Source organism: Pristiophorus japonicus, chromosome 3 (assembly GCF_044704955.1).
Source record: "Pristiophorus japonicus isolate sPriJap1 chromosome 3, sPriJap1.hap1, whole genome shotgun sequence".
Taxonomy (NCBI): domain Eukaryota; kingdom Metazoa; phylum Chordata; class Chondrichthyes; family Pristiophoridae; genus Pristiophorus; species Pristiophorus japonicus.
In genome coordinates this window covers 43,071,735-43,360,092 of record NC_091979.1, presented here as the reverse complement: position 1 = coordinate 43,360,092, position 288,358 = coordinate 43,071,735, and the positions used below count along the sequence as shown (strand labels likewise).

Here is a 288,358-nt window from a genome sequence, read left to right as displayed (position 1 = left end):
TGTCTGGGGTATTGAAGCTAAACTAATTGTCTGGGGAATTGTGTAAACTTGAAAACCCTTCTCCCCAGAAGACATTAACATAGCAACAATCAACCCAGAGATAGCCAGCCATCACTCTGAGCAGGAAACCAATCCAGCGCATACATAATGTTAATGGCCCATCCAGCCCACATGGAAAACTCAGGCCTAGGCAGACATTGCAAATACCAAAGCTAATTTTTCCCGATCAAGAAGCAAATTCAAAAGATCAACACATCCGAGGCAGGTTACCATTAATGGGCCCGCCAAAATCTGACAAAGAGATATCAAGCCCGCCAAAAATTAAACAAAGAATCGGGGCTGATTTGGTGCGCAGATTAGAACAGCTCCTAAAGAATAACTGGGGCCCTGTTTTAACGAGGAATAAAGCATCAAGAAGGAAGAAAGGAGAGAGACCACCGCAGCAGTTTTAACAAGCCTCTCCAGCCTTGACGACACTCCTGGGCCACACTACACTGCTATTGAAGAAGAAGGAAGAACATCACCACGGCAGAGAAAGCAGTCCCCAGTAACTTCGGACTTTGCCATTGCGGCAGCAGCCGACCACAGCCAAAGTGGTAACATCGAAACCACCGCGATCGACCAATTCCAAAACAAAACTCCTCAAGAAGAAACCGAAGATTCAAAAGTTTCCACTCTACAATCTAGTCCTAGCTACCAACAGGTGAAACATTACCTAAAGAGACTTTTGAAAACTATTACTGATGGAAGGAAGTGGGTATTCACCCCATAAGTGCAATACGTGCCCTACCGCATCAGCGGACATCACCCAACTAAAGACTAAGCAGTAAGGAGTCTTCCATGACGTTCGGAGTACGGCAAGCAGAACCTACAAAATCCAGCGAACCCCAAAATTGCGAACCACCGCCAACTGACAATAAAGGATTGGTGAGCATAATCCCTGTTTGTCCTGGAGTTTAACCTAGCCAGAGTTAGGTAATGGAAGGTGTATTATCTTCTGTAACCCCTTTGAATGTGTAATGAAGCGTTCTTTATTCTTGTGAATACAAGCTTTGACATTGTATTTTCTTGTACTTAATAAAATCGAAGTTCTTTGCACCAAAACCAGTTGTCTCTTGCACTTTGTCACATCCCCAAATAAATCCAAAGTCTAGAACCCAGGGAGTGGGAGCAATTTGAACCGCTCAGAGGTTCAGAAGTGAACCTGACTCCCGAGACCACTCCCTACAGAATGGTGACCACAGCAGGATTTTGGTATAAAGGATGTGATGCAGAGAGTGCTGTTTTGGAAGAAAGAACCAAGATGGAAGAGAGGATTTCCTCCTATGTGTATAAGAAAGTGAATGTCACTAAGAAATGGGTGCTTGGTCTATTGCGCGCTGAATGTCTGGGAGGCGCTGCAGCCCAGTGGAAAGCAAGCAAGGATCAGAAGTAATCAGTAGAAAAGACAATTTGGCTGGCCTGCTTACAGCGACAGGTCCAACTCCTAGATAAGAACATCGAGCAGAACTATGGTATTGTGCAGCGACATCACATGAAAGGGCTATGGCAGGAAAAAGGTTATGGGGAGAACTCTGTAAGCTGAAGCACGGGAAGGCACAGCTAATGGAAAGGTTCAAGAACAGCCAGGACTATTTTCAATGTCAGATTACCAAGGCTAAAAATAATACAATGATACTGCGGGAGGAAAATACTTGCCTTACCCTTCAAGTAAAAGAACTGGAGGAGAAGTTAAGAGATGTACAGGCAGCTTACAAAGTAGCCAGCACTAATGGATTTGAGTCAGGGGCCCACGGTCCCTGCTAGCAACAAATCAAAAGTTTAACCCTTGCTCTGTCCAAAGCAAAAGGCATGGTATGCCTAATAAGTCCGTGTACGGCCCAGGTAAACCTGGACGAGAAGGAGGAAACTGTTCAATCACCACCTGCGGCGCCGGTGACTACCGGTTCGGCAGCAGGAAGGGCGAATGAGTTGCAGGGTGGACAGGGATAGTGGGCCACCCCCACCTGTGGCGCCGAGGTTCATCTCAGTTTGGCAGCAGGGAGAGGTGGATGAACCAGAGCAGGAAGAGCCAGAGCAGGGACCGATGTGCCCGTTCCGGCAACGGAGGTTTGGCCCGCCCATCGGTGCTGGGGGTCAGGGGCCCCTGGAAAGTCAATTTGTGGTTCCCCACACTACCCAACAGCTTAGGGCTATGATAAGTCACCTGGGAAAGCTCACTCAAAGGGAGATCCCTCGGTTCACTTTGTGCAAGTGGAACAAGCAGGGGATATTAACGGGTGCGATGATGCCGAGATAGCAAAAATGCTGCTCCTCCCACTGGATGACAATTTGTACCAGTCCCTCTCTGCCGAGAGCAAAAGGGGGCAGAGGACATTCTAGAAGCCATGGGCTGTAATGACAGGAGCCCCTTCTCCACAGTCGAGAAACATAGAAGCAATAGGTGCAGGAGTAGGCCATTTGGCCCTTCGAGCCTGCACCATCATTCAATAAGATCATGGCTGATCATTCTCTCAGTACCCCTTTCCCGCTTTCTCTCTATACCCCTTGATCTCTTTGGCCGTAAGAGCCATATCTAACTCCCGCTTGAATATATCCAATGAACTGGCATCAATAACTCTCTGCAGCAGGGAATTCCACAGGTTAACAACTCTCTGAGTGAAGAAGTTTCTCCTCAGTCCTAAATGGCCTACCCATATCCTAAGACTGTGTCCCCTGGTTCTGGACTTCCCCAACATCGGGAACATTCTTCCCGCATCTAACTTGTCCAGTCCCGTCAGAATCTTATACATTTCTATGAGATCCCCTCTCATCCTTCTGAACTCCAGTGTATAAAGGCCTAGTTGATCCCTGGAATCAGTCTGGTGAACATTCACTGCATTCCCTCAATAGCAAGAACATCCTTCCTCAGAATAGGATACCAAAACTAAACACAATATTCCAGGTGAGGCCTCACCAAGGCCCTGTACAACTGTAGTAAGACCTCCCTGCTCCTATACTCAAACCCCCTACCTATGAGGGCCAACATACCATTTGCCTTCTTCCCCGCCTGCTGTACCTGCATGCCAACTTTCAATGACTGATGAACCAGGTCTCGTTGCACCTCCCCTTTTCCTAATCTGCCACCATTCAGATAATATTCTGCCTTCGTGTTTTTGCCCCCAAAGTGGACAATCTCACATTTATCCACGTTATACTGCATCTGCCATGCATTTGCCCACTCACCTAACCTGTCCAAGTCACCCTGCAGCCTCTTAGCGTCCTCCTCACAGCTTACACCTCCACCCAGTTTAGTGTCATCTGCAAACGTGGAGATATTACACTCAATTCCATCATCTAAATCATTAATGTATATTGTAAAGTGCAGCTCACAGGGGAAACCCCATAGGATTTCGCAGACAGACTGTGGCCTGTGTACCAAAGCGCCTGTGGTGGGGACCTCGAACGGGATCGCCTAAACTGGGACGAGAGAGCCTGCTGGCTCCGAAGCCTGATGGCAAACAGTTCGCCATGAATAAAAGCAAAGGCTGAGGCCTGGTTTGACCTGAGAGATCCCCAGGCCACCGAGCAGGGAGTGGTCAGGCAACTGACCCTAGCCTACCGGAACGGCAGGGGGACAGAAGAGCACCCACCCAAGGGAAGGGTCCACGAAATCAGACCTAGTCAGGACAAGAGGGATGACTCCAGGAGGACAACCCCTCCGATACAAAACGTACCTGCTTCGGGTGTGGAAAGAGTGGGCACTGGAGAAAGGATTGTAGAAATCCATGGAAGAGTAGCGCAGGGAAGAATTCTCCAGCCCCTGTCCAAACGACCGAGACCGAGAAGCCAGTCTCTCGCCACACATTTGATACATTCATGACTGCGCTCCGAACAATGCTAGATGCTGGGAGCGTAGCCACCGGTACCGAAATCCCATCTGCCCCATCCCATCCAAAACAGTGACTAGGACAGGCGCAGCCTGTTCACCTGTGTTCCCTCGAGTACGATGCGTGGGGGAGACCGACCGTTCAGATGGAAGTGGAAAAGGTGAGGGGGACTTATCTGCTGGATACCGGTGCATCAAGCACCCTCATCTATACAGCTAACCTCGCCACCTCACCTCTGTCTAGCGGGGTCCCTTACATCTTGGTGGCTTTCACAGGCGCTGAGCAGGCTGGCTCATTATCCGTTCCGCTCTATATTCGTTTGGGAACATTCTACACTAAGTGGACTTGTGTCCTGATGAAGTTGGGAACAGGAAGGGAGGGGGATCCTGGAGGCTGACTTCATTCTGGGCAGGATTTAAGAAACCATTGTCTTTGGGGGGCAGTATGTACGGGACAGGAGAGTGAGGTGGTGGTTCTCCCAGAAAAACGGGGAAAAGGGATGGTGTGCACCATGAAGCCAAAGGAGGGTTACGACCTTAAATCACTGGTCAGTAACACTCCGATGGAATACCAAGAGTATGTGAGGGCAAATTTTGCATACTCACAAACACGACTGTGGAAGGATAAACGGGGTCGAGGTTAGCATAGATGTGCACCCCATGACTCGACCGAAAAACAGTATAACTTTCCCAGGAAGGCGGAGGCAGACATGGAAACAGCCTTGGGTTCTTTGGTTAAACAGGGGGTATTGAGACCTGTTAAGAAACCGGACAACTCTTGGAGAGCCATGGTGACTATCGAGTGCTCAACCGTAACATCCCCGCCTGTGCATCCACGGTTGCTGCCGTCGCCGACCTCATTGGAAGTATCCCAGCCTCCGCGACCACCTTCATGGTGCTGGATATTTCCAACGGGTTTTGGTCCATCCCTTTACGAAGAGAAGACTAGTACAAGTTTGCTTTTACCTTTAAAGGCCAGCAATACATTTGGAACGGTCTCCCTCAGGGCTTCCACAACAGCCGTAGTATTTTCCACCAATGTATGGCCAACTGTTTAAAGAACTTCAGTAGACCCCAGCAGTTGGTACTGTCTGTGGACGACCTGCTCCTATTTACCGATGAGGGGGAGGAGCATGGCCCACTGCTAGCTGAACTGCTGAACCTGCTGAAAGAAGAAGGGTTTAAAGTGAATCCCAAGAAGGCACAAATCAGCCAGAAGGAAGTAAAATTCCTGGGACTAGCTGTGCGCGCTGGGGAAAGAGCCAATGACATAGCGAGAAGGGAAGCAGTGCAGAAGTTACCAGCCCCCAACACAGTAACAGGAGTAAGATCTTTTCTAGGGCTAACTGGGTACTCCAGAGATTTCATTGAGGATTATGCAGCCACAGCAGCCCCTCTGCTCCGACTCCTACACAAGGGAATGGAGTGGGATTGGGATGAAGGTTGCAAGGTGGCATTTATCCAGCTCAAGAAAGACCTGCAGACCGCGCCAGCTCAAGGGGCTATTGATGGGGGCAAAGAGTTTTTCCTGGAGGTAGCAGCCAGCGGGGACAGTCTGAGTGCAGTACTGCTCCAGGAGCGGCACGGCCGGCTGAGACCAGTGGTCTACTCCTCCAGGATACTCACGGATGTGGAGAAGGGATACTCCAACTGTGAGCGGCATCTCCTAGCCACTCACTGGGCTGTGAAAAGATCACTGATCTTCATAGGGAGGTCCCCTATCACACTCCTCACCCACCATACGCCCACCCAAATGCTCTGCATGGGAAAATCAAGGACGGGACGGTGAGTAGTGCCCGCATTGCTCGCTGGACCCTACTCCTCTCTCAGATGGACCTAAGGGTAAAGGGTCTCTGCGAGCCAAGGCTCACAGCCAACATGATCTATCCAGGGACAGCCCACCAGTGTTCCGTAGAAGGGGTATGGGAAATTAACATAGGCTTCCGGACCGGGTTACACCCCACAGGCCGAGAGATCTATGTGGACGGTTCCAGCACGGTATCTGCGGGAGAACGACTCACAGGCTGCGGAGTGTATGACGCAGAGGCAGGCATTGCCCCAGTACAATGAGCGCCCAGCACGCTGAACTGTCAGCAGTGGTGTACGTAGTCACACACTCCGAAGAATTCTTTACCCCATACACGATTTGCTCGGACAGTATGTTCACATGCAATTCATGTACGGAGTACCTGGCTATCTGGTCCTGTCGCGGATACACATCTGAAGACGGGAGACCCCTGGCAATTAAGCCTTCACTGGAAAAAATCATGGCAGCCGTGGGGGAGGAAGGGAGGAAGGTAAGGTCTACATACATAACGTGAAGGCACTGAACCCCGTAGCGAGGGAAACCAGCAGAGTGACATGTTGGCCAAACAGGGTGCCCACACGGGCAAGCTCTGGGATCCGTACAACCGAGGCCCCATCGCAGCAGTCAGGGGCAGGATTGGGACGTCAGGGAGGGCGGGGGTAGCATTGCCCCCGGATCTGAAAACGGTTCAGACCCAAGACCCCGTCCTCAAAACTGCCCTAAACTAAAGGGGTAAAGGTAGACGGTCCATATGGCACCACAGCGATTGCCATTAAAGAAGGCATGCTGTTCAGGGGGGAGCAATGGGTAGTACCGCAACAACACCGGAGAGAATTCCTCCAGCTGGCCCACGAGGGTCCAGGAGCAGGACACCCCAGACCTGAGACCACTTGGCAATGGGTGGAACAGGCAGGGTGGTGACCGGGACTCAGTGAAGACGTCCGCGAGTTCTGCGCTAGCTGTCTGGTGTGCGCTGTCAACAACCCTGACCCCCAGAAAAGGAAGGTTTCTATGGGACATATCATGATGGTAGAGGGACCCTGGCAGTCGATCCAGGTCGATTACATCGGGCCCCTACCCACTGCCCAGGGAAGCTGCAAGTACTGCCTAGTGTTGGTGGATGTATTCACCAAATGGGTGGAAGCCTTCGCATGCCGATCAGCCACTGCCCTGGGAACAGCTAGGATCCTGGTCAGGGAGGTGCTCTCCCGATGGGGACTACCCCAGTACCTGGAGTCTGACCAAGGGAGTCAGTTCACCTGGCAGGTGATGCAGGAGACCCTCAAGGTGCTCGGCATTGAGGGGAAATGGCATGTCGCCCACAACCCGCAGTCATCTGGATCTGTGGAGCGTTTAATCCGCACTATAAAAGAAAGGTTACATAAGGAGACGGGGGACTCACCCAAGAAGTGGGTAGAGGTCTTGCCACTGGTCCTCATGGGGATCCGGGCCAGCCAGTCATGAGCTCATGACCGGCAGGGCCATGCGAACCCCACCCATGTATTAGCCCCGGTGCTCACGGAAGGTGAGCTGAGGGAAGCGAGCCAGGACAGCTTTGTCAGGAATCTGTTTGAACACCTTAAACAAATTCACTGGCAGGCTGCTTACAACATGGGAAAACAGCATCAGAGCAACTGACTGCTGCTAGAACCCTGCAAACACCACAAATGGGAGGTAGGGAACCAGGTCATGGTACGGAACTACGCTCGAGTAGGGGTTTTTGAGGCACTGTACATGGGGCCATACCACATTGTCGACAAGGCAAGCCCCATGGTCTATGCCGTAAAAATACGCCGCCGTACAAAGTGGTTCCACATAAACCAGTGCAAACTTTTCAACCCCGGAATAGCAGCTAAGCATAAGGGACAGCCAGGAACAGTGAATCGTTCTAAGGGCAGGGATCCTCAGCCAGCAGCCCTCAACTGTGGAAATCCCGCAGGGGACGTGGCAGACCCACAGACTGCACCTAGAGGGGCGGTGGACTGTGTTACTGGAGGAGCTGTCCCCCCAATCATTTGGAACTCGGATGCACCCCCAGTAGTCAGAACTCTGAGAAGGACTCTCCGCATGCCACGGCCTAAGACACCGTGGTCACCAGCACCCCAATTTAAGTGGTTTAGCCCTGGGAGAGGGACCAGCCGCAAAGGGGCACCTACGGTCAGGGACCAGCCTGTGAGCAGGGACCTTCAGCCTATAGCCTCGGGCGACAAGGGACCCCCGGAAGAGATAGTGGTGGACCAGCCACCAATTGGGAGTCCCCAGCCCGCAGCCCTCGACTATGTAGAACCTTCAGGTAATGAAATGAACCAGGTAGAACCCTCAGGTAACGAAATGAACTGCACCGCCACCCCCAAAGGAGCGGTGTGATGCAGCACCGGATGGGACGTTCCTCCAATAGTGTGGGACTCAGCCCCACCTCCGGTCCGGACACTCCGGGTCCTGCGGTACAGGCTGACTTACGACCGGCCCCGCTGGAAACCCAGAGGCTAAGAAGAAAGGAGAAGAATAAGAATTAATCTGGCCACCCGGAGTCGGTGGCAGATGTATATAATGGGACGACATGAGCTGAAGTATGTTTAGTAAGAATCTATCATAGTGTAGGATTATGAAGAATGATTTCAGGTCACCAGGACCGTAAAGAAAGCACGTGTATGGAAGTAGTGAAATGAGTAAAATAGTATAGGAACGTTTAGATGAATATGAAATGGAAGAGTTTCGGCCTACAGCCGGTGTCCAACTAGTGACATATTGGTAGTATTTGGGGGAGACGTGTATAAGCCCATCCAGGGGTAAGAGGAAGAATCCACCTGTGCAGCTATTAGAAGAGGCACAGACAGGGTAGCATCTGGGAGTGTGAAGAATCTATCAGTACAGCTATTAAAGGAAGCACCGGTAATAGTTCTTGGGGAAAGGAAAAGACTCCACCTTGTAAATAGTAAAAGAGGCACTACAAGAACGATAAGAGTAAAATGACTATTGAGACAAAAGTTAAAATCAGACATCAATTCCGAAAGGAGCTGGAAAGGACAGCCAGTTGATTAAAGACTTTATTATGTTTCCGAGAAGAAATGAGCCCAAATTAGAACTCGATCACCGTTTGTCAAGCCAGAGAGCTTTTCTCAAGGCTGGACTATCTGTTTTATGCGCCCCTACAGGAATGAGAACGATATGAAAAGGGTCCTGTTCCTGCTCGTCCTGATAAAGATGAGCAGCAGCGGCCGAGGAGACGTGGAAGAATCCTTCATTTATGGGTGCTCAGGAGAGAGAGCACCGATCGTAATCGCTGGGGGTGGTACACAGGGTGTGGAAGAGCTCGGCGTAAACGGCGAGCTCTTCCACCCAAGGTGGCCAGGGTGGATTGGGTCTAATTCCACTCGCTATTCCAGCCAGGAAAGGTTTACCTATGGAGAGGCCTCCATTCCATGCCCCAGGATACGGGTCATTGCTGCATGGGTCAGTGTCACAGAAGGGAAACGTGTATGTTTGACGTGTAAAGGAAAGATTCCCCTGGGTAGATGGTGGTGGCTCAGGAAGCTGAGCAAGGATGCGGGGGACCAGGAATCTGACTGGGAAAGACTCGGGAATGATACGTACTGCACCATCACGGGGAGGAGTAAAGGTGTGTTGGAATAAGTAGTGGGAGTCTGAACAGGGAATTTACGTCTGCATGTGGGGGTCAGAGAAGATCTATCCCGCAGGCTTATCAATCGCCTTCGCCAGACAATGGCAAGATGTCAGGGAAGGGATGGGGTGGGATTCCAGCCTACACGCGTGTGCGGTCTCACACTCTCCATTCCCAATTAACGCCACTGAACTCATAGCACGCATTAAGAAACCCCTGCCCACGACCCCGCCAATGCGAACAATAATAGAAAGGTGTCCTACCACCACCAAGGGACCAGGGAACAGATTAGTATTGGAACCAACCGAAAAGGTGTTATACCAGCGGGTACACTATGCAGTAGCTTCAGTTATTTTAAACCTTACCGAGGTGCACTTACCTGCATAGTGCCCGAAGGAAACAGAGCTGCTAGACCAGGCCCTACTTAGAGAAATGTTCAAGAAATTTTACGAATTAGACTTTGGGAATGTAGAAAAAGCAGTTTTATGCACCCTACACGCTAGGGACACCATGGGCATGGGGAGACCGAGAAGGGGAACCTTGAACGACATTTTTACTGCATATAATACAGGGTCCTCTGTGATAAATGGCCTGGACGATATAGAACTGCAAACGCAGATAAATGGTCTCAAGAACCAACTGGGAAAGATCCTGAAAGAGGAAAACACAATAGTGGGCTCAGAGCTATACGAGGACCAGGCTATGACAGTCCATTTAAAAGACATCGTTGCTGAGCTGGAAAAACATGCACAAACAGTGAATGCACACATACGGGAGGATAGGTATGCTTCAGACCAGGCTGCACAGAATGAGGTGTGTATGTTGTATGGGGCATGATTGTTGGGCGAGGGCTGCAACAACCTGGAGGATTTAAAACAAGGTTTAGACCCCTCCTGGATCAGCAGCAAGCACCTCGCAGCCCTCCACCTATAGAGTAATTCACTAAACCCGTGCCAGCTCTGCCTAGCATCTGAAGTTTTCCCTGTCCCAGTAGATTGCGGGCATTCTAATCACACCATCATGGGGATAGTACTTAGGATGCCGGTCATGAGTGAGACAGCCCGACCCGCACCGTCATACAGGGTGGAGAACATTGGAGTCATTCAAGGAGGTGCACACATTCATTTCACAGTGGTCCCACCATATGTCATAAAGTGGGAGCACGGTATGAGGTGTACTGACCTCTCCAAGTTCCAGAGCCGGGGTGCACACATAATACTGTGTCCCCAGCACTTGAACGCCTATTCTAAACCACAGTGTGGGTTTAAAGCTGCTGGTGCACAGCCTATTAACTGTACCATGGAGGTAATGACACAAGACCGTGTTCCTCCACAGGTAGCATACATAGTGGGTGGGACATATTGTGTCACCACCAGTGCACCCACAACCAACATGGACAACACTTCTGGTGTCTGGTGAGTGACAGCAGTTTTTGCTTTAAACCCGAGGCAGAAGTTCAAGTGGCCCAGGAACAGATTGTCTCCATTCCCGAACCCACTACTGGTCACCTCACTGTGAGTGAAAACATCACAAACCTGCAGGATTATATTGCACATTTTGGCTATGAAATTCCCCCTCTACCCGAACATCTTACCGCTCTGCTAGAAGCTGTAGTAATCTCACAAAAGCATTTCTATACTCTAGAACAGAAAACAATTGAGATGGGGAGAAAAATTCTAGAGATCACAATTCTGCCTTGGTGGGACATTTTTAGAAATATAGAAGTTCCTGCCGGGATCAGAATAGCTTCCCACGTTTTGGTTGTCTGTCAACTTGCGATTATTCTTTACTTATGATGTCTCAGTTGCCGAGTGAAATGCAGAGGCCATCAGGTCATGCACCAAAGGGTGCTGTACGCTCCCTGGCCAAACTTGGGGATCGCACAGGGAGGGGTAACACCGTATTACCCTGTTTGATTTGTTCTAATTCTCACCTGCTGTAAAAACGCAGAGGGCGAGTGTTGTAAGAATGTTACTTAAAATTGTGTTTGACTATGTACCTTTATTTTCTGTAAAACTGGAGTAATGGAGGGGCGTCGGACCCCCTCTATGCTGTAACATAATTGGAATGACTATTCGCCTGTAAACTGCGTTGCATTTCAAGGGGGGTATGCATGTTTAAATTTTAGTTAGGTAAATACAGGCAGAGGTTGACTCTCGGGAACAGGAATTTTGCTCACCGAGCATGACACTCTAGCATGTAGAGTATCACAGGGGGGACTGTAGGATTGCAACATTCATGGGAACCCCACTTCCCCCCAGTGTTTGGACTCACTGGAAAGGACATTTAATTTGGAACTATTAACCAGAAAGTTTGCGATCCTAAGGTGCACATGGAAGAAACTACGAGTTTTAATCGAATTTGGGATTTTACAAGGCAGATTGGGTCCGTGTGGAAAGGGCTGCGAACTAAAGGATAACTATCCTTCAAAGAAACCAGTTTTGAGTATTGTTGCTAAACAAATTGTCTGGGGAATTGTGTAAACTTGAAAACCCTTCTCCCCGGGAGACATTAACATAGCAACAATCAACCCAGAGATAGCCAGACATCACTCTGAGCAGGAAACCAATCCAGCGCATACATAATGTTAATGGCCCATCCAGCCCACATGGAAAACTCAGGCCTAAGCAGACATTGCAAATACCAAAGCTAAATTTTCCCGATCAAGAAGCAAATTCAAAAGATTGACACATCCGAGGCAGGTTACCATTAATGGGCCCGCCAAAATCTGACAAAGAGATATCAAACCCGCCAAAAATTAAACAAAGAATCGGGGCTGATTTGGCGCGCAGACTAGAACGACTCCTAAAAAATAACTGGGGCCCTGTTTTAACGAGGACTAGAGCATCAAGAAGGGAGAAAGGAGAGAGACCACCGTAGCAGTTTTAACAAGCCTCTCCAGCCTCGACGACACTCCTGGGCCACACTACACTGCTATCGAAGAAGAAGGAAGAAAATCACCACATCAGCCCCCAGTAACTTCGGACATCGCCATCGCGGCAGCAACCGACCACAGCTAACGTGGTAACATCGAAACCACTGCGATCGACAAATTCCAAAACAAAACTCCTCAAGAAGAAACCGAAGATTCAAAAGTTTCCACTCTACAATCTAGTCCTAGCTACCAACAGGTGAAACATTACCTAAAGAGACTTTTGAAACCTATTGCTGATGGAAGGAAGTAGGTATTCACCCCATAAATCCAATACGCGCCCTACCGCATCAGTGGACACCACCCAACTGAAGACTAAGCAGTAAGAAGTCTTCCACGACGTTCGGGATTCGGCAAGCAGAACCTACAGAGTCCAGCGAACCCCGAAATCGCGAACCACGCCAACTGACAATAAAGGATTGGTGAGCATAATCCCTGTTTGCCCTGGAGTTTAACCTAGTCAGAGTTAGGCAATGGGAGGTGGGAGGTGTATTATCTTCTGTAACCCCTTTGAACATGTGATGAAGTGTTCTTTATTCTAGTGAATACAAGCTTTGACATTGTATTTTTTTGTCCTTAATAAAATCGAAGTTCTTTGCATCAAAACCAGTGTCTCTTGCACTTTGTCACATCCCCAAATAAATCCAAAGTCTGGAACCCAGGGAGTGGGAGCGATTCGAACCACTCAAGAGGGTCAGAAGTGAACCTGACCCCCAAGACCACACCCTACACCACGGCCTTGACGACGACGAGGATTTTAAGAAGTGTTCTCTAAGTGGGTACTGCCACAGATCGTGGAGTCCGATCAGGAGAGCCATTTCATGGGGCAGGTAATGCAGACCACCTTGAAGATTCTGGGAATAGAGGGGAAATGGCATGTGGCTCACAACCCACAGTCATCGGGAGTTGTGGAGTGTCTTAATCAGACCATTAAAGAAATGCTGCGGAAAGAGACATGGCCTCCCCCAAAAAAGTGGGATGAGGTCCTGTCATTAGTTTTAGTGGTTGTCCGGGCCAGCCTCTCCAGAAGCACAGGGTATTCCCCACATGAGCTCAGCACCGGGAGGGTTATGCGCATTCCCACCCACGTTTCGGCACCGGTACTCACAGAAGGGCAAGTTAGGGAAGTGACCAGCGATAAGTTTGAAACAGATTCACTGGCAGGCAGCCAGTAACATGGGGAAGCAGCACCGGAGAAATCGGTTGGTACTCGAGCCTCAGAGGTCACCAGACTGGAAGGTGCGGGACCAGGTGATGGTCCGAATCTATGCTCAGGTAGGAGTTTTTGAGCTACTGTACATGGGGCTGTATAGCATAGTGGACAAGGCAAGCCCCATGGTGTACGCGGTTAGACTTCCAAGACGCGCAAAATGGTTTTACATAAATCAGTGCAAGCTGTTTAACCCGGGGGACAAAAACAAGAAGATGCAGAAATGCCACGGGACCGTCATGACTATGATGGATGCAGGCCTTCCTCCTATGATTTGGGACAATGATGAACCAGTGGTCAGGGCAGTAAGGAGGATCAGTAGGGTCCCACAGCCGTGGACGCCTTCTTACATGCCGACCATAGTTCGCATGCCAGACACGAGACTCCCAAAGCAAGCGCTCTACTCAGAACTCGTCCACTGCAAACGAGCCAAAGGTGGGTAGAGGAAACATTACAAGGACACCCTCAAAGCCTCCCTGATAAAGTGTGACATCCCTACTGACATCTGGGAGTCCCTGGCCATAAACCGCCATAAGTGGAGGAAATGCATGCGGGAGAGCGCTGAGCTCCTCGAGTATCGTCGCCGAGAGCATGCAGAAATCAAGCGCAGGCAGCGGAAGGAGCGTGCGGCAAACCAGGCTCCTTGCCCACCCTTTCCTTCAACAACTATTTGTCCCACCTGTGACAGAGACTGTGGTTCTCGTATTGGACTGTACAGCCAACTAAGAACTCATGCTAAGAGTGGAAATAAGTCTTCCTCGATTCCGAGGAACTGCCTATGACATGCTGACCATGAGCCGCAAAAGGCCTCGGCAAGAGGAGCCTTAACAGAGGCATTGTACATAGTTTTCTTTTAAAGTGTTTTGGATTGTTATTAATGAAGCCAGACCTGTGGAGGTAGACCCTCCTACAGTAAGGTGCTTGTTAATTTTTGTCTTACAGGAAGCCAAGGAAAGCATGGAGGCAGCCCTGAAGTTGAGCATAATGTTGGTATTGGCCGGAGTAGGGAATGAACCCACAGTGACTCAGCGGGGTATCAGTGAGGGCATGGATGGGACGGCAGCTTACTTCCATGAGGGAGTGCGGCCAGGGTGGCTGGGGTCAAATTCGATTAAATACTCCAGCCACGCCGGGTTCACATTCAGGGAGGCTTCCGTACCGTGTCCTCAGCTGAAGATCACAGCTACACGGGTTGGGGGTGACCGAGGGCAAGCGCGTGTGCCTGACATGTAAGGGACATATTCCCCTGGGACGGTGGTGATGGCTTAGGAAGTTGAGTCAAGACAAGGGGAACAGGTCAGCGGACTGGGAGAGACTGGGGAACGATACGTATCGCCAGATCACGGGGATGAAGTGGGGGGTGGAAGTGTGCTGGGACAAGTGGTGGAAGGAAGAGCAGGGAATTTATGCGTGTGTGTGGGGGGTCAGAACGGATCTGTCCAGCGGGGGTGTCGATTGCCTTTTTGCGGCAATGGCAGGAATCCGGGGCTGGGATCAGATGGGATCGGAGTATGGATTCCTGTGTAATCCCAGACCCTCCCAACACAATAAATTCCATGGAGCTTGTCGTGCATAAGAGGAAGCCCCTGCCCACAACCCCACCAGTACAGGAGACAGTGTCCTGCCACTACACCAGGCCCAGTGGTTTGGTTTTAGTCCCGGCTGGGCAGGTTCTATTCCAGGAGGTGCATTACCGCAGTGGCTTCGGTCATTTTGAATTTAACCCGGGTGCAGCTGCCCGAGTGGTGTCCAAAGGAGAATGAGCAGCTTTATGAAGCTTTAATTGAAAAGATGTTCTGATGTTTCGAACACAATTACGGAGATGTGAGTCAGGAGAAACTGTATGCCATGGGGGCATACGATAGAAGTAATCCAGGTAGGCAGAGGTGAGGGATGTTTAATGACATGGCCACAGCTTTTGCAACAGGCACATCCCTCGTCAATAGTTTGGATGATTTCCAGCTGCAGATGCAGGTTAATAGTTAAAATCTACAAGATGCACTGCAGCAATCTTCTCGGCCTTTTGGCTAAGATCATGCGTAACTGACCTGACAGGGGAGTAACCATGACCCCAAAGTGGTTCTCCCTGGATCAGGAAGGTGGTTCTCCTATGCTTTTTGGAAATAGGAGGTGGGTGGGGTGGCTTGACCCATCCACCTCCACGGAGGTGTGTGGGGGGCCTGACCCATCCACCTCCATGGCACGAACCTGGTATTGCAGTACTTCCAGGAACGGTGCAGTGGCTCTCGGCCTTTTGGCTAAGAGCATTGGCGCAGAGTGATCCTTGATGTGTGCAAGGTGACCTCTGGCGTTTGTGATTTGACAAAGAATTGGAAAGATTGGCAACGGAAAAATTTAAGCGATCAGCTGCTAAAGATACTGGGGGAGGGAACGAAGTGGTAGGTTCAGAGCTAAAAGAGGACCAGGCAATGACCATTCATTTAAAGGAGGTCATTGCTGAGCTGGAGACACATGCAAAAACAGTTAATGTGTTAATATGGGAGGACAGGAATGCCTCGGCACAATGCCTCGGCACAGGCAGCCAAGAATGATGTGTGCGTGTTATACGGGGCCTGGTTGCTAAACGAGGGGCGCAGTAATCTAGAGGGCCCACAGCAAGGTCGCGTTCCGTCGTGGGTTAGCAACCGGCACCTTGCAGCGCTCAGCCCGTATGACAATTCGATAAGTCTGTGTCAGCTACGATTGGCTTCCGAAACCTACCCAATCCCAGTTGATTGCGGCCGGTTCAATTACACAGTAATGGGGATTGTATTTGTATGCCGGTAATAGGCGGGCCACCACAGCCAGCAACGGTATACCGGGTGGGGAACATTGGCGTCTTACGGGATGGGGTGCATGTGCAGTATCATGGGGCTCCACCATTTGTAATAAAATGGAAACACGCCATGACCAGCACTGACCTGAAGGGGTTACAGAGCAGGGGCGCACACATCATACTGTGTCCCCAGCGCCTGAACGCGTTCGCTCGGCCAGTGTGCGGGTTTGAATCACAGAGTGCAGAGCCCATTAATTGCACCATGGAGATGATGGCCCAGAGCCATGTTCCACCTCAGGTAGCATATGCGGACAACAGGATGTACTGCGTCACAACAAGCATGGACCAGTACCGGGTACACAATGACACTTGGGGCCCAGTCACCAATACGACGTTCTGCTTCAAACCCCACACAGAAGTTCAGGTGGCACAAGAGCGCATCCTTCCCATTGCGGAGCCATCTACAATATACCTCGCGGTAATTAACATGGTACAGAACCCGCAGCAGTACATTACACAGTTCGGGTACGAGATACCTTCTCTAACCAAACACCTCACCAAGGGAATAAAAGCCGTCGAGCTCTCACAGTAACATTTTTACACGCTCGAGCACTGAAACCAAGACACAGGGGAGGAAATTAAAGAGATAAATTCCCTGCCTTGGTGGGACATTGGTTTTAATGTGGAGATCCCTCCGTGGATCCAGATATGCTCACATGCTCTTGAAGTTATACAAAGTCTGCTCGTATTCTGTTTGTTATGGCTGTCCTGTAAAAAGAGAAGCACATCACGCCGAAGTCGTTGGGAATCTTTGGTTAAAGGGTGACCATGAGTTCTGTTTAAATATGTTGTTGAATGTATGTTTGTTTTTAAAAAGGACACAATTTGGGTTGTTTAAAAGTAAAGAATTCGGTTTGGTTTGAGGACCACGATGCTTCTCCACAGTGAAGATGTTTGATATTCAGAGGGGACCTTTTGAAATAGAAACATAGAAATATAGAAAATAGGAGCAGCAGTAGGCCATTCGGCCCTTCGAGTCTGCATCGCCATTCAATATGATTGTAGCTGATCCTCTGTCTCAATACCATATTCCTGCTTTTTCCCCATACCCTTTGATGTCTTTTGTTTCTCGAAATCTATCTATTTCCCTTTTAAATATATTCAGTGAATTGGCCTCCACAGTCTTCTGTGGTAGAGAATTCTACAGGTTCACCACCCTCTGAGTGAAAATATTTCTCCTCACCTCAGTCCCAAATTTCCCCATGTCCTGAGATTGTGACCCCTTGTTGTAGACTTCCCAGCCGGGGAAACATCCTCCCTGCACCCAGTCTCTCCAATCCAGTCAAATTTTATACGTTTCAATGAGGAGATCTCTCATTCTTCTAAACTCTAGGCCTGGTCAACCCAATAAGTCCACAACCAGGGGACATAGTCTTAGGATAAGGGGTAGGTCACTCAGACAGTTGTTAACCTATGGAATTCCCTGCCGCAGAGAGTTGTTGATGCCAGTTCATTGGATATATTCAAGAGGGAGTTAGATATGGCCCTTACGGCTAAAGGGATCAAGGGGTATGGAGAGAAAGCAGGAAAGGGGTACTGAGGGAATGATCAGCCATGATCTTATCGAATGGTGGTGCAGGCTCGAAGGGCCGAATGGCCTACTCCACCTATTTTCTATGTTTCTAATCTCTCCTCTCATGCCATCAGTCTGGTGAACCTTTGCTGCACTCCCTCTATGGCAAGTATATCCTTTCTTAGGTAAGGAGACCAAAACTGCACACAATGCTCCAGGTGCGGTCTCACCAAGGCCCTGTATAACTGTAGTAAGATATCCTTGCTCCTATACTCAAATCCTCTTGCAATGAAGGCCAACATACCATGTGCCTTCCTAACTGCTTACTGCCCCTGCATGTTTGCTTTCAATGACCTGTGTACAAGGACACCCAGGTCCCTCTGTACATCGACACTTCCCAAGCCATCACCATTTAAATAATACTTTGTCCTAATGTTTTTCCTATCAAAGTGGATAATTTCACATTTATCTACATTATACTGCATCTGCCATGTATTTGCCCACTCACTCAACCTACCTAAATCCCCTTGCAGCGTCTTTCCATCCTCCTCACAACTCACAATCCCAATAGTTTTGTGTCATCAGCAAACTTGGAAATATTACAGTTGGTTCCCTCATCCAAATCATTTATATATATTGTGAATAGCTGGGGCCCAAGCATTGATCCCTGTGGTACCCCACTAGTCACTGCCCGCCACCCCGACAAAGACCCGTTTATTCCTACTCTCTGTTTCCTGTCAGTATCAAATACCAAGGGGGGTCTGTAAGCAGCGGCGCAAGTCCCAGGATGATTTTAAAAGATATTGGACAAAGTGCTTACGTCAGAAGGTTTTTATTAAAGAACATGCTGAACACTACTGTTTCCCAAAGATTGTGAGTTTTGGACATATTGTGTTTCATTGCTGAAGATGTCTGGAGCAGACCGAGATCTCTGGGCAACAATGGCCAGGAGAGAAGATTCATCCCAGGCAATTGGCAGGATTGTTCATTAATGGGAAACCACTTAGCCCAAGATCGGGTGTGAAGCAGAAACCCATCAACGGCCATTACCTGGATGAGATAGCCCCGAAAGGCGGGAAACCAAACAAAGAACTGCCATTAAGTCCCAGACCTAGTGGAAGCAGCAATCCATCAACGGCCATTTACGCCATTACCTGGATGAGATAGCCCCGAAAGACGGGAAACCGAACAAAGAACTGATATTAAGTCCCAGATCAAGTGGAAGCAGAAGCCATCAGGAGCCATCAACAGAATACACGACCGTAAGATCTGGGATGATGGGTCATTCGAACAATCACCCCAGACAAAGGAAATACTCTATTTTGGCAGGAAGAAGCATGGACCATAACGTATAAGAAATGGCAGTTTGCTTCAATTTCTCTCTCTTCTCTCTTTGCTCTAAGAACTGTGCATTCCATCCGGGATGGAAAGGAAACCCACCAACGAGGGACCAAGAGCATCGCTACTCTACCTTTGGAAGGACCCGCGAGACCAGGACCTGAATGTTGCAACGGCGGAACGGAATGGGAACAGAAATCTTTTCCCAAGGCAGAAGCAGCGAGTAAGCCAACGGATAATCTGGGTGACCATTAGCCAAGCCCACGCACCGTTAAGACCACCGAATTGAGTGTGAGGGGGTGTCGTGTGTCCCAAACCAAGCCTTAGGGGTTTAGTGGGGAGGTGCTGTGTGTGATTATAGTTTGTGTAAGGTGGGATTTGTTGGACGAATCCAGTTATACCCTGTACAGTAGCGTAGTGTGTTGTTTTTTTTTAGTCGTCTTAATTTGTGACAGGGGCCTGTAAGGACAGACCAGTTTTTGTACTGTTGTACTGTTTCGTTTATGCCACCACGTGTTACTTTTACTGATGTGTGTGTGTGTAACCGAATAAAGTATTATATGGTTGAGGCCGAAAGATCTGTCTCTGGTTCAGTTTTCTGCTCCTCCAAATAATTCCTGTGTCTAGAACCATAGGCTGGGGTGATTTAAAACAACCAAAGCAAACCACCTACATTGTTCATATTGACATTCACAAATGATGATACAAGATCAATACGTTATTACCAAACTTTCAAAGCCCACAAACTTCTCTTTAATATGGTGGTTGATGATGTTCTCATTGTTTGTGTTCTCTACATAAAGCAAAGATGTTGAGATAGTGTAGCCGACCACATTCATTCTTGGATGGATCAACCAGTGAAGCTCCCTTTCCTTCACATAAACTGGTTGTGCCTCAAGTTGCCCCTGTTTACAAACCTATTGTGATGTCTGATCTCACTGTAATGCAGTGTAGGGTCAGGCTTAGAAATTTAGAAACAAAGAAAATAGGTGCAGGAGTAGGTCATTCGGCCCTTTGAGCCTGCACCACCATTCAATATGATCATGGCTGATCATGCAACTTCAGTACCCCATTCCTGCTTTCTCTCCATAGCCCTTGATTCCTTTAGCCATAAGGGCCACATCTAACTCCCTTTTGAATATATCTAACGAACTGGCCTCAACAACTTTCTGTGGTAGAGAATTCCACAGGTTCACAACTCTCTGAGTGAAGAAGTTTCTCCTCATCTCGGTCCTAAATAGCTTACCCCTTATCCTTAGACAGTGACCCCTGGTTCTAGACTTCGCCAACATCGGAAACATTCTTGTCCAATCCCATCAGAATTTGATATGTTTCTATGAGATCCCCTCTCATTCTTCTAAATTCCAGTGAATATGTGCCTGGTCGATCCAGTCTTTCTTCATATGTCAGTACTGCCATCCCGGGAATCAGTCTGTTGAACCTTCGCTGTACTCCCTCAATAGCAAGAATGTCCTTCCTCAGATTAGGAGACCAAAACTGTACACGGTGTGGCCTCACAAAGGTCCTGTACAGCAAGACCTTCCTGCTCCTATACTCAAATCCTCTCGCTATGAAGGCCAACATGGCATTTGCCTTCTTCACCACCTGCTGTACCTGCATGCCGATTTTCAATCACTGATGTACATGACAACCAAGTCTTGTTGCACCTCCCCTTTTCCTAATCTGTCACCCTTCAGATAATATTCTGCCTCCCTGTTTTTGTCACCAAATTGGATAACCTCACATTTATCCACATTATACTGCATTTGCCATGTATTTGCCCATTCACCCAACCTGTCGAAGTCACCCTGCAGCCTCTTAGCATCCTCCTCACAGCTCACACTGCCACCCAGGTTAGTGTCATCTGCAACTTGGAGATACTACGTTCAATTCATTCGTCCAAATCATTAATGTATATTGTAAATAGCTGGGGTCCCAGCACAGAACCTTGCGGTACCCCACTAGTCACTGCCTGCCATTCTGAAAAGGACCCGTTTATTCCTACTCTTTGCTTCCTATCTACCAACCAGTTCTCTATCCACGTCAATACATTACCCCCAATACCATGTGCTTTAATTTTGCACACCAATCTCTTGTGTGGGACCTTGTCAAAAGCCTTTTGAAAGTCCAAATACACCACATCCACTGGTTCTCCCTTGTCTACTCTACCAGTTACATCCTCAAAAAATTGTAGAAGATTTGTCAAGCATGATTTCCCTTTCATAAATCCATGCTGACTTGGACCAATCCTGTCACTGCTTTCCAAATGCGCTGCTATTTCGTCATTAATAATTGATTCCAACATTTTCCCCACTACTGATGTCAGGCTAATCGATCTATAATTACCCATTTTCTCTCTCCCTCCTTTCTTAAAATGTGGTGTTACATTAGCTACCCTCTAGTCCATAGGAACTGATCCAGAGTCGATAGATTGTTGGAAAATGATCACCAATGCATCCAAGTTTCTAGGACCGAGATGAGGAGAAACTTCTTCACCCAGAGAGTGGTGAACCTGTGGAATTCTCTACCACAGAAAGTTGTTGAGGCCAATTCACTAAATATATTCAAAAAGGAGTTAGATGTAGTCCTTACTACTAGGGGGATCAAGGCGTATGGCAAGAAAGCAGGAATGGGGTACTGAAGTTGCATGTTCAGCCATGAACTCATTGAATGGCCTACTCCTGCACCTATTTTCTATGTTTCTATGTTTCTATTATATCTAGGGCCTCTGGGATGCGGACTATCAGGCCCCGGAGATTTATCGGCCTTCAATCCCATCAATTTCCCTAACACAATTTCCCGCCTAATAAGGATTTCCTTCAGTTCCTCCTTCTCACTGGACCCTCAGTCTCCTAGTATTTCCAGAAGGTTATTTGTGTCTTCCTTCGTGAAGACAGAACCAAAGTATTTGTTTAACTGGTCCGCCATTTCTTTGTTCCCCATTATAAATTCACCTGAATCTGACTGCAAAGGACCAACGTTTGTCTTCACTAATCTTTTTCTCTTCACATATCTATCGAAGCTTTTGCAGTCAGTTTGTATGTTCCCAGCATGCTTCCTCTCATACTCTATTTTCCCCCTTCTAATTAAACCCTTTGTCCTCCTCTGCTGAATTCTAAATTTCTCCCAGTCCTCAGGTTTGCTGCTTTTTCTGGCCAATTTATATGCCTCTTCCTTGGATTTAATTTCCCTTGTTAGCCACGGTTGAGCCACCTTCCCTGTTTTGTTTTTACTCCAGACAGGGATGTACAATTGTTGAAGTTCATCCATGTGACCTATAAATGTTTGCCATTGCCTATCCACCATCAACCCTTTAAGTATCACTCGCCAGTCTATTCTAGCCAGTTCACGTCTCATACCTTGGAAGTTACCTTTCCTTAGCTTCAGGATTCTAGTCTCTGAATTAACTGTGTCACTTTCCATCTTAATAAAGAATTCTACCATATTATGGTCACTCTTCCCCAAGAGGCCTCGCACAACAAGATTGCTAATTAATCCTTTCTCATTACACATCACCCAATCTAGGATGGCCAGCCTTCTAGTTGGTTCCTCGACATATTGGTCTAGAAAACCATCCCTAATACACTCCAGGAAATCCTCCTCCACCGCATTGCTACCAGTTTGGTTAGCCCAATCAATATGTAGATTAACATCACCCATGATAACTGCTGTACCTTTATTGCACGCATCCCTAATTTCCTGTTTGATGCCATCCCCAATCTCAATACCACTGTTTGGTGGTCTATACACAACTCCCACTAGCATTTTCTGCCCTTTGGTGTTCCGCAGCTCTACCCATACAGATCCAAGCTAATGTCCTTCCTTACTATTGCGTTAATCTCCTCTTTAACCAGCAATGTTACCCTACCTCCTTTTCCTTTCTGCCTATCCTGCCTGAATATTGAATACCCCTGGATGTTGAGTTCCCAGCCTTGGTCACCCTGGAGCCATGTCTCCGTAATCCCAATTACATCATATCCGTTAACAGCTTTCTGCGCAGTTAATTCATCCACCTTATTACAAATGCTCCTCACAGACTTGTTTTTTTAACACTCTTTGTCCTTTTGGAATTATGTTGTAATGTGGCCCTTTTTGATTTTTGCCTTTGATTTCTCTGCCCTCCAACTTTCCTTATTTCTTTTCTACCTTTTGCTTCTGCCCCCATTTTACTTCCATCTGTCTCCCTGCATAGATTCCCATCCCCCGCCATATTAGTTTAAGCCCTCCTCAACAGCACTAGCAAACACTCCCCCTAGGATATTGGTTCCGATCCTGCCGAGGTGCACACCATCTGGTTTGTACTGGTCCCACTCCCCCAGAACCGGTTCCAATTTCTCAAGAATTTGAATCCCTCCCTCTTGCACCATTCCTCGAGCCACGTTTTCATCTTAACTATCCTGCTATTTCTACTCTGACTAGCAAGTGGCACTGGTAGCAATCCTAAGATTACTACCTTTGAAGTCCTATTTTTTAATTTAACTCCTAGCTCCCTAAATTCAGCTTGTAGGACCTCATCCCGTTTTTTACCTATATCGTTGGTACCTATATGCACCATGACAACTGGCTGTTCACCCTCTCCCTCAAAAATGCCCTGAAGCTGCTCCGAGACATCCTTAACCCTTGCACCAGGGAGACAACATACAATCTGGAGTCTTGATTGCGGCCGCAGAAACACCTATCTGTTCCCCTTACAATAGAATCCCCTACCACTATAGCTCTCCCACTCTTTTTCCTGCCCTCCTGTGCGGCAGAGCCACCCATGGTGCCATGAACTTGGCTGCTGCTCCCTTCCCCTGATGAGTCATCTCCCCCACCAGTACCCAACAGCTTGCCTTGTGATGTCACGGTTTGACCCGTCTATTTAAGGTGGCCTCACCTTTATGTAACTGTGTTTGGCCAAAATCCCTTCGGCATTTAGGTTACAATGATTGGATGCACTAGAATGCAATAATAAGTTACATGTAGTTATGAACCAGAGAATTGGGTGTGTGGCAATGGGCAGAAATGGCATTGTTTGCCTTCTCCTAGAGATCCCAGTTACATTTGTGACAATTGCTCGCCCTGCAGACTATCCCAAGCAATGCTACAGGAGATCTACCAATGATAATTATTTGTCTACATTTACAAAGCAGGGAGTGAGCACCAAACTGAAGGGCTGGAAGCAGTTGATCAGTGAGGGACCTGAGAGTGAGGCTCAGTAACCATCTACTCAGTAACTTGTAAGCAGGCTGCAGGCGCCAGTCTACCTATTAACAATGCCAAGGAAGATCTACCAACAACAAAATAAACTTCTAAACTGCTGTGCATCAATCAGCATTACTGTTAAACTGTTCATATTGCTCATTATGACTTTCACAAATGACGATACAAGATCAATAAGTTATTACCAACCTCTCATAGCTCTCAAACTTCGCTCTAATCTGCTGGTTGCTGATGTTTTCATTGTTTATGTACTCTTCATAAAGCAAAGATGTTGAGATATTGTAGCCGGCCACAATCACTCCTAGATAGATCAGCCTGTTAGTCACCGTCAGTACTGCTCCTTTTCTTTCATTGCACTGGTTGTGCAGCCTCACCTGCCTTAAGTTGCCCTCGTTTACTAACCTATTGTGATGTCTAATCTCACTGTGATGCACAGTATAGGGTCAGGCTTGCCTTGTGATGTCACGATTTTACCCGACCAGTTAAAGGGGGCTCACCTTGATGGAACTGTGTTTGGAAAAACCCTTGAGCCTTAGTTTGCAATTATTGGATGTGCTCGAATACAATAACAGGTTTGTACCTGATTATGAACCAGAGAATTGGGTGAGTGGGCAATTGTTTGCCTTCTCCGTGCTCCCTTCTGTTAGCGGGTCCCAGTTACATTCATGACTATTGCTCACTCTGCAGACTATCCCGAGCATTGCCACGGGAGATCTACCAATATAATTAGTTGTCTACATTTACAGAACAGGGAGTGAGCACCAAACTGAAGGGCTGGGAGGAGCTGGTCAGTGAGGGACCTCAGTAGCCATCTGTAAGCAGGCTGCAGGCACCTACCTATGAGCAATGCCATGGAAGATCTACCTATATCAAAATGAACTATTCTACCCTATTCTGCCTAAGTAATAATGTATCTGTTTTCTCCAGCAAAGATTCTGATCTCTTATGCATCCCCGATTTTAATCACTCCAACAGTGGCGGTTGTGCCTTCAGCTGCCAAAGTCCTAAGCTCTGTAATTCTCTCCCTAAACCTCTCCGCATATCTACCTCTCTTTCCTTTTTAAGATGCTCCTTAAAACCTACCTCTTTGTCTAAGCTGTTGGTCATCTGCACTAATAACCCCTTATGTGGCTCCGTGTCAAATTTTGTTTGATAACGGTCCTGTGATGTGCCTTGGGACATTTTATCACATTAAAGACACTATATAAATACAAGTTATTGTTGTTGATTCATGGTCTTGTGGAGAGGAGATGAGGTAAGATAATTGGGGAAAATGAAAATATTGATATTGTTGATAATTCAAAACTACTTGCTTCAAAAGAAAATGTTGCCCTCCATGAGTCACTTGTGAGCTTCTCCTAAGAGGGCAGGTGAATGGACAACCTCCACCAATGTTGTTGGGAAAATGGTAGCAAGGAGGTGCTCAAGATCATGATATATTTCATTCTTCTTTTTCCTTCTCCCTGTGTGGAAGGTCGTATCTGGCCCGTTTGCAGCACATCTCCTCGCCCTCTTCCCAACCACTGCAGCTAAGCGATTGGGATCAAATTAATATTGGAATCATGACCATGATAAAGGGAAGATCATTGATGAAGCAGTTGAAGATAGTTGGGCCTAGGACACTGACCTGAGGAACTCCTGCAATGATGTCCTGGAGATGGGATGATTGACCTCCAACAACCACAACCATCTTCCTTTATGCTAGGTATGATTCAGCCAGTGGAAAGTTTCCCCTTGATTCCTATTGACTCTGAAATGAGATTGGTCACAGAGGACCTGATTATAGTAATGTTATTTTCACTTTTAGACTGGCATAAATGGCAAATATTTTACTAAACCTGTGGAAAGTGTGAAGTTTAGTTAAGGTAGGCCAAGAAAGATTTTGCAAATTTTGTTTTACAGACCGGTCCTGCTGGATAGTGCCATCAACAACAACTTGCATCTATACAGTGCCTTTAAGGTAGTAAAATATTTCATGGCAAGTAACAGGAGCGTCATCAAACAAGATTTGACACTGAACCACATAAAGCGATATTAGTACAGGTGACCAAAAGCTTGGTTGAAGAGTTAGATTTTAAGGAGCTTTAATGAAGGAGAGAGTGAAGTAGAGGGGCGGAGAGACAGGGAGGTTTAGGGAAAGTATTCCAGAGCTTAGGACCTAGACTACAGAAGGTACAGCCATCAATGATGGAGTGATGGATATCAGTGATGTGCAAGAATCCAGAATGTGAGGGGTGTAGAGATCTCGGAGGGTTATAGGGCTGGTGGAGGTTACAGAGTTGGGGGAGAGGGGTGGGGCCATGGAAGGAATTGATACAAGGATGAGAATATTAAATGAGAATCAAAACGCACTATGATCTTTTTGGGCTGGAGACCAGTAAACAAACACTTCACAATGTGGCTGCAAACAGTGATGGAATTAGGAGGTTGTGGCTTCTCACTCTTATTAACCTGACTCCCACTACTGCACACAAACCACTGCCCACTTACAGCCTCTGTTGAGGTGCAACCTGTCTGGCTTGTACAGGTCCCACATGCCACAGAAACAGTCCCAATGCCTCAGGAATCGAAAGCCCTCCCTCCTGCACCATTTCTCCAGCCACGCATTCATCTGCCCAATCATCCTATTCCTGTCCTCACTAGCATGTGGCACCAGGAGTAATCTGGAGATTACTACCTTGGAGATCCTGCTTTTTAATCTCATGGCTCCCTAAACTCTGCCTGTAGGACCTACAGAAGAACATAAGAATATAAGAATTAGGAACAGGAGCAGGCCATCTAGCCGCTCGAGCCTGCTCCGCCATTCAATAAGATCATGGCTGATCTGGCCATGGACTCAGCTCCACTTACCCGCCCACTCCCCGTAACCCTGAATTCCCTTATTGGTTAAAAATCTATCTATCTGTGACTTGAATACATTCAATGAGCTAGCCTCAACTGCTTCCTTGGGCAGAGAATTCCACAGATTCACAACCCTCTGGGAGAAGAAATTCCTTCTCAACGCGGTTTTAAATTGGCTCCCCCGTATTTTGAGGCTGTGCCCCCTAGTTCTAGTCTCCCCGACCAGTGGAAACAACCTCTCCACCTCTATTTTGTCTATCCCTTTCATTATTTTAAATGTTTCTATAAGATCACCCCTCATCCTTCTGAACTCCAATGAGTAAAGACCCAGTCTACTCAATCTATCATCATAAGGTAACCCCCTCATCCACGGAATCAGCCTAGTGAATCGTCTCTGTACCCCTCCAAAGCCAGTACATCCTTCCTTAATTAAGGTGACCAAAACTGCACGCAGTACTCCAGGTGCGGCCTTACCAATACCCTATACAGTTGCAGCAGGACCTCACTGCTTTTGTACTCCATCCCTCTCGCAATGAAGGATAACATTCCATTCGCCTTCCTGATTACCTGCTGCACCTGCAAACTAACTTTTTGGGATTCATGCACAAGGTCCAAAAAGAGTTTCATGCACAAGGACCAATTGTGGAGCAGTGGAAGCGTGTCCTGCTCAGTAGGAGCTGAGCTGCAGAGAGAGGAGCAGCTATCAACCTTAGCTCCTGCCTGGAGAGCCCTGAGAACAGCCCAGGAAGAGAAGGAAGGAAGGGGCTTCACCACCAACTTTCACCCAGAGGGAGAGGAGGAAGCAGAAAACTTTTAAACAACTTTTTACCATTTCTGCAAAGAGTTGGAGAGAGGGGGAAAGACCAACAACAAACATCCAGTGTGGAAGGAGGGAGACTCTACCATTTCTACAGGTGGGTGTGGGTGCATTTCCCAAAAAGACTTTGTTATATCGGTGGGGGGAGGAAAGAAGACCACTGAGGGCCGGAACATTTCGGGGGGTGTGTGTGTGTGGAAAGTGTGTGTGGGGGCCTTGCTTACAACTAGGCCCCACACACAACTGAACCCCCCCCCCCAATTGCCTAGCCTGGGATAGCTGGAGCTACCAGGCTGAAGATTTCTTTAATCACCCATTGAACATCGTTGGGAGTGTATGCCTGGTTGGCTCGAGCTGCCCCAGGTGAAGACATCTTCTCCCCTCACCTGAAGACCACTCCAAAGACTATTTGTGTTTTGCCATCTGGGGAGTGCACCCACCCACAGCTGCGAGGGGAGACCTGCCCTCGCAGTTCCCCCCCCTTCCCACCCCACTCTCTCTTTCTCTGTTATTCTCTGTTTCTCCCCTCTCTCTCTGAGAGCCCTTTTCCTCCCAAATTAATTTAAAAAAAAACAATTGAGACAACTGAGCAGAGGGAGCAAGGCCCCTCCCCAATTGCCAACTAGGGGAGAGGTGTGCCTCGTTAAGGGCTCCTCTGCTCAGTCTATTAAACAAGGCCATTTAAAGACCATTAAGGCCTGTGACTTTGGGGTGGGTGTAGCCCTTAAAGGGACCCCGTGATGGCGACCCCATCCACGCCGGTGACAGGGCCAGCTAGGACTTATGCGCAGGCGGCATCCACATCCACGGTACCTCCTGCGCCACCTGCTGCCCTGCCACCATTCAAACTAATAACCAAAAAACACGGGGTCAAGAGCTACACTCACCCCACAATGAGCATTGAGGAGTGCGTGCGAGCGATGGCTGGAGTAGTCGGCCCCTCGGCCATTGTCGCAGCCTCCAAGATGTCTGGGAAGGCCGTGTTCTTCCTGGGGTCGGAGCGGGCGGTGTCCCTGGCCCTCGAAAAGGGGCTCACGGTGGGCGGGACGTTCCTGCCGGTGGATCCTCTCGAGGCCACCGCGCAGAGGGTCATCATATCGAACGTCCCGCCCTTTGTTCCCGCTGAGCTCCTCCTCCCTCACCTACACCAACTGGGGGAGGTAAGGTCGGGGATCAACCCCATACCGCTTGGCCTCCGGGAGAACAGCCTGCGCCACATGTTCTCCTTCTGCCGCCAGCTCTTTGTCCGGCTGGCGCGGGAGGAGACGACGGAGGGTTATTTTAATGTGGTGCACGAGGGGACTGCCTACCACGTCTTTTGGACGTCGGACGGCGTGCGGTGCCATGCCTGCAGGGAGGTGGGGCACGTTCGCAAGAACTGCCCCGCCTCCAAGGCCGCCAAACCACCGAAGGCGGCCAAGGCTGGCGCCGCCGCCACCCCTCCCCCTAGTTGCGTCCGCGTGCCGGGAGCCATAGGTGCGCTGGCATCACCGGGGGCCGATGCTTTCACGGCCTCTGGCGGGGGGGAGGGAGAGCGTCCGACCGGAAAGAAGGCGCGGAAGAAGGCAAAACATCCAGAGGCGGATCCCCTCAGTGCGCCAGAAAATTTGACCACCGCGCTCAGCCCAACCCCGTCACCGGCGAGCGCGGGGTGCCCTGAGCCCGTGCCCGAGCCCTTGACCAATACCGCAGAGGGGCCCGGGCGCGGGCAAGAAAAGGAAAAGGGGGGGGCGGAGCGGGAGGCCTCGGCAGACATGGAGGTCTCCCTGCCTTCGCGCACCCCCAGGAACAAAAAGAGGCACCGCCCCAATGAGGCGGAGGGGGAACAACATCCCTCCGCGGAGGAGGCGGTGCCCGCCGCATGTCCCGCGTCCCCCACCAGCGCCCCCAAATTGCGCTGCAGGCGCGAGGAGTCTGTCCCCGGGGAGGATGAGGCAGTCGAGGCTGCCCAGCCGCTGCCTCCTGGGGATGGCGTGGAAGATCTGCCTGTCGTGGGGGGCGTGGGGCCAGCGGAAGAATGCGTAGCCGCCTGGTCGAGTGTCCCGGGGACTGAGGCGGGCGGGGCCGAAAAGGCCGAACCTGAGCCCGCCCAGCCAATACCCAACTTCCCCCGGGAGTCGCTCGACTCGGCAGAAACTGAAAATTTTAACATACATCCACACGCTGGGCCGGGGGGTGGCGGCGGGGAGGGGGAAGAACAACAACCCTCACCCCCTACTTTGGAGCTGAGGGACTTGGTGGACCTGGAGAATTTTCTAAACCAGGTCTCTCCGTGTTCCCCGGCTCCTGGGGCGGAGGAGGAACCCCTTCCGCTGTCGCTTCCCGACCCAGCACCAATTTTAAAAGAGCCCAGTGGGGACTCCTCTGCCGACGATCCTGGGGGTGGGATCGGGGCAGAGCCAGGGCCAGATGGAGCGGCCGGGCCGTTTGCCGTACCTCGTGCGGTCGACGGGCCGGCTGCTAGCGGCGACCTCCCGGAGGGGGACGGGGACTCGGTGGAGGACGCGGGTGAAGATCTCGAGTCCATCGCCAGTGAGGCGGTGGATCTGCTCGCGGCCGCCACTGAGACCCTCCTCATTCCCGCAGAGGAACTCCGGGACCCTTTGGTCCAGTGCCGGGGTCGCCGCGACCAAGCCCGTCTGGCCCTGGAAAGATGGTCCGAGCCGGGGCTGCTCGTCGCGTCCGTCCGCGCCGCCGCTAAAACCATGGCCGCGGGCGGGCCCTTATCAAAGGCTCAAGGCCTTGAGCTGCGCCAGCTCAAAAAGTTCCTCGCTGGGCTGCTGAAGGAGTGGAGGTCAACAAACGACTCCACTCCCCCCCCCCCACAATAGGTTAGGTAGAGGTTGCACTATGCTCTAGTCATGAAGATAACCATAGCCAGCCTCAACATCAACGGCGGCAGAGGGGCACGCCGTAGATTTGACAATTTTTCGCTCCTGCGGGAGGGGAAATATGCGGTGTGCTTCCTGCAAGAAACCCACACCGTTCCGGGAGACGAAGCCACGTGGCTCCTGGAATGGCAAGAAGAGGTCCGCATGAGCCACCTCACCGCCATTTCTAGTGGGGTGGCCACCTTGCTGGGCCCGCATTTTCAGCCGGAGATCTTGGGGGTCGAGGAGCCCGTGCCAGGCCGCTTGCTGCACGTAACGGTTCGCCTGGGGGACGTGCCGCTCCATCTCGTGAACGTGTACGCCCCTCAGCCCGGCCCGCAGCAAACGCGCTTCTTTGAAGAGGTGTCCGCTCTTCTTGGCTCCGTCGACGTCGGCGACTGCATTGTCCTCGGGGGGGATTTTAACTGCACCCTCGAGGCGAGGGACCGCTCCGGTGCCCTGCAGTGCATTACGGCGATGGAGAAGTTGAGGGACCTGGTCGGGTCCTTCGACTTGGTGGACGTCTGGCGAAATCTCCACCCCGACTCCAGCGCCTTTACTTGGGTGAGGCCTGGAGTAGGATGGTCCAGAGTCGACCGCCTTTACGTGTCTCGGGCGTATGTTTCCTGCGTCCCGGCGGCCTCCATGCGGCCGGTGCCGTGTTCGGACCACCACCTGGTGTGGGCGGAGCTCGCTTCGCTCCGCGCGAGGACGGGGTCCGCGTACTGGCACTTTAACAACCAGCTGCTGGAGGACGTGCGGTTCCAGGACTCGTTCCGTCGATTCTGGTCCGACTGGAGAAGAAAGCAGGGGGGCTTCCCCTCCTTGAGGCTATGGTGGGACGTGGGCAAGGCTCACGTCCGCGTCTTCTGTCAAGAGTACGCGAGGGGGTCGACCAAGAGGCGGGCAGCCAGGGTTGGGTGCCTAGAAAAAGAGGTGCTCGACCTGGAAGCCCGTCTCGGTCAAGTCGTCCAGGACCCGACCCTGCAGACGGTGTACGAAGCGAAGAAGGCCGCGCTGAAGGACCTGCAGCTCGTCGGGTCCCGAGGTGCGTTCGTGAGGTCGCGGATCCGGTTCCTGCAGGATCTGGACCGCGGCTCCCCCTTCTTCTACTCGCTGGAAAAAAGGCAGAGTGTCCGTAAGCAGCTCTTGACGCTGCTGGCCGACGACGGCTCTCTCGTCTCGGATCCGGAGGGCGTCAACAACAGGGCCCGTGAATATTACGGGGCCCTGTTCTCTCCGGATCCGTCCAGCGAGGACCGCGTAGAGTTTTGTGGGAGGACCTGCCGAAGGTCAGCCCGGAGGGCGCCGAAAATCTGGAAGCTCCGCTAAGCCTGGCGGAGCTGACCGGTGCCCTCGACCGGCTCTCGAGGGGAAAATCCCCGGGGCTGGACGGGCTGACCGTGGAGTTCCACAGGGCGTTCTGGGACGTCCTGGGGGGCGACTACGCGCGGGTCCTGGGGGAAAGTCTGGCGACCGGGGAGATGCCCCTCTCTTGGCGCAGGGCAGTCATCGTCCTGCTGCCTAAGAAGGGCGATCTCCGCCTCCTTAAGAACTGGCGCCCGGTCTCCCTCCTCAGCACGGACTACAAAATTTTCGCCAGGGCGATGTCTGCTCGCCTTGGTGCCGTGCTGGACCACATGATCCACCCCGACCAGTCCTACACGGTCCCGGGCCGGACAATCCACGATAACATCCATCTGGTCCGGGACCTCATCCATTGTTCCCAGGAGGCTGGTCTGTCGGTCGCCTTCCTATCTCTCGACCAAGAGAAGGCGTTCGACAGGGTGGATCACGACTATCTGCTCGGAACTCTGCGCGCTTTCGGGTTCGGGACGCATTTCGTCGCCCGGATCCGACTTTTGTACGCCGCCGCGGAGTGTCTGATTAAGGTTAATGGGTCCTTGACGGCGCCCCTTCGCTTTAGGAGAGGGGTGCGCCAGGGATGCCCAATGTCCGGCCAGTTATATGCCATCTGCGTGGAGCCTTTCCTGCGCCTCTTGCGGACGAGGTTGACGGGACTGGCTCTGCAAGGGCCGGGCGTGGAGGTCGTCCTCTCGGCTTACGCCGATGACGTGCTCCTCGCGGTAGAGGATCCCGCTGACCTGCGGAGGATGCGTGAGTGCCAGGAGATTTACTCGGCCGCGTCCTCTGCCAGGATCAACTGGGAGAAATGTTCCGGACTCCTGGTGGGTCAGTGGCGGGTGGACTCCCTGCCGGAGGAGCTCAGGCCTTTTGCCTGGAGCACGACTCATCTCCTCTATCTGGGAGTCTACCTTAGCCCCGACGAGGGAGCCTGGCCGGCGAACTGGCAGGAGCTGGAGGCTAAGGTCGCCACTCGCCTAGGGCGCTGGACAGGACTGCTCCGAGTGCTGTCCTACAGGGGTCGAGCGCTAGTCATAAACCAGCTGGTGGCCGCAATGCTGTGGTACCGGCTGGTCACTTTGACCCCTCCCCCTGCGTTTGTCGCCAAGATACAGAAGAAGCTGGTGGACTTCTTCTGGAACAACAGGAATCACTGGGTCTCTGCTGCGGTCTTGAGTCTTCCGCTTGAGGAGGGCGGTCAGTCGTTGGTGTGCGTCAGCGCCCAGCTCACGACTTTCCGTCTTCAGACCCTGCAGAGATACCTTTACGTCGAGCCCCCTCCTAGGTGGTGTGCTCTGGCGAGGTATTTCTTCCGCCAGCAGCGCGACCTCAATTATGACACGCAGCTCCTGTTTGTGAACTTGGGGGGTGCTAGGACCGCCCTTCGGGAGCTGCCTGTCTTTTACAGGGAACTCATCAGGGTCTGGAACAAAGTCTCCACCAAGCGCAGCTCTCCGCCGGCTGGAGTGGCGGCCGTCCTGCAGGAGCCGCTGCTCGGGAATCCGTACCTCCACGACCGAGGTTTTATGTGGCGGTCGGAAGAGAGGGCTGTGGCTGGTGAGGTGACCAGGGTCAGGGACGTGCTCGATGGCGGAGGAGCGGGCTGGATGGCGCCAGACACGCTGGCGCGGCGCCTAAATTCTGCCAACGTCCGCCACGCGGCCGATGCCATCGAGTCGCTAAAAACAGCTCTGGGCCCTGACTCCGTTAGGTGCATCGAGGAGGCTCAAGCACGTGGGGAGATCCCGTCCGAACTGACCCCCGTCCGGGCGGAATTCCTCATCGGCGCCAAACCCCGGAACCTCCCTCGGGAGCCGGCGCCTCACAACTTGAGCCGCCTCCGGGAAATCCCCTCCGTGCCTTTCAGTTCCGCGCGGAGGGGTTTCTTGTACGGGCTGCTCCTGCACACTCTCAACTTTGCCATCCTCGCCTGCCGTCCGGACACGCCATGGCGTACCATCTTGCCGTCCGGAGGAGGCGGGGGTCCCCGATGGAGGGCACTCTACGCAGGGGTCCTCCCACTATTCGTCGGGGACTTGGCCTGGAGGGTGGTGCACGGAGCAGTGCCGTGCAATAAATTTTTAAGCCGGTTCACGGACTCCCAGGCCGCCTGCAATTTCTGCGGTCTGGAGGAGTCCGTGTTCCATGTTTTTATTGAGTGCACGAGGTTGCAGCCCCTGTTCCATTATTTGAAGGGGCTGCTCCTGAAATTCTGGCTGCACTTCAGTCCCACTCTCCTGATCTTTGGGCACCCTGTGCGGAGGGGAGCGGGTAGGTCCGAAGGCCTCCTCGTAGGACTGCTCCTGGGCACGGCCAAGGGTGCCATCAGCCGGTCCAGGCAGCGGGCGGTCGAGGGGGTCGTTCAACCTGACTGCCTGCCTCTCTTCTGCTCTTACATCCGGTCCAGGGTGTCCTTGGAGATGGAGCACGCGGTGTCCACCGGTACGCTCGCGGCCTTCCGCGAGAGGTGGGCACCGGAGGGACTGGAGTGCATCATCACGCCCGGCAACCAAATTTTAATTTGATTTTACGTTTAAAAGTTTAATTTGTTTTAATTGCCGGTGTTTTTAGTGTCCCTTCCCTTTTATAGGGCGCACTGTGGAAAAATTGTGATTTTAGTGCCCAAAAAACCCCCCAAAAAAAACACAAAAAAAAAGGAAAAAAAGGGCCTTGTAAATGTCTGGTGTGTCACCCAGGTCGGGTGGCACGGTTTAATGTTTTATGTTTTGCAGATAAACTCCAAAAAGAGTTTCATGCACAAGGTCCAAAAAGAGTTTCATGCACAAGGACCAATTGTGGAGCAGTGGAGGCGTGTCCTGCTCAGTAGGAGCTGAGCTGCAGAGAGAGGAGCAGCTATCAACCTTAGCTCCTGCCTGGAGAGCCCTGAGAACAGCCCAGGAAGAGAAGGAAGGAAGGGGCTTCACCACCAACTTTCACCCAGAGGGAGAGGAGGAAGCAGAAAACCTTCAACAACAATTTACCATTTCTGCAAAGAGTTGGAGAGAGGGAGAAGGACCAACAACAACATCCAGTGTGGAAGGACGGAGACTCTACCATTCTACAGGTGGGTGTGGGTGCATTTCCCTAAAAGACTTTGTTGTATCGGTGGGGGGAGGAAAGAAGACCACTGAAATCCGGAACATCGCGGGGGGTGTGTGTGTGCGTGGAAAGTGTGTGTGGGGGCCTTGCTGAAGCTACCAGGCTGAAGATTTCTTTAATCACCCATTGAACATCGTTAGGAGTGTGTGCCTGGTGGCTCTAGCTGCCCCAGGTGAAGACATCTTCTCCCCTCACCTGAAGACCAACCCAAAGACTGTGTTTTTGTTTTTTTGCCATCTGGGGAGTGCACCCCAAGAAAAACACCCACCCATCGCTGTGAGGGGAGACCTGTCCTCGCAGCCTCCCTCTTTCCCACACCCCCTTACTCTATCTCTCTCTCTCTGTCTCTCCCCTCCCTCTCTGAGAGCCCTTTCCTCCAAATTTTAACAAAAAAAACCCCAAAAAAATAAAACAACTGAGCAGAGGGAGCAAGGCCCCTCCCCAATTGCCAACTAGGGGAGAGGTGTGCCTCGTTAAGGGCTCCTCTGCTCAGTCTTTAGACAAGAGGCCAATTAAGACCATTAAGGCCTGTGACTTTGGGGTGGGTGTAGCACTTAAAGGGACCACGTGATGGCGACCCCATTCACGCCGGTGGCAGGGCCAGCGAAGACGTATGCGCAGGTGGCAACCGCTTCCACGGCACCTCCTGCGCCACCCGCTGCCCTGCCACCATTCAGACTTATTACAAAAAAACACGGGGTCAAGAGCTACACTCACCCCACAATGAGCATCGAGGAGTGCGTGCGGGCGATGGCTGGGGTAGTCGGCCCCTCGGCCATTGTCGCAGCCTCCAAGATGTCTGGGAAGGCTGTGTTCTTCCTGGGGTCGGAGCGGGCGGTGTCCCTGGCCCTTGAAAAGGGGCTCACGGTGGGCGGGACGTTCCTGCCGGTGGATCCTCTCGAGGCCACCGCGCAGAGGGTCATCATTTCAAACGTCCCGCCCTTTGTTCCCGCTGAGCTCCTCCTCCCTCACCTACACCAACTGGGGGAGGTAAGGTCGGGGATCAACCCCATACCGCTCGGCCTCAGGGAGAGCAGCCTGCGCCACGTGTTCTCCTTCCGCCGCCAGCTCTTTGTCCGGCTGGCGCGGGAGGAGACGACGGAGGGAAATTTCAATGTGGTGCACGAGGGGACTGCCTACTGCGTCTTCTGGACGTCGGACGGCGTGCGGTGCCATGCCTGTAGGGAGGTGGGGCATGTTCGTAAGTACTGCCCCGCCTCCAAGGCCGCCAAACCACCGAGGGCGGCCAAGGCTGGCGCCGCCGCCACCCCTCCCCCTAGTTGCGTCCGCGTGCCGGGAGCCGTAGGTGCGCGGGCATCGTCGGAGGCCTTTGTTTTCAGGGCCTCCGGCGGGGGGGAGGGAGAGCGTCCGATCGAAAAGAAGGCGCGGAAGAAGACGAGACATCTAGAGGCGGGTCCCCTCAGTGCGCCGGAAAGTTTGACCACCGCGCTCAGCCCAACCCAGTCACCGGCGAGCGCGGGGTGCCCTGAGCCCGTGCCCGAGCCCTTGAACAACACCGCAGAGGGGCCCGGGCGCGAGCAAGAAAAGGAAAAGGGGGGTGCGGAGCGGGAGGCCTCGGCAGACATGGAGGTCTCCCTGCCTCAGCGCACCTCCAGCAACAAAAGGAGGCACCACTCCGTTGAGGCGGAGGGGGAGCAACATCCCTCCGCGGAGGAGTCGGTGCCCGCCGCGTGTCCCGCGTCCCCCACCAGCGCCCCCAAGCAGCGCCGTAGGCGGAAGGAGTCTGTCCCCGGGGAGGTGGAGACAGTCGAGGCTGCCCAGCCTCTGCCTCCCGGGGATGGCGTGGAAGATCTGCCTGTCGTGGGGGGCGTGGGGACCGCGGAGGAATGCATTGCCGCCGGGCCGGGCGTCCCGGGGACTGAGGCGGGCAGGGCCGAAAAGGCCGAACCTGAGCCCGCCCAGCTATTATCCAACTTCCCCCGGGATTTGCTCGACCCGGCAGAAACACAAACTATTAAGAAATTTAATGCTGGGCCGGGGGGTGGCAGCGGGGTGAGGGAGGAACACCCACCCTCGCCCCTTACTTTGGAGCTGGAGCACTTGGGGAGCCTGGGGATTTCTTATGGCCGGGTCTCTCCTTGTTCCCCGGGTCCTGGGGCGGAGGGGGAACCCCTTCCGCTGTCGTTTCCCGACAGGCACCGTTTTTAAAAGAGCCCAGTGGGGACTCCTCTGCCGACGATCCTGGGGGTGGGATCGGGGCAGAGCCAGGGCCGGTTGGAGCGGCCGGGTCATTTGCCGTACCTTGTGCGGTCGATGGGCCGGCTGCTGGCGGCCACCTCCCGGAGGAGGACGGGGACTCGGTGGGGGACGCGGGAGAAGAACTAGAGACCACCGCCAGGGAGGCGGTGGATCTGCTCGCGGCCGCCGCTGAGGCCCTCCTCATTCCTGCAAAGGAACTCCGGGACTTTTTGGCCCAGAGCCGGGGTCGCTGCGACCAAGCCCGACTGGCCCTGGAAAAATGGTCCGAGCCAGAGCTGATCAAGGGGTCCGTCCGCGCCGCCGCTAAAACCTTGGCCGCGGGCGGGCCCTTGACAAAGGAGCAACACCTTGAGCTGCGCGAGCTCGAGGGACTCCTCGCTGGGCTGCGGAGGGAGCTGAGTTCAACAAAAGACTCCGCTCCCTCCCCCACAATAGGTTAAGGTAGAGGTTGCACTATGCTTTTGCCATGAAGATAACCATAGCCAGCCTCAACATCAACGGCGGCAGAGGGGCACGCCGTAGATTTGACAATTTTTCGCTCCTGCGGGAGGGGAAATATGCGGTGTTCTTCCTGCAAGAAACCCACACCGTTCCGGGAGACGAAGCCACGTGGCTCCTGGAATGGCAAGGAGAGGTCCGCATGAGCCACCTCACCGCCATTTCTAGTGGGGTGGCCATGTTGCTGGGCCCGCATTTTCAGCCGGAGATCTTGGGGGTCGAGGAGCCCGTGCCAGGCCGCTTGCTGCACGTAACGGTTCGCCTGGGGGACGTGCCGCTCCATCTCGTGAACGTGTACGCCCCTCAGCCTGGCCCGCAGCAAACGCGCTTCTTTGAAGAGGTGTCCGCTCTTCTTGGCTCCGTCGACGTCGGCGACTGCATTGTCCTCGGGGGGGATTTTAACTGCACCCTCGAGGCGAGGGACCGCTCCGGTGCCCCGCAGTGCATGACGGCGATGGAGAAGTTGAGGGACCTGGTCGGGTCCTTCGACTTGGTGGACGTCTGGCGAAATCTCCACCCCGACTCCAGCGCCTTTACTTGGGTGAGGCCTGGAGTTGGATGGTCTAGAGTCGACCGCCTTTACGTGTCTCGGGCGTACGTTTCCTGCGTCCCAGCGGCCTCCATGCGGCCGGTGCCGTGTTCGGACCACCACCTGGTGTGGGCGGAGCTCGCTTCGCTCCGCGCGAGGACGGGATCCGCGTACTGGCACTTTAACAACCGGCTGCTGTGCGGTTCCAGGACTCGTTCCGGCGATTCTGGTCCGACTGGAGAAGGAAGCAGGGGGGCTTCCCCTCCTTGAGGCTATGGTGGGACGTGGGCAAGGCTCACGTCCGCGTCTTCTGTCAAGAGTACGCGAGGGGGTCGACCAAGAGGCGGGCGGCCAGAGTCGGGCGCCTAGAAAAAGAGGTGCTCGACCTGGAAGCCCGTCTCGGTCATGTCGTCCAGGACCCGGCCCTGCGGACGGTGTACGAAGCGAAGAAGGCCGCGCTGAAGGACCTGCAGCTCGTCGGGTTCCGAGGCGCGTTCGTGAGGTCGCGGATCCGGTTCCTGCGGGATCTGGACCGCGGCTCCCCCTTCTTCTACTCGCTGGAAAAAAGGCAGAGTGTCCGTAAGCAGCTCTTGACGCTGCTGGCCGACGACGGCTCTCTCGTCTCGGATCCGGAGGGCGTCAACAACAGGGCCCGTGAATATTACGGGGCTCTGTTCTCTCCGGATCCGTCCAGCGAGGAAGCGCGTAGAGTTTTGTGGGAGGAACTGCCGAAGGTCAGCCCGGAGGGCGCCGAAAATCTGGAAGCTCTGCTAAGCCTGGCGGAGCTGACCGGTGCCCTCGACCGGCTCTTGAGGGGAAAATCCCCGGGGCTGGACGGGCTGACCGTGGAGTTCCACAGGGCGTTCTGGGACGTCCTGGGGAGCGACTACGCGTGGGTCCTGGGGGAAAGTCTGGCGACCGGGGAGATGCCCCTCTCTTGGCGCAGGGCAGTCATCGTCCTGCTGCCTAAGAAGGGCGATCTCCGCCTCCTTAAGAACTGGCGCCCGGTCTCCCTCCTCAGCACGGACTACAAAATCTTCGCCAGGCCGATGTCTGCTCGCCTTGGGGCTGTACTGGACCACATGATCCACCCCGACCAGTCCTACACGTTCCCGGGCCGGACAATCCACGATAACATCCATCTGGTCCGGGACCTCATCCATTGTTCCCAGGAGGCTGGTCTGTCGGTCGCCTTCCTATCCCTCGACCAAGAGAAGGCGTTCGACAGGGTGGATCACGACTATCTGCTCGGAACTCTGCGCGCTTTCGGGTTCGGGACGCATTTCGTCGCCCGGATCCGACTTTTGTACGCCGCCGCGGAGTGTCTGATTAAGGTTAACGGGTCCTTGACGGCGCCCCTTCGCTTTAGGAGAGGGGTGCGCCAGGGATGCCCCATGTCCGGCCAATTATACGCCGTTTGCGTGGAGCCTTTCCTGCGCCTCTTGCGGACGAGGTTGACGGGACTGGCTCTGCAAGGGCCGGGCGTGGGGGTCGTCCTCTCGGCTTACGCCGATGACGTGCTCCTCGCGGTAGAGGATCTCGCTGACCTGCGGAGGATGTGTGAGTGCCAGGAGATATACTCGGCCGCGTCCTCTGCCAGGATCAACTGGGAGAAATGTTCCGGACTCCTGGTGGGTCAGTGGCGGGTGGACTCCCTGCCGGAGGAGCTCAGGCCTTTTGCCTGGAGCACGACCCATCTCCTCTATCTGGGAGTCTACCTTAGCCCCGACGAGGGAGCCTGGCCGGCGAACTGGCAGGAGCTGGAGGCCAAGGTCGCCACTCGCCTAGGGCGCTGGACAGGACTGCTCCGAGTGCTGTCCTACAGGGATCGAGCGCTAGTCATAAACCAGCTGGTGGCCGCAATGTTGTGGCACCGGCTGGTCACTTTGACCCCTCCCCCTGCGTTTGTCGCCAAGATACAGAAGAAGCTGGTGGACTTCTTCTGGAACAACAGGAAGCACTGGGTCTCTGCTGCGGTCTTGAGTCTCCCGCTTGAGGAGGGCGGTCAGTCGTTGGTGTGCGTCAGCGCCCAGCTCGCGACTTTCCGTCTTCAGACCCTACAGAGATACCTTTATGTCGAGCACCCTCCTAGGCGGTGTGCTCTGGCGAGGTATTTCTTCCGCCAGCAGCGCGACCTCAATTACGACACGCAGCTCCTGTTTGTGAACTTGGGGGGTATTAGGACCGCCCTCCAGGTGCTGCCTGTCTTTTACAAGGAACTCATCAGGGTCTGGAACAAAGTCTCCACCAAGCGCAGCTCTCCGCCGGCTGGAGTGGCGGCCGTCCTGCAGGAGCCGCTGCTCGGGAATCCGTACCTCCACGACCGAGGTTTTATGTGGCGGTCGGAAGAGAGGGCTGTGGCTGGTGAGGTGACCAGGGTCAGGGACCTGCTCGATGGCGGAGGAGCGGGCTGGATGGCGCCAGACACGCTGGCGCGGCGCCTAAATTCTGCCAACGTCCGCCACGCGGCCGATGCCATCACGTCGCTAAAAACAGCTCTGGGCCCTGACTCCGTTAGGTGCATCGAGGAGGCTCAAGCACGTGGGGAGATCCCGTCCGAACTGACCCCCGTCCGGACGGAATTCCTCATCGGCGCCAAACCCCGGAACCTCCCTCGGGGGCCGGCGCCTCACAACTTGAGCCGCCTCGGGGAAATCCCCTCCGTGCCTTTCAGTTCCGCGCGGAGGGGCTTCCTGTACGGGCTGCTCCTGCACACTCTCAACTTTGCCATCCTCGCCTGCCATCCGGACACGCCATGGCGTTCCATCCTGCCGTCCGGAGGAGGCGGGGGTCCCCGATGGAGGGCACTCTATGCGGGAGTCCTCCCACTATTCATCGGGGACTTGGCCTGGAGGGTGGTGCACGGAGCAGTGCCGTGCAATAAATTTTTAAGCCGGTTCACGGACTCCCAGGCCGCCTGCAATTTCTGCGGTCTGGAGGAGTCCGTGTTCCATGTTTTTATTGAATGCACAAGGTTGCAGCCCCTGTTTTATTATTTGAAGGGGCTGCTCCTGAAATTCTGGCTGCACTTCAGTCCCACTCTCCTGATCTTTGGGCACCCTGTGCGGAGGGGAGCGGGTAGGTCCGAGGGCCTCCTCGTAGGACTGCTCCTGGGCACGGCCAAGGGTGCCATCAGCCGGTCCAGGCAGCAGGCGGTCGAGGGGGTCGTTCAACCTGACTGCCTGCCTCTCTTCCGCTCTTACATCCGGTCCAGGGTGTCCTTGGAGATGGAGCACGCGGTGTCAAATTTAATTTGATTTTACGTTTTAAAGTTTAATTTGTTTTAATTGTTTTAGTGTCCCCTTCCCTTTTATAGGGGGCACTGGAAAAATGTGATTTTAGCACCCAAAAAAAACCCCCCAAAAAATGAAAAACACAAAAAAAAAGGAAAAAATGGCCTTGTAAATGTCTGGTGTGTCACCCAGGTCGGGTGGCACAGTTTAATGTTTTATGTTTTTGCAGGTAGACTCTAAAAGAGTTTCATGCACAAGGACCAATGTGGAGCTTTGGAGGCGAGTCCTGCTCAGTTGGCTGAGTGAGCAGTGAGGAGAGCAGCTCCCGTTGTAGCTCCTGGCTGGGCCTGTGAATCAGCCCAGGAAGAGAAGCAAGGAAGGGGCTTCACCACTAACTTTCACCCAGAGGGAGAGGAGGAAAGCAGAAAACTTTGAACAACTTTACCATTTCTACAAAGAGTTGGAGAGAGGGGGAAAGACAAACAACAACATCCAGTGTGGAAGGAGGGAGACTCTACCATTCTACAGATGGGTGTGGGTGCATTTCCCTAAAAGACTTTGCTGTATCGGTGGGGGGAGGAAAGAAGACCACTGAGGGCTGGAACATCGCGGGGGGTGTGTGTGTGTGTGTGTGTGGAAGTGTGTGTGGGGGCCTTGCTTACAACTAGGCCCCACACACAATTGAAGCACCCCCCCCCCCATTGCCTAGCCTGGGATAGCTGGAGCTACCAGGCTGAAGATTTCTTAAATTACCCTAAGAACATCATTGGGAGTGTGTGCCTGGTTGGCTCTAGCTGCCCCAGGTGAAGACATCTTCTCCCCCCACCCGAAGACCACCCCAAAGACTGTGCTTTGTTTTGTTTTTTGCCATCTGGGGAGTGCACCCACCCATTGCTGTGAGGGGTGACCTGCCCTCGCAGCCTCCCTCTTTCCTGCACCCCCTTACTCTATCTCTCTCTCTCTGTCCCTCCCCTCTCTTTCTGAGAGCCCTTTCCTCCAAATTTAAAAAAAAAACAAAAAAATAAAACAACTGAGCAGAGGGAGCAAGGCCCCTCCCCAATTGCCAACTAGGGGAGAGGTGTGCCTCGTTAAGAGCTCCTCTGCTCAGTCTTTATTATACGAGGCCAATTAAGACCATTAAGGCCTGTGACTTTGGGGTGGGTGTAGCCCTTAAAGGAACCCCGTGATGGCGACCCCATCCACGCCGGTGGCAGGGCCAGCAAAGACATATGCGCAGGTGGCAACCGCTTCCACGGCACCTCCTGCGCCACCCGCTGCCCTGCCACCTTTCACAATTATTACAAAGAAACACGGGGTCAAGAGCTACACTCACCCCACAATGAGCATCGAGGAGTGCGTGTGGGCGATGGCTGGGGTAGTCGGCCCCTCGGCCATTGTCGCAGCCTCCAAGCTATCTGGGAAGGCTGTGTTCTTCCTGGGGCGGAGCGGGCGGTGTCCCTGGCCCTTGAAAAGGGGCTCACGGAGGGCGGGACGTTCCTGCCGGTGGACCCTCTCGAGGCGTGGAGGATCTGCCCGTCGTGGGGGGCGTGGGGCCAGCGGAGGAATGTTTTGCTGCCGGGCCGGGCGTCCCGGGGACTGAGGCGGGCGGGGCCGAAAAGACCGAACCTGAGCCCGCCCAGCTATTATCCAACTTCCCCCGGGATTTGCTCGACCCGGCAGAAACCGAAACTCAAAATTTTAACAACACTGTACATGCTGGGCCGGGGGGTGGCAGCGGGGAGGGGGAGGAACACCCACCCTCGCCCCCTACTTTGGAGCTGGAGCAGTTGGAGAGCCTGGGGATTTCCTATGGCCGGGTCTCTCCTTGTTCCCCGGTTCCTGGGGCGGAGGGGGAACCCCTTCCGCTGTCGTTTCCCGACCCAGCACCATTTTTAAAAGAGCCCAGTGGGGACTCCTCTGCCGACGATCCTGGGGGTGGGATTGGGGCAGAGCCAGGGCCGGTTGGAGCGGCCGGGTCATTTGCCGTACCTTGTGCGGTCGATGGGACGGCTGCTGGCGGCCACCTCCCGGAGGAGGACGGGGACTCGATGGGCGACGCGGGAGAAAATCTAGAGACCACCGCCAGCGAGGCGGTGGATCTGCTCGCGGCCGCCGCTGAGACCCTCCTCATTCCTGCAAAGGAACTCCGGGACTTTTTGGGCCAGAAGCCGGGTCGCTGCAACCAAGCCCGACTGGCCCTGGAAAAATGGTCCGAGCCAGAGCTGATCAAGGGGTCCGTCCGCGCCGCCGCTAAAACCTTGGCCGCGGGCGGGCCCTTGACAAAGGCGCAACACCTTGAGCAGCGCGAGCTCGAGGGACTCCTCGCTGGGCTGCGGAGGGAGTGGAGTTCAACAAAAGACTCCGCTCCCTCCCCCACAATAGGTTAAGGTAGAGGTTGCACTATGCTTTTGCCATGAAGGTAACCATAGCCAGCCTCAACATCAACGGCGGCAGAGGGGCACGCCGTAGATTTGACAATTTTTCGCTCCTGCGGGAGGGGAAATATGCGGTGTGCTTCCTGCAAGAAACCCACACCGTTCCGTGAGACGAAGCCACGTGGCTCCTGGAATGGCAAGGAGAGGTCCGCATGAGCCACCTGACTGCCACTTCTAGTGGGGTGGCCATCTTGCTGGGCCCACATTTTCAGCTGGAGATCTTGGGGGTCGAGGAGCCCGTGCCAGGCCGCTTGCTGCACGTAACGGTTCGCCTGGGGGACGTGCCGCTCCATCTCGTGAACGTGTACGCCCCTCAGCCCGGCCCGCAGCAAACGCGCTTCTTTGAAGAGGTGTCCGCTATTCTTGGCTCCGTCGACGTCGGCGACTGCATTGTCCTCGGGGGGGATTTTAACTGCACCCTCGAGGCGAGGGACCGCTCCGGTGCCCCGCAGTGCATGACGGCGATGGAGAAGTTGAGGGACCTGGTCGGGTCCTTCGACTTGGAGGATGTCTGGCGAAATCTCCACCCCGACTCCAGCGCCTTTACTTGGGTGAGGCCTGGAGTAGGATGGTCTAGAGTCGACCGCCTTTACGTGTCTCGGGCGTACGTTTCCTGCGTCCCGGCGGCCTCCATGCGGCCGGTGCCGTGTTCGGACCACCACCTGGTGTGGACGGAGCTCGCTTCGCTCCGCGCGAGGACGGGGTCCGCGTACTGGCACTTTAACAACCAGCTGCTGGAGGACGTGCGGTTCCAGGACTCGTTCCGTCGATTCTGGTCCGACTGGAGAAGGAAGCAGGGGGGCTTCCCCTCCTTGAGGCTATGGTGGGACGTGGGCAAGGCTCACGTCCGCGTCTTCTGTCAAGAGTACGCGAGGGGGTCGACCAAGAGGCGGGCGGCCAGAGTCGGGCGCCTAGAAAAAGAGGTGCTCGACCTGGAAGCCCGTCTCGGTCAAGTCGTCGAGGACCCGGCCCTGCGGACGGTGTACGAAGCGAAGAAGGCCGCGCTGAAGGACCTGCAGCTCGTCGGGTCCCGAGGCGCGTTCGTGAGGTCGCGGATCCGGTTCCTGCGGGATCTGGACCGCGGCTCCCCCTTCTTCTACTCGCTGGAAAAAAGACAGAGTGTCCGTAAGCAGCTCTTGACGCTGCTGGCCGATGACGGCTCTCTCGTCTCAGATCCGGAGGGCGTCAACAACAGGGCCCGTGAATATTACGGGGCTCTGTTCTCTCCGGATCCGTCCAGCGAGGAAGCGCGTAGAGTTTTGTGGGAGGACCTGCCGAAGGTCAGCCCGGAGGGCGCCGAAAATCTGGAAGCTCCGCTAAGCCTGGCGGAGCTGACCGGTGCCCTCGACCGGCTCTCGAGGGGGAAATCCCCGGGGCTGGACGGGCTGACCGTGGAGTTCCACAGGGCGTTCTGGGACGTCCTGGGGGGCGACTATGCGCGGGTCCTGGGGGAAAGTCTGGCGACCGGGGAGATGCCCCTCTCTTGGCGCAGGGCAGTCCTGCTGCCTAAGAAGGGCGATCTCCGCCTCCTTAAGAACTGGCGTCCGGTCTCCCTCCTCAGCACGGACTACAAATTCTTCGCCAGGGCGATGTCTGCTCGCCTTGGTGCCGTACTGGACCACATGATCCACCCCGACCAGTCCTACACGGTCCCGGGCCGGACAATCCACAACAACATCCATCTGGTCCGGGACCTCATCCATCATTCCCAGGAGGCTTGTCTGTCGGTCGCCTTCCTATCTCTCGACCAAGAGAAGGCGTTCGACAGGGTGGATCACGACTATCTGCTTGGAACTCTGCGCGCTTTCGGGTTCGGGACGCATTTCGTCGCCCGTATCTGACTTTTGTACGCCGCCGCGGAGTGTCTGATTAAGGTTAACGGGTCCTTGACGGCGACCCTTCGCTTTAGGAGAGGGGTGCGCCAGGGATGCCCCATGTCGGGAGTCGAGAGAGGCAGCGGCCTATAAAAGGCTCAGCAGTCCGGGGAGCGTCGAGAGAGGCGGGAGTCGAGAGAGGCAGCGGCCTATAAAAGGCTCAGCAGTCCGGGGAGCGTCGAGAGAGGCGGGAGTCGAGAGAGGCAGCGGCCTATAAAAGGCTCAGCAGTCCGGGGAGCGTCGAGAGAGGCGGGAGTCGAGAGAGGCAGCGGCCTATAAAAGGCTCAGCAGTCCGGGGAGCGTCGAGAGAGGCGGGAGTCGAGAGAGGCGTGACTTGTGCAGCTCCAACTGAGAGAAGTCAAAAAAGAAGTAGAAAGAAATCAAAAGGTGACGTCACAGCCAACGTGGTAAGTGATTGGCTGCTGATTGGTGAGTAGTTTTTCTTTTTCTTTATTAGTCAGTAACTTTTAACATTGTTGTCGGCAATTTAAGTGTATCTAAGGGTTAAGTCATGGCAGGACAGCTCGGTCACGTGATATGCTCCTCCTGTACCATGTGGGAACACGGGGACAACACCAGTGTCCCTGACGACTACATGTGCGGGAAGTGTGTCCACCTCCGGCTCCTGACGGTCCGCGTTGCGGAGTTGGAGCTGAGGGTGGATTCACTCTGGAGCATCCACGATGCTGAGAATGATGTGAGTATCACGTGTAGCGAGTTGGTCTTACCGCAGGAGAAGGGTCCACAGCCAGCGAGGGAATGGAAGACCAGCAGGAAGAGTAGTGCAAGGAAGGTAGTGCAGGGGTCCCCTGTGGTCATCCCACTGCAAAACAGATACACTGCTTTGAGTGCTGTTGAGGGGGATGACTCATCAGGAGAGGGCAGCAGCAGCCAAGTTCATGGCACCGTGGCTGGCTCTGTTGCACAGGAGGGCAGGGAAAAGAGTGGGCGAGCGATAGTGATAGGGGATTCAATAGTAAGGGGAATAGATAGGCGTTTCTGCGGCCGCAACCGAGACTCCAGGATGGTATGTTGCCTCCCTGGTGCAAGGGTCAAGGATATCTCGGAGCAGGTGTAGGACATTCTAAAAAGGGACGGAGAACAGCCAGTTGGCATGGTGCACATTGGTACCAACGACATAGCTAAAAAAAAGGGATGAGGTCTTAAGAAACGAATTTAAGGAGCTAGGAGCTAAATTAAAAAGTAGGACCTCAAAAGTAGTAATCTCGGGATTGCTACCAGTGCCACGTGCTCGTCAGAGTAGGAATCGCAGGATAGCTCAGATGAATACGTGGCTTGAGCAATGGTGCAGCAGGGAGGGATTCAAATTCCTGGGGCATTGGAACCGGTTCTGGGGGAGGTGGGACCAGTACAATCCGGACGGTCTGCACCTGGGCAGAATCGGAACCAATGTCCTCGGGGGAGTGTTTGCTAGTGCTGTTGGGGAGGAGTTAAACTAATATGGCAGGGGGATGGGAACCAATGCAGGGAGATAGAGGGAAACAAAAAGGAGGCAAAAACAAAAGACAGAAAGGAGATGAGGAAAAGTGGAGGGCAGAGAAACCCAAGGCAAAGAACAAAAAGGGCCATTGTACAGCAAAATTCTAAAAGGACAGAGGGTGTTAAAAAAACAAGCCTAAAGGCTTTGTGTCTTAATGCAAGGAGTATCCGCAATAAGGTGGATGAATTAACTGTGCAAATAGATGTTAACAAATATGATGTGATTGGGATTACGGAGACGTGGCTCCAGGATGATCAGGGCTGGGAACTCAACATCCAGGGGTATTCAACATTCAGGAAGGGTAGAATAAAAGGAAAAGGAGGTGGGGTAGCATTGCTGGTTAAGGAGGAGATTAAGGCAATAGTTAGGAAGGACATTAGCTTGGATGATGTGGAATCTATATGGGTAGAGCTGCAGAACACCAAAGGGCAAAAAACGTTAGTGGGAGTTGTGTACAGACCTCCAAACAGTAGTAGTGATGTTGGGGAGGGCATCAAACATGAAATTAGGGATGCGTGCAATAAAGGTGCAGCAGTTATAATGGGTGACTTTAATATGCACATAGATTGGGCTAACCAAACTGGAAGCAATACGGTAGAGGAGGATTTCCTGGAGTGCATAAGGGATGGTTTTTTAGACCAATATGTCGAGGAACCAACTAGGGGGGAGGCCATCTTAGACTGGGTGTTATGTAATGAGAGAGGATTAATTAGCAATCTCGTTGTGCGAGGCCCCTTGGGGAAGAGTGACCATAATATGGTGGAATTCTGCATTGGGATGGAGAATGAAACAGTTAATTCAGAGACCATGGTCCAGAACTTAAAGAAGGCTAACTTTGAAGGTATGAGGCGTGAATTGGCTGGGATGGATTGGCGAATGATACTTAAGGGGTTGACTGTGGATGGGCAATGGCAGACATTTAGAGACCGCATGGATGAACTACAACAATTGTACATTCCTGTCTGGCATAGAAATAAAAAAGGGAAGGTGGCTCAACCGTGGCTATCAAGGGAAATCAGGGAGAGTATTAAAACCAAGGAAGTGGCATACAAATTGGCCAGAAATAGCAGCGAACCTGGGGACTGGGAGAAATTTAGAACTCAGCAGAGGAGGACAAAGGGTTTGATTAGGGCAGGGAAAATGGAGTATGAGAAGAAGCTTGCAGGGAACATTAAGACGGATTGCAAAAGTTTCTATAGATATGTAAAGAGAAAAAGGTTAGTAAAGACAAATGTAGGTCCCCTGCAGTCAGAATCAGGGGAAGTCATAACGGGGAACAAAGAAATGGCGGACCAATTGAACAAGTACTTTGGTTCGGTATTCACGAAGGCGGACACGAACAACCTTCCGGTTATAAAAGGGGTTGGGGGGTCTAGTAAGGAGGAGGAACTGAGGGAAATCCTTATTAGCCGGGAAATTGTGTTGGGGAAATTGATGGGATTGAAGGCCGATAAATCCCCAGGGCTTGATGGACTGCATCCCAGAGTACTTAAGGAGGTGGCCTTGGAAATAGTGGATGCGTTGACAGTCATTTTCCAACATTCCATTGACTTTGGATCAGTTCCTATGGAGTGGAGGGTAGCCAACGTAACCCCACTTTTTAAAAAAGGAGGGAGAGAGAAAACAGGGAATTATAGACCGGTCAGCCTGACATCGGTAGTGGGTAAAATGATGGAATCAATTATTAAGGATGTCATAGCAGTGCATTTGGAAAGAGGTGACATGATAGGTCCAAGTCAGCATGGATTTGTGAAAGGGAAATCATGCTTGACAAATCTTCTGGAATTTTTTGAGGATGTTTCCAGTAGAGTGGACAAGGGAGAACTAGTTGATGTGGTATATTTGGACTTTCAGAAGGCGTTCGACAAGGTCCCACACAAGAGATTGATGTGCAAAGTTAGAGCACATGGGATTGGGGGTAGTGTACTGACATGGTGACATGGATTGAGAACTGGTTGTCAGACAGGAAGCAAAGAGTAGGAGTAAATGGAGACTTTTCAGAATGGCAGGCAGTGACTAGTGGGGTACCGCAAGGTACTGTGCTGGGGCCCCAGCTGTTTACACTGTACATTAATGATTTAGATGAGGGGATTAAATGTAGTATCTCCAAATTTGCGGATGACACTAAGTTAGGTGGCAGTGTGAGCTGCGTGGAGGATGCTGTGAGGCTGCAGAGCGACTTGGATAGGTTAGGTGAGTGGGCAAATGCATGGCAGATGAAGTATAATGTGGATAAATGTGAGGTTATCCACTTTGGTGGTAAAAACAGAGAGACAGACTATTATCTGAATGGTGACAGATTAGGAAAAGGGGAGGTGCAAAGAGACCTGGGTGTCATGGTACATCAGTCATTGAAGGTTGGCATGCAGGTGCAGCAGGCGGTTAAGAAAGCAAATGGCATGTTGGCCTTCATAGCAAGGGGATTTGAGTACAGGGGCAGGGAGGTGTTGCTACAGTTGTACAGGGCATTGGTGAGGCCACACCTGGAGTATTGTGTACAGTTTTGGTCTCCTAACCTGAGGAAGGACATTCTTGCTATTGCGGGAGTGCAGCGAAGGTTCACCAGACTGATTCCCGGGATGGCGGGACTGACCTATCAAGAAAGACTGGATCAACTGGGCTTGTATTCACTGGAGTTCAGAAGAATGAGAGGGGACCTCATAGAAACATTTAAAATTCTGACGGGGTTAGACAGGTTAGATGCAGGAAGAATGTTCCCAATGTTGGGGAAGTCCAGAACCAGAGGTCACAGTCTAAGGATAAGGGGTAAGCCATTTAGGACCGAGATGCGGAGGAACTTCTTCACCCAGAGAGTGGTGAACCTGTGGAATTCTCTACCACAGAAAGTTGTTGAGGCCAATTCACTAAATATATTCAAAAAGGAGTTAGATGAGGTCCTTACTACTAGGGGGATCAAGGGGTATGGCGAGAAAGCAGGAATGGGGTACTGAAGTTGAATGTTCAGCCATGAACTCATTGAATGGCGGTGCAGGCTAGAAGGGCCGAATGGCCTACTCCTGCACCTATTTTTCTATGTTTCTATGTTTCTATGTCCGGCCAGTTATACGCCGTCTGCGTGGAGCCTTTCCTGCGCCTCCTGCGGACAAGGTTGACGGGACTGGCTCTGCAAAGGCCGGGCGTGGAGGTCGTCCTCTCGGCTTACGCCGATGACGTGCTCCTCGCGGTAGAGGATCCCGCTGACCTGCGGAGGATGCGTGAGTGCCAGGAGATTTACTCGGCCGCGTCCTCCGCCAGGATCAACTGGGAGAAATGTTCCGGACTCCTGGTGGGTCAGTGGCGGGTGGACTTCCTGCCGGAGGAGCTCAGGCCTTTTGCCTGGAGCACGACCCATCTCCTCTATCTGGGAGTCTACCTTAGCCCCGACGAGGAAGCCTGGCTGGCGAACTGGCAGGAGCTGGAGGCCAAGGTTGTCGCTCGCCTAGGGCGCTGGACAGGACTGCTCTGAGTGCTGTCCTACAGGGGTCGAGCGCGAGTCATAAACCAGCTGGTGGCCGCAATGTTGTGGTACCGGCTGGTCACTTTGACCCCTCCCCCTGTGTTTGTCGCCAAGATACAGAAGAAGCTGGTGGACTTCTTCTGGAACAACAGAAAGCTCTGGGTCTCTGCCGCGGTCTTGAGTCTTCCGCTTGAGGAGGGCGGTCAGTCGTCGGTGTGCGTCAGCGCCCAGCTCGCGACTTTCCGTCTTCAGACCCTGCAGAGATACCTTTACGTCGAGTCCCCTCCTAGGTGGTGTGCTCTGGCGATGTATTTCTTCCGCCAGCAGCGCGACCTCAATTACGACACGCAGCTCCTGTTTGTGAACTTGGGGGGTGTCAGGACCGCCCTCCAGGAGCTGCCTGTCTTTTACAAGGAACTCATCAGGGTCTGGAACAAAGTCTCCACCAAGCGCAGCTCTCCGCCGGCTGGAGTGGCGGCCGTCCTGCAGGAGCCGCTGCTCGGGAATCCGTACCTCCACGACCGAGGTTTTATGTGGCGGTCGGAAGAGAGGGCTGTGGCTGGTGAGGTCACCAGGGTCAGGGACCTGCTCGATGGCGGAGGAGCGGGCTGGATGGCGCCAGGCACGCTGGCGCGGTGCCTAAATTCAGCCGACGTTCGCCGCGCGGCCGAAGCCATCGAGTCGCTAAAAACAGCCTTGGGCCCTGACTCTGTTAGGTGCATCGAGGAGGCTCAAGCACGTGTGGAGATCCCGTCCGAACTGACCCCCGTCCGGACGGAATTCCTCATTGGCGCCAAACCCCGGAACCTCCCTCGGGGGCCGGCGCCTCACAACTTGAGCCACCTCGGGGAAATCCCCTCCGTGCCTTTCAGTTCCGCGCGGAGGGGTTTCCTGTACGGGCTGCTCCTGCACACTCTCAACTTTGCCATCCTCGCCGGCCGTCCGGACACGCCATGGCGTACCATCTTGCCGTCCGGAGGAGGCGGGGGTTTCCGATGGACTCTATGCGGGAGTCCTCCCACTATTCATCGGGGACTTGGCCTGGAGGGTGGTGCACGGAGCAGGTTCACGGACTCCCAGGCTGCCTGCAATTTCTGCGGTCTGGAGGAGTCCGTGTTCCATCTTTTTATTGAATGTGCGAGGTTGCAGCCCCTGTTTCATTATTTGAAGGGGCTGCTCCTGAAATTCTGGCTGCACTTCAGTCCCACTCTCCTGATTTTTGGGCACCCTGTGCGGAGGGGAGCGGGTAGGTCCGAGGGCCTCCTCGTAGGACTGCTCCTGGGCACGGCCTAGGGTGCCATCAGCCGGTCCAGGCAGCGGGCGGTCGAGGGGGTCGTTCAACCTGACTGCCTGCCTCTCTTCCGCTCTTACATCCAGTCCAGGGTGTCCTTGGAGATGGAGCACGCGGTGTCCACCGGTACGCTCGCGGCCTTCCGCGAGAGGTGGGCACCGGAGGGACTGGAGTGCATCATCACGCCCGGCAACCAAATTTTAATTTGATTTTACGTTTTAAAATTTAATTTGTGTTAATTGCCGGTGCTTTTAGTGTCCCCCTTCCCTATTATAGGGGGCACTGGGGAAAAAATGTGATTTAAGTGCCCAAAAAAAAAACAAAAAAAAAAGAAAAACACAAAAAAAAACAAAAAAAAGAAGAAAAAAAGGGCCTTGTAAATGTCTGGTGTGTCATCCAGGTCGGGTGGCACGGTTTAATGTTTTATGTTTTACAGGTAGACTCTAAAAGAGTTTCATGCACAAGGACCAATGTGGAGCTTTGGAAGCGAGTCCTGCTCAGTTGGCTGAGTGAGCAGTGAGGAGAGCAGCTCCTGTTATAGCTCCTGGCTGGGCCTGTGAATCAGCCCAGGAAGAGAAGCAAGGAAGGGGCTTCACCACCAACTTTCACCCAGAGGGAGAGGAGGAAAGCAGAAAACTTTGAACAAATTTAGCATTTCTACAAAGAGTTGGAGAGAGGGGGAAAGACCAACAACAACATCCAGTGTGGAAGGAGGGAGACTCTACCATTCTACAGGTGGGTGTGGGTGCATTTCCCTAAAAGACTTTGCTGTATCGGTGGGGGGAGGAAAGAAGACCACTGAGGGCCGGAACATCGCGGGGGGTGTGTGTGTGTGGAAGTGTGTGTGGGGGCCTTGCTTACAACTAGGCCCCACACACAATTGAAACACCCCTCCCCCATTGCCTAGCCTGGGATAGCTGGAGCTACCTGGCTGAAGATTCTTCAATCACCCTTTAAACATCGTCGGGAGTGTGTGCCTGGTTGGCTCTAGCTGCCCCAGGTGAAGACATCTTCTCCCCCCACCCGAAGACCACCCCAAAGACTGTGCTTTGTTTTGTTTTTTGCCATCTGGGGAGTGCACCCACCCATTGCTGTGAGGGGAGACCTGCCCTCGCAGCCTCCCTCTTTCCCGCACCCCCTTACTCTATCTCTCTCTCTCTGTCTCTCCCCTCTCTCTCTGAGAGCCCTTTCCTCCAAATTTAAAAAGAAAATAAAAAATAAAAAAAATGAGCAGAGGGAGCAAGGCCCCTCCCCAATTGCCAACTAGGGGAGAGGTGTGCCTCGTTAAGAGCTCCTCTGCTCAGTCTTATCAAACGAGGCCAATTAAGACAATTAAGGTCTGTGACTTTGGGGTGGGTGTAGCCCTTAAAGGGACCCCATGATGGCGACCCCATCCACGCCGGTGGCAGGGCCAGTTAAGACATATGCGCAGTTGACAACCGCTTCCACAGCACCTCCTGCGCCACCCGCTGCCCTGCCACCTTTCACACTTATAACGAAGAAACACGGGGTCAAGAGCTACACTCACCCCACAATGAGCATCGAGGAGTGCGTGCGGGCGATGGCTGGGGTAGTCGGCCCCTCGGCCATTGTCGCAGCCTCCAAGATGTCTGGGAAGGCCGTGTTCTTCCTGGGGTTGGAGCGGGCGGTGTCCCTGGCCCTTGAAAAGGGGCTCACGGTGGGCGGGACGTTCCTGCCGGTGGACCCTCTCGAGGCCACCGCGCAGAGGGTCATCGTTTCAAACTTCCCACCCTTTGTTCCCGCTGAGCTCCTCCTCCCTCACCTACACCAACTGGGGGAGGTAAGGTCAGGGATCAATCCCATACCGCTTGGCCTCCGGGAGAACAGCCTGCGCCACGTGTTCTCCTTCAGCCGCCAGCTCTTTGACCGGCTGGCGCGGGAGGAGACGACGTAGGGGTATTTTAATGTGGTGCACGAGGGGACTGCCTACCGCGTCTTTTGGACGTCAGACGGCGTGCGGTGCCATGCCTGCAGGGAGGTGGGGCACGTTCGCAAGAACTACCCCGCCTCCAAGGCCGCCAAACCACCGAAGGCGGCCAAGGCTGGCGCCGCCGCCACCCCTCCCCCTAGTTGCGTCCGCGTGCCGGGAGCCGTAGGTGCGCGGGCATCGCCAGGGGCCGATGCTTTCACGGCCTCTGGCGGGGGGGAGGGAGAGAGTCCGACCGGAAAGAAGGCGCGGAAGAAGGCAAAACATCCAGAGGCGGGTCCCCTCAGTGCGCCAGAAAATTTGACCACCGCGCTCAGCCCAACCCCGTCACCGGCGAGTGCGGGGTGCCCTGAGCCCATGCCCGAGCCCTTGACCAATACCGCAGAGGGGCTCGGGCGCGGGCAAGAAAAGAAAAAGGGTGGGGTGGAGCGGGAGGCCTCGGCAGACATGGAGGTCTCCCTGCCTTCGCGCACCCCCAGCAACAAAAGGAGGCGCCGCTCCGTTGAGGCGGAGGGGGAACAACATCCCTCCGCGGAGGAGTCAGTGCCCGCCGCGTGTCCCGCGTCACCCACCAGCGCCCCCAAGCTGCGCCGTAGGCGAGAGGAGTCTGTCCCCGAGGAGGGTGAGCCGGGCGACGCTGCCCGGCCTCTGACTCCCGGGGATGGCGTGGGGGATCTGCCCGTCGTGGGGGGCGTGGGGCCCGCGGAGGAATGCATTGCCGCCGGGCCGGGCATCCCGGGGACTGAGGCGGGCGGGGCCGAAAAGGCCGAACCTGAGCCCGCCCAGCTATTATCCAACTTCCCCCGGGAGTCGCTCGACCTGGCAGAAATCGAAACTCATAATTTTAACAACACTGTACATGCTGGGCCGGGGGGTGGCAGCGGGGAGGGGGAGGAACACCCACCCTCGCCCCCTACTTTGGAGCTGGAGCACTTGGAGGGCCTGGGGATTTCCTATGGCCGGGTCTCTCCTTGTTCCCCGGTTCCTGGGGCGGAGGGGGAACCCCTTCCGCTGTCGTTTCCCGACCCAGCACCATTTTTAAAAGAGCCCAGTGGGGACTCCTCTGCCGACGATCCTGGGGGTGGGATCGGGGCAGAGCCAGTGCCGGTTGGAGCGGCCGGGTCATTTGCCGTACCTTGTGCGGTCGATGGGCCGGCTGCTGGCGGCCACCTCCTGGAGGAGGACGGGGACTCGGTGGGGGACGCGGGAGAAAATCTAGAGACCACCGCCAGCGAGGCGGTGGATCTGCTCGCGGCCGCCGCTGAGACCCTCCTCATTCCTGCAAAGGAACTCCGGGACTTTTTGGCCCAGAGCCGGGGTCGCTGCAACCAAGCCCGACTGGCCCTGGAAAAATGGTCCGAGCCAGAGCTGATCAAGGGGTCCGTCCGCGCCGCCGCTAAAACCTTGGCCGCGGGCGGGCCCTTGACAAAGGCGCAACACCTTGAGCTGCGCGAGCTCGAGGGACTCCTCGCTGGGCTGCGGAGGGAGCGGAGTTCAACAAAAGACTCCGCTCCCTCCCCCACAATAGGTTAAGGTAGAGGTTGCACGATGCTTTTGCCATGAAGATAACCATAGCCAGCCTCAACATCAACGGCGGCAGAGGGGCACGCCGTAGATTTGACAATTTTTCGCTCCTGCGGGAGGGGAAATATGCGGTGTGCTTCTTGCAAGAAACCCACACCGTTACGGGAGACAAAGCCACGTGGCTCCTGGAATGGCAAGGAGAGGTCCGCATGAGCCACCTGACCGCCACTTCTAGTGGGGTGGCCATCTTGCTGGGCCCGCATTTTCAGCTGGAGATCTTGGGGGTCGAGGAGCCCGTGCCAGGCCGCTTGCTGCACGTAACGGTTCGCCTGGGGGACGTGCCGCTCCATCTCGTGAACGTGTACGCCCCTCAGCCCGGCCCGCAGCAAACGCGCTTCTTTGAAGAGGTGTCCGCTCTTCTTGGCTCCGTCGACGTCGGCGACTGCATTGTCCTCGGGGGGGATTTTAACTGCACCCTCGAGGCGAGGGACTGCTCCGGTGCCCCGCAGTGCATGACGGCGATGGAGAAGTTGAGGGACCTGGTCGGGTTCTTCGACTTGGTGGACGTCTGGCGAAATCTCCATCCTGACTCCAGCGCCTTTACTTGGGTGAGGCCTGGAGTAGGATGGTCTAGAGTCGACCGCCTTTACGTGTCTCGGGCGTATGTTTCCTGCGTCCCGGCGGCCTCCATGCGGCCGGTGCCGTGTTCGGACCACCACCTGGTGTGGGCGGAGCTCGCTTCGCTCCGCGCGAGGACGGGGTCCGCGTACTGGCACTTTAACAACCGGCTGCTGGAGGACGTGCGGTTCCAGGACTCGTTCCGTCGATTCTGGTCCGACTGGAGAAGGAAGCAGGGGGGCTTCCCCTCCTTGAGGCTATGGTGGGACGTGGGCAAGGCTCACGTCCGCGTCTTCTGTCAAGAGTACGCGAGGGGGTCGACCAAGAGGCGGGCGGCCAGGGTCGGGCGCCTAGAAAAAGAGGTGCTCGACCTGGAGTCCCGTCTCGGTCAAGTCGTCCAGGACCCGGCCCTGCGGACGGTGTACGAAGCTAAGAAGGCCGCGCTGAAGGACCTGCAGCTCGTCGGGTCCCGAGGCGCATTCGTGAGGTCGCGGATCCGGTTCCTGCGGGATCTGGACCGCGGCTCCCCCTTCTTCTACTCGCTGGAAAAAAGACAGAGTGTCCGTAAGCAGCTCTTGACGCTGCTGGCCGACGACGGCTCTCTCGTCTCGGATCCGGAGGGCGTCAACAACAGGGCCCGTGAATATTATGGGGCTCTGTTCTCTCCGGATCCGTCCAGCGAGGAAGCGTGTAGAGTTTTGTGAGAGGACCTGCCGAAAGTCAGCCCGGAGGGCGGTGAAAATTTGGAAGCTCCGCTAAGCCTGGGGGAGCTGACCGGTGCCCTCGACCGGCTCTCGAGGGGAAAAACCCCGGGGCTGGACGGGCTGACCGTGGAGATCCACAGGGCGTTCTGGGATGTCCTGGGGAGCGACTACGCGCAGGTCCTGGGGGAAAGTCTGGCGACCGGGGAGATGCCCCTCTCTTGGCGCAGGGCAGTCATCGTCCTGCTGCCTAAGAAGGGCGATCTCCGCCTCCTTAAGAACTGGCGCCCGGTCTCCCTCCTCAGCACGGACTACAAAATCTTCGCCAGGGCGATGTCTGCTCGCCTTGGTGCCGTGCTGGACCACATGATCCACCCCGACCAGTCGTACACGGTCCCGGGCCGGACAATCCACGACAACATCCATCTGGTCCGGGACCTCATCCATCATTCCCAGGAGGCTGGTCTGTCGGTCGCCTTCCGATCTCTCGACCAAGAGAAGGCGTTCAACAGGGTGGATCACGACTATCTGATCGGAACTCTGCGCGCTTTCGGGTTCGGGACGCATTTCGTCGCCCGGATCCGACTTTTGTACGCCGCCGCGGAGTGTCTGATTAAGGTTAATGGGTCCTTGACGGCACCCCTTCGCTTTAGGAGAGGGATGCGCCAGGGATGCCCAATGTCCGGCCAGTTATATGCCATCTGCGTGGAGCCTTTCCTGCGCCTCCTGCGGATGAGGTTGACGGGACTGGCTCTGCAAGGTGCCTGGCGTGGAGGTCGTCCTCTCGGCTTACGCCGATGACGTGCTCCTCGCGGTAGAGGATCCCGCTGACCTGCGGAGGATGCGTGAGTGCCAGGTGATTTACTCGGCCGCGTCCTCCGCCAGGATCAACTGGGAGAAATGTTCCGGACTCCTGGTGGGTCAGTGGCGGGTGGACTCCCTGCCGGAGGAGCTCAGGCCTTTTGCCTGGAGCACGACCCATCTCCTCTATCTGGGAGTCTACCTTAGCCCCGACGAGGAAGGCTGGCCGGCGAACTGGCAGGAGCTGGAGGCCAAGGTCGTCGCTCGCCTAGGGTGCTGGACAGGACTGCTCCGAGTGCTGTCCTACAGGGGTCGAACGCTAGTCATAAACCAGCTGGTGGCCGCAATGTTGTGATACCGGCTGGTCACTTTGACCCCTCCCCCTGCGTTTGTCGCCAAGATACAGAAGAAGCTGGTGGACTTCTTCTGGAACAACAGGAAGCACTGGGTCTCTGCCGCGGTCTTGAGTCTCCCGCTTGAGGAGGGTGGTCAGTCGTTGGTGTGCGTCAGCACCCAGCTCGCGACTTTCTGTCTTCAGACCCTGCAGAGATACCTTTACGTCGAGCCCCCTCCTAGGTGGTGTGCTCTGGCGACGTATTTCTTCCGCCAGCAGCGCGACCTCAATTACGACACACAGCTCCTGTTTGTGAACTTGGGGGGTGTCAGGACCGCCCTCCGGGAGCTGCCTGTCTTTTACAAGGAACTCATCAGGGTCTGGAACAAAGTCTCCACCAAGCGCAGCTCTCCGCTGGCTGGAGTGGCGGCCGTCCTGCAGGAGCTGCTCGGGAATCCGTACCTCCACGACCGAGGTTTTATGTAGCGGTCGGAAGAGAGGGCTGTGGCTGGTGAGGTCACCAGAGTCAGGGACCTGGTTGATGGCGGAGGAGCGGGCTAGATGGCGCCAGGCACGCTGGCGCGGCGCCTAAATTCAGCCGACGTCCGCCGCGCGGCCAAAGCCATCGAGTTGCTTTCTATTTGCTTCAAAACACACGTGTATTTGTAAATTGGGCTAAGATTAGATAGCAAAGATGCTTTTAACTTTCTGAGTTATAGAACATAAAACAAAACTTGTAACAAATGTGCACACTCTTTTTTTCTCACGTCCTCTCTCTCTCTCTCATGTGCATGCACACACATAGCATTTCTGCTTAAATAAAGCACTCAATATAAACTTTATATGAATGAATCCTTTGGAATTTGATATTTGACTTTTCTTCAAATGCTTTTGAAAAATAACTGAGCAAAAACTGCAAGAAGCTGAAGGAAAATATTTTAATTGTTCAGCTGAATTAATGGTACCAATGTATCCCGGGAATTAAGTAATTTCATATGTTCAGATTGCACTGTCCAAATTCATTTAAGAATTGTGACCTTTGGACAAAAATATTATATGCCTCCAACTAAAAACTTCATCGCAGCATTAAAAGACACAAAAGATAATTCACTCAATACATTTATTACATGTTATGGTGAAATATGTTGTAATTTTTTTTTGTTTAAATTCTTTTGTCGGATACTTTCAATTTTCATGGATGAGAAAAATATAGCAATGAGAATTTATTAAAAAGCATTTTAAGTGATTTGTGGAGAAATGATACAAGAGTGCCACTTAGTGGCCCAGAGCCTGAAATTACATCATGAAAGGAGGCAATTGACATCGATAAATCGAATGGGAAATGTGGAGTTCGGAACTTGAAAAGACAGACGTTGACACAAAAGTGTGATCAAAAATGTGACAACAGGAGATAAGTTTTGTAAAGAGGAAATATGTGCAGATGTCAGATATTTACTAAGACACGGTGCGAGTTAGAATGTGGGCAGCAGAGGTTTGGATGAGCTTGAGTTTATGGAGGTTAGAAGATGGGAGGCTGGCCAGGACAGCATTGGAATACTCGAGTCTGGAGGTAAGCAAAGCATGGGTGAGGTTTTCAGCAACAGACGGGCTTATACAGTGTTGGAGACGGGCAATGGTTTGGAGGTAGAAGTAGGTGGTCTTTGTGATGGAGTGGATATGGGGTTGGCAGCCAAAATCAGGGTCCAATTGAATGCCGAGGTTGCAAACAGTCTGGTTCAGTCTGAGACAGTGACCAGGGAGGGGGATGCTGGGGAATAGAGGGGTCCAAGGATAGATCCTTGAGAGACTTCAGTGGTAATGGGATGGGAAGAGATGCATTGCAGGAGATTCCCTGGCTGTGACTGGATAGGTAAGTCACCTGTGGCCGCAGGTGAGGGCAGTCACACTTAGCTGTATAATGGAAGAAAAGATTGACAGGAATTCTGAGAGAAAAAATAGTTGAATTTTGGAGGGCTATGCCATGTACAAAATATCCAAGAATGAAAACTGCTGCTCTTTGGCTGACCCATTTTTCAGAGATATTAAACCGAGGCCCCACCTTCTCAGGTGGATGTAAAATATCTCATGTCAGTATTCAAAGAAGAGCAGGGGATTTAGCCCAGTGTCCTGGATAACAAAGGCATGGATGAGGTTTTCAGCAGCAGCTGAACTGAAGCAGGGGTGGAGTCAGACAATGTTACGGAGGTGGAAATAGGCAGTCTTAGTGATGGTGCGGATCTGTGTTCGGAAGCTCAATTCAGGGTCAAATATTATCACCAAGGTTACGAACGGTTTGATTCAGCCTCAGACAGTTGCCAGGGAGAGGGACGGAGTCAGTGGCTAGGGAACGGAGTGTGTGGCACCAAAGACAATGGCTTCCCAATATTTAGCGGAGGAAATTTCTGCTCATGGACAATTTAGAGACAGTGGAGAGGTCGAGAGAGGTGGTGGTGAGGTAGAGCTGGGTGTCATCAGCATACGTGTGGAAACTGATTCTGTTTTTCCGGATGATGTCGCTGAGCAGCAGCATGAAAATGAGAAATAGGAGGGGGCCAAGGATCGATCCTAGGGGGCCACCAGACGCAAAGGTGCGGGAACGGGAAGAGAAGATATTGCAGGTGATTCTCTGGCTACGAATGGATAGATAAGAGTGGAACCAGGCGAGTGTAGTCCCACCCAGCTGGACCACCAACTGGACAAGTTGCTTCTGACTCACGCTGTTTTAAAGGTGATTAAGTATTCTGGATATATCCCGTCATCGCAAAAAATAACAAAAATAGTAGGATGAGATAAGTTGTCCACTGCACAGTCGCAAAGGTCAGCTAAATCTGTCTGTGGATTTACTGCTGTTGGTTCCAGCATATCGTGTGTTCCTAGGCATTTCTTCCCAGTAATCACTTGTGCCTGATAGATGTATTTGCATCCATCAGAGTCAGGGTTGGAGTATTTTGTGTCACATGAATACGAGGCATTCAAGGCAAAGTATGTTCCTTTTCCGTAGGCAGTGGCTAAGAAGAATGAAAAGTAGATTATTAGATAATAGTTGAAGTCTTTGCTCAAATTGATAATCTGCTGCAATGCGCCACTACTAAAAACACGTGGAAATTCACAGGGACTATGAGAAATAGGAAACCCCAACTTCCAAAGTATCCAATTTAAGCCATTTTTATGCTGGTCCTGTTTTAGTTTGGATTCCAGGACATCAACACCCATGAGCCAGCTCCCAGTGTTAGTGAGACTCCCTTATCCCCTCAGCAGCTCTCGTACCCAGGTTTTCAGCAGTATGTGAGGCTGCTCCTGGGATAATGAAACTGGATTTAGCAGTGTGAGCAAGGTGGGAGGATGGCTGTTAATCGTCCTGAGTCTGAATTAAAATGGGGTCAGCTTTAAAGAGGCTGAAGTCACAAAGGGAAAGCACACAATGAATACACTGTAGTCACAGAAATGTAAACATATAAATAAACAGTGACTGTTGCCAATATGCAGGAAGCTGCGCAGAGCATTCTGCACATAAATGTTCACTTTCATAAAGCCAGTAGAAAAACCATCTGTTGCTGAAACCCTCATCCATGCCTTTGTTAGCACTGGAAGAGAAACGAAATTCCTGTTTACGCATGTAAATGGGCATTCCCACTGCCCTACCATTTAGTAAGTTACTTAATGAAAAAGGACTGCAATCCACCTTTCTTTTCTAAACAACTTCTTTAGTGTTAACCCGGGCTTAACAACTCTCCCACATTCAGTCAGCTGGACTGCTATGGGCACAGGGCATAGGGGGCAATGCCAGGATTCCAGAGATAGTGTAAGTCCGACCTTAAAGCTGCAGGCCCTATATTTTTAATCAGAGGCTTTTCACTCCTGCCAGAAATGCCAGGTAACATCTTTTCAGTAAGGTAAAACAAAAGAAAACACTAGGAAATCCCAGTTAGGTGAGTTAAGAGAGCACAGGAGAAAGAGCAAAAGGGAGACAGTAAAAGAAAAGGACAGAGAAAAGAGAATTGAATGGAAAGAAACATAAAATATATTGGTGGCAGTGGCTTCTCTGTAGGCAATGTGACAGATGCAGCCTATCACTTTTAGCACTGTTTGTTTTTGGCATGTCTGGAGGTGAATGCAAGTAGATACAGCCATAAAAAGGCCAATAACATTTTGAGCTTCATAAGTAGGAGGACAAAGTATCAGAATAAAGAAGTAACTATAAATTTGTACAAGGCATTGTTCCAGCCACGGTGCGAGTACTGTGTGCAGTTTTGGGCACTCAGTTATAGAAAGGGCAATGAAGACGTAGAGAATGTACATCATAGGCTCACCAGGATTGTGAAATGAAGATATGAGGATAGATGAGACACTGGGACAATTTGTACCAGAATAGAGGAAACTAGGAGGAGATATAGTGAAAGATTTTAAAATTATAAAAAGGTTTTGACACACTGAATAGGGAAAGGTTATTTCCATTGTTTGGTGAGTCTGTGATGAGGGGGCATCAATTTAAAATTATCACTAAGATAGTGCAGAGAGAACCTATGCTGTACATTTTTTTGCAGAGTTTTTAGAACATAGAATCCTTTGCCACAGAGTAGTCAGGAATCTTTAAAGAGAAGAGTAGATAAACATTTGAAGCTGAAAAAGGTACAAGGTCATAGGAAATGAGGAGGGCAGTGGAATTAGTTCTGGATTGCTCTTGCAAAGAGTTGACACTGGTATAATTGGCTGAGTGTGAAGTAAGCCAAAACAAACAGGGTATTGGGTTGTATTAATATAAAATACAATATTATATAAAATAATACAAAGGCTGCACTCATCATCATCATCATCATAGGCAGTCCCTCAAAATCGAGGAAAACTTGCTTCCACTCCAAAAATGCGTTCTTAGGTGACTGAATAGTCCAATACAGGAATTACAGTCTCTGTCACAGGTGGCTCAGACAGTTGTTGACGGAAAGGGTGGTTAGGACTAATTTGCCACACGCTGCTTCCGATGCCTGCGCTTGGTTTCTGCAACTCGAGGTGCTCAGCGCCCTCCTGGATACACTTCCTCCACCTAGGGCGGTCTTTGGCCAGGGACTCCCAGGTGCCAGTGGGGATGCTGCACTTTATCAAGGAGACTCTGAGGGTGTCCTTGAAACATTTCCTCTGCCCACCTTGGGCCCGCCTGCAATATAGGAGTTCCGAGTAGAGCGATTGCTTTGGGAGTCTTGTGTCAGGCATGCGAACAATGTGGCCCGCCCAGCAGAGCTGGTTGAGTGTGGTCAGTGCCTCGATGCTGGGGATGTTGGTCTGGTAAAGGACGCTAACATTGGTGCGTCTGTCCTCCCAGGGGATTTGCAGGATTTTGCAGAGACATCGTTGATGGTATTTCTCCAGCGATTTGAGATGTCTACTGTATATGGTCCACGCCTCTGAGCCATACAGGAGGGCGGGTATCACTACAGGTGGCAAATTTGAGGTCCTGATCTTCGAATACTCTTTTCCTCAGGCAGCCGAAGGCTGTGCTGGTGCACTGGAGGCGGTGCTGAATCTCGGCATCGATTTCTACCCTTGCCGATAATAGGCTCCCGAGATATGGAAAGTGATCCATGTTGTCCAGGGCCGCGCCGTGGATCTTGGGGGCAGTGTTGTGTTGCGGGGACAGGCTGGTGGAAGACCTTTGTCTTACGGATGTTTAGTGTAAGGCCCATGTACACCTCAGCGAAGATGTTGACTATGACTTGGCGTTCAGTCTCTGAATATGCACAGATGCATGCGTCGTCGTACTGTAGCTCGATGACAGAGGTTGGAATGGTCTTGGATCTGGCCTGGAGACGATGAAGGTTGAACAGGTTCTGTAGTTTAGTTTCACTCCAGCGGGGAGCTTGTTGAGTGTGAGGTGGAGCATTGCAGCAAGGAAGATTGAGAAGAGCATTGGCGCGATGACGCAGCCCTGCTTGACCCCTGTCCGGACTTGGAATCGGTCTGTAATGGATCCGTTGGTCAGGATCACTACTTGCATGTTGTTGTGGAGCAGGCGGAGGATGGTGGCGAACTTTTTGGGGAAGCCGAAACGGAGGAGGACGCTCCATAGTCCCTCACGGTTGACAGTGTCAAAGGCCTTTGTAAGGTCAAAGAAGGCCATGTACAAGGGTTGGTGCTGTTCCCTGCATTTTTCTTGCAGCTGTCACACTGTAAAAATCATGTCTGTTGTACCGCGAAGAGGACGAAATCCGCACCGTGACTCCGGAAGGAGCTCCTCAGGGAGAAGACAGTTCTCAGTGGTTGATAACAGGGACATCCCTCTGTAGTTGCTGCAGTCGGACTTGTCCTCTTTTTTAAAGATGGTCACGATTACTGCATCTCTGAGATCTCCTGGCATGTTCTCCTTCTAGATGAGAGATGAGGTCATGTATTCGTGCCAATAGTGCCTTTCTGCCATACTTTAGTGCCTCAGCGGGGATTCTGTCCGCTCCGTTGCCTTGTTGTTCTTAAGCTAGCGGATGGCCATTTCTACCTGGAGCAGGGTTGGTGTTTTGCTCAGATGGTGGCGGGTAGCATGCTGCGGGATGGCGTTGAGGACACTCGATTCAAAGGCAAAGTCTCGGTTAAGGAGCTCTTCGAAGTGCTCCTTCCAGCGGAGTCCGAACTGCCTCGGTGTCCTTGATGAGTGTCTCCCCGTTCTTGGCCAGCAGTGGGCTAGGGCCTTGGGCGTTTGGGCCGTAGGTGGCCTTGACTGCGGTGAAGAATCCTCGCACATCATGGCTGTTGGCCAGCTGCTGAATTTTCTGTGCTTTCTCCACCCACCATTTATTCTTTAGGTCATGGGTTTTTGGTTGGATCTCGACCTTAAGCCATCTGTAGAGCTGTTTTGCTGCTGCTGAGTTGGGTTGTTGTTTCAGGCTCAGAAATGCCCTGCGCTTGCGATTTATTAACTGTTGGATCTCCAGGTTATTCTCATCAAACCAGTCCTGGTGTTCCCTGGTTGAGTGACCGAGCATCTCTTCGCAGGCATTGGTTATGGAGGCCTGGAGGGCAGACCAAGCGCTGTGGGCATTCTGCATCTCGGGGTCATCAAGGGTCGCCAGGTTAGCAGTGCGGAGCTGACTGTATAGGGCTCTCTGAGCTGGGTCTTTGAGTGCCCTGGCATTGACTTTTTTGCAGCGCTGCTTCTGCTGCCGTCGCCACTTTGGGGCTATGTTGATGTTGATGATGGATCGGATTAGGCAGTGGTCCGTCCAGCAGTCGTCTGCTCCTGTCGTGGCATGGGTGACGCGCACATCCTTGCGATCCCTGGCTCGGATGATGACATAGTCAAGCAGATTCCAATGTTTGGAGCGAGTGTGTTGCCACGATGCCTTGGACTTGTCCCTCTGATGGAACAAGGTGTTGGTGATGACAAGGTCATGCTCTAGGCATTTTTTCAGGAGCAGGGTACCGCTGGAATTGGTTTTCCCTACCCCCTCTCTGCCAATCATGCCTCCCCAGAGGTCTGTGTCTTTGCCGACTCTGAAGTCACCGAGGAGGATCAGTTTGTCATCCTTAGGGACGCGGGATAGGGATTGTTCGAGGCTGGAGTAAAAACCCTCTTTGATCTCATCTGTTGCATCGAGTGTTGGTGACTGTGGCACATTGGTTGCGGGATAAGGTGAGTCAGAGGGTCATGAGACGTTAATCCCGCAGGGGGAGTCTCTGAGGCAGTCGACCAGCTCATTCTTGATAGCGAAACCGACTCCGTGGAGGAGGTGTTCTTCCTCTGGTTTACCTTTCCAGAAGAAGGTGTAACCTCCATCTCTTTCCTCGAGCTGGCCTTCCCTTGCCCACCGGATCTCGCTTAGGGTGGCGATGTCGACATCGAAGCACCTAAGTTCCCGAGATACTATGGTGGTGCGGCGTTCTGGCCTGTCGCTGTTGGAATTGTCCATGAGGGCCCTGATGTTCCAGGTCCTGAACTTCATATTGAAGGGTGGAAGATGCCTGTGCGTGAGTTCTTTGAACATGGGGTGGCCATTGCATACCAACTACCACAGCTGAGCAAGGTCTTGGTCCAGTGGCAAAGGGGTCCAAGACGACTGGAGACCAGGCTCTACTGTATAGGCCTAGTTGCCTACAGTGAGATGTGGGCCGTAAACTTGGCGCTGAGTAGCACCCTTCAGTGAGATGGTAGGTGATCCGAGGCTTGGCTGGGGGCAGGCATTGGGTCCATTTTGTGGGGTGGAGGTCAGGACATTCAGAGTGGAAGAAGGAAAGGTCAAGGTGTTCAGAATGGAAGGAGGAGAGGTTAGAATGGTCACAGACGTTGTATTCACCTCATGTTGGAGGAGTGAGCCCAGGACGTCATCGGTGGATGAAGGAAGGCCAGGGACGTCGTCAGAGGAAGGGAGGCCCCAAGGGAAGGTTCGCACTTGAGGTAGGCCCAAACCTGTTCTTGAATTTGGTTGAAAACTCAGCGTTGCCGAGGAAGGGAGGCCTCGGGTCATCAGTGGATGAAGGAAGGCCAGGGACGTCGCCAGAGGTGGGGGGGCCTGGACATTGTCGGTGGATGAAGAATGGCCAGGGACATCGCCAGAGGAGAGGAGGCCTGGATGTCGCTGGAGGAAGGGAGGCCTGGTTGTCAGGGGTCGCTTGGAGCAATTGAGTTGACCGCTGCAGGTTGGTCGGGAGCTCCCCGGACGTCGATGGTGTCTGCGAGGAGTAGCTGAGTCAGCCACAACTGGAGGGGAGCGAGATGTTGGCAGCAGGAAAGTCTGGTAGGTTGAATTTTCCGTAGGTTTTGCCGAACTATTGCTCATGCTCTGAAGTCCAATTCAGATCCCTAGAAAAGCAGAGTTTGAAAGGCGCGGCAAGGTTGCACGATGTGCCTATTGGCAGATTATTTGAGTTTGAGAGATTGGGAAGAACCAGGGTATGATTAAACTATGCAAGAGCAGGAATAGGCTAGATGTCAGGTGGTTCTTTTCCCAGAGAGTAGTGAGCCCCTGAATGCGTTGTCGGCTGGGGCAGTGTGTGCTGAATCTCTATTTCCCTTATTTGAATTCGGAGCATGCGCAATATTTCGGCAAAATTTAGCGCAGCATATTCGTTAACTCCGCCTGGATTAATGCCTCAAAATTGGTGCAACCGAATTTCCACCCCCCAATCAATTATTACACTTGCTTTACAATCAATTACTAATCTTGAAGTGCAGTCACTGTTGTTACCGAGGCAAATACGGCAGCCAATTTGTTCACAAGGTCTCACAACTTACAAATTAATCTGTTTTGAGTGGTGTGGGAAGGGGTGCGAGGTGGTGCAAGTGTCTAGACATGCTCCTCCTGACATCATTTCATGCTCATCATTTTCGTGAATTTGTAAACGTCTATGGTTCAAATATACAATTCAGCCAAGCAGCACAATTTGTGATTTTCTTACTTCTCAGTCAGATAGTTACATTCTGTCTTTCACATGGGACATTAAATCAAGGCCTTGTTTGCCTGATCTAGTGGTCTAGGTTGATGTAAAAGATCTCATGGCACATTTTAAAGAAGTACAGTGCGTTTACCTGGTATCCTGGGCAACATGCCTCTCTTAATCAACACCACTAAAAACAGATTAGTTAGTTGTTTATTTAATTTGCAGGTTGTGAGGCCTTGTGAACAAATTGGCTGCCGTATTTGCCGAGGTTATAACAGTGACTGCACTTCAAGCATAGTAATTGATTGCAAAGCAAGTGTAATAATTGATTGGGGGGTGGAATTCGGTCGCACCCATTTTGAGGCATTAATCCAGCCGGAACGGTAATTTTAGCGCCTTGAAAAAGTTTGTGCCACCCGCCGAGAAATTTGTTTGAATCGGACGAAGAGCTGAAGGGGGTGCTAAATCAGCCGTTACACACCTGACCTGGAGGGGAGCTAATGAAAATGCTGTGCTAAATTTTGCCGAACTATTGCGCATGCTCTGAAGTCCGATTCAGATCCCTAGAAAAGCAGAGTCTTAAAGATTAGTAAGCGCATGCGCAACTCCACCCCCTCACTGACCTGAGAGCAGGAAAATGGAGGAGCAGGGAGGAAGGCAGAAAGCACACCATTTCTCAGCCATGGCTCTTGAGGCTTTGATTTAGGCTGTAGAGAGGCACAACAATGAACTACATCCTAGAGGGACTTCAGGAGGCTGTGGAGAGAAGTGGCCCAGCACGTCTCTGCCATCAACATGGTGGCCAGGACAGTGACACAATGCCACAAAAAATTCAACAACCTCACTAGGATCGTCAGGGTGAGTACCCTTTACATTAACCTTACAATGCATTCATGAGAGCTGTCTTACACAATGTAAAGGCTTTACACTGCCCACCCCTTATTTGTGTGTACTCCTCATTGCTGGAGGCACCCTAAAAGCTCTGTATCACCTCACCAGACATGCCCCACTCATCCAAGCATCTCTCACCTTCTCGTTCACAACTCAGCCTGAGGATATCCACCTGTGATATATTCTTTATGACATTACTAACAAACACACTACAATATGGCTCCAACAGAAACTGTCATTTTGTCACATGACCCTTTTATTGTAGTTATATCAGTAGTTGCATTAGGTGGAGCAGTAGTCCACTAGGGGATCCCTATTACATTTCTCCCTCCTTAATGAAGAAGTAATCATCACAAAATAATCATCATACATAACTTGCATGGTATACACAAAATATATGGACTTATTTTGCCATATTTACAAATCAAACTTAACCACTGGTTTTCTGTTTCGAAGAGGATACCTTCACTCTCGAACAGAACTTTCCAAACTTGGTGTCGAACTTAGGCTGAGCTTGAGGAGAGTTTTTCTCCAAGGGCAACCCTTGATCTACATTTTGACTCACTACAACTTCAGATTGTTTGTCTGCCTGATTTGGACTCAGGCTTAAATTCTGACTTTCTCTTGGACTTGTTTCTAGTATATCTGATGTAGGATTTGCTACTAATACTCTTCTTGTAACAAAACTATCTAACTCATCAGGAATAATTGAATCATTCCAACTTTCAACTCCTTCCACATCTGTAGGTAAAATATGATCAATGTGAACAAACCTAACCTTTCCATGGTCAAACATAAGAACATAAGAAATAGGAGCAGGAGTAGGCAATACAGCCCCTCAAGGCTGCTCCACCATTTAATACGATCATGGCTGATCTGATTATGGAGTCAGGTCCACTTCCCTGCCTGTTCCCCGTAACCCCTTATTCACTTATCGGTTAAGAAACTGTCTATCTCTGTCTTAAATTTATTCAATGACCTAGCTTCCACAGTTCTCTGATGCACCGAATTCCACAAATTTACAACCCTCTGAGAGAAGAAATTCCTCCTCATCTCAGTTTTAAATGGGCAGCCCCTTATTTTAAGATTATGCTCCCTAGTTCTAGTCTCCTCTATCAGTGGAAATATCCTCTCTGCATCCACCTTGTCAAGCCCCTTCATAATCTTATACATTTTGATAAGATCACCTCTCATTCTTCTGAATTCCAATGAGTAGAGGTTCAACCTACTCAATCTTTCCTCATAAGTCAACCCTATCATCTCCGGAATCAACCTAGTGCCTCCAAAGCAAGTATATAATTTCTTAAATATGGAAACCAAAACTGTACGCAGTATTCCAGGTGTGGCCTCACCAATACCCTGTATAACTGTAGCAAGACTTCCCTGCTTTTATACTCCATCCGCTTTGCAATAAAGGCCAAGATTCCATTGGCCTTCCTGATCACTTGCTGTACCTGCATACTAATCTTTTGTGTTTCATGCACCAGGACCCCAGGTCCCGCTGTACTGCAGCACTTTGCAATTTTTCTCAATTTAAATAATAACTTGCTCTTTGATCTTTTTCTGCCAAAGTGCATAATCTCACACTTTCCAACATTATACTCCATCTGCCAAATCTTTGCCCACTTACTTATGTCCTTTTGCATTCTTGACCAAATATGTGCGAGAGCCACATGTTTTCACGATTCTTCCTGGTAACCACTTTAACTATTTATGGTGATGGTTCTTCACTCTCACTTTCTGATTCAATTTCACATATCTCTCTCTTACTCTACCTCTATCATGATTCTCTTTCTGTCTTAATTGTTTCTCTTCTACTGACTATGCCAGGTTTGGCTTGAACAACGAGTACCTGGTTCGTGGCTGTCATTTGAGAAACAACTCTGCTGGTGTCCTACCAGTAGTTGTATGAGGAGTTCATGATGAGGCCTTGGACAATGTGGACCATTTTCCATACCTTGGGAGCCAAATGTCAACAAGGGCAGATGTTGATGATGTGTGCCAGTGCAGCTTTTGTTCGCCTGAGGAAGAGGGTGTTTGAAGACCAGGACCTCAAATCTGGCACCAAGCTCATGGTCTACAGAGCAGTAGTGACACACGCCCTCCTATATGCTTCAGATACATGGACTATGTACAGCAGGCACCTCAAAGCACTGGAGAAGTACCACCAATACTGCCTCCGCAAGATCCTGCAAATCCAATGGCAGGATAGGCGCACCAACGTCAGTGTTTTCGCTCAGGCCAACATCCCCAGCATCAAAGCAGTGACCATGCTCAATCAGCTACGATGGATGGGCCACATTGTCCGCATGCCCGATACTAGACCCCCAAAACAAGCGCTCTACTCAGAGCTCCGACACGGCAAGTGATCCCCAAGTGGGCAGAGGAAATGCTTCAAGGACACCCTCAAAGCCTCCTTGAAAAAGTGTAATATCCCCACTAACACCTGGGAATCCCTGGCCCAAGACTACACAAAATGGAGGAGAAGCATCCGGGAAGGTGCCAAACACCTCGAGTCTTTAAGCAGCAGGTGGAAGCCAAGCGCAAACAGCGGAAGGAGTGTACGACAACTCAAGCACCCCACCTGTGACAGAGACGGTAGGTCCCACAATGGACTCATCAGTCACCTGAAAACTCATATTAGTGTGGAGGCAAGTCATCCTCGACTCCGAGGGACTGCCTAATAAGGTCGAGGAGTATTATGATAAGTAATTAGAAAATTTGACAACTTATGGTCCAACGACAACTGCTGTTTCTTTGGATTTGAACCCAACATTTGCTTAATGAGGGCACATTTTAAAATTTGTACTATGTGCTCTGCTGCACCATTTGAAGCAGGGTGGTATGGTGGACCTTTGGTATGTTTCACACCATCTCTGCTAATGAACTGTGCAAATTCTTCTGAACAAAATTGTGGCCCATAATCAGATACAGTATCTTCTGGGAGGCCATATGAAGAAAACAATCTTCGCAAATTGTCTAGTGTTTTACTTGTTATTTTACGCATCGGAAACAGCTCTACCCACTTCGAATGACTATCAATCACAATGAACAAGACTGTCCTTCGAGCTCAGCAAAATTTACATATAACCTGTCAGCATTGTGAATAAATCTTCTACATTTGGCAATGTATTGGGTAGATTACCCTCTAGAACCTGGTTTACAGTTACTTTATAATCACCACACAACCTTATCTTACCATCTGACTTAGGTACAACAACAATGGGTGTAGCCTAATTAATTAGATCAACCTTAGAGATAATGCTCTCAGTCTCTAGTCTTTTGAGTTCTTGCTCAACTTTTTCCTTGAGTGCGTATGGTATGGGACGTGGCTTGCAGTAAACTGGTCTTGCGTCCTTCTGCACTCTGACACTCACCTTGAGGCTTTGGATCGGACTGCCTGTTTCGCGGAACACCTTTGGATACTGGTTGATGATGTCATCTTTCGATGCAAATTTCGTTTCCATATGAAAAATCTCATTCCGATCCAGCTTCAGTGATCCCAACCAATTTCTACCGATCAAGGCAGTCTTGTATCCTGCCAGTACTATGAAAAAGGCAAGCTCTGAAAACTGATCCTTGTATTTCACTGGTGTGGTGATATGTCCTACAACAAGGATTTCCATTCCTGAGTATCCTCGCAGCTCTATCTTCGATTTCTCCAGTGGAAAATCACTCAACTTGTCAATATATATCGATTCCGGTACTACGCTCATGGATGCACCAGTGTAGATTTACCTGGATATCCTGGTTCCTGCAACATCTACTTGGATGACGATAACCTCGTGCTCCTATGACGCGTATCTCCAAAACCTCCTCGTCCTGTTGCTTCTCTTCAATGCTATGTAGTGTCTAGCGATTGAAAGTCTGTTTACTCTTCAGTCGGCAAGCCTTCGCAAGATGCACTGGTTTCTTACAGAAGAGACACTCTGCATTCACATATGGACAATTTTGAGCAATGTGTTGTCCCAGGCACCGATAGCAAAACTTCAATTCACTGTTAACTTGGCCAGTTGCTGAGGCCTTGGAGCCCAACTGCATTTTACTTTTAACCTGAAGGTTATTCACCTCGGTTGTCTGACGACTGAAATGGTGTGAAATTCTTGGGGGTATTGGTCGGCCATATCCATCGACATAGCTGTCTGACAAGCTAAATCAAAAGTCAAGTTAGGGGTTGTCAACAACTTTCTTCTGATTGTTACATTTTTCATCCCACAAACAAAGCGGTCACGCAATGCTCGGCCCCGAAAGTTACTGAAATGACAGTGAATGGATAGCTTTTTTAAAGCTACGGTGTAGTCACTGATACTCCCGTCATTTAACTGATCTCGTGTTCCAAAATGATAATTTTCAGCAATTTCCAGGGGCTCAGGACTGTAGTGCTGTGAATCTCCATCAGTGGCGTGACCATTGGCTTGACAGGAACAAGCACATTTTTCAGGGTTACATACACCTTGTGGCCTGCTTCAGTCAAGGAAATAGCCGTTTCCTTTCTAACACCACGTTTTTCATCATCGGGGACTTCGATAATACTATTTGCGGTGAAAAACATTTCTAGCTGCTCCACATACGCTCCGAAAGTCTCTCGGTCATGATGCAACTCACCCAAGCACCCTATTATTCCCATAGGCACGGCCATCTGTACTCTGGCAATGTCAACAAATGTACTTGAGATTTACCTTGGATTTTTAGCTGTTCTGTAAAACAAAGAACCTCTCAAAGTCTCTCTGTCAGTTGGCTGAATTATCCACCAACAAATATTTCAGCTAGAGAATCCAATGATCCCATCCTCGTCGACAATGTGATATTTTCTTTGCGACATCGCTAACAAACACACTCTACAAAATGGCTCCAACAGAAATGGTCATCATGTGACTCACATCACCCTTTTATTGTATTTACATCAGTAGTTGCATTACCACAGAAGTCCACTAGGTAGAGCAGTAGTCCACTAGGGGGAGCTCTATTACACCACCAACACCTTTTAACTCTCCATATACGGTCACATGCCTTCAGCTTCATACTTACTCACAGCTCTTGATCCCCAAATCCCACCTTTGACACATCTACTTAGCGTTGCCACGCAGGCTGACATGCAGAGATGTACAGTTCATGACCATTAATAGAGAGTCACTTACTGCAGACACATGCGGCACACGAGCAGCTACAGAGCCATTGACAATTTCTTGTTTTGGTCATTGAAGGCCAAACTCGCCCACAACAGATGAGATGAGGAGCAGACGGGAGGAGGGGAGCCAGACCTCTAGGACATCAACATAGTCGAGGAGCGAGTGTCCACCCTCATGAGCACACCAGTTGGGGTGGTGGCGGCCAGCAAGGTTGGGCCCCCGCTCAACAGAGACGATGAATGAGATGTCCATTTTCTGTGCGAACCCTGACACTTCAGCCCACATGCCTTACAAAATGTAGCTCCAAAATAACGATGCCCTCTTCTTCTTGCCTTCCTTCCCCCTCCCCAACTGCTACCCACACTTGTGTTGCTTTGTGTTTACAGGTGATGAGCCAGATGAGCCACAGCCTGCCCGTCAACCACCATCATCACACGATGGGGAAGATGAGGAGGATGTGGAGACATGTATGGCTATAGAGCAGGACCCGTCCTCAGTTATTGGGGTTTTTTGATCCTGATTCTCCTGGCTCCAGTACCCTGCAGCATCATGCAGCATGAGGGGAAGCTAGGGGGCCAGCACTCTGGAGGGTAAGTCGGCCCAGTAGTCCTGCAAAGTGAGGCAGATGAGGACCTGGATTGGGAGGCTATGTCCAGGTAGTTCATGCCGATGCACCGTGAGCTTATGGGTGCTTTGGGGAGGGTGCCACAGAGCGTGGATGCACTTTCTGTGAGTGCGGCAGACTGCCCATGCCTCTCAGCAATCCACTGAGTCTATCCTTGCTCGGCTAAACCGGGAAGCGGGCTCAACGAGCGACAGTGCGGTCACAGTGCTGATAGCACTGTGGTCATCAGTGGTACGCCCCGACACTCGATGCAACTGATGAGGCCAAAGAGGGTTTTACACCAACCTCGAAATATCCCTGTCCTGCGTCCCCACGGGCGACAAGCTGATCCTCCTCGGTGACTTCAACGCCAGGGTTGGTAAGGACACAGACCTTTGGGGGGGTGTGATTGGCAGAGAGGAGGTAGGGAAAGCCAACTCCAGTGGTACCTTACTCCTGACAAAATGTCTGGAGCACGAACTTGTCATCACCAAACCTTGTTCCGCCAGAGGGACAAACACTATCGTCCCAAGCACTGGCCGCTGCTCGATTATGTCATCATCCGAGCCAGGGATCACAAGGATGTGCGCACCACCCGCGCCATGACAGGAGCCGACTGTTGGACAGACCACCGCCTAATCCGATCCATCATCGACATCAACATAGCCCCAAAGCGGAGGGGGCAGCAGAAGCAGTGCTGCAAAAAAGTCAATGCCGGAACACTTAAGGACCCAGTTAAGAAAGCCCTATACTGCCAGTGCCTCACAGCTAACCTGGCGTGCCTTGACATAGATGACCTGGAAGAGGGGACAGAGTGTAGTGTAACAAAATTTGCAGATGACACAAAGATTAGTGGGAAAGCGGGTTGTGTAGAGGACACAGAAAGGCTGCAAAGAGATTTAGATAGGTTAAGCGAATGGGCTAAGGTTTGGCAGATGGAATACAATGTCGGAAAGTGTGAGGTCATCCACCTTGGGAAAAAAACAGTAAAAGGGAATATTATTTGAATGAGGAGAAATTACAACATGCTGCGATGCAGAGGGACCTGTGGGTCCTTGTGCATGAATCCCAAAAAGTTAGTTTGCAGGTGCAGCAGGTAATCAGGAAGGCGAATGGAATGTTGGCCTTCATTGCGAGAGGGATGGAGTACAAAAGCAGGGAGGTCCTTCTGCAACTGTATAGGGTATTGGTGAGGCCGCACCTGGAGTACTGCGTGCAGTTTTCTTTATCTTACTTAAGGAAGGATATACTAGCTTTGGAGGGGGTACAGAGACGATTCACGAGGCTGATTCCGGAGATAAGGTGTTTACCTTATGATGATAGATTGAGTAGACTGGGTCTTTACTCGTTGGAGTTCAGAAGGATGAGGAGAGATCTTATAGAAACATTTAAAATACTGAAAGGGATAGACAAGATAGAGGCAGAGAGGTTGTTTCCACTGGTCGGGGAGACTAGAACTAGGGGGCACAACCTCAAAATACGGGGGAGCCAATTTAAAACCGAGTTGAGAAGGAATTTCTTCTCCCAGAGGGTTGTGAATCTGTGGAATTCTCTGCCCAAGGAAGCAGTTGAGGCTAGCTCATTGAATGTATTCAAGTCACAGATTGATAGATTTTTAACCAATAAAGGAATTAAGGGTTATGGGGAGCGGGCGGGTAAGTGGAGCTGAGTCCACGGCCCGATCAGCCATGATCTTGTTGAATGGCGGAGCATGCCCGAGGGTCTAGATGGCCTACTCCTGTTCATAATTCTTATGTTCTTATGTTCTTATGTACGACCCCGAGACGCAGAATGCCAATAGCGCTTGGTCTGCCCTCCAGGCCTCCATAACCAGTGCCTGCAAAGAAACACTCGGTTACTCAACCAGGAAACACCAGGACTGGTTTGATGAGAATGATCAGGAGATCCAAGAGCTAATAGATCGCAAGCACGGGACATTTCTGAGTCTTAAACTGCAACCCAACGGGAGCAGCAAAGCAGCATTACAGACGGCGCAAGGCTGAGGTCCAACAAAAAACCCAGTACCTAAAGAACAGGTGGTGGATGGAGAAAACACAGGAGATACAGCAGCTGACCGACAACCATGATGTGCGAGGATTCTTCATCGCAGTCAAAGCCACCTACGGGCCAAACACCCAAGACCCACCCTACTGCTGGCCAAGAATGGGGAAACACTCATCGAGGACACCGAGGCAGTCAGGGCCCACTAGAAGGAGCACTTCGAAGATCTCCTCAATCGAGACTCTGCCTTTGACTCAAGTGTTCTCAACTCCATCCCACAGCATGCTACCCCCCACCACCTCAGTGAAACCCCAACACTGCACGAGGTAGAAAAAGCCATAAGATAGCTGAAAAACAACAAGGCCACGGGTGCGGACGAAATCCCTGCTGAGGCATTGAAGTATGGCATAGAGGCACTGCTGGCGTGAATACACGACCTCATCTCTATCATCTGGAGGGAGGAGAGCATGCTGGGAGATCTCAGAGATACAGTAACCGTGACCATCTTTAAAAAAGGGGACAAGTCTGACTGTGGCAATTACAGAGGAATCTCCCTGCTATCAGACACTGGGAAAGTCGTCGCTAGAGTTCTCCTCAACCACCTTATTCCCGTGGCCGAGGAGCTCCTCCCGGAGTCACAGTGCGGATTTCGTCCCCTACAGGGCACAACAGATATGATTTTCGCAGCACGACAGCTACAGGAAAAATGCAGGGAGCAGCACCAGCCCTTATACATGGCCTTCTTCGACCTTACAAAGGCCTTTGACTCTGTCAACTGCGAGGGTCTATGGAGCGTCCTCCTCCGTTTCGGATGCCCCCAAAAATTCGTCAACATCCTACACCTCCTCCACGATGACATGCAGGCCGTGATCCTTACCAACGGATCCATCACAGACCCAAACTACGTCCGGACCACGGTCAAACAGGGCTGCATCATCACCCCAACCCTCTTAATCTTTCTCGCCGCCATGCTCCACCTCACAGTCAACAGGCTCCCCGCTGGAGTGGAACTGAACTACAGAACCAGTGGGAACCTGTTCAACCTGAGCCTTCTCCAGGCCAGATCCAAGACCAACCCAACCTCTGTCATCGAGCTACAGTAGGCGGATGAAGCCTGCGTCTGCGCACATACAGAGGCTGCACTCCAGGACATAGTCGACGTATTTACTGAGATGTACGAAAACATGGGTCTTACGCTAAACATCCGTAAGACAAAGGTTCTCCACCAGCCTGTCCTCATCGCACAGCACTGCCTCCCAGTCATCAAGTTCCATGACATGGCCCTGGACACCATGGACCACTTCCCATATCTCGGGAGCCTCCTATCAACAAAAGCAGGCATTGACGACGAGATCCAACACCACCTCCATTGCATCAGTGCGAGGAAAAGAGTGTTTGAAGACCAGGCCCTCAAAACTGCCACCAAGCTCATGGTCTACAGGGCTGTAGTAATACCTGCCCTCCTGTATGGCTCAGAGATATGGACCATGTACAGTAGACACCTCAAGTTGCTGGAGAAATATCATCAACGATGTCTCCGCAAGATTCTACAAATCCCCTGGGAGGACAAGAGCACCAACATCAGCATCCTCATCCAGGCTAACATCCCCAACATTGAAGCACTGACCACACTCGATCAGCTCCGCTGGGCAGGCCACATAGTCCGCATGCCAGACACGAGACTCCCAAAGCAAGTGCTCTACTCGGAGCTCCTTCACGGCAAACGAGCCAAAGGTGGGCAGCGGAAATGCTACAAGGACACCCTCAAAACTTCCCTGATAAAGTGCGACATCCCCAATGACACCTGGGAGCCCCTGGCCCAAGACCACCCTAAGTGGAGGAAGTGCATCCGAGAGGGCGCTGAGCACCTAGAGTCTCAACGCCGAGAGCATGCAGAAATCAAGCGCAGACAGCGGAAAGAGCGTGCAGCAAACCAGTCCCACCCATCCCTTCCTTCAACGACTATCTGTCCCACCTGTGACAGAGTCTGTGGCTCTCGTATTGGACTGTTCAGCCACCAACGAACTCACTTCAGGAGTGGAAGCAAGTCTTCCTCGATTTACGAGGGACCGCCTATGATGATGATGATGGTAGCAGCCATGACATCACAGGCTAAAGCCACGCAAGTTCTTCGTGACATCATGCAGACACTAGTTGCTGACATGCACTGCTAGACTGCAGGGTTTCAAGCGCATGCTGTGCTTATGCAGTCTCAGAGTGATGCCATGCAAGCAGTGTCCGCTGCTATCGTCTCGGTCAACCCCACAGTCGGACAGGGAACAGACGGTGCCGTAGCCGGTCTGTGGTTGCACATATTGCTTCTGATGTTCTGGTTGTGTGCCGGAGGAGTGGCAGTATGCCGCTGGAAATGGAAGGCGCTGTCCTTCCTCACGATGACAAGATTCCGGCTCCCGCCACTGCTAGTCCGCCTCTGCACCCACCACGGCCTGTACCCCAGGTATCAGACACTGCTGCCACCCATCCTGAGGCAGTGCAGTCAGCAGTCGGGCATTACATGCCCATAGCTGGTCCACGGCATCATCGCAGGCCGTCTATCCTGACTCCCTCAGACACAGAACAGCCCTCAAGCGGACTTGCTGCAGGCACTTAGACCACATTGAGGAGGAGCAGTAGGCGTGGGAGCAGGGTGAGGCAGAGGGGTATGACATGCCAGCACAAGACGTACTGAGGAAATGTATCCTCATGGGACCTCTGCACGTATGTTCTGCAGTATAATGATCTTTTGTGTTCCTTGAAGGAGAGAGTGCTCCATTTTGTTTTATTTGAGGATCTGTCACCTCTACATATGTTCTGCAGTATAATGATCTTTTGTGTTCAGTGTAGGGACGGTGCTCCATTTTGTTTTATTTGAGGGTCTGTCACCTCTGTACATATGTTCTGTAGTACAATGATTTTTTTGTGTTCTTTGAAGGGGCGGGTGCTCCATTTTGTTTTATTTGCTGGTGTGGTTTTTTTTTGAGTTATTTGAGGGATGTTAAAAAATAAAATTTGACTTTAACTGTCTTCTTCAGCCTCTGGTGTATGACTGTGGACTTGTGATGGAGATGTGGCATTATCGTGGCACAATGCACGGTCATTATTAAATGCATACCTCAGCTTCCTCTATTTAAGCAAACCAATGACTTATGAGTCGCTGCCAAATAGCCCTTGTGCTGCCAACATTAGCACGCTGCCTCCTCCGTGGCTACTGGTGGTTTTCGTCGTCTTGCTGCACATTTAGTGTGTCACCAGGCTCCTGTTCCTCTTCCTCCTCCTTCTCCTCCGCCTCCTTCTCCTCCTCCTGAGGTGGGCCTGCGATCCCCACTGGCAAGGCCTGGGCCATCATGATGGCCAAGTTGTGCAGCATGCGGCACACCACAATGAATAGTTAGACCTGGTGAGGGGAATATTGAAGGCTACCTCCAGATTGGTCCAGGCATCGGAATCGCTGCTTCAGCAGCCCTACTGTCTGCTCTATGATGATGCAAGTGGTGACATGGTTCTCATTGTAGTGTTCCTCCGGCTCTGTGATGGGGTTGCAGAGCAGGTCATTAGCCAGGTAGCCAGGCCGCATCCCTTGTCCCCGAGCAGCCTGCCTCGATCTTCCCGTGGTGGCTGAAACAGTCATAGCACAGTGCTCTCCCGGAGGACATACGCATCATGTGTGCTTCCAGGATCGTGAGCACAGACTGCGAGGATGTGCTGCGCGTGGTCGCACACCAGTTGCACATTTAGGGAGTGGTATCCCTTTCTGTTTCTGAAGATCTCTGCATTCTGGAATGGTGCTCACAAGACCACGTGCATGCAGTCAATTGCTCCTTGCACCCTCATTGGAGTTGGAGTTCAGAAGGATGAGGGGTGATCTTATAGAAACATTTAAAATAATGAAAGGAATAGACAAGATAGAGGCAGAGAGGTTGTTTCCACTGGTAGGGGAGACTAGAACTAGGGGGCACAGCCTCAAAATACGGGGGAGCCAATTTAAAACCGAGTTGAGAAGGAATTTCTTCTCCCAGAGGGTTGTGAATCTGTGGAATTCTCTGCCCAAGGAAGCAGTTGAGGCTAGCTCATTGAATGTATTCAAATCACAGATAGATAGATTTTTAACCAATAAGGGAATTAAAGGTTACGGGGAGCGGGCGGGTAAGTGGAGCTGAGTCCACGGCCAGATCAGCCATGATCTTGTTGAATGGCGGAGCAGGCTCGAGGGGCTAGATGGCCTACTCCTGTCCCTAATTCTTATGTTCTTATGTTATGTTCTCAGGAAGCCCGCTAATCTGGCAAACCCACATGCGCGATCATACTGTTTCTCCCTGGTCATCGGGAAGATAATGAAGTCCATTCTACGTGTATAGAGTGCCTGCGTGATGTTGCGAATGCATCAATGTGCTGTGAAATGTGAGATGCCACATATGTCCCCTGATGCAGCCTGGAAGGAGCTGGAAGCGTAGAAGGTGAGTGCCACCGTGACCTTCACTGCAACGGGCAGTGTAGTCCTGGTGCCGATGTGAGGCTGCAGGAGATGGCATATCTCTGTAACTACCTCTTTTCGTAAGTGCAGCCTTCTGACACACTGCTCCTCGGACAGGTCCAGGTATGAGCGTTGGCGCCAGTAAAGCCATTGGGGGGATAAGGCCTCCTGCCCCGATGTCTAGGGGCATTCCTCCTTTGGCCGCTGAGATGGCCAACAGAGCTTCTCTCTTGATGCTGCCTTGCTAGAGCATGTAGATTGCTACATTGACGGCAAAAGTTCTAAAATAACTTTTTCTCAAGTTGAACTGTTATGTCTGCCTGCCACTGCAAACTTGGAAGCTCGTGCACGTGTTCTGTGTAAATGTTGCACTGACTGTGACCTCCGAGGGAAACCCTTCCTCATCCCTTTAAGTAGCCACCAGTTAACGACTTTGGAAGCCTGTACTGACTGCTTTTTCAGATCTGATTAGTGGCTCATGATTTAGCGAGTAGGGCGTAACCGTGGGCATTGCATCAGGACTGATGTCATGATCGGACTTATAGCCTGGCGCTAGCGTTTTGCACCCCTGGTAAACCTCAGCTTAATCTTCTGTCGGGGCACTAAAAGCTGTACGCCCAGTCAGTAAGCTATTGAGCTAGCATTAGCGCCCCTTCTGGCTCCGAACTGAGGCGCTAGACAACCGAATTTCCACCCCTGGATGTTTAGAGAGAATGATTAAGCAATATATCAATGCAAGTCTTGAGAACCATAGAGATTTACAGCACAGGAAGCCATTGAGCCTATCATGTCTGTGGCACCTCTCTGCTAGAGCAATCCAAAACTAATCCCACTGCCTAACTCTTTCCTCATAGCCCTGTATCTTCCTCTACTTCAAAGAATTACCCAATTTTACCATAAAAGATGCAACAGGCTTTGCCTCAATCACTCCCTGTTGCAAAGCATACCACGCTGCAACAATTCTCTATGTAAAGAAGTTCTTCCCAGCTGACTGCCAACCAGAGTTATTCACCCTATCAAAACCTTTCAGAATTTAACAAATCTCTATTGAATTTCCTCAGCTTTATCTGCAACAGTGGAAATAATTCCAGTATCTCAAGTTTCCCCTCATATCTACAGTTTCCAATCCCTGGCATCATCCTGTTGAAGTTACACTCTGGGCTATCTCCAATGCTGACATGTCTGCCTGTACATCATAATCCTATGCCATCTGGCATTAGCCACTTACAGCTAACCATGCGTAGTTTTTTATGCTATTTTTTCCATTGCATTGGCATCAGAATTTGTCATCTTAAGAATTCATAACAAGTACTCAGATCAGGCAGCTGCTAGGTTCTTTTGAAAATGTAAGTGCCCCTCAAACACTGTTCACTGGATTTCTATGTCGGACTATTTTCGGCCTGAATTGTCCAGCAGTATTTTGGTCCTTTTATTCTCGTCTTTTCTCAGGTTCTTACCATTTCTCCCGCAAAAATTTCTGTTGAAGCCAGTTTTGTTCACTTTTTGGGAAATTTCCTTTGTAGTCCCATGATAAAGGATCTGCTCGATATTTAGCCCAGGATTCTTTCTTTGTACTGTTTCTTTCTTGACGGAATAACTTTGCCAAAGCTTGCGATTCTGGATCCTTTCGACCTAGATGAGACATTTACACAATGTTTGATTTTGAAGTAAAAATAAATAGATTAACAGTTGCAACGAACATTATTCAGTTATTTTGGTAAAATACATTCTGTATGGTATTACTGAGTCATTAGAACATAAGAAATAGGAGCACAAGTAGGACATATGGGACCTCGAGCCTGTTCCGCCATTCAATAAGACCATGGTTGATCATCAACCTCAACTCCACTTCCCACCCGATCTCCATATTCCTTGACTCCCCTAGAGTCCAAAAATCTACCTATCTCATCCTTGAATATACTCAAATACTCAGCAACCACATCCCTCTGGAGTAGAGAGTTCCAAAGATTCACAACCCACTGAGTGAAGAGATTCCTCCTCATCTCAATCTTAAAGAAACAGTAGCAGGACATTTGGATAAGCAAAATTCGGTCAGGCAGAGTCAGCGTGGATTTATGAAGGGGAAGACATGTTTGACAAATTTGCTGGAGTTCTTTGAGGATGTAACGAGCAGCGTGGATAAAGGGAATTTTTGGACTTCCAGAAGGCATTTGACAAGGTGCCACATAAAAGGTTACTGCACAAGATAAAAGTTCATGGGGTTGTGGGTAATATATTAGCATGGATAGAGGATTGGCTAACTAATAGAGAACAGAGAGTCAGGATAAATGGTTCATTCTCTGGTTGGCAACCAGTAACTAGTGGGGTGCCACAGAGATCAGTGCTGGGGCCCCAACTATTTACAATTTTTATTAACGACTTGGAAGAAGGGACTGAGTGTAACGTAGCCAAGTTTGCTGACGATACAAAGATGGGAGGAAAAGCAATGTGTGAGGAGGACACAAAAAATCTGCAAAAGGACATAGACAGACTAAGTGAGTGGGCAAAAATGTGGCAGATGGAGTATAATGTTGGAAAGTGTGAGGTCATGCACTTTGGCAGAAAAAAATCAAAGAGCAAGTTATTATTTAAATAGAGAAAGATTGTAAAGTGCCGCAGTACAGCAAGACCTGGGGATACTTGTGCATGAAACACAAAAGGATAGTATGCAGGTACAGCAAGTGATCAGGAAGGCCAATGGTATCTTGGCCTTTATTACTCTTATAAACCAACCCCCTTGCAGTAAAGGACAGCATACCATTTGCTTCTCTGATTGATTGCTGTACCTGCATGTTAGCTTTCTGCAATTCTTGCACGAGGACACGCAAATCTCTCCAAACACCAACATTTAAAAGTTTCTCACCATTTGAAAATGTTTTTCAATTCATCTTACCAAAGTGAATAACCTCACATTTCCCTACATTGTACTCCATCTACCACCTTACTGCCCACTCACTTAGTTTACCTATACCCCTTTGCAGACTCTTTGTGCCCTCCTCACAGCCTACTGTCCCACCTAACTTTGTCTCACTGGACATTAAAAAAAAAAGATTACAAAAGCAAAGTACTGTAGATGCTGGAATCTGAAATAAAAACAGAAAATGCTGGAAATACTCAGCAGGTCAGGCAGCATCTGTGGAAAGAGAAACAGAGTTAACATTTCAGGTCAATGACCCTTCGTCAGAACTGGAAAAAGTTAGAGATGTAACAGGTTTGTAAGCAAGTTTAGGGGCAGGGAAAAAGGGGGGTGGGGGGAGTGAAGAACCAAAAGGAAGGTCCGTGATAGGATGGAAAGCAGAAGATATTAAGAGACAAAAGGGATGATGGTGCAAGGCAAAAGGAGATGGTAATGGGACAAGTTACGAAACAAAAGATGAGTTTAGATAGGCTATAAATGGAAATGGCAGAATCATGAACAGCTGCCGTGGGAAATAGAAAAAGAACAGAAAAAAAGAAAAAGAAATAGAGGCAGAGGTTATGGTTTGAAATTGTTGCACTCGATGTTGAGTCCATAAGGCTGTTGAGTGCCTAAAGAAAAGATGAGCTGTTCCTCGAGCTTGAGCTGAGCTTCATTGGAACAGTGTAAAGAGGCCAAGGACAGAGAGATCAGAGTGGGAATGGAGTGGAGAATTAAAGTGACAGGCGGAAGCTCGGGGTCACGCTTACGGACTGAATGGAAGTGTTCTTCAAAGTGGTCACCCAATCTGCGTTTGGTCTCCCCAATGTAGAGGAGACCACATCATGAGCAGAAAATACAGTATACTAAATTGGTAAATGTGGAGCAATGTGATCGGGGCCCAGGAGAGGCGTGAGTTCGGGGCCCAGGGGCAGCACGGGCCAGCCAACACTGTGATATGTGTGCACACTAGGTCCGTGCAGCAGAGCTGGTCTCCAGTCATCTTGGTTAATCCTTGTCACTGGACCAAGACCTAGCTCTGTCAAGCCCGTGTAGTGGCTGGTGTGCAATGGCCACCACATGTTAAAAAAATCCACGCACAGGCATCTTCCACCCTTCAATATGCAGTTCAGGACCTGGAATATTAGGTCCTTCATTGAAACACCTGTGAACTCATCCCTTTTTGGCGTGGAAGCGAGTCATCCTCGCTTCGAGAGACTGCCTAAGAAGAAGAATAATACTAAATTGAAAGAAGAAAATCGCTGTTTCACCTGGAAAGAGTGTTTGGGGCCCTGGACAGTGAGAAGGGAGCAGGTAAAAGGGTGGGTATTGCAGCTCCTGCACTGGTACTGTGGGAAGGGGAGGGGTGCTGGGATGATTGAGGAATGGACCAGGGTGTCACAGAGGGAGCAGTCCCTTCGGAATGCTGAAAATCCTTAACAACCGCCATACACGGGTCTAATTTACCAGCCCTAATCTTTAGTAGGGGTCTTAATAATTTGCATTGCAGGATAAAGGTCAGTAAAAAGGAATAACATATGAAATCAAATTTTATTGAACATGCGTACCTCGATTATGTCAACAAAGACGTTCTGGCAAGATAGCCTGAATTTCTTTGCTACTTTATTGAATTCTGGTGTATCTCTCTGAAGAGGAACTATCACAACTTCTTTTTTTTTCATGTTAGTCCAAGTTGCTGGGAGGTCAAGTGTCGCTGGAACATAAAATAGATGAAAATATCATAACAAAGCACATTCCAACTAAAGCTAACTTAAAAGTTTTGCTTTTCATTTATAAATGACCTGTCTTTGCCAATCAGTTCAAAGTAGACACCTGCTTGACTCTCGTCAACAAGTAGCACTGATCCCTGGATACTCCTCCCCCTCACCCACCCAATATCACTCGTCTAACAAGTACTCACCATTTCTCTTCCTTCAGCTAATTTATTATCCATAACTAGGTTTTGTTGTTCCCCAGATTTTTGGAGCCATTTGAATTTAATGGCTGCGGGCCTGGTTCTCCAGAGTTCGGGAAACCCAGCAGTTAAAGGGGGTTGGGAGCTGCCAGATCCAGTAGCTAAGTAAAAAAAGATTTACAAGAATGGTTCCAGGGATGAGGAACTTCAGTTACGTGGATAGACTGGAGAAGCTGGGGTTGTTCACCTCAGAGCAGAGAAGGTTGAGAGGATATTTGATAGAGGTGTTCAAAATCATGAGGGGTCTGGAGAGAGTAGATAGAGAGAAACTGTTCCCATTGGCAGAAGGGTCGAGAACCAGAGGACACAGATTTAAGGTGATTGGCAGAAGAACCAAAGGCGACATGAGAAAAAACTTTTTTACACAGTGAGTGGTTAGGATCTGGAATTTACTGCCTGAAAAGGTGGTGGAGGCAGAGTCAATCGCGGCTTTCAAAAAGGAATTGAATAAGAACCTGAAGCAAAAAAAAATTGCCGGGCTATGGGAAAGTGTGGGAGAGTGGGACTAGCTGAAGTGCTCTTGCAGAGAGCCGGCACCGGCTCGATGGGCCGAATGGCCTCCTGTGCTGTAACCATTCTATGATTCTATGGGCTAAAAATGAGTTATCAACCATTTTGAGGGGCTGATATCGTCTGGTCGATAATTTCAATGCCTGCTGATAATTAGCGCTGGCAACTGTAAACTTCAGTTTTAGCACCCCAAGAGGGAGGCAGAGCGCTAAATCAAACGGTGCACATTTCTCTTAGGGCGCTACAATCGGCAAACGGGGTGCTAACGTCAGAACGCTAATCAGGTTCAGACGCTCCATATCAGACATACTGGCGCCAGCTCGTTCTCAACAGAATACAATAAAGTAGCAGAGACTCTCATCATTGCAGGCTGTGCAGTGGTCGGACAAGGGGCATCATGGCAGAGCAGAGGCCTCGTCAGAGAGCACACCAGTTCACTGAGGGTGCCTTGGAGGCTTTAGTAGAGGCAGTGGAGAGGCGACGGACTGCCATGCTCCCAGACACTGGCAGGAAGCCACTGCCCAATGTGTTTAGGCGCCTTTGGAAGGGGATGGCGCAGCATGTGTCTGCTCGAAGCGTTGTGGGTAGAAGTGCCACGAAATGCCAAAAGAAATTTAACGACCTCACTGGGTTGGTCAGGGTGAGTACATGTTTCAAAATCCGTTACATGCCACAATGTCAACCCCATTGTTTGCACACATTGTATGAGCCGCCACGTCCCAGCACTCACCCACCAACTGTGCCCACCTAATGAAAGTCACATCCACATCTCATGCCTTGCATACATTACCAGCTGTTATGGTAAGCACATCTGATAAACACATAGCTGCACACTCACTTAAACACTTTCTTTTTTCTTCCAGACCAAGCTTGCTCATAACCGACGTCAGCAGCTGGAGAAAAGAGGAGGTCCAACGGACGAGAGACCCCTTTCTGACCTGGAGGAGCCCGTGGCTGCCAAAATTGTGGTGCAGGTTGTGGGCATGGTGGCAGTGGGAGAGGCCGACCCCCCTAGGGACAATAATGGTATTTTCATCAGCTCTCCCTCTTCTCTCATACCACTTCCCCTCTCACACCACAAGCCTTTCCTATTTTCCATCTAAATATTCTGTCTCCATTCCTTGCTCCCTTCCTGCCCCCTCCCCTCAACTTAACCACACTCCTGTGCCTTTATTCTTTCAGAAAATCAGCCACCTGCACAGGAACCTGTGCCTCAGCCTCCAGCTGGAAGCGACGACGGAGAGGAGCATGAAGGGGACGACACAGCATCACTGCCTGTCGCCACACAAGAAGCTGGCTCGGACAGTGGGACGACAATGTCGCTGGAGAAGGCCATGTTATAGGGGAGTGATGATGGTGAGGCTCTGGGACCCAGTGTCATGCAGCAACACCAGGGGGAAAGGGCAGCTCGGGGGCCATCTCCCTGGAGGTTGGGTTCGCGTGCGAGTTCTGCTCAGCAGGACTCAGATGAGGACCTTGATGTGGAGGCCTTGGCCAGACGGTTAATGGCAATGCACAGCAAGCTTCTGGGTGCAATAGCAAGGGTGCCCGAGAGCATGGATGCACTTGCTATGAGTTTGGAAGAGTCCATCTCAAGCATTATACTTATCTCAGAGCACACCTTCAAGCCCATCCCTGGCAGTTTGCAAAGGATGGTGAACTCGCAAACAAACTGTGGGGACCCAGACCTCATGCCGCATGTCATGGGTGAGGTGGCTGCAGCTATTGCAGCACAGGCTGTAATGTAGTACTGTAATGGAGTCAGTGCTTCGTGGCATGCAAGCTCAGTCTAATCTCATGCAGACTCAGATTGATGCCACACCAGCGCTATCATCTCTGGGTTCCTATCAGTCCAACGCGGATCTCACGGTACTGAAGCAGGCCAGCAATCTGTGCTCCAGCAGATTGCTCCGGATGCTGAGGCTCTGCCCCGGGGGAGTGACAGTATGATGGTCTAAACGCTCAGGATGACAGCATTCCGGCTCCCACCATTGCCACTTCACCATTGCACCTGCCTCTGCCTGCACCCCAGCCATCCGAGATTGCTGCCACCCATGCTAAGGTGGTGCAGACTGCAGCCGGGCCTTCCAGGCCCAGAGCTGGTCGAGGGAGTCCTGCTTGGCCATCTGCAGTCTCCGGATTGCAGACGGGGCAGCCTTCAACCAGTCTTGTTGCAGCCACTGGGGCCCAATTAAGGAGGAGCAGTAGGGTTGGGATGGGGGAAAGGCGAAGGGGAGGGTAAGAAAAAAAGGGCAAATAAGACACAGTTTCCTAGTTAATAGGGTTTTTTGTACATCGTTACTTGAGCAGTTTGTACATATATTGTTGTTGCTGGTTGTGTGGTCTTATGTTTCAAAGGGGAGGGATGATTGTAAATATATTGCTGCTGCTGTTAGTGGGTAGCTGTGGATGACGGGAGATAGTTGCGGTTGAACTGAAATTGTTGATTTGAATTTTCCATTTTGATCATGTTTCTCATTGAATCTTTGGATGGTGATAGGGGCTACAATCTGCAAATAGTGAGGTGTTAGTGATTTGCAATCACCATGTGAGTGATTATTTATTGGAACCAATGTCTTATGAGGCGCTCACGCCCGGCCCTTGCAGAAGCAAGATTGGCAAGCTCCCTCCTCTGTTGCTGCTGTTCCTCCTCCTCCTCTTCATCATCATCCACTGCCAACTGCTCCTCCTCTCTCTCTTCCTCCTCCTGAAGTGGACCTGCAATCTTTGGTGGCAATGGCTGGGCCCTCTGAATGGCCAGGTGGTGCAGCATGCACCACACAATGATGAAAAGGGAGACTCGATCAGGGAAGTACTGCAGAGTTCCTCCAGAGTGGTCAAGGCAGTGGAACCATTGTTTTAGCACCCTGATAGTCTGCTTGATCACGTTCCTGGTGGCGGCATGGCTCTCATTATTTGCGTGCTGATGAGGGGTGTCGGGGTTGCGGAGGGGTGTCATCAGCCAGGTGGCGAGTGGATAACCCTTGTCCCCAAGCAGCCAGCCGCAAGCTTCATGTGGTGGTTCAAATAGTGCTGCAACAGTGGTCTGTCACAGGTGAATGCATCATGGCTGCTGTCAGGATAGCGGGCATTGATGGTGAGGATGAGCTGCCTGTGGTCGCACACCAACTGAACGTTCAGAGGGTGGTAGACTTTGCAGTTACAGAACACCTCTGCATTCTGATGAGGTGCCCGCAATGCCACGTGGGTGCAGTGAGTGGTGCCCTGAACCATGGAGAAGCCCGCTATCCTTGCAAAGCCACATGAGCGCTCCACTTGTTTCTCCCTGGTTATGTTGAATGAGATGTACTCCCTTCTCCTACAGTACAGAGCATTTGTTATCTCCTGGATGCAGCAATGGATGGCAAATGTGCAATTTTTGCAATATCCCCTGCTATAGCCTGGAAGGAGCCACTAGTGTAGACATTAAGAGCTACTGTGACCTTAACTGCCACTGAGAGAGAACCCCTGGTCCGGATCTGAGGCTAGAGGTCTGGTTGCAGGAGGTGGCAGAGTTCTGTGACCACCTCCTTCCTGAAGCGAAGCCTTCTCACGCACTGTTCCTCTGAGAGATTAATGTAGAAGTGCTCCCGGAAAACCCGGGAAGGTAAGGCTTCCTGTTGCGATGTCTATGGGTTCTCCTCATGCCTCTGTCCAGATCTGGCATTATCTGTCTCTGCAGCTGCTAACTCTGAAGTACCTGCCACAAGGCAAGGTAGAGTGCCAGCACAGCTCCATAAATGATAGAACAGACCAGCTGTAAATCTTCACTGAAAAGCAACTGAAGATACTATAACAGCTGCAACAAAGCAAGAGCTAGAAATTTTGATAGCCGACGAGCTAGCAGTGAATCTGACCTCCCAGTGATCCGATTGTTGATCTCTTTAAATATCACCATGAGAGCATCAATCCCAGCTCGAATGCCAATTTTTTCTGGCATTATTAACACCAAGTGATAAATGAGAGGAACTGAACGAAGTTTGCGTCCGGGGCGCTAAAGGGGTGTTGCACACTCATTGATGTGGCGCTGCATGGTCCGGCATTGCTTCCTAGCACAACCGCCAAAATCCTAATGAAATTCCCGGGCGGCGCTAAAATTGCCGCACCCGGGTGATAAGTCATTAGCGCACCGTTAGCGCCATGCCTGGGCACTAACAGGTTGCGCTAACGTAATGAATCTTTAACCCTATGACTCTAAGTACTTTTTAGAGCATCTCTTGTGGGCCAGGAGAAGCAGGGTTCCCCCGGCCCCTCAAGGAAATCTTCTGCCATGATCTACCCAGCCACCGTCCCTCCCCTCCGTGATCAGCCTCCCTTCCTGCAATCTTCAGACTCCCCGCGATTTATCCCTCTCTCCCTTCTTGCTACCGTGCTTCAAATCCCCCACCATTATTCTCTCATTTAGTTCCTTCTCTCCCTAAAGCGTTGACTAATGCCAGAGTACAATTCCACAGGGTCAGGCAGCTCTCCACCTTCTCCAGTGATTATTCTTTATGTGTCAGTAGGTTGTTCAACGATGAACAGCATTGTCATGTATGTACATGCTGCTTGTAGTCACCAAATGGTGTCACTGAGCAGCACGCATGCTCTGGTAGAAAAGGCCAGCCATTTTGACTAAGCAAACAAAAGTTCTTGTATTCTCATCACCATTTTGACGACGAGAATACAAGAACATTTGTTTGCAAAATGAGCACGATTGGATTTTTAGAGCGATTTGTGGAGGGAGAAGATTGGGCAGACTTTGTGAGCCATTTGAACCAGTACTTTGTGGCCAACAAAGTGAAGGGAGTTGACAATGCAGATCGGCACCGGACCGTGTTCCTCACTGTGTGTGGTTCAAAGATCTACGGTCTGATAAAGAACCTACACATGCCTAGTGATCCAACAGAGAAAACGTACGAGGAGTTGTGCACATTGGTACAGGAGCACCTCGAGCCAGACGACGGCATCATCGTCTCGAGATACAAGTTTTATAGACACGTTCGATCGGAGGGCCAGAGCATGGCGGAATTCGTTGCCAACCTGAGACGTCTAGCGGCACCATGCAAGTTCAGGACGGTGTTGGCGGGACTTCTTTGTTATCGGTATCAACCACGAGGTGATCCTGTGCAAACTTCTGGCGGTGGAGGAATTGGATTTAAAAAGGGTCATCCACCTCGCTCATTCATGTATGACGACGGACAGGAGTTTAAAGCAAATATCGGTGAAGAACCGAACCTCGGCAAGTACTGTAAATGCGATTGATTCAGTGTTCGGCAGAGTAGCACATGCCAGGGCCTATCCAGCTGCGTTTGTGAATGATTTGCCATTCGGCAGAGCTGCACGTGGCAGGGCCTATCCGGCTGCGTTCGCGAAACCTGTGGCAGCCCAAAGTCCGTTAGTGGGAATGTATCCGACTTCTCCATGTTGGCGTTGTGGGGGAAATCATTGGCACCAGCAGAGCCGATTTAAGCAATATAGTTGCAAAGGCTGTCTGAGATTGGGGCATCTCCAGCGCAAGTGTCCGCAGATGAACAAGCGAGTTGCGACACACCACGTGGAGGATGAGAGTCAGACTAGCGTGGATCCGGATATGCAATCCAAGATGCCATAGGAGGAAGTGTATGGACTGTACTCTTTTATAACCAAGAGTCAACCAATTTTGATTAATGTGAAGTTTAACGGGATACTGGTATCGATGAAACTGGACACAGGGGCAAATCAATTGATCATGAACGAGAGGGCATTTAATAAGCTGTGGGATACTAAGACTGTGAGGCCCAGGCTGAGCCCTGTTAATGCCAAGCTGCGCACATACACCAAAGAACTGATAAAGGTGATTGGCAGTGCACAAACTAATGTGTCGTATAACGGTGCGGTTCGCGAGTTACCGCTGTGGATTGTTCCAGGCAATGGCCCAATGCTGCTCGGCAGGTGCTGTTTGGAGAAAATCGGATGCAACTGGAACGACATAAAGATCTTGTCATCGGAGGAAAATGCATGTGCCCAAGTATTGAGCAAGTTCCCCTTGCTGTTCGAACCAGGTATCGGCAACTTCCCGGGAGTCAAGGTGCAAATCCACGTGGACTCAGATGCAAGAACCGTCCATTTAAAGCTCCGGCAGTGCCGTATATGATGAGGGAGAAGGTTGAAATTGAACTGGACAGACTCCAGCGTGAAGGGATCATATCACCAGTCGAATTTAATGAATGGGCCAGCCCCATTGTTCCTGTGCTGAAATGTGATGGCACAGTCAGAATCTTTGGAGCCTACAAGGCCACGATCAACAGGATTTCAAAACAAGATCAGTACCCGTTACCGAAAGTTGATGACTTGTTTACGACGCTAGCCAGAGGGAAGTCGTTCACAAAACTGGACTTGATGTCGGCCTATATGACGCAGGAGTTGGTCGAGACATTGAAGAGACTTACGTGCATTAGCACGCACAAAGGACTGTTTATTTACCACAGGTGCCTGTTTGGAATTCGCTCGGCTGCAGCAATAATCCAGAGGAATATGGAAAGACTACCGAAGTCCGTTCCCAGAACCGTCGTGTTCGAAGATGACATCCTGATCACCGGTCGTGACTCCAAGGAACATCTGAACAACCTGGAAGAGGTTCTACTGCGTTTGGACAGAGTGGGACTCAGACTTAAATGCTCGAAGTGCGTCTTCATGGCACCTGAGCTCGAATTCCTCGGGAGGAAAATCGCCACTGATGGCATCAGACCTTCTGACGTGAAAACCAAAGCCATCAAGAATGCACCCAAGCCGCAGAACGTGACGGAGCTGCGTTCATTCCTGGGTCAACTCAACTACTTTGGTAGCTTCCTACCTAAATTGAGCACCTTATTTGAACCACTGCACATGCTATTGAGAAAAGGCAACAAGTGGGTGTGGGCCGCATTGCAAGACAGAGCTTTCGAGAAAGTCACCAATCTGTTTTGCTCAAACAAGCTGCTGCTACATTATGACCCACGTAACCGTTTAGTTTTGGCCTGTGACGCATCGTCATATGGAATTGGTTGCGTGTTAGAACAAGCCAATGAGTTGGGGAAACTTCAACCTATCGCGCATGCACCCAAAAGTTTGTCTAAAGCAGAAAAAGCCTACAGTATGGTAGAAAAAGCTTTAGTGTGTGTGTATGGTCCTTGAAATAACAGTGTAAAATGGCCCCTGGTGCTTCACAGGAGAATTATCACATAGAATTTGACACCGAGCTACATAAGGAGGTATTAAGAAAGGTGACCAAAAACTGTCAAAATGTACATTTTAAAGAGGACCTTAAAGGAGGAGGGAGAGGTTTAGGGAGAGAATTCTGGAGCTTAGGGCCGAGGCAGCTGAAGGCATGGCTGCCAATGGTGGTGTGATTAAAATCGTAGAGGGAAGTTCGTAGAGGGAAGTGACCGGGGCCCAGGAGAGGTGTGAGTTTGGGGCTCAGAAGAGGCGAGGGCCCAGGGGCAGCATGGGCTAACCCACACTGCGATATGTGTGCGCACTAGGTCCATGCGGCAGAGCTGGTCTCCAATCGTCTTGGGTAATCCTTGCCACTGTACCAAGACCTAGCTCTGTCAAGCCCGTGTGGTGGCTGGTGTGCAACGGCCATCACACGATAAAAAAATCCACACACAGGCATCTTCCACCCTTCAAGATGTAGTTCTGGATCAGGAATATGAGGTCCTTCATTGAAACATCTTTGAACTCATCCCTTTTTGGCGTGGAAGCAAGTCATCCTCGTTTCGAGGGACTGCCTATGATGATGATGATGATGACGGTGTTAAAAAGATGCATCAATACCTGTTCGGTCTGAGGTTTGAATTGGAGACCGATCACAAGCCGTTTATTTCGTTGTTTTCCGAGAGCAAAGGTATCAATACCAACGCTTCATCCCACATCCAAAGGTGGGCGCTGACATTATCTGCCTATGATTATGTCATTCGCCACAGATCTGGCACAGAGAATTGTGCCGGTGCTTTGAGCCGGTTGCTGTTGCCCACACCGGAGGTAGAAACACCACAACCGGCAGATTTAATGTTAATCATGGATGCGTTTGAGAGTGAAGGTACCCCTGTCACGGCTCAACAAGTTAAGATCTGGACCAGCCAGGACCCGATATTATCGGTGGTAAAGGGTTGCATCTTCAAAAGGGATTGGTTTGCCATACCTAAGCAAATGTGTGAGGAGGCAAACCCGTACATTCGTCGCAAGGACGAACTGTCTATTCAAGCAGATTGCATATTGTGGGGCAATCAAGTTGTAATGCCTAAGAAAGGGAGAGAGAAGTTTGTGCGTGAGTTACACAGCACACATCCTAGTTTAGTGATGATGAAGGTCATGGCCAGGTCCCATGCATGGTGGCCAGGAATTGATTCTGAGCTGGAAGCATGCGTGCATCAGTGCAACACCTGCATGCAGCTCAGCAAAGCACCAGCGGAATCGCGGTTGAGTCTGTGTTCATGGCCATCCAAACCTTGGTCCAGGATCCATATAGATTTTGAAGGTCCCTTCCCGGGCAAGATGTTTTTAGTGGTGGTGGATGCTTATTCGAAGTGGATAGAATGCATAATCATGTCATCCAGTATGTCCACGGCAACCACAGAGACTCTCAATGTCATGTTCGCAATACATGGTCTGCCTGACATAGTGATGAGTGACAATGGGTCGCGCTTCACCAGTCAGGAGTTTCAGGAGTTCGTAAAACTTAACGGCATAAAACATGTAAGGTCAGCACTGTTCAAGCCTGCATCCAACGGGCAAGCAGAACGTGCAGTACAAATTATCAAGCAAAGCATGAGGAGAGTAACCCAAGGGTCACTGCAGACTCGCTTGTCTTGCATACTGCTGAGTTACAGGACAAGACCCCACACACTGACAGGGGTCTCGCCTGCTGAACTCATGATGAAAAGAGGTCTTCAGACCAAGTTATCTCTTGTACACCCAGATTTAAGTAATCATGTTGAATACAGAAGACAGAATCAACAAGGGTAGCACGCTCGCGCAGTTGTGTCACGTGAGATTTCTGTTAATGATCCTGTATATGTGTTGAATTATGGTCAGGGTCCCAAATAGATCGCTGGTACAGTCATGGCCAAGGAGGGCAACAAAGTATTTGTTATTAAGCTCAAGAATGGGCAAACGTGCAGGAAACACATGGATCAAACAAAGCTGAGGCACACAGACGAGCCAGAGCAGTTGGAAAAACCGTCAACGACCAACCAACCTACCAGCAGCCTTCAGTGGACTCAAGGGTCATCAGTGAAACCGGAATTTCCATCACGGACTTGTTCAATGCAATTCCTGACATGGCCACTGCCACCCCCAACTAGTCAGCCATCCAGCCACCAGCCAAACAGACTCCGCACATTCACACAAGGCCAGAATCGAACTGGGACGGTCAACCTGGGAGCGTAAAGCACCGGACCATCTCAACCTGTGAAAGACTATGATGAGATCTCAGAGGAGGGTATTGTCATGTATTTACATGCTATTTGTAGCCACCAGATGGTGTCACTGTTGGAGACCACTGAGCAGCACACACATGGTGCTGCTCTGGTATAAAAGGCCAGTCATTTTGTGAATCAGGCCTTTTGGGCCTAAATAAAGCAGAGGCAAGGTTGTACCTTGCTTAGTTAAACAATACTCAGTTTGAACCGTTATTGCATTCATAAACAAGCATTATAGCAATACCTGATCTAATCCTCATCCAAAGTTCACATGCCATTATTTTCTATCCAGGATCACTTGATAGCGATCAGGGTAGGCATACAGGGACCCCCCTGCTCTTTAACCAAACTGACCATGAACCCAGAATTTGGATGGGTCTTTGCTGGGGCAGACTGTTGTTCGCACCACACTTCCAGCAGTACAGCAGCCAAACCAGGTTTTCTAGGTTCTATATTCAGACATAGAAACATAGAAAATAGATGCAGGAGTATGCCATTCGGCCCTTCGAGCCAGCACCACCATTCAATAAGATCATGGCTGATCATTCACCTCAGTACCCCTTTCCTGCTTTCTCTCCATACCCCTTGATCCCTTTAGCCATAAGGGCCACATCTAACTCCCTCTTGAATATATCCAATGAACTGGCATCAACAACTCTCTGCGGTAGGGAATTCCACAGGTTAACAACTCCCTGAGTGAAGAAGTTTCTCCTCATCTCAGTCCTAAATGGCTTACCCCTTATCCTTAGACTGTGTCCCCTGGTTCTGGACTTCCCCAACATCGGGAACATTCGTCCTGCATCTAATCTGTCTAGTCCCTATGTTTCTGTGAGATCCCCTGTCATCCTTCTAAACTCCAGTGAATAAAGGCCCAGTCAATCTAGTCTCTCCTCATTGTCAGTCCTGCCATCCCAGGAATCAGTCTGGTGAACCTTCGCTGCACTCCCTCAAGAGCAAGAATGTCCTTCCTCAGATTAGGAGACCAAAACTGAACACAATATTCCAGGTGAGACCTCACCAAGGCCCTGTACAACTGCAGTAAGACCTCCCTGCTCCTATACTCAATACCCCTAGCTATGAAGGCCAACATACCATTTGCCTTCTTCATCGCCTGCTGTACCTGCATGCCAACTTTCAATGACTGATGTACCATGACACCCAGGTCTCGTTGCACTTCCCCTTTTCCTAATCTGTTGCCATTCAGATAATATTCTGCCTTTGTATTTTTGCCCCCAAAGTGGATAACCTCACATTTATCCACATTATACTGCCATGCATTGCCCACTCACCTAACCTGTCCAAGTCCCCCTGCAGCCTCTTAGCATCCTCCTCACAGCTCACACCGCCACCCAGTTTAGTGTCATCTGCAAACTTGGAGATATTACACTCAATTCCTTCATCCAAATCATTGATGTATATTGTAAAGAGCTGGGGTCCTAGCACTGAGCCCTAGGGCACTCCACTAGTCACTGCCTGCCATTCTGAAAAGGACCCGTTTATCCCGACTCTCTGCTTCCTGTCTGCCAACCAGTTCTCTATCCACGTCAGTATATTACCCGCAATACCATGTGCTTTGATTTTGCACACCAATCCCTTGTGTAGGACCTTGTCAAAAGCCTTTTGAAAGTCCAAATACACCATATCCACTGGTTCTCCCTTGTCCACTCTACTAGTTACATCCTCAATAAATTCCAGAAGATTTGTCAAGCATGATTTCCCTTTCATAAATCCATGCTGACTTGGACCAATCCTATCACTGCTTTCCAAATGCGCTGTTATTTCATCGTTAATAATTGATTCCAACATTTTTCACACTACTGATGTCAGGCTAATCAGTCTGTAATTACCCGTTTTCTCTCTCCCTCCTTTCTTAAAAAGTGGTGTTACATTAGCTACCTTCCAGTCCATAGGAACTGATCCAGAATCGATAGACTGTTGGAAAATTATCACCAATGCATCCACTATTTCTAAGGCCACTTCCTTAAGTACTCTGGGATGCAGACTATCAGGCCCCGGGGATTTATTGGCCTTCAATCCCATCAATTTCTCTAACACAATTTCCCGCCTAATAAGGATATCCTTCAGTTCCTCCTTCTCACTTGACTCTCGGTCCCCGAGTACTTCCGGAAGGTTATTTGTATCTTCCTTCGTGAAGACAGAACCAAAGTATTTGTTCAACTGGTCTGCCATTTCTTTGTTCCCCATTATAAATTAACCTGAATCTGACTGCAATGGACCTACATTTGTCTTCATTAATCTTTTTCTCTTCACATATCTATAAAAGCTTTTGCAATCAGTTTTTATGTTCCCGGCAAGCTTCCTCTCCTGCTCTATTTCCCCCCTCCTAATTAAACCCTTTGTCCTCCTCTGCTGAATTCTAAATTTCTCCCAGTCCTCAGGTTTGCTGCTTTTTCTGGCCAATTTATATGCCTCTTCCTTGTATTTAACACGATCCTTAATTTCCCTTGTTAGCCACGGTTGAGCCACCTTCCCCGTTTTATTTTTACTCCAGACAGGGATGTACAATTGTTGAAGTTCATCTATGTGATCTTTAAATGTTTGCCATTGCCTATCCATCGTCAACCCTTTAAGTATTATTTGCCAGTCTATTCTAGCCAATTCACATCTCATACCATCGAAGTTACCTTTCCTTAAGTTCAGGACCCTAGTCTCTGAATTAACTGTGTCACTCTCCATCTTAATAAAGAATTCTATCATATTATGGTCACTCTTCCCCAAGGGGCCTCGCACAACAAGATTGCTAATTAGTCCTTTCTCATTACACATCACCCAGTCTAGAATGGCCAGCCCTCTAATTGGTTCCTCGACATATTGGTCCAGCAAACCATCCCTAATACACTCCAGGAAATCCTCCTCCACCGTATTGCTACCAGTTTGGTTAGCCCAATCTATATGTAGATTAAAGTCGCCCATGATAACTGCTGTACCTCTATTGCACGCATCCCTAATTTATTGTTTGATGCTGTCCCCAACCTCACTGCTACTGTTTGGTGGTCTGTACACAACTTCCACTAGCGCTTTCTGCCCTTTGGTATTCCGTAGCTCCACCCATACCGATTCCACATCATCCAAGCTAATGTCCTTCCTTACTATTGCGTTAATTTTCTCTTTAACTAGCAACGCCACCCCACCTGCTTTTCCTTTCTGTCTATCCTTCCTGACTGTTGAATACCCCTGGATGTTGAGTTCCCAGCCTTGGTCACCCTGGAGCCATGTCTCTGTGATGCCAATTACATCATATCCGTTAACAGCTATCTGCAGTTAATTCGTCCACCTTATTACGGATACTCCTTGCATTGAGGCACAGAGCCTTCAGGCTTGTCTTTTTAACACACTTTGCCCTTTTAGAATTTTGCTGCAATGTGGCCCTTTTTGATTTTTGCCTTGGGTTTCTCTGCCCTCCACTTTTACTTTTCTTCTTTCTATCTTTTGCTTCTGCCCCCATTTTACTTCCCTCTGTCTCCCTGCACAGGTTCCCGTCCCTCTACCATATTAGTTTAACCCCTTCCCATGGTTAAGAAGGCATATGGAATACTTGCCTTTGTTTGCCAAGGCATAGAATACAAGAGCAGGAAGGTTATGCTTGAACTGTATAAAACACTAGTTAGTCCACAGCTAGAGTACTGTGCAGTTCTGGTCAGCACATTACAAGAAAGATGTGATTGCACTAGAGAGGTTATAGAGGAGATTTACGAGGACTGGAACATTTTAACTACGAGAAAAAATGGGATAGGCTGGGGTAGTTTACTTTGGAACAGAGTAGGCTGAGCAGAGACCTTATTGACGTGTATAAAATTATGAGGGGCATAGATAGAGTGGATAGGAAGGACCTATCTCCCTTAGCAGAGAGGTCAACAACTGGGGGCATACATTTAAAGTAATTGGTAGGACTTTTGGAGGGGATTTGAGGGGAGTCATTTTCACCCAGAGGGTGGTGGTGGTCTGGAACTCACTGCCTGAAAGGGTGGTAGAGGCAGAAAACCTCACCACATTTAAAATGGATGTGCACTTGAAGTGTCGTAACCTACAAGGCGATGGACCAAGAGCTGGAAAGTGGGATTAGGCTGGATAGCTCTTTGTTGGCCGGCATGGACATGATGGGCCAAAATGGCCTCCTTTCTTGCTGTAAATTTCTAAAAAATTCTATCTGATGCTCAAAAAGGGGAACATGAGATTATTCAATGTACAATCTAAGTAAAAATTAACTAAGAATCTAAAAGTTATTTAAGGACCTTCAGTATGATGTGCAACTTAGGTTCTCTGTGTAATTCTTTCAGCAAGATTAACTTTTGTTTTGACATACCTCCGTCAAGAAGCCTTCTGTTAATATTCACTACATTTCCTTGTGAATCTTTTTCTTGCATTTTCTCAAATATAATCGTGTGGGTTTTCCCATTTTTCACACAAACTAAGGTTTTCTTTTTATCTTGGTAAGCTTTCTCAAGGTCGCAGTTTACAGACTGATCATAAGACTGAAATATTTCATTATTCACAAACTCCCACTGGACAAATGTCTTCATCCGAGCCTCTTCCTGCTTTCTATCCTCTCTCTCTTTCGCAATCTGAAGCATAGGAGTCAGTTTTAAAATTGATTCCAGAACATCGTCAGTATTTCCATCTATTATTATTTTCTTCTGATGGATTTCAACTTTCAGTTGCTGTTTTTCACAGAGATCTGCGATTTGTTGCCTTTGGTCGTTTGACAAACAAGCTGCATATTTATCGTCGATTACTTTTCTTTTACAGTTTTCTTTAATTAGATCTTCAACATCCTTCTGAGTCTGAGCAATGGTACTCTTTGTCATGCCATATACCTCAACTATGCCAATCAAACACTTTGCTGCCTTCAGAGTGATTGGACAAACAGGTTTCACTGGGACTGTTGGTCGTGCTGAAAAAGAAATTACATTTATATCACATGTACCTATATAATATATAAATAATCTTTTGTTGAATTTTCCTGTTTCCCACCCACACAGTACGGGGGACCCGGGAGACAGCGGGAAACCCGGAAGTTCAGGTAGCTCGCCGAGGCTAAGGCTGTCTCGTTGCTGCCACCAGGAATCCCCAGCCTCGGGATCCCCGGCCGCCTGCAATAAAACCTGCAAAGCAGGTTAACGTAGAGGCGTCAGACCTCATTATCATATGTAAATTGTCAACCCGCCTCCTGGCAGCGGGTTTTCAGCCCACCACCACTTCGCCCCCACCCCCCATCCCACCCGAGTGAAAGGTGAAAGTGGGTTGGGGTTGGGTTTTACATTTTTACAACTTTAACTTCACCATGCCTCCAACACACCCGTTCTTACCTGTGAAAATTCCAGCCCTTATGTCTGTGCACACTTCCCGGCAACTTTTTCCATTGTGGAGAAAGGAATTTATAATGGAAATATAACAATAAGGTCAGAATATATGACTTTAAAATGAGGACGCCCTGGTCCAATGATCCCCTGCCCACTAACACCGCTTCTCCTGAACATTACACTTGATCTCGCCTCCTGAGGAGGGTGAATTTCCCTGGTGGTTCTCCTGCTCGTCGACCATAATCTTGGCACCTGCAGAAACCCTCGGAAAAAGACGCACATGCCTTTTACACCATCTGGGATTTCTGCGGCACTTCTGTCCAAGTTATGAGCTGGAGAATTGCCATGGAAATTCATCCCCTGCATGTAGGAGAGATTAGTTTTTATTAAATAGAAACTGCTTAAGACTTTTCTGTGCCTTGCTACCTCAATTACTTAAATATCAGGAGTCTCTATTATTGTAATATTAATGTTAATCATAAAAATAAATATATTCAAATCAACCTTGGTTGAAAATAAAGAGATCTAGAATTTTTTGAGGATGTAACCAGTAGAGTGGACAAGGGAGAACCAGTGGATGTGGTGTATTTGGACTTTCAAAAGGCTTTTGACAAGGTCCCACACAAGAGATTGGTGTGCAAAATCAAAGCACATGGTATTGCGGGTAATGTACTGACGTGGATAGAGAACTGGTTGGCAGACAGGAAACAGAGAGTCGGGATAAATGGGTCCTTTTCAGAAAGACAGTCAGTGACGAGTGGGGTGCCGCAGGGCTCAGTGCTGGGTCCCCAGCTATTTACAATATACATCAATGATTTAGATGAAGGAATTGAGTGTAATATCTCCAAGTTTGCAGATGACACTAAGCTGGGTGGTGGTGTGAGCAGTGAGGAGGATGCAGCAGGCGGTGAAGAAGGCAAATGGCATGTTGGCTTTCATAGTTTGGGGATTTGAGTATAGGAGCAGGGAGGTCTTACTGCAGTTGTACAGGGCCTTGGTGAGGCCTCACCTGGAATATTGTGTTCAGTTTTGGTCTCCTAATCTGAGGAAGGACATTCTTGCTATTGAGGGAGTGCAGCGAAGGTTCACCAGACTGATTCCCGGGATGGCTGGACTGACATCGACTGGGCCTGTATTCACTGGAGTTTCGAAGAACAAGAGGGGATCTCATAGAAAGATATAAAATTCTGATGGGACTGGACAGGTTAGATGCAGGAAGTACGTTCCCAATGTTGGGGAAGTCTAGAACCAGGGGTCACAGTCTAAGAATAAGGGATAAGCCATTTAGGACTGAGATGAGGAGAAACTTCTTCACTCAGAGAGTTGTTAACCTGTGGAATTCTCTACCGCAGAGAGTTGTTGATGCCAGTTCGTTGGATATATTCAAGAGGGAGTTGGATATGGCCCTTACGGCTAAAGGGATCAAGGGATATGGAGAGAAAGCAGGAAAGGGGTACTGTGGTGAATGATCAGCCATGATCTTATTGAATGGTGGTGATGACTCGAAGGGCCGAATGGCCTACTTCTGCACTTATTTTCTATGTTTGGGGGGGAAATTATGTCAATGCCAGGTGGATTGTGACATCAGTGAGTGTGGTTCTATAAAGGTTAATCAAGTACACCCCCAAAGAATTATCCCAACCTCCCTCCAACTCAGGTGAAATTGCAGCAAATGCAGAATTGTTAAAATACCTGTAGACAGATTCACTACTGACAATAATCAACCATGAGGTGACAAGACTGGTTAATATAGCAAATGAGAATGTTATACTGGCCCCATGGGGTCGCTCCCTCTGAGATTGTGGCACATTGTGGGGCAATGGTGGATGAAGCTGACTTGCGACAGCTTGGTGCTAACAGTGTAAAATTGGGGTAATTCCTGAAATTGTTTGCAACATTATGGCAATTAGTTCCTCACCAGCAGACTGCGAAATGTTGAAACGCTGCACCAAAGACTGGCAAAACTGATCCATCATCAGTGGGTCGAACAAAATAATCCTTATCACAGACAGTGAAGGTTGAGTGAAGTCTACCACATAATCACTTATTGCATCCAGCAGTGCATTTACAATATGACTGGGCTTCAGTTCTCCATGCCCTAAACAAAAGGCAGCAGATTTGTGCGATTAAATTCAGTGCAATGAGAAAGTTCAACAAAACCAAAGGCTGTAAGTTAATCAAACTATTAACATCCTCGACTCTGTTGTTTTGCTATCAATTATTTCTATTGCATTTGTATTTTCAATTTTCTCCCCTCCTCATCTTAAGGTATTGCATCTTTGATGGGGTACAGTTCCACAGGCAGCGGATAACCTGCAACAAATTAATATTAGTAAAGAAAATGTACTGGAGAAATTAATGGGACTTAAGATTGACAATTCCCCTGGACTTGATGGCCTCCAACCTAAGGGTTTAAAAAAGAGGTAGCTACAGAGATAGTGGTTTTGAATTCCCTAGATTCGAGAACAATCCCCTTGGATTGGAAGGTAGCAAATGTAAACGTGCTGCCAAGAAAAAATGGAGAAAGAAAACAGGGAACTATAGGCCAGTTAACCTGCCAACAGTACTAGAAAAATGAGAGAAACTATTATTAACGACGTGGTAACAGGGCACTTAGAAAATCATAATATGATTTGGCAGAGTTAACACATACTTATGAAAGGGAAATTGTGTGTTAACAAATCTGTTCCGAGTTTTTATTGAGGTAAACAATATTCCCTCTTATTTTTTTTGGCGGGGGTTGGAGGGGTGGCCCCTTCAAGGGGCTGCATGGGCCTTTCACAGTTTTGTGCAGAAACTTCACATTGAAAAAAACGGTCCCGGGCTGTGACGGACTGGCAGAGAAGCCCGCAGCTGCCCACCTTATAGGGAACATTGGTTGTAACTAGTACGATAGATAAGTGGGTACCAGTGGATGTTGTGTATTTGGATTTTAAAAAGGCATTCGATAAGATGCCACACAAGAGGTTATTACACAAATTTAGGACTCATGCAATTGGCTTGGATTGAGGATTGGTTAATTGACAGAAAACAGACTCAGTTATTTACAATCATATCAATTACTTAGAAGTGTAATGTATCCAAGTTTGCTGACGAGGAAGATACATATAAATTGGCTAGAAAAAGCAACAAACCTGAGGACTGGGAGAAATTTATAATTCAACAGAGGAGGAATAAGGTTTTAATTAAGAGGGGGAAAATAGAGTACGAGAGGAAGCTTGCAGGGAATGTAAAAACTGACTGCAAAAGCTTCTATAAATATGTGAAGAGAAAAAGATTAGTGAAGACAAACGTAGGTCCCTTGCAGTCGGATTCAGGTGAATTTATAATGGGGAACAGAGAAATGGTAGACCAATTGAACAAATACTTTGGTTCTGTCTTCATGAAGACGCAAATAACCTTCCGAATGTATTAGGGGACAGTGGGTCTAGTGAGAAGGAGGAACTGAAGGATATCCTTATTAGGCTGGAAATTGTGTTCGAGAAATTGATGGGATTGAAGGCCGATAAATCCCCGGGGCCTGATAGTCTGCATCCCAGAGTAGTTAAGGAAATGGCCCTAGAAATAGTGGATGTATTGGTGATCATTTTCCAACAGTCTATCGACTCTGGATCAGTTCCTATGGACTAGAGGGTAGCTAATGTAACACCACTTTTTAAAAAAGGAGGGAGGGAAAACAGTTAATTATAGACTGGTTAGTCTGACATCAGTAGTGAGGAAAATGTTCGAATCAATCATTAAGGATTTGGAAAGCAGTGACAGGATCGGACCAAGTCAGCATGGATTTATGAAAGGGAAATCATGCTTGACGAATCTTCTGGAATTTTTTGAGGATGTAACTAGCAGAGTGGACAAGGTAGAACCAGTGGATGTGGTGTGTTTGGAATTTCAAAAGGCTTTTGACAAGGTCCCGCACAAGAGATTGATGTGCAAAATCAAAGCACATGGTATTGGGGGTAATGTACTGACGTGGATAGATATCTCGTTGGCAGACAGGAAGCAGAGAGTCGGAATAAACGGGTCCTTTTCAGAATGGCAGGCAGTGACTAGTGGAGTGCCGCAGGGCTCAGTGCAGGGACCCCAACTCTTTACAATATACATTAATGATTTAGATGAAGGAATTGAGTGTAATATCTCCAAGTTTGCGGATGACACTAAACTGGGTGGTGATGTGAGCTGTGAGGAGGACACTAAGAGGCTGCAGGGTGACTTGGACAGGTTAGGTGAGTGGGCAAATGCATGGCAGATGCAGTATAATGTGGATAAATGTGAGGTTATCCATTTTGGGGGCAAAAACACAAAGGCAGAATATTATCTGAATGGCGGCAGATTAGGAGATGCAATGAGACCTGGGTGTCATGGTTCATCAGTCACTGAAAGTGGGCATGCAGGTACAGCAGGCGGTGAACAAGGCAAATGGTATGTTGGCCTCCATAGCTAGGGGATTTGAGTATAGGAGCAGGGAAGTCTTACTGCAGTTGTACAGGACCTTAGTGAGGCCTCACCTGGAATATTGTGTTCAGTTTTGGTCTCCTAATCTGAGGAAGGACGTTCTTGCTATTGAGGGAGTGCAGTGAAGGTTCAGCAGACTGATTCCAGGGATGGCAGGACTGTGATATGAGGAGAGACTGGATCAACTGGGCCTTTATTCACTGGAGTTTAGAAGGATGAGAGGGGATCTCATAGAAACATATAAGATTCTGACGGGACTGGACAGGTTAGATGCAGGAAGAATGTTCCCGATGTTGGGGAAGTCCAGAACCAGGGTACATAGTCTTAGGATAAGGGGTAGGCCATTTAGGACTGAGATGAGGAGAAACTTCTTCACTCAGAGAGTTGTTAACCTGTGGAATTCCCTGCCGCAGAGAGTTGTTGATGCCAGTTCATTGGATATATTCAAGAGGGAGTTAGATATGGCCCTTACGGCTAAGGGGATCAAGGGGTATGGAGAGAAAGCAGGAAAGGGGTACTGAGGGAATGATCAGCCATGATCTTATTGAATGGCAGTGCATGCTCGAAGGGCCGAATGGCCTATTCCTGCACCCATTTTCTATGTTTCTATGTTTCTATGATACAAAGTAAGGTGAGAAAGAAAGCTGTGAGGAGGATGCATAGTGGTTGCAAAGGGATATCGACAGTTTAAGTGGGTGGGCAAGAACATGGCAGATGGAATATAATGTGGAGCAGTGTGAAGTTATCCACTTTGGCAGGAAAAATATATAAGCAGAGTGTTCTTTAAATGGTGAAAGACTGAGAAATGTTGGTATTCAGAGTGTCCTGGACATCCTTGTACACGAATCACAGAAAGTTAACATACAGCAAGCAATTAGAAAAAAAAATGGTATGTTAGCCTTTATTACAAAGGGATTGGAGTTTAAGAGTAAAAAAGTCTTACTACAATTATATAGAGCCTTGGCGATACCATACCTGGAGTACTGAGTACAATTTTGATCTCCTTACCTAAGGAAGGATATACTTGCCTAAGAGGGAGTGCAACGAAGGTTTACCAGACTGATTCCTGGGATGAGTGGATTATCCTATGAGGAGAGATGGAGTAGACTAGGCCTATATACCTAGAGTTTAGAAGAACATATAAAATTGTTTACGGGCTTGACAGAATAGATGCTGGGAGGATAGGTGGGGAATCTAGAACTAGAGGTACACAGTCTCAGAATAAACGCATGGTCATTTTGAACTGAATTGAGGAGAAATGAGTTCACTCAGAGGATTGTGAATCTTTGGAATTCTCTACCCCAGAGACCAGTCGTTATGTATATTCAAGACAGAAATTGATAGATTTGTGGATAATAAATGAAATTGTGATATGAAGATAGTGCAGGAAGGTGGAGTTGAGGTAGAAGATCAGCTATGATCTTATTGAATGGCGGAGCTGGCTCGGAGGGCCCAGCAGCGTACTTCTGCTCCTATTTCTTATGTTCTTATATTGTTATGTTATATATTTTTCTATAACACATACGTTTGTACAAAGGTAATTGACAAGCCACATGCATTTTGTACTGAAACCTACCTGCTCCCATTGCTGGAAAAGACACAGAACTTATTTTTAGGTTTTCACATTCCTTCAGAATCTTGCCAAAGGATGCTTTTATATTTTTCGCTTCAGACCACTTAACCAAATGTAGAATATATTTTACTCGAAGATTTCCTGCCATTGTGGTTACAACACTGCCACTGTTTTGGGTTCCTATAGCGGAAAAAAGAGAAGTCCGGCTTAACTCAAAACTCATTTGTTCCATTGTCATCAATTCAATAACTCGTTGGTAGCACTTGGTTAAGCTCACTCTGGAAATTCAAAAGCTGCTGAATGTTTCTCTTAAAGGGACGTGTCATCCACAACCTCACAAGGTCACAAGCTAATTATGGGTGAGGAAGGACATTCGGTCCATCTAAATCTATCCAGAATAACCCCAAAGTATCCCCATTCAAGCATCCAATTGTTTCTGAACTAATTTGAGGGTTTTTGCCTTCACCACTCTATCTGGCAGTCTATTCCATGTTGATCACTCTTTGTGTGAAAGAGAATTTTCTGATATAGTCCTAAATTTAGCTTAGAAAAGTTTGAATCTGCCTTCCTTTATTCTACTGTTTCAATTTAATTTTAAGTAGTATTCCAGAATTACCATTTCGATTCTCTTAACTTTCTTATGTATGGGCTCCTCCTTTGCAGGCATCACAACTCAGACCTTTGACACTTGAAATTAGCCACCAACTCTTGAATGTCTCTCTTGTGCTTTAACAACAGAACTGGACTCAAGGAGCCGTCTGACGAGAGCAGTGTACAGCTTGATCATGACTTCCTCTAACTGGTACTCTGTTGGCTTTGTTGACTGCTGATCTGCATTGGTTGGACATGTTTAGCATAGAAATCCTAAGAGTCCTAGGATTAGAAATTTGTTAGAGCTAAGGAATAGATGGTGTCGGTAGAAAAGCTGGAGAATTAGCTCTGGGTGCCAATGCTTTAGACTGCACGCAAAATTCGTGCTCACTGCTCAATAAAATGGTTGGAGTCCTAAATCAAAAGGGCGAAATTCAGTAGGGGTGGTAATTTTTTACTCAGAGAAATTTTAGCACCAAGAGAGATGGGTTGCCAAATTGTGGCAAATTGGGCGTTTTTGCCCCAGGAGTGAGGGGGGCGTGGTGGGGGGGCGGGGGAGCGGGTGGAGGCGGTAAATGAGGTACTAATGGTCTCAGCTGGGCACTGCAGGGGCGCTATTCACAGCCATTTCAGTTGAATTCCATTCATCAATCAGCTTTCAATCCTTAATTCCAGCTCCATCTGGCTCTTACAGGGGTGATCATTTGAACCTACTGTTGCTCGTTTTCAGCATTGCTGAAGTCAATCACTCATCTCTGGAGATCAGGAAAGAACTGAAATGGCTGCTGGACATCCCCCTTCAAGGGGGAGGGCCACCAGATTTAGCAATGTGGTTCTGGAGGCATTGGTGGGGGCACTTGAGACCAGGAGCGACTCCCTATTCCCTGCCTCAGGTAGGCGGCCATCACTGCAGGTTTTCTGTACCATGTGGCAAGAGGTGGCCTGGGAGGTGTCAGCCAGCACTGAGTTGCAAAGAAGCCTCACCCAGTGCTGCAAGAAAACGACCTATGTCGGGTGATGAAGTGAGTACAAGCTTCCACACCTCCTCTGTAACAGCCTCTCAATCTCTGTCTGCGCACACTGTGCAAACCATTACTTCCACTCAACCACCAAACACCTGCAGGTACTCACACTCACATCCTCATCTCACACCTGGCCTACATTCACAGCTATTCAATTACAGCAGGCATATCTTCCACATACATTGCTGGAGTCTTACACGAGGACCTTTCTTTTGCAGGACAAGATGGCACATAATAGATGGAAGCAGCAGATGGGTGGAGGAGGGGAACCTGAACTGTGACCCCCTCGCCGACCTTGAGGAGTGAGTGCTGTGGCTCATGGGATCGCAGGTGGTGGGCGGAGACATCGACCCCGCTGGGGGCAACAATAGTATCTTTATTCCCTCTCATTCCACTTCACCCTCCACCCCCACACCAACATGCTTTATCACTTTCCAATCCCCTCTCCTCTTATATCACTCTCCCCTCAACCCCCCGCCCGCCATGCTCCCCCATCCCCCACCCACGGAACACCAGCATGCTTTATTAGTTTCCAGTGCCTGATACTGTCTGCGTTCCTTGCTCTATTGCTGCCCTCACCTTAATGCAAGTCTTGTGCCATTTATGCTTTTAGATAACCAGGCAGAAGCTGTCCATCTTGCACCTGAGCCCCACCAAACACATTGTGGAGGGAGATGAAGAGGAGGAGGAGGAGGAGCTGTGCATTGCGTCATTGCACCTCTCATCCGCAGGTACCAGCTCAGAGACTGGCACTACGTGTCCGTTAGAGGTTAGCCTAGTGGGCTGCAGGAAGGCCAAGGGGAAAGGGAACCTCGGGAGCCACCTCCCCGGTTCGCATGCGACTTCTGCTAAACATGACTCAAATGACGACCTTGATGGGGAGGCATTCACACAAAGGGTGATGGCCATGCATTCTGACATCATAGGTGCAATGGCAAGGGGCCCCGAGAGACTCTCGGCAGTGGTACTGAGCATGGAGGAGTCTGCCTCCCGCATTGCAAAGAGCTCTGCGCACACCATGGAGCCCATCATTGCCAGTGCGCAGATGATGGTGGACTCCCAGAAAGACCGTGCGGAACCAGACCTCATGATGCGTGTCATGGGCGATGTGGCAGCTTCCATTGCAACACAGGGGCAAGCAACTCAATGTCTTAGTGCTGTAATGCAGACAATGGTTGGTTGCATCGAAGCTCAGACTACTCTCACGCAGTCTCATGGCTTGATGCCAATGCATGTACTGACTGGTGTCATGCAGTCAATGACTGCTAGCATCCAGTCTTACACTGCTCCATTACAGTCTCAGCTGGATACCAATCAATCAATCAATCATAGACAGTCCCTTGGAATGGAGGAAGACTTGCTTCCACTCTTAAAATGAGTCCTTAGAAACATAAAAACATAGAAAATAGGTGCAGGAGTAGGCCATTCGGCCCTTTGAGCCTGCACCGCCATTCAATGAGTGCATGGCCGGTCATGAAACTTCAGTACCCCATTCCTGCTTTATCGCCATACCCCTTGATCCCCCTAGTAGTAAGGACTACATCTAATTCCTTTTTGAATATATTTAGTGAATTGGTCTCAACAACTTCCTGTGATAGAGAATTCCATAGGTTCACCACTCTCTGGGTGAAGAAGTTTCTCCTCATCTCGGTCCTAAATGGCTTAGCCCTTATCCTTAGACTGTGACCCCTGGTTCTGGACTTCCCCAACATTGGGAACATTCTTCCTGCATCTAACCTATCTAAACCCGTCAGAATTTTAAACGTTTCTATGAGATCCCCTCTCATTCTTCTGAACTCCATGGATTCAAGCACAGTTGATCCAGTCTTTCTTGATATGTCAGTCCCGCCATCCCAGGAATCAGTCTGGTGAACCTTCCATGCACTCCCTCAATAGCAAGAATGCCCTTCCTCAAGTTAGGAGACCAAAACTACACAATACTCCAGGTGTGGCCTCACCAAGGCCCTGTACAACTGTAGTAACATCTCCCTGCCCCTGTACTCAAATTCCCTCACTATGAAGGCCAACATGCCATTTGCTTTCTTAACCGCCTGCTGTGCCTGCATGCCAACCTTCAATGACTGATGTACCATGACACCCAGGTCTCGTTGCACCTCCCCTTTTTCTAATCTGTCACCATTCAGATAATAGTCTGTCTCTCTGTTTTTACCACCAAAGTGGGTAACCTCACATTTATCCACATTATACTTCATCTGCCATGCATTTGCCCACTCACCTAACCTATCCAAGTCACTGCAGCCTCATAGCGTCCTCCTCGCAGCTCACACTGCCACCCAACTTAGTGTCATCCGCAAATTTGGAGATACTACATTTAATCCCCTCGTCTAAGTCATTAATATACAATGTAATCAGCTGAGGTCCCAGCACAGAACCTTGCGGTACCCCACTAGTCACTGCCTGCCATTCTGAAAAGTACCCATTTACTCCTACTCTTTGCTTCCTGTCTGCCTACCAGTTCTCAATCCATGTCAACACACTACCCCCAATCCCATGTGCTTTAACTTTGCACATTAATCTCTTGTGTGGGACCTTGTCGAAGGCCTTTTGAAAGTCCAAATACACCACATCAACTGGTTCTCCCTTGTCCACTCTACTGGAAACATCCTCAAAAAATTCCAGAAGATTTGTCAAGCATGATTTCCCTTTCACAAATCTATGCTGACTTGGACCTATCATGTCACCTCTTTCCAAATGCGCTGCTATGACATCCTTAATAATTGATTCCATCATTTTACCCACTACCGATGTCAGGCTGACCGGTCTATAATTCCCTGTTTTCTCTCTCCCTCCTTTTTTAAAAAGTGGGGTTACATTGGCTACCTTGCACTCCATAGGAACTGATCCAGAGTCTATGGAATGTTGGAAAATGACTGTCAGTACATCCACTATTTCCAAGGACACCTCCTTAAGTACTCTGGGATGCAGTCCATCAAACCCTGGGGATTTATCGGCCTTCAATCCCATCAATTTCCCCAACACAATTTCCCGACTAATAAGGATTTCTTTCAGTTCCTCCTTCTTCCTAGACCCTCTGACCCCTTTTATATCCAGAACGTTGTTTGTGTCCTCCTTAGTGAATACCGAACCAAAGTACTTGTTCAATTGGTCTGCCATTTCTTTGTTCCTCGTTATGACTTCCCCTGATTCTGACTGCAGGGGACCTACGTTTGTCTTTACTAATCTTTTTCTCTTTACATATCTATAGAAGCTTTTGCTTTGTCCTCCTCTGCTGAGTTCTAAATTTCTCCCAGTCCCTGGGTTCGCTGCTATTTCTGGCAAATTTGTATGCCACTTCCTTGGCTTTAATACTATCTCTGATTTCCCTTGTTTGCCACGGTTGAGCCACCTTCCTTTTTTTATTTTTACGCCAGACAGGGATGTACAATTGTTGTAGTTCATCCATGCGGTCTCTAAATGTCTGCCATTACCCATCCACGGTCAACCCGTTAAGCATCATTCGCCAATCTATCCTAGCCAATTCACGCCTCATACCTTCAAAGTTACCCTTCTTTAAGTGGCTGAACAATCCAATAGAGAGCCATGGTCCCTGTCACAAGTGGGACAGATAGTCGTTGAGGGAAAGGGTGGGTGGGACAGGTTTTCCGCACGCTCTTTCCGCTGCCTGCGCTTGATTTCTGCATGCTCTCGGCGATGAGACTCGAGGTGTTCAGCGCTCTCCCAGATGCATTTCCTCCACTTGGGGCGATCTTTGGCCAGGGACTCTGAAGGGGTCAGTGGAAATGTTGAACTCTTTCAAAGAGGCTTTGAAAATGTCCTTGTGACGTTTCCTCTGCCGTGAAGGAGTTCCGAGTAGAGCGCTTGCTTTGGGAGTCTCGTGCCTGGCATGTGAATGATGTGGCTTGCCCAGCAGAGCTGATCAAGTGTGGTCAGTGCTTCAATGCTGGGGATGTTGGCCTGGTCGAGGATCCTAATGTTGGTGCGTCTGTCCTCCCAGGGGATTTGTAGGGTCTTGCGGAGGCATCGTTGGTGGTATTTCTCCAGCGACTTGAAGTGTCTACTGTACATGATCTATGTCTCTGAGCCATACAGGAGGGCAGGTATTACTACAGCCCTGTAGACCATGAGCTTGGTGGCAGTTTTGAGGGCCTGATCTTCAAACATTCTTTTCCTCAGACGGCCGAAGGCTCCACTGGTGCACTGGAGGCAGTGTTGAATCTCATCGTCAATGTCTGCTCTTGTTGATAAGAGGCTCCCGAGGTATGGGAAATGGTCCACGTTGTCCAGGGCTGCGCCGTGGATCTTGATGAATGGGGGGCAGTGCTGTGCGGCGAGGACAGGCTGGCGAAGGACCTTTGTCTTACGGATATTTAGAGTAAGGCCCATGCTTTCATACGTCTCAGTAAATACCACGCGTGCTTTGACTGCTGCCATCAGCGCTGGGTCCACCACAGTCCACCGGGGATCTCACAGTGTTGCAGCAGCCCACCAAATTGTGCTCTAGCAGATTAGTGGGGATGCTGAGGTGCTGCTAGAGGGGCGTGGTGCTGGGTCAGTGGAGCAGGAACCTGCTGTCCTCTCTCAGGATGACAGCATTCCTGAGCCTACTACTGCCACTCCGCCATTGCACTTGTCGCTGACCGTCACCCAGCCAGCCCAGACTGCCGCTGCCCAGCCTGAGGTGATGCTCCCTGGAAGTATCCGTCACCCTGATCTGAGTCTCGAGGTCTGGTTGCAGCAGATGGCAGAGCTCTGTGATCATGACCTTGCTGAAGCATAGCCTTCACACACACAACTCCTCAGTGAAATTGATGTCGGAGAACTGCTGTCGGAATACCTTGGGAGAGTAAGGCCTCTTGTTGCCAGCCCTGTGGCGCCTTTTCCCTCTGGCCACAATTTGCTGCCTTTCTCCTTGTCCTTCTCTCTGACTTGCTCCCTGTGCTGCTACCTGTCTTTCTTCCGGTGCTGCTCCCTGTGCTGCACCCTGACTTTGTCTCTGCCTTTGTCTGTGCTTTGCTCCCTGTGCTGCTCACTGTGCTGATCCCTGTCTTGCTCCATGTCCTTCTCTCTCCCTTTCTCTATGCTTTTCTCTGTGCAACTGTCTCCGCCTTTGTCTTCGCCTTAACATCCTCTGACGGTGAGTGCCAACACAGCCCCCATGAAGTGAGAGAAATGTTATAATCTGCCCTGAGTGATACAAGGGAATAGTAAGGAGGCAGAACAATCCCTGAAGTCAAAATCTCTGCGATCGGTCCGCCAGCCACTCTGCCTATGTGTTGGAAAGCAGTAAAAAGTAATGGCCAACAGAAAGTTTGTTTCAAAATAGCGCCTTTAAATAGCATGCTCCAACCCATTCCTGACTGCAACTCAACAGCCGAAGCTATCGTTGTCACAGACAAGCAATAAGTGACCTGTGTAATGAGACAGGAATAATAAACGAACTCCTTGTAAAAGATTCTCTCGGAATGAGTGATCACAGTATGGTTGAATTTGTAATACAGATTGAGGGTGAGGAAGTAGTGTCTCAAATGAGCATACTATGCTTAAACAAAGGGGACTACAGTGGGATGAGGGCAGAGTTGGCTAAAGTAGACTGGAAACACAGACTAAACAGTGGCACAATTGAGGAACAGTGGAGGACTTTTAAGGAGCTCTTTCATAGTGCTCAACAAAAATATATTCCAGTGAAAAAGAAGGGCGGTAAGAGAAGGGATAACCAGCCATGGATAACCAAGGAAATAAAGGAGAGTATCAAATTAAAAACCAATGCGTATCAGGTGGCCAAGGTTAGTGGGAAACTAGAAGATTGGGAAAATTTTAAACGACAGCAAAGAATGACGAAGAAAGCAATAAAGAAAGGAAAGATAGATTACGAAAGTAAACTTGCGCAAAACATAAAAACAGATAGTAAAAGCTTTTACAGATATATAAAACGGAAAAGAGTGACTAAAGTAAATGTTGGTCCCTTAGAAGATGAGAAGGGGGATTTAATAATGGGAAATGTGGAAATGGCTGAGACTTTAAACAATTATTTTGCTTCGGTCTTCACAGTGGAAGACACAAAAACGATGCCAAAAATTGCTGGTCACAGGAATGTGGGAAGGGAGGACCTTGAGACAATCACTATCACTAGGGGGGTAGTGCTGGACAGGCTAATGGGACTCAAGGTAGACAAGTCCCCTGGTCCTGATGAAATGCATCCCAGGGTATTAAAAGAGATGGCGGAAGTTATAGCAGATGCATTCGTTATAATCTACCAAAATTCTCTGGAATCTGGGGAGGTACCAGCGGTTTTCACTGTGGAGAGACAGAGGGTGGTGTTCTACTCGGCAAGTGGCAGGAGACCCTCGCCACAAGACTTCTACAACATGTGGTAGCACAGAATTTCTCAGACAGCACTGTGGTCCCCAGGACCCACACACAGTGCTGGAAGAAATTTAACAACCTCACTCAGGTGGTCAGGGTGAGTGAATGCTTCAACAAATGTTATATACTACCATCTGTACCACAATCTTCACACAATGCCCAAAGCACCACAATGCCAGCACTCACCCACCAACAATTTCTACCTAGCAACACTCACATCCACATCTCACACATTGATAGCTATTCAACTATGGCAGGCACATTACCTACACACGCCTATTCATTCTTCTCATATCTGAAATGCTCCTCACTCCACAAACATTTCGCACTTTCCATCCAATCATGCTGTATTTCTCGGAAGCACTGTGGTCCCCAGGATTCATGGCGCGGCCTTTGACAACGTGGACCATTTCCCATACATTGGGAGCCTCTTGTCAACAAAAGCAGACATTGATGCGGAGATTCAACACCGCCTCCAGTGCAGCCTTTGGCCGCCTGAGGAAAAGAGTGTTCGAAGACCAGGCCCTCAAATCTACAACCAAGCTAATGGTCCACAGGGCTGTAGTAATACCTGCCCTTCTGTATGGATCAGAGGCATGGACGATGTACAGAAGATATCTCAAGTCTCTGAAGATATATTACCAACGATGTCTCCGCAAGATCCTGCAAATTCCCTGGGAGGACAGGCGTACCAACATTAGTGTCTTCCTCCAGGCTAACATCCCCAGCATTGAAGCACTGACCACACTCGATCAGCTTCGCTGGGCAGGCCACATGGTTCGCATGCCAGACACGAGACTCCCTAAGCAAATGCTTTATGCGGAGCTCCTTCACGGCAAACGAGCCAATGGTGGACAGCGGAAACATTACAAGGACACCCTCAAAGCCTTCCTGGTAAAGTGCGACATCACCACTGACACCTGGGAGACCGCCCTATGTGGAGAAAGTGCATCCAGGAGGGTGTTGAGCTCTTCGAATCTTAATGCCGAGAGCGTGAAGAGATCAAGTGCAGGCAGCGGAAGGAGCATGCGGCAAACCAGTCCCACCTATCCCTTCCCTCAGCAAATGTCTGTCCCACCTGTGACAGAGTCTGTGGCTCTCGTATGGACTGTTCAGCCACCAAAGAACTCACTTCAGGAGTGGAAGCAAGTCTTCCTCGATTCCGAGGGACTGCCTATGATGATGATGATGCATGCATTTCTCCCTTCCTGGCCCCCCTTCCCTCACCTTAACCTGACTCATGTGCCTTTATGCTACCAGATAATCAGCAAGCACTTGAGCAGCCTGTCCCTGAGGGCACTGTAGAGAGCAAAGCGGGAGAAGAGGAGGAGGAAGAACACACCATGTCACTGCATCTCTCACCTGTAGACACCAGCTCAGATACTGGTACTACGTGTTCTTTCGACGCTAGCATAGTAGCAGGTTCTGCACAAGGTGATGCACCAGGGACAAGTGGACTGCAGGAAGGCCAGGGGGATAGGGTAGCTCGGGGGCCAACTCCCCGGAAGGCGAATTCCCGCGTGAGTTTTGCTGCACAGGATTCAGATGAGGACCTCGATGGGGAGGTGTTCACAAGGTGATGGGCATGCACAATGGTAAGGAGAGTGCAGGAGTCCACCTCCAACATTGCTCGTGGCTCTGCGTACACCATGGAGCCCATAATTTCCAGTTTGCAAAGGATGGTAGACATAGAGAGACCACTGTGACCCAGACCTGATGCTGCGTGTGATGGGCGATCTGGCAATTTCCATTGCACCACAGTTGGAAGCAACGCAACGTCTTAGTGCTGTAAGGCAGGCAATGGTTGGCGGCATGGACGCTCAGACTGCTCTCTTGCAGTCTCAGCTTGATGCCACACAAACTCTGACTGCTGCCATCGTCAGCTGCTCCTGGGGAGTGGCAGTGGGTCCGTGGAGCAGGAACCTGCAGTCCTCTCTCAGTATGACAGCATTCCTGCTCCCACCACTGCCATTCCGCCATTGCCTTTGTCATTGCCTGACTTCCATCTAGCCCAATACTGCTGCTGCCAATGCTGAGGTGGTGTAGTCTACAGCTGCACCTTCCAGGTCCAGAGCTGGTCGAAGATGTCATGCAAGACCATCTGAAGTCTCCCGCACGGACACAGCAGCCTTCTACCAGGCGTGCTGTAGCCACTGGACCAACACTTCATAGGAGCACTAGAACAGGAAAAGGCACAATAACAACAGGAACTAAGGGATTGCACGAGGGGAAAAGTAAATAATTTTGGTGTAAATATGTGCCCACTACTTTTTGATAAATTTATTGCTTCACTTTTGTGTTGGCCTCATTTCAACTTTGTGCTGTGATATACCCTGTGAGAGGAATGGAATGATGGGATGATGGGATGTGCTGAGCAAATGGGATCTGAGGTTTAAATCATCCTGTTTGGAGGAGGTGGCAGAGTTCTGTGACCTTGGTGAGGCGGAGCCGTCTAATACACTGTTCCTCGCTTATCTGAAAGTCGGAGAAGTGCTCTCGGAATACCCTCGGGGGGCAAGGCCTCCTGGTAAGAGCTGTGATGTCCTCCTCATCTCTCTGCGCACGTGTTCCCATATTTCTAGCTGTGTACGCTCCCTCAGCCGCAGATCCTGGAGGGCAAGGTGGCATGCCAGTACAGCTCCCATTAATGTTACTAAGTGTAGCAGTTTGAATATTTGAAGAATAAATGTAGCTACTTTTTAGTTGCCAGAAGACTCCTGATACCAAAAGAACCTTGAAGTTACTGAATGAAACTGTTGTAATGGGTGAAACTAACAAAACATCACTGAATCTGAACTAACCCGACAGCTGCGAGTGATTACTGATAATCCCTTTAAATAACATCCCTGGTGCCGCCAGCTCTCCTTGTCGGTGTTTTCTCCAGGCGGTGAGGTAAGTGGCGTAAATCAATTTTGCAAAGCGGGTGGCCAGTGAGCATTGCATACTCACTGATGTCACGATCTACCTGGCGTTGACGTACCCTGCGATAGCTCTTACGGGAGGGGGGTGGGTAGATTTGGAATGCGCGTTGGATTCGCCTCGCCCGGCGATACCGGTCTAGCACCCCACTAGCGCCATCAACTGCCGCTAACAGGAAGTGCTAAGTGGACAAATTTTGCCCCCAAGATCTCTCACCTTCTAACTGAGCTATTTCACCACCATCCATGGAGTACATGTGTTGCCCATTTTTCCTTCGTATGTGCAATAATTTGCACTTATCTACATTAAATTTCATCTGTCTTTGTTCGGTCCACATACAAATTTCAAACTGAAAATATTCCATTAAGCAAATAGAAAATGGCACCTAAACCTATGTTTCAGAATAATTTTAATAACAGTTGTTAAGTTTATAGATTTCCTTTTCAGTTGCATGTTTTAAGTGCCAACCTACATTATATCCAAACCTTTAATTTAACTAGGTTTTCCATGTTTAAAGGAAATGTTATAATATTGATTATAACTCATCTAAAATTAATATTAAACTGTTCGCTTATACCTTCTGGACATTGAGGCTGGTCTTAGCTTTATCTTTAATAGGTGGTTACCAAACCACTATTCTTACTATAAAATGTTTCATTCTGAGTTTGCCTTTACCCACATGAATTACTCACCCAGTTGTTTACATTCATCCACTAATGATTGGCCAGCTGCTTTCAGAATAGCACCAGAAACCCCTGAAAGGTAGAGAAGTTCGTTATTGACGCTGAAAAGCAATTTAAAGTTATGAAAGAACTCAACTTTTGTAGTCTTGATCTGTATCTTTCAGCAGACCCTGAGCAGAGAATTGGAGACAGAGCTGGGTGAATACAATCGGAGTGAATCGCAAGCAGAGTGTAAGAATTTGATGAATGCAGGAATGGGAGGAGAGGAGGAATGGGGATGAGACGTCTAACTGAAAAGGAGGATAGGAGCCACAGAACCCATAGGACTTGGTAGTATTCTTTAATAGGACCGAGAACAAACCTGAAGGAGAGCAAGAGCAGTGGCCAGAGATAAGTGGAGGCCCGAGAGCCCGGACGGGGTGTGAGCGTCAGGGAGCAAGGTTAAGAAAAACCTAAAGTGACGTCAGCACAAGGGAGGGAGCTGATTGGTGTGTAGCTGGTGATTGTATATTTTTTTAAGTCTTGAGTTTATTTCTGTTCAGTTAGTCAATAGTCTATTAAATAGAGGCATGGCAAGGCACTTCAGTCCCATGCAATGTACATCTTATGCCATGTGCCAGAGTAGAGGAGGCAGCCATAAGGAGGAGCTAACGCCCGAGACCAGCAGTGGGATCAGAGGAGCAGAGACTGTCGTAAATATAGCAGGCTAGGAACGGAGCGAACGGACCAGTGAGGGGGAAAAAAAAAAATCAAAGTATGACGTCACAGGAAAACAGGTAAGTGATTGGTTGGTGAATATTTCCCTCTATTTCTCTTTTTTTTAAAAACTAGAGCATTGGTGTAAATTAAGAGCGGTGATTATAGATTAGAAACTGTAAATAGATAATTGAATGATATTTCAAGAGTTTCAAACCAAATTAGTGAAGTAAAATACAAAGCAGCAGACCTGAGAGAAAGCGGAGCAGAACAGCAGAGGAGTGGGATAAAAGCGTGCGGAAAGCGGGAGCGGCTCACCACAGGAAAAAAATTGAAAGGGTGACATCAGAGTGACGTCGGCTCAAGGGTAAAAGCTCATTGGTGAGTAGCCGCTGAGTGTTTTTATCTTCTAGCTTTACGTTTATTTCGTAGTTAAATAGTTCATAGTTCATAGTATAGTTCATAGTCAAATAACTAGAGGAATGGCAGGGCAGCTCAGTCCCATGCAGTGCACATCCTGTGTGATGTGGGAAGTCCTGGATGCTTCACTTAGTCTGGACGTCCTACAGGGTATTGGTGAGGCCACACCTAGAATACTGCGTGCAGTTTTGGTTTCCATATTTACGAAAGGATATTCTTGCTTTGGAGGCAGTTCAAAGAAGTTTCACAAGGTTGATTCCGGAGATGAGGAGACTGACTTATGAGGAAAGGTTGAGTGGGTTGGGCCTCTATTCATTGGAATTCAGAAGAATGAGAGGTGATCTTATCGAAACGTATAAGATTATGAGGGGGTTTGACAAGGTGGATGCAGAGAGGATGTTTCCACTGATGGGGGAGACTAGAACTAGGGGGCATAATCTCAGAATAAGGGGCCACCCATTTAAAACAGAGATGAGGAGAAATTTCTTCTCTCAGAGGGTTGTGAATCTGTGGAATTTGCTGCGTCAGAGAGCTGTGGAACCTTGAATAAATTTAAGACAGAAATAGAAAGTTTCTTAAACGATAAGTGGATAAGGGGTTATGGGGAGCAGGCAGGGAAGTGGAGCTGAGTCCATGATCAGATCAGCCTTGATCTTATTGAATGGCGGAGCAGGCTCGAGGGGCTGTATGGCCTACTCCTGTTCCTATTTCTTATGTTCATATGTGCATGAAGTGTCACCAGCTACAGCAACTCGAGCTCCGGGTTTCGCAGCTTGAGCGGCGGCTGGAGCCACTGCAGTACATCTGCGAGGCTGAGAACTTCGTGGATAGCGCATTTCTAGAGGTGGTCACCCCGTAGCTTAAGAGTGTGCAGGCAGAGAGGAAGTGGGTGACCGCCAGACAGAAGAGGAGGACTAGTGTAGGAGTCCCTTGATTGCATCTCGCTCTCCAACCAGTACACTGTTCTGAGTACTGGTGGGGTCAAAGGTTCCTCTCGGGTGTGCAGCCAGAGTCAAGACCACGACACCACGGGTGGCTCAGCTGCATGGGGGGGGGAAGATGAAGAATGGAAGAACAACAGTGTTCGGGGATTTGATAGTTAGGGGAGCAGACAGGCATTTCTGCAGCTGCAGACGTGACTCCAGGATTGTATGTTGCCTCCCTGATGCCAGAGTCAACAATGTCACCAAGCGGCTGCAGGGCATTCTGGGGGGAGAGGGTGAACAGCCTCCATATCAGGTCCATACATGGTCCATATCAATAGCAATGACATAGGTAGAGAGATGAATGAGGTCCTGCAAGCAGATTTTAGAGAGCCAGCAGAGAGATTAAAAAGAGGACCTCAAAGGTAGTAATCTCCGGATTACTCCCGGTGTCACATGCTAGTGAGTACAGAAATAGGAGGCTAGGACAGATGAATGCGTGGCTGGAAAGATAGTGCTGGAAGGAAGGCTTTAGATTCCTGAGGCATTGGGACTGTTTCTGGGGGAGGTGGGACCTATACAAGCCGAACAGGTTGCACCTCAACAGAACCGGGACCAATATCTTCGCGGGTGGATTGTTAGTGCTGTTGGGAATGGTTTAAACTAGCTTGGCAGGGGAATGGGAATCTGAGAATATTCAGTAGGGAGAGAAGCAAAGCAGGAATTGGAAAGCAGAAAGATTAAGTAAATTTGGAAGACAGAAGAAACAAGGGCGAGAAAATAGACAACAAGGAAGTTTGGCATATACTGAATGATATATACTTCAATGCAAGGAGTATAGGGAATAAGGCAGATGAGCTGAGAGCACAGTAGACATCTGAGAATATGATATTATAGTTATTACTGAGACATGGCTGAAAGAAGGACAAGTATGTCAACTCAACATTCGTGGTTAAAGGGTTTTCAGACAGGATGGGGGGGGGTTAAAAAAGGAGGGGGGGTCGCAGTATTGATTAAAGAAACAATTACAGCTGTGAGGAGTGATGATATGTTGGAAGGATCATCAAATGAGGCCATATGGGTTGAATTGAAGAACCAAAGAGGGGTGATCACACTGTTGGGAGTGTATTTTAGACCCCCAAACAGTCAGAGAGAGAAAGAAAGTTTATACATTACAGTATAGAGGGTGCAGAATTCCTAAAATGCATTCAGAAGTGCTTTTTTAGCTTGTACGTAGCAAGCCCAACAAGAGAGGGGGCAATTAAGGACTTAGTTTTAGGGAATGAAGCTGGGCAGGTGGAAGAGGGATCAGTGGGAGAGCATTTTGGTGCTCATGATCATAATTCAGTTATATTTAGGGTAGTTATAGAAAAGGACAAAGATAGACTAGGAGTAAAAGTTCTCAATTGGGGAAAAGCCAATTTTGCTGAGCTGAGAGGTGATGTAGCTATAGTGGACTGGAAACAGCTACTTGAAGGTAAATTAGTGTCAGAGCAATGAGAGGCATTCAAGGAGGAAATCCATTGGGTTCAGAGCAAGTATATTTCCTTAAAGAAAAAGGGTGGGACTAACAAATCTAAAGCCCCCTGGATGTCAAGGGGCACACAGGGTAGGATAAAAAAAAAGGGTGGTTTATGACAGATGCCGAGGGCTCAATTCTGCAGAAACTTGAGAGGTGTATAGAAAGCACAGGGGTGCAATTAAAAAGGAAATTAGAAAAGCAAAGAGAGACCATGAAAAAATGTTGACAAGTAAAATTAAGGAAAACCCAAAGATGTTTTACAAATATATTACGAGAAGAGAATAACTAAAGAAAGAGTCCTCTCAGAAGCAGGTACCGCATGGAGAGGCAAAGTTAAGAAAGAATAGAGCTGCCATTATACTACTAGGTGTATTCTATAGGCCACCAACTAGTGGGAAGGATATAGAGGAGCAAATTTGCAGGGAAATTACAGAGAGGTGCAAGAACTGTAGAGTAGTGAACATGGGGGACTTCAACTATCCTAATATAGACTGGGATAGTAATAGTGTAAAGGGTAGAGAAGAGGAAGAATTTCTGGTGTGTTCAGGAGAACTTTCTTGATCAGTACGTTTCCAGCCCACAGAGGAAAGAGGCATTGCTAGATCTGGTTCTGGGTGATGATGTGGGTCAGGTAGAGCAAGTGTCAGTAGGGAACATTTAGTGAACAGTGATCACAGTGTTATAAAGTTTAGATTAGCTATGGAAAAGGAAAAGGAGCAATCTGGAGTAAAAAATACTTAATTGGAGAAGGCCAATTTCATTGGGTTGAAAATGGATCTGGCCTGGGTAAACTGGAATTAAAGAATGGCATGCAAAACTTTAATCGACAATGGGTTGCCTTTAAAGAGGAAATGGTCCAGGTACATACCCACGAGGGGGAAAGGTTGAGCAAAGCCAGAGCTCCCAAAATGACAAAAGAGATAGAGAGTAAGATGAAGCAGAAAAAGGGGGCATAAATTAGATGTCAGGTTAAGAATACAAGCGAGAAGCAGGCTTAATATAGGAAGTTCAGAGCGGAAGTGAAAAAGGAAATACGAGGGGAAAATAGAGAGTATAAGAATAGATTGGCAGCTAAAATAACAGGGAATCCAAAAGTCTTTTATAGGCATATAAATGGTAAACGGCTGATTAGGGAGCAAAAAGACCTAGGTAGAGGGCATGGCTGAGGTACAAAATGAGTACTTTGCATCTATCTTTACCAAGGAATACTAGATGAAATCCAGAAGTCACAACACTGTCACTATTCACTTCATACTCAACAAACCTGTCAATAATCCATGATCCGCAGACAATGCCTCATCTATGGCCGGGGGGGTGGGGGGAGGGGAGGGCTGGGAAGGTCAGGAACTTGTTGCGGGGAGGTCATCAATCCGTGGGGGAGGATGGGGGAGGAACTTGGTCAGGGGGAAAAGGTCATGAACTTGGGCAGGTGGGAAAGGTCAGGAACTTGGGCGGGGTAGAAGGTCAGGAACTTGGGTGGGGGGAGAATGTCAGAGACTTGGGGGGTAGGTCAGAAACTTGGGCTGAGAAGGGAAGAGGCCAGGAAATTGGGCACGGGGAGAGAATGTCAGAGACTTGGGCTGGGAGTGGTGGGGGGAGGGGGGAGGAGGCCTAGAACTTGGGCAGGGGGAGGTCAGAAACTTGGGTGGTGGGGGATTGGGGCAGGAACTTGGTTGGGGGGGTGTGAGAAGGTCTTAACTTGTATGAGTGAGCCTTGTCTCTTCCAAGTGAGCTCTTGTTTGTCTAGAGTCGGCAGTTGGAATGGCTCAAATTACACTTTGCAAAGTCACTGATTACATAGGCTTGCATCCTAGGGTTTTAAGAGAAGTAGCGGCAGGAATAGTGGAAGCATTAGTTGTAATTTACCAAAATTCCCTGGATTCTGGGGAGGTCCCAGCAGATTGGAAAACTGCAAATATAATGCTCCTATTAAAAAAGGAGGCAGACAAAAAGCAAGAAATTATAGACCAGTTAGCCTAACATCTGTAGTTCTGAAAATGTTGGAGTCCATTATTAAAGAAGCAATAGCAGGACATTTGGAAAAGCATAATTCGGTCAGGCAGAGTCAGTATGAATTTATGAAAGGGAAGTCATGTTTGACAAATTTGCTGGAATTCCTTGAGGATGTAACAAACAGGGTGGATAAAGGGGAACCAGTGGATGTGGTATATTTGGACTTCCAGAAGGCATTTGACAAGGTGCCACATAAAAGATTACTGCACAAGATAAAGGTTCACGGGGTTGGGGGTAATATATTAGCATGGATAGAGGATTGGCTAGCTAACAGAAAACAGAGATAAATGTTTCATTCTTGGGTTGGCAATCAGTAATTAGTGGGGTGCCATAGGGATCAGTGCTGGGACCCCAACTATTTACAATCTAGATTAGCGATTTGGAAGAAAGGACCGAGTGTAACATAGCTAATTTTGCTGATGATACAAAGATGGGAGGAAAAACAATGTTTGAGGAGGACACAAAAAATCTGCAAAAGGACATAGACAGGCTAAGTGAGTGGGCAAAAATTTGGTAGATGGAATATAATGTTAGAAAATGTGAGGTCATGCACTTTGGCAGAAAAAAATCAAAGAGCAAGTTATTATTTAAATGGAGAAAAATTGCAAAGTGCTGCAGTACACCTGGGGGTACTTGTGCATGAAACACAAAAGGATAGTATGCAGGTACAGCAAGTGATCAGGAAGGCCAATGAAATCTTGGCCTTTATTGTAAAGGGGATGGAGTATAAAAGCAGGGAAGTCTTGCTACAGCTATACAAGGGTATTGGTGAGGCCACACCTGGAATACTGCGCACAGTTTTGGTTTCCATATTTACGAAAGGATATACTTGCTTTGGAAGCAGTTCAGAGAAGGTTCACGAGGTTGATTCCGGAGATGAGGGGTTTGACTTATGAGGAAAGGTTGAGTATGTTGGGCTTCTACTCATTGGAATTCAGAAGAATGTGAGGTGATCTTATCGAAACTTATAAGATTATGATGGGGCTTGACAAGGTGGATGCAGAGAGGATGTTTCCACTGATAGGGGAGACTAGAACTAGGGGGCATAATCTTCGAATAAGGGGCCGTCCATTTAAAACTGAGATGAGGAGAAATTTCTTCTCTCAGAGGATTGTAAATTTGTGGAATTCGCTGCGTCAGAGAGCTGTGGAAGCTGAGACATTGAATAAATTTAAGACAGAAATAGACAGTTTCTTAACCGAGAAGAGAAGGGATTATGGGGAGCGGGCAGGGAAGTGGACCTGAGTCCATGATTGGATCAGCCATGATTGTATTAAATGGTGGAGCAGGCTCGATGGGCCGATTGGCCTACTCCTGCTCCTATTTCTTATGTTCTTATGTAGGCAGGGAGGATCTAACTGCATATTGCAGATAAACTGCTGGGTGTGTCTTATCCTCGAAGGAGAGCAATCAGAACTTGTCATCAAGTGGGCCCAATCAGAGATTTAGCTGTTGCAAATTAACAGGTCCAATAAAAATGCAAGTTGTTGTTCTTGTTGAAAAATAGATATGTAAACAAAACGATGTCACTCACCATTCATTCGGTCAAGATTGATAGTCGTGCTGTTTACAATCGCATCAGTCTGTTCTGCTGTGATGTCACCTTGAACAGTCAGCACTTTTATTTTGCCGATCTTTATTTCTATACTGTTCATTTTCTGAAGGAAACAATTGTGAGTTTTAAAGATATGATGATAATTTCCATTCTTTCCACGTGTGTTTCTTCATGACCAAGAGAGTAAAGTATTGAAATTGAGCCCCGGCCCAAATGGGTGCACCTACCGGATTTGAAAATTTATCTCTGCCCCAGTCCATGGGGTGGAGATACCGGAGAAATTATGGGCTAGATTTTCCACTAGGTGGCTAAGGCCCCAAAGAATAGGCCTTGTTCCAGCGATGTGGGACGTATCGCCCGTGCTGATCGCTGGCACAAGGCCCTTTCTTTTTGCGATTTTTCACTCAGCCTTACCCTGGCGATGTCAAATGGGTGATCTGATTTTTGGCGATCTCACGATCGCCCAAATAAAACGAAAGTCAATGAAGAAAAAAAAGCTTCCCCAGCAACGCAATACTGGACATGTGTAGCTTGAGTTTTTTTTTAGGTTGATTTTCTTTGCCGCGTTTTGAGAGGTCAGGGGTCATCACATAAGAACATAAGAACATAAGAATTAGGAACAGGCGAAGGCCATCTAGCCCCTCGAGCCTGCTCCGCCATTCAATAAGATCATGGCTGATCTGGCCGTGGACTCAGCTCCACTTACCCGCCCGCTCCCCGTAACCCTTAATTCCCTTATTGGTTAATAATCTATTATCTGTGACTTGAATACATTCAATGAGCTAGCCTCAACTGCTTCCTTGGGCAGAGAATTCCACAGATTCACAACCCTCTGGGAGAAGAAATTCCTTCTCAACTCGGTTTTAAATTGGCTCCCCCGTATTTTGAGGCTGTGCCCCCTAGTTCTAGTCTCCCCTACCAGTGGAAACAACCTCTCTGCCTCTATCCTGTCGATCCCTTTCATAATTTTAAATGTTTCTATAAGATCACCCCTCATCCTTCTGAACTCCAACGAGTAAAGACCCAGTCTACTCAATCTATCATCATACGGTAACCCCCTCATCTCTGTACCCCCTCCAAAGCTAGTATATCCTTCCTTAAGTAAGGTGACCAAAACTGCACGCAGTACTCCAGGTGCGGCCTCACCAATACCCTATACAGTTGCAGCAGGACCTCCCTGCTTTTGTACTCCATCCCTCTCGCAATGAAGGCCAACATTCCATTCGCCTTCCTGATTACCTGCTGCACCTGGGCCAATTGTGGAGCAGTGGAGGCGTGGCCTAAACAGTTGGAGCTGTGAGCAGTGAGAGAAGGAGCTGCTGCTTTTGCTCCTGGCTGGGCCTGTGAATCAGCCCAGGAAGAGAAGGAAGGAAGGAAGGGGCTTCACCACCAACTTTCACCCAGAGGGAGAGGAGGAAAAAGCAGAAAACTTTAACAACTTCACCATTTCTACAAAGAGTTGGAGAGGGGGGGAAAGACCAACAACAACATCCAGTGTGGAAGGAGGGAGACTCTACCATTCTACAGGTGGGTGTATTGGTGCAGTCCCTAAAAGACTTTGCTGTATCGGTGGGGGGAGGAAAGAAGACCAGTCGGGGGCCGGAACATCGCGGGGGGTGTGTGTGTGTGGAAGTGTGTGTGGGGGCCTTGCTTACAACTAGGCCCCACACACCTTTGAAGCACCCCTGCCCCATTGCCTAGCCTGGGATAGCTGGAGCTACCAGGCTGAAGAAACAATTAATCCACCCTAATTAACATTGTTGGGAGTGTGTGCCTGTGTGGCTCCAGCTGCACCAGGTGAAGATATCTTCTCCCCTCACCCGAAGACCACCCCAAGACTATTTTTTGTTTGCCATCTGGGGATTGCACCCACCCACAGCTGCGAGGGGAGACCTGCCCTCGCAGTTCCCCCCCCTTCCCACACCCCTCTCTCTTTCTCTGAAACTCTCTGTCTCTCCCCTCTCTCTCTGAGAGCCCTTTCCTCCCAAATTGATTGGAAAAATATAAAACAATTAAGACAACTCAGCAGAGGGAGCAAGGCCCCTCCCCAATTGTCAACTAGGGGAGAGGTGTGCCTCGTTAAGAGCTCCTCTGCTCAGTCTATTAAACGAGGCCATTTAAAGACCATTAAGGCCTGTGACTTTGGGGTGGGTGTAGCCCTTAAAGGGACCCCGTGATGGCGACCCCATCCACGCCGGTGGCAGGGCCAGCTAGGACTTATGCGCAGGCGGCATCCACATCCACGGCACCTCCTGCGCCACCTGCTGCCCTGCCACCATTCAGACTTATAACTAAGAAACACGGGGTCAAGAGCTACACTCACCCCACAATGAGCATTGAGGAGTGCGTGCGGGCGATGGCTGGGGTAGTCGGCCCCTCGGCCATTGTCGCAGCCTCCAAGATGTCTGGGAAGGCCGTGTTCTTCCTGGGGTCGGAGCGGGCGGTGTCCCTGGCCATTGAAAAGGGGCTCACGGTGGACGGGGCGTTCCTGCCGGTGGACCCTCTCGAGGCCACCGCGCAGAGGGTCATTCTATCAAACGTCCCGCCCTTTGTTCCCGCTGAGCTCCTCCTCCCTCACCTACACCAACTGGGGGAGGTAAGGTCGGGGATCAACCCCACACCGCTTGGCCTCAGGGAGAACAGCCTGCGCCACGTGTTCTCCTTCCGCCGCCAGCTCTTTGTCCGGCTGGCGCGGGAAGAGACGACGGAGGGAAATTTTAATGTGGTGCACGAGGGGACTGTCTACCGCGTCTTTTGGACGTCGGACGGCGTGCGGTGCCATGCCTGCAGGGAGGTGGGGCACGTTCGCAAGAGCCTCCAAAGCCGCCAAACCACCGAGGGCGGCCAAGGCTGGCGCCGCCGCCACCCCTCCCCCTAGTAGCGTCCGCGTGCCGGGAGCTGTGGGTGCTCGGGCATCGTCGGGGGCCTTTGTTTTCACGGTCTCCGGCGGGGGGAAGGGAGAGCGTCCGGCCGGAAAGAAGGCGCGGAAGAAGGCGAAACACCTAGAGGCGGGTCCCCTTAGTGCGCCAGACAAGCTGTTCACCGCGCTCGGCCCAACCCCATCACCGGCGAGCGCGGGGTGCCCTGAGCCCGTGCCCGAGCCCTTGACTAATACCGCAGAGGGGTTCGGGCGCCGGCAAGATAAGAAAAAGGGGGGAGTGGAGCGGGAGGCCTCGGCAGACACGGGTGTCTCCCTGTCTCCGTGCCCCCCCAGGAGAAAAAAGAGGCGCCGCTCCAATGAGGCGGGGGGGAAACAACATCCCTCCACGGAGGAGTCGGTGCCCGCCGCGTGTCCCGCGTCCCCCACCGGCGCCCCCAAACTGCGCCGTAGGCACGAGGAATCTGTCCCCGGGGAGGGTGAGGCAGTCGAGGCTGCCCAGCCGCTGCCTCCCAGGGATGGTGTGAAAGATCTGCCTGTCGTGGGGAGCGTGGGGCCAGCGGAAGAATGCGTAGCCGCCGGGTCGAGCGTCCCGGGGACTGAGGTGGGCGGGGCTGAAAAGGCCGAACCTGAGCCCGCCCAGCCAATATCCAACTTCCCCCGGGATTTGCTCGACTCGGCAGAAATACAAAGTATTAGCACTTTTAATGACACTGTAGATGCTGGGCCGGGGGGTGGCAGCGGGGAGGGGGAGGAACACCCACCCTCTCCCCCTACTTTGGAGCTGGAGCGCTTGGAGGGCCTGGGGATTTTCTATGGCCGGGTCTCTCCTTGTTCCCCGGTTCCTGGGGCGGAGGAGGAACCCCTTCCGCTGTCGCTTCCCGACCCAGCACCAATTCTAAAAGAGCCCAGTGGGGACTCCTCTGCCGACGATCCTGGGGGTGGGATCGGGGCAGAGCCAGGGCCGGATGGAGCGGCCGGGCCGTTTGCCGTACCTCGTGCGGTCGACGGGCCGGCTGCTAGCGGCGACCATCCGGAGGAGGACGGGGACTCGGTGGAGGACGCAGGTGAAGATCTCGAGTCCATCGCCAGTGAGGCGGTGGATCTCCTCGTGCCCGCCGCTGAGTCCCCCTTCATTCCCGTAGAGGAACTCCGGGACTTTTTGGTCGAGAGCCAGGGTCGCCGCAACCGAGCCCAAGGGCGCAAGGCTTTGAGCTGCGCTGGCTCAAAAAGTTCCTCGCTGGGCTGCTGAAGGAGTGGAGGTCAACAAAAGACTCCGCTCCCTCCCCCACAATAGGTTAAGGTAGAGGTTGCACGATGCTTTTGCCATGAAGATAACCATAGCCAGCCTCAACATCAACGGCGGCAGAGGGGCACGCCGTAGATTTTACAATTTTTCGCTTCTGCGGGAGGGGAAATATGCGGTGTGCTTCCTGCAAGAAACCCACACCGTTCCGGGAGACGAAGCCACGTGTCTCCTGGAATGGCAAGGAGAGGTCCGCATGAGCCACCTCACCGCCACTTCTAGTGGGGTGGCCATCTTGCTGGGCCCGCATTTTCAGCCGGAGATCTTGGGGGTCGAGGAGCCCGTGCCAGGCCGCTTGCCTGGGGGACGTGCCGCTCCATCTCGTGAACGTGTACGCCCCTCAGCCCGGCCCGCAGCAGGCGCGCTTCTTCGAAGAGGTGTCCGCTCTTCTTGGCTCCGTCGACGTCGGCGACTGCATTGTCCTCGGGGGGGATTTTAACTGCACCCTCGAGGTGAGGGACCGCTCCGGTGCCCCGCAGAGCATGATGGCGATGGAGAAGTTGAGGGACCTGGTCGGGTCCTTCGACTTGGTGGACGTCTGGCGAAATCTCCACCCCGACTCCAGCGCCTTTACTTGGGTGAGGCCTGGAGTAGGATGGTCCAGAGTCGACCGCCTTTACGTGTCTCGGGCGTACGTTTCCTGCGTCCCGGTGGCCTCCATGCGGCCGGTGCCGTGTTCGGACCACCACCTGGTGTGAGCGGAGCTCGCTTCGCTCCGCGCGAGGACGGGGTCCGCGTACTGGCACTTTAACAACCGGCTGCTGGAGGACGAGCGGTTCCAGGACTCGTTCCGTCGATTCTGGTCCGACTGGAGAAGGAAGCAGGGGGGCTTCCCCTCCTTGAGGCTATGGTGGGACGTGGGCAAGGCTCACGTCCGCGTCTTCTGTCAAGAGTACGCGAGGGGGTCGACCAAGAGGCGGGCGGCCGGAGTCGGGCGCCTAGAAAAAGAGGTGCTCGACCTGGAAGCCCGTCTCGGTCAAGTGGTCGAGGACCCGACCCTGCGGACGGTGTACGAAGCGAAGAAGGCCGCGCTGAAGGACCTGCAGCTCGCCGGGTCCCGAGGCGCGTTCGTGAGGTCGCGGATCCGGTTCCTACGGGATCTGGACCGCGGCTCCCCCTTCTTCTACTCGCTGGAAAAAAGGCAGAGTGTCCGTAAGCAGCTCTTGACGCTGCTGGCCGACGACGGCTCTCTCGTCTCGGATCCGGAGGGCGTCAACAACAGGGCCCGTGAATATTATGGGGCTCTGTTCTCTCCGGATCCGTCCAGCGAGGAAGCGCGTAGAGTTTTGTGGGAGGACCTGCCGAAAGTCAGCCCGGAGGGCGGTGAAAATTTGGAAGCTCCGCTAAGCCTGGCGGAGCTGACCGGTGCCCTTGACCGGCTCTCAAGGGGAAAATCCCCGGGGCTGGACGGGCTGACCGTGGAGTTCCACAGGGCGTTCTGGGACGTCCTGGGGAGCGACTACGCGCGGGTCCTGGGGGAAAGTCTGGCGACCGGGGAGATGCCCCTCTCTTGGCGCAGGGTAGTCATCGTCCTGCTGCCTAAGAAGGGCGATCTCCGCCTCCTTAAGAACTGGCGCCCGGTCTCCCTCCTCAGCACGGACTACAAAATCTTCGCCAGGGCGATGTCTGCTTGCCTTGGCACTGTGCTGGACCACATGATCCACCCCGACCAGTCCTACACGGTCCCGAGCCGGACAATCCACGACAACATCCATCTGGTCCGGGACCTCATCCATCATTCCCAGGAGGCTGGTCTGTCGGTCGCCTTCCTATCTCTCGACCAAGAGAAGGCGTTCGACAGGGTGGATCACGACTATCTGCTCGGAACTCTGCGCGCTTTTGGGTTCGGGACGCATTTCGTCGCCCGGATCCGACTTTTGTACACCGCCGCGGAGTGTCTGATTAAGGTTAATGGGTCCTTGACGGCGCCCCTTCGCTTTAGGAGAGGGGTGCGCCAGGGATGCCCCATGTCCGGCCAGTTATACGCCGTTTGCGTGGAGCCTTTCCTGCGCCTCCTGCGGACGAGGTTGACGGGACTGGCTCTGCAAGGGCCGGGCGTGGAGGTCATCCTCTCGGCTTATGCTGATGACGTGCTCCTCGCAGTAGAGCATCCCGCTGACCTGCGGAGGATGCGTGAGTGCCAGGAGATTTACTCGGCCGCATCCTCCGCCAGAATCAACTGGGAAAAATGTTCCGGTCTCCTGGTGGGTCAGTGGCGGGTGGACTCCCTGCCGGAGGAGCTCAGGCCTTTTGCCTGGAGCACGACCCACCTCCTCTATCTGGGAATCTACCTTAGCCCCGACGAGGAAGCCTGGCCGGCGAACTGGCAGGAGCTGGAGGCCAAGGTCGCCGCTCGCCTAGGGCGCTGGACAGGACTGCTCCGAGTGCTGTCCTACAGGGGTCGAGCGCTAGTCATAAACCAGCTGGTGGCCGCAATGTTGTGGTACCGGCTGGTCACTTTGACCCCTCCCCCTGCGTTTGTCGCCAAGATACAGAAGAAGCTGGTGGACTTCTTCTGGAACAACAGGAAGCACTGGGTCTCTGCCGCGGTCTTGAGTCTCCCACTTGAGGAAGGCGGTCAGTCGTTGGTGTGCGTCAGCGCCCAGCTCGCGACTTTCCGTCTTCAGACCCTGCAGAGATACCTTTACGTCGAGCCCCCTCCTAGGTGGTGTGCTCTGGCGACGTATTTCTTCCGCCAGCAGCGCGACCTCAATTACGACACGCAGCTCCTGTTTGTGAACTTGGGGGGTGTCAGGACCGCCCTCCAGGAGCTGCCTGTCTTTTACAAGGAACTCATCAGGGTCTGGAACAAAGTCTCCACCAAGCGCAGCTCTCCGCCGGCTGGAGTGGCGGCTGTCCTGCAGGAGCCACTGCTCGGGAATCCGTACCTCCACGACCGAGGTTTTATGTAGCGGTCGGAAGAGAGGGCTGTGGCTGGTGAGGTGACCAGGGTCAGGGACCTGCTCGATGGCAGAGGAGCGGGCTGGATGGCGCCAGGCACGCTGGCGCGGCGCCTAAATTCAGCCAACGTCTGCCACGCGGCCGAAGCCATCGAGTCGCTAAAAACAGCTTTGGGCCCTGACTCTGTTAGGTGCATCGAGGAGGCTCAAGCACTTGGGGAGATCCCGTCCAAACTGACCCCCGTCCGGACGGAATTCCTCATCGGCGCCAAACCCCGGAACCTCCCTCGGGAGCCGGCGCCTCACAACTTGAGCGCCTCGAGGAAATCCCCTCCGTGCCTTTCAGTTCCGCACGGAGGGGTTTCCTGTACGGGCTGCTCCTGCACACTCTCAACTTTGCCATCCTCGCCTGCCGTCCGGACACGCCATGGCGTACCATCTTGCCGTCCGGAGGAGGCGGGGGTCCCCGATGGAGGGCACTCTATGCGGGAGTCCTCCCACTATTCATCGGGGACTTGGCCTGGAGGGTGGTGCACGGAGCAGTGCCGTGCAACAAATTTTTAAGCCGGTTCACGGACTCCCAGGCCGCCTGCAATTTCTGCGGCCTGGAAGAGTCCGTGTTCTATGTTTTTATGGAATGCACGAGGTTGCAGCCTCTGTTTTATTATTTAAAAGGGCTGCTCCTGAAATTCTGGCTGCACTTCAGTCCCACTCTCCTGATCTTTGGGCACCCTGTGAGGAGGGGAGCGGGTTGGTCCGAGGGCCTCCTCGTAGGACTGCTCCTGGGCACGGCCAAGGGTGCCATCAGCCGGTCCAGGCAGCGGGCGGTCGAGGGGGTCGTTGAACCTGACTGCCTGCCTCTCTTCCGCGTGTACATCCGCGCCAGGGTGTCCTTGGAGATGGAGCACGCGGTGTCCACCGGTACGCTCGCGGCCTTCTGCGAGAGGTGGGCACCGGAGGGACTGGAGTGCATCGTCACGCCCGGCAACCAAATTTTAATTTGATTTTATGTTTTAAAGTTTAATTTGTTTTAATTGCCGGTGCTTTTAGTGTCCCCCTCCCCTTTTATAGGGGGCACTGGAAAAAATGTGATTTTAGTGCTCAAAAAAACCAAACAAGAAAAAAAAACACAAAAAAGAAAAAAAGGGCCTTGTAAATGTCTGATGTGTCATCCAGGTCGGGTGGCACGATTTAATGTTTTATGTTTTTCAGATAAACTCCAAAAAGAGTTTCATGCACAAGGACCCCCAGGTCCCTCTGCACCTCAGCATGTTGTAATTTCTCCCCATTCAAATAATATTCCCTTTTACTTTTTTTTTCCCAAGGTGGATGACCTCACACTTTCCGACATTGTATTCCATCTGCCAAACCTTAGCCCATTCGCTTAACCTATCCAAATCTCTTTGCAGCCTCTCTGTCACCTCTGCACAACCCGCTTTCCCACTAATCTTTGTGTCATCTGCAAATGTTGTTACACTACACTCTGTCCCATCTTCCAGGTCATTTATGTATATTGTAAACAGATGTGGTCCCAGCACCGATCCCTGTGGCACACCACTAACCACCGATTTCCAACCCGAAAAGGACCCATTTATCCCGACTCTCTGCTTTCTGTTCGCCAGCCAATTCTCTATCCATGCTAATACATTTTCTCTGACTCTGCGTACCTCTATCTTCTGCAGTAACCTTTTGTGTGGCACCTTATCGAATGCCTTTTGGAAATCTAAATACACCACATCCATCGGTACACCTCTATCCACCATGCTCGTTATATCCTCAAAGAATTCCAGTAAATTAGTTAAACATGATTTCCCCTTCATGAATCCATGCTGCGTCTGCTTGATTGCACTATTCCTATCTAGATGTCCCGCTATTTCTTCCTTAATGATAGTTTCAAGCATTTTCCCCACTACAGATGTTAAACTAAGCGGCCTATAGTTACCTGCCTTTTGTCTGCCCCCTTTTTTAAACTGAGGCGTTACACTAGCTGCTTTCCAATCCGCTGGTACCTCCCCAGATTCCAGAGAATTTTGGTAGATTATAACGAATGCATCTGCTATAACTTCCGCCATCTATTTTAATACCCTGGGATGCATTTCATCAGGACCAGGGGACTTGTCTACCTTGAGTCCCATTAGCCTGTCCAGCACTACCCCCCTAGTGATAGTGATTGTCTCAAGGTCCTCCCTTCCCACATTCCTCTGACCAGCAATTTTTGGCATGGTTTTTGTGTCTTCCACTGTGAAGACCGAAGCAAAATAATTGTTTAAGGTCTCAGCCATTTCCACATTTCCCATTATTAAATCCCCCTTCTCATCTTCTAAGGGACCAACATTTACTTTAGTCTTTTCTCTTTTCTCTTTTATATTTTCTGTTTTATATATCTGTAAAAGCTTTTACTATCTGTTTTTATGTTTTGCGCAAGTTTACTTTCGTAATCTATCTTTCCTTTCTTTATTGCTTTTTTAGTCATTCTTTGCTGTTGTTTAAAATTTTCCCAATCCTCTAGTTTACCACTAACCTTGGCAACCTTATACGCATTGGTCTTTGATTTGATACTCTCCTTTATTTCCTTGGTTATCCACGGCTGGTTATCCCTTCTCTTACCGCCCTTCTTTTTCACTGGAATATATTTTTGTTGAGCACTATGAAAGAGCTCCTTAAAAGTCCTCCACTGTTCCTCAATTGTGCCACCGTTTAGTCTGTGTTTCCAGTCTACTTTAGCCAACTCTGCCCTCATCCCACTGTAGTCCCCTTTGTTTAAGCATAGTACGCTCGTTTGAGACACGACTTCCTCACCCTCAATCTGTATTACAAATTCAACCATACTGTGATCACTCATTCCGAGAGGATCTTTGACTAGGATATCGTTTATTATTCCTGTCTCATTACACAGGACCAGATCTAAGATCGCTTGCTTCCTTGTAGGTTCTGTAACATACTGTTCTAAGAAACAATCCCGTATGCATTCTATGAGTTCCTCCTCCAGGCTATCCCGTGCGATTTGAGTTGACCAATTGATATGTAGGTTAAAATCCCCCATGACTACTGCCGTTCCTTTTACACATGCCTCCATTTTTCCCTTGATTATTGCCCGCCCCACCATGAAGTTATTATTTGGGAGCCTCTAAACTATGCCCACCAGTGATTTTTTTCCCCTTACTATTTCTAATCTCCACCCACAATGATTCAACATTTTGTTCATTAGAGCCAATATCATCTCTCACAACTGACCTGATATCATCCTTTATTAACAGAGCTACCCCACCTCCTTTCCCTTCTTGTCTATCTTTCCGAATCGTCAGATACCCGTGTATGTTTAATTCCTAGTCTTGGCCACCCTGCAACCATGTTTCTGTAATGGCCACCAAATCATACCCATTTGCAATGATTTGTGCCGTCAACTCATTTACTTTATTTCAAATGCTGCGTGCATTTAGGTCGAGTGTTTTAATCCTAGTTTTTAAACCATGATTTTTAGTTTTGACCCCTCCTGCAGTCCCTTTATATTCAGTGGCCCTTTTTGTTTTTTGCCTTGGGGTTTCTCTGCCCTCCACTGTTACTCATCTCCTTTCTGTCTTTTGCTTTTGTCTCTTTTTTGTTTCCCTCTGTCTCCCTGCATTGGTTCCCATCCCCCTGCCATATTAGTTTAACTCCTCCCCAACAGCACTAGCAAACACTCCCCCTCGGACATTGGTTCCGGTCCTGCCCAGGTGCAGACCGTCCGGTCTGTACTGGTCCCACCTCCCCCAGAACCTGTTCCAATGCCCCAGGAATTTGAATCCCTCCCTGCTGCACCACTGCTCAAGCCACGTATTCATCTGTGCTATCCTGCGATTCCTACTCTGACTAGCACGTGGCACTGGTAGCAATCCCGAGATTACTACTTTTGAGGTCCTATTTTTTAATTTAGCTCCTAGCTCCTTAAATTCGTCTCGTAGGACCTCATCCCTTTTTTTTAGCTATGCCGTTGGTACCAATGTGCACCACGACAACTGGCTGTTCTCCCTCCCTTTTTAGAATGTCCTGCACCCGCTCCGAGACATCCTTGACCCTTGCACCAAAGAGGCAACATACCATCCTGGAGTCTCGGTTGCGGCCGCAGAAACGCCTATCTATTCCCTTTACAATTGAATCCCCTATCACTATCGCTCTCCCACTCTTTTTCCTGTCCTCCTGTGCAACAGAGCCCACCACGGTGCCATGAACTTGGTTGCTGCTGCCCTCCCCTGATGATTCATCCCCCTCAACAGTACTCAAAGCAGTGAATCTGTTTTGCAGGGGGATGACCGCAGGGGAACCATGCACTACCTTCCGTGCACTGCTCTTCCTGCTGGTCTTCCATTCCCTATCTGGCTGTGGACCCTTCACCTGTGGTAAGACCAACTCGCTACACGTGCTACTCACGTCATTCTCAGCATCGTGGATGCTCCTGAGTGAATCCACCCTCAGCTCCAATTCCGCAACGCGGTCCGTCAGGAACTGGAGGCGGATACACTTCCCGCACACGTAGTCGTCAGGGACACCACACATCACACATGCTCAGAAGCTCTGTGACGGTCGGGGAGAGAGAGAGAGGAGAAAGGAGAAAAGAGAAAGGAGAAAGGAGTTTCTGCATTGTTTGAATTTATCTGATATTACAACACATATTTCGAATTATTTTCGCATTTTAATAAATTTTAAATACTGTTAAGTACAGTGATAATACTACTTAGAATTTAATTTAAAAATTTATCATCAGCATTTTATTCTTTGAAAATGGAGGGATCAATGGAAAGGGCCAAGCCCTTCAGCGAGGAGGCCAATGAGACCCTCGTGAATATAGTCAGCACAAGGTGGGAGGATCTGACACAGGGTGGGCATGGGAAACATCCACCCCATGCATATAGGAGGATTTGGGCAGAGATTGCCGACGTGATCAAATGAAGCGCGGATACTGGACCAGTGCAGCAAAAGATGGAACAGCCGACTGGCAGCTGCCAGAGTAAGTTGAAATTTATATTTGAAATCATCCATATGTATTATTTAATGATGTATGGAAATTGTAACTAGAATCTGCAATGTTATTTCGTAATTTTTAAACATAACTAAATTATGAATACATTTATGCACCCCAGCATAAAGTTGAATGTTATAGTGTGAAATATTTTATTCCTATGCAATGTAATGAAAATTTGTAATTGAACATATAAATCTGTCAATCTTAAATGTTTATTGCCAAATCCATTTGCTTATGGGGTGCAATATTATCTTATCATTTGCAGAAGAAGATATCTATCAACCACCGCGAGCAAAGCAGGACGGCCGGGGGCTCTGCTGTGCTCCTGTCTTTAAGTGCTTATGAGGAGCTCGCGGTGGCCTTGTTGGGGCCAGAAAGCCGCTCGGTCACAACCCACCCTTGAGTCACATGAGTAATGAGAACTGTGCATTATGCAATGTGTGAATCAATAGTAAATACTATATATATCTTAGTTACGCATGTAATGTTATGCAATTATAATGTAATTTGATATATAATTGTGATGTACTATTGATCTTCGAATGAGGTCATGTTCGGCCTGGTAATCCCTTGGGTAATGGAAAGCATTGTAATGTTTCGAGTTCTTAAAAAATTGAGATGTATTGATTTGAATTGTTAAATGTTGTTTATAAATTTCATTTGTCTTTCAAAGGTCAACAAGTGTCCGTGGAGTCCACTGAACCTTCAGGAACGTCGGAGGAAGAAGAGGCAGAGGAGGAGCCACTGCAGACTCCTGCTACTGTGCATGAACAGGAGAAGGAGGAGAAGGAGGAGGAGGTAGAAGAAGAGATTTTTTTTGTGGGGGGGGGAAACAACCTGCGGCCATCTCTTTTGAGATGGATGAGGTACCGGAACCAAGCGGTGTGCAGATGGTGACGCCAAGGTGCGTGACATTGCACAGGTCGACCCCACGGAGGTCCGGTCAGCATGCTATGCAATCGCCTACCATGGAGGGCCAGACGGAGAGCTTACTATCCCTGTGCAGGGAGACGGTCGCAATCGGTCGCGACCTTATCCAGGGGTTCGCGGTTTTCTCATCAAATTGGAGCCAGTTCTCCACAACCTGGAGCGAGTTCTGCATGCACTTCTCCAACTGGTCTTCTGAGCAGTCACAGACTGCTCGGGAGACGTTGAAGGCGATTAGGGAGCAGACAGTCGCAACAAATGCCCTATGGCATGCATTGCTGGCTGGACACGGCGCTGCACCCCAAGGTATCGTGTCCACTCGCAGTGAGACCCTAAGCACGCAAGCGAGTATGGAGGACACAGTTCCTCCTGACTCGGAAGTGGAGCCTGAGGCTTCTGCTTCCTCTCCGTCACCTCCACCACAGCAGGAAGTCTTGCCGTCACAAACTGCATAACGCGTTCGTGTCGGTATGCTTAGACCAAAACGGGCGGGTGGGGTGCGAACACGGAGTGGGACAGGATCTGGAGGGAAACTTGGCCGCAGGTAGGGAGGGGGGAGTGTTTTTCAACAGTTCCATAATGTTATTGTTACTTAAATGTTCACTTGTTATTATTACTTAAATGTTCACTTATTATTACTTAAATGTTCAATTTCTTCATGTTATAACGTTTTGGGGATTTGAGGGAAGGGTGGGTTGGTGCGGAGGGGCGGGGGGTTGGAGGGAGGGTGCTGTTCATTAATTTATAAAAAACATAATATCTTTGTTAATAAAAAAATTTATTCAACAACTTTTTGCCTTCTCTCTTAGTTTTCAAATGTACAGTTTTTCATGCATATTTGTTTGTTTATTCTGTTATTATGCCAGTACTTTTACTTTGCCAGTACTTTAAACTTTACTTAAACTAATTCAGATGATAGGCCAGTGCAGGAAAGACAACAAGGAAACCCCACACAAATGAAACTTTTGATTAACCCTAACTGTAATTGAACATTTGAATATCCACAATTAATAGTTCATGCAAAGCGTTCATTAATGAGCTGCTGACGCAAAAGCTTAGCGGCCGTGTAACTGCCACTGGCTACTGGTCTTCGGGAAAGGTGTGGTGGTACCGGTGCTAGATCGCCAGGCTGATTAAGCTCCCCTATGTCCTCGCCCGCGTCCTCTCCCGCCTGTTCCTCTTCTTCATCCTCGCCGGCTGCCTCTTCTGTCTCATCTCCTTCTGGAGGTGGACCTGCAGCATGATCTGGCATTATTTGTCCTCTCTTTATAGCTAGGTTATGCAGCATGCAACACACCACAATAAACTCTGCTACCTGATCAGGGTGGTACTGGAGGCTGCCTCCAGAATGATCCAGGTATCTGAAGCGCTGCTTTAGGACTCCAATTGTCTTTTCAACGATGTTGTGAGTCGCTATGTGACTTTCATTATACCGTTTCTGTGCTTCAGTGATGGGATTACACAGAGGGGTCATCAGCTAACTGGCAAGGCCATTTCTTTTATCCCCCAGCATCCAGCCGTGACCTTCTGGCTGATTGACAAACAGGTCAGGGATAGCACTCTCACATAAGATGTGCGCATCATGGATGCTGCCAGAAAGTGTAGCATTCACTGTTAAAATTGTTTGATTGTGGTCGACAACAAGCTACACATTTAGTAAGTGGAACCCTTTTCTGTTATGAAACACCTCCACATTCTTTAAGGGTGCCTTCAGGGCAATGTGCGTGCAGTCTGTTGCTCCCTACACCTTGAGGAAGTCTGCTATTCTCTAGAAACCCAAAGCCCTCTCGGTCTGTGCCTCCCTGGTCACTGGGAAACTTATGACGTCCATCCTGCGAGCATAAAGGGCTTCAGTCACCTGTCGAATGCAGCAGTATGTAGTGTGCTGAGAGATATGGCAGATGTTGCCAGCTGAAGCCTGAAAAGATCTCTATGCGTAGAAGGCTGGGGCAGCAGTAACCTTCACCTCAATGGACAGTGCGGTTCTGATGGTGCTGGAAGGCTGCAGAGCACCCTTGACGAGTTGGCATATCTCATCGATGACCTCCTTCTGGAATTGCAGCCTCCTAAGACAAGCATTTTCAGACAAGTTCAGGTAGGATTGCTTTTCCGAGTACCTTCGTAGACTGTACGGTCTCCTCCTCTGTCTTCGTCTCTGTCTATGCATTACTGTGCCACCTCTTCGATTGATCCTTTCAGTAACCAGTGTGTGAGCAGTTGCAATTAAAGGCAGGGAAAGCATGGGCCCCATCACTATTGATAATTACTTTCATTAATTTTAATAATCTCTCTACTCTATACTCTCTAATCACTGTACTCTGCACTTTCTGTACTCTCTACGCTGTACACCAGTCAGTTTGATAGGCCCCAACAATATCAGTAAATAACTTCACTATGTAAAAGCTACTGACAAAATAATTTCAATATATAAAAGGTATTTACCAAAAATAACTTGATAATACCTATTTATATTCCCTGTCCCAATATTCTGAGTACAATTATTTTTAAATTAACTCTCTAAATAACTCACAACTAATCCTTCACCCTTCCTCTGAAGTTCAAAATGGCGTCCATAGTGCCCATTTCCTTCTCTTAGGCCCAGTAAAAGCAACTATTTCGCAGCACTCTTTTGGGCCTTGCATCGGCCCAGCGAAGTGCATGCTAGATGCCGAAACTTGGAATGGGCCTTGTGTGGGCGATCATCTCGGCGATCAAAGTGGAAACTTAGGCACCTGTTTTTCCGGCGATGTTTTGGGCCTAGTTTCCACTCTTTGCTCAAAATGGGCGATAGAGGTCCGTTTTGGGCGATAGATGGGCCATAGATGGGCGATGTGAAGTGGAAAGTCTAGCCCTAAGTACTCTGAAATTATTTTTGCCTTGGAGCAGTGTTCTCGTCAGGTACGGAGCAGAAATGCCCTCGCAGCGGGTCCGCCGCCCAAACCAGTCATCAGCACCACGCTGACGCATCATAACGCCTCTCCCCTCCTGTTAAAGGGGAGGGACGCTGCGAGCTCTGCATACTTTCACGTTAGGTCCACCAGGAAGGGTTTCAGCCAGGCCAGTGGTCTGGCACCCAAGAAAGGCTGCCTGTTGGAGACCCGGCCAAAGATGGGGGCATAAACGTCAGGCTGACATCGCAATCGACCAACAAAAAAAATGGTGGCCACGGCATTGTGCCCTTCCCTTTAAGGGCGGCCACGCCACCATGCTACAGAGAGTGTACCGACAGCAAAAGCAGTCGGGTGCACCGATCTGCAGTGGGGCCGCTCCCGTGGAGCAATTTTGGAAAGGGGCCATTTCCGGAGGGGCAATTTCGCGAGGGGGTCCCCGCCAGTCGGAAAGTGATCGCGCGTGCATGCCGCGGCAGGAAAATGGGTGCAGTGGCCCCGGACACCGCTCCAAACCTGAGGTAGGGCAATTTACAAAATAGCGGCTCCTCCGCGGCGAGTCAGTGGCCATTCCGTGCCGCCCCATGGCCGCCACTTTCAGGCGGCCAGAGGCCTTATCAGGAAGGGCAAGTTCGGCCCCCATACATCCAATTTGATCTTGAGCTTCCACGTATAGAAGCATAGAACTCGATTTTAACTCTCGGATAGCAAAGCGAACGACCGGCCCAGCCGAGCAGTGAGGCTGTCGATTTTAATGGCCAGACCTCATTAACTTCCTGACTTTCTGACCAATATGAATATTAAAATCAGTGGCGTGATGCTGCCACTACCGACCGAGAGGAATTGTCCCTGGCACAAGGCATCTGCTCCGTGAGGGGAAATCTGGTTGGGGGTTGGGGAAGCCTGGGACAGGGAGGTCCAAAGTTTCCTTGCGGGACCCAGAGGAACACCTGATCCTCCTGTCCTGCGATGAAACCGAAGGCCTCTCTTGGCCCTGGCTCCTGTTCTCAGAAGCTTTGGCCTGGCAAAGAAGGCACCACTTCTCCACTCAAGCCTCAGGTTAAAATAACAGATCGGCCCCGAATTATCCCATTGGGTTGGGGTGAGCATTCTTGCCGGAGAAGGGCAGGATAGGAATGAGTAAGTTCCCCACACTTCATTTTAAATGCCCCTCTGCCTGATTTTGTGATAAGGCTGTAAAATGCTACAGCTAATTTTAAATCTTTTCCTACCTGTTGTGATTTTTGTTGCAAGACATCAATAAAAACATCGTACACTTTCGGTTCAAATACAACAATGTAAATGAGTCTAATGGCTGATGGTTTGTTTAGTGACAAATGATTTTTGAATCCAGTCAACATGCTGTCAATTGTGTCCTGCGGCTTGACTCCTCCAATACCTACAGAAAGGACAATGTCTTAGCAAAATGAAATTAAAATTGATTGAAACTAGAAAATGAGCAAAATGTTAGACATGTCTTTGGTCAAATTATTGGGTTTTATCATTGGTATCACATTCAATGAGACATTGATTTGGAACCTCTTTTGCCCTTCCCTATTTCTGTAATCTTTATCAGCCTCACAATTCCACAAGATGTCTGCGCTCCTCAAATTCTGGCCTCTTGAACATCCCTCATTATAACTGCTCAACTATCGGTGGACATGCCTTCAGCTGCCTGGGCCCTAAGCTCTGGAAATCCCTCCCTAAACCCCTACGCTTCTCGACCTCTCTTTCCTCCTTTAAGACGCTTGTTAAAACCTACCACTTTAAACAAGCTTTTGATCATCTGCCTTAATTTCTTCTGTGGTTCGGTGTCAAATTTATCTGTTTGTCTGTAACACAGTTGTGAAGCGCCTTAGGACATTGTACTACGTTAAAGGTGCTATATAAATCAAAGTTGTTATTATTATTTATTATTGAGCATGGAGCCAGGCACACAGTTCCTGATTTGAGCAGTGTTAACATTATGCATTTTGGTATAAGGAACTTGGCTAATTCGGTTTCTGAAAGGTGTTTGTGTTTAGCTCATTCAATAAAGAACAAAACAAGTTATTGGCTCAATGCTGGGTCCCTTGCTTTTTGTGGTATATATCAATAACTTGGACTTAAATGTTGGGGGTATGATTAAGAAGTTTGCAGATTACATTAAAATAGGCTGTGTGGTTGATAATGAAGAAGAAAGCTGCGGATTGCAGGAAGATATCAATGTACTGGTCAGGTGGACAGAACAGTGGCAAATGGAATTCAATCAGTAAGTGTGAGGTAATGCATTTAGGGAGGTCTAACAAGGCTAGGGAATACATATTAAATGGTACGACACTGAAAAGTGTAGAGGAACAACGGGACCTTGGAGTGCAGGTCCACAGATCTCTGAAGGTAGCAGGCCAGGTAGATAAGGTGGTTAAGAAGGCATACGGAATACTTGCCTTTATTAGTCGAGGCATGGAATATAAGAGCAAGGAGGTTATGCTTGAACTGTATAAAACACTGGTTAGGCCACAGCTGGAGTACTGTATGCAGTTCTGGTCACCACATTACAGGAAAGATGTGATTGTACTTGAAAGGGTGCAGAGGACATTTACAAGAATGTTGCCTGGACTGGAGAATTTTGACTATGAGGAAAGATTGGAGATGTTGGGTCTGTTTTCTTTGGAACAGAGGAGTCTAAGGGGAGACCTGATTGAGGTGTATAAAATTATGAGGGGGCTGGATAGAGTGGATAGGAAGGACCTGTTTTCCTTGGCAGAAGGGAAAACACCCGGGGGCCATAAATTTAAAGTAATTGGGGGAACGTTTAGAGGAGTTATGAGGGGAAACTTCTTCACCCAGAGGGTGGTTGGGATCTGGAACTCACTGCCTGAAAGGATTGTAGAATCAGGAACCCTGACCACATTTAAAAGATACTTGGATGCGCAGTAAAAAAAAACATAACCTATAGGGCTACGGACCAAGAGCTTGAAAGTGGGATTAGGCTGGATAGCTCTTGGTCAGCCGGCGTGAACACGATGGGCCAAAATGGCCTCCGTCCGTGCTGTAAATTTCTATGATTTCTATGATTGAAGAGTGAAAGAGAGAGATTGAGAAAAAGAGATATGGATTTCATTTAACAAGTCATTACACTACTAGATGTATTCCATAGGCCACCAACAAGTGGGAAGGATATAGAGGAGCAAATTTGCATTGAAATTACAGAGAGGTGCAAGAACTCTAGAGTAGTAATAATGGGGAACTTCAACTAACCTAATAAAGACTGCGATAGTAATAGTGTAAAGGGAAGAGAGGAAAGAATTTCTGAAGTGTGTGCAGGAGAACTTTCTTGATCAGTATGTTTCCAGCCAATAAGGAAGGTGGCAATGCTGGATCTAGTTCTGGGGAATGAGGTGGGTCAAGTAGAGCAAGTGTTAATGGAGGAACATTTACTGAAGAGTGATCATAATATTATAAGGATCAGATTAGCTATGGAAAAGGACATGGAGTAATCTAAAATAAAAATACTAAATTGGAGGTATTGTGTTCCTAACACAGCTGAAGCTGCACACGGGGAGGTTAAAGTAACAGTGACCTCAGTCTTTAATAAGACACACCAGAGTGAGGAACAGGCCTTAGGGGCCGGCTTATATACAGTGCTCCCAAGGGATGCTGGGATCCCTTGGGACTTCAGGGGATGAACTCCCTGGTGGAGGAACATGGGAGTGCATGCTTTACAGATACACAACAGGAGGAAGGCCAATTTAAGTGGGTTGAGAATGAATTTGGCCCGGGTAAATTGGAATCAAAGATTGGCAGGCAAAAATGTTATCGAACAAGGAGCTTCCTTCAAAGAGGAAATGGTTGAGGTACAGTCAAAATACATCCCCACAAGGGGGAAAGGTAGGGCAAACAAAGATAGAGCTTCCAGGATGACGAAAGAGATCGAGAGTAAGATGAAGCAGAAAAAGTGGACGTTTGACAGATGTCAGGTTTAGAATACAAGTGAGAACCAGGCTGAATATAGAAAGTTCAGCGGGGAAGTGACAAAGAAAAAAAAAGGGGCAAATAGAAAGTATGAGAATAGATTGGCAGCTAATATAAAAGTGTATCCAAAAGTCTTCTATAGGCATATAAATAGTAAACGGGTAGCAAGAGAAGATGTGGGGCTGATTAGGGACCAAAATGGAGACCTATGCATGGAGGCAGAGGGTATAGATAAGGTACTAAATGAGTACTTTGCATCTGTCTTTACCAAGGAAAATGCTGCCAAAGTCATAGTGAAAGAGGAGGTAGTTGAGACACTGGATGGGATAAAAATTGATAAAGAGAAGGTACGAGAAAGGCTGACTGTACTTAAAGTAGATATGTCATCAGAATTGGATAGGATGCATCCTAGGATGCTGGGGGAAGTAAAGGTGGAAATTGCGGAGGAACTGCCCATAATCTTCCAATCCTTCTTAGATATGGGGCTGGTGCCAGAGGATTGGAGAATTGCAAATTTTACACCCTTGTTCAAAAAAGGGTGTAAGGATAAACACAGCAACTACAGGCCAGTCAGTGTAACCTCACTAGTGGGGAAGCTTTTAGAAACAATAACCTGGGACAAAATTAACAACTTGGGCAAGTGTGGATTAATTCAGGAAAGCCAGAATGAATATGTTCAAAGCTAATTGTGTTTAAATAACTTAATTGAGGTTTTTGAGGAGGTAACAGAAAGGATTGATAAGGACAATGCTGTTGATGTGGTGTACATGGATTTTCATAAGGCTTTTGATAAAGTGCCGCATAATATGCTTGCCAGAAAAGTTGAAGCCCATGGAATAAAAGGGCGAGTGGCAGCATGGATACGAAATTGGCTAAATGACAGGAAACAGAGGGTAGTGGTGAACGGTTGCTTTACAGACTGAAGGAAGGTAAGGGGGCAAGGAGCTGTATTGCCCAGGAGAGGCGAGCTGGAGTGCAACACCCCTGGTAGTGACACCATTTCAAAATTTATTTCATGCACGATCCGTAGCGCCCCGTAGCGCGGCCTAGTGGGAAGGCTGGCAACCGAGCTGTACCCACCGCAGTGAGGAAAGGGATGTCTACCTGAGATAAGTGTGATTGTTCTTAATTTGTAAATGTTTGAGATTTATGCATCAGTAAGGTATTGAGAATGGTTTTGGTGTTTGTCAATTCTTCTTTTCTGAGGGATAACTCGCTTAGGGCGCTCCGAGGCCGGCTGTTTAGCTCGGGATTTTCAGTTGCCCCACCAGCATAGCACCCTAAAAGAGGTGTAACACCTCCCTTAGCGCTCCGCTCCACACTCAGGGTCTAGCTGATGAATTTTGCGGCTGCAGATGCAAACCATTTCCCGGTGCAAAATTTACCGCCCCGTCACCATTACCGCCTCAAAATGGGCGGTACCGAAATTCCACCCCATAGAGTACAAATGCGAGGAAGCTATGATGAACCTTTATAAAACACTGGTTCGGCCTCAATTGGAGTATTGCGTCCAATTCTGAGCACCTCACTTAGGAAGAATGCAAAAATTGTCCTTGGGTTAGGATGATGAAAAATTTGCCAGTTTTTGCACCTGATCGTTAATGAGGACAACACCTGCCGCAAGTGTGCGTGTGTTGGATAAGGAAACAATTAATTCTGGCTGTGATACCGCAAAAGCTGTATAATCACATGATGCTCACTGTCAGGACTCACACATAAACAATGGACATTTGTGAGAGGTGGTGGAAAACACATTGGCTCTCATGGAACTGTATCCCAGCAGGAATCAACACCTTCAGGAGAGGAGAGAAGTGAAGGAGAAGAAATTGCAGGAAAAAAGTATTCGTGGTCTGACTGCAGTTACCTGTTCCTAAAGCAGGGAATGATACTGTAGTAATCTGTTTTTTTTCACATTCCTGCAATACTTTTTCTACTGAGGCTGTAATCATAGCTGGATTTGTTTGACCGACCATATGTATGATGTAATCGCAGGTAAGATTTCCACTTCCAGTAACTACAACACCATCGCCAGGCTGAGAACCTAAAGAAATCATAGACACAAAGTTAAATAAAAAGTATATTTATATTTCTACTATGAAAGCATTACACTTAATAACAGCAATGCATTTAAATAGCTTTTACAGGCTATGAAAATAATTATTACACATTTAGTTCTGCTTTAAGTATATAAACACAAAGCTGATTATGAACAAGGATATATATCTGGGAAAGCAGGTCACCAAGCATCTCCAAATGTTGGATACAATTAAGGCTGCATTCAGTGATACCACTATTCCTGGCAAGAATGAAGTTGAAGTTGGTGCAGTTTCAATCATAAGATCTGTTTGCTATAGTTCATAGGGACTTTTTAAAATTAGACTCCGTAGACTCTTTGCTGTAGTGCACTGTTTAAATAGACTCTGTTTACTAAGTAAATAGACTTTGCTTCTTTGCTGTTTGCTGTAAAATAGACCGTTTCTTTGAGTCTTGTCGTAAATCCCGCCCCGCCCCCTCCCCTCACCCCGCTAGATTGCTCTCTTCAATGGTCACAGAAAACAAATGTGCAACTATTTGCAAATTTGAAATGTATGTATTGATGAAGATCATGATTAATCCTATGTAGTTTGAACACTCTACCCATGTCAACACGTCATCATGACCAAGACCAGAGAAAAACAAATATTGCTCAGTCAACTTTCAATTACGTTCATAAAGGTAAAAATTGTGGTCATTGGAGATTGATGATATAAATTGTTTTTTTAATACAATGCATATTTATATATATATCTGTAACTTACCCAATTGCTTGCATTCATCCATGACAGTACTGCCAGCTGCTGTAAATATTGCACCAGAGACACCTAAAAAACAATGGCACAACAAAGTTTGTGGGTATCTAATTTATTTTTAATCACGACAAATAACTTTGGGCTAGCTTCCTGCCCATCCATAATCAATGCCCAGAACATGCAGCCCTTTCATTTTTATGCTTATATAAAGTGTAGTTACTACAAAGAGATGAAATAAATATACTGAAGTTATAATGGTTTGATCTAGAAGGTCCACTGAGTTTCTAATCTCAATCTGAGCAGAGGCTAGGAATGTCCCCAAAATGCAGGATGGAAAATCAGGAGAGACAAGTGCCTCCTATTATCCAACATCTAGTGGCATCACCTCAGCCATAGTTGATGTATATCTTGAGATCAGGAAGAAAATAGTGTAGAAGAAAACAATAGAGGGAGTTTACCATCGATTTTGAAAGCAAGAAGTTTCACACTCGTATGTTTTGATATTCTTTAACTGACAAAACTCACCAGATCTAAAAAATTACAGATTTTACAAAATGAAATTCTAGGATCTAAGGGGTTAAATACAAACAAAAAGTTATCTTACCGGAATTGAGATTCAGTGTTGCATTTGTGGAATTCACTATTGCTTTCACACATTCCTGGGTTATGTCTCCACGCTTCACCTCCACAATAACATTATGGATTTTCAGCTGTGTCGGCAACAGTCCTCTCCGTTTAACTGGAGAGTAACAAAAACATTTTTCTCACTGAGCACCATAAACATACTCAATTCATGTCGGGAACTATGCAAACTGTATTATCAGTGTCAGTCCATCAAATGTTTGTATAATTTTCTCCATTTGCATGTGTGTGAATGCACAAAGTGTGGCAAATAAGGTTGGTAAGCTGCAAACGCAAATAGCCATATGGAGAACTGGCTCAAAAAAGGGCAGGACTGGATAATAAATATTCCTGGATATAAGGTGTTCAGGAAAGATAGACAAGGAAATAAAGGAGATGGGGTGACAGTATTGATTAAGGAGAATGTTACAGTGCTAGAGAGAGAGAATGTCCTGGATGGCTCAAGGACAGAATGTATTTGATTAGTTGAGAAACAATAGAAGTGCCATCACACTACTAGGTGTATTCTATAGGCTGCCAACTAGTTGGAAGGATATAGAGGAGCAAGTTTGCAGGGAAATGACAGAGAGGTGCAAGACCTATAGATTATTGATAATGTGGGACTTCAACTATCGTAATATAGATTGGGATAGTAATAGTGTAAAGGGCAGACAAGGAAAGAATTTCTGAAGTGCGTTCAGGATAACTTTCTTGATCAGTATGTTTCCAGTCCAATGTGGAAGGAAGGATTTCTGAGTCTGGTTCTAGGGAATGAGTGAGTCAGATAGAGCAAGTGTCAGCAGGGAAACATTTAGGGAAGTGATCACAGTATCATAAGGTATAGACTCGGAAGCAATCAAGAATAAAAATACTTAATTGGAGGAAAGCCAATTTCAGTGGGTTGAGAATGGATCTAGCCCGGGTAAATTGGAATCAAAGATTGGCAGGCAACACTGTAATCGAACAATGGCCTGCCTTTAAAGAGGAGTTGGTTTGTGTACAGTTAAGATACATTCCCACGAGGGGGAAAGGTAGGGCAACCAAATCCAGAGCTTCCCGGATGGCGCAAGAGATAGAGAGTAAGATGAAGCAGAAAAAGGGGGCATATGACTGATGTCAGGTTAAGAATACAAGTGAGAACCAGGCTGAAGTTCAGAGGGGAAGTGAAAAAGGAAAAAGGAACGAAGAGGGGCAAATGGAGAGTATGAGAATATATTGGCAGTTAGCATAAAAATGCATCCAAAAGTCTTCTATAGGCATATAAATAGTAAACGGGTAGTAAGAGGAGGGGTGGGGCCAATAAGGGACCAAAATGGAGATCAACACATAGAGGCAGAGGGTATGGCTGAGGTTCTAAATGAGTGCTTTACATCTGTTTTACCAAGGCAGAAGATGGTGCCAAAGTCATAGTGAAAGAGGAGGTAGTTGAGATACTGGATGGAGAAAAATTGATCAGAAGGAGGCACCATAAAGGTTGGCTGTACTTAAAGTAGATAAGTTCCAGGACTGGATAGGTTGCAAACGCAAATAGCCATATGGAGAACTGGCTCAAAAAAGGGCAGGACTGGATAATAAATATTCCTGGATATAAGGTGTCGAGGAACCAACTAGGGGGGAGGCCATCTTAGACTGGGTGTTGTGTAATGAGAGAGGATTAATTAGCAATCTCATTGTGCGAGGCCCCTTGGGGAAGAGTGACCATAATATGGTGAAATTCTGCATTAGGATGGAGAATGAAACAGTTAATTCAGAGACCATGGTCCAGAACTTAAAGAAGGGTAACTTTGAAGGTATGAGGCATGAATTGGCTAAGATAGATTGGCTAATGATACTTAAGGGGTTGACTGTGGATGGGCAATGGCAGACATTTAGAGACCGCATGGATGAATTACAACAATTGTACATTCCTGTCTGGCGTAAAAATAAAAAAGGGAAGGTGGCTCAACCGTGGCTATCTAGGGAAATCAGGGATAGTATTAAAGCCATGGAAATGGCATACAAATTGGCCAGAAATAGCAGCGAACCTGGGGACTGGGAGAAATTTAGAACTCAGCAGAGGAGGACAAAGGGTTTGATTAGGGCAGGGAAAATGGAGTACAAGAAGAAGCTTGCAGGGAACATTAAGGCAGATTGCAAAAGTTTCTATAGGTATGTAAAGAGAAAAAGGTTAGTAAAGACAAACGTAGGTCCCCTGCAGTCAGAATCAGGGGAAGTCATAACGGGGAACAAAGAAATGGCAGACCAATTCAACAAGTACTTTGGTTCAGTATTCACTAAGGAGGACACAAACAACCTTCCGGATATAAAAGTGGTCAGAGGGTCTAGTAAGGAGGAGGAACTGAGGGAAATCTTTATTAGTCGGGAAATTGTGTTGGGGAAATTGATGGGATTGAAGGCCGATAAATCCCCAGGGCCTGATGGACTGCATCCCAGAGTACTTAAGGAGGTGTCCTTGGAAATAGCGGATGCATTGACAGTCATTTTCCAACATTCCATTGACTCTGGATCAGTTCCTATCGAGTGGAGGGTAGCCAATGTAACCCCACTTTTTAAAAAAGGAGGGAGAGAGAAAGCAGGGAATTATAGACCGGTCAGCCTGACCTCAGTAGTGGGTAAAATGATGGAATCAATTATTAAGGATGTCATAGCAGCGCATTTGGAAAATGGTGACATGATAGGTCCAAGTCAGCATGGATTTGTGAAAGGGAGATCATGCTTGACAAATCTTCTGGAATTTTTTGAGGATGTTTCCAATAAAGTGGACAAAGGAGTACCAGTTGATGTGGTATATTTGGACTTTCAGAAGGCTTTCGACAAGGTCCCACATAGGAGATTAATGTGCAAAGTTAAAGCACATGGGATTGGGGGTAATGTGCTGACGTGGATTGAGAACTGGTTGTCAGACAGGAAGCAAAGAGTAGGAGTAAATGGGTACTTTTCGGAATGGCAGGCAGTGACTAGTGGGGTACCGCAGGGTTCTGTGCTGGGGCCCCAGTTGTTTACATTGTACATTAATGATTTAGACGAGGGGATTAAATGTAGTATCTCCAAATTTGCAGATGACACTAAGTTGGGTGGCAGTGTGAGCTGCGAGGAGGATGCTATTAGGCTGCAGAGTGACTTGGATAGGTTAGGTGAGTGGGCAAATGCATGGCAGATGAAGTATAATGTGGATAAATGTGAGGTTATCCACTTTGGTGGTAAAAACAGAGAGACAGACTATTATCTGAATGGTGACAGATTAGGAAAAGGGAAGGTGCAACGAGACCTGGGTGTCATGGTACATCAGTCATTGAAGGTTGGCATGCAGGTACAGCAGGCGGTTAAGAAAGCAAATGGCATGTTGGCCTTCATAGCGAGGGGATTTGAGTACAGGGGCAGGGAGGTGTTGTTGCTACAGTTGTACAGGGCCTTGGTGAGGCCACACCTGGAGTATTGTGTACAGTTTTGGTCTCCTAACTTGAGGAAGGACATTCTTGCTATTGAGGGAGTGCAGCGAAGATTCACCAGACTGATTCCCGGGATGGCGGGACTGACCTATCAAGAAAGACTGGATCAACTGGGCTTGTATTCACTGGAGTTCAGAAGAGTGAGAGGGGACCTCATAGGAACGTTTAAAATTCTGACGGGTTTGGACAGGTTGGATGCAGGAAGAATGTTCCCAATGTTGGGGAAGTCCAGAACTAGGGGTCACAGTCTAAGGATAAGGGGTAAGCCATTTAGGACAGAGATAAGGAGAAACTTCTTCACCCAGAGAATGGTGAACCTGTGGAATTCTCTACCACAGAAAGTAGTTGAGGCCAATTCACTAAATATATTCAAAAGGGAGTTAGATGAAGTCCTTACTACTCGGGGGATCAAGGGGTATGGCGTGAAAGCAGGAATGGGGTACTGAAGTTTCATGTTCAGCCATGAACTCATTGAATGGCGGTGCAGGCTAGAAGGGCTGAATGGCCTGCTCCTGCACCTATTTTCTATGTTGCATCCTAGGATGCTGAGAGAAGTAAAGGTGGAAATTGCAGATCTACTGGCCATAGTCTTCCAATGCTCCTTGGATACAGGGCTGGTGCCAGAGGATTGGAGAATTGCAAATGTTACTTGATTGTTCAAAAAAGAGTATAAGGATAAACCCAGCAATGACACACCAGTCAGTTTACCCTCGGTATTGGGGAAGCTTTTAGAAACGATAATCCGGCACAAGCAGTCGCTTGGACAAGTATGGATTAATTAAGGAAATCCGCATGGATTTGTTAAATGCAAATTGTGTTTAACTGACTTGATTTACTTTTTTGATGAGGTAATGGAGATGGTTGATGAGGGCAATGTGGTTGACATGGTATACATGGACTTCTAAAAGGTGTTTGATAAAATGCCACAGAATAGGCTTGTCAGCAATGTTGAAGCCCATGGAATAAACAGAAGAGTGGCAGCATGGATATAAAATGAGCAAAGGGACAAGAAACAAAGAGTAGTGGTGAACAGTTGTTTTTCAGACTGGAGGAAGGTATACAATGGTGTTTCGCAGAGGTTCGTACAAGCATCACTGCTTTTCTTGATATATATTAATGATTACCCTTGGGTGCACAGGGCAAAATTTCAAAAATTGCAGATGATTCAAAATTTGGAAGTACAGTGAACAGGGAGGAGGATAGCGTTTTATATATAAGGAAGAAAGTAGCTAAAGTAAACATTGGGCCCTAAGAGGATGAGATTGGGGAATTAATAATGGGAAACAGGGAAATGGCAGCGACTTTGAACAAATATTTAGTATCGGTCTTCACGGTAGAAGACACTAAAACTATCCCAAAAATTGATAATCAATGGGCTATTTGGCAGGTGGGGGACTTAAAACAATCATTATCACTAGAGAAAAAGTACTAGGCAATCTAATGAGACTAAAGGTGGACTAGTCCCCTAGATCTGATGGCTTGCACCTTAGGGTCTTAAAAGAAGTGGCTGCAGAGATAGTGGATGCATTGGTTGTAATCTACCAAAATTCCCTGGTTTCTGGAGAGGTCCCAGCGGATTGTAACACAGCAAATGTAACCCCCCCTATTTAAGAAAGGATGGCGACAGAAAGCATCTGCTATTGGGAAAATGCTGGAATCCATTATTAAGGAAGTAGTAGCAGGACATTTAGAAAATCATAATGGAGTCAAGCAGAGTCAGCATGGTTTTATGAAAGAGAAATCATGTTTGACAAATTTGTTGGAGTTATTTGAGGATGTAACAAGTTGGGTGGATAAAGGGGAACCAGTATATGTCTTGTATTTGGATTTCCAGAAGGCATTCGATAAGGTGCCATATAGAAGGTTACTGCACAAGATAAGAGCTCACAGGGTTGGGGGTAATATATTAGCATGATTAGAGGATTGGCTAACTAACAGAAAACAGAGAGTCGGGATAAATGGGTCATTTTCAAGTTGGCAAACTGTAAGCAGTGGGGTGCCACAGGGATCAGTGCTGGGACCTCATCTACTTACAATCTATATTAATGACTTGGATGAAGGGACCGAATGTAATTTAGACAAATTTTCTGATGATATAAAGATAGGTGGGAAAGCATGTTGTGAGGACACAAAGAATCTCCAAAGGGATATAGACAAGCTAAGTGAATGGGAAAACATTTGGCAGATGAAATATAATGTGGGAAAGTGCGAGGTTATCCACTTTGGCCGGAAAATAAAAAAGCAATTTATTGTTTAAATGGAGAGAGATTACAAAATACTGTGCTACAGTGGGATCTGGGTCTTTGTACATGAAACACAAAAAGTAAACATACAGGTATAGCAAGTTATTCGGAAACAAATGGAATGTTGCCATTTATTGCAAGAGTGATGGAGTATAAAAGTAGGGATGTCCTGCTACAACTGTACAGGGCATTGGTAAGACTACACCTGGAGTACTGCGTACAGTTTTGGTCTCCTAATTTAAGGTTTACGAGGTTGATTCCTGAGATGAAGGGTTTGTCATATGAAAAAAGATTGAGCAAATTGGGCCTATACTCATTGGAGTTTAGAAGACTGCGAGGTAATCTTATTGAAACATTTAAGATTCTAAAGGGGCTTTACGGGGTAGATGCAGAGAGGATGCTTCCTCTTGGGCGTGAATCTAGAACTAGAGGGCATAGTTTCAGAATAAGGGGTCGCCCATTTAGAACTGAGATGAGGAGGAATTTCTTCTCTCAGTGGGTCGTGAATCTTTGGAATTCTCTACCCCAGAGAGCTGTGGAGGTTGGGTCATTGAATATATTTAAGATGGAGATAGACAGATTTTTGAAAGGTAAGGGAGGCAAGGGTTATGGGGAGAGGTCAAGGATGTGGAGTTGAGGCCAAAATCAGATCAGCCATGATCTTATTGAATGGCGGAGCAGGCTCGAGGGACCAGGTGGCCTACTCCAGTCTTTACGGTAGAGGACATTAAAAATATCCCAACAGTGGATAGTCAAGGGGCTGTAGGCAGGGAGGAACTTAACACAATCACAATCACTAAGGAGATGGTACTCAGTAAACTAATGGGACTAAAGGCAGATAAAGCCCCTGGACCTGATGGCTTGCATCTTAGGGTCTTAAGAGAAGTAGCGGCAGAGATAGTGGATGCATTGGTTGTAATTTACCAAAATTCCCTGGATTCTGGGGAGATCCCAGCAGATTGGAAAACTGCAAATGTAACGCCCCGATTTAAAAGAGGACGTTTCCACTGATATGGGAGACTAGAAGTAGGGGGCATAATCTTAGAATAAGGGGCCGCTCATTTAAAACTGAGATGAGGAGGAAGTTCTTCTCTCAGTGGGTTGTAAATCTATGGAATTCGCTGCCTCAGAGAACTGAGGAAGCTGGGTCATTGAATAACTTTAAGACAGAGATAGACAGTTTCTTAACCGATAAGGGAATAAGAGATTATGGGCAGCGGACAGGGAAATGGACCTGAGTCCATGATTGGATCAGCCATGATCATATTAAATGGCAGAGCATGCTCAAGGGGCCGTATGGCCTTCTCCTGCTCCTATTTCTTATGTTCTTATGTGAGACTTCAAGAAGACTTAGACACATTGGTGGAATGGGTGGACATGTGGCAAATGAAATGTAATGCAGAAAAGTGTAAAGTGATACATTTTGACATGAAGAATGTAGAGAGCCAATATAAACTAAAGGGTACAATTCTACAGGGGCTGCATGAACGGAGAGACCCGGGGGTATATGTGCACAAATCATTGAAGGTGGCAGGGCAGGTTGAGGAAGATGTTAAAAAAGCATACAGGATCCTGGGCTTCATAAATAGAGGCCTAGAGTACAAAAGCAAGGAAGTCATGATGAAACTTTATAAAACAGTGGTTTGGCCTCAACTGCAGTATGGTGTCCAATTCTGGGTACAAAACTTTAAGAAGGATGTGAAGGCCTCAGAGAGGGGGTGCAGAAAAGATTTACAAGAATAGTTGCAGGGATGAGGGACTTCAGTTACGTGGATAGACTAGAGAGGCTGGGGTTGTCCTCCTTAGAACAGAGAAGGTTGAGAGGAGATTTGATAGAGGTGTTCAAAATCATGAGGAGTCTAGACTGAGTAGATAAAGAGAAACTTCCCATTGGCAGAAGGGTCGAGAACCAGAGGACACAGATTTAACGTGATTGGCAGAAGAACCAAAGGCGACATGAGGAAAAACTTTTTTTACGCAGTGAGTGGCTAGGATCCATAATTCACTGCCTGAAGGGTTGTGAAGGCAGATTCAATCGTGGCTTTCAAAAGGGAATTGGATAAGTACCTGAAGGAAAAAAAATTGGAGGGCTACAGGGAAATGGCAGGGGAGAGGAACTAGCTGAAATGCTTTTGCAGAGAGCCGGCACAGGCTCGACAGGCCGAATGGCTTCCTTCTGTGCTATAAATTCTTTGATTCTATGATTCTATGTACCTGGAGAAGGATGGACTATTGAATTTCCCTGCTGCATCTACATGAAAAGTTTTACAAAGTAACTGGCTATTCTAAATCTAGATTGGTCACAAATTTGGAGTTTACAGATTATCAGCATTGTGCTACAGTTTAGTTGTGGGATTTGGGTTCGGAACTGTTGTGTACTTTAGTTACATTCTAAAGTCAATACAAGTTACAGTAGTTAGAGATTGGTCTGCAATGTTACTGTCCTACTGATTAAGGCATTGCCATTGTTGAGGGAGGACATTCAGTAAGAAATATGTAACGACATACATAGGAGGTTTTCTGTGAGCCGTATCATATATCACACGAATAACCATCCGAAAATACTAGGGGACCGAGGGTCTAGTGAGAAGGAGGAACTGAGGGAACTGAGGGAAATCCTTATTAGTCAGCAAATTGTGTTAGGGAAATTGATGGGATTGGAGGCCGATAAATCCCCAGGGCCTGATAGTCTGCATCCCAGAGTACTTAAGGAAGTGGCCCTAGAAATAGTAGATGCATTGGTGGTCATTTTCCAACATTCCATGGACTCTGGATCAGTTCCTATGGATTGTAGGGTAGCTAATGTAACCCCACTTTTTAAAAAAGGAGGGAGAGAGAAAACAGGTAATTATAGACCGGTTAGCCTGACATCGGTAGTGGGGAAAATGCTAGAATCAATTATTAAAGATGTAATAGCAGCGCATTTGGAAAGCAGGGACAGGATCGGTCCAAGTCAGCATGGATTTATGAAAGGGAAATCATGCTTGACAAATCTAGAATTTTTTGAGGATGTAACTAATAGAGTGGATAAGGGAGACCAGTGGATGTGGTGTATTTGGACTTTCAAAAGGCTTTTGACAAGGTCCCACACAAGAGATTAGTGTGCAAAATTAAGGCACATGGTATTGGGGATAATGTATTGACGTGGATAGAGAACTGGTTGGCAGACAGGAAGCAAAGAGTGGGAATAAACGGGTCCTTTTTAGAATGGTAGGCAGTGACTAGTGCGATACCGTAAGGTTCAGTGCTGGGACCACAGCTATTTACAATATATATTAATGATTTAGACGAAGGAATTGAATGTAATATCTCCAAGTTTTCAGATGACACTAAGCTGGGTGGCGGTGTGAGCTGTGAGGAGGATGATAAGAGGCTGCAGGGTGACTTGAACAGGTTAGGTGAGTGGGCAAATGCATGGCAGATGCAGTATAATGTGGATAAGTGTATGGTTATCCACTTTGGTGGCAAAAACAGGAAGGCAGATTATTATCTGAATGGTGACAGATTAATAAAAGGGGAGGTGCAACGAAACCTGGGTGTCATGGTACATCAGTCATTGAAAGTAGGCATGCAGGTACAGCAGGCAGTAAAGAAAGCAAATGGCATGTTGGCCTTCATAGTGAGAGGATTTGAGTATAGGAGCAGGGAGGTTTTGCTGTAGTTATACAGGGCTTTGGTGAGACCACACCTTGAGTATTATGTGCAGTTTTGGTCTCCTAATCTGAGGAAGGACATTCTTGCTATTCAGGGAGTGCAGCAAAGGTTCACCAGACTGATTCCCAGGATGGCAGGACTGACATATGAAGAAAGACTGGATTTACTAGGCTTATACTCACTGGAATTTAGAAGAATGAGAGGGGATCTCATAGAAGCATATAAAATTCTGACCGGGTTGGACAGATTAGATGCAAGAAGAATGTTCCTGATGTTGGGGAAGTCCAGAACCATGGGTCACCGTCTAAGGATAAGGGGTAAGCCATATAGGATCGAGATGAGGAGAAACTTTTTCACCCAGAGAATTGTGAACCTATGGAATTCTCTACCAGAGAAAGTTGTTGAGTCCAGTTTGTTAAATATATTCAAAAGGGAGTTAGATATGGCCCTTACGGCTAAAGGGATCAGGGAGTATGGAGAAAAGGCAGGAGTGGGGTTCTGAAGTTGCATGATCAGCCATGATCATATTGAATGGTGGTGCAGGCTCGAAGGGCCGAATGGCCTGCTGCTGCACATATTTTCTATGTTTCTATATGTACTTACTTAAACAAACACCATTTATAAAAAAGTTAAATATAAAGTTTATAATTAACCTCTTTACATAATTCATCATCATCATCATAGGCAGTCCCTCGGAATCGAGGAGGACTTGCTTCCACTCTTAGCATGAGTTCTTAGGTGACTGAACAGTCCAATATGAGAACCACAGTCTCTGTCACAGGTGGGACAGATAGTCGTTGAGGGAAAGGGTGGGCAGGGAGCCTGATTTTCCGCATTCTCCTTCCGTTGCCTGCGCTTGATTTCTGCATGCTCTCGGCGTCGATACTCGAGGAGCTCAGCGCCCTCCCGGATGCATTTCCTCCACTTAGCACGGTCTATGGCCAGGGATTCCCAGGTGTCAGTGAGGATGTCGCACTTCATCAGGGAGGCTTTGAGGGTGTCCTTGTAACGTTTCCTCTGCCCGCCTTTGGCTCGTTTGCCGTGGACGAGTTCTGAGTAGAGTGCTTGCTTCGGGAGTCTCGTGTCTGGCATGCGAACTATATGGCCTGCCCAGCAGAGTTGATCAAGTGTGGTGAGTGCTTCAATGCTGGGGATGTTGGCCTGGACGAGGACGCTAATGTTTGTGCGTCTGTCCTCCCAGGGAATTTGCAGGATCTTGTAGAGACATCGCTGGTGGTATTTCTCCAGCAACTTGAGGTGTCTACTGTACATGGTCCATGTCTCTGAGCCATACAGGAGGGCGGGTATTACTACGGCCCTGTCGACCATGAGCTTGGTGACAGTTTTGAGGGACTGGTCTTCAAACACTCTTTTCCTCAGGCGGCCAAAGGCTGCACTGGTGCACTGGAGGCGGTGTTGGATCTTGTCGTCGATGCCTGCTCTTGTTGATAGGAGGTTCCCGAGATAGGAGAAGTGGTCCACGTTGTCCAGGGCCACACTGTAGATCTTGCTGTCTGGGGGGCAGTGCTGTGCGGCAAGGACAGGCTGGTAGAGGACCTTTGTCTTAGTAATGTTTAGCGTAAGGCCCATGCATTCATACGCCTCGGTAAATACGTCGACATAATTAGCTCGGGGTAAAGTACAGGCTTGTTGAAAGAATAAATAGGATCATTTTGCAGGGAATAATGGAGTTGACATTTACCTGGTGGTGTGTAACTCTGCTGTGGATACGCAGTCATCTGTGCTGTGCCCTAGAATATTCAAATTTGATAAAGAGACAGAGGTTGTTTAATATCATTTCTTGAATTCATTAATAAAACAAATCTTAAAAAGATTCTGCTTGTGATATTGAATTAATTCAAAATGAATATATTGCAATAACTAAATTAATTATCTTTGAGATGTCAAGAATTCCAAAATATAACTGTTTCAGAGAGGCTGAAAAATGTTTGGAATGAACAAACAATGTCTCGAGATGAAAAAGTGGCTGCAACAGGTTTGTACTCTCAGTAATTCACTGTGAAAAATGTTCATTTTATCAAACTTTGAATTTCTTCCATTCGGTATTAAATCAAAACTATAAAAAAAAAATAGATTTATGTATTCTAGTGTACAAATATTGCCTTAATCTCTAATAGAAAAGCAAAATACTGCAAATACTGAAATCTGAACTAAAAACAGAAAATGATGGAAATATTCAGCAGGTCAGGAAGCATCTGTGGAAAGAGAAACAGAGCTAACGTTTCGGGTCAATTACGTTTCATCAAGACTAGAAATGGTTAGAGATGTTACAGGTTTCAAGCAAGTAAAGAAGCAGAAAAGGGTGGGAGGGGAGGAAAGAACAAAATGGAAGGTCTATGATAGGGTGAAAGGCAGGAGAGATTAAGGGGGCAAAATTGGTTCTTTTTATAGCCCCGCTAGTGCCTCTGGGGGGTGCTAATGGGGTAGAGGAAACTTTTCGTTTGAGAGAGGGGTGAACTATCATCTCCCGGGAATTGCCTGTGAGTTTGCGGAGGCGCTACTATAACAGCGCCGCGCCACAAGGTTATTGCCCCCGGGACACCGCGCAACCGGCAAAGACATCATTGCCATGCGCGTCGACCCCTCACCGCCCCACACCAATCCCTTAATGCTCCACGGGGGAAATTGCCCCTCAAGCAAGAGACTGGCGGGAGCGGATGTTAATGCCAGCTTTGCGGATCACGAAGGTAAGGTGCTGTTCCTCGAGCTTATGTGGAACTTTGTAGTCAGCCGAGGACAGAGAGGTCAGAGTGGGAGTGGAACGGAGAATAAAAATGACAAGCGACTAGAATCTCAGGGTCCCACTTGCGGACTGAATGAAGATGTTCTGCAAAGCGGTAACCCAATCTGCATTTGGTCTCCCCAATGTAGAAGAGACTGCATCGAGAGCAGCGAACAATATGGCAAATTGCAAGAAGTACAAGTAAATCGCTGTTTCACCTGGAAAAAGGCAACAATAGGCCAGTTATGGACGGCAGGTTTCCATTCCTAATGGACATTAGTGAACCAGATGGGTTTTTACAACATTGCGGTAGTCTCATGGTCACCACCATTACTGATACAAGCTTTTTATTCCAGATTTATTTAATTGGTGGGATTTGAAGTTATGTCCCCAGATCTTTAGTCCTCTGGATTTCTAGTCCAGTTTTCAAAAATTTGTTCCTGTGATGTGGACATCGACGGCATGCTACTATACCCATATTGAATGGTGTAACAGGCTCGAGGGGCTGAATGGCCTACTCCTGTTCCTATAACCCTATGTTCCTAAAAGTAACAGCATTGCATAACTGAAATGTTAGGTTATTAGTTCCTACATTTTAATGTGTTAAACTAAAAATAGATATCCGGTGAAAATGAAATCCCTCCAGGATGCAAAGATTACCAGAGTGCCAGCACCGGAGTTCTGCTTCTTTGTATCAAAAACATCAGCAAAACAATCATAAACATTTGATTCAAACGCAACAATGGAAATGGCTTTCATGTTGGACGTTGGAGTGTTTGAGAAATAATTCTCCAATCCATCGATGACGGCGTTGATGGCATTTTTACAACTGATTCCACTTTTACCTGAAGAAAATACAAAAGCTCATTAGTAAAGCTCAGAAGAAAACAAATGGAAGGAAACAACGCATCACAGAATAAATTGTCCACACCGCTCAAATGGGGGTGAGGTTACCTGTCCCAACGGCTGGGAATGCAACAGTGGTGATATTCAGCGTTTCACATTCCTCAAGGACCTTTGTTACTGATGCTGTGATCTCTGTTGCTGTTTTAAGCCCAACCATGTGGATTATATATTTACACCGAAGCTGGCCACCTCTGGTGACTGCAACACCATCATCTGGCTGAGGACCTGGGGAAGAAATGGGTAGAAGAAATTCACCTTCATTAACAGTATTACGAAGAATACACTTATTATTTGTTTACAACCCAAAGTAACTTTGTTTCTTCGCGTAAATAGCAAATCTGCCATTCAAAAAAGGAGGGAGAGAACAAACAGGGAACTACAGGCCAGTTAGCCTGACATCAGTCATCGGGAAAATGCTGAAATCCATTGTTAAGGAAGTAGTCTCAGGGTTCTTAGATAATCATAACACGATTAGGCAGAGTCAACATGGTTTTATGAAAGGGACATCATGTTTGACAAATTTATTGGAGTTTTTTGAGGATGTAACTAGCAGGTAGATAAAGGGAAACCAGCGGATGTAGTATATTTGGATTTCCAAATTCGATAAGGTGCCACATAAAAGGTTATTACACAAGATAGGACTCATGGGATTGGAGGTAATGTATTAGCATGGTTAGAGGATGGTTAGAAACATAGAAACATAGAAAATAGGTGCAGGAGTAGGCCATTTGACCCTTCGAGCTTGCACAATCATTCAATAAGATCATGGCTGATCATTCCCTCAGTACCCCTTTCCTGCTTTCTCTCCAGACCTCTTGATCCCCTTAGCCGTAAGGGCCATTTCTAACTCCCTCTTGAATATATCCAATGAACTGGCATCAACAACTCTCTGCGGCAGGGAATTCCATAGGTTAACAACTCTGAGTGAAGAACTTTTTCCTCATCTCAGTCCTAAATGGCCTACCTCTTATCCTAAGACTGTGTCCCCTGGTTCTGGACTTCCCCAACATCGGGAACAATCTACCCGCATCTAACTTGTCCCGTCCTGTCAGAATCTTGTATGTTTCTATGAGATCCCCTCTCATCCTTCGAAACTCCAATGTATAAAGGCCTAGTAGATCCAGTCTCTCCTCATATGTCAGTCCAGCCATGGCAGCAATCAGTCTGATGAACCTTCGCTGCACTCCCTCAATAGCAAGAATGTCCTTCCTCAGATGAGGAGACCAAAACTGAACACAATATTCCAGGTGAGGCCTCACCAAGGCTGTGTACAACTGCAGTAAGACCTCCCTGCTCCTATACTCAAATCCCCTAGCTATGAAGGTCAACATACCATTTGACTTCTTTACCGCCTGCTGTGCCTGCATACCAACTTTCAATGACTGATGAACCATGACACTCAGGTCTCGTTGCACCTCCCCTTTTCTTAATCTGCCACCATTCAGATAATATTCTGCCTTTGTGTTTTTGCCCCCAAAGTGGATAACCACATTTATCCACATTATACTGCCATGCATTGCCCACTCACGTAACCTGTCCAAGTCCCCCTGCAGCCTCTTAGCATCCTCCTCACAGCTCACACCGCCACCCAGTTTAGTGTCATCTGCAAACTTGGAGATATTACACTCAATTCCTTCATCCAAATCATTGATGTATATTGTAAAGAGCTGGGATCCTAGCACTGAGCCCTAAGGCACTCCACTAGTCACTGCCTGCCATTCTGAAAAGGACCCGTTTATCCCGACTCTCTGCTTCCTGTCTGCCAACCAGTTCTCTATCCACGTCAGTATATTACCCGCAATACCATGTGCTTTGATTTTGCACACCAATCTCTTGTGTAGGACCTTGTCAAAAGCCTTTTGAAAGTCCAAATACACGACATCAACTGGTTCTCCCTTGTCCACTCTGCTAGTTACAGTTGCAAGCCTCTTCCTTGGATTTAACACTATCCTTAATTTCCCTTGTTAGTCACGGTTGAGCCAACTTCCCCATTTTATTTTTACTCCAGACAGGGATGTACAATTGCTGAAGTTCATCCATGCGATCTTTAAAGGTTTGCCATTGCCTATCCACCGTCAACCCTTTAAGTATCATTTGCCAGGCTATTCTCACCAATTCACGCCTCAAACCATCGAAGTTACCTTTCCTTAAGTTCAGGACCCTAGTTTCTGAATTAACTGTGTCACTCTCCATCCTAATAAAGAATTCAACCATGTTATGGTCACTCTTCCCCAAGGGGTCTCACACAATAAGATTGCTAATTAGTCCTTTCTCATTACATATCACCCAGTCTAGGATTGCCAGCTCTCTGGTTGGTTCCTCGACATATTGGTCTCGAAAACCATCCCTAATACACTCCAGGAAATCCTCCTCCACTGCATTGCTACCAGTTTAGTTAGCCCAATCAATATGTAGATTAAAGTTACCCATGATAACTGCTGTACCTTTATTGCATGCATCCCTAATTCCTTGTTTGGTGCTGTCGCCAACCTTACACAACTTCCACTAGCGTTTTCTGCCCCTTGGTATTCGTAGCTCCACCCATACCGATTCCACATCATCCAAGCTAATGTCATTTTTTACTATTGCCTTAATTTCCTCTTTAACCAGCAATGCCACCCCGCCTCCTTTTCCTTTCTGTCTTTCCTTCCTAAATGTTGAATAACCCTGGATGTTGAGTTCCCAGCCTTGGTCACCCTGGAGCCATGTCTCCGTGATGCCAATTACATCATACCCGTTAACTGCCATCTGCGCAGTTAGTTCGTCCACCTTATTCCAAATACTCCTCGCATTGAGGCACAGAATCTTCAGGATTGTCTTTTGAACACACTTTGCCCCTTTAGAATTTTGCTGTACTATGGTCCTTTTTGTTTTTTGCCTTAGGTTTCTCTGCCCTCCACTTTTACTTTTCTTCTTTCTATCTTTTGCTTCTGCCCCCATTCTACTTCCCTCTGTCTCCCTGCATAGGTTCCCATCCCCATGCCATATTAGTTTATCTCCTCCCCAACAGCACGAGCAAACACTCCCCCTAGGACATTGGTTCCAATCCTGCCCAGGTGCAGACCATCCGGTTTGTACTGGTCCCACCTCCCCCAGAACTGGTTCCAATGTCCCAGGAATTTGAATCGCTCCCTTCTGCACCACGCCTCAAGCCACGTATTCATCTGAGTTATCCTGCGATTCCTACTCTGACTAGCACATGGCACTGGTAGCAATCCTGAGATTACTACTTTTGAGGTCCTACTTTTTAATTTAGCTCCCAGCTCCCTAAATTCGTCTGGTAGGACCTCATCCCATTTTTTACCTATATCGTTGGTACCTATATGCACCATGACAGCTGTCCTCCCTTTTCAGAATACCTTGCACCCGCTCCGAGACATCCTTGACCCTTGCACCAGGAAGGCAACATACCATCCTGGAGTCTCGGTTGCGGCCGCAGAAACGTCTATCTTTTCCCCTTACAATTGAATCCACTATCACTATAGCTCTCCCACTCTTTTCCCTGCCCTCCTCTGCAGCAGAGCCACCCACGGTGCCATGAACTTGGCTGCTGCTGTCCTCCCCGATGAGTCATCCCCCCAACAGTACCTAAAGCGGTGTATCTGTTTTGCAGGGGGATGATCGCAGGGGACCCCTGCACTACCTTCCTTGCACTGCTCTTCCTGTTGGTCATCCATTCCCTATCTGGCTGTGTACCCTTTACCTGTGGTAAGACCAACTCACTAAACTTGCTATTCACGTCATTCTCAGCATCATGGATGCTCCAGAGTTCATCCACCTGTAGCTCCAGTGCTGCAATGCGGTCCATCAGGAGCTGCAGGCGGATGCACTTCCCGCACACGTAGTAGTCAGGGACACCGGAAGCATCCCTGACTTCCCACATAGTACAGGAGGAGCATAACATGTGTCCGAGCTCTCCAGCCATGACTTAACCTTTAGATAAGCTTAAATTGGCAACAACAATGCTAACGGTTACCGACTGATAAAGAAAAGAAAAAGAAAAACTACTTACCAATCACCAGCCAATCATTTACCTTGGCTGTGATGTCACCTTTCGATTTCTTTCTACTTCTTTAATGAACAGAAAGCAGAGAATAGGGATAAACGGGACTTTTTAAGATTGGCAAGCTGTAACTAGTTGGGTCTCACAAGGATGAGGCCTCAGCTATTGACAATCTATATAAATGACCTAGATGAAAGGATCAAGTGTAATGTATCCAAGTTTGCTGATGATACAAAGCTAGGTGGGACAGTAAGCTGTGAGGAGAACATAAAGTGTCTGCAAAGTGATATAGATCGACTAAGTGAGTGAGTAGAGAAGTGGTCGATAGAGTATAAATGTAGGGAAATGTGAGATTATTCACTTTGGTAGGAAGAATAGAAAAACAGAATATATTTTAAATGGTGAGAAACTTTGAAATGTTGATGCTCCGAGAGATTTGGGTGTCCTTGTGCAAGAAACACAGAAAGCTAGCATGCAGGTACAGCAAGCAATAAGGAAGGCAAATGGCATGTTGTCATTTATTGCATAGGGGTTGGAGTATAAGAGTAAGGAAGTCTTGCTACAATTATACAGGGACTTGGTGAGACCACATCTCGAGTACTGTGCACAGTTTTGGTCTCCCTATCGAAGGAAGTATATATTTGCCTTGGAAGTGGTTCAACACAGGTCCACGAGATTGATTCCTGGCATAGAGGGCTCTCTTATGATGAGGGATTATGTAGAATGTGCCTGTACTCTCTGGAGTTTAGAAGAATGAAAGGTGATCTCATTGAAACATAAAAGATTCTGAAGGAGATTGACAGGGTAGATGCAGAGAGGTTGTTTCCACTGGCTGAAATGTCTAGAACTAGCAGGCACAGTCTCAGTATAAGCGATAGGCCATTTAAGACAGAGATGAGGAGGAATTTCTTCACTCAAGGTTTGTGAATCTTTGGAATTCTATGCCCAGGGGGCTGTAGATGCTGAGTCTCTGAATATATTCAAGGCTGAGATAGATTGATTTTTGGAGACTAGTGGAATCAAGGGATATGGAGATCAGGCGAGAAAGTGGAGTTGAGGCCGATGATCAGCCATGATCTTATTGAATGGCGGAACAGGAACGAGGAGCTGTACGGCTTACTCCTGCTCCTATTTCCTATGTTCTTATGTTCTTATATAAAAACTACAGCAGATATTCTCCCAGCTGAGAGATATACCATGCAAGGGGAGGTTGGCGATATTTGCTGGGCATTGGATCGTTAGTCTTTGACACAAGGTCTGCCTGAAACAGAAATAATTTCAGCTGGGACAAGAGAGCTCCCACAGGGTGGCCATTTTCAAGTACACAGGTACTTCATTTTTAGCACAGGCAGGATATGATAGAGCCTCGTCCTCCAGCACTCCAGTAATTACACTGCACAACTGAGTGATGGCCAAGACATTATGTTAGTAATCCCAATGGAATTCTGCCCACAATTTTCATCCATCATAATGTTGTCCCAAAGCCAGGGCATGGGTCATTTGAATAATTGAAGTGGGCGCCTGTGTCTGTAGCGGTGTAACAGGGGCACTTGCCCTCAAGGGGCCAGTGTATTCTATGAGAAGTCCCTGTTCCTGTGTGATCGAGGCTGATGTCAACTGGGACAATGATGAGAGGTGCTGAATTTTCAAATAACTGCTCTCCTGTGAGGTGAAGTCTTTGTTCCATAGGGATTGTCGATGATTTTATTAACTTTGGACCCATGTTCGGCCCAGAACAGAACCTACCCTGTCTCAGCAGACACAGGTACCACTGGGACAATCTGAGGGGATTCCCGGAATAACACTGGACGATCCCCTCACCCAGACATAATCCCAAACTGCTGCCAGGACGTGAGGGCAGCGGGCAGAATTAGCCACCCAGCCTCCCTTGCAACCCCTCCCCCCCCCAACTCTCCCATCTATTCAGTGTCATTCTTTTAAATAAGCTTCAGAGTAAATCCCCCTCTTTTGAACAGAAAATACATGAAGGTTTGATACTTTTACCGTAATATAGATCCAACAGATATTGTAATAGCAGCACTTATCTCATTTCCTTCAAAAGTTTAATATAAACTGCTTTTTTCAACAATGTCTTCAATCTCCTCCCATAATCTCGCTTCTCCCTGCTCAGTGTCCACTTTCTGGTGATTTTTTAAGTGCATCCATTGCACACCACATTCGCTTTACCTTTCAACTGGGACTTGCAATGGGGAGTTTGGGGTTAAAACTGGGGCAGGGAAAACCTTAGCTCTCCTTGTGGAACCTGGACGAGCACTCCTGCTCCTCCTTACCGCACAAGGGAAGTCAACGAAAAGTAATACAACCTCCCTTTGATGGGCTCTTCTGACCCCGAATCCTCGTCCTGCTGCCACAATGGCTTCCCCGCACAAGCCTCTGGCTAAAATAGCAATTGGGTACCAATGATGTAATCGGAACCTGATCTGCATATTTAAAGAAGAACATTCTCCATGTGAGGGGTGTTATATAAATGTTAGCAGTTGTTGTAGTTACATTTGTAATGCCTACATCTTAGAAGAGGATAACCCTGATTGAGCAGTAGCAGTACCTAGAGCCTTGCATTCATCCTGCACAGAACTACCAGCAGCTGTGAGTATCGAACCAGACACACCTACAGGGAAAAACAAAGAAACAGATGTTAAGAACAAAACAAGACCTTTGTTACTTGGTGCACTGGATTCATAAGTCACATGTTGACTATTTTTGCATAATTTCTGCCTTTGTTCTCTGGCTGATGATAGGCTATAGGTCCCTAATACCACTCAGGGTTAGGTCCTGGAACCTTGTGTCTCTATGGCTCAGTGCCTCAAAAGGTGGAGCATTAACTTACTTAGGCCTTTGAGCACTCATTATATTCGACAGTGGTTTATATAGTTGTGCAACCATTAACATTTGTGGTTTTTAAAAAAATCAAAATGGTGCCTTAAAATATGGAGACGCATCAACACAAGTGTGATTTATAATCCACGCTTTAAGCTTTAACAACTCTTGACACAATATTTTGTTGAAGCAATACTGTAATTAAACAAGCAATTCATAAGGATGATATTGTATTTTCAACATGGGCTTAGATTGGCTTCAAGTTGCCAGTGTAATTGTCAATGGATGGTGCCAAGTACTTAAGATTACAGCAATGAACAATGCTAACATATAATCAAAGTTACAGGGCTAAAATTTCCGAGGGGTGGGATGCAATTTTAACTCTGGGTAAAGTCGTAAAACGGTTGATGTCGAATTAACCATCCATTGCACACCACATTCGCTTCACCTTTCAACTGGGACTTGCAATGGGGAGTTTGGGGTTAAAACTGGGGCAGGGAAAACCTAAGCTCTCCTTGTGGAACCTGGACGAGCACTTCTGCTCCTCCTTACCCCACAAGGGAAGTCAACGAAAAGTAATACAACCTCCCTTTGATGGGCTCTTCTGGCCCCGAATCCTTATCCTGCTGCTCAACAGCTTCCCCGCACAAGCCTCTAGCTAAAATAGCAGTCGGGTACCAATGATGTAATCGGAACCCGATCTGCATATTTAATGAAGGACCCCACCAGAAGAAGAGGTTAAAATCGAAACTGTAGTAAATGAGTAGGACCTCCATGGGAAGGTTCCACGGGTGATTGTAACTGCCCGTCCAGTTTCCAGCAATGTTAAAATTGCTGCATATAGTTTCTATTAATATTTGGATTGATTATTTCTTTAGCTTACCAGAAGTTAAGTCCAAAGTGTTGTTGGTAGAATTTACTATGGCATCTGTACTTTCTTGCGTGATATCACCTTTTTTCAGTTCTACTGTTACCCCATCTATTTGTATTGTTGGCACCGGTGGTAGTTTCGACACTGCAGAGAGATCAAAGCATAGTTACACTGAAACAAAGTAATATATAGTTAATTAAAAAAATACCGTGGATGCTGGAAATCAGAAATAAAAACAGAAAATGCTGGAAATACTCAGCAGCTCAGATAGCATCTGTGGAATGAGAAACATAGAAACATAAATGCACGCTGACTTGGACGAACAGAGTTAATGTTTCAGGTTGATGACCTTTCATCAGAACTGGAAAAATTTAGACGTGTAACAGATTTTAAGCAAGTGCAGAGGCAGGGAAAAGTGGAAGGGAGGATTGAACAAAAGAGAGAAGGGGTTCAATTTTCCCCAGTGATTTGTGCCGTTTTTTTTGAGCAGGCTGCTCTTTTTGGCCTAAGTTGAAAAAACAGAGTTTCCCCAATCAATTTGCTAGTTAGTTACGATTTTATTTAAGTCAGTTTTTATTTCAGACAAAGGGGACGTAACCAGCCACCCGCGTCAATTCTGGTCACTTATTGAAGTTTGGCCAGCTGAGAGTTACTCCAGTTCTGCTTAGGCCAGCGTATGTGCTCTCCAGAAAACCCTGGGGAGAGTTAAATTAATTGCCGCAAGTAAGGAAATCAGCGCAGCAGGTGTCTGGACACACAGTAAAAGAATTGAAAAATACATAGCAGCAACTTACCCCTAATCCCGCCCGAAGGCTGTCCAGTCCCATTCTCAGTCCCCGGTTCACACACACACACACACACACACACACGAGAGAAAGGGAGATGGGACCGGGGACCGGACTGGGAGAATGGGGACCGATAATTGGACTGGATTGGCAAGCCCTTCGGGTGGGGTTAGAGGTAAGTTGCCGTTATGTGTTTTCAATTCTTTTAATGTGTTGCGGGCTGTATGCTTCTCTTTTCAGCCTCAGTTTGCATTGTATCCCTGGTTACCATGGCAGCATGATCTTTTTGGCACAGATCAAGGCTCCACCCCCAAAATTAAAGGACAGGTTAGGCCACGCCAAAATGAAGAAATCCAATGGGGAAACTTAGAACATTTTTTTTTGGCGTACTTGGGCCCCAAAAAAATCAGGCATAAAGTACGCCAAAAAAAAGCTTTGGGGAAAATTGGGCCCAAGGTCTGTGATAGGGTGGAAGGCAGGAGAGATTAAATGACAAAAGTGATGTTGATGCACGGCAAAATAAGATGATACTGGGGCAAGTAGAGGTGTAAATGGGTATAGCAGAATCATCAACAGTTGCCATCTGAAAAACACTGTGATTATCTGCACGAACATCTTTGCGGCCTTCTATGCATATGCGCAGTATCCCAGAGCCACACATGTGCACCTGATCCCCTCCTACACATGTGCGCTGTTTACCAAAGCTGCACCTGCGCAGTACACAGCAGTTGCGGCCTGCACCACGGGCCAAGCTTTGCTCGACTCCGCAAGGAAACTGTCACTGGATCCGGTGATCTCTGGTGGGGACGGTTGCGGGGGAAGAGAGACGATTGAAAGGGGAGAGAGATGGGTAATCAGAGGAGGGAAAGAGAGGGGGTCAGAGGGAGAATAGAGAGGAGAGGAGGGGGGAAGAGAGAGAGAGAAGGGGCCGAGAAAGAGTGAGAAGGGGAAAGAGAGAGGAGAGGGGGAGAGAGAGAGGGGGGAGAGACAGAAAGTGGATTGGAGGGGATAGACAAAGGTGGGATCAGAGGGAGAGAGAGGGAATCGGAGGGGGAGAGAGAGAAGTCTTCGCAAGGGAGAGAGAGAGGATCGGAGGGGGGAGAGAGACGGGGTCGGAGGGGAGAGAGAGGGGATCGGCGGGGTAGAGAGAAGAAGGAGAGAGAAGAGAGGGATAGAGAGAGAGGAGAGAGGAGGGCAATAGTGAGAGACAGAGGGTGATAGGGAGAGAGAGAGGAGAGGGAGAGAGGATCGAAGGGGCAAGAGAGAGGAGGAGGAGGAGAGGGGAGAGGACATCATGAACTTGGGGGGGAGAGAAGCTCAGGAACTCGGGGTTGGGGGGGGGTGGTGGTAAAGAGCATGGAGAGCATAGTGGGGATGGGGGAGGAATGTAATCCAGATACAAAGCCCTCCACACCTGGAGTACTGTGAGCAGTTCTAGGTAACACACCTTAGGAAGGATATATTGGCCTTGTAGCATAGATACCTGGACTCAAAGGGTTAAATTACGAGGAGAGATTACACAAACTAAGGTTATATTCCTGGAATTTATAAGGTTTTGGGATTAGTTGATTGAAGTTTTCAAGATATTAAGGGGAACTTGTAAAGTCCTGTCCCCTCAGTACAGATTCACACGAGGCATGTAGTGAAGTCAAGGTCACTCTGGACCTGCACCTTTATTTCACAGCTCTGGAAATCTGCACTTGCCTGAGACCTGTCCTTATATACCTGTCTCTTGCAAGTGCACCCCTGGTGGTAAGGTATGCTGGTGGTTACAGGTCATATCTTATTACAGTCATGTATAACATGTTGGGATACAGTTATATATAATAATGTAAGATACATGACATCACCCTCCCCCAAGGTCTCATTGTCTTTATAGGTTCAGTCTCTCAGGTGGTCTACGCTCTCGTGTGGAGCGTCTGAGTTGTGGTTCAGTTGTTTGCCTTGGTGTCTGTTTTTCTTTGGGTGTGGTTGCTGGTATCTTGCCTGGGCTGTCTGTTTCAATTGGTGTGATTGTTGTTGCCTCGCCTGGGCTGTCTGTTGGGATTGCCCTTTCCTCAGGTTGTTCCCTCTGTCTGTCCACCAGGTGTGGTGCGAGTTCCACATTGTAGTCTGCCTCTGGTTCCGCAGTGTTGTTGGTAAATCTGCTTTTGACTTGGTCTACATGCCTCCGGCAGGTTTTGCCATTGTCCATTTGTACTACCAGTAGCCTGTTTCCTTCCTTGCCTGTTACTGTCCCTGCAAGCCATTTGGGACCCCTGCCATAGTTTAGTACAAACACTTTGTCCCCTATCTCATTCCATCTCCCCCTCGAATTTCTGTCATGGTACTCAGTCAGCTTACGGCGCTTTGCCTCAACGATTTCGTGCATGTCTGGGAGGATTAATGAGAGCCTTGTTTTTAAAGTCCTTTTCATCAACAGTTGCGCGGGGGGGATCCCAGTCAGTGAGTGCGGACGAGATCTGTATGCCAGCAGCAGTCGCGACAGGCGACCCTGCAGCGTGGGACCTTGGATTTTAAGCATGCCTTGTTTAATGATTTGCACTGCTCTCTCCGCCTGGCCGTTGGAGGCCGGCTTGAACGGTGCTGTCTTGACTTGATTTATGCCATGGTCAATTATAAAGTCTTGGAATTCTGCACTGGTGAAGCACGGACCATTGTCACTGACCAATATGTCAGGGATTCCGTGTGTTGCAAACATGGTTGCGAGGCTCTCCACAGTGGTGGAGGTTGTGCTCGAGTTTAAAATGGTGCATTCGATCCACTTTGAAAATGCATCTACAACTACGAGGAACATTTTGCCCATGAATGGGCCCACATAGTCTACGTGCACCCGCGACCACAGTTTGCTAGGCCAGGGCCAGGGGCTCAGTGGAGCCTCCCTGGGGGCATTGCTGAGTTGGGCACAAATGGTGCACCTTCGGACGCAGAGCTCCAAGTCCGCGTCAATACCAGGCCACCAGACGTGGGATCTGGCTATGGCCTTCATGAGAACGATCCCCGGGTGCTCGCAGTGGAGCTCCCGGACAAATGCCTCTCTGTCTCTCAGAGGCATGACTACTCGGCTGCCCCACATCAGGCAGTTTGCTTGTAGTGATAGCTCATGCATGCGCCTGTGAAAGGGTTTTAATTCCTCGGGGCAGGCATCGCGAGCCTCTGCCCAGTCACCGGTTAGGACACATCTTTTTACCAAGGATAACGTGGGGTTGCTGGCTGTCCAGGCTCTGATTTGGCGAGCCGTCAAGGGCGAACCTGTGGACTCAAAGGCATTGATTCCCATGACTATCTCACAGTCTTGTTCGTCAGACACTTCCATGGTCGCCAGGTGTAGCCTGCTGAGCGCGTCGGCACAGTTGTCTGTGCCTGGTCTGTGCCTTATGGTACAGTCGTAGGACGCCAGCATGAGTGCCCACCGTTGAATTCGCGCCGAGGCGTTGGCATTTATTGCCTTGCTCTCAGATAGGAGGGACGTGAGGGGCTTGTGGTCGGTTTCTAATGCGAACTTGGCCCCGAAAAGGTATTGGGGCATCTTTTTGACACCGTACACGCATGCGAGCGCCTCCTTCTCTACCATTCCGTACCCGCGCTCCGCCCGCGAAAGTGACCTGGAGGCATAAGCCATGGGTTGTAATTTGCCCGCACTATTGACATGTTACAAAACGCACCCGACCCCATACGCTGACACATCGCATGTGAGAACTAGCTTTTTACCTGGGTCAAAGAAAGTCAAAACACTATTGGAACACAGAAGGTTGCGTGCCTTATTGAAGGCGCGTTCCTGGGCGTCCCCCCAAAACCAATCGCACCCCTTCCTGAGTCGCAAGTGGAGAGGCTCCAGCAACATGCTTAAGTTCTGCATAAAGTTCCCAAAGTAATTGAGTAGCCCAAGAAAGGCGCGCAGTTCTGAGACATTCCGGGGCCTGGGTGCCAGGCGAATTGCTTCTGTTTTGGACTCTGTTGGGCGGATTCCATCAGTGGCAATCCTTCTGCCCAAAAATTCAACCTCGGGTGCGAGAAACAGGCACTTGGATTTCTTGACTCGTAGGCCTACCCGATCCAACCGCTTTAGTACTTCCTCCAAATTGCGGAGATGGGAGTCGGTGTCCCTGCCCGTGATAAGGATGTCGTCCTGAAATACAACTGTCCCCGGGATGGACTTGAGCAGACTTTCCATGTTGCGCTGAAATATCAGCTGCCAACCTGATGCCGAATGGGCATCGATTGTACATGAAAAGGCCATGTTGATGGTGGTGAGTAGCTTGGATTCCTCGGTCAATTCTTGCGTCATATACGCAGATATGAGGTCTAATTTTGAGAAAAGTTCACCTCCAGCCAATGTGGCAAATAAGTCCTCCGCTCTGGGCAGCGGGTATTGGTCCTGTAGGGAGACTCTGTTTATGGTAGATTTGTAGTCCCCACAGATTCGTACGGATCCATCAGGCTTCATGACTGGGACGATGGGATTGGCCCAGTCGCTAAATTCCACAGGTGATATAATGCCTTCCCACAGAAGCCTGTCTAGTTCGTGTTCAATCTTTTCCCTCATCACATAGGGTACAGTTCTGGCCTTGTGATGGACCGGTCTAGCATCCTGTGTGATGTAGATTTTGACTTTGGCCCCTTTGAAAGTGCCCACACCTGGCTGAAAGAGATGTTCAAATCGCTTTATAACTGTTCAGCAGGAGATCCGTTCCTCTAATGACATGGCATGGACATCATCCCATTTCCAGTTTAGTTTTGCCAGCCAGCTTCTCCCCAGCAGTGCTGGGGGGTCTCCGGGGACAATCCACAGGGGAAGTCGGTTCACTGTCCCTTTGTGTGTGACAGAGAGCATGGCGCTGCCGAGGACTGGTACGATTTCTTTGATATAGGTCCTTAGTTTGGTGTCGACCCTTGTGAGTTTTGGTCTGTCTCTTTTATGCGGCCACAGTTGTTCAAATTGTTGAGCCCCCAAGAGAGATTGACTCGCTCCCGTATCCAGCTCCATGTTGACATATATCCCGTTGAGTAGGACCCCTCATCATTATAGGAGGCATCCTGTTGTAGGAGCAGCGGCCATTGATCGTGTTGACCCGCTGTACATCGGTGTCCCGGGTACTGTCCCCACCATCTTCTGGTCCGCTTTCCGACCCATCCGTTTCGTATACTAGCCGAGCTGCCGTTTTTTTTGCACATGCGGGCCAAATGCCCTGTATTTTCACAATTTCTGCAAACAGCCTGCTGAAATCGACATCCGCTTGACAAGTGTCCTCCCCCACACCTCCAGCACAGACCTGTTCCATTGTTCAAAGAGTTCCCAAAGAATGAGCTGCTTCTGGCTGATCTCTCTTGAGCTTCTCTCAGTTTGTAGTTGATTGCTCGCATTGTGGGTTGATGAGGTGTGAATGGCCGTTCCTGTGGCCCTTGATGGCTTCTGCTTGCTGTCGAGAGCCTGTTCTCCCGGTTTTGTCTGTGTGTGGGGGTAGCAGCTTGTTTAGTGCTGTGAACTTCTTGTTCTAATATTTCGTTAGTTGTCGTACCTGCATTGTAAATCAACCTGGTTTCTTCTTCCCCTTCCAAGAATGTCTGTGCAACTAGTGCTGCTGCCTCTAAGGTCAGGTTTTTGGTCTCTATGAGCTTTCGGAATATGCCTGCATGGCCTATTCCTTCAATGAAAAAGTCTCTCAGAATTTCTCTCCTCAGTTCATCGGAGAACTCACATAAACTAGCCAACCTCCGAAGTTCCGCCACGAAGTCGGGTATGCTCTGGCCCACACAGCGTCTGTAGTTGTAGAACCTGTGTCTGGCCATGTGTAGGCTGCTTGCTGGCTTCAGGTGGTCTCTTACCAATGTGCTCAATTCTTCAAACGACTTGCTTGCTGGTTTCTCGGGTGCCAACAGATCCTTCATTAAAGCGTATGTTTTCGAGCCACAGCTGGTCAAGAGATGGGCTCTTCTCTTGTCTGCCTTATCGTCGCCTAACCAGTCTTTGGTTACAAAGCTTTTCTGGAGCCTTTCTATAAAGACCTCCCAATTGTCTCCCACATTTTACTTTTCATCTGATCCATTGTTCGCCATTCTGTGGATTCTGTAATCCCATAACCCATCGCCACTGTAAAGTCCTGTCCCCTCAGTATAGATTCACACGAGGCATGTAGTGAAGTCAAGGTCACTCTGGACCTGCACCTTTATTTCACAGCTCTGGAAATCTGCACTTGCCTGAGACCTGTCCTTATATACCTGTCTCTTGCAAGTGCACCCCTGCTGGTAAGGTATGCTGGTGGTTACAGGTCATATCTTATTACAGTCATGTATAGCATGTTGGGATACAGTTATATATAATAATGTGAGATACATGAAAGAACTGATAGGGTAGATAAAGAGAAACTATTTCCGCTGCTTGGGGTTCTGGGACTAGGGCCTACAGTCTAAAGATTAGAGCAAGGCCCTTCAGGAGTGAAATTAGGAAGCACATCTACACGCAAAGGGTGATAGAAGTTTGGAAGTCTCTTCTTCAAATGGCAATTGATGCTAAGTCAATTATTAATTTTAAATCTGAGATGAAAGATTTTTTGTTAACCAAAGGTAATCAGTGATATGGGGCAAAGGCAGGTATGTAACAACATAAGAAATATGAACTGGAATAGGCCGTTTGGATCTTCGAGTCTGCTCCGCCATTCAACAAGATCATGGCTGATTTTCTACCTCAAAGCCACCTTCCTGCACTATCCCCATATCTCTTAATTCCCTCAGTTCCCAAAAAATTATCAACCTCTGTCTGGAATATAATCAATGACTGAGCATTGACAGCTCTCCTTGGTAGAGAATTCCAAAGATTCAGAACCCTTTGAGTTGAAGAACTTTCCCCTCATCTCAATCCTGAATGGCTGGTCCCTTATTCTGAAACTGTGACCCGCTTTCTAGATTCCACAGCCAGGACAAACATTTTAGAACATAAGAACATAAGAAATAGGCGCAGGAGTAGGCCATTTGGTCCCTTGAGCCTGCTCCGCCATTCAATAAGATCATGGCTGATCTGATCATTGGCTCAGTTCCACTTCCCTGCCCTCACCCCATAACTCTTTACTCCCTTATCGCTCAAGAATCTGTCTATCTCCACCTTAAATATATTCAGTGACCCAGCCTCCACAGCTCTCTAGGGCAGAGAACTCCACATATTTACAACCCTCTGAGAGAAGAAATTCCTCCTCATCTCAGTTTTAAATGTGCGATTCCTTATTCTAAAACTATGTCCCCTAGTTTTAGATTCCCCCATGAGTGGAAATATCCTCCCTGTATCTACCTTGTCGAGCCCTCTCATTATCTTATATGGTTCAAAAAGATCACCTCTCATTCTTCTGAACTCCAATGAGTATAGGCCCAACCTACTCAACCTTTCTTCATAAGTCAACCACTTCATCTCCGGAATGAACATAGTGAACCTCCTCTGAACTGCCTCCAATGCAAGTATATCCTTCCTTAAATAAGGAGACCAAAACTGTATGCAGTACTCTAGTTGTGGCCTCACCAATACTCTGTACAGTTGTAGCAGGGCTTCTCTGCTTTTATACTCCATCCCCCTTGCAATAAACGCCAACATTCTATTTGCATTTATGGTTACTTGCTGTACCTACATAGTAACATTTTGTGTTTCATGCACAAGGACCACCAGGTCCCTCTGTACTGTAGCACTTTGCAATTTTTAGCCATTTAAATAATGATTTGCTTTTATATTTTTTCTGCCAAAGTGGATAACCTCGCATTTTCCCACATTATACTCCACCTGCCAAATCTTTGCCCACTCACTTAGCCTGTCTATATCCCTTTGCAGATTTTTTGTGTCCTCCACACAACTTGCTTTCCCACCTATCTTTGTATCATCAGCAAACTTTAGCTACATTACACTTGGTCCCTTTATCTAGATTGAAAATATAGATTGAAAATAGTTGAGGCCACAGCACCGATCTCCGTGGTGCCCCACTAGTTACTGTTTGCCAACCGGAAAATGACCCATTTATCCCAACTCCCTGGGGCCAATTTTCAAGGCCTCCGCCGCCCAAGTGACACCCAAAGTGTCGACGATGGCCGCTTAGGTACCAGCCAAGGTCCCTTGAAGGTCAGCGGGCGGCAAATGGACGACATATGCCACCAATCTGGGCAGCAGCGGGCAGGAGGTCTCATTCTCGGCGGCACAGGCACTTGCTGCCCAAGTGCTGCCAAGGATGGAGTTGGGCCCAAAGAGGATCGAAAACCTGAAAAAAAAATGCAGCAGTAAAAAAAAAACCTATTGGAAGACCTCCAGGGGACCCCATGCAGGTAAGTTGCTGTGGAATTAAAAAAAAAATGTTCACTTACCTTTTTTTCAGATTCTTCATCCTTACTGTCGGGGACAGACCAGCCTCCAGCCAGCGGTCCAACCCCATTCTGCCGCTGAGTCCACCGACTCCTGCCCACAGGAATGTGGGAGCTCAGCAGGCAAGAGGTCAGTTGCGCCACTCGGCAGTGGGCGGTTCCTGGCGGCTCTCACCTCTCGCCCACTCTAGGCCACCTCGAAAGTGGCACTGGGCGGATCTAGAAGAACAATGTCGGCGGCAGTGGGCGGCAGTCAGCGGCAGTGGGCAGTGAGGTGATAAATTTCGGCCCCTCTGTTTTCTGTTAGTTAGCCAATCCTCTATCCATGCTAATATATTACCCCCAACACCGTGAACTTTTAACTTGTGCAGTAACCTTTTATGAGGCATTTTATCGAATGCCTTCTGGAAATCCAAATACACCACATCCACTGGTTCCCCTTATCCACCCTGCTCATTACATCCTCAAAGAACTCCAGCAAATTTGTCAAACATGATTTCCCTTTCATTAAACCATGCTTGACTGAATTATGCTTTTCCAAATGTCCTGCTACCGCTTCCTTAATAATGGACTCCAGCATTTTCCCAACGACAGATGTTAGGCTAACTGATCTATAGTTTCCTGCTTTCTGTCTGCCTCCTTTTTTAAATAGGGGCATTATATTTGCGGTTTTCCAATCCGCTGGGACATCCGCAGAATCCAGGGAATTTTGGTAGAATAAAACCAATGCATCCACTTTCTGGAGCCATTTCTTTTAAGACCCTAGGATGCAAGCCATCAGGTCCAGGGGACTTGTCCACCTTTAGTCCCATTATTTTACCGAGTACTTCTTTGTTAGTGATGGTGATTGTTTTAAGTTCCTTCCTCCCTATAGCCCCTTGATTCTCCATTATTAGGATGTTTTTAGTGTCTTCTACTGTGAAGACCAATACAAAATATTTGTTCAATGTCCCTGCCATTTTCCTGTTCCCCATTATTAATTCCCCAGTCTCATCCTCTAAGGGACCAACATTTACTTTAGTTACTCTTTTCCTTTTTATATACCTGTAGAAACTCTTACTATTTGTTTTTATATTTCTTGCTCGTTTACTTTCATAATCTATCTTCCCTCTCTTTATTTTTTTTTAGTCGTTCTTTGCTGGTTTTTTAAAGTTTCCCAATCCTTTGGCCTCCCACTAATCTTGGCCACTTTATATGCCATTGTTTTAAATTTGATATCATCCTTTATTTCCTTAGTTAGCTACGGTGGTTATCCCTTCTCTTAAAGTATTTCCTTCTCATTGGAATATATTTTTGTTGAGGGTTATGAAATATCTCCTTAAATGTCTGCCACTGCTCATCAACCGTCCCACACTTTAATCTATTTTCCCAGTCCACTTTAGCTAACTCTGCCTTCATACCTTTGTAGTCTCCTTTACTTAAGCTTAACCAACTTTCTCACCCTCCAACTGAAATTGAAATTCAACCATGCTATGATCATTCTTTCCTTGAGGATCCTTTAGTAGGCGATCATTTATTAATCCTGTCTCATTACACAGTACCAGATCTAAGATATGCATCCTGGTTGGTTCTGCAATGTACTGTTCAAGGAAACTATCCTGGATACACTCTATGAACTCTTCCTCAAGGCTACCTTGGCCAATTTGATTTGTCCAATTACTATGAAGATTAAAATCACCCATAATTATTACCGTTCCTTTTTTACAAGCCTCCATTATTTCTTGATTTTTACTCCGTCCAACAGTGTAGCTACTGTCAGGGGGCCTAGAGACGACGCCCACTAATGACTTCTTCCCCTTATTATTCCTTATTTCCACCCAAACTGATTCTACATCTTGATCTTCTGAGCCAATATGAATTCTCACTACTGCACTGATCTCATCCTTTATTAACAGAGCTATCCCACCTCCTTTTCCTTTCTGCCTATCCTTCCGAATTGTCAAATATCCCTGAATATTTAGTTCCCAGCCTTGGTCACCTTGCAACATCTCTGTAATGGCTATGAGATCATACTGGTTTGTATCTATTTGTGCTGTCAACTCATTTAATTTGTTACAAATGCTGCGTGCATTCAGATAACTAGCTTTTAATTTTGGTTTTTTTAATCATTTTTCCCTGCTTTGACCCCACTTTCTGATACACTCTTATTTTTATACATTCTGTCCCTTCCTGTCACAGTCTGGTTATCATTTCCCCCAGTGCTACCCTGCTCGATTGCCTTCTCCTTGCTCTTTGACTTTTTAAATTACCACTCACCTGGATCTTCCCCCTCACTAATTAGTTTAAAGTCCTCTATACTGCCCTAGTTATTCGATTCGCCAGGACACTAGTCCCAGCAAGTTTCAAGTGAAGCCCATCCCAACGGAACAGCTCCCTCTTACCCCAGTACTGGTGCCAGTGCCCCATGAACTGAAACCAATTCCTCTTATACCAGTCCTTAACCCTGGCACCGGGCAGGCAACATAGCCTTCAGGACTCATGCTCTCGGCTGTAGAGAACAGTATCTATCCCCTAATGATACTATCCCCTACCACTACAATCTTTTTACTCCCCTCACTGAATGGCCCCCTGTACCACGGTGCTGTGGTCAGTTTTCTCATCCTCCCTGCAGTCCCTGCTCTTGTCCACACAGGGAGTAAGAATCCCATACCTGTTAGACAATTGCAAGGGCTGAGGCTCCTCCATCGCTTCCGCCTGGGTCCCCATACCTTCCTCACTCGTACTCACACCCTTCTGTCCCTGACCACGGACCATATTTGAGTTAATGAATCTAATGGGTATGACTGCCTCCTGGAACACAGTGTCCAAGTAACTCTCCCCCTCCTTGATGTGTCGCAGAGTCCGCAGCCCGAACTCCACGCGGAGCCGAAGTTCCTCGAGCTGCAGACACTTACTGCAGATGTGGTTGCGGTGGACTTCAATGGGGTCAGCATTTTCTCAGCATTAACCCTGTCAAACCCCTTAATAATTTTATATGTTTCAATTAGATCACCTCTCATTCTTCTAAACTCTAGGGAATATAACAACACATCATCATCATCATAGGCAATCCTTCGAAGCGAGGATGACTTGCTTCCACGCCAAAAAGGGATGAGTTCACAGGTGTTTCAATGAAGGACCTAATACTCCAGATTCCGAACCACATCGAGAAGGGTGGAAGATGCCGTGCTTGGATTTTTTTTTAACGTGTGTTGGTCGTTGCACACCAGCCACCACACAGGATTGACAGAGCTAGGTCTTGGTCCTGTGGCAAGGATTACCCAAGACTAACTGGAGAGCAGCTGTGCTGCACAGACCGAGCGCGCACATATCACAATGTGGGCTGGCCCGTGCTGCCCCTGGGCCCTCGCCTCTTCTGGGCCCTAGATTCACGCCTCTCTTAGGCCCCGGTCACTTCCCTCTACCGACTCTTGCCGCTCCTTCGCCCCTTCTGCTGTGCCTGCCTGCACTGCAATAGAAACATAGAAACATAGAAAATAGGTGCAGGAGTAGGCCATCCGGCCCTTCAAGCCTGCACCACCATTCAATAAGATCATGGCTGATCATTCCTTCAGTACCCCGTTCCTGCTTTTTCTTCATACTCCTTGGTCCCTTTAGCCGCAAGGGCCATATCTAACTCCGTCTTAAATATATCCAATGAACCGGCATCAACAACTCTCTGCGGTAGGGAATTCCATAGGTTAACAACGCTCTGAGTGAAGAAGTTCCATCTCAGTCCTAAATGGCTTACCCCTTATCCTAAGACTATGCTCCCTGGTTCTGGACTTCCCCAACATTGGGAACATTCTTCCCGTATCCAACCTGTCCAGTCCCGTCAGAATTTTATGTTTCTATGAGATCCCCTATCATCCTTCTAAACTCCAGTGAATACAGGCCCAGTCGATCCAGTCTCTCCTCATATGTCAGTCCTGCCATCCCAGGAATCAGTCTGGTGAACCTCCGCTGCACTCCCTCAATAGCAAGAATGTCCTTCCTCAGATTAGGAGACCAAAACTGAACACAATATTCCAGGTGGGGCTTCACCAAGGCTCTGTACAACTGCAGTAAGTACTACTCCGATACGCAAATCCTCTTGCTATGAAGGCCAACATACCATTTGCCTTCGTCACCGCCTGCTGTACCTGCAAGCCAACCTTCAATGACTGATGAATCATGACACCCAGGTCTCGCTGCACCTCCCCTTTTCCTAATCTGCCGCCATTCAGATAATATTCTGCCTTCGTGTTTTTGCCCCCAAAGTGGATAACCTCACATTTATCCATATTATACTGCATCTGCCATGTATTTGCCCACTCGCCTAACTTGTCCAAATCACCCTGCAGCCTCTTAGCGTCCTCCTCACAGCTCACACCACCACCCAGTTTAGTGTCATCTGCAAACTTGGAGATATTACACGCAATTTCATCATCCAAATCATTAATATATATTGTAAAGAGCTGGGGTCCCAGCACTGAGACCTGCAGCACTCCATTAGTCACTGCCTGCCATTCTGAAAAGGACTCGTTTATCCCGACTCTCTGCTTGCTGTCTGCCAACCAGTTCTCTATCCACGTCAGTACATTACCCCCAATATCATGTGCTTTGATTTTGCACACCAATCTCTTGTGTGGAACCTTGTCAAAAGCCTTTTGAAAGTCCAAATACACCACATCCACTGGTTCTCTCCTGTCTACTCTACTAATTACATCCTCAAAAAATTGCAGAAGATTTGTCAAGCATGATTTCCCCTTCATAAATCCATGCTGACTTGGACCAATCCTATCACTGCTTTCCCAATGTGCTGCTATTTCATCCTTAATGATTGATTCCAACATTTTCCCCACTACTGATGTCAGGCTAACTGGTCTATAATTACCCATTTTCTCTCTCCCTCCTTTTTTAAAAAGTGGTGTTACATTAGCAATCCTCCAGTCCAGTGGAACTGATCCAGAGTCGATAGACTGTTGGAAAATTATCACCAATGCATCCACTATTTCTAGGGCCACTTCCTTAAGTACTTTGGGATGTAGACTATCAGGCCCTGGGGATTTATCAGCCTTCAATCCCGTCAATTTCCCTAACACAATTTCCCGCCTAATAAGGATATCCTTCAGTTCCTCCTTCTCACTAGACCTTCGGATCCCTAGTACATCGGGAAGGTTATTTGTGTCTTCCTTTGTGAAGACAGAACCAAAGTACTTGTTCAATTGGTCTGCCAATTCTTTGTTCCCCATTATAAATTCACCTGAATCCGACTGCAAGGGACCAACATTTGTCTTCACTAATCTTTTTCTCTTCACATATCTATAGAAGCTTTTGCAGTCATTTTTTATGTTTCCGGCAAGTTTCCTCTCGTATTCTATTTTCCTCTTCTTAATTAAACCCTTTGGCCTCCTCTGCTGTATTCTAAATTTCTCCCAGTCCTCTGGCTTGCTACTTTTTCTGGCTAATTTGTATGCCATTTCCTTGGATTTAACACCATCCTTAATTTCCCTTGTTAGCCACGGTTCAGCCACCTTCCCTGTTTTATTTTTACTCCAGACAGGGATGTACAATTTCTGAAGTTCATCCATGTGATCTTTAAAGGTTTGCCATTGCCTATCCACCATCAACCCTTTAAGTATCATTCGCCAGTCTATTCTAGCCAATTCACGTCTCACACCATCAAAGTTACCTTTCCTTAAGTTCAGGACCCTAGTTTCTGAATTAACTTTGTCACTCTCCATCTTAAAAAAGAATTCTACCACATTATGGTCACTCTTCCCCAAGGGGCCTCGTACAACAAGATTGCTAATTAGTCCCTTCTCATTACACATCACCCAGTCTAGGATGGCCAGCTCTCTGGTTGGTTCCTCGACATATTGGTCCAGAAAACCATCCCTAATACACTCCAGGAATCCTCCTCCACCGCATTGCTACCAGTTAGGTTAGCCCAATCAATATGTAGATTAAAGTCGCCCATGATTACTGCTGTACCTTTATTGCACACATCCCTTATTTCTTGTTTGATGCTGTCCCCAACCTCACTACTACTAATTGGTGGCCTGTACACAAACCCCACTAGCGTTTTCTGCCCTTTGATATTCCGTAGCTCCACACATACCAATTCCACATCATCCAAGCTAATGTCCTTCCTTACAATTGCATTAATTTCCTCTTTAACCAGCAACACCACCCCGCCTCCTTTTCATTTCTGTCTATCCTTCTTAAATGATGAATACCCCTGGGTGTTGAGTTCCCAGCCTTGGTCACCCTGGAGCCATGTCTCCATTATGCCAATCACATCATAGCCGTTAACTGCTATCTGCGTTGTTAGTTCGTCCACCTTGTTCCGAATACTCCTCGCATTGAGGCACAGAGCCTTCAGGCTTGTCTTTTTAACACACTTTGACCCTTTAGAATTCTGCTGTAAAGGGAGCATTTTTGTTTTTAGTCTTGGGTTTCTCTGCTCTCCACTTTTACTATTCTCCTTTCTTTCTTTTGTTTCTGTCTCCATTTTATTCCCCTCTGTCTCCCTGCATAGGTTCCCATCCCCATGCCATATTAGTTTAACTCCTCCCAAACAGCACGAGCAAACACTCCCCCTAGGACATTGGTTCCGGTCCTGCCCAGGTGCAGACCGTCCGGTTTGTACTGGTCCCACCTCCCCCAGAACCGGTTCCAATGTCCCAGGATTTTGAATCCCTCCCTACTGCACCACTGCTTAAGCCATGTATTCATCTGAGCTATCCTGCGATTCCCACTCTGACTAGCACGTGGCACTGGTAGCAATCCTGAGATTACTACTTTTGAAGTCCTACTTTTTAATTTAACTTCTAGCTCCCTAAATTCGTCTCGTAGGATCTCATCCTTTTTTTACCTATATCGTTGGTACCTATATGTACCACGACAACTGGCTGTTCACCCTCCCTTTTCAGAATGTCCTGCACCCGCTCCGAGACATCCTTGACCCTTGCACCAGGGAGTCAACATACCATCCTGGAGTCTCGATTGCAGCTGCAGAAACGCCTATCTATTCCCCTTACAATCGAATCCCCTATCACTATTGCTCTCCCACTCTTTTCCCTGCCCTCCTGTGCAGCAGAGCCAGCCACGGTGCCATGAACTTGGCTGCTGCTGCTCCCCCCTGATGAGTCATCCCCCCCAACAGTACCTAAAGCGGTGTATCTGTTTTGCAGGGGGATGACCTTGCACTACCTTCCTTGCACTGCTCTTCCTGTTGCTCTTCCATTCCCTATCTGGCTGTGGACCCTTTACCTGCGGTAAGACCAACTCACTAAATGTGCTATTCACATCATTCTCCGCGACCTGGCTTCATAGCCGTCGCCCTTCTGCAGCAGCATGCGCTGCTCCCTGCAGTGGTATGCCGTCGCACGCTACCCTCGCCAATGGCCCCGGCCTGCTGATGGTCTTGCAGGCCGGGACCGCGCCACAACACAAGTTATATTTATATCATGCCTTTAACATAGTGAAACGTCCCAAGGCGATTCGCAGGAGTATTATGAGATAACAAAATTGACACTGAGCTGCATAAGTAGAAATTAGCGCAGGTGACCAAAAGTTTGGTAAAAGAGGTATGTTTTAAGGAGCGTCTTGAAGGAGGAAAGAGAGGTTGGGAGGCGGAGAGGTTTAGGCAGTGAGTTCCAGAGCTTGAGGCCTAGGCAACAGAAGACATGGCCACCAATGGTTGAGCCCTAGTCTATATAGGCCTCAATCCCTCCTCATAGGGCAATCCCCTCATCACACAAACCAGTCTAGTGAACCTTCGTTGCACTCCCTCTAAGGCAAGTATGTCCTTCTTTAAGTAAGGAGACCAGAACTGTACACAATACTCCATGTGTGACCTCACCAATGCCATGTATAACTGTAGTAAGACATCTGTATTCTTATACTCTATTCCCTTTGTAACAAAAGCTAGCATACCATTTGCTTTCCTAATTGCTTGCTGTACCTGCATGTTAACTTTCTGTGATTCATGTACAAGGACAACCAGGTCCCTCTGAATGCAAATATTTCCCAGTCTCTCACCATTCAAAACATATTCTGCTTATTTGTTTTTCCTACCAAAGTGGATAACTTCACACTTCCCCACATTGCATTCCATTTGCCATGTTCTTGCCACGAAGTCAACCTGTCTATGTCTCTCTGCAGCCTCTTTGCATCCTCCTCACACCTTACTTTCCCATCTAACTTTGTTTCATCAGCAAACTTGGATACATTACACTCAGTCCCTTCATCGAAGTCATTGATATAGATTGTAAATAGGTGAGACTCAAGCAATGATCCTTGTGGTTCCCCGCTAGTTACAGTTTGCCAACCTGAAAAAGTCCCGTTTATTCCTGCTCTCTGTTTTCTGTCCATTAACCAATCCTCAATCCATGCAAATACATTACCTCCAATCCCATGAGTCCTAATTTTGTGTAATAATCTCTTGTGTGGCATCTTATCGAATGCCATTTGAAAATCCAAATACACAACATCCATTGGTTCTCCCTTATCCATCCTACATCTTCAAAAAACTCTTAACAGATTTAGCAAACACGATTTCCCTTTCATAAAAGCATGTTGCCTACCTAATCATATCACGATTTTCTAAGTGCCCTGTCACCATGTCCCTAATAATGAATTGTCGTATTTTACCTACTACTGATGTCAGGCTAACTGACCTATAGTTCCCTGTTTTTTCTCTTCCTCCTTTCTTAAATAATAAGGTTATGTTTGCTACCTTCCATTCCTTGGAGACTGTTCTAGAATCTAGGGAAATCTGAAAGATTAATACCAGTGCATCTACTATCTCTGCAGTTACATCTTTTAAAACCCTAGGATTCAGGTCATCAGGTCTAAGGGATTTGTCACCACTGATTTCTTTAAGTTCGTCATTCTCTCTAGACCCTTGCTTTCCTATTATTTCCGGAATTTTTTGTGTGTCTTCTACCGTGAAGACAGATACAAAATATTTGTTCAACATCTCTGCCATTTCCTTATTGCCCATTATAATTTCTTCCATCTTTGCCTTTATAGGGCCCACATTTACTTTCACTAATCTATTGCTATTTACAAACCACTAGAAATGTTTACAACTAATACAAAAATATGCAGTTGCTGGAATCTGGAATAAAAACAGAAAATGTCGGAAATTTCAGCAGGTCAGGCAGCATCTGTTGAGAGGAAGCAGAGTTAACGTTTCGGGTCTGTTATGTATGTTAACTGGGTTTTACCTGCCGCCGGAGGGCGCGACTGTTGGAGTCCTAATGGTCACCGGCAGACACATGCAAGCCATGTATATAATGTTGGCAGCCATGTTGAATCCTCACTTTGAGAATGAATAAACTGGAGTAAGGTCATGCCTGGAATAGCTCACCATACTTAGCCTCGTGGAGTTATTCGATACTTAACAATTGGTGACGAGTTAAAAATACGAACTTTCGTGCAACCATGTCTGTTGGCATTTTAGAGAGATTCGTGGAAGGGGAAGACTGGGAGGATGTCACTGATCGCCTCAACCATTACCTCGTAACCAACGGATTGAAAGGAACAGATAACGCAATTAAGCACAGGACAGTTCTCCTCACCGTTTGTGGGTCAAAAATTTATGGCCTTATCAAGAGTCTACTCTCACCGACTCAACCAACAGATAAGACTTACGATGAGTTATGTACACTGGTTCGGAACCACTTTAAATCGAAGGAAAGCATCATGGCAAGGTATCATAAGAACATAAGAACATAAGAATTAGGAACAGGAGTAGGCCACCTAGCCCCTCGAGCCTGCTCCGCCATTCAACAAGATCATGGCTGATCTGGCCGTGGACTCAGCTCCACTTACCCGCCCGCTCCCCTTAATCCTTATTGGTTAAAAATCTATCTATCTGTGATTTGAATTCATTCAATGAGCTAGCCTCAACTGCTTCCTTGGGCAGAGAATTCCACAGATTCACAACCCTCTGGGAGAAGAAATTCCTTCTCAACTCGGTTTTAAATTGGCTCCCCCGTATTTTGAGGCTGTGCCCCTTAGTTATAGTCTCCCCGACCAGTGGAAACAACCTCTCTGCCTCAATCTTGTCTATTCCTTTCATTATTTTAAATGTTTCTATATGATCACCCTTCATCCTTCTGAACTCCAACAAGTAAAGACCCAGTCTGCTCAATCTATCATCATAAGGTAACCCTCTCATCTCCGGAATCAGCCGAGTGAATCGTCTCTGTACCCCCTCCAAAGCTAGTATATCCTTCCTTAAGTAAGGTGACCAAAACTGCACGCAGTACTCCAGGTGCACCTCACTAATACCCTATACAATTGCAGCAGGACCTCCCTGCTTTTGTACTCCATCCCTCTCGCAATGAAAGCCAACATTCCATTCACCTTCCTGATTACCTGCTGCACCTGTAAACTAACTTTTTGGGATTCATGCACAAGGACCCCCAGGTCCCTCTGCACTGCAGCATGTTGTAATTTCTCCCCATTCAAATAATATTCCCTTTTACTGTTTTTTTTTCCAAGGTGGATGACCTCACATTTTCCGACATTGTATTCCATCTGCCAAACCTTAGCCCATTCGCTTAACCTATCTAAATCTCTCTGCAGCCTCTCTGTGTCCTCTACACAACCCGCTTTCCCACTAATCTTTGTGTCATCTGCAAATTTTGTTACACTACACTCTGTCCCCTCTTCCAGGTCATCGATGTATATTGTAAACAGTTGTGGTCCCAGCACCGATCCCTGTGGCACACCACTAACCACCGATTTCCAACCCGAAAAGGACCCATTTATCCCGACTCTCTGGTTTCTGTTAGCCAGCCAATTCTCGATCCATGCTAATACATTTCCTCTGACTCCGCGTACCTTTATCTTCTGCAGTAACCTTTTGTGTGGCACCTTATCGAATGCCTTTTGGAAATCTAAATACACCACATCCATCGGTACACCTCTATCCACCATGCTCGTTATATCCTTAAAGAATTCCAGTAAATTAGTTAAACATGATTTCCCCTTCATGAATCCATGTTGCGTCTGCTTGATTGCACTATTCCTATCTAGATGTCGCGCTATTTCTTCCTTAATGATAGCTTCAAGCATTTTCCCCACTACAGATGTTAAACTAACCGGCCTATAGTTACCTGCCTTTTGTCTGCCCCCTTTTTTAAACAGAGGCGTTACATTAACTGCTTTCCAATCTGCTGGTACCTCCCCAGAGTCCAGAGAATTTTGGTAGATTATATTGTTTCTATACGCACAATCGCTCCGAGGGCCAGGACGTGGCGGAATTTGTCGCCGAGCTGAGACGTCTCGCTGGGCCGTGCAACTTCGGAGCTGCATTGGAGGAAATGCTGCGGGACTTTTTCATGCTTGGCATTGGCCACGAGGTCATCCTTCAAAAGCTGCTGGCTGCTGAATCTCTAGACCTGAGCAGGGCCATCACGATCGCCCAGGCATGCATGTCCATGGACGAAAACTCGAAACAGATATCTTCCCAGCATCGAAACTCACCGGCAAATACTGTGCATAAAATAATATCGTCGGCAGGCAGAGCTGCACATGGCAGGGCCTACTCATCTGCTTTCGTACGACCTGTAACTGCTCAAAGTCCGCCATCGGGGGTGAATCAAATTTCGCCTTATTGTCATTGCGAGGGCTATCATCGGGCCCATCAATGCTGATTGAAGCAATACTTGTGCAACAATTGGGCACCTTCAGCGAATGTGTCCGCAACCAAGCAAACGTGCTGTGACATACCACGTGGCTGAGGATCATCGATCCACCGTGGATCAAGCGGCACAGGCAACTCAACCCGAGGTACAGGACGAAGAAGTGTATGGGGTACATTCTTTTACCAAAAGTCCTCTGATAATGCTGAAAGTTAAATTAAATGAGGTTCCAGTATCCATGGAATTGGACACGGGTGCGAATCAGTCAATAATAAGCCAGAGGGCTTTCGAAAAGCTGTGGGGCACTAAGGCAAACAGACCCAAACTGAGCCCAATCAATGCGAAGCTGCATACCTACACCAAAGAGCTCATACCAGTCATTGGCAGCATGGCAGTAAAGGTATCGTACGATGGAGCTGTGCATGATTTATCGTTGTGGATCGTTCCAGGCAATGGCCCAACGCTGTTCGGCAGGAGTTGGCTTGAGAAAATTAAATGAAACTGGAATGATAGTAAAGCCTCATCATCAGTGGAGGACGCTTCGTGTGCTCAAGTGCTGAACAAGTTTCCCTCGTTGTTCGAACCAGGCATCGGCAACTTCACGGGAGCCAAAGTACAGATCCACCTAGGCCTGGATACAAGATCAATCCATCACAAGGCTCGGATGGTTCCATATATGATGAGGGAGAAGGTTGAGATCGAACTGGACAGACTTCAATGGGAAGGAATCATATCACCAGTCGAGTTCAGCGAATGGGCCAGTCCAATTGTCCCGGTGTTGAAAAGTGATGGCACGGTCAGGATCTGCGGCGACTACAAGGTAACGATCAGCCGAGTCTCGATTCAGGATCAGTACCCGTTACCCAAGGCTGACGACCTGTTTGCAATGCTAGCGGGGGCGAAGTCATTCACCAAATTGGACCTGACCTCCGCTTACATGACACAGGAGCTGGTCGAATCGTCGAAAACACTGACGTGCATCAACACTCACAAAGGACTGTTTATGTACCACAGGTGCCCTTTCGGAATTCACTCGGCGGCAGCTATATTTCAGAGAAACATGGAAAGTTTGCTGAAATCCGTCCCGAGAACCGTCGTGTTCCAAGATGACATCCTGATCACCGGTCACGATGCCACCGAACACCTGCACAACCTGGAAGAGGTTCTACGTCAGCTGGACAAAATGGGACTCAGGCTAAAACGCTGCAAATGTGTTTCCATGGCACCAGAAGTCGAATTCCTGGGGAGAAAGATTGCAGCAGACAGCATCAGGCCTACGGACTCGAAGACAGAGGCCATCAAGAATGCACCCAGACCCCAGAGTGTGATGGAGCTGCGTTCGTTCCTGGGTCTTCTCAACTATTTTGGTAACTTTCTACCTAGTTTGAGCACATTGCTAGAGCCCTTGCACATGTTGCTAAGAAAGGGTAAAGATTGGGTTTGAGGCAAATCTCAAGACAGAGCCTTTGAGAAGGTCAGGAACCTGCTATATTACAATAAATTACTAGTACACTATGACCCATGTAAGTGGTTCGTGCTAGCCTGTGACGTCTCATCATATGGGGTCAGTTGTGTGCTCCAGCAAGCCAATGTATCAGGCAAACTCCAACAAGTTGCATACGTGTCCAGAAGTCTGTCTAAGGCTGAAAGAGCCTATAGTATGGCAGAGAAAGAGGTTTAGCATGCGTATATGGGGTTAGAAAAATGCACCAATACCTGTTTGGGCTTCGGTTTGTGCTTGAAACAGACCACAAGCCGCTCATTTCATTGTTTTCTGAGAGCAAAGGTATAAACACCAATGCCTCGGCCCGCATCCAAAGATGGGCACTGACATTATCCGCTTATGATTATGTCACCCGCCACAGGCCAGGCACTGAAAACGCTTAGCCGGCTAAAATTGCCCACAACCGGGGTGGAAATGCTGCAGCCCGCAAACTTGGTGCTGGTCATGGATGCCTTCGAGAGCGAGGGGTCACCCGTCACAGCTTGCCAAATTAGGACCTGGACCAGCCAGGATCCTGTAGTGTCAAGCGTAAAAAGGTGTGCCCTAAATGGAAATTGGTCTGCCATTCCCAGGGAAATGCAGGATGAATTTAAGCCTTATAGCTGCCGCAAAGATTAATTGTCTATTCAGTCTGATTGTCTGTTATGGGGTAATCGTGTTGTTATGCCCAAAAAAGGCAGGGAAACTTTTGTGTGAGATTTACACAGTACCTATCCAGGCATTGTCATAATGAAGGCCATTGCCAGGTCTCACGTTTGGACTTGGCATTTACTCGGACTTGGAGTCATGAGTGCATCAGTGCAACACTTGCATGCAACTGAGTAACGCACCTGTGGAAGCTCCACTGAGTCTTTGGTCATGGCCATCCAAACCGTGGTCAAGGATCCACATAAACTTTGCCAGCCCCTTTCTCGGCAAAATGTTTTTAGTGGTCGTGGACGCTTACTCCAAATGGATTGAATGCATAATCATGTCATCCAGCACGTCCACAGCCACTATTGAAAGCCTCCGGGCCATGTTCGCCACCCATGGTCATTGTCAGTGACAACGGACCGTGTTTCACCAGTTCGGAGCTCCACGAGTTTATGACCCGTAATGGCATCAAGCATGCCAGATCTGCCCCTTTCAAACCCGTGTCTCACGGTGAAGCGGAGCGGGCTGTCCAAACCATTAAGCAGGGCCTAAAATGCATGACTCACGGCTCCCTACAGACCCGCTTGTCCCACATTTTGCTCAGTTACCAGACGAGACATCACTCGCTCACCAGGGTCCCTCCTGCCAAGCTGTTAATGAAGAGAGACCACAAAACCAGGCTCTCTCTTGTACACCCGGATCTCAATTGTCATGTCCAAACCAGAAGGCAACGGCAGCAATGGTACCACGATCATGCAGCCGTATCACGTGACATTGCTGTTCATGACTCTGTGTTTGTCCTGAATTATGGTCATGGTCCAAAGTGGGTTGCTGGCACGGTTCTGGCCAAGGAGGGGAACAGGGTGTTTGAAGTCAAACTGTTAAATGGCCAAACGTGCAAGAGGCACATCAACCAAGCCAAACTGCGATTCACAGACAACCCAGAACAAATTGAAGATGACATCATCATCGACCAACCAACACACATCCAACCATCAGTTGACCCTTGTGTCATTCACGAAGACGAATCTACCATCCCCGACAGTTCTGTCAGACTGACTGCTCCGCAATGCAGCAATGGTCCTACTAACTCACCCAAGCTTGGGTTCGAACTGAGAAGATCAACCAGGGAGCGGAAGGCCCCGGACCATCTCAACTTGTAAATACAACCTGTACCAAGGACTTTGGGGGGGAATGATGCTATGTATGTTAACTGGGTTTTACCTGCCACCGGAGGGCGTGACTGTCGGAGTCCTAATGGTCACCGGCAGACACATGGAAGCCATGTATATAATGTTGGCAGCCATGTTGAATCCTCACTTTGAGAATAAATAAACTGGAGTAAGGTCATGCCTGAAATAGCTCACCGTACTTAGCCTCGTGGAGTTATTCGATACTTAACAGGGTCGATGACCCTTCGTCAGAAATGTTTACAATCTGTTTATATGTCTCTTGCTAAATAAATCTCATATTACATAAGAACATAAGAAATAGAAGCAGGAGTAGGCCACCTGGCTCCTCGAGGCTGCTCCGCCATTTAATAAGATGATGGCTGATCTGATCATGGACTCAGCTCCACTTCCCTGCCCGCTCCCCATAACCTTTGTTCCCTTATCGCTCAAAAATCTGTCTATCTCCGCCTTAAATATATTCAATGACCCAGCCTTCACAGCTCTCCGGGGCAGAGAATTCCATAGATTTATAACGCTCTGAGAGAAGAAATTTCTCCTCATCTCAGTTTTAAATGGGCGGCCTCTTATTCTGAGACTATATCCCCTAGTTTTAATTTCCCCTATGAGTGGAAATATCCTCTCTGCATTCACCTGTTTGAGCCCCCTTATTATCTTATATGTTTCGATAAGATCACCTCTCATTCTTCTGAACTCAAATGTGCATAGGCTCAACCTACTCAACCTATCTTCATAAGTCAACCCCCTCATCTCCAGAATCAACGCAGTGAACCTTCTCTGAACAGCCTCCAATGCAAGTATATCCTTCCTTAAATATGGAGACCAAAACTGCACGCAGTCCTCTAGGTTTGGCCTCACCAATACCCTGTACAGTTGTAGCAGAACTTTTATACTCTATCCCCCTTGCAATAAAGGCCAACATTCCATTTGCCTTCCTGACTACTTGCTGTACCTGCATACTAACTTTTTGTGTTTCATGCACAAGGACCCCAGGTCTCTCTGTACTGCAGACTTTGCAATTTTTCTCCATTTAAATTATAATTTGCTTTTCTACTTTTTCTGCCAAAGTGGATAACCTCACATATTCTTTTTATTTTTCCTTATCAATTTGCTGAATTCTAAAATCATCCCATTCCTCAGGATTAATATTCTTTTTGGCAAAGATATAAGCCTCTTTTAATCTAATAATATCTTTAACTTCTCTTGTTAACCACAGTTGCACCACTTTCCTGTGGGGCATTGTGCCTTAAAGGAATGTATTTTTGTTGTAAATTATGTATTAATTCTTTAAATGCTATTCTTTAAATATCATTGAATGGTGGAATAGGCTCAAGGGGCTAACTGACCTACTCCTGTTCCTATGTTCCTTTAATCTTGAAACAAATGTCATATAATTATACACCAGATGGGCATCAGTCAGATAACAGTAATTTACAACAAACAAAATCAGTCAAGCTATGGCAAAGGTTGACACAGCTCACAAACCACAAACCATCACGAAAGTTATGTCAGCAGGACCACGTTTTCTAGAAACTACTGCTGACCCATGTGTATTTTGTTTAATTTGCCAATTTTGGTGTCTTGCTTTAAAACTGTAATATTGAAGAAACTTAATGTCATTTTTCAGATTGTTTGGTGTACTATGACATGGAAGTGTGATGCTTGGCAAGCTGATCTCATTGGGCACCACGGACTATCAGGGCCCGCACTGCTGAATACCGCATCTGTAATTTGTTCACATCATGGAACTCTCTTTAAAAAAAAACCAGCTGCTGTGAAGGAAGGAATGTTATGAAGGATAAGCGGTCGACAATGAGAGATGGGTTGACCAAAAGATAGATGTTGTACAACACCAAGAAAAAAACAGAAGCCGATAAATCTTCCTGCCACAAAGATTCACACATGAGCCCAACCAACTTTCTGACTTTGAAGTTCTTTGCACTTTTCTGGCAGGTTCCTCGGTCACCGTTGGGGAGGCTTCCTGAAAGGGCGGGGCCGTAGACATAACCCGAGCAGAGAATCTAGGCCAGTGAGTGGCTGGAAAAGGAATGAGCAAATTCTGGTTGGCAAGCTGAGTGGGAGGAGGCACTAGAATGCCCGGCAGTTTCGTAAATTGGGCCACTCAAATCCTATTATCAAACTGTGTAACACATTGCTGTAAGGCCATGGGTATAAATTAAATATGTAGGTCTACATATATCGTATGTCTTACCTTGGGGAAAAGACAGTGGTGGCCTGAGGACTTGTTTGTGTTGTTCAATAATCTGATCAGCAAAAGAAAAAATGTGAAAGAACAGACGGAGTAAATATTTTACCAACAATGTTTTTTTCCTGCAAGTTGTTCAACAAGTTCTGAATATCTATAGATTATATAAAATATGTTGAGTCACGTCCTCTGGCTCTTTCAGTCCCTATCAGCTTCTATCGATCTGATTGCCCAATGGAAATCATATTATTCTGGTAGCGATTTGAATTGTTCATGGGTACCAGTATTAGTAGTACATACCACTAACCTATGTACTAAGGACAATTTCACACTCTCCCACTCGACAGCCAGCCTCTCTGTTCTCTGATGATCTGCCAGCCTGACTCTGGTGTCCAACCCCTCTAGTCCAAGCCCTGGTCCTCCACTTCCCAGAAAGCTTCCGGCTAGATCTAACTCGCCAAAACCAATCCTGACTCAACGACACCGGGCCTGCTGCTATCAATGCCTCAGTAAAGGTCCTCCCATTTTCCTTTTAAAAAAAATATAATTCTCAGGATGTGGGTGTCACAGGCAAGGCCAGCATTTATTATCCATCCAGATATTATTTTTACTGAATTCAAAATTCCCCAGCCCCGATAGCCAGCTTCCCTTTCATGCCTCTCCCTCGGGACCTCCCAATTGCTGGGGAATATCGGTCCTTGGCTGTGGCTTCCTCCCGTTGGTGTTTCCTCCCGCCCACCTGCCAGGCTGTCCATTTGACCAGCTGCCATGCGGGAAACACAGCTAAAAATGTTAATGGGGTCCTACCGTTAAGGCCTTTCTGGGTTTTTCAGCAGTTCAGGATTCAAGCGCAACTTCCCCGCTTCCCCGTAAATATTGGGGCCTTGGTGTCTAAGTCTAGGCAATTATTTACTGGGTACAAAAGTCATCTCTGATTTTAGTGGCCGATTTTGATGAATATACCGCCCACTGCCCACTGCCGCCCACTGCTGCTGACAATCCTCTGCTTGAACCGTCCAGTGCCACTTTCAATGTGGCCTGGAGCGGGCAGGAGGGGAGAGCCGCCGGGAAGCTCCTGCCGATGTCAGCGGATGGCCCATGCATGTAAGTAATGTCCTGCCCACCGATATGCCAGATTGGTGCAGGCACAAGTCGGCGGCAGGACGGCAGTGGACCATTGCGTGTAGGCTGGTCTGTCCTGAATGGTGAGTGTCAAGATCTTGTAAAAAAGGTAAGTGGAATGTTTTTAAATTATTTCTTTGCAGGTACTTAGCTGGATGAGGTCGCTTGAAGGTCCTCAGATTTTTTTTTGCTGGTGAGGATTTTTATTTTTACCTCTTCGACCCTCCGTGGGTCTGACTCCATCCTCGGTGGCACTTGGGCAGCAAGCTTTCCGCCGCTGAGAATGAGACCTCTCGCCAGCTGCCACCCAGATTGGTGGCATACGTTGTTGATTTGCCAGCCGCTGACCTTCAAGGGACATTGGCGATGTAAACCCCGCCGAAAGTACCGTCCGGTACCTCGGCGGCCATCGGCGGGCAGATTCAGTCCCTTAGTGGTTTGCCAGATGGTAAGTTGGAGCTATTTTATAGTTTGTATATACTTACATGTTTTGGGAGGCTTGACAAACCCTGGTGTTCTTCCTCAGTTTTAATAAACAACATACACCCATGTCCTTTAGCCTTGACTTGTAGAGTGTCCTTGTGTTTAGAGAGGACTGTGGCCTCTCCTGGTTTGCGATAAGTGTAGGTTTCTGACTGAATCAGTGATATCTTTTCTTTAATAGCAGAAACTGCCTCATTTATATGTTCTGCTGCACCAAATACTTTAAAATCTGGTGAAGGCATTCTGTTATATGTTATTGTGACATCTTTGTTTTGGATTTCAGGCAGTTCTGTGAGGACCAAGGAACATTCCATAAAGTCTACTTCCATCACCGTGGCAGGAATGAGCTGTGTGATCACCTGCTTATTGTCCAGATAACTAGTTAGTATTTTTGCAGCATCCGCAACAATGCCTGAATATCCTACAATTATTATGGCAGCTGGATTTTTCTCCTCTATGATTCTGCAGCCCTCATTGCTTGATTGGATGTCAGATTTCAAATCATCAACGAACCTTTTCCATTTGTCAACTTCAGTGACTTTGATTTGCTGTGGAGTGACGTCAATCCTTACTTCCTGGAACAGGTGCTTTAGTTCATCTTCTGCTTTCTTCACGTCTGACTTGACAGCCAAGAGTTCAACAGACTGTCTACACACCAGTGTGGCCTTGATGTTCTTTTGAATGAAATGACTTTGCACAAATTTCTTGAGGTCTAGAGATTTAATAAAATCTTCCATGTGTGAAGACTGATTGAGAGGCTTCCTCTCTAACTGGGACTGAAACAGGCTGATGACATTTTGAGCTTGGCCAACTTTCTCCTTCAATCCTTTCAGCTTTAAGACTGGGGGATCGATATTGGTGGATATTACCATGGAGGAAACAGTGTCTTTGATATGACTTTGCAGAAACTCCAACTCCTCGAGACTTTCCAATGGAACCTGCTCTTCGACAGTATTCCTCTCATCATCTAATTCTTTTTTTGCCTTTTCCAATATTCCTTGAAGCTTTCTGGAAGTGTCTGAAACTTTACTTTCTTCCCCAACAACAACAATCTTGTTTTCTGTAAAACAGTAAAGGACATCAAAACCAGGTGCCTTTAGTCCTCTGCTTTTGTTCTTTACTTTTTCCCACAAGTCTTTATCTGTTGGAAAGTCTTTGACATCAAACTTCCCGATGAATTTCCGAATTGCCTCTTCTGCGTGTTTCTTCCAATCCTTAGCAATTTTGTAGCACAACAATATATTTGAATCAAAAGAAGGCTTCAGAATCATTTGCTTTGAATTTGGAGAGTCTGTAAAGATAATGTTACAATAAACACGCTTTGCAATTTGTTCTAACTCTTGGTTACAGAGACGGGTCTTCTGGATGTAGCTTAGAAGTGAGGGATTGATGCAAATGTCGCACTGTTCAGGCTGTTTGATTTTCGGACCATTATCTCCATACAGAGATAGTTGCAAATCATGGTAATAGCGGCTAACAGTCAGCTGATGATCTTTTAAGGAATGTTTCCTTTCAGTGACTCTTTGTACCACTGCAAAAATACAATTGGAAGAAACCAAACAATTTTAGTGAGTAGAAATAGATGTATCTATTATCTATCTATTCTTGTGCACACATGTATCATATTCCAGAATGTCAAACGTGTTACAGATGCAAAACAATCTTTTTTTTAAAAAGTGAAAGCCAGTTATTTCATGCCAGGTCCTTCTTACCTGGAGGTTTGGTCTCTGTATCACAGGAATGATACCAAATTATTAAAGGGAGTCCCGAGGAATGTCGCAATACTGAGTTCTGAACTTTAGAGCACTGAGTTCCAAGGAACAATTGTTTACTTTGCGACTTTGCTCTCTGGCGAAGAGGAAGAGGGGAGAGAGCAGGATTGAAGTCTTTTCAGGTTTTAGGTATGGTTAATTTGACTCTGGGAACGGTCTGACAGGATTCAAAAACCAAAGGTCAGAGTTTAAAGTGGCAAAAGAAAATATGAATTTTAGGCAACTTTATTTGAATTGATAATATAATTATGGAACAGTTAAATGAAAAGTCATGCAAGGTTTTATAAAAGAATTTGATGAATTCCTATCAGGAAAGTAGTAAGGAAACTGATAGGAAGTTTAGGAGGGTAGGCGAGATTACCTCACATGTCAAACATAGTGCTCGTGGAGGCTTTGTTTCCAAAACAATCCCCCCCCTCCAATGACCACACCCTCACCCATCACTAAAATATGTGGATGTCGAAGTAACGATCATGCTGGATGGTCCTTCAGAAGAACCCCAATCTCACAATATTATGCTTTCCATGGTACTGCATCAAAATAAGCACCATCCATTTCTGAAGGCTGCAGAAGAAGACACCTCAAAGCAAGAGAAACATTATTATGCGCTACATCACTCCCAATCTCCAGCATAAAGACTGGTACCCCAGCTGTATTAGGGAGTGAGTTAGAGCGGTTTATGTGCTGATGCACCCAACACAGTTGGTACTGGTGGTAGGGACAACCCAGGAGATAGCTTGCTGGAGGGCAATGTCCTCTCCTTGCTCTGTTGAGGAGGACAGAGATGTGGACTTCTGGAGCCCAGCAATAAGAAGACAACTGCCTGGTTCACACAAGCAGCGATATCAGGTACAGGTTGAATCTCCCTTATCCAGCACTCCCTTATCCGGAACCACCCCTCGTCTAGAACCATTCCCGGCCACTGGGTGGTGCATGCGCAGAACTCCGACATGAACAAATTGAAGTCCTTCCTTGCTGCCGACTCCCGCAATCGCTGGCCTGACCCTGTGATCCACCGTAACCCCCCCCCCCCCCCCGCCATGATCTCTCTGCCACACTCCCAGCCCCAAGCCAGCCAGCCCTAATATTCCCCTGCTCAGTACCCGTACCATCCAATTTAACGTGACCACCCCTCATCCGTAAAAATCCCTTATCCAGAACAGGCTAGGTCCCAAGGATTCCGGATAAGGGAAGTTCAAGCTGTATTTGAAAGCCTGACAAGGAGTTTCACCATCATGGCTGAAGGAGGAGTCTGCTTCCAACCCATGTGGTGTCAACTTGTGCTGGCCATCTCCAGAGATGTAGTAGCCCGGCCACTGCATCCTGTGGAGCCCAACCCTCACATCAGGAGTCAATGTTCACAGCCTTTGCAGCATTGGTGAAGCTCAAACTGCTACTACACAGACTTGAGCTCAAACCTGTGCTCCGCCTTGGAGAGGCTGATGTCCACCTTAGAGAGATTGATGGAACAAATGGATAGAGGCTTTCAAGGCAATATGCAACTTCTGCAGTCTGATCTCCCGCAGATCAGTGGAAGTAAGGAGCCCAAGCCCCATGGCACTGGCAATGGCGCTGCGGAAGCGGCACACCTTGCCCTATCTTGGGATGTCAGCACATCTGCCCCCTCCTCTATCAATACCAACTATGGTGCCAGAAAGCCAGGTGGGACAGACTGCACTGGCAGTAGCTAAAGTGCTGCAATTTGCCGAAGGGTATCAGAGGTTCGAGCTCTCAAAAGTTACCAGTCACGAGGATCTCGAGGGTTCCCCACATGAGGAACAGCAGTCTTCTCTGAAGCCAATGTGGGAGCACTTCGTAGGAGTAGCAGTTCAGGTCAGAGCTTGGAGACAGAGCTGGTTAAATCACAATCGAGTGGATTGCAAGCAGAGTGGAAGAATTTGGTGATAATAGGAATTTGGTGGAGAGGAGGAAAGCGGTTTCTCATGTCCAATTCAGGTACAATGTACTTGCTACCTGTGAGGATAAGGATAAAGAATGTTGGAAGGGCATCCAGAATGCAGACCATGGCACCTTGGAGCGGGAGGCTGTCCAAAGGGGGAGGAGGAGGAGAAGGGAAAGCGTAATGTGGTAGTTGTAGGGGATTCAACAATGAGGGGGGCAGATAGCATCCTTTCTAGCAAGATCAAGCGTCATTACTGGCATGTTACCTACCGGGTGCTAGGGTGAGGGACATCTCGAACCCATTTACGGTGACCTCAAACTTCGCGTCAACTTCGCCATCATTCTTCTGCACCACAACTGATTCTCATTACCATGGCAATAAACTCCATCCTTCAACTCTCTAGCCTTCAAATAGCTTCTGGACTTCACTCGCCCACTACACCTTTCTCCAAACTTAGACAACAGTTCGTCAATGCTCCACGTCAACTCCATCCTAACAACGTCAACTTTTTCCTCTGGACTCTCTACTGTTGTCACCAATTTATTCCCTGCTACTATCTGGAAATATGCATCCCAATAATTGCTACATAACCAGGCCTATGTAAGCTGAGCTTGTCTCTGTGTCTGTGTCCATTACCATTTGCATTTTGGCTGTCGCTTCGGACCCAAGCCATTCACTTCAATTTCCAATTTTTCTCCCTCCTTTTTCTTTTCTTTCTATCCCTCCTATCATCAAGCCACCATTTATCGCTCCTCTCTCGGATATTCTGCTTCCCCAAATCCCTTCCAGAGCCCTTCATTACTCTTCACACTCTCCTGCCAGCGTCCCAGGTTTGACTCCCTCTTAGATAAGCCTTCTGCTTCCCTCTGTGCCTCTCTTGGCATCCTACGAAGGGCCTACCGTGGAATTCGTCGCTGTTTCCTCACGAGTAGCAACCACATCTGTCCCATCCTCTTCTCTCCTCGATCTTCCCGCCTATTAGGGGCTAATCTTCATCCAACTCACCCCTCCCAGCACTGACCCTGTGGACGCCATCACCAACTCTCTTCGCATCTCCTTCCAGAATGTCTGCTCACTTGCGAATAAGGCCCTTGCTATCCATGAGCTTATTGTGGATGATTGCATTGACATCATGGGCCTGACAGAAACTTGGCTGAGGGGTGATGACATCTTACTCTTAAATGAAGCCTCCATGCCTGGCTATACTTTACACCACGTGCCCTGCCCAGACCACTGTGGTGGCAGTGTGGCTCTCATCACCAAATCACACTTGGGTCTGACCCCCTGCTCCTCTGGTACTTTCTCCTCCTTTGAGTATCTCATTTTATTCCACCCTCTCACCTCTCATTTAAAATTCTCGTTCTCTACCACCCATCCAAGTATGATAATAATTTTATCACCAAGATATCTTCACTGCTTTCCTTCCTCAGCCTCTGCACCAAGCGACTTCTCATCCTCGGACATTTTAACCTCCATCTCAATTCATCATACTTGCTCTCCTTTGAGTTTACTAGCCTCCTATCCTCCCTCCAAGTAAACTTCCCAACCTTTATTCACGGCCACCCCCCCCCGCCCCCTGACCTTGCCATCTCTCGTTTCCTCCTACCGTGTCAACTCTGACCACTTGCTTGTATCGCTTTCAATCCACATCCCCTTCCCCCACCCAACCCTACTTCTGTGTTTACCCCTGGAAAATCTCACTCCCAACTCTCTTACACTGCACTTACGAAATCCCAACTGTCCAGCCTTTGGCCCTCCATTCACCACGCCATTTCTGCAGCTACCGATCTGCTCAAACACACCCTCACCACCACCTTTGATGCACTAGTCCCTATTAAAACCATTACTCTCTCTTACCCTGGCCATTCCCCCAGTATGGCCCACATCTTCACTCCCTCAAGTCCAACGGACGCAGACTTGAACAGATATGGCGATCAACTGGTTTAGCCATTCACCGCCAGATAAAGCATTATCAGGTCTGCCAAAATTGCTCACTATTCCAGAATCATTCTGGAATTCAAGGATAAACCCCAGCTTCTATTATCTACTGCTAGCCGTCTTCTTGTCTCCTCCACACTCAACTCCAAAAACAAGTACGAGACTTCTTTATCTCCAAGATTGATTCCATCTGATCAGCTGCCTCTGCCAATTCCCTTCCTTCCCCTAGCCCATCGGGCCAAACTTCCTCTAAGGTTTACCCCTGCCCTAGCCCTAAACTCGCATCTTTCTCCAGTTTCTCTCCGATCTCCCTTCTTGATCTCTCCACGCTCATCTTGTCCATGAGACCCATTTCCTGCTCCCTCGACCCTATTCCCATTCAACTGCTGACCATCCAACTTCCTTTTCTGGCTTCCATGTTAGTTGACATTGTTAATGGTTCGCTCGCTTCAGGTACTGCCCCTCCCCCCCTTGAAATCTGCTGTCATCACCCCTTTCCTCAAAAAAGCAACTCTTCACCCCTCCATCCTTGCAAACTACCGCCCCATCTCCAACTTTCCTTTCTTCTCCAAAGTTCTTGATGGTGTTGTTGCTTCCCAAATCCATGCCCATCTTTCCCAGAACTCCATGTTTGAATCCCTCCAATCCAGTTTACCCCCTGCAACAGTACCAAAACGGTTCTCATCAAAGTCATAAATGACATCCTTTGTAACTGTGACAAAGGCAAACTCTCCCTCCACATTCTTCTCAACCTGTCTGCAGCCTTTGACACGGTTGACCACTCCATCCTCCTCCAATGCTGCTCCACCATCGTCCAACTGGGTGGGACTGCACTCGCCTGGTTCCATTCTTATCTATCTAATCGTAGCCAGAAAATCACCAGCAATGGTTTCTCTTCCCACTCCCACATTGTTACCTCTCTGTCCCCCAAGGATCTATCCTATTTCTCATCTACATGATCATCCAAAAACACAGTGTCAGTTTCCACATGTACGCTGATGACCATCCAGCTCTACCTCACCACCACTTCTCTCGACCCCTCCACAGTCTCTAAATTGTCAGACTGCTTGTCCGACATCCAGCTCTGGATGAGCAGAAATCTTCTCCAATTAAATATTGGTAAAATTGAAGCCATTGTCTTCGGGCCTCGCCACAAACTCTGTTCCCTAGCCACCGATTCAATCTCTCTCCCAGCATCTGTCTGAGGCTGGATCACGCTATTCACAATCTTAGTGTCATATTTGACCCTGAAATGATCTTCCGACCATATATCCGTGGCATAACTAAGACCACCTATTTCCACCTCAGTAACATTTCCCGTCTCAGCCCGAGCTGCCTCAGCTCATCTGCTGCTGAAACCCTCATCCATGCCTTTGTTGTTGTGTTCATACTCTATTTGTTTGTTACACAACCCCTCACTAGACAGGCATTAGGACCCGGAGGGAACTATTCACACACTGCTGTAGTGAATGGTGAGACATAAGGGTACCACCCCACTGCCCCGCAATGGTGATGAGTGTGAAAGGAATGGCATGGGCTTTGCAGGGATGCTTTATAGGAGCTGTGGTGGTGCCAACCTGATGCATCATGTGGCAGCCAGGGTGTACAGCATCAAATGAAGTAAATGTGGCCATGGTGAGGCCATCCCTGGCATCCCAGGCAGCAATGTGGTTAGGTGCTGATGTCCTGTGTCCTGTGCAGCATCAGCTGATTGTGGAGAAGGTTGATGTTGTTGTTGGTGGTGTTGGTGTTGGAGCTGATCGTGGTGGGATTCTGAGGACCAAGGTGAGTTTTGTTCAAGGGCACCGATGATGCTGGAATAAATGGCCGGTGACGTTGAAATAATAGAAGCGATCTGTCAATGGTGAGAGAGGTTGCTCCATAGAATCATAGACAATTAGGACACAGAAAGAGGCCATTCAACCCATTGTGTCTGTGCCAGTCAAAAGAGTTACCAAGTCTAATCTGACCTTCCAGCACTATATCCGTAGCCCTGTAGGTTACGGCTCTTTAAGTGCGCATCCAAGTACCTTTTAAATGCGATGAGGGTTTTTGCCTTTACCACCCTTTCAGACTCTCACCACATTTTGGGTGATGAAATTTTTCCTTATCACCCTCTAATCCTTCCACCAACTACTTTAAATCTATGCCCCATGGTTATTGACCCCTCTTCTAAGGCAAATAGGTCCTTCCTATCCACTCTATCTAGACCCCTCATAATTTTATACACCTCAATTAAATCTCCTCTCAGCCTCCTCTATTCCAAGGAAAACAACCCCAGCCTTTCCACATAGCTAAAAAAGTGGTAACAGTCCTGGTAACATCCTTGTAAATCTCCTCTGTACCCTTTCTAGTGCAATCACATTCTTCCTGTAATGTGGTGACCAGAACTGCACGCAGTACTCAAGCTGTGGCCTGACTAGTGTTGTATACAGTTCTAGCATAACTTTCCCGCTGTCGTATTCTATGCCTTGGCTAATAAAGGAAAGCATTCCGTATGCCTTTTTATCTACCTTATCGACCTGACCTGCTACCTTTAAGGATCTGTGGACATATACCCCAAGGTCCCTTTGTTCCTCCACACTTCTCAGTATCCTCCCATTTATTGTGTATTCCGTTGCCTTGGTGCCCCTCCCGAAATGCATTGCCTCACACTTTTCCGGATTGAATTCCATTTGCTACTTTTCTGCCCAACTGACCACTTTGTCGATATCTTCCTGCAGTCTAGAGCTTTCCTCCTCACTGTCAACCACACGGCCAATTTTTGTATCATCTGCAAACTTCCTTATCATTTAAATCTAAATCTATATAATACTACAAAAAGTAAGGGACTGAGCCAATTTTGGATCTAATTTACCACCCTCCCTTGGATCCCATGGGCTTTTACTTTTTTGATGTAGGACCTTGTCAAGAAGGTGGTAGTGAATAGAGAGTTCACTGCAAACGTTTCCAAACTGCGTATAGGTCAAAAGTCTCTTCCAGATCCTGAAGGCTTCAGCTTCTGACATTGGAAAGTGAACAGCTGTGAAATGGTAGCTTTTATACCACTTCTGCAGCTGTCAACTAGCTAAAGTAATCGAGAGTCACTGAGAACCCGACTCAACTTACCTGGCATGTTCCCTGAGGTACTGCAAACCCTGCAAAAGGTTGGTAAGATTGTAAGTGCCTGCTTTTAATCCTCTTAAGTAGCATTCAACTACCTCCTAACTATCTTAATTAACTGGCCCGCCGCTTACTGTTGGTTCTGCGATCCCCATGCAGACCTGACAATTGAGAAATTGATATGGAAGTGGGTTTAGAGCGAGATTCCGACCTGCTGTCAATCAGGGTTACTTTGACAGCAGGCCAACCTCGAAAACCGCACTCGCAGGGCTGGAAAAATTCTGGCAAAAGGATAGTAAGTCGATTTTCCTGATTTTAGCCGCTCACTCATCCCATTCTCGTCGGGTGGGTTGGGTTAAGATCAGAGCTGTGGATAGATATTGGCCCAGAATTTGAAGTCAGCGGCAAAGCAAAGGTATTCGCTGCTGGCCCTGAAATAAGCTTCGCACAAAGTTCTGACAATCTCTGTTCAGGTTCAGGTTTTCCGACGCGTAATTCAAATCATCGGAATATAGTGGGAATCCCATAGTGCGAGCTGTTGTGACATCAACAAGCTGACTAAGTCGCCAATCAAAAAGCAGAATTCTCACACACAGCGAACCAGGAAGTGCATCAGCTCGTAAAATTCTAACTTTTAAAAAATTTTAGCGAGAGCAAAACAAAAATTGGGGCTGTCACATGGGGAAACGAAATGAAGATGAGCAAACTTCTAAAAAGAAATGTAAAACATTTTTTGAAAAGTTTAAAAAAAAAATGTATTTTAATTAAAATGGATAAATGTGACATTGCACAAAATTAAAACTAGTTTTTCAGGGCCATTGTTTAGCCGTCAATACACTGTTAGAACCCCAATTACTCCTCGTCCAAAAGGGTCTAACTTTTAGGTGGGTATTTAACAGTGTTATTACTGCAGAAGAGCCAAAGTCTTTGTCAGTTCCATGATTTGAGAGATTGCACTGATTGCCGGCACTGTGGTGGGGTGCGCACAGCGCAGCCAGTGTCAGAACAGGGAATGAATGACCGCAACTTCAGGATTTACGCATTAGGCTGCGCATCCGCAAAATCCTGACATTGCGGTCAGTTTCAAAGGCGGAAGCACGCCAGTCCGCCGTCATGAGGAGCGCAAATTCCAGGCCATTATGAAGCTTAAACTTAGAAACGATGTGCTGGAAAGATAGCCAGCTGGAGACAAAATAAATTTTAACGTTAGAATTCTTGAAATACATCCATTCTTTTCATCAAAAATTGAAATACTGTACCCTCATGATCTTGAAAACGAAGAATAGCTGTCCTTTCAAATCTTTTGACAGTGATTTCTGTGATGTCCCCCCCACCACTGCGTTTGGTATTTGAAAAGTACAAATCCAGGAAGTCATCGGTGAGACTTGGATCAATTCCTTCTATCTGCACACTATCTGTCTTCTCCAAACGGAGGGCAGTGATAACATTGTTTTCAAATGGCTTCTGAAAACAATTCTGCTGAAAGGATTTGGCATCTAAAAAAGCAACAGAAGGGAAAATGCCATATTACTGCACACGGCCACATTAGTCACAAACTTCAATACAGGCTTCAGTGAAACAACTTCATTCAGTTCCACACATCAATCAACCTGGCTTCACTCTCAAATGTGAAAATAAGTGAACTGCTATAAGTTTAAAAAAAATTAGAAAAGAATAAAGTGTGAGAATACCAACCTATATCAGTTTCAAATGTGACCACCACTGTTTCACCATCTTGCAGAGGTTCAATATGATGCCTTGTGTTGATGCTGAGACTGTCAACATACAGTGAAATATGCTCTAACCTCGAGTTACCATTAAAACCCCTCAGAACAAATTTTCTGGATTCATACTTTTCCTCCTCTTTAGCTTTATCATATAATTGTACTTTCAGAGTGTTTCCAGCCAGCTTGTGCTGCTTTTGTGAAATAATTTTTTCCAGGTCTGTAAACATAAACCAGAATGGCAAGATAATCAGTCAGTCAAATGTATCTATGTACGAACCTTACATCCCTTATATTACCCATCACAACCATAGCACTCTTTAGAAGTCCAACTGCTTTGACAAAATAACTCGCTCCATAACCTGATGTAACAGGCAACAAAGAATAGGTTAAACATTGTGTTAAAGCAGCACACAAAGGAGTTCAACACACGTTCATCAATCCAGTGTAAATTAAGTCACTCAGTTTGAAGGTTTGCTCTGTTCACTATTTGAATTGAAATTGTAAATACCTTCTTTATATATAGGATTATGATACTCACTGCAAATAGTGAATGAAGGAAAGTTCCGTCATAAATTCTCAATCTCACTCATCCAGCATTTTCTGTTTTAGAACAAAGGAAGTATTGCTTTCCTTCTCGCCCGTTGTTAAAACTGACCTGAAAATGTTTGGTCTGATGCTAAGTGTCATGTTTAAGAGATGTGCTTTATAACAAAGTGAATTGGGAGAGATTTTTTTTTAAATGGGCAAAGGTTGTATACATTGAATAATGTGTATTAAAGATAGATGAGCCAATCTGGGATATGCCACAACTCACCGTCTATCTCAAACTGATACATTCAGGATATGTTATCTCATCACAGGCCCATCAGCCAGGATGGCCAGGGATGTTAAGCAATTCATCATCTCGTCTCGGGTGGCCAAACAAATATACAATGAGGCCTCCCAACACCAGCTGACTTTGCATCCATTTTAGGCTGGTCAAAAATTGTCCCATTCGCCGTCCCCACCCCAGTGATATGCAATTTATGGCGTATTAAATGGCGGAGCAGGCTCGAGGGGCCATATGGCCTACTTCTGCTCCTATTTCTTATGTTCTTATGTAGGGGCTCCTGTGGTTACACTGTCGTATAATTAGATATTGGGCAGTACAGACACATTCCTCAATGTAAGACCCTCAGACCACTTACGGGAATGACCAGAGAATATCTAAAGCTGACCCGAAACAGAGGATAAAACACGGTGCACAGTTCAGTGGGTTATTACAAACACGGGGGCAGTGATCTCGTCAACTGTGGTGAGACTGGGACAGTCAGGGTATGTGACAGGTGGCGAAGCCACTCCTCGCTCTAGCCCACACTGTATGAATAATCTTCCATTGATGGGGCTTGTTAAGCCAGCCCTACGAGGTTCCCGGCCAATTAAAAGGAATTTGGTCTGATGACGTCATCTGTGATGTGCAAATTAATTTTGACAGTTGTTCTATCAGTGTTCTACAGCATTGAGCTGCTGCAAACACTGACAAGCACTGGGTAAACGTACAGGCTTCGTGTGACTCCCTCCATATGGTTATGGAGGGAGTCACAGCAAGCAGAGCGGTTCTCTTCCCTTTCAATGGGCAGGAGAGACCTCCTCAGGAGATCAACACAGCCTAGTTGTACATTGCACAGGAGGACACAATCAGGGATGTCGCCAGAAGGACCAGGCTACAGTGGCACAAACCTTTCAATGATTACAGTAGATCACAAAACTTTACTGCAAAGCCACACTCAACCTCATCCTGCTGTGCCTCTGCCTTCCCTACCCTACTCCTACACATCCTTACTCGTACCAACTTACCTTATATCTCCACCCATCTCTACCCATCCCTCTCTATCTACATTATCACTTACCCATCTCACTAGCCACCCCTCACACTCACCCTCATCCTTGTCTAATCATCCAAACTAATAACACACAATGGTAGACACTTGAGTGCTTTAGCGAATGTTCGTGTAACGTTTCTGTTACTGCGTTGTTAAGCATTGAAATCTTTATTTTCAACACTTTGCTTTCTTGGACAGATTGATCGTGTTGGGAATCTGAGGACCAAAGTGAGATTTTTTCAAGGGCACTGATGCTGATGGAATAGATGGCTGGTGAGGTTGAGATAACGTGTCAATGGTGGGAGAGGTTGTTCTAGCTGCATAAAGGTCAATCTGCCTTTTAAATGCAGCTAGCAACTTGTTCTAACCTTAGAAAGTGCAGACCTATGAAATGGGAGCTTTCATAGACCATTTGCAGCTGTCAGGTTAGTGAATCATTCAATGCTGACACAATACCTGACCTAAGCTGACGTGATAATTGTGCTCCAGGAACTCGTTACAAACCTGGAAAATGGGAAGTACGTGGTAAACTACCTTTTAACAAGCATTTAACTATCTAAATTGGCTGGCCCACCGCTTGGTGTCGGGTCTGTGAACCGCAGCCAAACCCGACAAGGAGGCGGGTTCAGAGCGGACTTCCACCCCACTGTCAATCTCGGCCATTTTGACAGCGGGCTCTCCTCCAAACCTGCACTGTAGGGCTAGTAAGATTCCGACCTGGAAGTGAGAATATTCTACGTTTCTGAAGACATGTAGCTTCTGATTGGTTGAAAGCCTGTTGGTGCAGGAAGGCTATACAGATGGCACTCCCTCAATCCTCGCTCTCTCTCTCTCTCTCTCTCTCTCTCTTTATTTCTCTCTCTCGCTCTGTTTCTCTCTCTCCCTCGGTCTTCCTCTTTTAAGTCAAGAACTTACCATTAGAAAAACATTTGGGTCCAGGGCTGAGAATGTGTATCAGTCTCCTGCTGGAGTAAGTGTAGTATAATGCAGAGAGTACCTACTTCTGACAATATTTTTATTGAAAAATCTTAAAGCTTGCCTCATTTATGTTTTAAAAACTAAAGTCTAGGAATTCCTGTGTGCAACACTGGCACACGAATGCTCGATAAAGTAATAGCATATGAAGTGGTAAACATTCATGGAATGCAGCCTTTTCTAGGCTGGTATTGTTGTCATTCCTGCCATCTATTCTATCTCTCTCTTTCTCTCAGATGGTACTCTTAATGATACAAATATTTACCATCACTGCTAGGGCAGGTCACAAACCAGGAGTCTTGGCCATTTGCAGAGATTTCCATATCTGGTACAATTCTTTCAAAATACATTGCAACCACATCTGTGTCAATTGGACCATCAGTACAGACCAGCAGCTGGTTGGAGCTGCTTTCTGCTCTCTTGGAGGTTTCCAAAACTGAAAGAGATAAATGTATATAGGACCATTTATAATGATTGCGACACGTAATGAAGGTGATGGCAGGATGTACTTTGATCTGAAGAAACAAAGTCTGTACCTGACTCATCCACTGGAACCAGGGATCCTTGATTTTGAAATCCTTTTGCTGGGCTCTGTATGAGGAAAGCAGAAAAAGAGTACTATACACAATATGTTACTAAATTGTTCTAGACAAAGCAATGGTGCATTGGATGTAAATTAAATGAAAACAAAGAATATAAATAAAACAAAAATAGTCAATTCACTTTCTATTTTTCTGCTAATTTTCTCTCCTTCTCCCTTGAATGTGTTGGCTCAACACAATAACTTTTATTTATATAGCACCTCTAGGAGAGAGATTAAAAAGCGGGACCTCAAAGGTAGCAATCTCTGGATTACTCCCGGTGCCACGGGCTAGTGAGTACAGAAATAGGAGGATAGAGCAGATGAATGCGTGGCTGGAGAGATGGTGCAGGAGGGAGGGCTTTAGATTCCTGAGGCATTGGGTCTGCTTCTGGGGGAGGTGGGACCTGTACAAGTGGATGGATTGCACCTCAACAGAGCTGGTAACAATATCCTCGTGGTGGGGGGGGGGGGGGGGGGGGCTTTTGCTAATGCTGCTGGGGAGTAGTTAAACTAGCTTGGCAGGGGGATGGGAACCTGAGACTAGATTCAGTAGGGAGGGAAGTAAAGCTGGAATTGGAAAGTAAAAATGTAGAAAGTGAATGTGAAGGACAGAAGAAACAAGGGCTAGAAAGTAGTCAACAAGGAGGTCTGGCTGTACTAAATGTTATATACTTCAATGCAAGGCGTATAGTGAAAAAGGCAGATGAGCTGAGAGCGCAAGTAGACACTTGGGAAGATGATATTATAGCTATTACAGTGACATGGCTAAAAGAGGGGCAGCTATGGCAACTCAACATTCCTGGTTACAGGATTTTCAGACGGGAATGAGGAGGGGGGGGGAAAGGGAGGGGGGGAATCGCGGTACTAATTAAAGAAACTACTACAGCTATGAGGAGGGATGATATGTTAGAGGGATCATCAAACGAGGCCATATGGGTCGAACTGAAAAACAAAAAAGGGGTGATCACACTGCTGGGAGTGTACTATAGACCCCCAAACAGTGAGAGGGAGATAGAAAAGCAAATATGTTAGCAAATTTATGAGAAATACAAAAACTATAGGGCAGTAATAGTAGGGGATTTCAACCATCTTAAAATTAACTGGGACAAAATTAGTGTGAAGGGTATAGAGGGTGCAGAATTCCTAAAATGCATTCAAGAGAACTTTTTTAGCCAGTATGTAGCAAGCCCAACACAGGTGGGGGTGGTTCTGGATTTAGTTTTGGGGAATGAAGCTGGGCAGGTGGCAGGGGTATCAGTTGGAGAGCATTTAGGTGCTAGTGACCATAATTCAGTTGGATTGAATTATGGAAACATAGAAACATAGAAACATAGAAAATAGGTGCAGGAGTAGGCCATTCGGCCCTTCTAGCCTGCACCGCCATTCAATGAGTTCATGGCTGAGGACAAGGATAGACCAGGAATGAAAGTTCTAAATTGCGGAAAAGCCAACTTTGCTAAGCTGAGAGGTTATTTAATCATAGTGGACTGGAAACAGCTACTTGGAGGTAAATCAGTGTCAGAGCAGTGGGAGGCATTCAAGGAGGAGATCAGAGGATTCAAGCCAAATATGTGCCCTTAAAGAAAAGGGGTGGGACTAACAAATCCAGAGCCCTCTGTAGATCTAGGGACATACAAGGTAGGATAAAGAAAAAAAGGGAAGCTTATGACAGATACTGAGGGCTAAATACTGCAGAATCTCTAGAGGAGTATAGAAAGTCCAGGGGTGAAATTAAAATGGATAGTAGGAAAGCAAAGAGAGAGCATGAAAAATGCTTGGCAAGTAAAATCAAGGAAAACCCAAAGATGTTCTATAAATATTTTAAGAGCAAGAGGGTAACTAAAGGTCAGGGCCTATTAGAGACCATGAGGGTAATCTATGTGTGGAGGCGGAAGATGTGGGTATGGTTCTCAATGAATACTTTGCATCTGTTTTCACAAAAGAGAGGGGCGTTGCAGACACTGCTACTGAGGAGGTGGAGTGTGAAATATTAGATGAAATAAACATAGTGAGAGAGGAGGTATTAAGTGGTTTAACAGCTTTGAAAGTGGATAAGTCCCCAGGCCCAGATGAAATGTATCCCAAGATATTAAGCGAAGCAAAAGAGGAAATAGCAGAGGCTTTAACCATTGTTTTCCAATCCTCTCTGGCTTCAGGTGTGGTGCCAGAGGATTGGAGGATTTTGTTTAAAAAGGGAGAAAGGTATAGATCGAGTAATTACAGGCCAGTCAGCCTAACCTCAGTGGTGGGAAAATTATTGGAAAGAATCCTGAAGTTCAGGATAAATCTTCGGCGACGTTCAGGCCTCCATTCCACTGGCGATGTTCGGGCCTTCCTCCCTCCAGCAACGTTCGGGCCTTTCTCCCTCCGATGACATTCAGGCCTCCACTCCACCGGCGACATTCGGGCCTCCACTCCACCGACGATGTTCGTGCCTTCCTCCATCCAGCGACATCCTGGCCTCCCAACGGCCGCTGGTCCCACTTAACTGCTGGTGAGTACGTGGTGGGCACAATGGCTGCAGCCACCCTGACCTCTCCTCCTTCCACGAAGTGGATCTCTGGTCATCCCGATGCCTGCACTCAGTCAGGAGCTAATACCTGGGAGAGGGAAGCATTACCTAAAATCCCTCACCCCCAATTCCCTTGCCTCCGATCTCTCACCATCTCAGCACCGAGCTTACGGCTCACATCCCACCGTAGGCAACTAGGCCCATACAGTAGTGCCTGGTCTCCAGTCGTCTTGGACCCACTTGCCACTGGACCAAGACCTTGCTCAGCTAAGCCCATGTGGTAGCCGGTGTGCAACGGCCACCCCAAGTAAAAAGAACTCACGCACAGGCATCTTCCACCCCTTCAAATGGAGCTTGGGACCTGGAACGTCAGGATCCTCATGGACAACCCCAACAGGAACACGACACCGCCATCGTTGCCCGGGAACTCAGAAGCTTTGACGTCAACATCGCCACCCTACGCGAGACCCAGCGGGCAGTGGAAGGCGAGCTCAAAGAACAAGGTGGAGGTTACGCCTTCTTCTGGAAAGGCAAACCAGAAGAAAAATGCCGCTTCCATGGAGTTGGCTTCCCCATCAAGAACGAGCTGGTTGGCTGCCTCAGAGACTCCCCCTACGAGATAAGTGAACGTCTCATGAATCTCCGGTTCACCCTATCCCAGAATCAGTGCGCCACAGTTATCAGCGCATTCGCCCCAACACTCGATGCAACAGGTGAGGCCAAAGAGGAATTCTACTTCAGCCTCAAACAATCCCTGTCCCGAGTCCCTACGGAGGACAAACTGATATATTCAAAAGGGAGTTAGATGAAGTCCTTACTACTCGGGGGATCAAGGGGTATGGCGAGAAAGCAGGAAGGGGGTACTGAAGTTTCATGTTCAGCCATGAACTCATTGAATGGCGGTGCAGGCTAGAAGGGCTGAATGGCCTGCTCCTGCACCTATTTTCTATGTTTCTATGATCCTCCTCGGTGACTTCAACGGCAGAGTCGGTAAGGACACAGACCTTTGGGGAGGCATGATCAGCAGAGAGGCGAACCAACTCCATTGGTACCCTGCTCCTGACAAAATGCCTAGAACACGACCCCGTCATCACCAACACCTTGTTCCACCAGAGAGACAAGTACAAGGCATCGTAGCAACACTCTTGTTCCAAGCACTGCCACCTGCTCGACTCCGCAAGGATGTGCACATCATCTGGGCCATGACAGGAGCCAACAACTGCTGGATGGACCACCATCTAATCCATTCCATCAACATTAATATCGCCCCAAAGCAACGATGGCAACAGAAGCAATGGCACAGAAAAATCAACACTGAGGCACTCAAAGACCCAGTTAAGAGAGCCCTATAACAGCCAACGCCTCACTGCCAACCTGGCGACCCTCGATGACCCTGAGACGCAGAATGCCCACAGTGCCTGGTCTGCCCTCCAGGCCTCCATAACCAGTGCCTGTGAAGAGGCGCTCGGTCACTCAACCAGGAAACACCAAGACTGGTTTGATGAGAATGACCAGGAGATCCAGGAGCTAATAAACTGCAAGCGCAAGGCATTTCTGAACTTAAAGCAGCAACCCAATTCGGGAGCAGCAAAGCAGCTCTACCAGCAGCTGAAGGTCAAGGTCCAACAAAAAAAACGTGACCTAAAGAATAGATGGTGGGTGGAGAAAGCACAGGAGATGCAGCAGCTGGCCGGCAGCCATGATGTGCGAGGATTCTTCACTAGAGTTAAGTCCACCTACAGCCCAAGCACCCAAAGCCCCACCCCACTGCTGGCTAAGAACAGGGAGACACTCATTAAGGACACCAAGGCAGTCAGGGCCTGTTGGAAGGAGCACTTCAAAGATCTCCTTAAACAAGACCCTGCCTTTGCCACGAGTGTCCTCGATTCCATCCTGCAGCATGCCACCCGCCACCATCTAAGCAAAACCCCAACCTTGCACGAGGTATAAAAGGTCATCCGTCAGCTCAAGAACAAAGTATCAGGAATAGATGGAATCCCCACTGAGGCACTAAAGTATTGCAGAGAAGCACTATTGGCACGAATGCATAACCTCATCTCTCTTATCTGGAAGGAGGAGAGCATGCCGGCAAATCTCAGAGATCCGTAATCATGACCATCTTTAAAAAAGGCGACAAGTTCGATTGTGGCAACTACAGAGGAATCCCCGTGCTGTCGGCCACTAGGAAAGTCATCGCTAAAATCCTCCTCAACCATCTTCTCCCCACTGAAGAGCTCCTCCCAGAGTCACAATGCGGATTCCATCCACTAAGGGGTACAACGGACATGATCTTCACCATGCGACAACTACAAGAGAAATGCAGGGAACAACACCAACCCTTGTACATGGCATTCTTTGACCTCACAGAGGCTTTTGACACTGTCAACCATGAGGGACTATGGAGCGTCCTCCTCCATTTCGGCTGCCCCCAAAAGTTTGTCACCATCCTCTGCCTGCTCCACGGCCACATGCAAGCCATGATCCTGACCAATGGATCCACCACAGACTCAATCCATGTCCGGACCGGGGCCAAGCAGGGTTGTATCGTCGCGCCAACACTCTTCTCGATCTTCCTCGTTGCAATGCTGCATCTCACTTTCAACAAGCTCCCCGCTGAAGTGGAACTAAACTATAGAACTAATGGGAACCTGTTCAACCTACATCATCCTGTCATCGAACTACAGTACGTGGATGACGCTTGCGTCTGTGCACGTTCAGAAGCTGAACTCCAAGCCATCATCAACACCTTCACCGAGGCATACAAAAGCATGGGCCTTACCCTAAACATCTGTAAGACAAAAGTCCTCCACCACCCTGACCCCGTCATACAGCACTGCCCCCCCAGTCATCAAAATCCACGGCGTGGCCTTGGACAATGTGGACCATTTTCCATACCTCGGGAGCCTACTATCAGCAAGGGCAGACATTGACGACGAGTTCCAACACCTCCTCCAGTGTGCCAGAGCAGCCTTCGGTCATCTGCGGAAGAGAGTGTTTGAAGACCAGGGCCTCAAATCTGTCACCAAGCTTATGGTCTACAGGGCAGTAGTGATACCACCCTCCTATATGGCTCAGAGACGTGGACCATATATGGTAGACACCTCAAAGCGCTGGAGAAATACCACCAGTGCTGCCTCCGCAAGATCCTGCAAATAGATGCACCAACGTCAGTGTTCTCGATCAGGCCAACACCCCAGCATTGAAGCACTGACCACACTCAACTAGTTCCGTTGAGTGGGCCACATCGTCCGCATGCCCGACACGAAACTCTACTCGGAGCTCCTACATGGGAAGCGAGCCCCAGGTGGGAAAAGGAAACATTTCAAGGACACCCTTAAAGCCTCCTTGATTAAGTGCAACATCCCCACTGGCACCTGTGGATCCCTGGCCCAAGACTGCCCTAAGTGAATGAAGAGCATCCGGGAGGGCACTGAGCACCTCGAGTCTCGTCGCCAAAAGCATGCAGAAACCAAGCGCAGACAGTGGAAGGAGTGTGCGGCAAACCAGACTCCCCACCCACTCTTTCCTTCAATGACTGTCTGTCCCACCTGTAACAGAGACTGTAACTCCCAAATTGTCTGTACAGTCACCTGAGAACTCACTTTTAGAGGGAAGCAAGTCTTCCTCGATTTTGAGGGACTGCCTATGATGATGACGATGAGGGCAGTGCGTATGATGTAGTATATATGGATTTTAGCATAGCTTTTGATCAGGTCCCACATGGCAGACTGGTCACAAAAGTAAAAGCTCATGGGATCCAGGACAAAATGGCAAGTTGGATCCAAAATTGTTTCAAGAGGCTGGCAACAAAGGGTTGATGGGTGTTTTCGTGACTGGAAGGATGTATCCAGTGGAGTTCCACAGGGCTCAGTGCTTTTAGTGGTATACATCAATGACTTGGACTTGAATGTTGGGGACATGATTAAGAAGTTTGAAGGTGACACTAAAATAGGCTGTGTGGTTGATAATGAAGAAGAAAGCTGTAGACTGCAGGAAGATATCAATGTACTGGTCAGGTGGGCAAAACAGTGGCAAATGGAATTCAATCCAGAGAATTGTGAGGTAATGCATTTGAGGAGGCCTAACAAGGCAAGGGAATACACATTAAATTGTACGATACTGAACAGTGTAGAGGAACAAAGGAACCTTGGAGTGCAGGTCCACAGATCCCTGAAAGTAGCAGGCCAGGTAGATAAGGTGGTTAAGAAGGCATACGGAATATTTGCATTTATTAGTTGAGGCATGGAATATAAGAGCAAGGACATTATGCTTGAACTGTATAAAACACTAGTTAGGCCACAGCTGGAGTACTGTGTGCAGTTCTGATCACCACATTGCAAGAAAGATGTGATTGCACTGGAAAGGGTGCAGAGTTGATTTACAAGAATGTTGCCTGGACTGGACAATTTTGGCTATGAGGACAGATTGGAGATGCTAGGTCTGTTTTCTTTGGAACAAAGGAGGCCGAGGGGAGACCTAATTGAGGTGTATAAAATTATGAGGGTCCTGGATAGAATTGATAAGAAATACCTTTTCCCTTGTCAGAGGTGTCAACAACCAGGGGGCATAGAGGAGATATGAGGGGAAACTTCTTCACCCAGAGAGTGGTGGGGGTCTGGAACTCACTGCCTGAAAGGATGGTAGAGGCAGAAACCCTCACCACATTGAAAAACTACTTGGATGTGCACTTAAAGTGCCATAACCTACAGGGCTGTGGACCAAGTGCTGGAAAATAGGATTAGTGCTGGATGGTTCTTGGTCGGCCGGCGCGGACACGATGGGCCAAAATGGCCTCCTTCCGTGTTGCAAATTTCTATGATTCTATGAAGTCGACTGTTGTTTTGTCCGATAGGCTACGTATGTGTGTTTAATAAACTTATTCCAAATTGTTTTCAAATAATTCATCTTGTTGTCAATTTAATGCCAGAGGTTTAAAAAGTCTTACAAAACTGAGGGTTCGCCCGGGATCTGGCGAGATACGTGAGATCATTCTTTTAAACATTTGGAAATCTCATGTGTTGCGAAGTTTAAAAGTATAAATTGTTAAACGGATCGGAAGAGTTGTGCTTTAGAGGCAGTTGTCTCGGTAGTTGGAACTGTTTAAGGGTGACCCACCAAAAGTTACATTCAAAAGACACAGGGTGAAGGGATCGGTGGCATACAAAAAGCCAACAAAAGACATAGCTGTAGCCTACCATGAAAAAATACACAAAAGGGTGTCCATAAGGGACTTACAAAAGTTATGGACACGATGCATTTGTAAGGGCCAACATGCGTCCTTTGGGAAGCATGTGTCATTTGTCCAGGAGAGAGTAGATAAGAGAAAGCTAAGGCCCAAACCAGGAGAACCGTCTCTTGGCATTCGGGGTACATTACTTTGCTCGGAGAGATGAGGAACTAATGAGGCAGGATGCAGAAGAGCAACAAAATTTAAGGGAAGAGATACAAGATTTAAAAGAACTACAAGTAACAGAGATTCAAAGTATGAAAAAACAAAGGGCAGAAGAGATACAAGTTTTAAGGAATTACAAGTAAAAGAGATTCAACTAAAATAAAAAAGAAATTCAAAGTATAAAAGAACAGAAAGAAGGCATCCAGCTTGTTAGGCAGTTAAAGGAGGGAGAAATTCAGCATTTGAGACAAGAAGTCGATCAATTAAGCCACATTATCAAGCAACTAGAAAGTGGAGTCGAGCAGGCAGCTTTGTTGCTACAGTAACAAAGCCTCTCAAATTTACATGCTCCACCAGCTGCCGCTGAAGCAAATGAAACTGGATTAGAGCTCAAGAAATATAAATTGGAAAACCTGGGGCTCCAGTAGGAAGTAGAAGACATTAGGGGGGCATTAAGGGAAGCAATTAAGAGGCCACATAGGGAGGCAGACTACTCCTGGTGCCAACTAGAAATAGCATGGCTAAAGAGTAAGTTAGGGCAGCAGCGGGCCATGGTATCCGCAGTAACATGGGGGGGAATAATGAAGGCAACAGAAGGGGACAAGGGGGAGACAGATTGGGAAAAGGAATGCAGTAAATATAATCCCCAGGAGGGCGGTGAAGGATGGGATACCTTGGAGACACAAGGGCCAACCGTAGCAGTAGTGACCAGCTCTTTATGATGTAATGTGCATGGTCACATCACCAGTAACCATATCGACTTACGGCCCATATCTGGTGCTGACACCACGGCGTGTAGCCACGAGTTCGGGCCCATTAATGATGGGGACGACTCACTGGGAGTTAATAGGAGGTGAGCAGATAGGAGGGGTCACCCCGAGTTAGAAGAGGGAGACAACATGAGTCTTCCTCTTGGCCTGTTCCACTTCTTTAAAAAATAATCTGCAAGACGCAATCCTCCAGCATGGCACAGCGACCGATGCAGTCATGACCGAGATCCTAAACCATTTAGGGATCTGAAGATTAAACTTAGAGGCTATGCTTAGTCAGACCCAACAGCGCCCAGATCAGACACCTAGAGCCTTCACTAATCGCCGGTACAATATCTATGAACGTACCCAGAACCAGGTACCCGCAAATGCTGCAGCAGGAAAGAATCAGGAACAATTTAAAAAGATGTTCCTGACCCAACTCCACTCTTTAGTTAAAACCACCCTGGGCATAGCCACAAGGCCCACCGATCAGTGGACAGATATAGAGACCAATGCTCAAAGAGCCTGGGAAATGGTAAACTGTTGTCTCCCTCAGGAGTAGGCCATTCGGCCCTTCGAGCCTGCACCGCCATTCAATGAGTTCATGGCTGAACGTGCAACTTCAGGACCCCATTCCTGCTTTCTCACCATACCCCTTGATCCCCCTAGTAGTAAGGGCTACATCTAACTCCTTTTTGAATATATTTAGTGAATTGGCCTCAACAACTTTCTGTGGTAGAGAATTCCACAGGTTCACCACTCTCTGGGTGAAGAAGTTTCTCCTCATCTCGGTCCTAAATGGCTTACCATTTATCCTTAGACTGTGACCCCTGGTTCTGGACTTCCCCAACATTGGGAATATTCTTCCTGCATCTAACCTGTCTAAACCCGTCAGAATTTTAAACGTTTCTATGAGATCCCCTCTCACTCTTCTGAACTCCAGTGAATACAAACCCAGTTGATCCAGTCTTTCTTGATATGTCAGTCCCGCCATTCCGGGAATCAGTCTGGTGAACCTTCGCTGCACTCCCTCAATAGCAAGAATGTCCTTCCTCAGGTTAGGAGACCAAACTGTACACAATACTCCAGGTGTGGCCTCACCAAGGCCCTGTACAACTGTAGTAACACCTCCCTGCCCCTGTACTCAAATCCCCTCGCTATGAAGGCCAACATGCCATTTGCTTTCTTAACCACCTGCTGTACCTGCATGCCAACCTTCAATGACTGATGTACCATGACACCCAGGTCTCGTTGCACCTCCCCTTTTCCTAATCTGTCACCATTCAGATAATAGTCTGTCTCTCTGTTTTTATCACCAAAGTGGATAACCTCACATTTATCCACATTATACTTCATCTGCCATGCATTTGCCCACTCACCTAACCTATCCAAGTCACTCTGCAGCCTCATAGTATCCTCCTCTCAGCTCACACTGCCACCCAATTTAGTGTCATCTGCAAATTTGGAGATATTACATTTAATCCCCTCGTCTAAATCATTAATGTACAATGTAAACAGCTGGGGCCCCAGCACAGAACCTTGCGGTACCCCACTAGTCACTGCCTGCCATTCTGAAAAGTACCCATTTACTCCTACTCTTTGCTTCCTGTCTGCCAACCAGTTCTCAATCCACATCAGCACACTACCCCCAATCCCATGTGCTTTAACTTTGCACATTAATCTCTTGTGTGGGACCTTGTCGAAAGCTTTCTGAAAGTCCAAATACAACACATCAACTGGTTCTCCCTTGTCCACTCGTTTGTAAGAGAAGCTCCCACCATATTATTTCAAATTCCTGCTGGTTCCTAGTACTTCTCGACCCTCGACATCGCCAATGGATTCTGTTAAAAAGGGAAGACCAGTACAAATTCGTGTTCACATTTGAGGACCAGAGCTACACCTGGACATGCCTGCCTCAGGGGTTCCACAATGCACCCACGATCTTCCACAAAAGAATGGCTGCAGTTTTAAAAGACTTTTCTGCCCTACCTGCTTGCTACATCATCATCATCATAGGCAGTCCCTCGGAGTCAAGGATGACTTGCTTCCACACTAAAAATGAGTTCTCAGGTGACTGAAGTGTCCGATGCGGGACCTACAGTCTCTGTCACAAGTGGGGCAGACGGTGGTGGAATGAACGGGTGGGTGGGTGCATCTGTTGCTGCGCACTCCTTCCGCTGTCGGCGCTTAGCTTCAGCTTGTTCTCGATGAAGAAACTCGAGGTGTTCAGCGCCTTTCCAGATGCTTTTCCTCCACTTTGGGCGGTCCTGGGCCAGATGTCGGTGGGGATATTAAATTTTTTCGAGGAGGCTTTGAGGGTATCCTTGAAGCGTTTCCTCTGCCCATCTGGGGCTCGCTTGCTGTGTTGGAGCTCTGAGTAGAGCGCTTGTTTTGGTAGTCTCGTGTCAGGCATGTGGATGGTGTGGCCCATCCAGCGAGGCTGATCGCGTGTGGGCAGCGCTTTGATGCTGGGGATGTTGGCCTGAGCGAGGATGCTGATGTTGGTGCACTATCCTGCCAGTGGATTTGCAGGATCTTGTGGAGGCAGCGTTGGTGGTACTTCTCCAGGGTTTTGAGGTGCCTGCTGTACATCGTCCATTTCTCTGAGCCATATAGGAAGGTGGGTATCACCACTGCTCTGTAGACCATGAGCTTGGTGTCGGGTTTGAGGTCCTGGTCTTCAAACACTCTCTTCCTCAGGCGACCGAAGGCTGCACTGGCATACTGAAGACAGTGTTGGACCTCGTTGTCGATGCCTGCCCTTGTTGACAATTGACTCCTGAGGTATGGAAAATGGTCCACATTGTCCAAGGCCTCATCATGGATTTTGATAATCGGGGGGATAGTGCTGTGTGGCGGGGGCAGGTTAGTAGAGAACCTTTGTCTTACGGATGTTTAGTGCAAGACCCATGATCTCATACGCCTCGATGAAGGTGTTGACAACGGCTTGGAGTTCGATCTCCGAGTGTGCACAGACGCAAGCGTCATCTGTGTAGTATAATTCGATGACGGAGGATGAGACGAACTTGGATTTGGTCTGGAGATGGCGGAGGTTGAACAGATTCCTGTTTGTCCTGTAACTTAGCTCCACTCCAGCGGGGAGCTTGCTGAGGATGAGATGGAGCATTGCAGCAAGGAAGATCGAGAAGAGCGTTGGTGCGATGACACAGCTTTGCTTGACACTAGTCCAAATGTGGAATGGGTCTGTGGTGGATCCATTGGTCAGGATCACGGCTTGCATGTCATCGTGGAGTAGGCGGAGGATGGTGACAAACCAGCTGAATGAGGAGAACATACCATAGTCCCTCACAATGGACAGTGCCAAAGGCTTTTGTAAGGTCAAAGAAGGCCATATACAAGGGTTGGTGCTGTTCCCTGCATTCTCTTGTATCTGCCGCGCAGTGAAGATCATGTCCATTGTGCCCCTTAGTGGACAGAATCCGCATTGCGACTCTGAGAAGATCTGTTCGGCCACAGGGAGAAGGCAATTCAAGAGGATTCTTGCGATTACTTTTCCGGTGGTCGACAGCAGGGAGATTCCTTTGTAGTTACCGCAGTTGGACTTGTCACCTTTCTTGAAGATGGTCACGAATACAGCACCTCTGACATCTCCTGGCATGATCTCCTCCTTCCAGATAAGAGAGATGAGGTCATGAATCCGCACCAGTAGTGCTTCTCCACCATGGTTTAATGCTTCGGTGGGGATTCCATCTGCTCCTGACGACTTGTTGTTCTTCAGTTGTCGGATGGCCTTTTCAACCTCATGCCGGGCTGGGGTTATGCTGAGATGGTTGTGGGTGGCATCGAGTTGAGGATACTCACATCGAAGATAGATGCTTGGTTGAGGAGATCCTCGAAGTGCTCCTTCCAGCAGGCCCTGACTGCCTCTCTGTCCTTGATGAGCACCTCTCCGTTCTTGCCCAGTAATGGGGTTGGGCCTGGGGTGCATGGGCTGTAGATCACCTTGACTGCACTGAAGGCTCCTCACACGTTGTGCTTGTCAGCTAGCTGCTGGATTTCTTGAGCTTTCTCCACCCACCATTTGTTCTTTAGGTCGCGGATTTTCTGTTGAACCTCAGACTTCAGACTTTTGTAGAGCTGCTTTCTTGCCCTCGAGTTGTGTTGCTGCTGCCAGTCCAAGAATACCTTGCGGTTGCTCTCGTCGCACCAATTTGGGTGTTTCCTGGTCGAGTGACCGAGCGTCTCTTCGCAGGTGCTGATTATGGAAGCAGACCAGGCACTGTGGACACTCTGGGCTAGACTTTCCACTTTGCTGTATATCGCCCAAAAATGGGTGATGTTACAGCGACGTTCGATGTCCCAGCCTTACCGATCGATGGCTCATCGCCCATTTGTTGGATAGCGCTTTTCCACTTGGCGATAGGCCAACGATGTCAAATGGGTGATGCAAAAAGTCAGCAATGTGACGTTTGCCCAACGAAAGGCCAGCGATGTGGAAGGCAAAAGCTTCCCTAGCAACGGACTTCTGCACAAGTGATTTTTTTTTTCCGGTTGACAGCATTTTGCGCGTTTCGGGAGGTCAGGGGTCATCCACACATGCGCAGAAGGCCGATTGTGGTGGGAGAGAGAGAGAGAGAGCGAGCGAGAGAGAGAAGGAGGAGAGAGCTTGGATTAGGATTAAGAGAGGATTAAGAGAGAAAAAGATGATAAATTGGAAAACGTCAGTGTGAAAACTTTTATTTGAAAACGTCATCAAAAACGTTAATTTTAAAACATAAATTCAAAATATTATAAAACTTATAAAGCAAATATGTCAGCATCATCGTCTGATGTGGAGGAGGCTCGCAAAATGGCCAAGCCCTTCTCAGATAAGGCAAAAGAGGTCCTCGTTCAGGCAGTATACGCAAGGTGGGGCGAGTTAACCTGGGGTGGCAGTGGGAAATCACCACCCAGGGCCTATAGGAAGATATGGGCTGAGGTTTCTGACGTCGTCTCGGCGGCATCTAACGAGGCGAGGGGGTCCGACCGATGCCGCAAGTGTTGGAACAGCCTGGTTGCGTCAGCAAGATAAGTACAGATTTTACATTGTACATTATTGTAATTTTAATATTAAATCGCCTGAATTGAAATATATTTTGTACACAGCGGACACTTTTGTACATTAGCTCCTGACATTGCAGACCTCAATGGAGATTGCATTAGAGAGATATATGTTTGTGTCAATCATCACCTCTGTTATTTATTGTCCATGCACGTTAAATGTATAGTTACAATGGTGCGCCACAAGGGGCACTGTGGTGGGAGACCCGAAAGTACCTGCGAGACAGAGTATAAAAGGCTGCCCACCACACCTGAGGGGCACTCTGGAGTTACACAATAAAGGACCAAGGTCACAGCAGTTACTACAACACCAGACTGTGTGGAGTCAGTGATTTGAGTGCTACATACATCACAACCTCGTATCCCCGATATGTGTTATAACTGTTAAAATGTCTTTCCATGATAGCACACATACCATACAGCTTTGCCAATTTTGCAGAGGAAGATATCAAACAACCGAGCCCTGCAGAGGCGCATGGGAGGGGGTACAGCTGCCTTACAACCACTGACTGACATTGAGCTGCGTGTTGCGGCTCTGATGGGGAGCCACATTCGAGCGGCCACCTCCTGTGGATCTGCCAAGACCTCTAATGTGTCATGTGAGTAATGTGTCAAGCAATGTTAAAGTAATGTAACATCGTTTCATGACAATATACAAATGTATGGTCCTCTTAATCAATCTGTATATCTCAGTCTAATCCTGCCTCCACAACTCTGTGTTACTCAATTCTGCATAGATGTACTACCATATGTACTAACATATGATGCATTGTTATGTAACGTCTCCTGGTCTCATTTATTGTAGTAGTGATGCTCCGCCTTCATATGCCAGCGCAGCGCAATAATGTGTACCGCTCTGCTAAAATAAACTCAATAAGCTCAATTGTGTTTTGCAGGGCCCACAACCCCCGCAGCACAAATGTGCAGATCAGAGCCGCAACCTGCGGTTCCGTTACAGGTGGTCCTCACCAAGGGTGGGGAAGAGAAGGAGGAAGATACCATGGAGCCTGAGGAGGAAGAGGAGGAGGAACTAGATTCGGAGGAAAATGCCCCCAGCATCCCTCAGCATGTGGTGGAATCACATGTGGGACCTGTGGCCATTACGTCGGCATCTTCGACGGAAGAAGCAGCGGGACCAAGCAGTGTGCTGAACTCATGATGAAAAGAGGCCTTAAGACCAAGCTATCTCTGGTACACCCGGATTTAAATAATCATGTTGAATACAGAAGGCAAAGTCAACAAGGGTACCACGATCACGCAACTGTGTCATGCGAGATTTCTGTTAATGATCCTGTATATGTGTTGCTCTATGGTCAGGGTCCCATATGGATCGCTGGTACAGTCATGGCCAAGGAGGGCAACAGAGTATTCATTATTAAGCTCAAGAATGGGCAAACTTGCAGGAAACACATGGCTCAGACAAAGCTGAGGCACACAGATGAGCCAGAACAGTCAGATGAAGAAACCATCGACGACCAACCAACCTACCACCAGTCTTCAGAGGACTCAAGGGTCATCAGTGAACCCGGAATTTCCATCGCGGACCTGTTCATTAAAAATGGACTTGCAATTCCTGACATGGCCACTGCCACCCCCAACAAGTCAGTCATCCAGCCATCAGCCACAACAGACCCCGCACACTCACCCAAGGCTGGAATCGAACTGAGACGGTCAACGCAGGAGCGCAAAGCACCGGACCGTCTCAACCTGTGAAAGAGTGTGATAAGATCTCAGAGGGGGGTATTGTCATGTATGTACATTCTCTTTGTAGCCACCAGATGGCGTCATTGTTGGAAGCCACTGAGGTATAAAAGGCCAGCCATTTTGAGAGTCAGGCACTTTGGGCCTAAATAAAGCAGAGCCAAGGTTGTACCTTGCTTAGTTAAACAGTGCTCAGTTTGAACCTTTATTGCATACATAACAGGGTGATCGACCTGTGGTTTGATCTCAAGAGCTCCCATTAAAGGAACAAAAGATAACTTGACTCTCAGGGTAAACAAACCCATTGAAACTCACCAAACTAGCAGAACCATTAAACGGTGTTAATACAAAAACAATTAACCTGATCAAGAAATGGCACCAGTTTCTGCAGACATAGAAACATAGAAACATAGAAAATAGGTGCAGGAGTAGGCCATTCAGCCCTTCTAGCCTGCACCACCATTCAATGAGTTCATGGCTGAACATGAAACTTCAGTACCCCATTCCTGCTTTCTCGCCATACCCCTTGATCCCCCGAGTAGTAAGGACTTCATCTAACTCCCTTTTGAATATATTTAGTGAATTGGCCTCAATTACTTTCTGTGATAGAGAATTCCACAGGTTCACCACTCTCTGGGTGAAGAAGTTTCTCCTCATCTCGGTCCTAAATGGCTTACCCCTTATCCTTAGACTGTGACCCCTGGTTCTGGACTTCCCCAATATTGGGAACATTCTTCCTGCATCTAACCTGTCTAAACCCATCAGAATTTTAAACGTTTCTATGAGATCCCCTCTCATTCTTCTGAACTCCAGTGAATACAAACCAAGTTGATCCAGTCTTTCTTGATATGTCAGTCCCGCCATTCCGGGAATCAGTCTGGTGAACCTTCGCTGCACTCCCTCAATAGCAAGAATGTCCTTCCTCAAGTTAGAAGACCAAAACTGTACACAATACTCCAGGTGTGGCCTCACCAAGGCCCTGTACAACTGTAGTAACACCTCCCTGCCCCTGTACTCAAATCCCCTCACTATGAAGGCCAACATGCCATTTGCTTTCTTAACCGCAGACAGTCACATGTGTGAGGAAAGCCAATTAAAGAACTGCCATGAAATTATCCTGGGGCTTTACCAATTTATGCTAAGAGACAATGGACTTAAAAGATATTAAAAAAAGGAACCTAAAGCCTGTTCTCTCTCTTGATGACCACACAGCAAAGCAGGAAGCCTCCCTCTACAGAACCAGACCAAGAAGCAAGGAAGAAGATAGCGAGATTTTCTTTACTCAGAGGGAAATATGTCTGTTTAAATCTGTTACTCATTACCTTACCTGTTGTAATGTTTCCTTGTGGAGTCCATAGGATACAAGTTAACTGTTGTTTTGTCCAATAGGCTACATGCCTGTGTGTGTTTAATAAACTTACTCCAAATTGTTTTAAAAGAATTGGTCTTGCTGTCAATTTAATGCCAGAGATTTTAAAAAAATCTTACACCATGAGGAAGTTACCATTCATTTTAAGAAAAGCCAGTCTGAGTAAAAATACACTAATCATCTTAAAACAATGTGATCGAGCAGCAGATTGAGCATGAAAGCAGATTATCTGGCTTCGGCTATGACTGGAATTATATTTATGCTTATAATTTATGTTTACATTCTATTTCGTGGACAGCAGGACGGTGTACAATCCTACATTTACATCTTTAAATATGTATCAACAAAATGAGAAGTGTTTGCCTTTGTACTATTTTAAAGTAGGCGTCTTAGTAAAACCCAGTTAATGGCAATCAGCATGGCAGAAAGAATAAATAACGGAAATGTACATTTACATAAGAAGTGACTTACCTGTTCTTGTTCATTTTGTTTTAGTGAACTGGTCACTAATTGACTTTGTTCTATTGCTGGCTCTCTGTTGGTGCCTGCTGTCACTCCAATGGGACTCACAGAACTTTCTCCACTACTGTCTTCCTTACAGAGTGTAACGCGAAGCTGGACTGGCTTCGGGTCTAACAGGTGCACCGTATGGAACTCGTTCTTCACAACATTTTTCTGCACTGATAACACAGAATAAACATCAATCATTTTGGTTCAGAACTTGGTAAGAATAAACCCCCTTTATCCTTTAATGGTTGGCTTACTGCTTCCAGCCACAGTCACCAAGATGCAGTGTATTAGCTTTTCATTGCAGTTAATCATTAAAATCTGTTTTCATCATTTTCCTACCAAGATTACACTATTTTCAGCCAGGCTACATTAGGACCTGGATGATATCCAGACTTGGAGTGACAAGTGGAGGTAACATTTGTGTTACATAAGTGTCAGGTAATGGCCTTCTCAAACAAGAAACTGCCCAGCCTCCTTCCTTAAACCTCAACGGCAGCATGATCACCAATTCCTCTACCGTCAACATCCTTGACGTCACCAGTGGCCAGAAGCTTAACTGAACCATGTCTACAAGAGCAGGACAGAGGCAGGGAATCCTGCAATGAATATGTCACCTCTTGACCCCTCAAAGCTTCTCCACCATCTAAAGGTTCAAATTATGAGTATGGTAGAATGCTCACCACTCCCCTGGATGGGGCAGCTGCAACAACACTGGAGAAGCTCAACATCATCCATGACAGAGCAGTCTGCGGAATTGGCAACCTACCACTGGACTCATTGGGCCAGATTTTTGTGTGAAAATAACAGTGAGTCTGACAGCGCTCACCGTTATTTATGTGCAGATCAGACAGCAACTTTCGGCAACCGTACATACGCAGTTAGAAGCGGGAATCCAGAAGTTGCTGTCTGTGATATCCTGCTCCTCCAAAAGCTTCCCGAAAACAGCATCTCACTGTCTGACTCACCATTCAAATACATTGAACAGCCTGAAGTTGCTGTACTTACCTCATAAGTAATAAACTTGCCAAAAAAAACTTATGCTTGTCCATTCCAGTTTAAGTACACTGTTAACCATGTGCTAAGTCTTAATTACTGCCAAACAAGGTTTCTGGCACTGAAAGTTAACTTTTACAAGTGAGGAGTCTAATTCCTTCTGTTTTTAATTATTGCTGGAAATTTTTTTAAAGTTTTTTTTTTACTTTTTCTTTCTGTCTCTTTTATCTCTCTCAATTCTTTCCCTCTCTTAATTTTGCTTTCTGTACATGATTTGATATTGAATTAAATATTCCAACTGACACTTCCGACTGCGCTGCTTATTAATGATTTTTCAATCTGACTGGTTAAGGAGATACACAGTTGCTTTCCCTGTTCACACAGGTCCTGGAAGACCTGTAGAAGGCGCTGCACTTGGATCGTGACGAGCAGCACCTGGAGTTCCAATAAGCACCTCCAGGAGGCATGGCTCTCAACACAAAACCAACGCCTACAGCCAGAACGTAGCGTATAAATCTACAGCAGTTATGCTAAAACATTATAATGCACTGGTCAGATCTTATTTGAAGTCTTCTATGATAAGATCTGATCACCCTACGACAGAAAGAGACACAGGCATTGAGATAGTTTCAGAGACAGCAGCAAGACTGAGCCCTGTACCCTTTCCAATGCCTGTGGCTCTCTTTGTAGAATATAAAGGGGAGGAGTTTATCGGGAAAAAATAGACAAGATCAAGTCTAGAAAGAAGGCAGGACCTCCTCAAGGTTTATAAAATATTAAAAGCTACATATAATAATTCGAAGTAAGTTTGGGAAGTTGGTTTTCCACATGACCTTAAATTGGTGAAAAGTGCATTTAAAACAGAAATGAAGAGGGATCTTTTATTCAAAAAGAATGAGAAGTACCTGGAATAAACTGCCACACAGGTATTAAACCAGTATAAACATTGCAAATGCAGTTGGATGGTAAAATGGGAGAAGGAACAAAAGGTGACTGAATGATATTATCCTTGTTCATTTCTATTTTTATCTTTTTAGAATACATTTTTAGCGTAAAGACAGGGTGTGGTACATGGAGCAGTTTTAATTGCAAAAGTATTTAAGACAGAGAAACATTACAGGAAGAAAATATGTCTTCCAGGAAAGAAGATAATCTTTGTAGTCAATTCCAAATATTTTCAGACTCCTCTTATGCTGGTAAGCCAGCTATCTCTCAGACAGTTCCTATGGTTTTTATATATTTATATATATGTGGGTAGACTTTCAACTTGCTGCTTGGCATTATTGACACTATAGCTTGTCTGCTTGTTATTGAATTCCAGGGGTGAGGTGAGAGTGACTGTCTTTGACATCACGACAGCATTTGACCGAGAGTGGCATCAAGGAGCCCTCGTAAAATTGAAGTTAATGGGAATCAAGGCAAAAACTTTCCACTGGCACAAAGGAAGATGGTTGTGGTTGTTAGAGACAATGATCTCAGCCCTAGGACCTCGCTGCAGGAGTTCCTTAGGATGTGATAACTGGCAAGTAACATACACGCCACACAAGTGCCAATCAATAAGAACATAAGAATTAGAAGCAGGAGTAGGCCATATGGCCCCTCGAGCTTGCTCTGCCATTCAATAAAATCATGCTGATCTTCAAGTCCACTTTCCTGCCCGATCCCCATATCCCTTGATTCCCCTAGAGTCCAAAAATCTATCTATCTCAGCTTTGAATATACTCCATGACTCAGCAACGATTCACAGCCCTCTGTCTGAAGAAATCCCTCCTCCTCTCAGTCTTAAATGGCTGATCCCTTATCCTGAGACTATGCTCTCAAGTTCTAGACTTTCCAGCCAGGGGAAACAACCTCTCAGCATCTACCCTGTCAATCCCCCTCAGAATCTTATAGGTTTCAATGACTATCTCCAACAAGAGAGAGTCTAACCACTGCCCCTTGACATTCTATGACATTACCATCACTGAATCCCCCACCATTAGCATCTTGGGTGTCACCATTGACCAGAAACTTAATTGGACAAGTCACATAAATACTGTGACTGCAAGAGCTGGTCAGAGGCTGGATATTCTGTGGTGAGAGACTCAACTGCTGACTCCCCAAAGCCTTTCCTGTGGCTCGGTGGGTAGCATATTCACCTCTGAGTCAGGAGGTTGTGGATTCAAGTCCCACTCCAGGAACTTGAGCACATAAATCTAGGCAGACACTCCAGTGCAGTGCTGAAGGAGGTGCCATCTTTCGGATGAAACGTTAAACCGAGTCCCTATCTGCTCTCTCAAGTGGACATAAAAGATCCCTTGGCACTATTTCAAAGAAGAGCAGGGGAGTTATCTCCGGTGTCCTGGCCAATATTGATCCTTCCATCAACATAACAAAACTGATTATCTGGTCATTATCACATTACTGTTTGTTGGATTTGGCTGCCGCATTTCCCACATTACAACAGTGACTACACTTGAAAAGTACTTCATTGGCTGTAAAGTGCTTTGAGACGTCCAGTGGTCATGAGAGGTGCTATACGAATGAAAGTCTTTCTTTCTTTCCATCATTAACAAGGCACAAGTCAGGAGTGTGATGGACTACTCTCCACTTGCCTGGATGAGTGCAGCTCCAACACCATTCAAGAGGTGCGACACCATCCAGGACAAAGTAACCCTCTTGATTGACACCCATCCACTATCTTAAACATCCACTCCCTCCACCACTGGTGCACTCTGGTTGCAGTGCGTGCCATCTACAAGTTGCGCTGCAGCAACTTACCAAGCTTCTTCGATAGCACCTCCGAAACTGGTGACATCTGCCACTTAGAAGGACAAGGGAAGCAGGCGCATAGGAACACCACCACTGCAAGTTCCTTAACAAGTCACACATCATCGTGACTTGGAAATATATCGCCATTCCTTCATCGTCGCTAGGTCAAAATCCTGGAACTCCCTCACTAACAGAACTACGGGAGTACCTTCACCACACGGACTGCAGTGGTTCAAGAAGGCGGCTAAGTGCAGTTATGGATGGGCAATAAATGCTGGCCTTGCCAGCGACACCTACATCCCATAAACAAATAAAAAAAATTATTGCTTGGCTGTTTGTTATTGATTTCAATCAAAACAAAAATCAAGTGGTTCCTATAAAGTCTCGTTTTACACACAAACAGTAAGTTAAAAAGCTACCTTACAGTAAGAACCACCAGTCACTACTTATCACACAAGTCCAAGAAACATACTCTATCGCTCGTATTTTTATATCAATGGACGAAAGAAGCACAATTTATCACAAGATATAGCTAAATCTTGGGATACTTCACAGTGAAAACTGATATAATGAGGAACAATAATCTCAACAACAACAGCAACTTGAATTTATATAGCGCCTTTAACGTAGTAAAACATACCAAGGCACTTCACAGGAGTACAAATCCTGCAGAGGGAAATGGGAAGGGTTACACTGAGAGAAATATAATAAGGAATATAAGAACTGTGCACAGTACTCCAGGTGTATAGAAATGAGTTAAAGGGTGAGAAAAGAGAGATCGGGAAACATGGGCCGGAATATTCCCAGCCCTGCAAGTACAGGTTTGGAGACGGACCCGTTGTCAAAATGGCTTTGATTGACAGCGGGTCGGGATCCCGCTCCAAACCCGCCTCTGTGTCATTTTCTGACCTGTCAGATCTGTATTCGAGAGAAGACCCGATAGCAAGCAGCGAAACAAGTAATTAAGACCAGTAAAAGGTAATTAACTGCTTAAAAGCAGGCACTTACAATTTTACCAACCTTTTGATGGCTTTGCCATCCCTTGGGGAACACGGCAGGTATGAGGAGTCGGGTTTTCCATGACTCCATTACTTTCATTAAGTGACAGCTGCAAAAGTGGTATAAAAGATACCATTTCACAGCTGTTCACTTCCCAATGTCAGAAGCTACAGACTTGAGTATTAGAAAGAGTATTTTGAGCCTCATACAGGTTGGAATAGTTTGTAGTGAACTCTATTCACTGAAAGCTTTTAAGCAGTGTAATGTATGTACCTAAGGTCTGACCACCAACAGGGGGCACTACCGTCGGAAGACATAGGGGTATAGGTACACTCGTGCTGGGCCCAGTATATAACCTGAACTTCACCTTTGTGTCCCCACTTCTAGAAGCCATTAAAGACTGACCAGGTTACACCTAGTCACTGGCTCACAGTACGGAGTTCATTGTATCATTTCATACACCACAACTGACGACGAGGCAAATACGAACCCACGCAAAAGTATGGCAAACACAGCATGATCGAGTACTGTTGGAAATCTCGAGAGATTCAATGAAGAAGAGGATTGGGGTGATTTCATGGATCGCCATGACCAGTATTTCGTGGCAAACGATCTAAACAAAGACAAGGATGCAGAGAAGTGCAGGGCAGTTCTTCTCACCGTCTGTGGCCCCACGATCTATGCACTCATCAAGAATCTGCTCTCACCCACTCTTCCTATAGAAAAGGATTACAAAGAACTGTGTGCTCTAGTTCGGGAACACCTTAAACCCATGGAAGGAATCCTCATATCCAGATATCGTTTCTATACGCACGTTCATCCAGAAGGCCAGGACGTAGCGGCATTTGTGTCGACCTGAGATGTGTTGCAGGGCCTTGCAAATTTGGGCCTGTGTTGGAAGACATGCTGCGTGACCTTTTCATGATCGGGGTCAACCACGAGGCGATCTTAAGTAAGCTACTGACTGCAGAGACGCCAGACCTCAGCAAGATCATCACCATCGCCCAGGCTTGCATGTCCATGCAGAAAATCACGAAGCAGATATTGCGACAAAACAGGAACTCCACGGCAAGTACTGTGTACAGAATTGTATCGACGGCAAGCAGAGCTGCACATGGCAGGACCTACTCGACTGCGTCTGCAAGACTGGGAGCTGCTCAAAGTTCACCACTGAGGGCCTACTCGACTGCGTATGCGAGAACGGGAGCCAGCCAAAGCCCGCCATCGGGCGCAAATCCGACCTCAACGTGTTGGCGTTGCGGGGGCAATCAGCGACCCCATCAGTGCTGCTTCAGGCAGTGTGTATGCAGAGGGTGTGCGAAGATGGGGCATCTTCAGCGGACGTGTCCACAGCAGAGCAAGCGAGCTGCGACACACCACGTGGATGATGATCAATTCAGCATGGATCTGGCAATGCAGGCCGAGGCTTTTGAGAGCTCCAAGGAGGAAGTGTATAGTGTACGTGCATTCCTAACAAAGAGCCGACCGATAATGATGGAGGTAAAATTAAACGGCGTGCCTGTATCCATGGGATCAGACACGGGTGCGAGTCAATCGATAATGAGCCAGAGGACTTTTGAAAAGCTGTGGAAGACCAAGGCAGAGAGACCCAAGCTGAGTCCAATAAATGCGAAGTTGCGTACCTCACTAAAGAGCTCATACCAGTGATCGGTAGTGCAGCAGTAAGAGTGTCATACGAGTGAGCGGTTCATGATCTACCGTTATGGATTATCCCGGGCAATGGCCCATCGTTATTCGGCAGGAGTTGGCTCGAGAAAATAAAATGGAAATGGTATGATATCAAAGCTTTGTCATCAGCGGATGATGATTTGTGTGCTCAAGTGCTGAGCAAATTTCCCTCGCTGTTTGAACCGGGAATTGGCAGTTTCAAGGGAGCCAAGGTACAGATTCACCTAGGCCCAGACGCAAGACCCATCCATCACAAAGCCAGGGCTGTCCCGCACATGATGAGAGAAAAGGACGAGCACGAATTGGACAGGCTACAACACAAGGGGGTCATCTCACTGGTCGAATTTAATGAATGGGCCAGCCCCATTGTTCCGGTATTAAAGAGCGACGGCACGGTCAGGATTTATGGAGACTACGAGGTCACGATCAACCGAGTTTCGAAACAAGATCAGTACTCGCTACTGAGAGCTGATGAACTGTTTGCATCGCTAGCCGGGGGAAAATCGTTCACCAAATTGGATCTAACATCGGCCTACATGACACAGGAACTGGTTGAATCCTCAAAGAAACTTACGCGCATCAACGCGCACAAAGGACTGTTTATTTACAACAGGTGCCCTTTTGGCATTTGTTTGGCGGCAGCCATATTTCAGAGAAACATGGAGAGCCTATTGAAATCCGTCCCCAAGACGACATCCTAGCCGCTAAGCACCTGCACAATCTGGAAGAGGTTCTGCGTCGTCTGGACAAAGTGTGATTCAGGCTGTAGGTTCAAAGTGCATTTTCATGGCACCAGAGGTGTACCTTGGACGAAAGATTGCTGCAGATGGAATCAGGCCTACAGATGCGAAAACAGAGGCCATCAAAAATGCGCCCAGGCCCCAGAATGTGACGGAGCTGTGTTCGTTCCTGGGTCTTCTCAACTACTTTGATAACTTCTTACCCAAATTGAGCGCAGTCTTTGAGCCTTTGCACAAGCTGCTCCGGAAAGGATACAACTGGGTGTGGGGTGAACTTCAGGACAGAGCCTTTGAGAAGGCTAGAAATCTGTTGTGTTCCCACAAGCTACTGGTACTGTATGACCCATGCAAGCATCTAGTTTTGACCTGTGATGCGTCGTCCTATGGGGTTGGCTGATTACTCCAGCAAGCCAATGAGTCAGGCAAACTACAACCAATTGCATACGCGTCTCGAAGCCTGTCCAAGGCGGAAAGAGCCTATGGCATGGTAGAGAAAGAGGCTTTAGCATGTGCTTATGGGGTAAAAAAAATGCACCAGTACCTGTTTGGGCTTCGCTTCGAGCTGGAAACCGATCACAAGCCGCTTATATCGTTGTTCTCGGAACATAAAGGTATTAATACCAACACATCGTCCCGCATCCAGAGCGCTGACATTATCTGCCTATGATTCACCATAGACCAGGCACCGACAACTGTGCTGATGCATTGAGCCGGTTACCGTTGCCCACACCGGAGGTGGAAACGCCAATGCCCACAGAGCTACTCATGGTCATGGATGCCTTTGAGAGTGAAGGGTCGCCTGTCACTGTTCAACAAGTTAAGACCTGGACCAGCCAGGATCCGGCCCTACCGGTTGTAAGATATTCTGTTCTTAACAGGGACTGGTCAACCATCCCCAAGGAAATGGGTGATGAAAACAAACCATACAGCCATTGCAAAGAGGAGTTTTCCATCCAGTCCGACTGTTTACTGTGGGGTAATCATGTTGTAATGCCCAAGAAAGGCAGGGCGGGATTTGTACAAGAGTTACCTAGTATGCATTCGGGTATTGTCATGATAAAGGCCATAGCCAGGTCCCAGGTTTGGTGGCCTGGCATTGACACGGACTTAGAGTCATGCGTGCATCAGTGCAGCACTTGCATGCAGTTAAGCAATGCCTCAAAGGAAGCTCCGCTCAGTCTTTGGTCATGGCCATCCAAACCATGGTATAGAATCCACATCGACTTTGCGGGCCCCTTCCTCAGTAAAATGTTTTTTGTGGTGGTGGATGCATACTCCAAATGGATAGAAAATGTGATCATGTCATCCAGCACTTCCACTGCCACCATTGAGAACCTGAGAGGCTTGTTTGCCACACTTGGGGTCTGCCAGACATTGTTGTCAGCGACAACGGACAGTGTTTCACAAGCCTGGAGTTTCAAGAGTTCATGAAACGCAACGGCATAAAACACATGAGGTCAGCCCCATTCAAACCCGCGTCTAATGGTCAAGTGGAGCGGGCAGTTCAAACCATCAAGCAGAGCCTGAAACGCGTAACTCATGACTCCTTGCAGACACGCCTGTCACGCATACTGCTCAGTTACAAGACAAGGCCACACACGCTCACCGGGGTCATGCCTGCTATTGATGAAGAGAGGCCTCAAAACCAGGCTCTTTCTAGTCCATCCTGATCGTAACGATCATGTCGAAACCCAGCATCAGCGCCAGCAGTGGTATCATGACCGCGCCGCAGTGTCACGCGACATATCTGTAAATGACCTAGTGTATGTACTTAACCATGGTCAAGGGCCCAAGTGGCTCCCGGGCAATGTTACGGATAAGGAGGGTAACCGGGTGTCTATGGTTAAGCTCAAGAATGGGCAGATGTTCAGCAAACACATTGATCAAATCAAGCTAAGACACACTGACGAACCGGAACAGTTGGAAGAAGACACTGCGAGCTTGGACGACCAACCAAATCATGTCCAGCAATCGGAAGAACCCACTGTGGTCAAAGCCCAGCCCCAAGTCGTGAGAGACTCGGAAAGCACTGGGATTGTACTCAAATGGTCAACAAGGGAGCGAAGGGCTCCGGACCGTCTGAACTTGTAATATGGACTTGTGCCAAGAACTGGGGGTGGGGGGGGGGGGGCAATGATGAAATGTATGTACATAAGGTCTGCCCATCAACAGGGGCACTACTGTCGGAGGTCCTAGGGTCATAGGTACACTCGTGCTGGGCCCGGTATATAACCTGAGCTTCACCTTTGTATCTGAACTTCTGGAAGCCATTAAAGACTGACCAGGTTACACCTAGTCACTGGCTCACATTACGGAATTCATTGTATCATTTCATACACCACAACCAGTGCTAGATTGGTTCTGCCAACTCAAGTGGATCTGGCAGAAGAACAATCGAGATGGGCCGATTTATGCTCTCTCATCTTGGTCCTCGGAGTCTGATAAGGAGCAGCTGCAGGAGCAGCAGAACCAGCCACACCAGGAGCAGGAACAACAAGAGCGCCAACCTTCCCCTGAGCCACCTCATGTTGCACAGGGCGGAGGGCATCATCGCAGGGTAGCACCGTGCCGGAGGCATTAACCCCAGCACAGGGTCTACATGCAGAGGATGAGCTACCTGAACATGACGGAGCAGCATTGCCGAAGGAGACCAAGCTATCGTGCCAGTTGGTCACCAACCTTTGCGCATTGCTGGAGGAAGACCTGCAGCCCAGAGGAAGAGGTGGACATCCATTGCCAGTGGCAGTCAAAGTCACTCGCCCTCAACGTCTTCGCCTCAGGCTCCTTTCAGACAGTTGCCGCAGACATTAGCAGTATTTCCCAGTCTGCCGCGCACAGGTGCATCACACAGGTCATCGATGCTCTGTTTAACAAGTCGGGCAACTATATAAAGTTTACCACGGATCAGGCCAGTGTGACTAAGAGGGTGATCGGTTAGGGTGCACGGAGTGATTGACTGCACACATGTGGCCATTCGGGCACCCCATCACAATCCACGAGCTTTTGTGAACCGCAAGGGTTTCCACTCGCTAAATATCCGACTGGTGTGCAACCACCATAAAATCATTATGCATGTGTGCGCCAAGTTCCTTGGCAGCTGCCATGATTCATACATCCTGTGCCACTCCACTGTACCCAGGTGCAAGGCACTGCTGATGTAGCTGTTATCTCCTGGGCTACTGGTAGCCATGCTGCTCAGGCGGCCTCTTCCTGCCATCCGCAGGGAACAGAACCTCTCTACGTACTCCCACTCCCTCTACAAGATGATAGAGGCAGTCATTGCTGAAGTGTGCAGCTGATTTTTGCCTTGTTGCTGACAGAGTTCACATCTGCACTAACTCACAGCAGACTAACCAGTGGAAAATGAATTGTCAGCCATGGCCCCTTTAAATAAACCGACAAAAATTGCATCATCCGGTAATGCCAGCATTAATTGGAGCAGGAAATGTGCAGGGAGGGCCTAACAAGGCCCTTATTGGTAAAATGTCATTTTTGGCCGGGATCGCCACAGGAGCAGGGTCGTCACTCTCCACCACCATCTCCCGCCTTCACCCCGCTAAGGTAGGGGGCATCGCTGCCAAGGGGCTCAGCAGAGGCAAAACACAGCAAGTAAAAAAAATTGTTTGGTACCAAACATAGGAAGAGGGGTACGCCATTCAGCCCCACCAAACTTCCGCCATTCAATTTGATCATGGTTGCTCTGTACCTCAGCCCTCTTTATCCACTTTTGTTCTTTATTACTTGATACCCTTACCTAACAAAAATCTAGCGATCTCAGTCTTGAAAGCTTCGATTGACCCAGCATTCACAGACTTTTGGGGGGAGAGTTCCAGATTATCTATCCTTTGTGTGAAAAAGTGCTTCCTGGTTTCATTCCTGAAAGGCTTGGCTTGAGTTTTAAGATCACGCGCTCTTGTTCTGGATTCTCCTACCAGAGGAAATAGTCACTTAACAATACATAACACCTCAGATATCAAAAGTTGCCTTAACCTGTGCTCTCAGACCAGTAGCACACCATTAAATTGCACTCAAAAGACTTCAACATAATCATAAGTTTAACAAATGACCAAGAGTTTATTACTGGGAAATAGTGTGTCTATATTTTATACACCAGCACAAACCTGATGCGGCTCTAAATGTTTTTATCAAGATCAATTCTTACCTTGTTCATTTTTAAAATACACCAGGAATTTGCTTCGATCCTGGTGTGCTTTAATCTCACACTCTCCTCCGCCAGATTTCCTTTTGCTTTGAAAGTAAATGGCTAGTTTACTTTTGACAGAGTCCAGGTCGACCAGCAGCCCTTCGACTAACACGGGAAATCCAGCCATCCCTTGGCTTTCCTCATCGGAGAAACAAGTTTCAGCCTCGACTCCTATCGATCCTCGGAATGAAGTCAGTTGTTTTTGGGGTGTCTCCACTTGTGCTTTCAATAGTGTGACGTTATCCTTTAAAAATCAGATTTACAAATCAGCCACTCCTCAATGGAGCTCAGAAAAAGCTTTCTCGTGCATTGAAATTGAAAGTGAAACAAACATAAATCTACCTTTGGAAACTCCCCGCCGGAGTTATTTATCTATTGCAAAATAATCTATTATTTCCATCCTGGGCAAGTCAACATGAAGGATTACTAATTCATCAGCTGTAGGTGGTAATCAGCAGGAGGTTTCCCTGCCCATGTTTGTCCTAAAGCCAAGAGACATGGGATCGGAATCAATTTTGAGTACTCCCAGGACCACTTCCTCCCAAATGTATACCACTGTGCTGCCACCCCTCGTGGGTCTGTCCTGCTGGTGGGACAGGACTTACCCAGGGATGGTGATGGATACGTCTGGGACATTGGCTGAAAGGCATGATGCTGTCTGTGGGACAGCTCTCCCAATATTGGCACAAATCTCCAGATGTTAGTGAGGAGGACTTTGCACGGTCGACTGGGCTAGGTGTGCATTTGTCATATCCGAAGCCAATGCCCAAGTCAATGCCAGTGGCCTGTCCGGTTTTATTCATATTGTTGTAGCAGTTTGGTACAACTGAGTGGCTTGCTAGGCCATTTCAGAGGGCACTTAAGAATCAACCACATTGCTGTGGGTCTGGAGTCAAATATAGGCCAGACCGGATAAGGACAGCAGATTTCCATTCCTAAAGGACATTAGTGAACCAGATGGGTTTTATACGACAATCAAGGAGTTTCATGGTCACCATTACAGATACTAGTTTTTTATTCCAGATTAATTTAATTAATTGAATTTAAATTCCCCAGCTGCCGTGGTGGAATTTGAACTCATGCCTCCGGATCATTAGTACAGGCCTCTGGATTACTATTCCAGCAAAATAACCACTATGCTACCATACCCTATGGGGCGACAATTGTTTCGACAGATTTATGCAACAAACTTGCCTATGGCTCCAAACGTCGAGGGTGTCTCCTCCATCAGCGCAAGTGCGATGGAGCAGAACTCCCACCTGCTCAACTCCACGCTGTAGAATCTATCCCAATTCCCAAGAATACCGTAATTTGCATGGCTAGCATGTGCGCATCACACCTATAATAGCACATCGCCAGTGCCCGCACTGAACCAACAACTGGAATGTCGGAGTAGTGCCGTGCCAGTCCGACATCAGAGAAGAGCCCTGGGGAGGTCCAAAGGAAACTCCTATTCTTTACCTCTTCTTCTCGCAATGGATCTATCAGACCTGATGGGGAAGGAAACTGATCCCCCTGGATCGATTACCTTTCCCTAGTAAAGGACTGGAGACTTTTTATAGGTCTGAGCGGGACTTGCATCAGCTCTCACCTGTCAACTCCCCCGACACGCCTACTTGAATTGGGGGAAGGGGGTCGAACACAAGATCTGTTCACAGCCTCACTGAAGTTTAAAGGGCCAATGTAAACAGGGGGACAATCTCACTGCCCCAAATCTTGCTCCTTCCCCATCCCATGTGGAAATAGAGTCTTCTGCCCTCTCCAACCCTATGAATGTTGCGGTCTATTTCTCTCGGCTGCTTTGAAATGTTGCTTTCATCAGTTATGACATAATTTGTGTGGAAGCTCAACAAACCATCACGTTAGTGTATGCAGTCTTGACCTGCAGACATTTGGAATGTATCTTTATTGAAATATAGAATAGTGCAGCACAGAAGATGGTCATTCGGCCCATCGAGACTACTTCAAATGTTCAAAGAGCAATTCAATTAGTCCCACTCTCCTGCTCCTTCCCCATATTCCTGCAACTTTTTCATCCTCAAGTTCCAATTCCCTTTTGAAGGATAATATTGAATCTGTATCCAGCACCCTATCAGTCAGTACATTCCAAATCCTGACCGCTCGTTGTGTAAAAAATGCACTGATATAAAATCTATCTGAAATATTAACATTTTTCCCATAAGTTGGAAAAAGGGGAGAAAGGGGTGAACATTATCCACAATGTATATAATACTCAACAATTTATGGTAAATGTTCCATTCGTAGCTGGTACAGGGATGTGGAGCAGGAGTGGGGGAGTGGGATTCACTGGAGTGGACTCGATGGAACGAATGACCTTCTGTGCTGCACTATTCTATGATTCTATAAAGATACTATACATTCCAAATTTCTGCAGGTCAAGACTGCATACAACAACTTGTGATGGTTTGTTGAGCTTCCACACAAAACTCCCCTTGGCACCACATGAAAATTAATACATCAGAAGATTAAAAAATGTTTTTTGTGATGACACAATAATGGTGTGTAGTGGTGACTATTTCCGCCCATGCTGCAAAAATCTTGTGGAGTTAAACTTAACATATTGCTGTGAGTCACTTTTTCAAAAGTAGCACCTAAAAACCCTCGCCGTGTGCCGGAAATGGGAGGAGGGTGGGAGCGATTTTCCAACGCATCCTGCCGATAAAGAGCTTTGGCTGCCATCAGCAGATATCGAAAAATCGTGGGTGCACTGCCCATAAGTTCCCAAAACGCGCTGTCGAGGGGTAAGGTTCCCCATCACCAGGGCAAACGCAGAAAATTGCTGCTCGATTTAGTTTATGTTTGGTAGGTCATGAGGTAAAAATAAGTCTAGACCTCAGGCTTCATAGAACTAGCTTGGCAGGGGGATGGGAACCCAGGAGAGGGCTCTGAGCTAGTTAGGGTGGGTGAGAGCTCAGATGAACAGAACCCCAAGAAAGAATGCAAAAGGCAGGAGGCAACAGAGCAGAGTAGCACTGGGGTAAGTGTAAACCACAAGGTGATAGGAAGGGACAATATGTATGAATATAAAGGGACTGCAGGAGGGGTCAAAACTAAAAATCATGGTTTAAAAACTAGTATTAAAACACTTTACCTAAACGCACACAGCATTCGAAACAAAGTAAATGAGTTGACGGCGCAAATCATTACAAATGGATATGATTTGGTGGCCATTACTGAAACTTGGTTGCAGGGTGGCCAAGACTGGGAATTAAACATACAGGGGTATCTGACAATTCAGAAAGATAGACAAGAGGGGAAGGGAGGTGGGGTAGCTCTGTTAATGAAGGATGATATCAGGGCAGTTGTGAGAGACGATATTGGCTCTAATGAACAAAATGTTGAATCATTGCGGGTGGAGATTAGAGATAGTAAGGGGAAAATGTCACTGGTGTGCGTAGTTTATAGGCCCCCAAATAATAACTTCACGGTGGGGTGAACAATAATGAGGGGAATAATGGAGGCATGTGAAAAAGGAACGGCAGTAATCATGGGGGATTTTAACCTACATATCGATTGGTCAAATCAAATCGCACGGGGTAGCCTTGAGGAGGAATTCATAGAATGCATACGGGATTGTTTCTTAGAACAGTATGTTACAGAACCTACAAGGGAGCAAGCAATCTTAGATCTGGTCCTGTGTAATGAGACAGGAATAATAAACAATCTCCTAGTAAAAGATCCTCTCAGAATGAGTGATCACAGTATGGTTGAATTTGTAATACAGATTGAGGGTGAGGAAGTAGTGTCTCAAACGAGCGTACTATGCTTAAAAAAAGGGGACTACAGTGGGATGAGGGCAGAATTGGCTAAAGTAGACTGGGAACACAGATTAAATGCTGGCACAATTGAGGAACAGTGGAGGACTTTTAAGGAGTTCTTTCATAGTGCTCAACAAAAATATATTCCGGTGAAAAAAAGGGCGGTAAGAGAAGGGATAACCAGCCGTGGATAACCAAGGAAATAAAGGAGAGTATCAAATTAAAAACCAATGCATATAAGGTGGCCAAGGTTAGTGGGAAACTAGAAGATTGGGAAAATTTTAAACAACAGCAAAGAATGACTAAGAAAGCAATAAAGAAAGGAAAGATAGATTACGAAAGTAAACTTGCGCAAAACATAAAAACAGATAGTAAAAGCTATTACCGATATATAAAACGGAAAAGAGTGACTAAAGTAAATGTTGGTCCCTTAGAAGATGAAAAGGGGGATTTAATAATGCGAAATGTGGAAATGGCTGAGACCTTAAACAATTATTTTGCTTCAGTCTTCACAGTGGCAGACACAAAAACCATGGCAAAAATTATTGGTCACGGGAATGTGGGAAGGGAGGACCTTGAGACAATCACTATCACTAGGGAGGTAGTGCTGGACAGGCTAATGGGACTCAAGGTAGACAAGTCCTCTGGTCCTGATGAAATGCATCCCAGGGTATCAAAAGAGATGGCGGAAGTTATAGCAGATGCATTCGTTATAATCTACCAAAATTCTCTGGACTCTGGGGAGGTACCATCGGATTGGAAAGCAGCTAATGTAATGCCTCTGTTTAAAAAAGGGGGCAGACAAAAGGCAGGTAACTATAGGCTGGTCAGTTTAACATCTGTAGTGGGGAAAATGCTTGAAGCTATCATTAAGGAAGAAATAGCGGGACATCGAGATAGGAATAATGCAATCAAGCAGACACAACATGGATTCATGAAGGGGAAATCATGTTTAACTAATTTACTAGAATTCTTTGAGGATATAACGAGCATGGTGGATAGAGGTGTACCGATGGATGTGGTGTATTTAGATTTCCAAAAGGCATTCGATAAGGTGCCACACAAAAGGTTACTGCAGAAGATAAAGGTACACGGAGTCAGAGGAAATGTATTAGCATGGATAGAGAATTGGCTGGTTGGCAGAAAGCAGAGAGTCCGGATAAATGGGTCCTTTTCGGGTTGGAAATCGGTGGTTAGTGGTGTGCCGCAGGGATCGGTGCTGGGACCACAACTGTTTACAATATACATAGATGACCTGGAAGAGGGGACAGAATGTAGTGTAACAAAATTTGCAGATGACACAAAGATTAGTGGAAAAGCGGGTTGTGTAGAGGACACAGAGAGGCTACAGAGAGATTTAGATAGGTTAAGCGAATGGGCTAAGGTTTGGCAGATGGAATACAATGTCAGAAAATGTGAGGTCATCCACCTTGGAAAAAAAAACAGCAAAAGGGAATATTATTTGAATGGGGAGAAATTACAACATGCTGCGGTGCAGAGGGACCTGGGGGTCCTTGTGCATGAATCCCAAAAAGTTAGTTTGCAGGTGCAGCAGGTAATCAGGAAGACAAATGGAATATTGGCCTTCATTGCGAGAGGGATGGAGTACAAAAGCAGGGAGGTCCTGCTGCAACTGTATAAGGTATTGGTAAGGCCGCACCTGGAGTACTGCGTGCAGTTTTGGTCACCTTACTTAAGGAAGGATACACTAGCTTTGGAGGGGGTACAGAGACGATTCACTAGGCTGATTCCGGAGATGAGGGGGTTACCTTATGATGATAGATTGAGTAGACTGGGTCTTTACTCATTGGGAGTTCAGAAGGATGAGGGGTGATCTTATAGAAACATTTAAAATAATGAAAGGGATAGACAGGATAGGTGCAGAGAGTTTGTTTCCACTGGTTGGGGAGATGAGAACTAGGGGGCACAGCCTCAAAATACGGGGGAGCCAATTTAAAACCGAGTTGAGAAGGAATTTCTTCTCCCAGAGGGCTGTGAATCTGTGGAATTCTCTGCCCAAGGAAGCAGTTGAGGCTAGTTCATTGAATATATTCAAATCACAGATAGATAGATTTTTAACCAATAAGGGAATTAAGGGTTATGGGTAGCGGGCGGGTCAGTGGAGCTGAGTCCACGGCCAGATCAGCCATGATCTTGTTGAATGGCGGAGCAGGCTTGAGGGGCTAGATGGCCTACTCCTGTTCCTAATTCTTATGTTCTTATGTTCTTATTAATATTGGGGAAGTCCAGAACCAGGGGTCACAGTCTAAGGATAAGGGGTAAGCCATTTAGGACCGAGATGAGGAGAGACTTCTTCACCCAGAGAGTGGTGAACCTGTGGAATTCTCTGCCACAGAAAGTTGTTGAGGCCAATTCACTAAATATATTCAAAAAGGAGTTTGATGTAGTCCTTACTACTAGCGGGATCAAGGGGTATGGCGAGAAAGCAGTAATGGGGTACTGAAGTTTCATGTTCAGCCATGAACTCATTGAATAGCGGTGCAGGCTCGAAGGGCCGAATAGCCTACTCCTGCACCTATTTTCTATGTTTCTATATTTCTATGTTTCATGGCAATAAATTGGTTGAGCTGCCAGCAGCTGTCTTGCCCCCACAGGCTGCTTGTCCATCTCTGAAAATGAATTCTTTTCCTCGCTGGCAGTGGCTCACAGGTACTGCCTGATGCAGGGGGGGCAGCGGATGGCTGGGGCGGGGTGGGGGTTGTTGGGATTCACGGCTGGCAGTGGGTGTCAGGAATGCTGTAGAGCTTGGGGAACGCTCCTGTTCTTCCCGGCTCCACATGAATTTAAAAAAATACCTTCTTGATAGCACCCCTTGCTAGGCCTCATCCATGTCTGGAAATTTGAGTGGAGCCGGCCCGACACTTTCTCCAATCAGAACAGCCCAGTTTCTCCGATGGGCGTGAAGCATTTTTGGGATGGATGCCTGCAAAAAATCCCAAACTAATTTCGGTTTGGATATCTTTCAGGTGTTCTTGGGATAGTCAGTATTGGTCCCTGAAAATATGACCCATGGTGCCTGTAAAACCGATGCAACAAAGTCCAATTTGTACCCCCATACCTCTCTCAAGCTGTGGATGTAAATATTACTGTCTTTTAATATATACCAAAAATTATTTGAGCTTAGAAGTGCTGAAGAAGCAAATTTTTTTAAACCAGTTAAGATTTTTCACTTTTCAAGCTGGTCTTTGTTGTGTACAGATTAAGGCAGTTACCTGAGAAGAATATTAGGTTTACCAAGTCTGAAGTATGTGTGCCAACAGATCAAGAGGGGGACCAAGTTCCTGAAGACCAAGTACTGCTACACCATCCTTCCTAAAGTTTCACTGCTCCTTCACAATGGACAGGCCTTAATCATTTTTGAAGAACAAAGTAATACAGCTTTTCCTTAAGATAAAAACAGGAAAATTCTGGGATTCAGCAATTGAAGTGTCACTATATCTAGCAAAATGGCAACCATGTTGAACGTGTTCCTGGCAGTTACGTCAAGATCCTGCCTGCTCGATACCCTCCAGCGCTGTTGGGGAAGAGAGAAGGCACTTTATTCACATGTGACTGGCAGGGCCCAGTGCAACTACATCTTGGACACCCGTTGTTCCACACAGGCAGGAACCTCCACCACCTCTCATCATCTCCCCCTCCCAAGGGGGTCACATTTATACCTTTTAGGATGCTGGTACGTCTCATGTTACTGGGTGTTCTGGCCTCCACACTTCAAGGTCGATGAAGCGGGAAGTTCTGCTGCATGTCGGTCACGAATATTGGGTATTTCCAAACTCCCGTACAGGAATTTCCAATTTTTAATTGTAACGGTATGTAAATCTCAGGCTGCAGATGTGGAATTTCCTGACCTTTGCTTCCAGCGATTGACAGAGTGCTGTAGGGAAAAATGTCAACCTGTGGTCCCACCTCCCACCCCTGGCCTACCTCTCTGCTCGGTCCTAACCTCCTGACTGTTGCTTGAAGCTGCTCAGCTGACACCTTCTCATTTAACTCCCTTTTGTTTTTATATTTTTCTTGACATTGCTAATAAGTTTGTAGAACTATCCAGACATCAGGTACACCTGGATCCTGAGAAAGCGGACGTAAAGGTTCAACCTGTCAGACGGGATACAGCGAGACAGTTTAAGGAAGGAGGTAGGTGAAATATATTCCCTTTCACTATTGCTGGCAGTTAAACACACGAGAGGGAGGGACCGCAGGCGTTTAAAATAAATCCCCACAATTTACGGTTATTAGGAATACATATGGGTAGGGGCAAATTTTTAATGTAGAATTACTCATTACTGTAAGAATTATGGGCTGAGTTTTGGTCACCATTCTGCGCTGATTTTTTGGCGTACGATGCTTTTTTTGGAGCAGATGAAAATCTGCAAGTTTCACCCAAGTTTCTGCGCCGTTCTAAAATAGGTACGTCCGATTTTTTAGTTCTCGATTTTTTGACGTCAGTGGTGTGGAACCTCCCGGGTGCGCCACACTACACCCTTCTGAAAAACCTTCCCTACACTAAAGGAAATCGTCGCAGAGAAGAAAAAATCGGCAGAGAGAAGACGCCATTGTTTCAGCCGAGCTGAAGACACGGCAGGTGGCGGGGACCTTTTGGCTCAGGATAGGTGTGGGCCGGTGCCGGGTTCTTTCAGCCTGGAATGACAGCGGCACCAGGGGCAGGGAGCATTCGTCCAGGGATGACAACTGCACCAGGGGCGGGCTATTCGGGCCCGGGATGACAGCGGCACTGGGGGCAGGGGGACAATTCGGACTGGAATGACAGCTGCAGCAGGGGGGGCCTTTCGGCCAGCGAACCTGCCAGCCGGTGCTCCGTGCCTCGAGCCCGGTAATCGTCAGAGATGGGAGAAAACCAGTTCGTCGCAGAGCTAACAGTAAATAGTGAATATTGTCCCCAGTCTTCATGTTATCCCGTGTATTTTGTGCTGTGCCTGCCCCAAATCTCCGCCTTGAGCGTGGTGTCACCATAGAAACTGAGCCCAGTGATGCGCATGCGCAGACCAGGGTGTGGTCTATGGATCAGGGCGTCACCTTTTTGCGGGGAGAGGGAAAAGCTGTGAGTGCTTTGTGTGACTAGTTTCATTTTGTTTGCAACTAAGAAAAAACAATGGGGGCGATCCTAGCAATGCCTCGTGTAGTAAGAGCGTTTTGCATCATGGCAATGCAAAGGACAAGATTAATAAGACAACAATATCTCAGGAACCAGAGTGCTCGAAGAATGATGGTGAGGGGGCCTTACCAGATTGGGTGTTCAGGGAGTGGCGCTCATACCTGCACCTGAGTGAGGAAGACTGCATTCGCAGGCTGCGCTTTTAGAAGGAGGTGATCACCGAGATCTGCCAACTGATCAGGGCAGACTTGCAGCCTAGAAGCGGGAGGGAGACTGCACTACCTATAGAGGTCAAGGTGACTGCAGCACTTGCCTTCTATGCTCCCAGTTCCCGAGCTTCAACTGGGGATGTATTGTAAGAATAAAAGTGTTCAGTAATGATAAAATTGAATCTGTGTATATATAAATTAGATTATACGAAAAGACAAGTTTGAAGAGGCAAAATGGGTACCTTCCCCAAGTCCATGTCTTCTCTGGCTGGGCAGAGCCCAAGGAACAAAGGAAGCATGACTTTGAAACTCACCAAACCAGAAAAGGTATTCATTGGAAAGCCACTAATCAAGGAATGGCACCGGTCCTCCAAAGGAGAAGGCAATAGGAACTGCCCTGGAACCAATACCTAATCCTGGGGCTTTCTGAGAAACAATGGACTTAAGGGGTATAATAACCCAAGCCAAAGATTGTTCTCTCTCTTCTTAGCACATGGCAAAGCAGGAACCTCCCTCCACAGTAGAGGCAAGTCGAACGCCATGTGCTTGTAAAGTATACCTTTTTATAAATCATTATTGTAACATCATTGTATCTGCTGTAATTAAGTAGATCCGAAGGATAGCTGATGACTGCTGTTTCTCTCATAGACATGCATATATGCTGTCAATTTAATGCCAGAGATTTAGAAATCTTACAGTATGCTGCATCGCGCAGTATGCGACACATGGCTGCATTGAACCGATCACGACTGCACTGCATGCCTGCAGGGACAACTACATCAAGTTCCCCATGACCACCCAGGCAATGCGTGACAGGACTGTGGGATCTCGAGAATTGCTGGCTTCCCCAAGGTGCAGGATGCGATAGCCTGTACCCACATTGCCTTGCGAGCACCTTCGAACCATTCAGAGGTTTACAGGAACAGGAAAGGGTTCCACTCACAAAATGTCCAGCTGGTCTGTGACGACATGCATCACATCATGGCAGTTGATGCTAGATGCCTAGAGAGCACCCATGATGCGTTCATCTTACGCGACAGCGCTATATCTGCCATTTTTCAACAGCAGCCAGAAGGGCAGAGTTGGCTGCTGGGAGACAAGGGTTACGGGCTCACCAACTGGCTCATGACCCCCCTACACAATACCCGGACAGAAGCAGAGCGTTGGTACAACATGTCCCACATAACCACCCGCAGCATCATTGAAAAGACAATTGGAATACTAAAGCAGCGTTTCCGATGCCTGGACCATTCTAGATGCTACCTATAGAAAGCCTGAGATGGTCAGTCAGTTCACTGTCATATGCTGCAATCTTCGCAACTTAACGATCATAAGGCAACAGGTACTGGAAGTTGAAGAGCAACCTCAGGTGACAGGGGTGAGGAGGACAATGAGCAGGCTGACGAGGAGGAGGAGAGAGAGAGGAAGAGGAGGAGGAGCAGCAGCAGCAGCAGGAGGAGGAAGCCATGCCACCACCTCATCATCACCATAGGCAGTCCCTTGGAATCGAGAAAGACTTGCTTCCACTCTTAAAATGAGTCCTTAGGTGGCTGAACAGTTCAATAGGAGAGCCACAGTCCTTGTCACAGGTGGGACACATGGTCGTTGAGGGTAAGGGAGGGTGGGACAGGTTTGCCGCATACTCTTTCCGCTGCCTGCGCTTGATTTCTGCATGCTCTTGGCGATGAGACTCGAGGTGCTCAGCGCCCTCCCAGATGCACGTCCTCCACTTAGGGTGGTCTTTGGCCAGGGACTCCCAGGTGTCAGTGGGGATGTTGCACTTTATCAGGGAAGCTTTGAGGGTGTCCTTGTAACATTTCCTCTGCCCACCTTTGGCTCGTTTGCCATGAAGGAGTTACGAGTAGAGCGTTTGCTTTGGGAGTCTCGTGTCTGGCATGCGGACTGTCATGTATGTAATAACTCGATAGACTGAATACTGTAAACTAACACAGGTACAAACCTGGCTCTGCTTTATAAGGGCCCAAAGTGATTACATTACAAGATGGATTGCCTTTTATACCAGGGCTGCACACATGTGTGTATAGCCCAATGACCTCCGACAGTTGTGCCACCTGGCTAGTAACCCCAAGCATACATACATGACAATATCTCCCTTTAAGATATTAGTAACAGTTTTTTTACAAATTGAGATGCACTGGGGTTTTAAGCTCCCGGGTTGATCGTCTCAGTTCAACTCCAGCCTTGGGTGAGCGTTCTGAGTTTGTTATGACTGGGAGCTGGGTATGCGCTCTGATGGGAGTGGCAATGACTATGTCAGGGATTGAAAGTCCAGATTCATTGATGACAGCAGAGTCCTCTGATGACTGAGGGTAGGTTGGTTGGTCACTGATTGTGTCTTCCTCAGACTGTTCCGGTTCATCTGTGTGCCGCAGCTTTAACTGATCAACATGTTTCCTGCAAGTCTGCCCATTCTTGAGCTTGACGATAAACACTCTGTTACCCTCCTTGGCCATAACAGTACCGGCGATCCACTTGGGACCTTGACTATAATTTAGTACATACACAGGATCGTTAACAGAAATGTCGCGTGACACGGCAGCGCGATCATGATACCACTGCTGACTTTGACTTCTGTATTCAACATGATCATTCAAGTTAGGGTGGACAAGAGAGAGCCTGGTCTTGAGACCTCTCTTCATCAATAGTTCAGCAGGGGTCTTGTCCTGTAACTAAGCAATATGCATGACAAGCGAGTCTGAAGTGAACCTTGAGTTACACGTTTCATACTCTGCTTGATGGTTTGGACAGCACGCTCTGCTTGACCTTAGATACGGCTTTGAATAGTGCTGACCTCACATGTTTGATACCATTGAGTTTCATGAATTCTTGAAACTCCAGACTAGTGAAGCAAGGTCCGTTGTCGCTTACAACGATGTTAGGCAGACCACGAGTAGCAAACATGACATGAAGGCTCTCAATGGTAGCTGTGGATGTACTGGATGACATGATTATACACTCTATCCACTTGGACTATGCATCCACCAAAACTAAAAGCATCTTTCCCAGGAAGTGACCTGCAAAGTCGATGTGGAAAGAAACATAGAAACATAGAAAATAGCTGCAGGAGCAGGCCATTCAGCCCTTCAAGCCTGCACCGCCATTCAATATGATCATGGCTGATCATGCAACTTCAGTACCCGACTCCCGCTCTCTCTCCTTACCTCCTCATTCCCTTAGCCATAAGCTCCACACCTAACTCCCTCTTGAATATATCCAATGAACTGGACTCAACAACTTTCTGTGGTAGAGAATTCCACAGGTTCATCACTCTCTGGGTGAAAAAGTTTCTCCTCATCTCGGTCCTATATGGCTTACCCCTTATCTTAGACTGTGACCCCTGGTTCTGGATTTCCCCAACATCAGGAATATTCTTCCTGCATCTAACCTGTCCAGTCCCATCATAATTTTATATGTTTCTATGAGATCCCCTCTCATACAGGATCCTGGACTATGGTTTAGATGGCTACGACTACAGAATCAGCGACGATTCCGCTGGTGCTTTACATAGCTGCATGCGTTGCACTGATGCACACATGATTCCAGATCAGAGTCAATTCCAGGCCACCAGACATGAGACTTGGCAATGGATTTCATCATGACAATATCGTGATGAGTGCTATGTAGACCATGTACAAATTTCTCTCTGTCTTTCTTCGGCATAACAACACGATTACCCCACAGTAAACAATCTGACTGAATGGATAGTTCATCTTTGCGACGGTTGTAAGGTTTGGTCTCATCACCGATTTGCTTGGGTATGGCAGACCAATCACCACAAAGGACACAACTTCTCACAACCGATAATATCGGGTCTGGCTAGTCCAGGTCTTAACTTGTTGAGCCGTGACAGGGGTTCCTTCACTTTCAAAAGCATCCATAATTAATAGTCGGTCTGCAGGTTGTGGCATCTCCACCTCTGGTGTGGGCAACGGCAGATGGCTCAGTGCATCGGCTCAATTCTCAGTGCCAGGTCTATGGCGAATGACATATCGTAGGCAGATAATGTCAGCGCCCACCTCTGGATGCAGGACGATGCATTGGTATTGATACCTTTGTTTTCCTAAAACAATGAAATGAGTGGCTTGTGATCTGTTTCCAGTTCAAACCGAAGACCAAACAGGTACTGATGCATTTTTTTAACCCCATACACACAGGCTAATGCTTCTTTTTCTACCATGCTGTAGGCTCTTTCCGTCTTTGACAAACTTTTAGAAGCATACACAACAGGTTGTAGTTTACCCGACTCATTAGCTTGTTGGAGCACGCAACCAACTCCATATGACGAAGCATCACAGGCCAATACTGGACGTTTACGCGGATCATTATGTACCAGCAGCTTGTTAGAACAAAGCAGATTAGTAGCTTTCTCAAAAGCTCTGTCTTGAGACGCACCCCAAACCCAGTTGTCACTTTTTCTTAGCAGTATGTGCAATGGTTCTAATGTAATGCTCAATCTAGGTAGTAACTACAATGTCGGAAAGTGTGAGGTCACCCACCTTGGGAAAAAAAACAGTAAAAGGGAATATTATTTGAATGGGGAGAGGTGCAGAGGGACCTGGGGGTCCTTGTGCATGAATCCCAAAAAGTTAGTTTGCAGGTGCAGCAGGTAATCAGGAAGGCGAATGGAATGTTGGCCTTCATTGCGAGAGGGATTGAGTATAAAAGCAGGGAGGTCCTGCTGCAACTGTATAAGGTATTGGTAAGGCCGCACCTGGAGTACTGCGTGCAGTTTTGGTCACCTTACTTAAGGAAGGATATACTGGCTTTGGAGGGGGTACAGAGACGATTCACTAGGCTGATTCCGGAGTTGAGGGGCTCACCTTATGATGATAGATTGAGTAGACTGGGTCTTTACTCGTTGGAGTTCAGAAGGATGAGGGGTGATCTTATAGAAACATTTAAAATCATGAAAGGAATAGACAAGATAGAGGCAGAGAGGTTGTTTCCACTGGTAGGGGAGACTAGAACTAGGGGGCACAGCCTCAAAATACGGGGGAGCCAATTTAAAACCGAGTTGAGAAGGAATTTCTTCTCCCAAAGGGTTGTGAATCTGTGAAATTCTCTGCCCAAGGAAGCAGTTGAGATTAGCTCATTGAATGTATTCAAGTCACAGATAGATAGATTTTTAACCAATAAGGGAATTAAGGGTTACGGGGAGAGGGCGGGTCAGTGGAGCTGAGTCCACGGCCAGATCAGCCATGATCTTGTTGAATGCCGGAGCAGGCTCGAGGGGCTAGATGGCCTACTCCTGTTCCTAATTCTTATGTTCTTATGTTAAATTACCGAAGTAGTTGAGTAGACCAAGGAACAAATGCAGCTCCATCACATTCTCAGGTTTGGGTGCATTTTTGCTGGCCTTGGTTTTCGAGTCCGTAGGCCTGATGATGTTAGCAGCAATTTTCCTTCCCAGGAATTAGAATTCCGGTGCCACGAAGACGCACTTCAAAACGTTTCAGTTTGAGTCCCACTTTGTCCAGACGATGTAGAACCTCTTCCAGATTGTTCAGATGTTCGGCGGTGTCACGACCTGTGACCAGGGTGTCATCTTGGAACATGACATTTCTAGGGATGGACCTCAGTGGACTCTCCATGTCCCTCTGAAATATGGCAGCTGCCGAGAGAATTCCAAAAGGACACCTGTTGTAGATAAACAGTCCTTTATAAGTGTTGATGCACGTAAGTTTCTTCAACATCTCGACCAGCTCCTGGGCCATGTACGCCGACATTAGATCCAGTTTAGTGAACGACTTCCCCCCGGCTAGCGTTACAAACAGGTTATCAGCCTTTGGTAATGGGTATTGATCCTGTTTCGAAACTCGGTTGATCGTAACCTTGTAGTCTCCACAAATCCTGACAGTGCCATCATTCTTCAACACAGGAACAATGGGGCTGGCCCATTCGTTAAATTCAGCCGGTGATATGACCCCTTCACGCTGGAGTCCGTCCAGTTCGATTTTGACCTTCTCCCTCATCATGTACAGAACTGCCCGAGCTTTATGATGGACGGGTCTTGCATTCTTGGCTCCCTTGAATTTGCCGATGCCTGGTTCAAACAGCGAGGTGAACTTGCTCAGCACTTGAGCACATGGAGGATCATCCTCCGATTACATCGCTTTGATATCATTCCAATTCCATTTGATTTTTTCGAGCCAATTCCTGCAGAACAGCGTTGGACCATTGCCTGGTACAATCCATAATGGTAAATCATGAACCGCACCATCATATGACACCTTGACTACTGCACTGCCAATCACCATTATGAGTTTTTTGGTGTACGTACACAACTTGGCATTGACTGGACTCAGCTTAGGCCTCACAGCGTTAGTATCCCACAGCTTGTCGAATGTTCTCTGGCTCATTATTGATTGACTCGCACCCGTGTCCAATTCCATCAGCACTGGCAAACCATTAAGTTTCACATTAATCATAAGAGAAACATAGAAACATAGAAAATAGGTGCAGGAGTAGGCCATTTGGCCCTTCGAGCCTGCACCGCCATTCAATGAGTTCATGGCTGAACATGCAATTTCAGTACCCCATTCCTGCTTTCTCGCCATACCCCTTGATCCCACTAGCAATAAGGACTACATCTAACTCCTTTTTGAATATATTTAGTGAATTGGCCTCAACAACTTTCTGTGGTAGAGAATTCCACAGGTTCACCACTCTCTGAGTGAAGAAGTTTCTCCTCATCTCGGTCCTAAATGGCTTACCCCTTATCCTTAGACTGTGACCCCTGGTTCTGGACTTTTCCAACATTGGGAACATTCTTCCTGCATCTAACCTGTCTAAACCCGTCAGAATTTCAAACGTATCTATGAGATCCCCTCTCATTCTTCTGAACTCCAGTGAATACAAGCCCAGTTGATCCAGTCTTTCTTGATATGTCAGTCCCGCCATCCCGGGAATCAGTCTGGTGAACCTTCGCTGCACTCCCTCAATAGCAAGAATGCCCTTCCTCAAGTTAGGAGACCAAAACTGTACACAATACTCCAGGTGTGGCCTCACCAAGGCCCTGTACAAATGTAGTAACACCTCCTTGCCCCTGTACTCAAATCCCCTCGCTATGAAGGCCAACATGCCATTTGCTTTCTTAACCGCCTGCTGTACCTGGATGCCAACCTTCAATGACTGATGTACCATGACACCCAGGTCTCGTTGCACCTCCCCTTTTCCTAATCTGTCACCATTCAGATAATAGTCTGTCTCTCTTTTTTTACCACCAAAGTGGATAACCTCACATTTATCCACATTATACTTCATCTGCCATGCATTTGCCCACTCACCTAACCTATCCAAGTCACTCTGAAGCCTCATAGCATTCTCCTCGCAGCTCACACTGCTACCCAACTTAGTGTCATCCGCAAATTTGGAGATACTACATTTAATCCCCTCGTCTAAATCATTAATGTACAATGTAAACAGCTGGGGCCCCAGCACAAAACCTTGCAGTACCCCACTAGTCACTGCCTACCATTCTGAAAAGTACCCATTTACTCTTTGCTTCCTGTCTGCCAACCAGTTCTCAATCCACGTCAGCACCCTACCCCCAATCCCATGTGCTTTAACTTTGCACATTAATCTCTTGTGTGGGACCTTGTCGAAAGTCGCCTGAAAGTCCAAATATACCACATCAACTGGTTCTCCCTTGTCCACTCTACTGGAAACATCCTCAAAAAATTCCAGAAGATTTGTCAAAAATGATTTCCCTTTCACAAATCCATGCTGACTTGGACCTATCATATTACCTCTTTCCAAATGCGCTGCTATGACATCCTTAATAATTGATTCCATCATTTTATCCACTACTGAGGTCAGGCTGACCGGTCTATAATTCCCTGTTTTCTCTCTCCCTCCTATTTTAAAAAGTGGGGTTATATTGGCTACCCTCCACTCCATAGGAACTGATCCAGAGTCTATGGAATGTTGGAAAATGACTGTCAATGCATCCGCTATTTCCAAGGCCACCTCCTTAAGTACTCTGGGATGCAGACCATGGGGATTTATCGGCCTTCGATCCCATCAATTTCCCCAACACAATTTCCCGACTAATAAGGATTTCCCTCAGTTCCTCCTTCTTACTAGACCCTCTGACTCCTTTTATATCCGGAAGGTTGTTTGTGTCCTTCTTAGTGAATACCGAACCAAAGTACTTGTTCAATTGGTCTGCCATTTCTTTGTTCCCCGTTATGATTTCCCCTGATTCTGACTGCAGGGGACCTACATTTGTCTTCACTAACCTTTTTCTCTTTACATATCTATAGAAGTTTTTGCAGTCCATCTTAATGTTCCCTGCAAGCTTCCTCTCGTACTCTATTTTCCCTGCCCCAATCAAACCCTTTGTCCTCCTCTGCTGAGTTCTAAATTTCTCCCAGTCCCCGGGTTCGCTGCTATTTATGGCCAATTTGTATGCCACTTCCTTGGCTTTAATACTATTCCTGATTTCCCTTGATAGCCACGGTTGAACCACCTTCCCTTTTTTATTTTTACGCCAGAAAGGGAAGGTGGTATATCATGAATTTTGCACTTTTGGCTGGTATATCGGCGGTCTGCGTGGGTGGGCAGTGTGCATACTGCCCGGCTGTATGTCACTGATGAATTTTCTGCCAGGTGGTATGTTGACCAATTTTGCATTTTTGGGCGGTACGTGGGCAGTAGTGGGTGGTATGTCCACCAATTTCATGCCCTATAGAAAGTCACATTGGTAGATGTCTCCAATCAGATCACTCCACCTCTAATTATAAGAGGTATTGTAATACCTTTTATTCATAGTGTGAGAATGGACGTTTATTCCTTGCACAGTACACACAGATCCAAACACAAAGTTGTGTATCATACCACCCTCTAGTGTCCTGTTTCACATCAACATGTTAACAGAGAAGCATTAAAAACATATGTACAAACATTGTAACTTTGAGTACATTTGCCACTGTTTTGAGTGCTCAATATAACATGAGAATTTTTGGGGGAATTATCAATTTGATCATCAATTTCCAAAGTATATTTGGAAAATCCTAATCCATAAGGTTTTTATTATTTAATTCAGATCAGAATTGGTCTATATTCAGTGCGTCAGCTTGGCTGAACCAGTACACATTTGCTTCTGAATCAGAAGGTTATAGATTCAAGCGCCATATCGGAATTGAGTTTATGGGCTGAATTTTCCTGCGCTTTGCGACGTTTTTTTGACACGCGCCGCTTTTTTTGACCTAAATTTAAAAATCCAAGTTTCCCCAAAGATTGTGCGCCAGTGTAACTCAGTTAGTTACGATTTTTTTAGGGTTTTTTTGCGTAACATGATGTCTGTGCCAGTTTTTCAGAATTATGCAAGTTTGGCCAGCTTACATTTCTCCGAGGATGGCGTTTGTGACCACTCCTGAAAAACCTTCTGGGCACTTAAGAAAAACCAGTGCACATAAAAAAATTGGCGCACAAGGATGCCATTGTTTTTAGGCAAAGTTTTGGAGGGAGTCAAGAACACATAAGTATGCATCATCAAGCTTAAATTTTTCAAACTTAAAGAATTCCATGAAATTTCCATTTTCTGCGTTTTATGTTTTGATTTTTTTTTTAAAGTGCCACGCCATTGTCGCCGGCAGAATCGGTCCCTCGCCAGGAAACAGGCGCTCAGCTTGAAAAGAAGCCCGGCAGGGACGGGATGGTGTAAAGGCGAACTGAAGGCATGGGAAGCCTTACACTATGCTACTATGCATCGGTGTTTCCCGATCATTGCGCATGCTCAGACCTGGGTGTGGTCCATACTAGGGCGACAATCTTGGGGAGAGAGAGAACAAAGAATCTTGTCCTGCCTGCCATTTTGAGCTTCTTGCAAAGGTACAATTTAATCATGGGGGCAATACTGACAATGCCATACCTTGTACAAGCCTTCTGCATGATGGTGCTGCGGAGGAGACAATTGATTTGACGTCATCGCATGAGGAATCTCAGAGCACGTAGGATGATGGGCAGAAGGCCTTACCCACATTGAGACAGGCGTTCGTACCTGCTCCTGAGTGATGCAGACTGTACCAGGAGGCTGCGTTTGATCTGTGAGTTAGTAAAAGCAGACCTGCAAAATAGAAGTGTTAGGAGGACTGCTTTGTTAGTTGAAGTGAAGGTTGCTGCACTTTCATTCTATGCATTTGGATCATTCCAGGCCACAACTCAGGATGTGTGTGCCATTTCTCAACATGCAACACATATCTGCATTCGGCAGATGACTGCTGCACTATATGCCCAGAGGAATGACTACATAAAGTTCCCCATGACCACCCAGGCATTGCGTGAAAGGACTTTGGATTGCTGGCATCCCAAAGATTCGGAGCTGCATTGATTGTACCCACATCGTCTTGCGAGCACCTTTGGAGGATTCCGAGATGTACAGGAAAAGAAAAGGCTTCCACTCCATTAATTTGCAGCTTGTGTGTGACGACATGCATTGCATCATGTCAGTTAATACAAGATATCCTGCGAGCACCCATGATGCGTTCATCCTACGCGAGAGCACTATATCTGCCATATTTCAGCAGCAGCCAGAAGGGCAGAGCTGGCTACTGGGAGACAAGGGTACAGCCTCGCCACCTGGCTCATGCCACCCCTATGCGTAACCCGGATGGAAACTGACCGGGAATACAACATGTTGCACATTCCGATGCACAGCATAATAGAGGGGACCATTCGCATCTTGAAACAGTGTTTCCGATGCCTGGATCATTCCGGAGGCTACTTGAAATACTCCCCTGAGATTGTCGGTCAGTTCACTTTAGTGTGCTACATGCTACATAACTTAGCCATCATGAGGCAGCAGCAGCTGGTAATAGAAGACCAATCTGAGGTGAGAGTGTGATAGAGAATTCAAACAGGCTGCATTTAGACAGGCTGTGAAAATTCACAGACAACAAGTCAGAGATGCTACGTGAGTGGTAGCATGTTGCATTAAGTCATCAATCAACTTGACATTTTAGGACTTTGGGTAGCGAGCCAATTAAAAGGTTAAAAGACTATTAATTGAGCCAATAAGGTCAAAGAAGGCGAGTTCTTTTTTGTAAATTGATCCAGGTATAAGTACAGCCATTTTGACCATGTGGTCTCAGAAGGACAAAGACCTGGCTTAAAGCCAGAAGCTTGTTGCTGTCTGCCAGAAATAAAGTTACATTAAAACTACAATCGGAGTTCGTATTTCATTGGAAATTAAGAGATCTAACAATTTTGGCGTCACGAACAGGATCGCTGAGGAAAGAAACTGAATTTTGGACATCGGACCTACATACTGAGGTAAGGACTCCTCTTTATAAAAGTCCTCGGTCAAAAGTCTAAATTCACCTCTCCTTCTACGCGATTCCGAAAGCCTCCGGTTTGCGAACCCTCCAGTTGGTAGTCGGCTCGTGGTCCCATAGATGTCTAAACTTCGGCGGTGCGTTAGTTAATTAATCACCGACCTATTGATCGGCTGGAAAGCCTATGACTCGAGACCCCAGTAAAGAAATCAGTATTATGGCAGCAGGAGATAAGAGCAAAGAATTGCCTACAACTGTTAAAGGTGGGCAGGCACCAGCTGAAGTTTCGCTTGATTTAATTCTCGAACAGTTGAAAGAATACATAGAGCAACAATTCAATTTATCTAAAACCTACATTAAGATCGAACAAAAGTACGGAACCTCCAAAGGACAATAGTCCTTGGACGAGATTAAAAGGGTCTGGGGGAAAATGACCAATATGAAAAATAAAGAGCGAACTAGATGGTCCCTAGCCGTTTTGGGAAAGATCCGAAACCGGAATGAAATTATAATGCGTTCCCAACATGATCGAGAACTGACCAGTACAAAGGACCAATTGCAAGCTGTTTGTGCACAACTGCGAAAGAAAAAACTTGAACTTGAAAATCTGGAAGCGGAAGTTAAAGATCTTAAAGGTGAAATTAAAGAATGGAAAAATCATTAGGTCAAGAGACAGTAATAGGAAAAGGGAAATGTATCGGTCAATTCCAAGAGTACCCATGTTTGGATAAATTAAAAGCGCAAACCCGAAGACACGACCGAGGAATAGATACGAATTCTGAATCCTCCGACGATACAGGGTTGGAGGTTGAAGAATTAGGGGTGCGCTTTGCCCCGTTTAAAAAAATTTAATTGTTGCTCTATGTATTCTTTCAACTGTTCGAGAATTAAATCAAGCGAAACTTCCGGTGGTGCCTGCCCACCTTTAACAGTTGTAGGCAATTCTTTGCTCTTATCTCCTGCTGCCATAATACTGATTTCTTTACTGGGGTCTCGAGTCATAGGCTTTCCAGCCGATCAATAGGTCGGTGATTAATTAAGTAACACACCGCCGAAGTTTAGACGTCTATGGGACATCGAGCCGACTACCAACCGGAGGGTTCGCAAACCGGAGGCTTTCGGAATTGCGTACAAGGAGAGGCGAATTTAGACTTTTGACCGAGGACTTTTATAAAGAGGAGTCCTTACCTCAGTATGTAGGTCCGATGTCCAATCAGAAGAGACTGCGGATGAGGGCGGAACCAAAAAAATGAGGAAAAGGGTGTACGAAAAATACTTAGTTCATGATCTGGCAGACCCAGAGAAAATTGATAAATGGTCCAAGGAATTGCCCAATCCAAAGAAAGGGGGAGTGAAAATGTGGGACCAATTGGACCACTTAAGAAATATATATCAACTTCATCCCTGGGACGGAGTGCAAATTTTGACCATAATGGTGCCAAAAACACAGGGAAGAAAATTGCACGACAAAGTAGAAGAAGATTTGGGGCAGGATGAGCAAGAATTAGACGCAGGATGGGAGGCGATTAAACACTGGCTGCAAGCCTTCAGTCCAGCTAAGACAGACTGGGGAAAAATTGCAGCCTGCCAACAGAAAGGAACAGAGGAGGTCCTGGAGTATGACAAGCGGTTTAGATGCACGTGGCTAGAACATTCGGGTATGAATAATACGGATGAGGAAATGGATGAACAAGTGTTTGGACCCCTGAAAGCAGCTTTCGTGGCAGGTCTTAAGCCAGAACTGTCCAAAATGCTTAAGGTAGTGTTACCGGACTGGGAAGGTAGAGGGACTACCTTTGCAGCATTGGTGGATCGATGTAACCAATTAGATCGGGATATGGGAGCTAAAGTCCGAGCTGTACAGGCTATGGGATGGAAATCCCACGATTCCGATAAACAGTTATTAGGAAAATTACCCGGAAAATGTTATTATTGTGGGAAAGAAGGTCACTGGGCCAAGACGTGCAGGGCGAAACAGCAAGGTCGTGGCAGGGGAAGAGGATGCAGCCAGAGATACAATTCAGCCAACAAACCAGGCTTGTCACAAGATAACGACCTCATAGAAGCATTTAAGTGACTGACAATACAACAACAGAAGGAGTTACTTGGGATAGCAAAAAACGGTTAGAGCCCACCCTGGCCCCCCTCCTCGCACTAATACAACAGAGGGGAGATGGGCTAAAAATAACTGTGAGGGTGGCGATAAGAATGTGGACTGTCTTTTAGACACAGGGGCGGAATTAACATGCTTTACCCCTACAATATGGAGACTTTTTGCCGTTGGATGGTAGGGCACGTACAGCCTATGGAGTTGGGGGCCATAAAATGGAAATTAAAAGGACAACACCAGTACTTATAGGGCTGGATCCACATGAACTAACCACACCGGTCTGGATAGGCCCAGTAGATCAACCCCTTTTGGGAATGGACGTTCTAATCCAAATAGATTCATCGTTGCATTTCGAGGATGGTCGGGTGACATAGTCAATTAGAACTTTGAAGAAAGAAGAATTGAAGGAACACCCGATATGGGCTAAAGATAAGAACGATTGTGGCCTACTCCAGATGGAGCCTGCATCATTTACCGGGACCAAGCCTCCATGCACTAAACAGTATCCCATCAGTCCAACTGCCATCGCGGGAATCTTACCGGTTATTCAGCAATTGGAGAAACAAGGGGTGCTTATTAAAACGCATAGCTCCTCCAATAGCCCCGTGTGGCCAGTACAGAAATCTAATGAGACTTGGCGTTTGACTGTCGATTATAGGAAAGCTAACCAGTGTATTGATCAAAAAGCTCCTTTGGGCGCAGATCCCTCCACCATTTTTAATGCTCTCAAACCGGAACATAAATATTTCTCGGTTATAGATATGGCCAATGGATTTTGGTCGGTGCCTCTGGCACCGGAGGTTCGACAGTGGTTTGCTTTCACGGTCCAAGGACAACAGTATACTTGGACCCGGTTACTGTAGGGTTTCCACAACAGCCCTACGGTATTCCACATGGCTTTACAAAGCCATTTGCGAGAATTACCTCCCCTGTCATCCACAGTCATCCAATATGTAGACGATATCTTGCTAGCTTCAAACATGGAAGACCAGCATGAACAAGATTTACGAACTTTGCTGGACCACCTTCGGCTGAAAGGACATAAAGCCAGCATCGACAAAGCACAAATATCCCAAGAAGAGGTTGTATACCTGGGACAAAAGATTTCACAAGGAAAGAGAGAACTTACCCAGGATAGAACTGCAGCCATTCGGGCTGCTAAAAAAACCCACCACTATTCAGGAACTAAGGTCTTTTTTGGGATTGTGTAACTTTAACAGAAATTGGATTGACTCCTTCACACAGCTTGAATGATATTTTAAAGGGGAAACGTGTCTCTAAAGAAGCCATCGCTCTCACTAAGGAACAGCAAGAGGCCTTCCTGAGTTTGAAAAAGGCTTTGTGTTCGGCACCGGCTCTGGGAATCCCTGACAGTGGTAAGCCATTTACCCTGTTTGTCCATGAGAAAGAAGGATATATGACAGCTATACTGACACAAGAACATGGGGATCGGCAAAGACCTATTGGCTATTATTCGACAAAACTGGATGCAGTAGCCCTTCGATGGGGAAGTTGCCTAAGGGCTATGGAAGCTACATGTCGAGCGGTAATGATCACTGCGGGTCTAGTCCTTGACCAAAATCTGATTGTCAAGTGTCCCCACAACGTACATGCTTTGCTGTCTATGAATAGAATGTCTCAGGTGACGGCAGCTAGATGGACCCACTGGACAGCAGTTTTGGAAGCTCCTAATCTCCATATCGTCTGGGCCAGCCCAGTTAATCCCGCAACTATGCTCCCGATGTCAGGATCGAGGGAGCAAGAGGGGGGAAAATGTGAAGAGCATGACTGCGTGGAGATTTTAAAAGAAACAGAAGAAGCAGCCTTAGCAGCAGAGGAGCCTCTGCACAACCCAGACCTCATCCTGTTTACAGATGGTTCCTTCTTTGTTGACAATGGTACCAGAAAAGCAGGATGGGCAGTTACAACCTTATATGAGGTAGTGGCAAAAGAATGTTTCCCCTCAGGAACGTCAGCACAACAGGCTGAGTTACAGGCCCTGTCAGAAGCATGTCGAATAGCAGAAGGACAGACAGCGAATGTCTAAACAGATTCGCGTTATGATTTTGGAGTCGCTCACGACTTTGGTCTGTTATGGCGTAAAAGAGAATTCCTCACTGCTGCTGGTACACCTATCCAAAATGGAAAAGAAGTCCGAGACTTACTAGAGGCCATACAATTACCTCAGGAAGTGTTCATCCTGAAGTGTAAGGCCCATACCAAGGAAAATACCACAGAAGCTCAGGGAAATGCCCTAGCCGACCAGGCAGCTAAAGATGCCGCCTCACAGGGCGTTCCCCCAGAAGAACCAACACAGATGTGCAGATTGAAAGCACTCAGGACTCTGACACGAGACCTTCAAACAATGCAAGGTGAGTGCTCCCGAGAGTAAAAATGGACATGGATTGAGGCAGGAATTAAGCTATGTGAAGATGGTGTCTGGAGACAAAGAGTTACCGACAAGCCAGTCGCGCCACAAGCGCTTATGCCTTTTTTAGCCCAGCAGATCCACTCGTGGGGACACTTGGCCTCACAACAGATGATGGCACGGTTCCAGAAAAGCTGGTGGGGTCGGGGATTTAAAAAACATGCCCAGCTGGTAACAGACCGCTGTGTGGTCTGCCAGAAAAATAATTCTGGACCCATCATGGTAATGCCCCAACTGAGGCCCCCTGCCCCTGTCGGACCATTCCAGCATCTGCAGGTTGATTATATATCTCTTCCTTCATGCCAAGGATACACTAACATTCTTGTCATGGTTGACAGATTCTCTAGATGGGTAGAAGCTGCCCCAACTAAAAGAGCCACAGCCAATCATACTGCAAAGGTCTTGTGTAAGGATTACATTCCCCGATGGGGAGTCCCGAGTAGCATTGACTCAGATCAGGGAACGCACTTCACAGGTGCTGTCTGCCAAGAAGTCTGTAGGTTACTGAACATTACGTGGGATTTACACTGTCCTTATCATCCACAATCATCAGGACAAGTAGAACGAATGAATCGAACTCTGAAACAACGACTTGCCAAATATCACCAAGAAGGAACACCATGGCCCCAGGCACTACCAATAGTGCTATGTAGCATTAGGGCAACCCCGAACAGAACTACAGGTCTAAGCCCATTTGAAATTATAACATGAAGACCCATGTCGCTGCCAGGAACTATCGATTTACGGAAAGCTGATGTTCATTTAATGAGTGACACTTTGTTATCATACTGTCAGAACTTAACCAATGCTGTTAGTTCTGTTTCCCGAGAGGTATCGGCAGCTTGGGGTAATCCACCCGAAGGAGGACACGACATCATCCCGGGAATCTGGGTGTATGTGAAAAAGTTGCATAAAGAACCTTTGGGTGCCAAGTGGGAGGGACCTTATCAAGTGTTATTAACCACCCAGGCAGCTGTTAAAGTCCAAGGAAAGAAAGCCTGGATCCACGCTTCACACGTTAAACGAGCACCCGTAACTGAAGCTGAAATCTAATAAGGACAATTACTGTTTGCGAAAATGTATAAATTTACTGTATTATTGATTGTAGGTATTCTAGGCATATGCCTACTTCTTACTAGCCGACCCTCTGCACCAAAGGGAAAGAGTAGGGTAGCAAGGGAATTACATGTAAATACCTTTTTATATATGTCATACATTTATGCCAAACAAGGTAACATTTCTAGGTGTTGGGTGTGTGCGATATTCCTATTCACTCAAAGGGAGGGATTCCCTTGAGGCCAGTTCCCTTGAATATCTTGGAAATGGCTGAGTGGATAATTAATCAAAACAAAACAGGCAATGCGTTTCAGGATACGGAAAACTGGGCACGTAAATGGAAGTCAGCAGGTTACAATCTGACTACCTTTGAAGGGGGATACCAACCGTGCTACAATAATTCCAAATGGCCCCCATTTTTTGTTATCACTAATACAATGGGAATAGGAAGACCGGGGGAATCGGTCAGTCTGATTAGAAACATCAAAGGAGGCCAAAATATGGGGTATAGTAACTGCTCCCGGAATTATAATATAATCAAGCCACGGAACCGTCCAAACTGGGCCGATGTGGGAATTTTTAACGTAACGGGGATTCTAAATAAAACAGATGGAAAAGCCTGTACAGGCCCCGGAGTGTTGCTGACAAAGAAACAGCTAACATTCATTGCCTATAATGGCATCTATTGGGTGTGTGGCCACAAGGCCTACCCTTGGCTGCCCCAGAATTGGACGGGATCCTGCTATTTAGCCTACATTGTGCCTTATATGTATCATATAAAGTCACTGTCGGAACATTTACACCTTCCTAAGAGAGCTATCACAGAAACAGAGAGGTTCTTTGCCATTCTGATCCCCAGGTATGGGACCGCCAGACTGGCAAGGGAATCCATTAACATTGCATCCGTTATGGAACGGGTAGCCAATGATACCTCAGAGGCCCTAGTTAAAATCAATGCAGAAATGGTAGCAATCCGCACACTAGCCCTACAGAATAGATTGGCCATTGATTACATCCTGGCTGAAAAGGGAGGTACTTGCACCCTACTCGGAACTGAGTTGCACGTATATCCCAGATAGCTCTGAAGAAATTACCCACTTAGCGGAGCATATCCAAAAGGAGGTAGAAAAACTTAAGCAACCCCCATCATTCACTTTGTGGAGTGGAGCCACTGAATGGCTAGGTTCAATAGGAACTTCATTGGTGGAAGGTTTAATTCTATTTGTTGTAATTGTTTTACTTTTATATTGTTTGTTTATGTTGATTAAATGTTGTTGCGACCAGGCGGCTGTAGCTGCTGTCCCGCATGTGAGACACCTTGCAGGTCCCAGCAGACCGTCTGTACGTGGCACAGGGGTATGTTATGCTTAAGGGAAGGTTGTTTACTGGTTAAACTAAGATATTGATTTGGATTAAATTGGAATAAGGTTAATTAACCTACTAAAACCAGACTTCCATTGTGGCCACGATGGAACTCGTGGTGGTGTAAATTTGTGTGGAAGCTACTAGTCCGGACATGTGGCGAAACACATCAACAAATTTTAGAAGGAAACTCTATTAACATGTCTGAAATTATTTTGTAGAATGTTTAACCAGTGATACCTGATGTTTTATGATTCAGTTTATGAAAGAATCAAAGGGGGGATTGATAGAGAATTCAAACAGGCTGCATTTAGACAGGCAGTGAAAATTCACAGACAACAAGTCAGAGATGCTACGTGAGTGGTAGCATGTTGCATTAAGTCATCAATCAACTTGACATTTTAGGACTTTGGGTAGCGAGCCAATTAAAAGGTTAAAAGACTATTAATTGAGCCAATAAGGTCAAAGAAGGCGAGTTCTTTTTTGTAAATTGATCCAGGTATAAGTACAGCCATTTTGACCATGTGGTCTCAGAAGGACAAAGACCTGGCTTAAAGCCAGAAGCTTGTTGCTGTCTGCCAGAAATAAAGTTACATTAAAACTACAATCGGAGTTCGTATTTCATTGGAAATTAAGAGATCTAACAGAGTGGCTGATGATGATGAGGAAGATGCAGATGACGAGGAGGAGGACGAGGTCGAGGAAGCTATGTGTCTACCTGAACCAGAGCACAACGGCGGAGGAGGGCGGGCTGTCATGCCCCTTTAACGATTGCTCGAGCCTTGCGCCAGCAGCTCATCCATGAACGCTTTGCTGCCTGAAGGCTCAGCGGCAACTATTCCACATGGACCATGTTTACTGTTTGGACCTGTTCTGTAATGTTGTGTTCTGTTAATAGAACAAATGATGGAAATTATTCTTGTTTATTTCAAAAAGTTGTGTTAATAATGGAACAAATAATGTAAATGATTCAGTTATAAAATATATTTTATTCAAAAGTTTAACAAACATTTGTTTGTAATTAACTTAACTTTAACAAAAATATTCTTGGATCAAACTTTAAAGTTTTCAGTTAAGATCACTTAACATCACTTATAAACTTTTAAACTTGTAAATTTACATAACTTACAAAAACTTTTAATTTGAGAACAGTTACAACAGTAACAACAATAATAACAACAGCAGCAGCAGCAGCAAAGAAAGGCTGCACCCATCTCTCCTTCACCTTATTCTAAGACCGCCCGCTGCGCTTGGTCTTGTTGACTCCACTCCTGCCCACAGGCGGGGGCACAGCGTTTCTCGGGTTGGTATCAAGCTTATTCTATCGAACATCTTGGGTAATGCGCACTTCTTGATGGGAGGGGGCAGGCAGAAATGTGGAGAGCCCGGCTTGGGCCTCTTCAGAGTCTGGGCTGGGGATTGGAGTGGGAGTGGAAGTTGATTGTGTCAATGGCCGCGGGGTTTGAGCATGTTCCTTTATTGCAGCAGCTAACTCCGACATTCCCTCCCTCATGTTCGCTGACAGTGTCTCAGCTTCCTGAGACATTCCCTCTCTCATGTTCCCGGATAGTGTACCCATTTCTTATGAGAGTGTTGTTACTTCTCCCGACAATCACCCACTCCACTGAAGGTGTCCAGGAGTGATCGTGTAAGGTCAATGCTCTCCATACTCATTGCCACCATCTGAACCACAGCTGATGACAGTCCCGCTATCTCATGACCCACCCCACCCATGGTGTCCAGGAGAGATTGGGTACGCTCAATGCTCTCCCCACTCATTGCCATGAGATGAACCACACCTGTTGGATCCTGCATTTCAGGAGAGCACTCTCGAGCTCTCCTTCCCTTCCTCACCCTGGGTGTGGCTCGCTGCATCCCACTGGGACCCGCAGCTTCGGACGGTGGGGCCATGGATGTGCCTTGCTGCATCCCACTGGGACCCGCAGCCTCGGACGGTGGGGCCCTGGGTGTGCCTCGCTGTACCCCACTGGAATCCCCAGTCTCGGACTGTGGGAAACCATGGAATGTCCCAACCACACTCGTACCACTCAGGAAAGGGGCTGGCACCTCAATGGGTGGCACTTGCACCTCCTCCAGAGTGAGTACAACAGTGGGGGTTTCATCCATCACCTCTCCCTCACCCTCACCCCCATGCTCTTGGTCTGGAAGGTGGGATTGGAAGATGTTCTCCTCCAGGCTTGTCCACATCTGAATCTTCTTCTGCATCGTCAGGGTTGGCCTCGAGTTCTGCAAAATATAACAGAACAGACAAACGGTTAGCTGCAAAGGAGGGGGCAGGGTGGGTGGCATGATTGGCTCACACAGCACAGGCAGCAGGCTGATTTGAAGGATTAGGATGAATGATAGCACTTTGCATCAACCGAAGCGTAGCTGAGGGAGACATCCCCATGAACTGAAGCATGGCTAGCCCGCGCAGTACTTAACATTTAGCAGAACCAGACTGTGGAATTTGCAGGACTTATCCTCTCCCTCGAGTGTGGGCCCAGCTTGTGCAGTGGTGGTTGCTTTTCTCCAGGCAGGATCCATCATAGCAGCGACCCTCTCTTCCAAGGGTGTCGCTGGGTGCAGATTTGCCCGGGCCTCCTCCTGTTCAAGTTCTTTCCCGTTTGTTGTGTGCCACCTTCGTTTTCAAAGATGAAAATATAACTTTTTAGAGAGGGTGTCTTTCTGCTGGGTGGGATATATACAGCTGGTCACATTTACAATTGCAATTCCATTGAATAAATGAAAATATTACTTACACTAACTACTTGAACAAGGTCCTGCCAGTTCTTTTTGCACTGGTCTCCAGACCTCAGGGTAGTCACCACTGCATAGTAATCTTCTGCAAGTTGGTTCCAGCTTTTCTTCATTTCTTTTGGTGAAACTTTTATGTGATCTCTGCTGGTGTCCAGCTTGTGCCTGGCCTCAATTACAGTAACCAGTGCCTCCACTTCATGCTGTAAGAAATTCTTGGTCCTTGCGTTGTGTTGCATCTTGTATTGCAGCGCTGATTTTTCCACTGAAAATTAAAGTTGTCACACACAACTGGCTCTTTAAAAATGGCCAAATGCAGACCGGGAGCTGTAGTGGGCATGCGCGCCCATAGCAGTCACATCAAAAACATCCTTTTTTTTTGCGCATGCGCAGAAGGGGGGATCATCATTTTTTTGGCGCAGACATTAGGCTCCAACCCCTCCCCCACCCCACCCCCCTCCCCCACAAAGCTGCGCGGCGCCAAATTCAAAAAATAGAATGGGGAAACTTGCTACTTATTTTTTAGAGACGTTGGGGCTAAGAAAAACGGGGGGTAACTCTGGCAATACGCCAAAAAACGGCACTGGGGAAAATTGAGCCTTATAATGTAATTTATATGACATTCCAGCACAGTACTAAGGGATACTTGGGTACTGCTAGGATCAGTGCTTGGGCCTCAGCTGTTTACAATCGATGTCAATGACTTAGATGAGGGGACCGAGTGTAATGTATCCACGCTTGCACACGAAACAAAGCTAGGTGGGAAAATAAGCTGCAAGGAGCATGCAAAGAAGCTGCAAAGGGATATAGACAGGTTCAGTGAGTGGGCAAGAATGCGGCAGATGGAATATAAGGTGGAGAAGTTTTCCACTTTGGTATGAAAAATAGAAAACAGAATTTTTTTTAAAGATGAGAGCCTGGTAAATGTTGGCATTCAGAAAGACCTGGGTGTCCTTGAGCAGGAATCACAGAAAGTTAACATGCAGGTATAGCAAGAAATTAGGAACGCAAATGGTATGTTAGCCGTTATTACAAAAGGGATTGGCGTATAAAGGTAATGGGAGGGGGAAATTGCGCTCCGCCCAGTTTGGGGCAGATAATTCGACTTATGCCCACCCAGTGGGAGGTGGAGGGAAGAGGCGGGAAATTCCGCTCTTTAAGTTTCTCACCACCTTCCAGCGCTTTGGGTCGTTGTTTGAGGCGGTGTAGGGGCGGGTTTGAGTCGGGAGTGGGGCAGTGATGATGTCAGTGCAACGCGGACGTGCAGCATGCGCTGACACGTAGCTACATTCGTCCCCGTCACTTAAAGGGGAGGGCCGCTGCGAGGCCTTGTGAGGCCTTGTTGGTGCCTACTGGGCTATCAGGGAGGGCTTCAGCTGGGCCAGCGGCCCAGCACCCAAGAGGGGGTACCGGGCTGCCTGATGGCGGCTTTGGCAAACCGGCGGCTGCCATTGTCAGGCTGACTGCAGTGTTGGCCGGTAATTAAAACAAAATGACAGCCGCGGCGGTGTGCCCTCCCCTTTATGGGCAGACGCATCGCCCAGACACTGGCAGCTTCCTGACTCGCGAAGCTGTCTGGGCATCGACCAGCTGTGGCCACGCTCCTGCGTGGCAATTTCCCCACAGGGTGGAAAAGGGGTCGCCGCCAGGTAGTAAAGGGTCACCGCGCAGCCGACAAAGGTCGGAGCGCCGGACGAAGAGGAAATACGGGCGTGACGGGAAACAATTTCTGGTGCCCCTGGTCTAGGAGCAATTGTGGACCGGTCACAACATCTGCCTGCCCATAGTCGGAAAGGCCTTACTGCCCCATTACCGAGGCAGTAACGGGCCTTAAAAAAAGGGGCAATTTCAGCCCCAAGAAGTCTTATTGCAATTGTATAGGTCCTTGGTGAGACCACACCTAGAGTGCTGTGTACAATCTTGGTCTTCTTACCCAAGGAAGAATATACTTGCCTTAGCTGGGGTGCAACAAAGGTTCACTAGACTGATTCCTGGGATGACGGGTTTGTCCTATGAGGAGAGATTGAATAGAATAGGCCTATATTCTCTTGAGTTTGGAAGAATGAGATGGATTTCCAAAGGCTTTTCATATAGTGCCACATAATAGGCTTGCCAGCAAAGTTGAAGCCCATGGAATAAAAGGGAAGTGGCAGCATGGATACAAAATTGGCTAAGTGATAGGAAACAGAGCATAGTGGTGAACGGTTGATTTTGGAACTGGAGGAAGATATACAGAGGTGTTCCCCAGGGGTTGGTACTAGGACCACTGCTTTTCTTGATAAATATTAATGACTTAGACTTGAGTATACAGGGCACAACTTCAAAATTTGTAGATGACACAAAACTTGGAAATAAAGTGAACAATAAGGAGGATAGTGATCGACTTCAAGAAGGCATACTCAGGCTGTTGGAATGGGCGGACACATGGCAGATGAATTTAATGCAGAAAAGTGTGAAAGGATACATTTTGGTAGGAAGAACGAGGATAGGTAATATAAACTAAAGGGTACAATTCTAAAGGGGGTACATGAACTGAGAGACCTAGGGCGATATGTGCACAAATTGTTGAAGGTGGCAGGGAAACTTGAGAAAGTGGTTAAAAAAGCATACGGGATCCAGAGCTTCATAAATAGGGGCATAGAGTACAAAAGCAAGCAATTTATGATGAACCTTTAGAAATGGTTCGGCCTCAACTGGAGTATTGTGTCCAATTCTGGGCACTGTACTTTAGGAAGGATGTGAACGTCTTAGAGAGGGTGCAGAAAAGAATTACAAGAATGGTTCCAAGGATGAGGGATTTCAGCTACGTGCATAGACTGTAGAAGCTATGGTTGTTCTCCTTGGAGCACAGAAGGTTGAGAGGAGATTTGATAGAGCTGCTCAAAATCATGAGGGGTTTAGACAAAGTAAATAGAGAGAAACTGTTCCTATTGGCAAATGGGTCGAAAACCAGAGGACACAGATTTAAGGTGATTGGCAGAAGAACCAACGGTGGCATGAAGAAAAACTTTTTTACACAGCGAGTGGTTAGGATCTGGAATTCACTGCCTGAAAAGGTGGTGGAGGCAGATTGTGGCTTTCAAAAAGGAATTGGATAAGCACCTGAAGGAAAAAATGCTGCAGGGCTACGGGGAAAGGGCGGGGGAGTGGGGCTAGCTGAAGTGCTCTTGCAGAGAGCTGCCACAGGCTCGACGGGCCGAATGTCCTCCTTATGTGCTGTAACCATTCTCTGTTTCTATTCTATGATTCTTTTATGCTCGCTCACTCACAAAATCATCATCATAGGCAGTCCCTCGGAATCGAGGAAGACTTGCTTCCACTCCCAAAGTGAGTTCTTTGATGGCTGAACAGTCCGATACGAGAGCCACAGACCCTGTCACAGGTGGGACAGACATTCGTCGAGGGAAGGGGTCGGTGGGGCTGGTTTGCCGCGCGCTCCTTCAGCTGCCTGCTGATAGCGCGAATGTACCCTCCAAGAATCACTCGTCACTCAGGGTCGGTCCATACATCAAAACGGTTTACTATGCCGGCGGGGAGATGAAGCCACTGGTGGGTCCAGGTACCTCTCTCAGCCGAACAAAGGGTTTCATGGATTTTTATATGTTTTACAACAGTTTACTACAGTTACATCAGCCCATTTTGGCCAGACACTATCCAATCATATTGATTATAGATTACATATAGATTCAAATAGACCAATAGAAGTGGTCTCTAAACATTAGGTGGCTGCGTGAATGCCTCATGTGTTGCTAAGGGTTATTCATGGTCTTGTGACATGGTCCGGGCCTCCCTTATCTTACTGTCCTTGGGTGCTGTCTTTGGGCAGTCTCCTTATCTTAATCCTGTTACAGAGTCATATTGTTCTAACATGAACCAGGGCATCTTGTCTGAGGCCTGAAAGCCCTTTGATTAGGGACATCTGCAGAACTCATTTTTTATGTGTATCCCTGTGTGAGAAACAGCAGTTATCAGTAACTAGGAATGCAGTCTCCTTCTGTTGGCTGAAATCCCTTGAGGCTTTGCTGAACCACGAGCAGCCATCTTCATACATTTTACACACACATTTAATAAAATGATGGAATCAATTATTAAGGATGTCATAGCAGCACATTTGGAAAGAGGTGACATGATAGATCCAAGTCAGCATGGATTTGTGAAAGGGAAATCATGCATGACAAATCTTCTGGAATTTTTTGAGGATGTTTTCAGTAGAGTGGACAAGGGGGAACCAGTTGATGTGGTATATTTGGACTTTCAGAAGGCTTTCGACAAGGTCCCACACAAGAGATTAATGTGCAAAGTTAAAGCACATGGGATTGGGGGTAGTGTGCTAATGTGGATTGAGAACTGGATGGCAGACAGGAAGCAAAGAGTAGGAGTAAATGGGTACTTTTCAGAATGGCAGGCAGTGACTAGTGGGGTACCGCAAGGTTCTGTGCTGGGGCCCCAGCTGTTTACATTGTACATTAATGATTTAGATGAGGGGATTAAATGTAGCATCTCCAAATTTGCGGATGACACTAAGTTGGGTGGCAGTGTGAGTTGCGAGGAGGATGCTATGAGGCTGCAGAGTGACTTGGATAGGTTAGGTGAGTGGGCAAATGCATGGCAGATGAAGTATAATGTGGATAAATGTGAGGCTATCCACTTTGGTGGTAAAAACGGAGAGACAGACTATTATCTGAATGGTGACTGATTAGGAAAAGGGGAGGTGCAACGATACCTGGGTGTCATGGTACATCAGTCACTGAAAGTTGGCATGCAGGTACAGCAGGCGGTTAAGAAAGCAAATGGCATGTTGGCCTTCATAGCGAGCGGATTTGAGTACAAGGGCAGGGAGGTGTTACTACAGTTGTATAGGGCCTTGTTGAGGCCACACCTGGAGTATTGTGTTCAGTTTTGGTCTCCTAACTTGAGGAAGGACGGAAGGACATTCTTGCTATTGAGGGAGTGCAGCAAAGGTTCACCAGACTGATCCCCGGGATGGCGGGACTGACATATCAAGAAAGACTGGATCAACTGGGCTTGTATTCACTGGAGTTCAGAAGAATGAGAGGGGATCTCATAGAAACGTTTAAAATTCTGATGTGTTTAGACAGGTTAGATGCAGGAAGAATGTTCCCAATGTTGGGGAAGTCCAGAACCAGGGGTCACAGTCTAAGGATAAGGGGTAAGCCATTTAGGACCGAGATGAGGAGAAACTTCTTCACCCAGAGAGTGGTGAACCTGTGGAATTCTCTACCACAGAAAGTTGTTGAGGCCAATTCACTAAATATATTCAAAAAGGAGTTAGATGTAGTCCTTACTACTAGGAGATCAAGGGGTATGGCGAGAAAGCAGGAATGGGATACTGAAGTTGCATGTTCAACCATGAACTCGTTGAATGGCGGTGCAGGCTCGAGGGCCTACTCCTGCACCTATTTTCTATGTTTTCTATGTCGATGTAATACTACACATTTAATACTACAGTTACATATTTCATATTTCGTTCTAACATTATGCTACAGACAGGTGCTGTTGCTCTATTGGAAAATATGTCTCTATAACAATCCCCCCTTTCGGTAAAGGGGCTAGCCCTAGCTCCCTGAAACCGACACTAATTTATATTATGTTAGTTTATGTTTTTGTACCATCCAGTACTCCCTGCTTCGACGTGCTGGCCAGTCACGCGATTTCAGGAGTCCCAGTTTTAGATCAAATTAATATAGTTCGAATCGCCCCTTTCGCCTGTCATGCGAACTTCCTTGCTTATCTGAGCTCTGGTGTTAAACCTCCGTTGTTGTGCATAATATCTGCAGGACCAGCAAGCCATGACTCCCCATGCTAACGCTAGGACTAGCTGTGTTCCGACCAGTATATGTGATATAATTCGAATCCAAGGGTCGATGTTGACATTCATCCCCCAGTTCCAAACCCTCCTCTCATCCTGCAGCTCTGTGTCAGTGTCTTTCTGCAGTATCTCAATCTTTGTCCGCAGTTGGTGGTAGAGCTTAACGGACTGGCTGACTCTAAGTCTTAGTTCCCTTAATACTTCCGCTAAATGGGGAATAGGGGTCCGCTCTGGCTCGTCATAGTCCTGCAGGTGATCATGGAGCCGATCGGTGACGTCAATGATCTCGGTACCTTGCCGTATAACTTGGATAATGCGGGCTTGCCCTATGGTAACGGGTCGTAGGGGTGTAAAGCAGAAGTTTGGTTGCGGGATCTGGCATTGCAAGCCGTTATACTGATATGAGTGTTCCATGGTGGAGACACAGTATCTCCCTTTGCCTCCGTACCCGGCCCGGGCAAAATGTGTAGGGGCAGGTACTATTCCAGAACGCATCCATCAGTTCGATTAAAACCACACTCATCTAATTCTCCCTGTTCCATTGGATGGGGGCATACCGTGATCTCGCCCCTTTATTTGCACCCTGTCAGGGAGACGCCGTATAGCGTGTTATCTCTATGGATAGCGGAGTCTGCGGTTAAATAGTAATGGAGGGAGGCATTGTCCCGTACAACTCCAATATTCTCCAGTTGATAAAGGGGAAATGGACCTGAGTCTCGTGTGACTATAGGATCATTAAGACAATCCTCACTCCCGCAACTGTGCCCATCTGGCCGTTTCGGATCACTGGGTATACTCTGGTTAGTCCCTTCAGAGTGCAGTTATCCAGCGTCCCCTTCAGCTTGGCTAGCTGAGCCAGATGTGAGCTGTCTATCTAGTCTGGTACCTCCCCCCTTTGGATCTGATCGAGGTTGTGTCGTACCTGTCCCACCATCCACAAACCATAAGCGTGACATGGTTGCCCTTGTCGGAGCTTTCCGGTATCCTCCTTTTCTCTGTCAATTAGACGATTAATTGTTTTGGCATGTGTCTCGATGACTGAAATTCCATCTAGCTGTATCTCCATGCCTTCCCTTCCTAAGTCGGCTTGGTCTTTCTTATTCTGCTCTGCCCGCTCTAACAGTTCCCTCATTACATCTTTAAGTTGTTCCACCTTTTCATTCAGCCCTTGTATATCCACTGAGTTTACTATGGAGGTCCCGGTATTAAAGCCGGTAGCAGCGTCATTAATTATTCCCCTCTTATGCCTATGCACCTGCTCTTGTCCTCGGAACCTACTGGCACTCATGGCATCGGCAGCCTGCTGCATTACAACCTTACTTAATACATTATACATCTTTCTTGCCTGTTCTGTACAATACTCCGGCATTTGTATGCCTGAAATATTGATCAGAACAGGCACAATTTCATGCTTAACATTATGCGTTAAAATAAGTTCTGTCCTCGCTCCAGTCCTTGGCTGCTGGGATACATATTCCATCAGTTAAATTAAACAAGATCCCATAGTTCGGGTAATTGTGTCTTTCCTGCATGTGCTATATTTCTCGTAGTCCGTCTGTATTATCCAGTGCTTGCTTGGGCCTTAAGGTTCCCAGTATCCTGAGTCTCCAGAGTCGAAGTAGCCGCTGCGGTCCCATCTCGGTGAGTGTTTGAATTGCAAATTTTAAACAGATCCTGGTCGTCACCAGGTGTTAGGTTCTGGTTTACTCATCTTTTGTCCATGCATGTCGAGGTCACTCTGTGAAATCGGAGGTAAGGGTTAGGTTGGGTTTGTGGATTCTCCACCGTCGGGTACATTGGCTCTATTGCCATAGGTGATGGTGCTATGGCTGCGCACTGCACTATCGGTCTGGTCCTGTTTTTTTTAATCTCTTCGAGCTTATTTATCTTAGCTTTTAACTCTTGAATTTGTTTTGTTTGAGTATCTATTTCTTTATTGTATCAGGCAAGTATTATTACATAGGCTAGTTCTATTTTATTTTTATCCTGACTATCCCACCATTTCCTCTATCTGTCAGGTGAGTCTTCTTTATTCTATTAAGAAATCCAAATTAATAATGTCCAGTATAAAACAGCTGTGAATGGAAAGGGTTAACTCCTTTACAGGTTTGCAAGAAGGCCTGATGTCATTACGTGACTTTGCGTAATCATCCGAAAAAAAATGTCATTGTGCCTTCAAAACTTGCTTAGAAATTAGGACTCCGTTAAAACAGCAGAAATCATTAGTAAAGCCGTCATAATAAAAGTCTTCTCATCAGGAAAGACAGCATTTTAGATTAAACTCCAATTTTTTCCTAAACTTCTAATTCAAGTACTTGCCAAATATTTTTTTTAATTGATTTAAAACGAGACCACACATTGTTAACAGCTATTTTGTTTACTGAAATCCAATTTTCACACAAGCTCTATACATTCCAACATTTCGGGTTTTTTTATGGTCCCGTTCACTGGGCAAATCTTGTGTTTTATTTCTCTCTCAGCACAAAATCTAAACTTCCGAGTCAGTTCCATTTTCTGTAAGAATTTTTAAATTCAGTAAGATTTTCTAATTCCCAGTTCTTTTTCCTTTTTGTGCTGAGTTCGCATAGCTTAGATCTTTTCTCCTCGTAATTTTCAAAACCCTCCTGCTTGTTTAGACTGTTCGGGACTTTTCTTGATAAACAACATCTATTTTGGAAATCTTTTCAAACTGCAGTGAAACTTTCTCGTAATTTAAAATCATTATCAATGGAGAGTGTCTTTTGCCTCTTCCAAAATGTTTTCAATTAAACCAATATCTTTTTCACAGCCAATATCAACTAGTATTTAGTAAGTTATGTCTTTTTCCATCACAAACACTTTTTTTCAGCACCTATTTAGTTCATTACGTCTTTTTTTTTCAGATCTCCTTTCTTCAAATTAGGTTTTGTATTTTACACAGAGGGCTCGTGTCTCCGTAAATTTGCTAATTTAAAATCATCAGACAATCAAAGACACTTTTTCTTTCAAATTCGTTCAATTTGTTTTCTTTCAAGGTTGCGTCTTTATCTTTTTTTTCGTCTTTTCCATTACTAGAACAGAGTCTAGAACGTAGGCTGTGGGAGCTGCTTTTCATTATCTAAAATGTTCCAGTTTCAAGGCCGTTACAATGTCCTTTTTTCTAAACTACTAAAGCTTGCCGTTTTAACATTTTTTTTTCAAAGTCCCTTTTACACCTTCGCAGATAGCTCACCACTCGCCCAGGAGTTTGACCTGATCCCTGAAGGTATTTCTAGATTGTTTCCAAACCTTTTAGTTTTATTCCTCTTTTTTTAAGAGATCAGATTCAATTTAATATATTTTTTTTTAGTTTGAATTTATCTCAGTATTTTGCTGTGCCTTCTCTTAATACCGCAAAATCCCAATTCAAATTTTGTAATGCCAATCTTTTATTTAAAACTTTTTTTACTGAGCTAGAAGCTTTCGCATCAAGGTTTTACACAAAGGAAAATGGGAGTGTACTTCCCCAGCCCGCAACCTCGAGAGACCCACGCAAGCCTTTTTTTAAAGGTATTCTTTATCTCATTCCCAGACTAAATTTATGTCTTTCAACCCAATGTAATCAATGATTGCGGGTTTTCTTTCGACAAGTAAGTGAGTGTGTCAAATAATTTTTTTTTTTAAAACCACCGGGACCATGTATTTTTTATCATTTGCTCAACAAACCTATATCCTTTGTGCATTTCCTAGCTCCGTAACTTATCATCCAAATAAATCCACACCTGCGTTTCTAACTTAAAACTTTCTACATACAGACATCACTACAAAGGGTTAAAAAAAAGCTTTCACTCTGTCTGAAAAAGTGAGTGGGGCTAAAACAAACAGACAGCTCCACCATTTTTCCAAACAGGCTTTCAGACACATGAAAAATTAATTCCGCAGTCAAAAAAGACTCTCACTCAAAGACAGACATTCACACAAGTCTCTCTTCATTCAACAAAGCTTATTGTTTGGCCGGCTCTATATTTTTAGATCCATACATCACTTAAGATAGTCACTATCAGGGACTATCTTAATTTATATATTTTAAATAAATTAATACATGATGATAGATTAATACATGATTGATTTACTTTCTCTGTTAATTTTAAGTGGGCTCAAAGAATCAGAACCCAGGCCTTTTCTATTACTTTCTCTTGTTTCTCCACCAGGTGGTGGGTAAGGGACCTTTCTGGCCCCCACTCGAGTTTTGTTGTTATACTGGCCATATTGTGTATTGGGGATGGTTAGAGATCTAACTCTCAGCGGTCCGCCTTCACTAGCGTGACTTGTAGAAGACCACCTCAAACTCAGCGGTCCGCCTTCACCAGCGTGACTTGCAGTAGGCTGTTTCCAACTCGTAGATTTAGTTTGGGTAGCTCGTTAAAGATCTACTTTCAGCGGTCCGCCTTCACCAGCGTGACTTGTAGTAGAACCCCTAACTCTCAGCGGTCCGCCTTCACCAGCGTGACTTGTAGTAGGCTGTTTCTAGCTACTGTCAGGTTACAAATCTGTTACAATTCTTAAAACATGTTTAAGCAATTCCCGCAGTGCTCTACGCCTCCTTAATGACTAGCTACCACCGTGTTGCCTGTTGGTCCGACCCTCCTTACAGGTTGGATATTGCATTGGCCTCTGGACACCACCTGGTCCCTTCCCCCCGGGATCTACTGCCAATACTCACCCAGATTCTCCAGGGGTGTCTCAACGGCCTCTGCAATATCCTGTTCGTGACGCCATTGATAGCGCAAATGTACCCTCCAAGAATCACTCGTCACTCAGGGTCGGTCCATATATCAAAACGGTTTATTACGCAGGCGGGGAGATGAAGCCACTGGTGGGTTCAGGTATCTCTCTCCGCTGAACAAAGGGTTTCATGGATTTTTATATGTTTTACAACAGTTTACTACAGTTACATCAGCCCATTTTGGCCAGACACTATCCAATCATATTGATTATAGATTACATATAGATTCAAATAGACCAATAGAAGTGGTCTCTAAACATTAGGTGGCTGTGTGATTGCCTCATGTGTTGCTAAGAGTTATTCATAGTCTTGTGACATGGTCCAGGCCCCCCTTATCTTACTGACCTTGGGTGCTGTCTTGGGCCAGCTCCCTTATCTTAATCCTGTTACAGAGTCGTATTGGTCTAACATGAACCAGGACATCTTGTCTGAGGCCTGAAAGCCCGTTGATTAGGTACATCTGCAGAACTCATTTTTTATGTGTATCCCTGTGTGAGAAACAGCAGTTATCAGTAACTAAGAATGCAGTCTCTTTCTGCTGGCTGAAATCCCTTGAGGCTTTGCTGAACCACGAGCAGCCATCTTCATACATTTTTCACACACATTTAATACTACACATTTAATACTACAGTTACATATTTAGTTCTAACATTATGCTACAGGTGCCGTTGCTCTATTGGAAAATTTTTCTCTATAACACTACGCTTGGCCTCTTCACGTTCTTTATGCTGAGACTCGAAGAGCTTAACGCCCTCCTGGATGCACTTTCTCCACCTCGAGCGATCTTCGGCCAGGGTCTCCCAGGTGTCAGTTGTGATGTCACACTTTACCAGGGAGGCATTGAGGGTGTCCTCATAACGTTTCCGCTGTCCTCCTTTGGCTCGTTTACCATGAAGGAGCTCCGCATAAAGCATTTGCTTCAGGAGTCTCGTATCTGGCACAAAAACACATTCAAGATACAGCAAAGGCTATTATCCCCGGTACCATCCCGGCAGTCGTGCTGCAAACATGTGCTCCAGAACTTGTCACGCCTCTAGCCAAGCTATTCCAGTACAGCTAAAATACTGGCATCTACCCGACAATGTGGAAAATTGTCCAGGTATGTCCTGTCCACAAAAAAAGGACAAATCCAATCCGGCCAATTACTGCCGCATCAGTTTACTCTCAATTATCAGCAAAGTGGCACTATCATGGCACTTACTCACCAATAACCTGCTCACCGATGCCCAGTTTCGGTTCTGCCAGGATCACTTGGCTCCAGACCGCATTACATCCTTGGTCCAAATATGGACAAAAGAATTGAATTCCAGAGATGAGGTGAGAGTGATTGTACTTGACATCAAGGCAACATTTGACCGAGTATGGCATCAAGGAGCCCTAATAAAACTGACATCAATGGGAATAAGGGGGGAAATGCTCCACTGGCTGGAGTCATACCTAGCACAAAGGAAGATGATGTGGTTGTTGGAGGTCAATCACCACAGCCCCAGGATATCGCTGCAGGAGTTCCTCAGGGCAATGTCCTAGGTCCAACCATCTTCAGCTGCTTCACCAATGACCTTCCCTCCATCATAAGGTCAGAAGTGCAGGAAGATCTAGACAACATTGAAGCTTGGGCTGATAAATGGCAAGTAATATTCACACCACACAAGTGCCAGGCAATGACTATCTCTAACAAGAGAGAGTCTAACCACCGGCCCTTAATATTCAATGGTATTACCATCGCCGAATCCCCCACCATCAACATCCTGGGGTCACCATTAACCAGAAACTTAACTGGACCAGCCACATAAATACTAGGGATTTTCGAGAGGTTTGCGACCGGGTTTTCACCGCGATTTGAAGTACCGCTGATGAGAGCTGTGCCAGACATGTAACGACGCGGGTTGCATTGCCATCCGAGTAAAACCTGTCAGTGCAGCCCTGCCAGCAGCGGTAAGTTAGAAAACCTGCAAAATAGATGTTAAAGTTTTTATTTTTTAGCAGCGATTAGTTACTTAAGGATCTTGGTAAAGTTTTTGGAATGCTTTTTTGAATTTTTTTTCGCCTTCCCTAGGCCTCTCTCACAGTGCTCCCAGCCCTGCACTAAAGTTGGTGAGGATCACGTTTTTGCGCCACGAACAATTGTGCAACGCCTCGCTTTGTGATGCACCCCTGGTGCTGACGCAAAGGCTGAAAGTCAGGTCTTAAATCGTTAGCTTGCGTTTTTGCCCCAAAACCCGAAAATCCAGCCCAAGCGCAGGTCAGCGGCTGGATATTCTGCATGAGTGTTTCACCTCCTGACTCCCCAAAGCCTTTCCATCATCTGCAAGGCGCAAGTCAGGAGTGCGATGGAATACTCTCCACTTGCCTGGATGAGTGCAGCTCCAATAACACTCAACAAACTTGACACCATTCAGGACAAAGCAGCTTGCTTGATCTGCACCCTATCCACCACCTTAAACATTCACTCCCTCCACCACCGGCGCATTGTGGCTGCAGTGTGTACCAGCTACAAGATGCATTGCAGTAACTCGTTGTGATATATTCACAGAGCACAAGCACACACAGCTTCCTAACATGAATGGAGCTTCGGAAGTCTCCGGAACTTCCTGGTTATTGTAAGCTGACTATTTATTCCCTTAGTTACAGTAACATAATACATCCACATCCACAGTGTGGAGCTATAACATTACAAGCTTATAGACATTGCACTTCTCCCTCCTTAATGAAGAAGTTATTATAACAAACGTCATACATAACTTGCATGTTGATACATGACAAAGGATATGGACTTATTTTGCCATATTTACAAATTTAACTTAACCACTTGTTTTCTGTTTCGAAGAGGATACCTTCACTCTTAAACGGAACCTTCCAAACATGGTATCGAATCTAAACTCATTCGAGGCTCATCCTGAGAAACGTTTTCCTCCACGGAATTTCCTTGATTTTCATTTGAACTCACTATAACTTCAGACTGTTTGTTTTCCTGACTCGGACTCAGACTTACATTCTGATTTTCTCTTGGATTTGTTTCCAGTGCACTAGATGTAGGATATGCTACTGGTATATCAAAACTATCTGATGAGTCAGAAATAATTGAATCATTCCCACCTTCAACTCCTTCCATATCTGTAGGTAAAATATGATCAATATGAACAAACCTAACCTGTCCATTATCAAACATCTTGACCAAAATATGTGCGAGGACCACAAGCGGGAAGAAGTCCTACAAGCTGAATTTAGGGAGCTAGGCGTTAAATTAAAAAGTAGGACCTCAAAGGTAGTAATCTCTGGATTGCTACCAGTGCCACGTGCTAATCAGAGTAGAGGGAGCAGGATAGTTAGAATAAATACGTGGCTTGGGCAGTGGTGCAAGAGGGAGGGATTCAAATTCCTGGGACATTGGAACCAGTTCTGGGGGAAGTGGGACCTGAACAAAAGGGACGGTCTGCACTTGGGCAGGACTGGAACTGATGTCCTAGGGGTAACATTTGCTAATGCAGTTCAGGAGTGTTTAAACTAATATGGCAGGGGGGTGGAAACCTATGCAGCGAGATAGGGCGAAGTAATATGGAGTCAGAAACAGATGGTAGAAAGGTAAAAAGCAATAGTGGAAGGTCGAGTAAACAAAGGCAAGAAACAAAAAGGGCCACACTACATCATAATTCTAAAAGGACAAAGGGTGTTAAAAAAACAAGCTTGAAGGCTTTGTGTCTTAATGCAAGGAGTATCCGCAATAAGGTGGATGAATTAACTGTGCAAATAGATGTTAACAGATATGATGTGATTGGGATTACAGAGATGTGGCTCCAGGATGATCAGGGCTGGGAACTCAACATCCATGGGTATTCAACATTCAGGAAGGATAGAATAAAAGGAAAAGGAGGTGGGGTAGCATTGCTGGTTAAAGAGGATATTAATGCAATAGTTAGGAAGGACATTAGCTTGGATGATGTGGAATCTATATGGGTAGAGCTGCAGAACACCAAAGGGCAAAAAACGTTAGTGGGAGTTGTGTACAGACCTCCAAACAGTAGTAGTGATGTTGGGGAGGGCATCAAACAGGAAATTAGGGGTGCATGCAATAAAGGTGCAGCAGTTATCATGAGTGACTTTAATATGCATATAGATTGGGCTAACCAAACTGGAAGCAATAAGGTGGAGGAGGATTTTCTGGAGTGCAAAAGGGATGGTTTTCTAAACCAATATGTCGAGGAACCAACTAGGGGGTAGGCCATCTTAGACTGGGTGTTGTGTAATGAGAGAGGATTAATTAGCAATCTTGTCGTGCGAGGCCCCTTGGGAAAGAGTGACCATAATATGGTGGAATTCTACATTAGGATGGAGAATGAAAAAGTTAATTCAGAGACCATGGTCCAGAACTTAAAGAAGGGTAACTTTGAAGGTATGAGGCTAGGATAGATTGGCGAATGATACTTAAGGGGTTGACTGTGGATGGGCAATGGCAGACATTTAGAGACCGCATGGATGAACTACAACAATTGTACATCCCTGTCTGGCATAAAAATAAAAAAGGGAAGGTGGTTCAACCGTGGCTATCAAGGGAAATCAGGGATAGTATTAAAGCCAAGGAAGTGGCATACAAATTGGCCAGAAATAGCAGCGAACCCGGGGACTGGGAGAAATTTAGAACTCAGCAGAGGAGGACAAAGGGTTTGATTAGGTCAGGGAAAATAGAGTACGAGAGGAAGCTTGCAGGGAACATTAAGACGGACTGCAAAAGTTTCTATAGATATGCAAAGAGAAAAAGGTTAGTAAAGACAAACGTAGGTCCCCTGCAGTCAGAATCAGGGGAAGTCATAACGGGGAACAAAGAAATGGCAGACCAATTGAACAAGTACTTTGGTTTGGTATTCACTAAGGAGGACACAAACAACCTTCCGGATATAAAGGGGTCAGAGGGTCGAGTAAGAAGGAGGAACTGAGGGAAATCCTTATTAGTCGGGAAATTGTGTTGGGGAAATTGATGGGATTGAAGGCCGATAAATCCCCAGGGTCTGATGGACTGCATCCCAGAGTACTTAAGGGGGTGGCCTTGGAAATAGGGGATGCATTGACAGTCATTTTCCAACATTCCATAGACTCTGGATCAGTTCCTATGGAATGGAGGGTAGCCAATGTAACCCCACTTTTTAAAAAAGGAGGGAGAGAGAAAACAGGGAATTATAGACTGATCAGCCTGACATCGGTAGTGGGTAAAATGATGGAATCAATTATTAAGGATGTCATAGCAGCGCATTTGGAAAGAGGTGACATGTTAGGTCCAAGTCAGCATGGATTTGTGAAAGGGAAATCATGCTTGAAAAATCTTCTGGAATTTTTTGAGGATGTTTCCAGTAGAGTGGACAAGGGGGAATCAGTTGATGTGGTGTATTTGGACTTTCAGAAGGCTTTCGACAAGATCCCACACAAGAGATTAATGTGCAAAGTTAAAGCACATGGGATTGGGGGTAGTGTGCTGACGTGGATTGAGAACTGGTTGGCAGACAGAAAGCAAAGAGTAGGAGTAAATGGGTACTTTTCAGAATGGCAGGCAGTGACTAGTGGGGTACCGCAAGGTTCTGTGCTAGGGCCCCAGTAGTTTACATTGTACATTAATGATTTAGACGAGGGGATTAAATGTAGCATCTCCAAATTTGCGGATGACACTAAGTTGGGTGGCAGTGTGAGCTGCGTGGAGGATGCTATGAGGCTGCAGAGTGACTTGGATAGGTTAGGTGAGTGGGCAAATGCATGGCAGATGAAGTATAATGTGGATAAATATGAGGTTATCCACTTTGGTGGTAAAAACAGAGAGACAGACTATTATCTGAATGGTGACAGATTAGGAAAAGTGGAGGTGCAACGAGACCTGGGTGTCATGGTACATCAATCATTGAAGGTTGGCATGCATGTACAGCAGGCGGTTAAGAAAGCAAATGGCATGTTGGCCTTCATAGCGAGGGGATTTGAGTACAGGGGCAGGGAGGTGTTACTACAGTTATACAGGGTATTGTGTACAGTTTTGGTCTCCTAACTTGAGGAAGGACATTCTTGCTATTGAGGGAGTGCAGCGAAGGTTCACCAGACTGATTCCCGGGATGGCGGGACTGACATATCAAGAAAGACTGGATCAACTGGGCTTGTATTCACTGGAGTTCAGAAGAATGAGAGGGGATCTCATAGAAACGTTTAAAATTCTGATGGGTTTAGACAGGTTAGATGCAGGAAGAATGTTTCCAATGTTGGGGAAGTCCAGAACCAGGGGTCACAGTCTAAGGATAAGGGGTAAGCCATTTAGGACCGAGATGAGGAGAAACTTCTTCACCCAGAGAGTGGTGAACCTGTGAAATTCTCTACCACAGAAAGTTGTTGAGGCCAATTCACTAAATATATTCAAAAAGGAGTTAGATGTAGTCCTTACTACTAGGGGGATCAAGGGATATGGCGAGAAAGCAGGAATGGGATACTGAAGTTGCATGTTCAGCCATGAACTCATTGAATGGCAGTGCAGGCTCAAAGGGCCAAATGGCCTACTCCTGCACCTATTTTCTATGTTTCTATGTACTCTTCCTTGTAACCACTTTACCTATTTATGATGATGGTTCTTCACTCTTTCATGATTCTCTTTCGGTCTTAATTGTGTCTCTTCTACGGACTGTGCCAAATTTGGTTTTAATAACGAGAATCTGGTTCGTGCCTGTCATTTGAGAAACAACTCTGCTGGTGTTCTACCAGTAGTTGTGTGAGGAGTATTACGATACGTAGTCAGAAAATTAGCCAATTTGTGATCGAATGACAACTGTCGTTTCTTTGGATTTGGATGTAACATTTGTTTTATGAGGGCATGTTTTACAATACCACCATTCGAAGCAGGGTGGTATGGTGGAACCTTGATATGTTTCACACCATTTTTGCTCGTGGACTGTACAAATTCGTCTGAACGAAATTGTGGTCCATTATCCGAAACAATTTCTTCTGGGAGGCTAAATGAAGAAAATAAACTTCGCAAAATGTCTAATGTCTTACTTGTTGTTATTTTCCACATTGGAAAAACCTCAACCCACTTCAAATGGCTATCAATCACAATGAACAATTGTTGTCCTTCTAGCTCAGCAAAATCAGCCTTTGCCACACCCTGGGAGGCCATTTCCATGGCTGTAATAGTACTGATGGTGGTTGCTTGCTTACCGATGGACATGTCGTGCACTGGCTCACGATGTACTCTATATCTTTATCAAGACCTGGCCACCATAAGTAACTGCGTGCAAAACTCTTGGTCAAGCACATTCCCAGGTGCTGGTCATGGAGGTCTCCTAATAAGTTGGACCTGAATTTATTTGGTATAACCACTCTTGCACCCCACATGATACAATCTTTATCAACTGATAATTCATTCCTACGAATGAAGAATGGATGAATATCTTTGTCTGTTACCTGGTTTGGCCATCAGTTTGCAATATAATCATACATCTTTGACATCACTGGGTCACGTTTGGTTGCTCTACCAATCTCTTCAGTTGTGACTGGCAGTTCATCAATGTATGAAAAACACTTTGATGGGGAAGGCAATCTAGACATTGTATCAGCATTACTGTGATCAGCTGATCGTCTGTATTCAATATCATATGTATATGCTGACAAAATCAAAGCCCATCTCTGCATTCGGGCTGCAGCTAATGTTGGAACTGGGGACTTTGGACGGAG

General features: G+C 47.6%; 1 protein-coding gene and 1 pseudogene across 1 annotated transcript; one reads left to right on the top strand and one right to left on the bottom strand.

Moving 5' to 3' along the window:
- The first annotated feature begins 15,446 nt into the window (after positions 1-15,446).
- On the top strand, positions 15,447-15,684 carry LOC139260569 (U2 spliceosomal RNA; annotated as a pseudogene).
- Positions 15,685-59,442: 43,758 nt separating this feature from the next.
- Positions 59,443-247,059, bottom strand: LOC139257083 (protein mono-ADP-ribosyltransferase PARP14-like). Its single transcript, XM_070874389.1, has 26 exons — positions 246,973-247,059; positions 239,919-240,204; positions 228,546-228,754; positions 211,241-211,295; positions 210,970-211,140; positions 207,836-208,084; positions 207,400-207,636; positions 197,428-198,956; positions 195,827-195,878; positions 169,560-169,691; positions 168,405-168,467; positions 161,884-162,060; positions 161,590-161,774; positions 159,889-159,937; positions 148,824-148,958; positions 148,229-148,291; positions 147,295-147,471; positions 142,709-142,875; positions 125,558-125,681; positions 118,459-118,521; positions 106,893-107,069; positions 102,783-102,962; positions 99,868-100,455; positions 85,205-85,350; positions 82,198-82,372; positions 59,443-61,292 (listed from the first exon to the last, which is right to left on the bottom strand). The coding sequence occupies exons 2-26, from the start codon at positions 240,085-240,087 to the stop codon at positions 60,997-60,999; spliced, it is 5,568 nt and encodes a 1,855-aa protein (XP_070730490.1). The 5' UTR covers positions 240,088-240,204; positions 246,973-247,059; the 3' UTR covers positions 59,443-60,996.
- Between the last annotated feature and the right edge of the window lie 41,299 nt (positions 247,060-288,358).

Coding starts and splice junctions, on each gene's coding strand:
- LOC139257083 (XM_070874389.1), bottom strand. CDS start 240,087: ATGGCTGGATTTCCCGTGTTAGTCGAAGGGCTGCTGGTCGACCTGGAC. Junction 207,637..207,835: donor CACATTTGAAACTGATATAG/GTTGGTATTCTC, acceptor TTGCTTTTTTAG/ATGCCAAATCCTTTCAGCAG. Junction 168,468..169,559: donor CACTTTGGACTTAACTTCTG/GTAAGCTAAAGA, acceptor TTTTCCCTGTAG/GTGTGTCTGGTTCGATACTC.